We start from the raw sequence: 238,458 nt of genomic DNA, 5'->3' as shown, positions 1-238,458 counted from the left end.
GTCTACCACTTACCAGTTGTGTTGCCTTGGGTGATTTGGTAACCTCCCTCTACCTCAACGTTCTTATTTGTAAAATGGGAGTATTAACAATACCCACTTGAAAGTGTTGTCATGAAGATAAACGACAATGTGTGTAAAGTGCTTACTTAGAATAATGCCTAATTACTGGGAAGTACAAAATATATGGTAGTTATCAATTTATTATTTTCCAAAATAAACCATCCTCCTGGCCACAGCACCGGGAAATAATGGTGTCTGTGAGTCCTTTGATACTGTGGTGCTGTTGTTGTCCAGATCAGATGGTACTACATCAGCACTTCCTAGGAAATAAGTCTTTTGAATCCATCTCTCATTCTTTTTTTTTAAATTTTTTTTTACATTTATTTATTTTTGAGACACAGAGACAGACAGAGCACAAGTGGGCGAGGGGCAGAGAGAGAGGGAGACACTGAATCCGAAGCAGGCTCCAGGCTCAGAGCCATCAGCACAGAGCCTGATGCGGGGCTCGAACTCACGAACTGTGAGATCATGACCTGAGCTGAAGTCAGACGCTCAACCAACTGAGCCACCCAGGCGACCCAATCCATCTCTCGTTCTGAAGGGCAATCTGAACTTTTCCCTAGCAATCAGAGTTTGAAAAGGGAAGGAGACACAACTGAAGCTGGAATGAGGAACTTAAGACAAGTCATGAAAGGAAGATAGGACCCTTTCCAAGCCAAGGAAACAGCCTAAGCGAAGGTGGGAAATGAAGAGAACAACCCCAGGAGATAAGATATGAAATGAATGGAAATAGGAACCCCCAATGCCTTAATACCAGCCAAGTATTAGGAAAACATTGGAGCATATGAGAGATGGAATATTCCACTTGGGGCGCCTAGGTGGCTCAGTCAATTAAGGGTCCAAATTTGGCTCAGGTCATGATCTCACAGTTCGTGAGTTCAAGCCCCATGTCGGGCTCTGTGCTGACAGCTCACAGCCTGGAGCCTGCTTCAGATTCTGTGTCTCCTTCTCTCTCTGCCCCTCCCCTGCTTGCACTCTGTTTCTCTCTGTCTCTCAAAAATAAATACACATTTAAAAAATTTATTTATTTATTTATTTTAATTTTTTTAACGTTTATTTATTTTTGAGACAGAGAGACACAGACCATGAACGGGGAGGGTCAGAGAGAGAGGGAGACACAGAATCTGAAACAAGCTCCAGGCTCTGAGCTGTCAGCACAGAGCCCGACGCGGGGCTTGAACTCACAGACTGTGAGATCATGACCCGAGCTGAAGTCGGACGCTCAACCGACTGAGCCACCCAGGCGCCCCTAAAAAAATTTTTTTAAAGACACGGAATATTCTGCAGCATGAAAAATTATCTTTATGAAAAATACACACCAATATGGGAGAAAGCTTTTTTTATTTTTAAGGCTTGTTTATCTATTTTTGATGGGGGAAGGGTCAGAGAGAGAGGATCCCAGGCAGGCCCCACACTGGCAGTGTGGAGTAGGACATCAGACTTGAACTCACAAACCATGAGATCATGACCTGAGCCGAAATCAAGAGTCGGACACCCAACTGATGGAGCCACCCAGGCACTCCTGGGGAAAAGCTTATATTACAACTTGAAAACAAAACAGAAGTTTTAGCTAGAGTATTTTTTCAAAATATAAATGCGTAATGTCTACTGTTAGAAAGTAGACACCTTTACAAATTTTCCTTTTGTTTATAAGTTTTAGCTTAGGTGCAGTGCCATCATATAGGAAAGCTCAGCCTGGTTTCCTGTTATCAAATACTTTCACATGTTTACTTCTCTGCTTACATAAAAGTACATTAAAGGGTGGGGGATGGGTGAAATAGGTGATGGGGATTAAAGAGTACACTTATCATGATGAGCACTGAATGATGTATAGAATTGTTGAAACACTATATTTTATACCTAAAACTAATATAACACTGTATGTTAATTATACTGGAATTAACATTAAAAACTAAAAAAAGGTGAATCAAAGGCAAATAAATTGGCTTTGAAATATAAACTCACATTTGGCATGACTTCCTCATGATTAAAAAAAAAACAAAAGAGGAGGGTGGAAAGAGAGATTAGTAGGGGTCAGATTGTTATGGTCTCTAAATTCCAGGCTGGGGTGTTGGGATTTGAGCATGTTGCAAGTGGGAAGCCACTTACAAGTTTATGAGCAAAGGGTTATTTTAGGAAACTTGATTTGGCAGGAGGAATAGGAAGGACATGAGTGGGATGTGTCTGGGGTGAGGAGTTGACTGGGAACCCGCAGGCCAGACCTCTGCCTTCTACTCCCTGCCCCTTAACCTTCCCAGGTTAGATTCCCCCAAACCCCCACCCCCACCCCTGCTCCCATCCCCCACTCTGCCATCGCCACCACCACCACCACCACCACCATTAGAATATAATGATTATCTCAGCATTACAAACCTTTAAGTAGTTTTTCAGTCCAATGGGAAAAATAATAAATTGGCCTTAATGAAAACTGTTGGCTTTCTTCCTAAATCACCTAAAACAGGGATCAATATTTTAGGCTTTTCAGGCCATACGATCTCTGCCACAACTATGCAACTATGCCATTGTAGAGAGAGCAGTCATAGACAATACATACAGGATTGGAGATGGCTGTGTTCCCATAAAACTTTATTTACAAAAATAGGCTGGGAGCTGGATCTGACACACAGGCCACAGTTTATCAACCTTTAATCTAAAAGAACATAGTGTTCTTTTAGTGTCTCTAAAGCCTCCCTGGCCCTCCCTCTCAGACACTTCCTATACACACACGCTACCATCCTCACGTCTGTTTTTTTTTAATTTTATTTATTTATTTTTAGAAAGAGAGAGAGAGAGAGAGAAAGCAGTGTAGGGGCAGAGAGAGAGAGGCAGAGAGAGAGAGGGAGAGAATCTCAAGCAGGCTCCAAGCTATCAGCACAGAGCTCCACGCAGAGCTCGAAGTCACCAACTGTGACATGACCTGAGCCAAAATCAAGAGTTGGACGCTTAAACTACTGAACCCCCCAGGTGTTGTCCCCACCCCCCACCACCTCTATTTATAAGAGGAATACCAGTGATGATATGATGGGCTAATCATCCCTGCAGTAGTGATAGGCAAAGCAATGTGTTAAAGTGAAGAGCCTTTTAGATTTGAGCCCCGATTCTGCCAACTGTGTGATCTTACACATAGTGCACAACCTCTCTGAGCCTCTTCTTCCTCGTGGGCAAAACAGAGATGGTAGGTGCAACCTTATAGGATTTTTGTGAAGATTAAATGTTTTAAAGCATCCAGCTTAATGATTGGCATGAAACAGGCATTCAATAAATAGTTAGGAACCCACGCTGGCTCTATAAATAGCCTGAATGAAGAGAATTCCATTGTGGATCCAGCCTTCAGGCCAGCAGTGCACTGGAGAGAGAAGCAGCAGAGGTCACACAAACATACATGAGGCCAGATAAGAAGGCAACACTAAATTTGAAGACATTGCTTCAAGACAGATTTGTATCAAATACTTCTGATGAATCATTTATTAGGCAGCCCCACTGTACCAAATCCACTTTGCTGTTGGTTCGGGAACATGGTCGCACACTTCCATTGAGGTAATAAGATCCTGCTCTTCATCCACAGAGTCTCAACAGCTGGTGAGTGGGAGATCCTCGTGTAAACAGCCTCTTCTGAATTCATTCTTCCGGGCTCATGGGACCAGTCACCTTCGCTTCAGCTGCAAAATAAAACATCAAGAAAATGAATGCTTCTCTCCTAGGGGAACAGGACACAATGAGAATCAATCAATAACAAGAAATAGCATGGGATCATCTGTAGAGAAGACACTGTGAAATGTAAGAAGGCTAAATACACACACACACACACACACACACACACACACACGCACAAGCACGTAGATTAACAAATAAGAAAGGTGTCTGAGAGCCTGGGTTCAAATCTTGATTTTATACCCTTATCAGCTATATATTTATGATCAAGCTATTTGATTCCCATGCCTACACTTCCCCACGTACAAAATGAAGACAGTCACGGTATGTTCCTTTACGGCTGTTGTGAGGATTAAATGCATTAATAAATACAAAGTGCTCAGAACAGTGCCTGACCTGATAATGAACATCCGGTTAGTACCCACCAATGCTGATATCAGCATTATTCTTTGAGAAGGATGTTTTCAGAATAGCTGAACCACAGAATCAAAAAAAAAAAAAAAAAAAAAAAACCACATAATGAATCAAATTCGAAAGTAATCTGAAAAATCTGAATCTGTGGTTTTCTCAAGGACTCAAACCTGAAATTCAAATGAGGCTTTAGATTTTTCACTCCCATGACTCAGCAGTAGGACAGGTCAAACCAGGATAATGGGTGTTCCCATAGTTCAGTTCAATTCAGGAAACAATGACTGAGTAAATGTACCAAACTTGACAACTATACCGTGGTTTTATAAAAGGATATCCTTATTCTTAGGAAATACACAAGGAAGTCATTAGGACTAAAAGGCCATGATATATGTGAATAATTCTCACATGGCTCAAAAATATTGGGTATATCTATAGATAGATAGATACACACACACACACACACACACACACACATAGAGATGTATAACAATAGGTGTAACAAGAGTCTATAGTGCCCTATGTACTATTCTTATCCTTGCAGCTTTTCTATAAGCTTGAAATGTTTTCCAAATAAAAAGCTTTTTAAAACCCATTAGGATGGGTTAAAAATAGAAAAGAAACGTTAACTCCAGCTCTACTATCAAACAAGCACAGGTCTACCGAAAGGACAAGCAGAGGTGATAAGATACAGTCCTGACAAGACACCAGAAGAGCTTGGACTTGAATAAGGGGACATGAAGTAGTTCTAATATTCAAATGTTCAGGAAAGTCAGGCTAGGACCCCCCTGATACATGTCTCCCCAGTAAGCTCTGCTTATCCCCAGGTGCCTAAAACAGGTTGTATATGGCACTAAGAATACAATTGATGGCCAACAGACACATGAAAAGATGCTCAACATCACTCATCATCAGGGAAATACAAATCAAAACCACAATGAGATACCACCTCACACTGGTCAGAGTGGCTAAAATTAACAACTCAGGAAATGACAGATGCTGGAGAGGATTTGGAGAAACGGGAACCCTCTGGCACTGTTGGTGGGAATGCAAATTGGTGCAGCCACTCTGGAAAACAGTGTGGAGGTTCCTCAAAATATTAAAAGTAGAATTGCCCTATGACCCAGCAGTAGCACTACTAGGAATTTATCCAAAGGATACAGGGGTGTTGATTCATAGGGGCACATGTACCCCAATGTTTATAGCAGTGCTTTCAACAATAGCCAAATTCTGGAAAGAGCCCAAATGTCCATCAACTGATGAATGGATAAAGAAGATGTGGTTTATATATACAATGAAATACTACTTGTCAATGAGAAAGAATGAAATCCTGCCATTTGCAACAATGTAGATGGAACTGGAGGGTATTATGCTAAGTGAAATAAGTCATTCAGAAAAAGACACATATCATGTTTTCACTCATATGTGGAACTTGAGAAACTTAACAAAAGACCACGGGGGAAGGGAAGGGGAAAAAATAGTTTCCAACAGAGAGAGAGGGAAGGCGGGGGAGAAGGGAGAATGGGAGATGGGCACTGAGGAGGGCACTTGTTGGGATGAGCACTGGGTGTTGTATGTAAGTGATGAGTCGGGGGAATCTACCCCAAAAACCAAGATCACACTGTATACACTGTATGCTAACTAACTTGACAATAAATTATATTAAATAAATAAATAAATAAATAAATAAATAAAGTAAAATAAACTGGGGGGGTGGGGGGAAGAATACCATTGCTTGAAACCCTTGCCCTCCTTGCCCTGAGTTTCGTTTTAGAGCTTTGGTCTTGAGACTTTTGTCTCACACGCCAGTTACTGCCTTTTTGCTGATCCCCTGTCGCAGATTCCTCCTCATCTGCAACCCATTTTGCACTGTTGGCTGAATAAATCCTTAAGTCAATCCTCTCACTACCTCAAGTCCCTCACTCAAGAAATTACAATGCTTTCCTATTTTCCACAACACCTTTTCTAAACTTTGCTGTCTCATCAGTTCCATGTTTTATGATTTTACATATTTTCATTTGCAGTTTCAACTTTCATGATTTTTTTTTCTTGTGATTGAAAATAACAGAGCCTATTAGTCTGACATTTGATAGTGGTTGATGTTTAGTTACGGTCTTGTGGTCTGAATACTTGGCTCAGGCCAGTCGTAATTTGTCTGAGATTGAGTTCTTTCTTCCTATTTTTTAAATTTAAATTTACTTTTTAATTTTAGAATAGTTTCAGGTTGGGGTGCCTGGGTGGCTCAGTCGCTAAAGCATCTGACTCTTGACTTCTGACTCATATTTTTCCCACCAGGAGTGGGTAATTTCTCTCTCTTAGGGAAGAGAAATAATACCCCTTTATAGAAGAGTTTCTTAGATGGCAACTGAACTTACATACAGTATCCTTTAGAATCCTACTATCAAATAGTATCCTATTAGCAAAGGGTTAATAGTTACAAAGACTTCAGAAAATAAACATATTTAACAGCAACTCTTTCCAAATGAAATGCTTGGCACAAAATTTTAAACAGCCAACATAGGATTTTTACCAGTTCTATTTTTAAAAATTTTTGATGTTTCCTTATCTGTTTGAAAACCCAGTATAAAAGTAAAGTGAATTTTTAAAAAAGAAAAATTCGCTCATAATTTCCCCATTGTAGCATACCTATTTCAGGTTTATGACTTCCCTTTTGTCTTCGGCCAACCCTGTGTTCTTTTCACCTCACATTATATTATAAACATTTCCTACGTCCCTGATATTCATGTATATTTTTAAAGGTTACATAATAGTGTATAAACATTTCCCTAATGTGCTTTATGAGGGCAAAGGCTTTTGTCTGTTTTCACCACTGTACCCTCAGCATTCAAAACAGTGCTGGCAAAAAGGAGGCACTAGGTACATACTTGTTGAAAAAAAGGGAATTTAGATGGTTTCAAATTTTACTCTCATTTTCATTTTTATCATCCTACTTTCTTCTGACTTAGCTTTTTCTCACTCTATCTCCTTGAAATAAAAACAGTTGATCGTGATTATTATCTCTTTTTATGTAGAAAACATTTATTTTTTTAAATTTTTTTATTAAAATTTTTCTTTTTAACGTTTATTTACTTTTGAGACAGAGAGAGACAGAGGATGAATGGGGGAGGGTCAGAGAGAGAGAGGGAGACACAGAATCTGAAACAGGCTCCAGGCTCTGAGCTGTCAGCACAGAGCCCGACGCGGGGCCTGAACTCACGAGCCGTGAGATCATGACCTGAGCCGAAGTCGGACGCTTAACCAACTGAGCCACCCAGGCGCCCCTGTAGAAAACATTTAGAGTGGTTAACAGTCTTTGATTATGATCTGGTATAATTGGTATGATTCCATGTAAATCCCTTGCATATCTGAAATGTCTTTATTCTACCCTCACATTTATTTCAGTTTGTATAGGTAGAGAATTCTACAATGGAAACCATTCTCCTTCAGAACTGTGAAAGTATCCTTCCATTTTTTTGTAGTTCCCAGTGCTGTGTTGAGAAAGCCATTGCCATTCTGATTCTTGATCTTTTTTTTATGTATAACATTTCTCCCCTCCCCCTTCTCCCTTTCTCTCCCTCCCACTGACCCCTGCCCTCCAACCTCTCTGGAGTGCCTATAATTTGAATGTTGAATCCCCTGGAATGAATGTCTAATTTTATCTTTTCCACATTGTTTTTGCCCTACTTTCTGAGAGATGTCCTCAAATTCATCTTCTAACTCTTCTACTGAATTTTACATTTTTGTTCTGTTGTTAATTTTCAAGAGCTGTTTTTCCCCTGAAACTTCCTCTTTTAAATTTTTTTTTTTAACGTTTTATTTATTTTTGAGACAGGGAGAGACAGAGCATGAACAGGGGAGGGTCAGAGAGAGGGAGACACAGAATCTGGAACAGGCTCCAGGCTCTGTGCTGTCAGCACAGAGCCCGATGCGGGGCTCGAACCCACGGACCGCAAGATCATGACCTGAGCCGAAGTCGGCCGCTTAACTGACTGAGCCACCCAGGCGCCCCGAAACTTCCTCTTTTAAATAACAAGCTATTTTCACTATATACTCTTTTCCATTTCTATCTGAATTTAGTACTTTTTAAGATGTATTCTTCTACTTTACAGTCTGTTTCCTGCAAATCATTTTGTTGTTTTGTCTTGTTCTTGGTCTCTCTCTTACCATAGAGATTTGCCTCAAGGGTCTGGTAATTCATATTTAAGAAAGACGAAAACTAGTTGCAGTTTTTCATTTGTGGAAAGATTTTGTCACTGACGTGCTTCACTAACGGTGATCTGGCTGAGTCTTTTATTTTATTTTATTTAGGTTATTTATTCATTTTGAAAGAGAGAGAGAGAAAAAGAGCATGGGCACATGACCAGGGGAAGAGCAGAGAGAGAGGGAGAGACAGAATCCCCAGCAGGCTCTGCACTGTCAGTGCTTGAACTCACAAACCATGAGATCATGGCCTGAGCAGAAATCAGATGTCAGGTGCTTACCTGACTGAGCCACGCAGGCGCCGCAGGTGGAATCCTTGAGTTGGAGAAGTCGTGTCAGCTTATTTAGGTGTTTTCCCTTGGCCTAGTCAGGTTCCGCAGAGAATGATTTTCTAATTTCCTGCTTAGTCGGTGAAGGCCCATTTGCTTGAATTTTGGGAGCCATGAGGGGGGAGAAGGCCTCAGGTCCTCTCTTTCAGTATTCAGACTTCCATTTAATCCCCCTGATTTAAGTATGGTAGCTCTACTTGTGATATCCCCCTAAATTCTATTTTACCCTCTTTAAAGAATAGCCCTCTAGCTGTCTGCTAGGAACAAGAAGGGGCAGTTGTCTAACTTCACATAATAGAGAATAGCGCCTGGAAAACTTTATTTTTTAATATACTTTTTTGAAGTTTATTTACTTTGAGAGAGAGAGAGAGGAAGGGGCAGAGAGAGATGGAGAGAGAGAATCCCAAGCAGGCTCTGCCATGTCAGTGCAGAGCCCAACGCAGAGCTCAAACCTACAACCCTGAGATCATGACCTGAGCCAAAATCAAGAGTCAGGTGCTTAACCACCCAGGTGCCCCTTTCAATATACATTAAAATTTTGTAATTATAACATAATATAGTAAAGTACACAAGTGTTTTTTTAATATAAAAATCTTAAGCATAATGACATTTTTATATGTGTCTGTATCCATGGAACATCATCCAGACTGACATATAGAATATTTCCAGCACCCAAGAAGACTCCCTCATGCACCCTCCCAGTCAGAGCACTCTCCAAGTAACCATTATTCTGTTCTTTTTTACCATAGATGACTTTTGCTTGTTCTTATATATATATTAATGTTTGTTCATTTTTGAGACACAGAGAGAGACAGAGTGTGAGCAGGGGAGGGGCAAAGAGAGAGGGAGACACAGAATCCAAAGCAGGCTCCAGGCTCCAAGCTGTCAGCACAGAGTCTGATGCAGGGCTTGAACCCACAAACCACGTGTTCATGACCTGAACCAAAGCTGGACACTTAACTGACTGAGCCATTCAGGCACCCTGACTTTTGCCTGTTCTTAAGCTTGATTTCAATGAAATCACATTGTACGTACTCTTTTGTGTATAGCTTTCTTTTTTTTTTTTTTTTTTTTAATTTTTTTTAACATTTTATTTATTTTTGAGACAGAGAGAGACAGAGCATGAACGGGGGAGGGGCAGAGAGAGAGGGAGACACAGAATCGGAAGCAGGCTCCAGGCTCTGAGCCATCAGCCCAGAGCCTGACGCGGGGCTCGAACTCACGGACCGCGAGATCGTGACCTGAGCCTAAGTTGGCCGCTTAACCAACTGAGCCACCCAGGCGCCCCTTGTGTATAGCTTTCTACTCAACATTGTATCTGTGTGATTTGTTCACGTTGTTTCAAGTTAGCTGCAGCTCACTCTTTTTCATTTTTGTGTAGTATGCTATTGTTTAAATATACCACAATTTACTAATCCATTCAACTATTGTGGACACTTGAATTATTTCTAGCTTTTATTACTTTTTTAAATTGAAGTATAGTTGACAGAGTTTTTTCCAGTTTTGGCTCTTACAAATAATCCATCCATGAAGATTTAAACATATCGTATGCATGCACTTCCATTGGGTACATACACAGGTATGAACTTGCTGGATCTTAGGACATTGTATTTTGCTTTTAATAATATCACCAAATAAGCTTCCAATGTGCTTGCACCAATTTATTTTCTCATTAGCTGTGAATGAGAGTTCCAGTTGCTCCACAACCTAGCCAACACTTTAAATTGTAGCCATTTTGGTGGGTGGGTTCTAGTTTCACACTGTGATTTTAATTTGCATGCCCAGATAACTGAAGATGTTAAGCACCATTTTATGTGCTCACTGGGCATTAAGTGTCCTCTTTTGGAAAGTGCCTGTTCAAGCCTTTTATCCATTTGGGTTGTCTTTTTCTTATTCATTTGCAGAAGTTCTTTATAAATTTTGGATAGGAACCCTTTATCAAATGTGTTTTGAAAATATAACTTTTCTAGTCTATGGCTTGTCTTTTCTCTATCTCCTTTTTTAAGTTTATGTATTTATTTTGAGAGAGAGAGACCTCTTGTGCGATTGGGGTAGGGTCAGAGAGAGAGACAATCCCTAGCAGGCTCTGCACTGTCAGCACAGAGCCCAACGTGAGGCTCAAACTCATGAACTGTGAGATCATGACCTGAACTGAAATCAAGAGTTGGATGCTTAACTGACTGAGCCACCCAGGTGCCCCTTCTTTAATGGTGTCTTTTGATGAACAGAAGCTCTTAATTTTATTTTGGCAAATGTAGGGCTCAATTTTAAGCAAGTTCAAAGGGAAAAATTTTATTCAAAAACTCAGGGTTGTCTTTCTGCGTTCACTGTAATGCAGTGTAATAAAACTTGTGCTGAGCAGAAAGCCATCTTTGTTCCAAAGTTCAGGGTTATGACCCTTTTTTCAGCTGTCCTCATGATTGAATATTATCAGACATAAACTATATATTGTGATACTGTAGGATCTCTGGCACCACTAAAGAGGAAGAGAGAGATCCACCTATGGTTGTTCTGGAACACCACATTACAACAAAGCTTTGGTCCCTAAAGGGAAGACAAAATTCCAGGCCCAGATAATCATTGTCACTCTTTATACCTTGCTTATTAATAACGTGATATCACCTTGAATAAGTTTTCTTCAATCCTGCAGGTGCCTTCCACAGAGTGAAACAGAATGCCAAGCATTCTATTATACCAAGTGATAAGGTTTTATTACTTTTAACAAGGAGTGGTCTGAACAGATAGTTGGCTTACGAGATAATTATTGCCAAAGAGAAGGTCTTTAAAGCAACCGTTCAAAAACCCAAGTCACCATTTAACTATTTTTAACCTGTGAAAAATAATAATTTAATATAGTCAACTCACTGTTTTTGGTAACCTTGCAAAATATTGGAAGTATGCCAGAAATAGAAGTCCACAATCAAACCTGGTTTATGGTGCATAGTACAGAATAGGAGCTCAGTAAGTATTTATCAGACGAATTTGAGGGTACTAGGATACACATATGATATGCCTGCCTAAAACCGACTAGGTTTCCAATTCTTTTAGCCATATTGTATGGACTGGAATTTGGGTCTCATTTGCCCATTTGTCTCTAGGAGGCTCTTGGAAATGGTCAGAGGTACATATACTCTCTTTTCAGGTACAGTTTTGAATGGGAAGAATAATATTTTAAAAATAATATTTTCCAAAGTAATTTATAAAAGAATTTTTTTAATGTTTATTTATTTTTGAGAGACAGAGTGCAAGCAGGAGAGGGACAGAGAGAGAGGGATACACAGAATCCAAAGCAGGCTCCAGACTCTGAGCTGTCAGCACAGAGCCTGACACGGGGCTCGAACCCACAAGCAGTGAGATCATGACCTGAGTCAAAGTCGGACGCTTAACCGACTGAGCCACCCAGGCACCCCCAAAGTAATTTATAAATCTAGTAGTCTTCTAATTAAAATTGCAGAGGCTTTTTAAAAAATTGTAGAGACTTTTTTGACAGATAGTAAATAGTTCTTAAGTGATTTTATATATCAAAGGATAATAAGTGCCATATAGAAAAATAAAGGATATTAACCAGACAGGGAATGTGGTAGTGGGGTTACTATTTTCTGTAAGTAGTTCAAGGAAGGCCTTACTGATAAGGTAGCATTTGTATGGAGACCTGAAGAGAGTGAGGGCATGAGACACGTGGAAGTAAGTACAAAGGCCTGAGCTATACCTGGTTGTACAAAGAACAGCAAGGTGCAGGAGGAGGTCTTGTGGCTAGAGCAGAGTGAATGAAAGGAGAGTGGTAGGAAATGATTTGAGAGCAGCAGCAGGTGGGTGAGTGGGTGGGGGGTGAATCATGCAGGGACTTTGAAATTTATTCTGAGCGCTATGGCAAGCCTTTGGAGAGTTGTGAACAGAGGACTGATGGGATCTGACTTACATTTTAAAAGAATCACTCAGACTCCTGTGTTGAGAATAATATGTAGCGAGACAAGGCAGGAAGCAGGACAGCAGGACAGCAGGAAGATGAGTGAGGAACCTGCTGCAATTTTCCAGGCAAGAGATAAAGGGTGGCAGCAATGGAGAAGGTGAGAATGATTATGTTATGGCTCTCTATGGAAAAAGAGAGTCGACAGGATTTGCTGATGGACTGGGTGCATGGCATGAGAGAAAAAGCATGGTCAAGGATGATTTACAGCATTTGTTCTCAGCAAATGCAAGGGCAGAGTTGCCATTTGCTGAGGAGAGAGTTTGGTCTGGGAATGTTACTTTTGACATGCTGATTAGAAATCCAAGTGAAGAAGGCAGATAGGCAATTGGAAAGGCTTAAAAATGAATCTACATTTCATCTGGAAGAAAAATGGGCAAGAGTTGCTAAATAAAATTTCAAAATAAAGATTAAGGTGGGGAATTGGCATCACAGATATGAAAGTGCAATCTAAAACTACAATAAACAAAACCGGCACAGGAAGTCAGAGAGATCGATGAAACAAGAAATATACCTTGAAAACAGTTCCTACAAGGCTTCTCTGGATCTACAGATTTAAGCATTGATGTTTTTACTATTTCCAGTGAGCTCTAAATCTTGGGGGATGATTAATCTAACTTTGTTCAGGCATGCAGTTTTTCCAATGGAAACTTTATTATTCTTGCCTCTATATATGTAATTATTGTCAAAAAATTTAAGTAATACAGAAAACGGTACCCTCAAGTCCCTCTAGCTTTTGAGGTAGTCTGTTTTTGTTTTTTTTTTCCTTCAGGTCTTTCTCCTAAGGCAATATGACTTGTGTGCCCTGTGGATGTGGAAGTGTATCACTTAATTGTGCGTGAGCCTAGCTAATGTCCAATGTGGAGCTATGAATGCGGCTTTGTTTTATTTTTTAATCAAATTCCCAGTAACTCATTACAGGTTAAAACAAATGTAGCTTTGTTTCATTTTTCAGATTCCCAGTAACTCATTAAAGCTTTCTACGTCTACCCCATTCAAGAACATCGAGATGTATTAAAATATGGAGTAACTTTACCAATATCGTAGTCAGTAGTAGCTAATATGTACTCTATGGTATGTTTTCCAGATGACACACTTCATGCTTAATGCTCTACATGCACCATATGATAGAGTCGTCTCTACATTTCCTCTTTCATAGACGGGGAAATTTAGGATTGGATGGGCTAAGTAACTTCCTCCAAACCAAAAAAATAGCAGAACCAGGATCTGACCCCAGATGTGATTGATCACAAAGTCCAAACTCTTAGCTACTATACTTCTTGGAATGTTAAACGTTCTACTACATATGATAAAACAAATTTACATACCAGTAGGGGAAGGGATGAAGTATTCAATAAATGATTTGGTGGAGATTTGTTAAATATTCAACATGGGCCTCGTTTCATATTATACAACAAAATTATTTGTAGCTACTAACAAATATGAAAAATGAAAGAGATAAAGCCATTAAAAACAGAACATAAATTATACCTTAATTTTAAAAAAATGAAAAAAATAGAAGAACATATATATAAGTATTTTACTGACTTTACTGGGGGTTAAGGAAAGACTCCAACAAAAAATTGGGAAAATAACACAAAATAAATCAATTTGTCTATCACGAAAATTTAAATCATTTATAGATAAAACTTCATTAACAGAATTAAAGACCAATTATAAAGAAAGGAAAATATCTGCAATGAATATATGACTGAAAAAGTGCTAATATTCTTAATATATAAAAATCTTTTATCCAACAGTAAGAAAAGCAGTGATATCTCAACAGCAAAATGGGCAAAGCAGATGAATAGAGAATTTACAGAAGAGGAAATATAAAGGGCTGATAAATGAATGCAAAATACTTAATTCACTAATAAAGAAACGCAAGTAAAAACAAGACACTCTCATTCATCTTCTGCCTTTAGGGTTATCAGAGGTGATACCTGCCAGGTGTGGGAAAATGGGGACATTCATAGACCTTAGCAAATATTTACTTTAGTAAATTGATAGAAACTTTCTAGAGAGCAATTTGGCAATATGTATCAACATTCATAAAGAAGTACCTTTATCTTTTGATCTAGTAATACCATTTCCAGAAGTCTCTCTTAAGGAACTAATCAGCAGTATGAAAAATATATCTCTACAATAAAAAGATGATAAGTAATCTAAAAGTTTAATAATAAAACATTAATATAAGGAAATATAAATGCACTATTATAAATCATGTTGCTGAAGAATAATGATCTGAAATGTGTTTGTGTATATATATATATATAATGTTATATAGTATTAAATTTGAAAGCTTCAATGTGTATATGTTTTATTATCAACTCTGAAAATGAGATACATATGTGGATAAATATTATAGAGACATAAATATATAAATATAGCAGGAAATACAAAAATCATAAATGAAGTTATTCTGGTCAGGGGGTGCAGCATAGTTTTTCTCTTTTCTGGAAATATTTGCTACATATATTAAAATGAAAATGTGTGGTGCACCTGGGTGGCTCAGTCGATTAAGCATCCAACTCTTGATTTCAGCTAGGTCATGATCTCATGGTTCATGATTTTGAGCCCCACATCTGGCTCTGTGGAACCTGACCTTGTGGAGCCTGCTTGGGATTCTCTCTCTCTTTCCCTCTCTCTCTGCCTTTCCCCTGCTTGTACTCTCTCTCTCTCTCAAAATAAATGAATAAAAACTTTAAAAAAATTATTAAAGAAATAAAAAAATAAAAGGAAAATATGTTATTTTGATCATCAGGTTAAAACTTTTAACAGGAGCCTTTTGAAAGCTCATTTCATCTAGTAAGTCATTCAAGTTCCAGGAATGTATCCTTAATAATGGTCAGAGATAAAGATAAAGATTTCTATACAAAGGTGATCATTTTAACATTATTATTTTTTTATAGATGTATTCTTTAAAAATTTTTTAATGTTTTATTTATTTTTGAGACAGAGACAGAGCGTGAGCAGGTGAGGGGCAGAGAGAGAGGGAGACACAGAATCCGAAGCAGGCTCCAGGCTCTGAGCTGTCAGCACAGAGCCTGACACGGGGCTCAAACTCACAAACCGGGAGATCATGACCTGAGCCGAAGTCGGATGCTTAACCGACTGAGCCACCCAGGCACCTCATTTTAACATTATTAATGACCCTTTAATTTTGAGAGGGAACGGCTAATTTCAATTATAGAAGAAGACTGAATAAAATATAGTACCAAAAAATGAAAGAACATTATCAATCTATTAGTCCTATTTGCAAGGGATTTATTATTATTATTATTATTATTGATATGAAATTTATTGTCAAATTGATTTCCATACAACACCCAGTGCTCATCCCAAAAGGTGCCCTCCTCAATACGCATCAGCCACCCTCCCCTCCCTCCCACCCCCCATCAACCCTCAGTTCTCAGTTTTTAAGAATCTCTTACACTTTGGCTCTCTCCCTCTCTAACCTCTTTTTTTTTTCTTCCCCTCCCCCATGGATAGACACTTCTCTAAAGAAGACATCCAGATGGCCAACAAGCACATGAAAAGATGCTCTACGTCGCTCCTCATCAGGGAAATACAAATCAAAACCACACTCAGATATCACCTCACACCAGTCAGAGTGGCCAAAATGAACAAATCAGGAGACTATAGATGCTGGAGAGGATGTCGAGAAACAGGAACCCTCTTGCACTGTTGGTGGGAATGCAAACTGGTTCAGCCATTCTGGAAAACAGTGTGGAGGTTCCTCAGAAAATTAAAAATAGACCTACCCTATGACCCAGCAATAGCACTGCTAGGAATTTACCCAAGGGATACAGGAGTGCTGATGCATAGGGGCACTTGTACCCCAGTGTTTATAGCAGCACTTTCAACAATAGCCAAATTATGAAAAGAGCCTAAATTTCCATCAACTGACGAATGGATGCAAGGGATTTTTAATAACACAAGGAAATTCTCATATATTATGCTAAGGAAAAACAGAAGAAACTATCTAATATGTACCTTATTTACTGTAACCTTTTATTTTTAATATGACCTGAATTAGATAGATAGATACAAACACACACACTTTCTCTTTCTATTTATGGATAGTCATTTATTTATTTATTTGCTTATTTTTCAATGTATCCATTTAACTATATATATATATATATATATATATATATATATTTTTTTTTTTTTTTTTTTTTAAATAGAGACTGGGCTTGAATCCAGGCTCTGGCAAAAAGTAACTGTGACTTGGGGCAAATTCCCAGTCGGCCCTTAGCTTCCCACCCATCGTGCAAGAGTAAACGAGGTAATGTATATAAAGACCCAGCACAATGACTTACTCATAAGAAGTTTTCAAAAAATATCAATTGATATTATTTAATTGTTTTAACAAATGAAAAAGATTCAGGAAGCAAAGAAGTAGCAAGGAACCAAAAATGTGTGGGCAGAGACCTTCACATTCTCCCAGTCAGGGGAATTCTTTACCTCCTAATTTAAAAATAAAAACCATAAAAGATATTACATTTCTAGGACTTAAAAGGAATGTAAATGTCAATGTAAATCAAAGACCAAACAATAAGAAGAAATAATGTTAGGAATGATGCAAGTGCAGGGAGTAACCCCAGCAGTCTCTCATGTGGCTTAGTAACTATGATATTGCCACCTTGTGGAATTAGTATGCATTTCACATCCCAGGGAATTTGAGATTTTATTTTGAAGTTATTTATATAGAAAAAGCTAAATTCCTCAAATTCTCTTACCAAAAAAATTGACAGGTCACAAGATGAGGTCAGACATAAATTGTTCAAGCATGTAGAAATGTAGAAAGTGATATTACAGAGAGTTTAGTGAACAAAAAAAAATTCCAACCCTGAAAAGTGATAACATCATTTTAAAATTATTTTTATAATTCCATCCTGCTTTTTACATTTATTTTATTTAATGTTTATTTATTTTTGAGAGAGAGAGAGAGGAGGGACAGAGAGAGAGAGAGGGGGAGACATAGAATCCAAAGCAGGCTCCAGGCTCTGAGCTGTGTGCCCAGAGCCCAATGTGGGGCTTGAACTCACAAACTGCGAGATCATGACCTGAGCTGAAGTCAGACACTTAATCAACTGTGCCACCCAGGCACCCCCCACTTTTTACATTTCTAAGCTAACATCTTGTCATTAGCATTTTCCATGCTGTGGCATTTTTCACAATGAGTTTTTAATGGCTGCCTGCCATTTTACTGAATCTATGTGCCATACCTTGGCTCAACATTCTCATAATGCTGGACATGTAATCGACTTCCAAGTAAAATGTCAATTTACTGAGATAGTTTCTGTACAGGTGAATATTAGTGTATTTATTTAGTTATAAAAATTAAAATATACTCTTATAATGAAGATAATACACACTCAGTATTTTAAAGGTAAGCAAAAATTAAATAAATGACACTTGCAACCCAGAAAACCACCGTAATGCCTTGCAGACTTTTTAACATACACATATATGTGTAATATATACGTAAACATATATGTAGCATATATTCAAAATTTTTAAAACAAAAATAGGATTATATTATTATATAACCTGCTTTTTTAAAAGTTTATTTCTTTACTGTGAAAGAGAGAGAGAGACGGTGCACTAGCAGGGGAGGGGCAGAGAGAATCCCAAGCAGGCTCCGAACTTCCAGGGCAGAGTCCGACTCGGGCTTGAACCCACAAACCATGAGATTATGACCTGAGCTGACACCAAGAGTCAGACGCTTAATTGAGCCACTCAGATGCTCCAACCTGCTTTTTTCTTTTTAAGATTTTATTTTTGGGGTGCCTGAGTGGCTCAGTCAGTTAAGCATCTGACTCTTAATTTCAGCTCAGGTCATGATCCTAGGGTTGTGGGATCGAGCCCTGCATTGGGTTCCGCTCTGAGTGTGGAGTTCACTTAGGATTCTCTGTCTTTCTCTCTCTCTCTTCCTCTGCCCCTCTCCACTGCTTGTGCTCTCTCTTTTTGTCTGTAAAGTGAAAAATAAGATTTTATTTATTTTAAGGTGTATTTATTCATTTATTTTTAAATATTTATTTTGAGAGAGAGAGAGTCCAAGCAGGGGAGGGACAGAAAGAGTAGAGAGAGAATCCCAAGCAGGCTCTGCACTGTCAGCACAGAGCCCAGCATGGGGTTCAAACTCACAAACCATGAGATCATGACCTGAGCCAAAACCAAGAGTTGGTTGCTTAACTGACTGAGCCACTCAGCTGCTCCTAAAGTTTATTTATTTATTTTGAGAGAGAGTGCACACAGGGAAGGGGGAGAGAGAGAGAGAGAGAGGGAAAGAGAGAATCTCAAGCAGGCCCTGCGCTGTCAGTGCTGAGGTCGACGTGGGGCTCAAACTCACGAACCTTGAGATTATGAGCTCAAATCAAGAGCCAGACGCTCGACCGACTGAGCCATGCAGGTTCCCTGAAAAAGATTTTATTTTTAAGTAATCTCTACATCCAATGTGGGGCTCTAGCTCACAACCTGGAGGTGAAGAGTCAGAGTCAGCCAGGCATCCCTACCCTGCTTTTTTCATTTAAATTTACATCATGTGCAACCATCTAAGCCAGTAAGCATTATTTTTATGACTAGATGGTGCTTCATTTACAGATTAATTAATTGCACATGTAGTATATAGTACTAAGCTCTGGTATATATATTATTGAACACGATGGTTACAATTTGATGGAGGTAATAGATGTTAAACAAACAGGAGAAATAAATGTAGATGCCTGAATCATGATAAAATGCCATCAAGGAAAAGAAGAGGACACTAAGAGAAAATAGTAGGGATACACCAAGCGTTGCAGAAGGTCCATCTGAGGGAATAAGGGAGTAATGAGGGAGTAAGCCTGGACCTGAAGGATGCGGATGGCATGTGGGAGATGAGAAAGTACATTCCAGGCTGAGGAGGCAGTATATTTGCAGGCCTTGAGGTGGAAACATTCTTAAGTGTTGGAAACTGAAAGATGGTGTGCGTGGCTGGCACTGATTCATATTTTATTTAAAAATTTTTTTTCTAAATATTTATTTATTTTTGAGAGAGACAGACAGAGTGTGAGTGAGGGAGGGGCAGAGAGAGAGAAGGAGATTCAAAATCTGAAGCAGGCTCCAGGCTCCGAGCTGTCAGTACAGAGCCTGACGCGGGGCTCAAACCCACAAAACGTGAGATCATGACCTGAATTGAAGTCGGACGCTCAACTGACTGAGCCACCCAGGCACCCCTCACAGATTCATATTTTAGAAAGCTCGCTCTGCCTATCCTGTGCAGGAGAACGGACTGGGGGACAAGAGTGTAAGACGGGGAGACTATTTAGAGAAGTACGGCAACAATTCAGATAAGAGGTGACAGAGCTTAGCATAGTGTGGAGTTAGTAACAGGTGGATATGAGATACAACGGAGGAAGGCGTGGCAGTAAACACTGCATCCAGGATGGCTATTGGCGTTTGTGAGATCTGAGGCGAGAGGACAACTAGAAGATCCTGCTCCCATTCTTTCCCCATCCCTTGCTCCAGCCCACGCTGTAAGAGGCTTCTGATGCTCCCCGGTAGACTCCCGAACCCACTGGTCCGAGCTCCATCCACACCACCTGCTACAGCCAGGATCCACCCTCAGGAGGAGGTTCCTGGGGAAGAGATCATTCAGGCCTTGTTGGAGGAGGGAGTTCTAGGGGCCCGAGTTTCCTCAGTGTGCTCTCAGGGGAAGGAAGTGGGTTTTGGATGTTCATGTCCCTTCAGCTCTGTGGCCTTTTTGCCCTATGAAGGGGTCCAGGGCAAGGAGGGCAAGAGCGAGGACCTGATGCTCCGTGGTACTCATGGCAGTACTGATTGCATCTAGTCAAAATTAACTTTGAAAAATCTCATAAATCATCCATGAAGTATAATACTGTATATCTGTTTTACATGTATGACCCTATATCATTGTTTTCTAATTTGTCCTTGTCCGTGTTCCTCTAGGTCTCTCAAATTAATTTCATCCCACATGACATTAATGGAGTCATCAACACCCACTTACCTAGCTATTGGAACAATGTATTTCCCATGTATCATGACAAGTAAACCCTTGAAAGCATTCATAACTATTTTATGCATGGGCTTTTAGGCTTGATGGCATCTATTGCCTGCTTAAGTTAATACGGCTATAAGATGACTCCCTGTATATTTTGGAAAATGATAGGACTTGGAATGACAGGTTGAAATAGAGGGAGGGAAATTTAAGAATGATTCTAGGTTTCCAGCCTGAGCAACTGGTTTAACAGTGGTGCTGTTTACTGAGATGGGAAAGACCAGGGGAAGGACAGGTATAGATGTAATTCACTGATCTGATTCCCTCTTGTTGGACTTTTAGGTTGGTTGCGGTATTTTATAACTAGGAACAACACTCCGATTGTGGCAAAATCTTTTCAAACATCCTTAATTCTAAATACAGAATTACCTGATTAAGGGATGTGCACATTCTTTAGACCTTTAATGCACATTGTCAAATAACTTTTAAAAGAGCTGTTTCCTCATACCGTTAACATTAGGGCAGATTTTGAACGCTGAAGTTCTAAGTCTCCCTCCCTCTTTCTTGCTCTCCCTCTCACTTCTCCTCTGTCCATTCAGTAAGGAACATTTTGTCGAATACTTACTATGTCTCACACAGAGCCTGAGATAAATCTAGCTTTGTTCCTTGTTGGGGGCTGGGAGATGGCTGGGGAAGAAGGAAAAGCTACGGAAGACTCTATACAGCTTTGAATTGGGTGACTTGGATGTCCTGCCCCAAACTTCTTCTTTAGCTCTGGGTAGCAATCTAGATAAGTTAAAATCCCTTCTTCTTTTAGATGGGTGATGCTACTCTTAGAATTTGGTGGAAAAAATGTGTAACTCTGTGCTGACCACAAATAGGACAGGGAGACCAGGTTTTACCCCAAGGAACTATAATTTGGGAGGCATTATTTTACAGCAAGCTTTTAAAATATGATGCAAATTTTACTCTTAGCCAATGGCCACATCACCTCACCAGGCCTTGTGGCGAGATTGTCCCAGCCAGGAGTCTGTCTCAGGGCAGCTGATAGAGAAGGATGGAGCAAGAGCCCCGGGGTCAGGGCATGAGGCCCCCTCTGTGCACCCTAAGGCCAGCCTTCACCTTCTTGACTTGAAGTACATCTCATACTACTTGGCTTGAGCACCTAAATTGCTAGATTTGACTTTGACCTTGAGTTAAAAAAGGTGCCGGTGGGCATCCTTATTGTTGTAACCTAGATAGGAGAGCCCAACCCAACAACGCTATCTTTTCTTCTCTCGGCTGGCACCTAGTAAAAGATTTCAGCGTGCACGACACTGCAGTTGATGCTCAGGACCTATACAGAGCTGGAAAATAATAAGAACACGCCCATGCACCAAAGGAATTACAAGGAGGTTGTGAACCTAACCCAAAACTGGATTATGAGTGTTGTTGCTCTCTTCTCTGACCATAGGCTATTACATAAACCTCCATAATTCAGAGCTCTGTTAATGACTGTGGCTCTAACACTTAAGGAACATGCTAGAGCCTCTCTGACCTGAGTCATTGTGTTCTCATTTTTAAAATGGGGAACAATTCAATGTCTCATGATTCTTTTACGTATTTAAAGAAATAATGCACATAAAGCCCATAGTGCAGTAGCTTTCACTTAGGAAGTGTTCGGTAAGTGGTGGCTGTTCCTGGAACAAAGTATACCATACTAGCACATCTGATTCATAAAATATTAATGCGTCTTATTTATCTGACCATGTTTTTGAAAACCAGAGGAACCATTGTATTCCAGGTATTGGAATACAACCAGGTATTGTTTTACAATGAGAATAAATTAACGTAAAATTATTTGTTAAAGGCTTAACATCTGTCTTCTTAAAATGTATGATGTGGTTCAACCTCTGGAACTCTAGATATTTTATTCAACATCTGCTGCACATTTTTTTTTAATTTTAGAGAGAGAGACACAGCACATGTGCATGAGGTGGGAGAGGGGCAGAGTGGGGGAAAGAGAGAGAGGGAGAGAGAGAATCCCAAGCAGGCTCCATGTTCAGCACTTTCAAGAGTCCTTTCAAGAGCCCTACAAGGGGCTTGATCTCACAACCCTGAGATCACTGACCTGCGCTGAAATCAAGAGTCAGACGCTCAGCCAACTGAGCCACCCAGACGTCCCTGAACACCTTTTATATACCAAGACTATGCTATCTATCTGTGTCCTTGAATGGGCTTTTACAGTTCTTTGCTTAGTGGGATATCAAAGGAACTGAACTGCAGATCTATCTGGACCATACTATTTAAATACATATTACGTTGACTATAATTAGCCCAGCTTTCTGACACTTAGTCTTCCTTACTTTGGAAGAAAAGAAACAGATGTATAAAAAAGGAATGTATGATCCCCAGTGAAAGAGTCTTTGTAACTCCACTCTTACACCTCCATGCACACATTTCTGTCTCCAGGACAAATTAAGAATGCTGTGATAATTTTAATTTTCCATTCCCAATAGGAGGCCAACACTTCATAAATAATAGAAGTTATAGATAACCATGACTTTTATTTAATTAAGTTTCTATGACTGCCTCCTTCTTCCTCGGAATTTAACAAGAGGTTAAACAGGACATTTGGTGCCTCCCCTCTCTTCCTGTCACAACACTGGGGGGCTGTAGGCAGTGGGATGCTTTCCATCTAGACCAAGGGATCCTGGATTGGAAGGGGCTCTGGGGACCGTGGCATTTGTTCTGAATAATGGCAGACAACAGAGACCTCTGAGCGAATGATGGATGGGCTTCGAACAGCACAGGCACCAGCTGTTCCAAACAACACAGCAGAGTATACTGTGGAAGGCACATGGCACCAGATTCTGCTCCCCAACTGTCAGAGCAGACAGCGTGGAAACATGCTACCTTTTACAAGGACTCCTGAACTGGTCAGAAGGTAGGGATCACCAAATTAATTTCTATTAATAATCAGCAGTTGAGTGTACCTGTAAGTTAGGAGTTCCAGAGCAAACAAGATGCTTCCTGGAGTATAGTGTGTTCAAACCTTTTAAATCCCAGATTGGGACCTATGGTCTGTCCCAAGGCTTTTTCTCCTGACTTGTGTCTTTCCTGAAAGATACTCCCTTTGTAAAACTACAAGGAAGGTACAATCTCCTTTCCAGCCCTTTGAGCTTATTAAACTCTAAAATAAAAATTGCTTTGAACATACTTTAAAATCCTAAAATAAAGCAGAGTAATGTTTGAGTATCATCATTATCTCCCCATGTCAGTCACCAGCTTTGTCTGCAGCCATCCTCGGGCAGGTGTTTGGACAGTTTACATTAGTCCTATTCCGGAGTCCTGAAGCTGTGCCAACTAGCACATTTTACCATACGTCTGTTTTTCTGCTAACATAAGGGTTCTTCGGCTTCTAAGCCTTTTTCTTTTGTGGCTTTTCGATCTTTTGTCACTTGGCTTTTTTGATCGTCATGTTTACTGCCAAACTTTGTTCGATCACAATTTTCCAATATCTCTGCATTTCCAGGGCATTGGGAGTAGATGAGTACAACAGAACAGAATACATGCAATTTTGGGGAACTGTCCCCCGCAAATGTTATCCCTTTAAGTCAAAGATTAACTTTGGACCAAATCTTTGAGAGTAATGTCCTTTAGGCTGTTGACTTGGCTAATAAGTAAGAACCCTCAGTCTGTTAAGTAATACCTGTTAATAAGAAAGTCACACTTCAGCACGAGTGGCTAAGAGACCCTCTCCTGATTTGGGGTCGGGCCAGTCAGGCACGAGCTGCTTATCTGTGCAGATAGAGCAGCCCCACCCATGGGTCAGGAGAGCCTGGCTTTGGGTATCACATCAGAGTTATGGCGCATGTCCAGTCATGAACAAATATTGACAGAACTGGATTCCTCTCAGAACAGCTAGTTAATGACCGTCAGACTCCATACTTGAAAGAGCTCAAACTCTTTACAGAGAGATTGGGACAGAAAATCTGTAAGCTAAGAAAAGGTCTCTTATTTAATTAACCTATTTCAGAGGTAAACCCCATAGAACAGCACAGAACAGCATGAACTAATAGCCACTTACCACTGCTGCAGTCTGAAGGCCGTGTGCTTCCTGGTCTTTTGATGATTCATTGGTATCAAGGGAAGAAAAGAAAAAAGGGAAAGGAGCTAACATTTATTAAGGACCTGCTGTGTATTGGGCACTGGTCTCTGTCATTTTATACATGTTTTTCTCACTGAATCCTTGAGAGAGGGTATTATTAGCTCCTTTTGCACAGAAAAAAAGAGGAAAAGTTAAGTGACTTGCCAACATAATGGCAGGGAGGAGGCAAGATTCACATTCAAGTCCATCAATTTCCACGTCTGATGCTTTTTCTGCTAGACCAGGCCAAATGTGTAAGGATATGCATCATGTAGCTGAAGAGAAGAGAGGAGGGGAGAACAAAGAGATTGCGTTTGTCCATCTCTCATGAGGAAATACATCCATTCTCACTTACCATTTTTTTTTAATGTTTATTTATTTTTGAGACAGAGAGAGACAGAGCATGAACAGAGGAGGGTCAGAGAGAGAGGGAGACACAGAATCTGAAGCAGGCTCCAGGCTCTGAGCTGTCAGCACAGAGCCCGACGCGGGGCTCGAACTCACGGACTGTGAGATCATGACATGAGCCGAAGTCGGACGCTTAACCGACTGAGCCACCCAGGTGCCCCTCTCACTTACTATTTTTAAGAGGTGGGAAAAATGCACAAAATAATGAATTGGTTTATTTCACGCCACTGGTTCTGAAGATGAAGCAGTGCTAGATTTTGGTCCTAAGAAGGACACCTGTGGGATTCTCCTGGGTTTTGTGTGACAGGCAATGCTGCATGGAAGGCCCTGTTAGGACAGGAAGAGGAGTCAGTGCAGAAGCTCTGCACAGAAATCCAGCTCTGCCACGTAGCCACATAAAAAGAACCTCCGGGGACAGCACACAAGCCAAATTCCAATGGATTTATTCCATTGGAATGTTTATTCCAATGGAATAAACAACCTGATGAAAAGTAAATCTTAAATTTAAACTTTTCAGTGGTCACTCACACCTATAGGATGAAATCTAACCTTCTTGCAGGTGGGCCTGCCCTTGGCCCCATCTCCCGTCACGTGCATCCTCACACTCCACAAGAGCAAATTATTTGGAGGTTACCCCCTCCCAGTGAAGACACCCCAAATGCCGTTTCACACCTCTGTGTTTTAGTACATACCAGTCTCTATTCTGGGAACTTTCTGACCTGGTAATATCTGTGTAGGATTTGGGAGAATGAATTTTTCCCAGGCTTTATCTTCATCTTGATTCCACCTCTATCCCCTCGTTGATTCTATACATTATGCACACTTCCACGGCACTGACCACACCTACCCCCTCTCCATGCCTCAATGATGAGCTCCCTGAGAAGAGGGCTGGCACAGAGTAAGTGCTCAGTAAGGAAAGGAAACAGTTTCTTTAAGATCTCTTGAAACACTTTTTCTTTATCTGGCTTGGAGTCTTCAATGAGAGATCAAAGCTGGCTTCTCATTATTTCTCTAAAGCAACAACAAGGAATAAGTTCCTTAGTCAAAGTCTCAGTAAATCCTTCCAGAGGAAATCCAAAAGTTGGCAATGCTTCAGATGAGCATGAGATAAGAATATCAGTTCTAAGATACATGTAAGATAAATGAAGGATAATATTCTTCAAGAATCTATTGATTCTACCTCAAGCTAGTGAAAAGGGGATAGACATGTAAAAGCCTGTGTCCCTCCTCCCTGATAACTGGGGCTTTGGGTATATTGTTCGTTGCTGTTAGAATTCAAACACTAAAACACAGCACCCACAGTATTGCAGGCCCTGTATGAGAAAACACTTGTATAGTTTGAGGGGGTTGTGCGTTTGCTAATTGCTACTGTCAACCAGCAGGTGTCGTCAGAGACAAGAACATCTACTGCGGCTGCCTTCTCAGAGATGACCACCCAAAATCCTGCTGCAGCTGGAATTGCTGCTTTCTAACGTCCCATCCTTCTGTAGAAGCTTCAACTGTAAGCCGATATCCACACGGTTCCAAAGTTTATTACACAGGAAAGTCACGTGGAGAGCAGGGATTGTTAAAATGCAGATTTCTGAGCCTGAGCTGCAGAGATTCTGATTCAGTATGTATGGAGTAGGGCCTTGGGTAAAAAATTTCCAGTTTGAGTACCTGGGTGGCTTAGTTGGTTAGGTGTCCAACTTCGGCTCAGGTTATGATATCCTGGTTTATGAGTTCAAGCCCTGCATTGGGATCTGCACATCAGATCCTCTGTCTCCCTCTCTCTCTGCTCCTCCCCCAATTGCGCTCTCTCTTTCAAAAATAAGCACAACCTTATTATCCTCCCCGAACCCTCCACTGGGATGCACTTTGAGAAATACTAATTTGCACCCACAGAGACTGTACGACATCATTTCATAGCCTTGACTCAGAGACAGTCAGGCTAGAAATAGATTCATTTGTTCATTCATTTACCAGACATCTACTGGGCCCATACAGCTTGCCAGTCACCGCCGGCTACCTTCACAAAGCCAGGCTGCTCATGCTCAGGCCTGAGGTCACCACTGAGGGATCACTTAGAGAATCCAGCAAAGACTCAAACTACCCTTTCTTATATTCACCCTATCAAAGAACCTGGTTGACATCATGAGAGGAAAAAGGTCCTCTTTTCCCATAAAGAACACTCCCATGTTTACAGAAATTCTGCCAATAAATAGATCCCTAATGGTTAGTTTACAGGACATAAACATATAGTCAAAAAAGGAATCTTGTTACCAAGATCCATTCTTTAAAACACCAACAACAATAACACATTCATGATTTTAAAACAAAGACAAAAATAATAAATCCATTAGTATCTGAAAATCCAAATGCTGTTGAGTATACGTTTCACTGTCCTATTCACTTTGCAAATCCAAGATAAATAAAAACCCCGGTAGTAAAAGAGTAGGATAAATTGCATTACTACAAATAAACCATAAACTAAATTCCATTAGAAACTTAACATTGGCATGATATGGTTACCCAGAAGGGTTGAAGGAGAATGCTTTCTTAGAAACTAATGAAAATTGTGTATTCCAAAGCAGTCTACAGCTGAAACACACAATCTGTTCAGTGACCAACACTTACTATTTTTTTTTAACTAACTTTCTGACTTTAGAAAAGTTTTTGTTCTAGAATGGACTTTAAAGGTCATTGCACCCAACTCTTCACTCCACACTCAATACTGCTTTACCACATTGCAGCTGCAGAAGTGCCTCCCAGCCTCTGCATGCATTCCTCTGAGGGATCACTTCCTTCCCTGGAGCTCAGTCCATCCTGTGACTGTTCCAGTTTTTAGGAATGTCTTCCTCACATGCTGACTGATAGGCAGGAAAAGCCAGTGACTCCACAAGAAAGCCTTCCCTGACCCCTCAAAGTTAGCATGGTGCCTGCGGTAGGGCTGCATGGGAAAGAAACCTATTACTGTGGCCTAAACAAGGAAAGCATTCATTTTTCATATGTAACAGGAAGCCCAGAAGACAACAAGCCCAAGTGAAAAGCTGTGCAATGATGTCCTCCAGGAAGTAGGCTCCTTGTATCTTTCTGTTCTACCTTCTTTCCCACGTGGTGCTAGCTCAGGCTTGTAAGATTACTGCTGCTTCTGCAGGCATTACATCTGCATTCCAGACAGGCAGAAGAAGGGGAAAACCAGGAGGATGAATGGCACTTATATTGAAAGGGCAAAACTTTCTTGGAACTCCCCCTTTTATCTTACCTTACATCTCATTGGCAAGAACTATGTCACATGACCACCTCAAACTTCAGTATGGGAAGGTGGGTATTTTAGTTGGGCACTTTGTTGACCAGAACAACATCTGGGTTAAACTCATGAAGAAGAAGGGCAGAATAGATATTGGGTGGGACAATTAGCAGTCACTGCCAGAGCCTGATAGTTAAATGGTGATTAACATATTAACTGGCCGATAAAAATCTGTCTTTCTAACCATTAGAACCCTTCAGGGGCTTGGGACGAGATTATAGAAACTCTTCTTTCACTGTAACATCCCTTCAGATAATTGAACACTGTGATCATTTCTTTTCACTTTCCCCACCCCCAAGATGTCTCTTTTCCAAGTAGCTGTCTTTTCCAGGCTTGTCTTTAAAAACATTCCCATTTGTTCATATTCCAGGTGTGGATTGACCTATAAAAATTAATGCAGAGTCATTGCCTTCTTCCTGCTGTACACCATGCTATTAAAAGAGCCCCAAATCCCTTGAACTAAAACATCCCACTGTCAATTTATACAGAGCCTGCCTTGAACTCCGAGGCTTGTGGGGAAGGGGGGGGGGGCAATGGGGACACACATCACTGAATACATACCCTGTGAAAGGCACTCTGCCGTCTTCTTTATAAGGCATTCCATTCAGAAGACCCCAAGGCCATATCAATCTCATTCAGGCCATTGTAAGGCTGGTTTTATGGACTCCAGGAAGCACTTTACATTATCATTGTTAAACTCCATGCTGCCAGATTTAGCCTATTGCTCCTGAGCTCTGGTTGTTACCTGAGGAACTATACAGCTAGCATTTTTAGCTCTAACTCACCTTAAAATTTTGTCTATCTTTAGTATTAATTAGGATTATGTTCAGCTGTAATGGAAAACAACAACAACCACCAAATAACAATTGCTGATGTAAGACAAGTTTATTCCAGAAGTCTGGAGGTCGTCAGGCCAGAATTGACACAGTATGCCAAAGTATCAGGGATGCAGGCACCTTTTACCTTCTTACCCCATCATGAAGTTCTACCAGTTTCAAGGTTACTGAATCATCCAGGAGGGCTGCCGAACTTCCAGCCATCATGTCTGAATTCCAGCCAGCAGGGAAGAGGAAATCAAGGAAGGGGCAATAGCCCTTCCTTTTAGACATCTCCTGGTAGTTACATGTCACTTCCGCTTATATCCCATTGGCCAGGACCAAGTCACATAGTCATAACTTAGCTGCAAGAGGGGCTGGGAAATGTAGTTCTGTTCAGAATGGCTATATGTCCATCTAAAAATCAAGTAAATGTCACCATCAAAGACTGACAAGAATATGAGGAGACAACTTAGAGTCTTGACCACTCCTCCCATTTGTTTCTTTGTTTGTTTTAAGTAACAGAGTAACATGCCCAACCTGGGCTCGAACTCACAATCCCAAGATCAAGAGTCACAGGCTCTACCAAGTGAGCGAGCTAGGTACCCCTCTTTCCATTTCTTCATCCACATCAGTGGGAAAAATAGACTGTCCAAGTCTAAGGCAAAAGACCAACAATAAGAGTTACTATTCACTGAACATTCACTATGTGCCAGGAACTTATCTACGCATTTTACATGTAATAATCTAATGACAAAAACTTTACGTTGGGCATTATTACTCTACTACATAGGTAGAAAACAACAACGACAACAACAACAAAAACAACAACAACAGAGGCCTAGAGAGGCTGAAGCCCAAGTTCATATAGCTTATAAGGCATACAGGTGTGCTTGAATTGGAGCTCTTGCTTCTAATTAATCACTGCAATGCATTGCCTTAGGGCAATGTGTGAAAAATATAAACTTCTATCTTATTTCAGCAACTGTTATTTTTGGGGTTTTTGTTACTCACATCTGGCATCTTCCTCCTCTACTGGAGCCCTCCCTTGGGTTGAAATTAATTAGCAAACCTTAGGCTTGGTCTTTCAATTAATGACTATTCCACCCGTATTTCTTCTCAGGTCAGCTTAGCTCCTAAGAGCCTTGTCCTTTGTAATTTGGATAAACAGGACAGGCTCCCAGAACCAGGCTTACACTGAAGACAAATGGGAGATATGACCCAAATGCAGGGAGCATGCGTGGCAGTCCAGCAACACATCATGGCAGTACAGAGTGCTTTCATGTGGCTTTGGAGTAAGAAAAACCTCAGGTTGAATCCTGGATCTGCCATTTGCCATCAGAAAAACTCCTTAATCTCTTTGCCTCCCGATTTCCTCAGATAAGACCCACCTTGCACATACACATGCATGCACAAGGACACGTCTCCAAACCATACAGCACAGAGTCTGGTACCTGGCAGGTACTCCCTTGCTTTAGGACTTTGATGAAAACCAGTGAAACTCCAACGCACGGTTGGAGCTGCAGGCATCCTTGAAGGAGAAAGAAATGTGAAAGATTAAAGGTTGAAAAGATAGTGAGGAAAATAAATTGTTACACTTTTTTTAGAAAAAACTCTTTTTTGACTTCTGGGAATTTATCCAAAGGAACAAATACAACTGAAGGAAAAACATAGATGCTAGATTTTCAGAACTGTCTCTAAAGAGCTAAAACCTAAAAGCCACTACATGCCCGTGTTGGGGAAGGAAGAACTTAGCGTACTGGGCACAGCTGCTCAGTGGAACTGTGGGTAGGCATTTGAAAGGACAGGACTGAGCCCTTGTGGCAGCATGACAACACATTTAGGATCAGGATTTATTATAAGTGAAAAAAGGAAGACAACCATAGTACATATGGTTGCAACTTTGTATATATAACTATAACTATATGTATACGCACATGTTCGTTCTTGTGTAGAACTAGGAAGAATGTGTCTAAAATAAAAATAGAACTGCCACAAGGATGTGGGCAAAGGGGTGGAATATTTTCAGTGTTTTAGTATTGTATTTTCAATAAAACAACAAAAAAAGCATTCCATAGTGCCATCAGGTGGAAAGTCAGTTTTCTGTAATTTCAATAAAAGCTAGCACAATGAGTACTTCTAATGCCCAGGTCTTGGTTTCTAAATACCAATTTCCATTAAAAGGAACCAGGATTCCTTTAAGACATTATTGATTACAGAGCTGAGATAGGGCAAGCACAACATAAGCCTGGAATAGCTGGGTTGTGTCAGTAAACAAGGAAGTACTCAAAAGCCTCATAGAGACCAGTCAAAAGTGTATAGGAGCCAGTGTATGTGCTCTTATTGGCCAAATGTGAGATATTTTGGGCATAAAGATAATGATGATAGAAAAAATATCCATAATTCAGTGAATAAATAAATGGGAGAGAAAATAAAGTTCTTCCTCATAGTAGAATACCAACTAATAAATGTAGAAGGAATGAGGTATTGGAAAATCACCATTAGGCAAAAACCACAGTAGTAGTTGTTTCTGAGAAGAATCATGAATAGATGCCAAAGCCAGTTGGGTAAAAAGTTGATGACAAACATAATCTTTACATAGTCTCAATATATCTCCCCACAAGATACTTATTAATTACAAAGGGAGAAATAGAAAACTTACAGTGAAGGGACCAGGAAGATCACCTTAACCAAATGATCAAAGCTAACATCACCAATAATAGACAAACAGATAATCATGTGCCTCCTGATATGAGGCACTGAGAAGAACACAGCGTGATTTCTGTGATATCCATGCCAAAAGTGCATAACCTAATCATGAAGAAACTTAAACCCAAACTGAAGGACATTCTATAAAGTAAATGGCCCGACTCTTAAAAAATGTCAAGGTCATAAGTGACAAAGAAACACTGAGGAATTGTTCTGAATTAAAGGACTTTAACGACATGTGAAACCAAATGCAATGTGTGATCCTAGACTGAATTCTTGACCAGAATGTTTTTTTTTTTTCCATAGAGGACATTCATAGGACAACTGTAAAATTTAAATAAAGTATGTAGAACACACACACACACACACACACACACACACACACACACAGACATAGAGACAGACAAATAGAAACACAGAGAGCAAGAGGGACAAAAAATGATAAAACAAATATGATGATAAAATGCTAACGTTTTAGAATTCTGAGTGTGAGGTATGTAAGAATTCTTTGTACTACTCTTCCAACTTTTCTGTATGCCTAAAATTATTTCAAAATAAAGTTAAAAAATAATATATACCAGTGTCATTAGCTTTTTTCTCTCTATTGTGGTAAAATACACTTAACAGACAAATGTACCATTTTAATAATTTTAAATTTTTTTTGAGAGAGAGAGAAAGAGAGGGAGGGAAGGTCAGAGAGAGGGAGACACAGAATCTGAAGCAGGCTCCAGGCTTTGAGCTATCAGCACACAGCCCGACACAGGGCTCAAACCCACAAACTGTGAAATCATGACCTGAGCTTAAGTCGAATGCTTAACCGACTGAGCCACCCAGAAGCCCCCATTTTAATAATTTTAAAGTGCACAGTTCAATAGCATTTGTACATTCAGAAAGTTGTGCAGTCATCACCACTATATAATATACTCCAGAACATTTTCATCATCCTAAAAGGAAACTTCATACCCACTAAGCATCAACCCCTCTTTTCTCCCTTCTCCTAGTCCTTGAAAAACACTAATCTGCTCCCTGTCGCCATGAATTTACCTATTCTAGATATTTTAGACAGACGTAATCATACACTTTATGGTCTTTGGTGTTTGGCTTCTTTCCCTTAGCATAATGTTTTCAACGTTCATCTGTGATGTAGCATGGATCAGTACCTAACTCCTTTTTATGGCTAGATGATGTTCTATTGTATGGGTATACTGCATTTTATTTATCCATTCATCAATTGATGGCTATTGGATTGTCTCCACCTTTTGGTTATTGTGAATAGTGCTATTATGAACATTTGTGTACAAATTTTGCTCCAATTTCTGTTTTTAATTATTTTGGGCATATATTTAGGAGTGGAGTTGCTGGGTCATATGGTTATTGTATGCTTGAGAATGTACTGAGAAACTGCCAAATTGTTTTCCATAGTGTCTGCATCATTTTGCATTCCCACCAGCAACATATGAGGGTTCCAATTTCTGCACATTCTAATTCATGCTTGTTATTCTGTTTAATATTGTCATCCTAGTGGATGTGAAGCGGTATCTCACTGTGGTTTTGATTTGCACTTCTCCAAAATATTTAAATGCTGAGCATCTTTTCATGTGCTTTATGGCCATTAAAAAAATCTTATTTAGAGAAATGTCTATTCAAGTGCATTGCTCATTTTTAAATTGGGTTATCTTTTTATTGTTGAGTAGTAAGAGCTCTTTACATATTCTGGATACTAGATCCTCATCAGGTATATGATTTGGAAATATTTTCTCCAATTACGTGGGTTGCCTTTGCATACTTTTAAAAATAGTGTCCATTCATGCCAAAAGTTTTTAATTTTGATGAAGTCCAGTTTATCTATTTTTCCTCTGTTGCTTGTGTTTTGGTGTCATATCCAAAAAAACATTGCCAGATCCAAGGTCATGACAATTTATCCCTATGCTTTCTTATAAGGGATTTATAGTTTTAGCTTTTTTAAAAAAAATGTTTAATTTGAGAGAGAGAGGGAGAGAGAGAGAAAGAGAGAGAGAGAGAGAGAGAGAGAGAGAGAGAATGTGTGTGAGCTGGGGACAGGGACAGGGAAAGAGAGAGAGAGAGAGAGAGAGAGAGAGAGAGAGAGAGAGAGAGAGAGAGAGAGAATCCGTGCTGAGCATGGAGCCTAACACAGGGCTTGATCTCACAACCCTGAGATCACGACCTGAGCCTAAATCAAGAGTTGGATGCTCAACTGACTGAGCCACCCCTACAGTTTTAGCTCTTATATTGAGTCTTTGACTGACTGAGTTAAATTTTTATATATGATGTGAGGTAAGTGTCCAATTTCTTTTTCTTTTCCACATGGAGATACTGAATTGTGTAAGCATCATTTGAAAAATGATAAGGAAATGACAAATTTCCTCATTGAGTAATCTTGGCAATTTTACTGAAAAAAAAAACAGTTGAAATACACACATGCTTTTATTTTTATATTTTTAACCCTTTTCCATTGATTTCTATTTCTATCCATGTGTCAGTACCACATTGTTTTGGTTACCATAACTTTGCAGTAAATTTTGAAATCAGGAAGTGGTAGTTCTCCAACTTTACTCTTTTTCAAGATTGTTTTGGCAATATGAAGTCCCTTGTAAAACTCCATATGAATTTTTGAATCACCATTTCTATTTCTACAAAAAAAGACCATTGGGATTTTGATAAGTGTTGCATTGAATCTGTCAACCACTTTGGGTAGTACTATCATCCTAACAATATTAACTCTTCCAGGGGTCCCTGGTTGGCTCAGTCAGTAGAGCATGCAACTCTTGATCTCAGGGTTGTGAGTTCAAGACCCACATTGGGCATTGAGCCTACTTAAAAAAAAATTAACTCTTCCAATCCGTGAATATAGATGTCTTCCCATTTACTTATGTCTTCTTTTCATTTCTTTCAATGGTATTTTGTAGCTTTTAATGTAAACATCTTGCACCACCTTAGTTAAATTTATTTTACTTTCTTCTTTTTGATGCTAATGGGAATGGGATTATTTTCTTCATTTCCTTTTTATATTGTTCATTGCTACTACACAGAAATAAAACTGATTTTTATGTGATCTTGTAACCCACAACAATGCTTAATTTGTTTAAATCTAATTGTGCGTGTGTGTGTGTGTGTGAAGTCATTATAATTTTCTCTACATAAGTTCATGTCCTCTGAAAACAGAGATAATTTTACTTCCTACTTTCTAATCTGGGTGCCTTGTATTCCTTTTATTTCTTTTCCTTCCTGAATTGCCCTGGGTAGAACCTTCGGTACAATGTTGAATAGAAATGGCAAGAATAAGCATGCTTGTCTTGTTATTGATCTTAGGGGGGAAACTTCGAGTCTTTCACCACTGAATAGGACATTAGCTGTGTGGTTTTCATAAATAAGTTCCCCCACTACTACCACAGTGATTTCCCCCCCAAATGCACAAATCATCAAGTATTCTAGTTTAAAATCATTCAGTGAGTCACCATTTTCTTCAGCATAAAATCAAATCCTTTAGCATGGCCCACAGGACCCTCAAGGTCTGACCTCGGTTGAGTTCTCCAGTTTCATGTCTCCATACCCATTCTCTGTACAGATTCACAGACACGTCATTTCTTCATACGTGTTGTTCCCTCGCTTCTTTACCTTATCACATCCTATCTCCCTGCCCCTCCCACCTTCAGGGAGTCTCCGTGCTGCTCCTGAGCTAACTCCATTAGAGTGTCTGGCACACTGTATTACAATCGTCTGCTTACCCCTTGTCTTCCTAAACAGACTGTGAGACTTTGGAAGGCAAAGACCGGATCTCTCATTTCTGCATCCTTGGCTAATATAGGACTTGATAAATGTCTTTGGGATAAATGAAGACTCCTTTCTGTTTTTTTTTTTTAATACGTAAGAATGTGTCTTGTAAGTCCTAATAGAGGAAGATCTGGGTAAGGATGAAGTAATACATTCAGTTAAAGAATCAGGAAGTTATAACCTGGGACTTTATCAGCTCAACACCTCAAATCCCAATTTGAGAGCCATATGCAGATTATTTTGCTTTCATAGTAACTTGAAGAATGTGTACACTAACTTCCATCAAATAACAAAATTCTACTAATTTTGGTGTTTTCCTTTCTTTTCAGGTTGCCAGGAAGCTCAAAATATTTACTACCTTACTATGCTGTAACAATTAGTCCTAGAGTCTAGCATATTTGTTTCTTCTTGCTTATGCCTTTGTTTTTCTGTTTTTAATAATCTTATTGTATATATGCATTTTTGGCAAAAGTAGAGAATAGGTAAATATACAAATACATCAAAAATACTGCATTATTTCTTATTAGCATAGAAGTGCACGGATGATTAAGGTGACAATTAGTAGAACAGAGTTACAGCCATTAAGACAAAGTTTGCCTGCAGTTACTGAAGCTGCATAGTCATTGTTAGGTCGGGGTCTCTTAACCAGCAATTAGGTAGATTTCATTCATCAGGGAGTGAAAAAAATAAATATTTTTGTTGGCAAAGAGAAGTATTTTCAGGCCCTCAAACTCTTTTCCAACTGACTCCTTCTTAACAGTACAGACATTTTGCATCAGATAGCATTGAGAAGAAAAGGTAAATATTTCTGAATTCAATTAATCAGAATCAGAGCCTCTAATTGGCTCTAATGGATGAACTTGACCATCAGGTGCAAGCCCCTAACTTTAAATGCAGAGGCGACATGCACCACCCTGAGTATAGGCTTCCATGATTTCTTTTTCCTCCCCCCCAGATCTAGTTGGTCACCAGTCCTGTTAGATTTCTCCCTGGAATATTCCTCTTCCCCTCTTACTCTCTCCCAGGTCTCCCTCCTCCTGTCCCAGGCTCCTGATAAATCTTGGTTCAGGTCTGAATGCACATGCAAGACTCCTGTATCCTCTCCAGGGTCACCTCTTGCTGCATATCCCCATATTCTTGGTTCAGAACATGCTGGACAACTGGCATTTTCTCATGTTGCTGTACGATTACTGATGTTATTCCTCTGACTAGAATCTTCTCCTTTCCCTCCACCTCCCCTCCCATCACCTGGCTAATTCCTGCTCATCCTTTAAGGCTCGGTTCAGGTAGCTTCTCCTAATGACCCCATACTTCCCTATGTGCTCCCAGAGCACCCTGTTCTCATCTTAACCCTCACTGCTGTCTATCTCCCTCATTAGGCTGTTAGCTACTTAAGGTAGGGAGTGAGTGAATATTTACCACCAAATTCCCGCATTATAAATCTTGCTGACCAGAGGAGGTCTCAGGAAATGCTTGCTGAATTAAAGTGGACACACTTAGCGCATTGCTGTAGACATGCTGAGTAAATGCATCTGAAATGGGCCTCACTTATTACATTTTCCACAAAAATTTTCCTCACCAACTCTCATCAGACTGTTTTCTTTTCTTCCTTTTTTTTTAACCTAATCCTTCTAAATTTATTAAGTCCTTCTCACTCCTTCCCCTGATCTTTCCCTCATTTAATTAAAAAAAAAAATCCTTAATCCATTTGTATTTGACTTAGATTCGCTGTCATTCTGAAAGCCAATTGTTCTAAACACCATTTATTGAGTGAATTCTTTCTTTCCTTATTCACTTGAGGTATATCCTTAGCTTTTATTAAGTTCTTATAAATAATATGTTTTGGGAACTATTCTTCTACTCCATTAGATCCATTACCATATGGGTTTAGTTACTGTCATTTTATTTCACTTACCTAGCTATTTGCTTTTGAATGTGACCACATTTTTTCATATTAAGAAACTCTAGAGGAATATTTTAAACATAGAGATAAGCAAAGAAAAAATTAAATTATTCATAATCCCATAACAAAGAGATAACCATAATTATGATTTTGATGTAAAAAGGGTGGTTTTCCTAGCTGCCTTCCTCTTCACCATGACATTCTCCAATACTCTAGAATGTACTGGTTGATATCATAGCTGGCTGAATGTTCCCAGGGGCTTGCGTACTCTGTTCTCAACATCAGTGAACTATTCATGGTAAGAGTCAGGTGTGTTTATTCCAACATGTTATGCCAGGTGCAATGGGTTATTTTAATGGTATGCTTACTTATGTAATATATATTGATAAAAACTATGGGGGCCCCTGGGTCGCTCAGTCGGTTAAGCATCCAACTCTTGGTTTCGGCTCAGGTCATGATCTCAGAGTTTGTGGATTTGAGCCCTGCGCCTGGCTTTGCGCTGACAGTGCAGGCCCTGCTTGGGATGCTCTCTTTCTCTCTCTCTCTCTGCCCCTCCCGCCTCTCTCTCTCTCTCAAAATAAATAAAACTTTTAAAAATTAAAAAAAAAATGAGTATGAAGAAAGAAATTTCTATGAAAACTAAGTTGAATGCCTTGGAAAGACTATAAAGATACTAAAATTATTACTCTCAACTGTGTGAAAATTATAAAGAATAGAAATTATAAAACTCTGGGAGTGCATACTCAGCTGACTTCATAAGCATGTCTAAATTCCTAATCCACTTTTGAAAATCCATGATTTCACTTTATTAAAGTTTTGGGTGGTTATATTATTGGTGTGGTTAAATGCAAAAAAAAGACAACAGACAACTTCAGAGGAGTCAGTCATAAAAAAGAACTATACCTATGTCAAAAGATTGGCCAATGAATGTTTACTTGAATTTAAACATTTTTTTCTTTAATAATGATTCTCCTTGACCACATGTTTCAATTAACTGATTAACTACCAGTGCTTATGGAATTGCTTCAGAGAGCACCTACCATACCTTCAGTCATTTAAAAATATATAAGAATATGGATTTTATGTAAATGAGATCAGGCTGTAAATACTGCTTTATTCCCCCTTTCATTGGCTATACTGTAGACGTTATTCCAAGTCATTAAATATTACTCATTTTTAATACCTGCCTAGTCCCTCCTATTAAAGTTCTATTCAACTCTTCGTTTTTTTTTAGACATGTAAAACCATGTACCTTTCTTGATTTCCTCTTTGCAGGACTGACAGAACACTTGGAGGTCAATCTTATGCTCATCCTTGGGTTTCTTAAACAACGAATCTCTTTTTCTCAATTTTCATTCACATTTTTAATTTTGGCATTAAATTGTTTTATTTTGTTGTAAGCTGTGACAATCCTTCCTGGCAGGTGGAGAGTAGATCAAACACAAACCCCTAATATCCTGCCTCCAAACGTAAGGTTATATGATGAGTATGGATGACTAAAAGCCCTTTTGTTTTTGCCTTGAAGGCAATTACTTACTGTGGCCTCTCTAGTCTGACATACCTGGCCAGGGAGTTATAACTACCTAGAAAGCTTTAAGACTGTCATTGAAAATGCTGATAAGCCCATGAAATGGTCTAATAGCTTAGCTTTGCGTTTTCTGGAATCCTAAATTTCACCTAGGTGCATCTTCTAAAGTTATTTTTCTCAGGATGTGAATAGTAAATGCATACTATGAAACAAAAGGCACAAAGCACTTCTTACTTTCACTGCTACTTGCCCCACCTAAAAAAATAACGTGTGAAGAGGCACTGATTAGTTTCACAGCACTTGATAGGAGATCTAAGGCCAAAGAGCCTTGCAGGACACTGGCTTCTTCCTCAATTTTTCAACACCTGTAAGAGCTTTGAGCTATACAGCTATTTGAAGCTCAAATTTTAATCATAACTTACATTATTAATGTAATAACTTACATAACTTACATCTGAAGTGTGTAAGTAGTATGCTTCCTGAAAGAAATCCCGTAGGTGTTTTTTTTTTAATTTTCTAAAATTTGAGGTTGAATACAGAGTATATTTCCATAGTCAAACAGAAAAAATTTCTGGGTACCTTTTAGGAGACGTGAGGCTTTTTGCATCTCTTTAATCTCTAGGTGGTCTATAGAACAAGAAATTATGTAAACTTACATCAGAATGACCCAAAATATGAATGAACAGTCCAGACTCATTAATATTCTTCAGTATCTCAAGTACCTCCGTTGTTTGAGGATGCCTCATAAATGTTCTAGAGCAACAACTTTTGGCAAGACGGTATAGATCAACAGCTGGGCTATGATCTGGGCATTATTCGCATTTGCTCATGAAAAGCAGTCGGTACAGAAGCCTCTCAAAAAAAGGCCAACATTGTGAAACAAATTAGGAGAGGTTTATTGCTATTGAAAACAGTCTTCTTCCACTTACGAACATCCCTTCCTTAGTCCCCAGTATCAATCAAAACATGGTTAATGGGGTGCCTGTGTAGCTCAGTCGGTTAAGAGTCCGATTCTTGATCTTAGCCCAGCTCTTGATCTCAGGGTCGTGAATTCAAGCTCAGCATTGGGCTCTGTGCTGGGCTTGAAGCCTTGTTAAAAATAAATAAATAAAATAAAATATTAGTTTTAAGTGAGCTTGACTTTTTCCAAACTTTCATGGGGCACAGCATAAATTTCAGCACACCAGAGTTTCGCAAACCCACTAACTTAGCACAGATCCAGGTTTCAATTCGTGGGCAGGGCACCGTACCAGGTGCGTGTGTTTTCTCTGGTAAATGTTATCCAACAGGCTTTTTTCTACTCTACCTAATGACTTAATTCAGCTGCAATGGCAGCCCAGACTCAAGCCCCACCGGGCAGTGGATGAACTTTGTACTTCTTTAGTTTGTAGTACATTTATATTTTGTACTTCAAGGATCCTAGGACATGCTGCAAGTTGCTAGAAAGGAAGAGCTTGGAAATTCTGGGGCACCCTTGCAGCATAAGGACCTAATCTGAAGCCAAGATGTTGCCCATGATCACTTTCTATTGAAGAGTAGAATATGCCACCCCAAAATAGGACGGTAGGATTTCAAAACATGCTACCCCCAAATGCCACTTTGGTATATTGATCATTTTGAGCTACATGTAGGTACCCGAAAAAGAGTAGATGCAGGGAGAGGCTTTCTCTGAACTCTCCTTATCTGCCTAAAGACAGATCCTCCAAAGGACTGTCGTCAAGTCCCTTCTTGGGAGGTTCATTAACCAGGGAGAACTGACTCTTATCACAGGAGACAAAAAGTCGACACCACACCCAGGCAAACTTTCTCACAAACTATCTCACCTCCCCCTCTATTCTTCCAAGGGCCCACGCATCTTTCCTAAAAATCATCTCCTGTTCCCCAGGAGGCTTACCTCACCCCTTGTCTTTCTCTGGTAAGATGGTATTTAAGCTTGAATTCTAAGCCACCTCAGGGAGTTACTCAATTTTCCCTGGGCATCTCCCATGTATACATGAGGTACGCATGTTAATAAATTTCTGCGTGTTTTTCTCATTAATCTGTCTTCTCTTAAGGAGGTCTCAGCTAAGAACTCAGAAAGGTGGGGGGGATTATTTTCCTCCCTTACACTACTATTAATCACCATCCTGGTCATGGGAAAGTGTTCCAACACAATACACAATGACATTCTTTCCTATAAAATTTTATTTATTACATAAAAAATTCTATACATTTGTTAGACTAAAATACAGTTTTCATTATAATTCTGGCAACTGAGTCAGTACACAGAGAAAACTTAGCATTAGATCAGCACTTTTTTCTATTTCATATTTCTGCACAAGAAAAACATTTCAAAGCTCCATTTCATATCGGCTCATTGTACTCTGAAGCCAGCTGGAATTTCATCCAATTCAGAGCTCTTGGAAGTTAATTTCCCAGCAAGATTTGATAACTCCAGAAAGTTAATTGCTTAATATACATATTTTTAAAGTCCTCTGAGAGCATCATGCTCTGTCTGTAAAGTCTGCACTGTGTCAATAATGACAGTCACAAATAGTTGGGCTACCACCGTGTCTGTGGGGCATGTTCAAGCACCTACATGTTTGTTTCCCCACCTGAATACAGTGTAATGACACTGTGATAAGAAAAAGCTCAAAATAACACTAAGGTAAAGGATCCTGAACTACGGAATTTATGGAAGGCTGAACTGTGATCCTACAGTTCATAATGGACAGACAGGACATGGTACAAAAATTCATTCTGACACTATGGAATAGGATGCAATGGCAAAAGAAAAAGACAAAGACAAAAAAGGCAGCAAGTTGAGAAATATGCGGCACCACAACATACTTCTCATGCTGTGTCACACAGCAGTGAGAAATAGGGACACACTGATGCGTGTTTTGTATTCCTATCACCCCACACGTTGGACTGGGCCTGACACGATGTGAAGGCTCAAAGCCTGAGAGGTCTATAGCAGGTCCCTATTGCACTGACTTGTCTTAAAGCTTGGCTGCCTGTTCTAGGGGCTCTATTCTAAACTCCAGAAGTTTGGACGGGTTGTGCCAGCAAGTACTTAGAGTTGGGCCTTTGGTCTTCAGAAGATATGCATTTGTCTTTGGTTGTTTTTCCAGAGCCCCTGTCATTTTGTTAGGTGCCTTCCATACTTTTCTCCCCACCTTTCTGGTTTGTTAGTTGTAAAGTTTTTCCTCTTATAATCAAATCAGCTAACAACCCACTGAACTTACCTCATGGGGTTACAAGACCTGTTTAAAGTGCATTCAGTGGTCAAGAATATTCTGAGACAGTATAATTGAAACTTCTTTCTATTACGGAGCTGCCGGTACCCTTTTGTAAAAGGGAAGGAGTCAGAAAACCTCAACAACACCACATAACCTTGTAGTAAGCACTAAGTCAACACAGAAGAAAGGTAAATTTCCCCATGCCAAGTCTCTGAAAATCAAATCTAGCAAAAACCAAGAGGAGCCAAAAAGAACTTCCAAGTACAGACTACTGGAGCCCAGAGGACAGGGACAACTTACTAGTCTCTGTCTCAGATCATCAGCCCCCAAAAGCTGTCCTGTTACTGTCTCATTCCTGTGAGGTATCTAATACCATTTAGGAATCCTGGCCTGATGATCAACATGGTAAATAAAGAGAGTGCTCACATTTTCTAGTGGCAGGTGGCATGGTCCGTGGGCTGCTGGCTGTAGCATCATCTCAGTTCTGTGCCCATTTAGTCAAGTCTTCTGTTCCATGCCTACTTTTTACTCACACGGAATGATTTAACACAAATTCCTGAAAAAAATAACTAACTCAAACTATATTTCTATCTGACAGGATGGGTGAATCAGATTCAGAGGTGAAGATCAGAACATTCTAAGTTATACACATCTACGACAAAAGGAATATCAAATGTAGATACTTACACTGGACTCAGGCCCTTTTTCACCCGATATGGGAATTTCCACCCATGGTCTCTCCATTTGCTACTGTAGAAGGTTCATTAAAGCTCTTCTGGATGTGAGGGGTGGGGTAGGGAGCTGACTTTTCTCCTTTCTTCTCCAGCCAGTTACGAGATTTCCATTGCTTTCTTCAGCTTGAAAAGGTAGGTAATGGTTTGATGTCTGACTATAAATCATGACTCACTGGAATCAAACCTTAACAGAACTTCAAACTCCTTTAAGGATTTCTGCGTGCTTTTTTAAGGGCCCTGAGGGCCCTCCATGTAGACACAGCACCCCTACCTAATAGTATGGAGCAGATGTGAAGAAATCCACGTGCTTCCCTAAAGAAGCAAGACAGGGTGGGTGTGGGGAGTGAAGGCACAGTCTCATTGGAAGAGTGGTCAGAAGCTGCTCTAGTGGGTGACTGGAAAACACTCAAAGCAAGAAACACTTCCCCGATTTAAGTGGGGAGGAAAACAACTTCTGAATTCCCTCCTCCCCATCCCCAGCATCTGCCTCTCCAACTTTCCACTAAAACTTTGTCAACTATGAGCTAAAATGAGTTTGCTAATTTTTCATCATCTTCAATTGTTCTTGGTCATGATGACTGATATATTTTTAGACAGTGATCTACTGATAACACTTGTCGTATCTGAGCAACAATAAAAAGAATCAATCAATAATTTGTAGATGGCTAATTATAAGGGTTCCTTCCTTATTCACTGTCTGGATTTTCTCATCCATGGCAAATAATGTGGTAGTTTGCCAAAATCCATCCCCAACACACACACCATCACACCTCCAAGGAAAGAAATCTCACTGTCTTGAAGATTCAGTGTCGACCATTTTGTTACTTTTCACATTAGTGCGGTTTCTATTTCCAAAACTGGTACTAAATGAAAAGTCTTAAGTTACACAAATGATTCCAGGTCAGAAGTTGGTAGGTGCCATCTTAAAAGTATTTTTAGTGGAGTCCTAATCACTACTTTATTTCAAAACATGTTATCAAACCAACTTTAGAGCAGCCTTTGATTTGTGTGCACGAGGCCCTAAGGGGATGGTGGGATGGAGGCTGGCAGTTTGAGGGCCCTGAAATTCGATTACCATTTTAAATGTTCATAAATGTGCTATGTGCCTTTGAGAGAAAGGCAGTCCATTGCTTTCATAAGTTTCTCAAAGGGGCCCACAGTCCTCTCACAAGATTAAGAACCTGCTTATGAATATCAAATATTAAATTCAGGTCTTAGCAAATAAAAGTCAAAATTTCCTGAAACATTTGGGAATTACAATGCTTTCATATTCAGCTAGGTCTTGACTAGACCTTGAGTAACCTAAAAGCGTTATTATTCTCAATGACCTGGCCTGGAGTATTTTTTTCCTCAGGAAATCATTTTAGTTGTAAAACTGAGTATCAAAATGGAATAAAATAGCCTAATATTTTGGTTCCTAGTAATTTCATATCTTTTCCACAAATTTACTAATGAATTCCTTTAGAAAATATCAAACTTAGATGTTGCCCATGTAATTTACAAAAGTGGTAATTGTTCATGCAATATTGAAACTGAAACATAAGTTTGACTTTTTTTTATCCATATAAAAATCATGAAGATGGGAAGGACGAAAAGCTACTGTAGTATCTCCCTAGAAAGGTTTTCCACAGAAATTCTCAAATTTAAAAACTCTGCATTGAAGCTTTCTATAAGAAAGACACTTTAAAAGATTTGAATCTTGGATTAAAATTTTCCTCTTAAAACTTGTAGAGTAAGAATTTGGCTCACATTTATGAAGTTTGAATGGGGGGAAAGTGTGCTATTTTAAATTGACAAGTGTATGCAACATGTTTAGTTTTTTGTTTGTTAAGTTTGTTAGCTCTAGATTTTTCTCTTGGCACACTCAAGGGTCCTGGTTTCAAAATTTGGGCTATGTGCCACTAATCAAAGATGAGCTAATTTCAAAAGCGGCCACTGTATGTGAACAGTACCTACCCTTCAAAAGGGCTAATATGCATCCTTAGTACACAAAGATGCATGAATATGCATTTAAAGCAAAAGGAATTCTATGCTGTGAATTTATAATATGCAAATCTCTGCCTTATGTGCATTTACTTTTGAACTTGCAATTTTCTAATATATATTCACGGACCACATCTTAACTCTAGGCAAGCTGTTATAGTGCACTCCTATCTGTCAGATGAAATGTATGAAAAGAATACAGAAATTAACTGTGGCAGGTGCACTGATAAGCCTCCAGACTCTGAGAATTTTTTTTTTAAGTAGCAATAAAAAAAGCAATAGAGAACTTATCGAAAGGTGAAAGCTTAAAGTGTTTTCTGAAGGAAACTTCTCATAGGCTACCTTAAGGCTACTGGAAACTCCAGAAATTCAAATGAGAAGGTTACTGACCAAAGATAAACTAGAATGTTCAAGTCACCATAATTGGCAGCTCCATTTTCGGAATGGACCCCATTATTTCTATTTTGCAGGTGGGGTGGCCTGGGGGACCCCCTTGAAATGGCCTTTATTAGCTAGTGCTGGTGCATGGTGCAAATGGTTGAAGCTTTGGAGACACTGATATGGCCTGATATTTGGTGCCTGCAGTTCTGGTGGCAGAAGCACTACTCTCATGTAAAGCAACAGCTCAGGACCAGGATAAAGGAAGGGGTCATCTCCTCACTACCCCTACTGGGATGAAATCCTGAAACTGCCCTGGAAAGACAAGGAGCTTGGCAGATACCAAGATCAATGGTATTGGGAATCAGCAACTTAATGTTCTTTGCTAAAAAAAAGAAAAAAAAGAAAAAAAATATCTAAGAGTAAGGGAGCATCTCTACAAAGGAACTTATTTCCAGCATAATTTAAAAATAAGATTCAATGAGTGCCTCCTCCCCAACCAATATGGAAAAAGTTTGGGTACCAACACACAGTTAAGCTACTTAAACTGCAGTAACGTAGGACTTAATCGTGCTATAGGATAGGATAAAAGCTCTAATCCTAAACATTAAGCACTGCATTAAATGGTTTAAAGGAACAACCTGCTCTGAGCTCTGCTCATCCATGCAAGGATTATGTAATCTCAACACCCTAGCTAAATTCCTAATGTTTACCTAACGCACTGGTTAAGCCTCCATTAGAACATAGGTCTCTTGGACTTACACCGAAATGTAACCTTCTCCCTTCCATACTACATTATAGCAGCACTTACTATTGAGGCGGGAGCCTAGAAAGTCTAAATCATGTACCAGAGGCTTTTTCTGATGGCAGAGCCCACAGTGATACTCCGGCCACCACGATCACCATTTACAATAGAGGACCCTAACTAGAACTCTGGAGATGTAAGTACTGAACACAATTTTGAAGATCCATCACAGAAAAAGACAAAAACCACAACACAGAGTCGATGGCTTATAAAATTATTCAGGTAACCACATATCACAGATAATTTTTGTTCTTCATCTATTCTTCTCACTTGGGCAGAAGATGGAGGCAGTGAGCGAGTAGCAATAAGGCGGCCCATAGCTAGCTGAAGAATGACTCACAATGAATGAAAGAGGCAGCAGGAATATCCAAACATAACCTCAAACCATTTAAATATTGCTAAAAAGCCTCTGTGAGGCTTTATAAAATGTATCAAGGAATGAAGCTCATATGAGAGTGATATTCTATATATTAAACATCTCTCTGTGTGTGCCTGTGGTAACATATATGCACCTATGCATATATCTACTTAGACAGCACACAGATTCACTCAGGGAAAACAGCCTGGCAATTAATTTGGAACTCAAATGACATGGTTACACATAGATCATAATTTCTAAACACAATGTTAGTAAAACGAAATTTATTTGTAAAACAGGACCTGTTATATAAAATGGCACACAATCAAGTTATACAAAAATACAAAATTTCTTTCTGATTACAGTTCTAGTTGCAAATGATAATTAGAAAGCATTCCTGGTGGCTTCCAAATAGCTGAGATTGCGAGCAAATGGAACAGGGAGCAGCAAGAGTCCATGATGCTGGGATGTCCAAGTGAGTAGAACCTAATTTCCAAATTCAAGACTTCCATCAGGTCACTTTGGAGGGACATCTCCTAGAATAGCTAGCTCCTAGAATGTCTTCTGTTTTGATACTCATCTTCCAAACTTTTTCCAATCCTAAATTTAGTTCCCAATGTTTCTTAATGTCCAAAATCTGTGTGGCTATGAAACAGAAGGTATTCTGAATTTCCTTACATGATTTGCTCTCTCATCTATTTGGAAAATTGTTAGTTACATAATTATATTTATTCCATTTCAAATGATATAAAAGAGTACAATGATACCGTTTGGCGTTTGGCGATGTTAGATGTTAACTTCTGGAGAATTATTGTTTCAAAATAGCTAGTCTCACAATGTTGGTTTCCCAGGTCTTGCCAAGATATGAGCTCTTAACTGTGTGTGTGTGTGGTTTTTTGTTTGTTTTTTTTTTAAAAATCCAGACTCTTATTGCAAATATTCTGAAAAATCAGAAATATTACATGAGCTTTGAAAAGAAACCAAGGCATTTAGCAAATTTTAGCCTAGCTAAAGAACACGGATACTTAAAAAAAAAAAATACAATTTACCTTTTGCAGCAATTTAAAGGTCTAACCCTTTGAAAGGAAGCACATTAGCAAACAGCTGCTTATTAAGCCCTAGTGACATTAATTGTATGCATTTCCATCATACCGGTCTAATTCACTGTCTAATTCTGGTAGGAGGCAATGCTTTCTTTCAAAAGATTCTTCTTCCATGGAATGATAAAATGCTGAGGCTTTTTTTTTTTTTTTTGTACAGAGCCTGTATTTAGTGCAATAAGTTTAAAAAATTTGCTCTGAAATATTTACTTTACATTAACAAAAATAGCCTTTTTTAAAAAAATTGTAACAAAAAGGAGTTATCGCATAAACAGATCATGAATTATTCTTAGCAAATTACACTTTTTTTTTTTCTTAAAGCATTCACCATTACAATAAGCAGAACAATGGAATATTAGCCATTCATATCTGGTAAGCTTTAGGAATTAAAAAAAAGAAAAACAACAAAGAAACAAAAAAACCCCAAACCCATCCCCAAACAAAAAGAATGTTCGACTCTTAGGATCAAAACATAACCAATTCTTCAGTTAAACATTGTAGAATCTGGATACTGAATGAATTGCCAAGGAGAGGAGCACCTGCCAGTATGTTTTCAGATTTCATAGCATTTGAATAAAATGGCCATTTAGCCCTAAGCCACTGAAGTTCCTTAGAAGCAGAAGCCCAAGCACTGGAATCTGCAAGGCTTTTGTGTTCCAAGTTTCCCTTCCTTCTTTATTCCTCCCAGCATTACTTAATCTGCAAATCAATACACAGAAACTTAATGGCTAAACTCGCTGGGTGCCCCAGCTTCCCTTCAAATCAGGCACACAAATGTGTGGAGGATGCTACTAAAGTAAAAAATGAAAGAAAAGACAAACTATAAGAACAAAGTTTGCATAAGAAAGATTATCTACCCTTTTCTTTTTAACCTACTCTCTTATAGAAGCTTAGGGTAAACTACAAATACCTGAGGAGTTGGTTACTTTTTAATGTTGGCTGACAAATGCATGAGAGATTATGAAAATTCCCATATTGAGTCCACTTGTATGTTTCTAAAAGTAAAATGACATGGCTTCTTTGATTGGGGAAAACTGATTGGAGTAACTCCTTATTTATCTGAAAGCATATGCCTAGTCTCGTCCCACTAGGACTTATGCATCAGTAAAATAAGATCTTGATTTTATGCACACATCAGGGAAATCACCCCTGAATAAACTTTAGACAGAGAATTCGGTACAATAATTTTATCTCATTTAAATAACTAAAGTTAAAATCTCCTCTAAGTTATTAAAAATGTTAATCAGATATGAATCTTAACATTTCCATTAAGACAATTACAATTGAAAACATTAAATGACGGCAGTTGCCTTGTAAAAGCCACCCGTATGAAAGGAGTACATGTTTGACAAAAATAAGCATAAAAAAGGTATTAAATCCCTGTTCCTTTTCTCTGATTTTGGCTGATTATGTGTGTGTGTGTATATACATATACATATATATACACACATACATATACATATATACACACACCCACACACACAAATACATAGTTATGTGTATATATTGTTTTGGAATGTCAATGGGTTCCATAACGGTCGGCTAGGTTCAAGCAGAACTTGCTCCCGAAGCCTAGAAAACAAAGTCATACAGAGTATAATCTTAGACAATTACCATTAAAAGGAGGTCATGAATGATGTTACAAGTACACAGATGGTCACAAGTGGCCACAAAGCAAAATGGACTGAGAGCCCTTTGCGCGAACCTATATTCCAGGGGCTGCAATTCCTATGAATGTTGAAAGTCAGGGGTACCTGGGTGGCTCAGTCGGTTAAGCGACTTCAGCTCATGATCTCACAGCTCTGTGAGTTCCAGCTCCTGTTAGGCTCTGTGCTGACAGCTAGGAGCCTGGAGCCTACTTTGGATTCTGTGTCTTTCTCTCCCTCTGCCCTTTCCCTGCTCACACTCTGTCTCAAAAGTAAGTAAACATTAAAAAAACAAAAATTTAAAGAAAGTCACATTTCCTTCTGGATAATCTCTGAGATATGCAGAGAATACATCTCTGGCCTATGTTGTTACAGTGTTCAGGTTTTTTTTTTTTTCCTTTTCCTCTATAAATTCTTTCCTGTTGAAGCAGATGGCCGGAAGTTCTCTTTCTTAAACTTCTATAACATCACATTTGGTAAATCTTTCTAAAATCATTTTCAAAGATTTATAGGACGACCTCACAGACCTTCAGAGTGTCCTGAACTAGTGAGGCTCTTTCTCAAAAAAAAAAAAAAAAAAAGTCCAAGAGGAAAACTGGAAGTACTTATATTTAATTCAATGATCCCTCGTCAAAAGGGAAATTTAAAACCTCACTTTCCTGAACATTAATTCTCTAGGCTAAAAGTAAACCCTAAATTAAAATATCCCATTAAGAAAGAAGATAAACAAGTGAACTTAACAGCAGATTGTACAGATACGGCTAAATGGGTATGGCGCTTTTACAGAACTTTTATCTAAGGGAATAACATGTGAATTAAATCAGGCAAAGACAAGTTAGCAATCCTGATTTCTACCAAACCCCAAGTTTTAACGAAGAATCTCTCAGAGAATTATTTAGGGACACATCCAAGATGCATAGTGGTAGCAGGGTCAACTCTTACCATTCTAATGCAAAAGAGAGATAAGAATCAGAGGTACTGATGTACTTAAAATATTTACTCTGTAAGCAACATCTCAACTTCTCTCCCGGGAAGTTTTTAAACTGCATAAAAAAATACCATTCTTAGGGACCAAATGCTATAATGTCCAAAACACCAGAAGCACAATGCACATAGAAGATATATTTGGAAACATAGTGGAGGGTTTTACCATTAATCTGCAAGCAATGAGCTGATGAGCAACATAAAACAAAAGCAAAAAATGAATGAAGATTTTAAAGCAGTGTTTCAGTTAAGGGGCATTAATTTAAAACTGAAAGCAATATTAGGGGGAAAAAATCTTCCTAAAGTTTTGGCTTCTGGTAGAATGCCACATAACCTGGGGATTTCTCCTTATATCATTACCTACGAATTAGAGGTTTAGGTAAGAGTCAGCATACTTGTATTCTCGTCTTCCACACTGTATCCTTCACTAAAGGATAATGCAGAAATATGTGCCAATTCATGGTCAAACTAAGCCAGTCAAGACCTCCAAATATTTCTCCCTTTTTAAAAATGATTATGACTGACAATTTAATAGAAGTGTCAATCACTGGAAAGACAAAAAAGGGGGGCAAAGGTAGTTCACATTTTAAAGATTTTATATTTTACCTTTTTAAGTTACACTGGGAGCCAGTTACTGAACACGTATGACAAACAAACAGTGGCAAGAAGGAAGCCTTCCTCATTTAACCATGCCACCAGAGGGTCGGCAGAATCTTCACTACCGTCCCCCTTGGCCAGGGTCAAGTAGGAGGTATACAGAAAGGCGGGGTAGAGAAGGCAAGAAGTCAGACCGGGGGATTGCTGATGGTGCCCCTTGCCCACTCAACGGAGTTCTGGCTGGTGCACACTTAAAACTAAGAGTTCTACATCCTTTGACTTCCGATTAGAGTGATCTGTACCTTGGGAAATAAACATTGAAGTTTTGACTCTGACAATCATTAATGCTATTAACAGCAACACCAAAATAGGCCCTGGAGGGGGTTACGGAGGAGAGAATTTATATCTAAACATTCTGCTGAGGTTTTAATTTAGGTTGAATATGCAATTATTTTGCATATAAATATGGCCTCCCCACCAGCCAACCTCAAACAAACCCATTTCCTTTACTCTTATATACTTAAACGTGCTTGTTTTATGCAAGTTGGAAACCTATGAAATCAACCACTTATTAAACTTTATAGTTTAGTAAGAAAGAGGAGTCTTCATCTCACACTTTGGGACATCACGTGCAATCAGAAGGCACATTATTTAAAATTAGCTGTTTCAGGACGTAGGCAGTTATATAATATTTTTAGATAACATGCTGTTTAATAACAATACATTTGCAAAATAAGCAGTAATTACACAAATATATGTGAGGGTTATCTGTCATTATGCAGAGGTGAGAGTATCTGTGGCAAAAGCAACTCAGGATTCTCTTACACTGATTAAGTTGCCTTTTTTTCCCAAATGAAAGTAGAGTACTTAGAATATACATACATATCACTGACCAGAGATCATTGACCTTTCTCACAATTAAGCTGAGGTTAGAGAGGACCAGGTTGTTTTACTGAGTGGGAATGTGAGTGTTGATGGAGTAATCTTGTTTGCTACTGAAAAACAGCTTAAGAAACAAAGAAAGTACAATCCAGGCAACAGAAGAAAAAGTCAGCAAAGGGTAAAAGACAGCAACAGAAACAAACCAATATTAAAAAAGTGGGGAATGTGAATTTTAGCAAGTTGAAAGGAATTGCTAGTATCACTTTCCAAAATGATAAAAATCAAACTGTCATTTCAAGTGTACAACCAAATGTTCATTCCATTGAAAACCAAACATGTACAGCTAAAAATTAAAAGAAAAAAAACCCCAAAACCAGAAATGGCCATTTTACTTTAGGGACAAAAATTAGCCCCTGCTTCGTGATAAGCCCTGAGACAGATGTTGTTCCTTTCAGCTTACTTTTACAGAAGGCGGTCTCAGTTGTGACAAGAATTCTGCCATCCAAGTGATGGGTAAACACACAAACAGAAAGAGCAGCACATCCTGTGTGATACAGACAACAAAAGCTTCTCCTGAAGAAGTGCAGTCAGTGAAAACAGAGAGAGAGAGGAAGTGAAAGTGAAATTCTTGGAGGGCGGTCACCTCCTCATCTCCACCTACCATCGGCTTTAGCTCTCTGGCATCGGCAACGCCTCCCTTACCAGCTTCTTTCATTGCTTTTCTACTGTTTTCCACAAACTCCTGCAAAATATGGACCAAATTGCATAAATTCTTAGGTCCTTTCAGATTTTGGTTGGCAGATGAATTCTAAGGAACACTGACATTTTAAATTCAATATCAGTACACGGATGGCCTAAAACCAGAGCAGTGAATAATATTTAGTATCACTACACAACAGCTGCTAAATCTGTGCACATGGGCTGCAACTTGTGATATCTTTAGGACATCTTTTTTCCATCCATTTATTGTGACAATCTCACTTAAGCTCAAAGAGAGAATGTTACCTCTATCTGGAAGAGAAAATCCCTAATGCTTTCTTAAAAGATTGTTTTCTCATACTTAGATTATTGTTCTATTTGTTGTCTGACTTTTTCCATATCAAGGTTAAACAGAAAAACAAGAGCGTTTTATTCCATAAGCCCTCTCTTTAAACTAGCCCTAGCAGGTAAAAGAAAGCATTGATTCCACTAAGCGCAGAATACTGTTTTTACCCAACCATAAATAAGCTACTTTAAAAAAATGTCTATCTGGCTTTGAAATTACTCCATAAAGCAGGAAGACAGGAAGTAACAACCAGAACCTGTGGTCAAAAGTAGTTAAAATGGGATTATGCCCCAAAGAAATGTTTCTATCATGTCCAAGTTTATGGAGCACTTCTCCATTAAATATCCTCATCATTCTTACCGAAAAAACTAAAAGAAGAAAAAAGTATTTTTTGTTACTCTGCTCTGGATCAAGGGTTTAAGACACAAAAAACAAATTCTCCCTCTTCTTTTTTTTAAGTTTTTAAAAATTTATTTTTCATTCATTCATTCATTCATTCATTCATTCATTCATTCAGGTAATCTCTACACCCAACATGGGTCTCAAACTTACAACCCCAAAATCAAGAGTCGCCTGCTCTATCAACTGGGCCAGACAGGTGTCCCCAAATTCTTCTTCTAAATGTCTTAATCAGAAGGGAGATGGAATGCTCACAAGTCAAATTCCATTATGAAAACAACCAGTTAGAAATATAATTTAGACATTACGAAAATGTCCAAAATTTAGTTGATGGTGTTTTCAGTGAAAGAGATAATCAGTACCCAATACGTCCATTAAATCATTTGAAATTTCTGCAATTGAAAAAAAAAATCTATCTTATTTATTAACACATTTATTTTATATTTAACTAGATAAACCAGGCTCCTGGAAGAGGACTTGTTATCTCAAGGTCTAATGTTTACCCTTCAATATTACCTACTCTTCAGATAGGAATATTTCACAGCTTAATGGCAAAGTACTATTATTAAGAAGCATCCTTATTTTGGGAGCATTTGACATTGATAATAATATTTGAATCATTTAAATAGCTTCTAAAGTTTTAAAATTTTTAATTGAGATTCTAATACAGGGAAGCTGCAGAGGCTAGATAACTAAAGAATCGGAATATAATATCTGTGTAAAAGTTCAGATCTTGACTAATGGAAAACAGTATATAATCTATCAGTCCTGAGTCTGTTAATCTGTATTCATTACGAAACACTTTCAGTTTGGCCTGGCATACTTAGGATAATGACTTCTAATGGGGCTGACAGCAATACTATTTGGAAAGGTGGTAGACGGAAAAATATAGGCAGGTGCTACCACCGGAGAAATAAAGACTTTTTGTCTTTGAGTTCCACTTCAAGAAAGGGCACTTAGGACATCAGTGGTCCAATGTTCCAATTCAAGGACTAAAATTCAGGTTGTAACAAGTCAATTCTAATCCATCTAATTGCAGAGAGGGAGGGAGCAGTATGAAATAATGTGAACTCAGGACTATTAATGGGTATTGCTCTAGCTAGGTGTATATATATGGTCTCATCCATGCCAAGAGGACCTTCCTTCTTCCCTGATTTCCCCAAGACTAACCTCATTCATGAGCCCTACAGGTTTAATTCTAAATTACTCAGCTGCATATAACAGGAATTAAACATGGAGAAGGTTTTGCAAAATATTTTTACTAGTATGTTTACCTCTAAAGCAGTAGAGGGCGTTTGAAATACTTACCATCAGCACTTTATCCATATAGAATTCTCTGCCAGGGCTCCCATCATTGTATTTTGTATCAATGGCAAAACACAAGAATAATACATCCACTACCATTTCGTAAATGGACAGGAAGCAATGAGCGACTAGGAAAGCAAAGAGGCAGACGATGATCAGAGGCAGCACCCATACTGTGTAATCTTGCTGGTAGTTGAGCAGCATAATCCCAGCCAAACCCGTGCTGCAGACTATCAGCACCTGAAGCAGAGAGAACAAAGAACACATTTAATATCCTACCATAGAAAACCACTATTTCTTCATCATTTGCAGACTTCAAATTCCCTTTAATATTATAAACGCTGGCTGCATACATTCATTCTACTGCAAGCTACAAAGGATAATTCATATATACCCATACACACACATATACATGTATATCACATAAATAAAAAATAATCTTTTAAACACTTCTGGTTTACATGAAAAATAGTCATGTTTCCAAACGTTATGCTTGTTCCTTAAAACTTCACGTATTTAAGCACCTGTGGCAATTTTTAAGACAAATGTATGCATGCATATTTTATTTAAAAAAAAATTTTAATGCTTATTTAGTTTTTGAGAAAGAGAGACAGAGAGAGAGAGAGAATGAGGGAGGGGCAGAGAGAGAGGGAGATACAGAATCTGAAGCAGGCTCCAGGCTCTGAGTTATCAGCACAGAGCCCTACGCAGGGCTCGAACTCACGGACCGTGAGAGATCATGACCTGAGGCGAAGTCGGACACTCAACTGACTGAGCCACCCAGGCACCCCTATGCACGCATATTTTAGAAAATAGCACTATTGCACTCAGAATAAAATTATTGACAGTCCAGGGTATTGTACTTATATATATATGAAATAGTATTATATAAATAAATCATTAAAAGCTATTCATTAATATTTATAGTAGCATTATAAATGTTTCATCAATACTTAGCCGCATAATTTCATCTTATGGGTGACTTAAAATTTGACCATTCTCCTACAGTTGGAGACTTATGTTGTTTTCTGGTATAAATAATGCTGCAACAAACATCTCTAAGAGTTTTTTCTTTGTTTTGCATTTTTTCACAGAGAACATGTGGTAAATTTAATATGAGTCGCCATGTAGTTTAGATTTGGATTACCTGTGAAGAAAGAGGTTGCCACAAATATCCATCATAGAAGAATATAAGAAATAGTGAAATTGCTTATTGTCAAGAACCACCTACTCTGGTCCCTCCCATGCAGCACTTGAATTTCTTGAAAAGATTCAGCTTTTCAATCCCTAGGAATGGTTTATGGCAAACATTATCACCTTCATTTTATAGACTGGGAAACATATTCAGAGAGGCTAGCCAACTTGCCCAAGGTCACAGAGTAGAAGGGCAGATATCACCCAAATAATGCTCTTATGATGCCAAATCCAGCCCTCTTTCAAGGTAAGAACTCAGCAAATACTTGGATATTGGTATAAAGCAGTAATGGGTTATACTGAATCCTAAATACACTCGTGCTCAGCCCTACACCTGGCCTAACATCCAGCATGAAATAACAAAGGAAAAGAAAGAGTCTTCTAGAACCACAGCAGCCTTTTCTGGTCCAGTGCTGAGAAGGAGACTATAAATTGACCTGTAAATTTTCAGATGATTTTAGGGAGCAAATCTGGGTCTGCCCATATTTAGATGACCCTCCACCATTTTTTGTGGCAAACACTCAGGAATTCTCTCTTACAGTCATTTACTTTCTGGGGTGACTTCTACAGATAGCTAATTATATCCATTTTCTTTCACTCTTTTTGGTTTTTAGAATGAGTTGTTTCTTATATTCTTCTTCAAATTTTTGACATCCGTCCTACAGAAGGACTGAGGTTCTTTATGCTCACTCTAAACCACTAAAAGTTAAGCCACATTTGAAACGTTAAAGTCAATTACAGGGAAAAGGTGCGGCTCCGACAAACTAGATGTTGAGACAAAATCTGTTGAAGTGGAAGGTTGGATACTGTCACATTGGAAACAACTTTAAGGGCCACTTGAGTGACTCAGTTGGTTAAGCGGCTGACTTGGCTTAGGTCATGACCTCATGGTTTGAAAGTCTGAGTCCTGCATCGGGCTCTCTGCTGTCATCACAGGCTTCATCGGTTCCTCTGTGCCCCCCACCCCAACTTACTCTGCCCCTCCCCCACTTGCACTCTCAAAACAAACAAATAAACAAACAAGTAAGAAACAACTTCAAGAATTAATGATATTTAGCCCAAAAGCCAAGGGAATGTAATAATGTAATAATTACTCCCAAATATAATGAAAGGGTGTCAAGCAGAGGATACATTAATGGTTCTCAAACTGCAGAAGGGCTAGGTATCACTTGGGGAGTTTGTGAATAATACAGATTCCAGGGCCCTACCCCCAGAGTCCAATTGGTTAGAGCTAAGATGAAGCCCAGCAATATGCATTTAAAAGGTTCCTCAGGTGGGGGCAGCTGGGTGGCTCCGTTGGTTAAGCATCCAACTCTCTGATTTCAGCTCAGGTCATGATCACAGCTTGTGAGTTTGTGAGATGGAGCCCCGAACTGGGCTCTGCGCTGACAGTGGGGAGCCTGCTTGGTATTCTCTCTCTTCCCCTCTCTTTCTGCCCCTCCCCTGTTCATGTGTGTGTACATGTACACATATAGACTCTCTCTCAAAATAAATAAACTTTAAAAAATAAAATAAAATAAAATAAAGTAAAATAAAATAAAATAAAATAAAGTAAAATAAAATAAAATAAAATTTGCCTCAGGTGATTCTGATAAAGTCTACAAGAAGAAGTACTGGCTTAGATCAGTGATCTCCGTGGTGGGGTACACACACCCAAGGGAGTATTTAAGAGCACCTGGGACTTCAAATTATATTTCTCATTTATTTTAATTTCCTTTTATACTATGCTTTACCATGTATATATTAGTAAAAGCTGTACATATATCATTAATAAATGTAAATATATTAGGAAGTGTGCTCAAAAATTTTTTCTAATAGGATGCATGATTTTAAACATTTCAATGCTCCTGTTCTACAGGACACGTTTTTGGTGACACCATAGAAGAGAGTCATACACAGGGTAGGATGTGAGAAGCAGAAAGGAAAGGGTGCTAGTTTTAGAATCAGAAAGACGTAGATTTGAATCACGGAGTTAATACGTCTTAGTTTTGTGACTCCAAGCAAGTTCATGTAACCTTTCTGAATCTGTTTTTCCACCTTTAAAAGAGACATAAAAATACATACATCCCATAATTGTTAAAATAAGCATTCTGAAGGCATTTAACACAGTGCTTAGCAATCTTTGTTTGTTGCTTTCATTTCCACCATAAATCGTGCATTTGCGATGCCCTTTCCACATGGAGCTCATGTTTTAAAAGATTTTGTCAGTAAAATAGCACCTACAAGTAATAATTCATATTATCATTTTTGTATTAATCAACGCCAAATAAACTACCAATAATTAATGTTAGAAAAAGTATTATCAAATGAGATAAAATAATTTCACACAGAAGTGAAGAGCTTCAGATTTTGTGGGTTTTTTTGGATAGTTTTATCGGGCAAATATGCAATATCTATGAGACCTGAAAATGGTGAAATAGTTTGTAAATCTCTGTTCTTACCTGTGAAGACCCAATAGGCCAGTGGTCACAGATCACAAGCCACTAAACTAGGGGAGATAAGATCCCTCCTAAATCTAATTTACCATTCCATGAAACCACTGGGGTTCCACAGAAATGGAATCCATGGAATTGTCTTCTGTTTTCTTTTATTTATTTATTTATTTATTTATTTATTTATTTATTTATTTATTTTAAAATTTTTTTAAACGTTTATTTATTTTTGAGACAGAGAGAGACAGAGCATGAACGGGGGAGGGGCAGAGAGAGAGGGAGACACAGAACCGGAAGCAGGCTCCAGGCTCTGAGCCATCAGCCCAGAGCCCGATGCAGGGCTTGAACTCACGGACCGTGAGATCGTGACCTGAGGTGAAGTTGGACGCTTAACCGACTGAGCCACCCAGGCGCCCCTCTTCTGTTTTCTTTTAAATTCAGGGTTTTTAAAATTAAATTTTATATTTTGAGACAATTTTGAATTCACATTTCATTGTAAGAAATAACACGGAATGATTTCATGTACCTTTTACCCAGTTCCCTTCAACAGTAACACCTTGTCAAACTAGAGTACAATATCACAACCACAGTATTGACATTGATACAGACAAGGTACAGAACATCTCCATCATAACAAGGATCCCTCACTTTAGCCTTTTATAACTTCCCCTATGCCTCCCTGCAACCCCAGCCCTAACTGGGTGACCATAAATCTGTTCCCAATTTCCATAATGTTATCATTTTAAGAATGTTTATAAATGGCTCAAGCCCCATTTTGGAAGTAGAGCTTACTTAATTAAAAAAAATAAAAAGGTATGTAAGAGAAAATAATTTGGGGTACCTCCTGGCTCACTTAGACCATATGACTCTTAACCTCAGGGCCATGAGTTCAAGCCTCACGTTGGGTGTAGAGCTTACTTCATTGAAAAAAAAAGTATAAGAATGTTATATAAATGGAATAATACAGTATTTAATTTTCTGGGGTTAATGTTTTTCACTCAGCAAAATTCCCTCATGATTTATCCAAGTTGTTGTGTGTTATCCATAGTTTGTTCCTGACACCATCTTTTATAATGCTTATTCTGATCTACCTATGTGAACTATCTGATCAGGGACCATTTCTGCATACTAGCAGCTACTTTTAATTGCAGTGAGAAATTCTTTTTAAAAGATTTACTGTATTCTGTGATCAGAACTACAGTCTTAAAAAAGAAAACTAAAGAATGTTTATCTTAGTATGTTGGAAACTAAAATACTTTCTTCCCCTCTTATTTTTTTCTCTTTTTTGGACATCTCAATTTTAAAAAGTAATCTTGGGGTACCCAGGTGGCTCAGTTGGTTTAAGTGTCCGACTCTTGATTTCGGCTTGGGTCATGATCTCTTTGTTCGTGAGTTCAAGCCCTGCATCAGGCTCTGCGCTGAGAGCACGGAGACTGTTTGGGATTCTCTCTCTGCCCCTCCCCAACTCACATTGTCTCTCTCTCTTTCTCTCAAAATAAATAAATAAACTTTAAAAAATAAATCAATCAAATAAAAAAAGTCTATCTATGTTTTAAAAGTAATTTTCTTACAGTGTTATAAGTTTTGTATTATTCAAACTTTCATGTTTCTGGTAAGCAATTTGGTAATGTACATCCAGAAACCTATTAGGTACTCTGACTCATTGGTTCCACTTCCAGGATTCTGGCCTCAGGAAATAAGGATTGACACAGGCAAGGGTTTGCATACAATGGCTTCACTGTATCACACTTTATATTAGTAGAATGAGAACAGTTTAACTATAAAAAGAAAATTAGAGGTTTGGTTAAAGAAATGATGATACAATTGTATAACCATGTTTAAAACATTTTTAATAAAATAGTAAATGCTCATGACATAATACGAAATGAAAAGAGAGATTGAGGAACCTGGCTGGCTTAGGCGGTAGAGCATGCGACTCTTGATCTTAGGGTCATGAGTTCAAGTCCCATGTTGGGCGTGGAGACTACTTAATTAAAAACAACAAAAGTTAAAAAAAAAAAAAAAAGAGATATAAAAATTGTCTTTTTTACCACATTGTTTTCTGTTATTCCGATATATGGCTTCTCTTTTATTTATTTATTTATTTATTTTAGAGAGAGAGAGGGCACAAGCGAACGAGGCACAGAGAGAGAGAGAGAGAGAGAGAGAGAGAGAGAGAGAAGTGGGGCTCACCCAGGGCTCATGTTTTACCCAAAGCAGGGCTTGACTCACCCAATGCGGGGCTCGAACTCACAAACTGTGAGATCATGACCTGAGGCAAAGTCAGATGCTTAACCGACTGAGCCAGCCAGGCGCCCTCTTTTATTTCAATTGCTCTGTGTACATATGTTTTTATTTTAAGTTGCTTCACACCCTTCTTAGTAGCAGGGATAAATACAAGTATCTAAAACATAAAATAGACAATAGACAAAAAATCTGAAGCCTTCCTAAATCAGTCATATAGCATATAAATAATAGCAATAGTTGGTAACAGTAACACTGTTATCAACACTATACTCCTTGACACAGATTAACTTATTAAATCCTTACTATAAAACATTTCCTCTTATTGTAAAAACATGACAATAATAAATCCAACAGTCATAATGTAAGTTTAATTACAAATTTCCAAAAGAACTATGTGTACAGTTTTATCATTCTTTTTAGATGACAGTTGCCTGAGAACTTAACACCACACTGTGCTTTCCATGCCTCTCTACACCAAATATTTTTTCCTTTTCAAAAACACTTTCAACACACAGTGGCTGGAGTAACCTAAGTGTTTGGTAGTAACAGAATGTTTAGGAATAGCATCTGATGGGGGCGCCTGGGTGGCTCAGTCAGTTAAACATCTGCCCCTTGATTTCGGCTCAGGTCATGATCTCATGGTCATGAGATCAAGCTCCATGCCGGGCTCTGCACTGAGCGTGGAGTCTGCTTGGGATTCTCTCTCTTTCTCTCTCTCTCTCTCTCTCTCTCTCTCTGCCCCTCTCCCCTCGCTCTCTTTCTCCTTCTCTCAAAATACATACATACATACATAACAATAACAAAAAAATAGCATTTGATGAAATACTGACAATAATGAGAATGAATAATTATGAAGATTATCAAAGTAATATGAAAAATGTATATGATATAATGTGAAGTGAGAAGGACAGAACAAACTGGGATGTAGGCTATAATTATTATACCATAGAAATATAAACCTATTAAAAAAAACACTGGGAGGGCATATATAAAAATGATATTATTAGATTATAGTGATGTCAGCTCAGCTCAATTTTTCAAATTTTCTGAGCATTTTATGGTTTGAAATACAGATACAAAGAAATCCAATTATATTGTTATTTATTATTTTGCAGATTTTAATAGTATAGAAAAAATACCTTTTTTCAGATGCTTTAAGGATAGGTAAGTCTCATTCCCTCACAACTGTTTTTATTTATTTTTATTTTTTTTTCAATATATGAAGTTTATTGTCAAATTGGTTTCCATACAACACCCAGTGCTCATCCCAAAAGGTGCCCTCCTCAATACCCATCACCCACCCTCCCCTCCCTCCCATCCCCCATCAACCCTCAGTTTGTTCTCAGTTTTTAAGAGTCTCTTATGCTTTGGCTCTCTTCCACTCTAACCTCTTTTTTTTTTTTCCTTCCCCTCCCGCATGGGTTTCTGTTAAGTTTCTCAGGATCCACATAAGAGTGAAAACATATGGTATCTGTCTTTCTCTGTATGGCTTATTTCACTTAGCATAACACTCTCCAGTTCCATCCATGTTGCTACAAAGGGCCATATTTCATTCTTTCTCATTGCCACATAGTACTCCATTGTGTATATAAACCACAATTTTTTTTAAATTTTTTTTTTTTCAACGTTTTTTTTTTTTTTTATTTATTTTTGGGACAGAGAGACAGAGCATGAATGGGGGAGGGGCAGAGAGAGAGGGAGACACAGAATCGGAAACAGGCTCCAGGCTCCGAGCCATCAGCCCAGAGCCTGACGCGGGGCTCGAACTCACGGACCGCGAGATCGTGACCTGGCTGAAGTCGGACGCTTAACCGACTGCGCCACCCAGGCGCCCCAAACCACAATTTTTTTATCCATTCATCAGTTGTTGGACATTTAGGCTCTTTCCATAATTTAGCTATTGTTGAGAGTGCTGCTATAAACATTGCAGTACAAGTGCCCCTATGCATCAGTACTCCTGTATTCCTTGGGTAAATTCCTAGCAGTGCTATTGCTGGGTCATAGGGTAGGTCTGTTTTTAATTTTTTGAGGAACCTCCACACTGTTTTCCAGAGCGGCTGCACCAATTTGCATTCCCACCAACAGTGCAAGAGGGTTCCCGTTTCTCCACATCCTCTCCAGCATCTGTAGTCTCCTGATTTGTTCATTTTGGCCACTCTGGCACCTCACAGCTGTTTTAAAGGAGTTTATATGTAGTAACAATGACAGCTAACATTCACTGAGAATTTATAATGTATCAAGCACCATGTTAGGTACACTACATGTATTAACCAGTTTAATCCTTACAACCCTAAGAGTTTGGCTCTATTATTAGTCCAGTTTCATAGATGAACAAACTGAGGCACAGAATGGCTATGTAGCCTGCCTCAGGTCACACAGCTAGTAAGTGACAGAGCTAGGATTTAAATCCAGGCAGTCAGGCTCCAGATATAGTACCCCTAACCACTAAGCAGGCTGTTTCTGAATTCTTTACAGACCGAATTATGTAAGGAGAAACATGTGCAAATTACTGAACTGTTGTACCTCAGTTTCCCCATCTGTAAAGTGAGGATAATATAACTTCCTTTACAAATTTATTGTTAGGATTAAATGAATACCATACATGTAAAGAACTTAGAACAGTGCCTGATGCATATTAAGGGCTTTGTAAGTGCTTCCTTTATATTACATATTTTACTTAATAGTTTTTTGATGGGCTAGACATTTTTCAAATGAAAGAATATATATATATATATATATATATATATATATATATATATATATATATATATATATATAAAACTTCACTGTATGTCCCAGATAACATATTTGGTCTTACCTTGCCTAGGAATAACATGAAATCCCCCACTGTGTTGATCGCAGCCACTCGTAAAGCATTCTCCACAAGAATGACAAAGGCGTCCTTGGCGGAGGTGCAGAAGTTGGTGCTGTTGATAGCTGTGGCTGTGTATGCATTCTGGACAAGGCAAAAAACAATATTTTCATTAATAAATGTGATTTTACCTCGTTAAGATATAAACCAAATACAGTGAACACACGGCTTATTCAAATAGTCCACAGTTGAACCCATGGCTTTGGTGAGGTACAGGTTAAGATTAAGTGCAAGGAAATACAAGACATTAAAAAAAAAAAAAAGTCTGATATGGTAAAAAGAGCTTTTGGTTGGCTTAGTTTTAGTCCTTTTTAAAACACTGACATTTATTAACACACACACAGATTTTTCTAACATCCGTTAACTTCTTCCCTGTCTTAGTAAATCAAACATAATTTAACCTTTCCTGGATGTCTCAGGTTCATCACTATGAATATCAGTGATGCATTATTACCATTTTAGTGATGCTTTAAAAGCTACACAAATATGTAAAGGCATAAGGAGGCTGTGCTGTTTTATCCGGAACATCTGCCATCTCCTCTTTGGTGTTTCCTTTCATGCTGTCACTTCTCACAGCTCTTGTGGTAGACAGCCGTTTGTTGCTCCCTCCTTCCTGGGAGCAGGACCCTGAATCCCCTTTGAGAAAACAGTCCTTCCCCATTCTCTTAGAGTCTGAGTCAGGGACACTACCTGTAGCTCTGGGGGCAGGCCTTGATCGATGTGAGCCAATCAGCATGTTCTACCCACCTTCTCAACGGTTGGTTCAGGAACTGGTACATAAACTCATAGAGCCAATGAAAGTAAAAGATGTTCCCTGGGGCTTCTGGGAAAAAGAAGTTTCCTTTCTCTTCCATGGAACTCCTGACAAAGCAGCTCTCTGACTTTCCTGGATAGCGAGATGTGAGGGCTGTGATGGCTGTTTTGCCAACACGATGGGAAGAACCCAAAACTGCTGTGGGTCACCATGTGTGATGGAGGGTGAGGCTAACATCATGGAGGTCAGAGCAGAGAGAAACCCATTACTAGCACTTGGTGACAGCTGTCACGTGATGTCTGCATGATTAGGAACTAGCCAGATTGCTGGACTTTTCAGCCAGAGAAGCGAATACGTTGCTAAATATCTCTCCCCTCTCCTCCCACTCTCTCTCCCCCCTTTTCTTTGTCTCTCCTTTTAGGCCAGACTGAGCTAGCTTTCTGTCCCTTGTAGTACTGAGTCCCAGCTGACACACTTTTATTCCATTATACCTGCTTCTGCTCTGTGTCCTCTCTGACCCCAGTCACAGACTCTGATTCCCCACCCCCCACCCTTTTTACACTGCATTCTAGAAGACGGCTGGCATTTTCTGGGAAATGTGAATAAGTACTATAACATCAAATACATCTGAATCTTAGGAAGGGAAAGTTTATAGACTTTGTGGCTAAAACTTATAGTCCTGAGGAATTTTTGGTCTAGTGCCAACTTAAATTGTTGGAAAACTGCTACACACAAAGGGCTTGCTTTACACTGTGTTGTCTATAAAGTTTTTTTTTTTTAGCTTAAATATAGTCGACACGTGATGTTTCAGCTATACAATATAGTGATTCCATAAGTCTATAATTCATGCTATACTCACCACCAGTTAGCTACCTTTTGTCACCATATACTATTACGATACCATTGACTATTTTCCCTATGCTGTGACTTTCATCTCCAGAACTTACTCATTCCATAACTGGAAGCCACCCCACTTTAAACACTGAACTTGGGAGAGACAGCCTTTAATTTCTGAATGTTCCTACTGCATGCTTGTTAGTTAATAGGAACCTGGTATGAAGATGAAGTTTGAGTCACAAAAATTTAATTTGCCATCGTACAATTAAATTTGTTGATTAAAAATGCAGACTATTTCAGGGCCAAGGAATGAAGACTGTACTGAGTGGGACACACTACATTTTCAGCAATGGAGCAGCAGGAAATAATGATGCTCTTTTAAAAACACAATTATGATTTTAATATACATAATTCCATCAAACAAATTGGGGTAATTTATTATCAGAATATAGTACATTATGTTTGCAGTTCTTTTTATCTCAAAAGCTAATATAGAGAGTATTTTAAAGAAATGATACTGCTAAATTATTCTGGTAGCATTCGTTTCTGCCTTGCACTCATATATGGTCATCTTATCAGTTAAAAGACAGCAGGCACCAAAGAGTTAACTATCTAACTGCAGTGGTCCACATTTCTCCATCTTCTGTATAGCTTCTTTTGAAACATTCTGCCAAATGCCTCAATGACCTCAAAATAAACTACACTTTTGATCTTATGTAACAATAACTCTGTTGAAAAATGATGGAGGACTTCCCAGGCCCGATTTATTCTCAAAGAACCAAGACCGACCACTTCTCTACACACTCACACACACACACAAAAAACCATTCAAATGTATTCTAAAGTAGAGGTTGGCAAATCTGACCTGCTGCCTACTTTTGTAAAAAGCAGTGTTAATGGAACACAGCAATGTTCATTTGTTTACGTGTTGTTTAGCACAGCTGTTTTCACGCTGTAATGGCAGAACTGAGCAATTGTGACAGAGTCTGTATGGCCACAAAGCCAAAAATATTTACTACCTGGTCCTTTATAAGAAAGCTTTGCCGTCCCTTGTTCTAGAGTATTGCCCAGGATCAATATCAACCTTGTTCACGGTCTATGGAACCCATCTTCTTATCCCTTTTGAAATACGAACCCCAGTTTCTCATTTCTAGTCTTTTGGTACCTTTCTCTACGTACAACCTTTCACTATAATTCTTCAGTTCAATGGGTGACAAATGTCTATAGTGATCTGAGACACAACATCCCATAAGGAAAATACCTTATTTTCCCTTATTCTGAGACATGATTAAGAGACTAATGAACCAGTTACTTAATAACAAGTTTTCAGGGGAAAATACCCTGCCATATTAACTATATATTGATTACAAGATGCTTTGTGAAGTCAAAAAAAAAAAAAAAAAAAAAAAAAAAGAAGGCATATAATGTCTAGAATCAGGGATATTGGAAAACCCATTTAAATCATGTAGGTACTGTCTTAAAACTTGCCTCCTCAATGAGGACCGACAACTCACTCTTAATTATGTTATTTTACCCTTCCCAGTTTGAACATGACCTTCTTTGAAAGGGACAGAAGCAAGGGAGGATCCACATACTTCCAATCTGTCCTTTGTTATCATCAGACCAGCTGACTCAGAGAGGGCCTAACACCTCCAAACCCAACCATAAAAGCTGTTTTGCTGCCCTCATTCATTTTCAGAAGAAATTATTATTCCTCCTTTCTCACTTCTTCTCTCCCCACCTGGCCCCACACGTCCCATCTACGTTGAGAGTAGTTAATTTTTTTGTGGACATAGAAGGAGGCAGCAGTAATTTCTTCTCTCTACTCCTGCGTTCCAGCGTTGGATATGCTCACAGAAATTTAGCCTTCTTGGCAACATTCCTACAGATCTGTGCAACTCCTTTGTATTCAACCTCACAAAAAAAGTTAAGTGGATATTTTATAAGCTCTTTCTTCCACTCCCGGGGCAGGAAGATGAGCTGCATGTGACATGCAAAGGTCAAGGTGACCTCTTCAAGGAGAAAATTGTGCTACAGATCACAGCAGGGCAATGAAATCTTCTTTCACTGCTTTACCTCCTAGTCTGAAAGGATTCGCACGAAGGTTCTCAAGAAATTCTGAGTTCTTTGTGGCTTTCCCTATTAGTGTTCTCTGAACTTTCTGCTCAACTACTTGAGATTTTTTAAGCCCACCTACCTCTTCCCTGACAGCCCTCCTGATCTTGAGCTAAACTGCCCACAGAGAACCATCAATGATTAACATTTAGCCAGTGCCCAACATCTGCTCAGGCAGGATATAGGCTTAAGACTATTTAATTCCCAGAAACAACATAAAAGGTGATCACCACCCAGGAAGATTTTTAAAAGGATGACAGCACAAGTGGTCCCTGGTAAGATTTTTGTGTGACAGGATGAGGTGAAAAAGTGCTGTGGTAGAAAATGTTAGGGTTGAAGGTCACCGTGTGGGTAACCCAGGCCTGCTTGGCCACATGTCCCAGAACATAGCTTCTACATTTGTCACACCTTTCCTTTCTTAACATGTGGACCTTGAGATTCTCTTTAAATTTAAAGTCTTTATATAATAACTCACTTAATAGTGGCAAGCTAGATAACAATGGTAGGAAAAAGGGAACAGATATGTGAAACTCTATGTGTGGATTATAAATTAAATAAGGGAAAAAGTAATTAAAATGATCCCTTTGTTATTTTGAACAAGGAATGGAGGGGGCACAAAGTCCAATCTATACCATAGATTTCATTTAGTTTGGTTCTAAATTCTTAAGAGTTTTTAAGGGAAATAAGAGTTAAAATATGCAAATCTTACATTGATTGCCTTTAAAACTATCACTTGTGTTAGTTTATAGCAGGAAACATGAAAGTTTAAGATGTTTGCATATTCTCTGTAATAATCTATACTTTAGTCTTCCTTATGTACATAAAACCGGTATGTATTTATATGGGAAACAGGGGGATATCATGGCAAGAATGAGGCAAATTTAGATTTGAAACCTTCATCCACCTCTAGGCCATATGCTCTGCCACAAGATGCTAGTCTCAACTTTCTCATCTATAAGACAGAGGAAATGAGCCTTCCTTATAGTGGGGAGAAAGCAATAATATATATTAAGTGCTTAGTAAAGTATCAGGTGGTAGGTGCTCAAAAAATATTCTTTGCAACTCCCACTCATACTACGTAGAGAAGAGCTTTATAATCTTACAAGCTTGGTGGCCAGAGAGCAGATACTTTCCAGTATTAAATGCTCTATCTCCAAGTGGTGTCGAAGTAAAGCAAGGCCTGAGTAATCCAATGCCCACAAGAAACAGACTCTAGTTGTAACAGTCTCTCTACCTAAAGTAAATTCTGTTAGATGAGATATGCAATCACCTTCACTGTCACATTAACACAAGCACCTGCAGAAACAAAGAACAGTTCACAGTTCATTCTGTTGATGTGCAAAGCTCCAGCACCTATGCTATAAATAATTAATGGCTTATTTTGAAAATCTAAAGCTCTTTTTTGAAGCCAGCTGTATTTTCCATGCAGTTTGGCAGTGGAGCATGGCTTTGGATTACAGGATTTCATACTGTGCTGCAAAATGACTCTGGCCTACTCTGCCTCCATATCAACACTCTTTTCTACTGCTATCCTCCCAATTCTCTAAAGCACTGCGACAAACTGGCGGCCCATGGACAAATGACACTGTGTGGCCCAAAGACCTTATTTGCCCTGGCCCACTCACTTATCTTTATATATATATATATATATATATATATATATATATATACACACACACACACACACACACACACACACACACACACACACAAACACACACATACACACACACACACATTTTAATAGCAGGACATAAAATGCAAACATCCAGAATTCTGGCTTCTCTTGAAAAATTGCAAGAGTTAGAAACTGTCTATAAATCTTCATGTTGGCAAGTGTACAAGAGCTAAGAAGTGACAGCCTTCTTTGGATAGAATATGAACTCCCTATTGTACCAGTCTCCGCTACTCTCTATTGCCTTAGACCCTGTCTGCTGCACTCATTTCCATGAGTCACGTGATACGCCTCAACTGGCCCAGACAGTTTGTGTTGTCCAGCTCTGCTGAAGGCTTTTGACTTCAAGTTGTATGCTGATCTCAGGAGCGACAGCAAAAGAGAGAATAGGAGGAAAACAATGCAAACGGGCATTAACTAATTGTTAACCATTGCCAAATGGTTAGACAAAACAGATCTCTGAATGGGAGCCACTGCCAATAAAGTGTGAGCCACAGTGCCTGTAGGTGCTCAGTAAATACTGGCTGGCATTATAATTAGTATTATTATTTCACTGTATCTTATTGAACACTACAAAGATAATTTCAGAAGATAAACAGGTGATTAGACAAGAAATTTTTGAAAAATTAGAATGAGAGGGATTTGTATTATAAGACATCTGGGGTATATAATGAAGCTATAGTAACTAAATATTGGCATAGTGATAAAAGCATAGGCAGATCAATGGTACAGAAAAGAAAGTCCTGAGACATACTCAAGCATGATAGGTAAGAATTTAATACATGATCAAATTGACATTTCACAGCAGAAGGAAGAACAGGTTAATCATTAACTGGTTCTGGGATAACTGATTAAATCCCAAAACTAAAAAAGTAGGGCACCTGGCTGGCTCAGTTGGTAGAGCATGTGTGACTCTTGATATTGGGGTTGCAGCGTCATGAGTTCAAGACCCACGTTGGACATGGAGCCTCCTTATCAAAAAAAAAAAAAAAAAAGAGTAAACTTCTAAAAAACTATAGAGAAGAGCACTAGAATAATTATTTGATCTTGGAGGTGGGGAAAATCTTTCTAAGCATCAAAGTCAAGTGCAAAACCATAAAAAAAAGTTTGAAAGACCCGACAAGAGAAAAATAAAAACCACTGCATATTAAAAAATGTAAAAGAAACCAACCCTGAACATCTAGAACTTATTCTATACTGTATAGAACTATTCTATACTACAGAACAGTCAGCATTACAGAGGACTTGCTGTGTCAGGTGCGTACTCAGAGTATGGGAGATGCCATCTTTCTGTATCCTCATGGTAATGGGCACTACAGATACTATTATTACCACCATTTTACAATTGAGGTTTATACACCGATAAAACAGTCTGTAAGTAAAGTCTGATAAGCCATTACCATGCTGCAGTGAAAAATTAGAAACTTTTTCTGAAAGCTAATAGTAAATATTTCAGCAAAAGTAACTGTTATGTTAGCATGGTGAGATCATGGGTGATGTTTTGTTTTGTCTTGGTTTTACAAGCTCCTCAGTGTTTTACATTACATTTATTTTTAGAGAAAATAGATACATCTTTAGAACAACCTCTTGTTTTATCTTGGCCAGAGCTCTCTTATCTTAGACTAAAAACCCTGGGAGTTCTTTATAAAACAATAAAATGAGGGGAGCAGGGGAGAGCGATAACACTAAGTGAGGACCAAGAGCCAGGTACTGTAAGAGTTGATTTATCTGCATTATATTTCATCCTTACCTAAAGCCTATGAGGATAGGTGTATTTTTCTCCACTCACTGAAGAAAGAAGCCGAGACTCCAAGGTTTCACTGAGCTTGCCAAACAGTTACATTGTTAGGATTGAAACACACCTTTAATATCTGGGCTCTCTCCACTGAATATCCCCCTAATTATCCATTGTGCCTTCTCCAACAAGGCTGTATTAGTGTGGACTCAATCCTATGTGTATGGAACTTCATTTTCTGAAAGCAGTGATCAGTAGCAGAGACAAAAGGGATGGTGTGAACCGCCTGATATCTCAGTGCCAGCTCTGGCTTGATCTCTAGCAAAGCACTAATCTCATAACTGCCAAATGTACAGGGCAGCACTGAGAAGAATGCCGCTTCAAACACCAGCAGATCAGACTCTTAGACCCTGCTGGTTTTTCAAATTTCAGAAAAGTCCCTAGATCTCATCTATTCAGTCCTGCCATGATTCCTATAATCTTGAATACTTCAAACAGATGGGTGCCCACCCAGCTCTGAAACATTTCACAGCAACAAGGGTTTAAAAAAATTCCACTGGCAACCAATACCTATGCTTAACCTGTCATGGGAGGAAGTGTTCTAATGTCTTCAATATGTTGACCTCATTTAGAGTGAAATTCCTGTGAAATCAGGAGACATGAAGCACCCTGGGTAATCAGTCCTCATATCAGAGCATTTCATATTCCCAAACAGAACTAAGTATTAGTTCAGAATCACTCTCCCTAAACCTTCACTCATTTATTTATTCCTCTTTTAGTGCTTCTCTTGAATCTTCAAACATCAGACCTACCTAAAGATTAAAAATGCACAAAAACCGGGATGCCTGGGTGGCTCAGTTGGTTAGGCATCTGACTTCGCCTCAGGTCATGATCTCATGGTTCACGACTTCGAGCCCTGCACTGGGCTCTGGGCTGAAAGCTCAGAGCCTGGAGCCTGCTTCAGATTCTATTTCCCTCTCTCTCTCTGCCCCTCCCTTGCTCTCTCTCTCTCTCTCTCTCTCTCTCTCTCACACACACACACACACGCTCTCTCTCTCTCAAAAATATACATAAATAAGTAAATAAATAAATCAATCACAAAAACCTGTGCAAGAAAGACCAACTTGAAGTTCCGATATGTTTCAGGACTGTAGGTACTAAATGGCTAACTAATGTTTAGCTTGGGATTAGCTGAAAACTTTGGAATTTTTCACCTGGTTACTGAACACCTTAACATCATGTGATGTGTTCTCTTCCTTCAACATAACTGCACACCTCTTTTTTGAGATTCTTTCTTCTGGCTTTATATCAACCAATTAGTCTTTTAAAATCTGAATATTTATTCACTGATTAACAATTCATTCAGAAAACATTTAAAGACCACCTATTGTGTACCAGGCACTGTGATAGTTTCTGGAGAGACAAAAATAGGATCTCTGCCTTTAAGGAGCTAAAGGTCTAAAGGTGGAGATAAAGAGGTAAACAGACAATTTCCATGTTGATGGTCTTAGTGTTTTTGCAGAGGTATGAACCAGCACTACGAAAGTTCAGCAGAGGGGCTGGGGTACTGAGGGGAGACTTCGTGGAGGTAATGCTCAGGCAGAATCATTAAGGATCAGTAGGAGTTATTCAAGTGTTGGAAGGAAGTCACTCCAGGCAGGTTTAGGAAATTGGGAGAGCAAAAGTTGCCTGTGGAAAGCTGGTAGAAACTGATAATAGAGAGCTGGGTTCAGCATCTCTCTCTGTGGATAAGCTATTTAGTGATGGGTACACAATGTAATGATGATTATTTTTATGCATCCATCAACTTTTTGATAAGGGTGACTTGGTCCCAAACCAAATTTTAAAGAACTTTAATTTTTCAGATTTCTATGGCTGTTACTGATTATTTTAATAATGACTTTCCAAACACTTTCCATCCATACAGTATTATTATCTACAAGAACTTCTTTTACTAATGAAATGTCATGCCAGTTTTTTCATATTAACCATAGAGCTGCAATAAAGCAAACTCTAGGCAAGCTCAACACCATGGCCAACAGGACTATCATCTTTTGACTGTTCTTGAGTGAATGGAAAGTGCAATGCTACTCTTCAATCACTGAGGGGTAAATGGTAAGAAGTCCATTTGTATCCTTGCTCTATTAGATGAGAGCACTGGTACATCACAACTGATTTTTAAGGAATGGAGAGAAGTGGTTAAAAAAAAAAATGAAGATGAAGGAAACACGGGTAGAGTGCTTCATAGCAAGTCCTGGGTGCCCAGACACAGAACGACAGAGGACCAACCTGCTCCCTAAGAAATGTTAACCCATAATACCAATTCCTTCACTTAACCTGAGAAATGATAGCTCTTCCTCTGGTAATATCTCCTAGGCCAGGATCATAGTCCTCAAGCAGTTGGACTCCCAAAAAAGTACCAGGATAGGGAGGACACTAGCTTTGAACAACAGAAGACAGCAGCAAAATATGAGTTTAAGTGTCATAATGTCTTTCCACTAAACTAAAGCTTTCAACAGCATTCATTCATTCATTCATTCATTCATTTTTTAAAAGTAGGCTCCATGCCCAATGTGGAACTTGAACTCACAGTTCCGAGGCTGAGAGTCACATACTCTATTGACCGAGCCAGCCGGGCGCCTCTCAAACAACATTTAAAAGAATTAAAGAAACATGGCTACAGTAGACAGATTCTTAGGGAAAATCAAAGATGAAAGGATGTAAATTAAGGTATAAGAGATAAATGTTCTTCCAGAAAGATGAACCCTAATAATATTTTATCCTCATGTTACAATTAATTAATAACGAGCCTTGGTAAGAACATATGTTACTTTTAAAAATAGGAATATGGGGTGCTGGGTGGCTTAGTCAGTTAAGCATCCGACTCTTGATTTTTGGCTCAGGTCATAATCCCAGGCTCTCTACCGAGTGTGGAGCCTACTTAAGATTCTCTCTCCCTCAGCCCCTCCCCTGCTTACATGCATGTGTGCACGCTCTCTCAAACCAATCAATAAATAAAAGAATATGATAGAAATAGATATACCTGATCAAGGAACAATGTACAACACCATGAGAAATATATAACATCTTTCAGTTAAGCTCAATTATTTTATCTTGGAAAAAGAAATGATCAACCTATCTTTGAAAGTGAATGTTCAATTTATTTATTTATTTACCATATATGAAATTTATTGTCAGAATGGTTTCCATACAACACCCAGTGCTCATCCCAAAAGGTACCCTCCTCAATGCCCATCCCCCACCCTCCCCTCCCTCCCACCCCCCATCAACCCTCAGTTTGTTCTGTTTTTTTTTTTATTTTTTATTTTTTTTATTTTTTAATATATGAAATTTACTGTCAAATTGGTTTCCATACAACACCCAGTGCTCATCCCAAAAGGTGCCCTCCTCAATACCCATCACCCACCCTGCCCTCCCTCCCACCCCCCATCAACCCTCAGTTTGTTCTCAGTTTTTAACAGTGTCTTATGCTTTGGCTCTCTCCCACTCTAACCTCTTTTTTTTTTTTTCCTTCCCCTCCCCCATGAGTTTCTGTTAAGTTTCTCAGGATCCACATAAGAGTGAAAACATATGGTATCTGTCTTTCTCTGTATGGCTTATTTCACTTAGCATCACACTCTCCAGTTCCATCCACGTTGCTACAAAGGGCCATATTTCGTTCTTTCTCATTGCCCTGTAGTACTCCATTGTGTATATAAACCACAATTTCTTTATCCATTCATCAGTTGATGGACATTTAGGCTCTATTTTTAAAATAGTTTACCTGATTTAAATAATTTAGGCACTTTTCAAGACACCAAAGGCAGCAAATGCAAGATTTCAGCACACATCGAGCACAAGCATTCTCCTGGAATGGACAAAAAATTGAAATAATTAAAAACCAACATACAGAATATTCTAAATGTTAGAAAAATAAATAAAGTAAAAAAAGTCACAATCTATGTTTCAAGACCTCATACCCACCTACCCTCTTTTCCCTCAAAATGCAATGGTTAAATTATTTTTAATCAATTTAATTTGACACATATTTAGTACCTACTGCATGTAAGATAGAGTACGATACATGAGATCGGCAAGGAACTTATACTATAGTTGAAGAAAAAAAGCTAAACATAAAAAAAGGTCAGAATCAGAATATGCGATTGATACTATGAGAGTGGAGAACAGACAGAGATGACATCATCTGGGAGAAGGAAGAATCAAGGAAGGTTTCTAGGAAGAGGTGGCATATCATCTAACCCATGTTGAAATGCATGTTATCTCCACAGCCAGGGATAGGGAAGAGGTTCCAAGGAGGAAGGTGTGAATCAACACAGAGGACGAGAAGCACAGGACATTTTGGGAAACCAGGGATATGATGAATTTTGCCAGAGCACAACGTAAGCAAGAGTGTGGGACAAGGCAGAAGGAATGGATTCTACTTTGCAAGGATTATGAAGAAAACATTCACAACTATGAACTGAACATGGTTGGGAGCTTTACTACATGCAGAGCTGAGGTCTAGAATGTGACCACAGTTAAGTCCAGAAAACAATTTTCTCCTTACCTTTCCTTTGAGCTGACTGTGAATGTACATAAGGATCATTCGTGGAATTTTGACTAATGTGATAATGAAAGATCCTTTTGCCACAGTACCAAGGTGATAACGAATAAGGCGATTCACTGATGCTAAAATAGGTGTAAATGGCAGATTCCTTTTATCCCTTTTTGAAAGAAAACCAAAAAGACAATTAAAACAAAGGCTAAGTGCAGGAATGGTTTAGAGCCCAATACAGTGAAAACAGTTCATTTAAGAAAAGTCTAGGTTTATGACAAAATGGCAAAGTAACATGTAACTAATACAAATGCTATAGATGTACCAGATAAAATTAATGTTTCATTTCCCTATGATAGTTTCATGGGGTTCTTATGCTCTAAGACTTTAAATAAAATGATACTGTGCTTTGAAAGCTTTTACTAGTAAATATTTATGGAGTTAAATGTACAATCAAAAAATGAAACTTAAAAAAGATGTACAATCGAGACCTGGTACCTCATTATAATAGAAAACTGTAAGGCTTACAAGCTTATATTCGGCTCTCAAGTTAGGAAAGAGAGTCACAATACTTGTTCTGATCCAAACAAATTAAAAAGGCTTATTGTCCTTTGATGGACCTTTATATAATGCCAAAATACATAAGACACTGTAAGATTTATTCTCTGGCTAAATAGAATTGAAGTTCTGTCATGACCTGCTGTTCTGATTAATTTTTTGAGAAACTTACAGAGCAGTATAAAGATTAAAATCACTGCCTCCCATTTTACTACCCACCAGAATCATCAGCTCTAACATTTTGTCATATTTGTTTCCAATTACTTTTTATTTCATTTTATTTTTTTTAATTTTAACTTGTTTTATTTTTTATTTTTTTTAATTTACATCCAAATTAGTTAGCATATAGTGCAAATGATTTCGGGAGTAGATTCCTTAGTGCCCCTTACCCATTTAGCCCATCCCCCTCCCACAACCCCTCCCGTAACCCTCAGTTTGTTCTCCATATTTATGAGTCTCTTATGTTTTGTCCCCCTCCCTGTTTTTATATTATTTTTGTTTCCCTTCCCTTATGTTCATCTGTTTTGTCTCTTAAAGTCCTCATATGAGTGAAGTCATATGATTTTTGTCTTTCTCTGACTAATTTCACTTACCCTAATACCCTCCAGTTCCATCCATGTAGTTGCAAATGGCAAGATTTCATTTTTGATTGCTGAGTAATACTCCATTGTGTGTGTGTGTGTGTGTGTGTGTGTGTGTGTGTGTGTGTGTGTGTGTATACCACATCTTCTTTATCCATTCATCCATCGATGGACATTTGGGCTCTTTCCATACTTTGGCTATTGTTGATAGTGCTGCTATAAACACGGGGGTGCATGTGTCCCTTGGAAACAGCATACCTGTATCCCTTGGATAAATGCCTAGTAGTGCAATTGCTGGGTCGTAGGGTAGTTCTATTTTTAGTTTTTTGAGGAAGCTCCATACTGTTTTCCAGAGTGGCTGCACCAGCTTGCATTCCCAATATTCGCTTCCAATTATTTTTTAAAGAAATGAAACTGTTTACCAGCTTCCGTTCCATTTCCTTCAAGCACAATCACTTAGATGATCTTAAGTTTTCCGACAAGTATCATTTCTCACCTGGTAAAATAGTAGGTTACCACAGCTCCTGCCACAGTCATCTGCTGACATGCTAGAATAAATTCACTGATCCAAATCAGGCCCACCACATGGTACCACCACATATACTGCAGAGGCCCAGAAACTCTGAACTCCACAAAGCCTTGGTCATTCTGAACAGCGCTGCCTAGGAAAATATCCAGGAAGGAAAGAAGAACCACATAAAGTACAAACCAAGAAATATGGCTATTGAATATAAGAGATGAAACTAATTTCCAAAAATAGGCCCCTTCCCCCAAACCACAAACTTTATGATCACAGTGCTCTTTAAATAACAGACAAAAATACTTATCACTTGAAAAGTTGTGAAGCCAGACATTGTACAATTAAGCATTTTGTTTTCCCCAAAGGCATCATATAGCTTTTAAAAGGTGTTCTATTTGAATATAGTTCCATCACATCAGTTAATTTAGGCATGAATTTTCAAACTTCAATTTTTTGGGGGGCTATTACTCTTCCAATAATTATAGACCTAAATTATTTGCAAAATACAGAAATTAATATTATATTCAATTGGTAAATGCATGTTGAATGGCCAGAGAAGTTACATACAAACTTACTACCCTTACACCACTCCTCACAATTAATTCCATTTAAGTGTAAACTTTGATATATTTTTTATATGAAATTTATTGTCAAATTGGTTTCCATACAACACCCAGTGCTCATCCCAACAGGTGTCCTCCTCAATGCCCATCACCCACTTTCCCCTCCCTCCCACCCCCCATCAACCCTCAGTTTGTTCTCAGTATTTAAGAGTCTCTTATGGTTTGCCTCCTTCCCTCTCTGTAACTTTTTCCCCCCTCCCCCTCCCCCATGATCTTCTGTTATGTTTCTCAGGATCCACATAAGAGTGAAAACATATGGTATCTGTCTTTCTCTCATATTAAGAGTGACTCCAACAAGTCTGAGAGTCTAACTCTGAACAGTGTCATCACCAGGAATTCTACCTAGGTTCAGATCTTTTCCAAACTAGAGAATCCCAAGGAAGCAAGTTGATTTGGGCCGTAATGGGAGTTTAAGGCAGTTCCAGAGAGCTCTGCATTCATTTGTTCATCTTAGAATCAATCCAAAAGTCTGAATCAGTACTGGAGTTTACTTCAAAGCCATGAACTGGTTTAGATCTACTTTGCTAGGATGATCTAAAAATCATGAATAAGGAATGGGTTGTTGAAGAGCCATAACCACGCTGGTTCCGATGGCTGTTAGACCTTGGTCAATAAATGTCTTAAGAATTATAGCTGATGTTTTAAAATAGTTTAATGCAAATCAAATTCATCACTATGAGAAGGAAGCAACATAGCTTCTTACCAGCGGTGCCAAGAAAAAGAAGGGTCATGATCCAGTATGCCCAAAATAAGACAAGAGCAAAGAAAGTCCAAAAGGGTTGGAAGACTAGTAGCGGCAAGTGAATGAAGACCTTGCCAGCCACGTGGAACAAGGCGATGGTGAGAGCGACACGTTTGCGCATAACCAGCATTATCAGGAACAAGAGAACCTGTACGGAGAGAATGCAGAGAAAGGTCCCAGTTATCGCTATAAGCAGTAAAAACAGAAACTGAAACAGGGTGGAAATTCCTTCATTTCAAATCAGGGAAGGATTATTCTCTGAATCCCAATAATACTTTATCCGTCTTGCAGCACTTAGCATCCTCAACTGAATATTGAAAATGTTCTTAAAGCAGAACACAAAAGGATTTCTCAATGTATTAATAAGTCTTTCGAGTTCTTCTACCTTTCCTTTTCTACTCATGAATCAAAATGTGTTGTTTGTCCATCAAGATGAGGCTTTTAATTTATTTGAATACATACATGCTTGTCACTGTGAAAATAGGGGAGAAGACCATATGCCATGACTACAAAAGCACAGGAGGTATTTGTACCTCATTTCCTTTATCAGACCAAGAGCTCCTAGGGGCACCTGAGTGGCTCAGTCAGTTAAGCACCTGACTTGGCTCAGGTCATGATCCCACACTTCATGGGTTTGAGCCTCGCATCAGGCTATCTGCTATCAGCAAACAGACCCGGCTTGGGATCCTCTGTCCCCCCGCTCTCTGACTCTCCCCAACTCATGCAGGCACGTGCTATCTCTCAAAAATAAACATAAGAGGGGTGCCTAGGTGGCTCAGTTGGTTGTGTCTGACTTCGGCTCAGGTCATGATCTCATGGTTCATGAGTTCGAGCCCACATCAGGCTCTGTGCTGACAGCTCAGAGCTTGGAGCCTGTTTTGGATTCTGTGTCTCCCCATCTCTCTGCCCCTTCCCTGCTCATACTCTCTCTCCTCTCTCTCTCTCAAAAACAAATAAAAATCACACTGTCTCTCTCTCTCTCTCTAAAATAAGAATTAAAAAAATAAATAAATAAACATAAGAAAAAAAAGAGCACCTACAGAGCACAGTCCATGTCGCATTTACCTCCTGCCCACCCTCATCGTGGTCTGAGTGAGAGCAGGTGAACTGTACTTAAAAAAAAAAAAAAAAAAAAAAATTGTACTGTGGGACGCCTGGGTGGCTCAGTCAGTTAAGCATCCGACTTCGGCTCAGGTCATGATCTCACGGTTCATGAGTTCGAGCCCCGCATCAGGCTCTGTGCTGACAGCTCAGAGCCTGGAGCCTGCTTCAGATGCTGTGTCTTCCTCTCTCTTTGCTCCTCCCCTGCTCACGCTCTGTCTCTCTCTTTCTCTCTCTCTCTCTCTCTTTCAAAAATAAACATTAAAAAAAACTATACTTAAAAATGATTAGTAAATATTTATATAATAATAACAAACAAATACCTTTTGGCACCAATGGTTTTATGGTGGCTTCATTTTTTACTTCTAAAGCTCAACTAAAAGCTTGGGATTGGTCCAAGAAGTGGTCTGAGATTGTGTTCTTTTTTTTTTTTTTTTCAGAGAGGAGAAGGAGACAGACCAAAGATATAAATACATATTATTTAACCACATGTTCATTAGTAATTTACTGTATAGTGCCCAGGCAGCAAAGATCACTTTAATTTGGAATAATGTTGTTAAAAGTTTAAAAAGGAAAAATTAAAGTTTAAAGGGAAAACATGGGAAGATAATTAGCAAACAGGTAAATGAAATGATATGTGTATTTCTTAACATACTTTAGTAAAGAAACCCATTTTTTAAAGGGAATTGTATTATGAAAATAATATGTTCTTCCTAACAAATGATAATGTGAATATTCTAAGTGAAAATCCTCTCTCAACAAGTGGGCAGTACAGAATAAAACGTTCCATTAGGAAAGCCTTCTGAAGACTCTTTAGTGTTCCATACCATGGGGCAGTTTTTATCTAAGGGAGATCGGGGTTAGGCATGCAATAGCCAGAGGTGAGTTTCTGCTTCATTAATGATCCCTGTGAATAAAAACACAAACCTAGAAGATACCTGGCCCAAGTCCATACTCACTGTGAATACTGTGGCTGAAATGGCATAGATGAGGAGAGCCCGAAGATTGTCTTCAGCTATCTGAAGCTGTTCAGGAATAACTGTTTCTTTGGGAGACTTTCTTTGCTTTGCATACAGCCACCATAGTACACCTGTGCCACCTGGGTTCAAAAAACAATTGTTTTGGAAATAACTAGCACAAGAAAATGTGTTAACATTAATCTTCACCTTCCTGGACCCTTCCTACATAACACCGGGGGACTAACATGGCAACAATCCATTTGGCTGGGAGGTGTGTGGCTGTAACTTTTTGCAGGCATAAGGGGAGCTCCATTTACTCCATTTTCATCATGCACACTAGGTTACTAAGACATCTTTCAGTGTATCAAATAAACATCCTTCAACTGTATCTATTTTTGGCTCTGAAGCTCAGAGAGAGCCTACAAAGAAGAGAGAGCCTACAAAGACAGGCACCCCGAGAGGAACTGATCATAAAGAGACTCAGCACCTGTTGAGAGCTGGGGAGTTTGTAAGAAGCAAGTAAGGGTCACAGAAATCAGCAATGAAGCTGAGGAAGGCAAAGATCTTTTCTATTGGGCCATCACAAAAACCCCCCCGCCTCGTGCTGAAACAGTTATGCAGTTGATTCAGTATCAATGAGCAAATGAAGATCAAAGAACTGGTTCCCACCAAAAGTGGGAAAAAGATAGGAAATCTTTGATAGCTTAATAGAAGTGTGTGCCAGAGATGGGAGTTGTTCTCATCACTGGTTCAGAGTCCAAGAACTAGACAGAAGAGGGGGGGCAACCCGCCTCCACAGAAGAGGGTTGCATCAGACACCTTCATTCTGAGTGCCCAGAGCCATCTACCCATCTAGGTACTGGGGACAGAGCTGTGAACAAAACCCAGTCCCCACCCTTGTCCTCCATGGAGCTTATACAGTAATAAGGAAACAAACAAACAAATAAATAAGGAAGTAAGTAAAAATAAAGAATATGAAGTCTAAGAAAAAAAGTCACTTTTTAATAGGGATAGAAAGTGCTGGGGTTGGGAAAGCATTGTGAGAAGATGAGTAAGAAAGGTCTCAGTGGTGAGATGATATCTGAGCAAAAGAATCAAAGACAGGGAGAAAACAATCTATAAATCTAAGGAAAGGGGTGCCTGGGTGGATTAGTCGGTTGAGCCTTTGACTTTGGCTCTGGCTATGATCTCATGGTTCATGAGTTTGAGCCCTACATCAGACTCTATGCTGACAGTGCAGAGCCTGCTTCAGATCCTCTGTCTCCCCACCCCCACCTCTCTCTCAAAAAGAAATAAAAACATTAAAAAAAAAAAACAAAAACAAACAACATCTAAGGAAAGGATGTTCCAGGCAAGAGGTCATAGCAAATTCTAAGATGCTGATATGGGACCATGCCTGGCAGGAGAGAAAAGAGGAGGGCCACTGTGGCTACAGCAACTAGCAAGGGGCAGAGCAGGAAGAGCTGTGGGCTGGGGGGCACCGGGCACCAGATCATACTGTCAGGCCTTGTAGGCCACGGTAAGGAAATGGAAGATTCAGAGTAAAGATATGTATGTGTGGGCAGACAAGATAAACGTCTGGGAGAAGACAAATAGGGCTGAGATCTGTGCAAATCAACGTGACCTCCACCTGTGCTCAAGTAAACACTGAATAGTGTCAAAGGGAAATTCCAACTCTACCTGGTGGCAAATAGCAAGCGAGAATTATTTTCTACTGAAGATGAGTAAACAAACTTCAACAACCACCAGTCTATGAAAAACATTTGAAAAAGGGAAATATTTCCATTTTGAAATCTTAAAGAAAATTGTAGCAGCCTCAAAAAAATGGAATAAAATATGTTCTCTGCAAACAGGAATAAAAAGTGAGGAGAGGAAAGGCAAACAGAAATGAGAAAGAAAAACAGAAAACAGAATGAGCTAATAATGAAGACATCAAGGAGGATACGGTCCACAACAGCCGCTGCAGACATCATTTATTAAACATGTAAATCTGTGTCGGGGGGGCACCCGGGTGGCTCAGTCGGTTAAGCACCCAACTCTTGATTTCCACTCAAGTCATGATCTCGAGGTTTTTGAGTTTGAGCCCGTGTCAGGAGCTGCGCTAACAGCATGGAGCCTGCTTACGATTCTCTCTCTCTCTCTCTCTCTCTCTCTCTCTCTCTCTCTTCCTCTCTCCTTCTCTTTCTCTCTCTCAAAATAAATACACTTAAAAATAAATAAATAAATAAATTTGTGTCAGGAACCGTACAACAGATGTGACCAAACTGAATCACTATGATACTATTAAGTAGGTAATACAAGTCCCATCTTATACATAATAAATACAATTGAAATTCAGGAAAGTTAAGTAACATGCCAAATGTCACATACCAAGAAAGTGGCAGAACTGGAATTCAAATCTACTTTTATTATAAAAAATTCTCCATATATTATAAACTGAATGTTTGTGTCCCCGTAAAACTCATATATTGACATCCCAATCCTTAATGTGATAGTTGGTATTTGGAGTTGAGTGTTTGGAGGATGATGAGGTCATGAGAGTGGAGCCCTCATGAATGGGATTAGCGCCCTTATAAAGCAGACCTCAGAGAGCTCCTCCCCGCTTGCACTACGTGAGAACATAGCAAGATGATGGCTGGATATAGGAAGCCAGCCCTCGCCAGATACCGAACCTGCACATGCCTGGATCTGGCCTTCCTAGCCTCCAGAACTGTAAGAAGTAAATGTTCCCTGTTGATAAGGCATCCAGTCAATGGTACTTTGTAATAGCAGCCCAAAGTGACTAAGACACCATCACTAGAACTGGATACAAAGGTCACAAGTAGAAATGAAAAGAATTATGTCTGGGAGAAGGAAGAACCGGAATAATAGAAAGAAGTAGTCAAGTACAGAACCAGCAGTGAGGAAAACTAAATCAGTGATATGGAAGATACGCTCGAAGAACACTTCCTGAATACAAGGAAAATGTTATCAGGATTAAAATGATAATTTAGAAGATGATAGCAAAAGAATGAACAATGGTCCTAAGAAGAAAACCACTAGAACAGAAACAATAATCAAATACAGAAATAAGAAAACTTACTTCTGTGTTGGAAAATATCTGCGCCCCCCCCCCAAAAAAAAGAGATCATAGGCAAACTTAAAGATTCAGAACTAGATAGAAACTTTAAATTATAAGAATAAGTTAAGGGGTGTCTGGGTGGCTTAGTCGGTCAAGCGTCTGATTCTTGATTTCAGCTCAGAAATAAAATTAGACTGGTCTCCAAAAAGTAAAGTACAGACACTGGGAACGTGTTGCACCTCAAGAATTTTACATGCAACAGATTCAATATTCACATGTAAGGCAAAAATAATCTTAGATAATCAAGAGTTGAGAAAATATACAACCCACAATTGCCTCGTGAATAAGTTACTCGAATTCAGATTCTCATCAAAACAAAGATGAACCAAAATTAAGAACTCAAGAATGAAGTTTTATAAAAATAGTTCTCACTAAAACTAGGACAGAAGAATGTAATAAACTTAAATGTAATTATGAAACATTTCAAGGCAAAGCAAAAATTCTTTAAAAGGGTACAATGTATTAAATAATATTTTAATTTTAAAATAACCTGATTGCAAAAACACAGATTATTTGGTAACAGTTATAAAGTGGGAGACAGGTTGGAAAGAAAGAAGTTTATGTTGAATTTAAACGAGGTGGAGGAAAACTCAACACATACTCCTTCATTTCAGCCTTTAAAAATTACAGAATTAAAAAAAAAATATTTAATGTTTATTTTTGAGAGAAAGAATATGAGCGGGAGAGGAGCAGAGAGAGAGAGGGAGACACAGAATCCAAAGCAGGCTCCAGGCTCTGAGCTGCCAGCACAGAGCCTGATACGGGACTCAAACTCACAAACCGTGAGATCATGACCTAAGCCGAGATCAGACACTTAACTGACTGAGCCATCCAGGCACCCCTAAAAATTATAGAATTTAAAAATTTTATAGGATAGAATTCTATAGAATGAGCCATTCAAAAATTATAGGATTCTAGATTAAAGAATATTTTCTGAAAATGTATAGGTTACCAACTGTAGAAGTAAAAAATAAAATATATGTTGGGGTGCCTGGGTGGCTCAGTTGGTTAAGCGTTCGACTATTGACTTCGGCTCAGTATCTCATGGTTCATGAGTCAAGTCCGACATCAGGCTCTGCTCTGGTAGTGCACAGCCTGCTTGGGATTCTCTCTCCCTCTCTCTTTGCCCTTTGCCACCCCCTTCAAAGTAAATAAATAAACATTAAAAAAATTACTAAAAAATACACACACACACACACACACACACACACGGCATATATATATATGCCATTCAAAGCAAGGGTGACAATAACCAAAGAAAGCACAATCCATATTGTAAAGATAGGGAAAACAACGTAAAAAAGCACAGACTTAAGGAAAACATAAAAGAGATGACATCAGTAAGACCAAACATAGCAGACAGGATCATAAGTGTAATGGGGACAAACTCCCCTAATAAAAAAGTTTCACAATGAGTTAAAGTATTTCATTTTAAAAAGCAGTGAAAAAAAGCATTAAAAAAACTATATATATATATATATATATATATATGTACATGTATATATATATCTGTATTATATATATGTATTCTGAATACATTATATATATATATGTATATATATGTGTGTATATATATATATATATATACATATATATATATGTGTGTGTGTATTCTGAATTTCAAGTTGCTAATAGTGGTCAACAGAAGGGAAGTAGGGTTCCTGAAAAATTTTAAAGCAAAAGTAAATTCTCTTTAAAGAAAAGAGGTGGTATGTGAAAATAAAACTTTTGTCTTTTTTTATATTTCTATTTTCTACCATAGAAGTAGTTAGATACCATGAGTAGGTGTCACATTTATGATTGGGAGGGGGGAGAAATTATTATTTTCAAAAAAGACAATAAACACACAAATCCCATAAGGTTTCATTAGAAATAGTAAAACAGGGGCGTCTGGGTGGCTCAGTTGGTTGGGCATCCGACTTCGGCTCAGGTCATGATCTCGTGGTTCGTGTGTTTGGGCCCTGCGTCGGGCTCTGTGCTGACAGCTCAGAGCCTGGAGCCTGCTTGGGATTCTGTGTCTCCCTCTCTCTCTGCCTCTCCCCTGCTCATGCTCTGTCTCTCTCTCTCTCTTTCAAAAATAAATAAACATTAAAAATTTAAAAAATAGTAAAACAAAAACATTAAACAAAATAGAATGCCAATAGAAAAATGAGTAATGAAATTTTACACACATAAAATTATCCTGCCAGAAATATTTTAACCAGAAAGAATTTCAACACCTTAGAATGGTAGATTCAGGCCTTTAAAAAGTCCAAGATAAAAGCAAAGGGGTCCCTTCCTCTGCCAGGCAGGGAACACTGAAAGAATCAAGTGAAAATTAAAGAACAAGAAGCAGAACAGAGCCTCAATTGCTTTCTTTTTCCTCTTGGGCTCTTCCCCCCAAACTGACACTGACAGAAAAATGTGAGCCCCCTTTTATTCCAAATATGCCAATGACTCTGCCATTTTATTCCATTTAGTGATCTCACAGTGAATTAATTTCAGTGTAATCCACTCACCAGTCTTTTTATAGTTTATAAATGAATTCACAAGGCTTACAAAAGGAAACTTATTTAAAGTAATCAAAGTGGTTCTGCACTGAGGGACTGTTAAGAGCAAACTTCACTCTCAATTCTAATTACTAAAAAACAAAGGAAGAAGCAGCTTACCAAGTGAACCCAGTATGACCAAAATTGTTAAGATCCACACAAGTACTCTTGATATATACCTGATAATCACCATCAAAATCATGGAGAGAACTGCAGGGAAGATAGAGAACATGTAGAATATTATTTTAAAACACTGGAAAACACAAAGAGAAACTCTTTCAGTTGTTTTCTCCTAGGAATATAATACGTTGCTATTGACCAGTTCAAGACCCCAGTTTAGGGAAGAAGGGTAACTAGCTACCAAAACTCGAGCCTACGTGCACCACTTGAATTGTGTCACTTGGAAACTACAGGCACCTAACTGTGGGTTTATAAATGACAGAAAAGAAAACATGCAAATGCACATGGTGACTCAAAAACAGCACAGAACTGTTGTGGATTCACCACGGGAAGACATTGGAACTCACATGCAAACATACATGCTAACACACAAAGTGTAGAGAATGATGTGTCATGTTGGTGATGAGAAAAATTACCACATATAGACAGAGATCAGTTAAACTAGCTACACTTCCATGTGTAATCCTCACATTTCAAGACCAACTTCTCTAACAGTTGGTCAATGAGCTAGACAGTATTTTATCTTTTTCTGGTCATTTCTCTTCTAAAACTCCAAGAGATGCTCTGATCCTACAGAATAATATTCTGAAGCCTACGGAGGCCCAAATTCCTCTGACCTTAATTTTCAACTGGTGTCAGGGGTCCTGATTGGTTGAGAGACTCTTCAAAGAAAAGCAAAGCTTAGTTTGAGTTATTTAGCCAAATGCCTCTACCCATCCCAAGCTAAATTCCAACATGCTAAAATCTGGAGTGAAAATCTTAAAAAAGAAACTGGGAAGATTTGACCTTTGCATGGGGAAATTCATTTCTGAAATCATAATTTGTTCATCTTTAATCATCTAAAGGCCCATTTCACAAATAAATTCTTAAAGATCTTAAGCCTCAAGAGAACCATTCTAATAAAAACTGGAATCCCAATGACTTAACATTATTATCACCAGTTTTAAGGTGTTTCCCCCCCATCCCCCCCGCCTTGGTCAAAATTCAACTATTTCAGAAACCAAATGATTTTTTCATAAAGCCAGACTAGTAGTCAAGATTTTTCGGGCCATTTGCAAAGCCAAATAAATGGTTGGGATCTGTGACTGGGTAACATTATTAAGGTACTCACTTTTGCAATAAATGTACAGGAACCAAAAACAGATGGGAGCGTTTCAAATATCACAGAAATAGCTTTTCATATGGACAGCATTATTTCAATTGAGTCAAGTACTACCTAAGCAAAAAGAAAATACTCTCTAATGACAAGACGGAAATACAGCTAGTCTTCTCAATGACTATAATTGTTGTTAACAGGTATAAGGTATAACTCATTTCACATATATAATGAGATAGTTGCTTGGTTCCTACCACAGTTTACTCCTCCCAACTAGAAAGATCTATAGATTCTGATATGGCTACATATAGTTCTAGGATAATGTAGGGAGTTGAAATAACATTTACCTAATTATATTATCTATTGACAAGAAAACTCAATGGCTAACAAGTGGAGATTTCCTAATTTTTCCAGGAATACAGTGACATCATGAACTGTAGCAATGAAAAAAAAAACATATTTCAAAAGTAATCTATCAGAAATCTATGTTCTTTGATGGAAATGTGTAAGAGAATATGTGGCCTCCTTTCATAAGCCTTTGGAATCATAACTGAAAACAAAGGGGTGTTGATTCATTAAGAGAAGCCTCCTCCTATCATATTAAAGGTTATTAGAGACAGTAACCAAAGTCTGGGAAAACACCAGTTTTCTCCAATGATAGAAAAAGAAAGGAAATTAGTTTCAGATATATAAATATATATATATAAATATGTATATATTTATAACTATATATAATCTGAAACAGTTATTTTGGCTATGGGAAGTTAAACATTTTACAGGTATCCCCACTGTATTCATATTTTGGTTAAAAGACAGAACAGTCTTCTACTGCAGTACTATGCAATAGCTAATAATGAGAAAAACAATTACCTAGTGATAACAAGCAAAGTCCCAATATAATTTCTTTGCTGGTCATTACTCCACTAATCAGCCTGTGTAAGACACTATTGTCACTGACAAAGGTGATCAGGGCCTCTGCAAACTTGGCATAGCAGGAAATGTTCACAGGAGCACAGCGATGGAAGAATGGAATAGGTGCACTGGTGACACAAGAAAAAAAAATCAGAAAAAAAATTACTCCTACTTAATATAAATGCCACATCAAACACACAAATGAAAGGTGATTATGACTGCAATACACTCCACCCTCCACACATCATATGGGCGCTAAGAGCCGTGAGCTTAATGCTATGAAGATGACTGTCATGGGCAGGGATGCGAATCTTGCCACAGGCCTTATCAAAGAGGGTGGAGTGCATGTTCCAAAGAAGACATTACCCTCCCCTTCTGAAAAGAAACACACACACATATACACACACATACACACATACAGAACTACCAAAAGCAAAACCAAACACTTAAATTCCTCAGCCTGCACATCTATCAGTCAAGGGGCAGATGACAAAACTTAAGGAACATATACTTCATTGAACTGAAAATGAATTTTTGCCATAAGCTATTTAAAAATAGAAAACACACATGCTTTTGCTTGAAATGTGCCACCATTAATAGAATGTTTCCTCTATCAGAACAGCATACAGAACCTTGCATTAAAAAAGGTGTTCGGGGCACAAGCTTAATAATCCTCATATAAATTAATCATGCCAAGACATCAACATACAGCATAATGTGCAGCTAATTAAAACAATAACCATGGATACTAATGTATGGAAACACGAGGTTAATAGTACAAGGGGAAAAAAACAAAAATTTGTATCTAAAGTGATGGTTGTATCTCTGTACAAAAGATATATACATAAAAATGAGAACAGAAAAAATATAAATAAATGAAAAATCTCTGATTCGTTAAGGTCATGGGATTCTGAGCTGTTTTCTTTCTATATATAATTTTTATTACAAGATTATTTGTGTCCAAAAAAAAAAAAAAGAGGTAATCCGTTATTATCAGGTTTACACTGACCACAACTCTTTTTGTGAAGGAACACAGTTATGTGTGAACAATGACATAAGTAAGTCTGGTTTGTTATAACACATTCTACTTTAGCCTTGGAAAGTATGGTATATATCTGATCAATGAGAGATTTTAAAAAAGCTCTATGAACATGCCCTCAGTTGTGATTTGAATGAATTCTAAGAGAGTCCATATGTCTGTCCACACACAAATACACACTTCTGTGTGCACTAAAATTTAGCTATCACTAACATAAATCTCATATTTTGAGATTTGTGGAAATATCAGTCATAGCTCTAATATAACACCGTTGGCTGGAATGATATAAGTATGCTCTCATTTTTGGTTGGCACTGTATTTTGTATCAAATTAGTGGAGAAGAGTCTATGATTGGGCACCAAATTCCAAAGTTTCTGATCTCAGCAAGCAATTTTGTATGACCTGAAGCAAGACACTATCTTTGTTTTTCCTTCCTCAAAAAACAACAAAAATATTTTTCAAATAAAAATAAACGTGTACTATGTATTGATTTTCCTTAAATGCTGGTAAATGAGCATCACTGGGAGTAAGAATAGGCAACATCTTCCATGCTGTTGAACTTCACGGAACAATAAAATAATTATAAAGGTCTAGTCTTACCTTAGTTATGCTTCAGCAAAATGTATCCCCCAAAAATGATGTGACACTATGATAGAAATGTTCACTTAAAAAAGAAGTGACTCTTGTGACTTGTGGGTGTATTTGTGTATACCTCTAAAATGGTGTTGGTGAAAGTTAATGTCCAAGATTCAATATTTTGTCAGAAATTGCAGAAAGTCAGAGCATTCTTAGTAGGGCTTAAATTACAGGCATGCAAGTCATTGTTTTTGACCAAATTTGTTTCGCTAATGATGTAAAAAGCTATTAAATTACAGAATACCTTTAAGTGAAATGGATTTCGTCAGAAGTATTACAGGAAAGAATTAAAAGAATTAGCCATAAGTTCATAGTCAGTGGAGGCTAATGTGGGACACATTAGCTTCATTGTGACCTATGACTGTTTTTCTTCCTGATGCTATCTAGATAATGTCCCTGACACTTTAATATCCCTGTCTGAGGACTTCTAACCATATTTTTAACTGAAGCCTCGTTCTCTATCCTTTGAAACCAAAGTCCTCTCTGCTCCATGGTTACCTATATCTTCATCTGCTTTACTTATTAACCTATCATTTCTGATATAGCCTCTGTTTAACTCACTTGCCTCCAACCTTGAACATAAAATGTATCTCCCTTAAGGATACTGATGTCATTTTCTCATTTTCAACATCCACCAATTTTCTTGGCCCTGCTGTTTCTTTTTTCCTGTCATATAACCACAAGTGCACCTTACCCTCTGTCCAGAAGCAGCTCCACCTGTATCTCCCATATATTAACAGGATTTTAATATAGTTTTATACTCAAAGAGACATACACCACATTTCTAAAAGACAGCAGACCCTGCTATAACAGAAAGAAAACTGGCCTTGACTTCAAAAGCCCTGGGTGATCCTCCTAACATTACATAGCTTCAGGTCACTCCATCTCTCTTTCTCAGTTTCTCCATCCGTTAGCTGAAAGGATAGGAGTAAGACCTCTCTGAGTCTTTGATGATGATGATGATGATGATGATGATGTTGATGATGATAACTGTGATAGATCCCAGCCATAAGTCAGTAATTCTAAATTAATAGGAGCAGATGCCCAGTAGTGTTTCTGTTTTTCTGCTTTTCAGACTTATAATGAGGATCGATGGTTTGAAAAGGGAAGGATTATACTCTTAAAATTAGAATCTTTCATTCCTATTTAAGAGGAAATGCTGAGCAATATTTGCACTCTTACCCTCTCAAGTCATTTTTATACTATCCATAAACACTTGGCTAATTGGAAAGAGTGCTTTTACAAGTCTCCTTCAAAGGATTGAAGCAAAGTAACAACGGGTCCCTTACCTTATAATTTAATCTATGTTGGTTTAAAGAAAAACCTGACAGCTCTACATTTGAAGGTATAAAACTAGTAGAGGCAGATTACATTGTCTAGCTGATGGTCAAAATGGTCAAGTGGTAAGGAATATCAGAAATAGAAGACAAATAAAAGAGAAGGCAATGTTTGGTTACAATTAAAAAATCAAAGTTAAATACTTAGTTAAAAAAATTTTTTTAATGTTTACTTATTTTTGAGAAAGATAGAGACCGAGTACAAGCGAGGGAGGGGCAGAGAGAGAGAGGGAGACACAGAATCCAAAGCGGGCTCCAGGCTCCGAGCTGTCAGCACAGAGCCCGACGCGGGGCTTGAACTCAGGAACGGTGAGATCATGACCTGAGCTGAAGTCGGACGCTCAACCGACTGAGCCACCCAGGCGCCCCTAAATATTTAGTTTCAAAGAAAAAGCACTACACTCCCTTGTCATTCATTTTCTCTACTGTTTCCCAAACAAAAACAACTTAATCAGCCATGACTTTTTAATACTCAGATGATTTTCTTGTTAAAAAATCTAAGTAATCATGGCATTGAAATGGTTTGTCTTATATTTTACCATTTAAATCCTATGTGATACAATGAATTTGAGTTAGCTGATTTCATATACCTCTCAGAAAGTAATACTTTTATGAGATCTTTTCTACTTTAGTATCTAACCTAAATGACACACCCTGTGCTTCTTAATTAAGAGGACAGCATAAAGAATTCTATTTATAGTAAGTTCCTCTACCTCTCGAAGCCCACAGAATATTGAATCTTTAAGAAGTCAATGTAGTCCTGTTAGGAACTGATGCTGTTTCACATTATTGAAACATCAGTCAACAAGAACAAAATGAATTTATAATGAGTCTTTTAAAGATTTTTAAAAATTAGCCACTCAGAGGAAAATTGTATCTTACCTTGGCAAACATACTGTCCATTTGCCTTAAGTCCAGACTATCATAGCTAAAAGAGCTCCCTCAAAATATGATGACAAACAATGTATTATCTCTTGTCCATAGGCCTTCAGAAGTGAAGACAGGAGTTGGCATCTCCATTATCTTAAAATCTCAGGTTATAAATAAGCAATTACACATGATTTCTAAGGAAAAGTTTTATTTAAGAAAGAGTAACAATAAAGAATTCTGGCAATAGCTCTATAGCACAGAAAACACAGCAAATAAATAAAGACTATAATGGCAATACTCATTGGTTTTTCATACATTTCATTTTATTTATTTTCTCACTTTCATTCTTGTACTCTTTTTAAAAAATTTTTTTTTATTTTTTTTAAGTAGGCTCCATGCCCAATGTGGGGCTTGAACTCATAATCCTGAGATCAAGAATCGAATGCTCTACTGACTGAGCCAGCCAGGCTCCCCCACCTTTTTTTTTTTTTTTTTTTTTAACCAACTGGTGTAGGACTTTGTCTTGGGGAAGACGGCAGAGTAGGAGGGCCCTAAGCTCACCTTATACTATGGATACAACTAGAAAACGCTCACATTAGGGTAAAACTAACTGTGGTTGTGGTATAGACTTCACAAGATCTTAGATTAAAATTATGATTCCCAACGATTAGTTTTGTGGCTTTGCACAACTTATTTAACTGATCTTCTATTTCCTCATCTATAAATTAGGAACAATATCCTTATAGGCTTTTGTAAGGACTAAATAAGACAATATATATGAGAAACTTAATATGGTGGCTATAGCACACAGCAGATGATTTATAAATGCTAATTAATGTTGAATTCTTCATTTTAAAATATGTACAGATAACACTTTTTTTCTTGGCTATTGGTTTCTAATTTCCATATCATGCTATTAATTCTCCAACACCTAATATCCTTACTGGCATCCAGAAGTATCCAATAAATGGTGAATAAACTGAATTTATGTAATCTGTTTCTACCACTGCAATTTTCTCTCGCTATACCCAAACCTTTAAGCATTTTAAGCATAAGGGCTAGCTTGTCTCCCTACTGCTACCATGCTTGGCATGTCATGAACAGAGAGTTATGAATTTGGATAAAATATGGCCCTTTCCAGGCATTTGCTTTTAAAATTCGAAAGCTCATTAGGAATAGTAACCATTTGGCAATTATGTGGTGTTAGTGTTTTATTGCAAATTAGTTTACAGTGGCTTTTATCTAAGAAACAGGCATTGCTTTCAGTTGCAGAGGGTCCCTGGGGACCCAGGAAGGTTAGGGGCAAAAGGGGAGGCTCTAGAGGTTGACAGAAATACTTACTCCTTAAGCCAGATGTCAAGCACAATAATGGATGCTTAAAGGGGCACCTGGGTGGCTCGGTCGTTAGTGTCTGACTTCGGCTCAGGTCATGATTTCGTGGTTTGTGGGTTCCAACCCTGAGTTGGGCCCTGTGCTGAGTTCAGAGCCTGGAGCCTGCTTCAGATTCTGTGTCTCCCTCTCTCTCTGCCCCTTCTATGCTCATGCTCTGTCTCTGTCTCTCAATAATAAATAAACACTAATTTTTTTTTTTTTAAATAATGGATGCTTAAAACATATTGCCTATTTAATTCTTACAACAATTCCATGACAGAGGTATTAACATTCCCATTTTACGTAAGAGAACACTTGGTTCACAGAGAGGTTAAGAGACTTGCTTGAGCTGGCAAAGAGAAACTGGTGACACAGAATTCACCCCCAGGCCTATCTGGACTTAAGGTTTAGCTCTTTCTGTCCCACTAGGGCACTCCTCAGAGGACCACAAAATAGATAGGAACCATGCTGAGGGCCACTTGCCTCAGCACAGGTTTGCCTAGTGCTAGTCTTTTAGTTTATACAAAAAAGTCACCAAAACAGTCCCTATTTTTTTTTTTTTTTTTGAGGACAGAGTTTCTTAAGGACAGAGACTAGATCTTACTTATCTTTGGAGATTTGGTATCTAATACTAAGTGTGGAACATGGTATTGCCCCAAGTTTTTTATTAGAACAAATTCTTTGTTTTTTGATCCTTATACTTTGCTTGTCATATGCTAAATGATGATATTTACAAGGTCCTAATCTGACTTCCTTCTATCAACTGTTACTTCGCTTTTACTTTCCAACAGGCTGAGTTCAAATTAAAGTGGTAAGATACTTTTAGACTGTGAGGTACTAAGATTAGTGAAACATGGGGATATATAAATAAGTATAAACAGTATATAGTCAGGTTTCTGATGGCATAGGGTCATCATTGCTTCTTGGATTACTGAGACATTAGTAGATGACCCTGTGAGAAGCCCAGTCTGTCCATGTCTAAAACCCAAGCCACTAATACTATGTTTCATCTTCAAAGTGAATGTCCTTAGGACACCTTATGTGAGATACGTGAGTTATATACAGCCAAGAATGGAACACCTGAGATAGATACCCAGGAACAGGCAGTCCTCAACATGGTAGAGTCAGAGGTCATTGGTGCAGGAGGATTTACCTGACCCCACCCATATTACACAGGGGCATCCTCACATCAAGGCTTTCAGGTAATCCTTTCATAACATGTTTACGCCTTAAAATGTGACTCTACACTCAAAGTATGCATTTAAAACAGGCTTTTAGCAGTTGAGTAGATAAGAGGACAGAGCCTTTCTTGTTTTTACATTGATAAATTTTCTCCAGTGACTCTATTCAAAGGACCTCCTTTTTTTTACTGTCACAGCCTCCCTAATAGTCTCAATGTTCATGAATGGAGTCTCTTTACCAATTGGTCTAAGCCCATAATTTATAGGCCCTACTTACTATCTTTTTAAAACACTTCCTTTATTTTTATTTCCATAGGCTTTACATTTTAATTTCAATAGCAACGTGACAAGACTAAAAGAGCTGGAAATCAACTAAAGTGATATTATTCCGTTGTCTACTTTTTCAACAGAAAATTTCAAATTTCACTCAAGTTAATAAAGCACAAGTTACACCCATAAGCAAGCCAAAGGAAAGCAGACATAAGATGGGTCTCAAAATGTTAACCTGTAGCTTGCTGTCATATACTAAGATATAATAAAAATGGTCTGAATTCAGTATTCCTAGTGAAGTTGACGCATGTCATACATGGTTAGTGATACACACTTAAGGTTCTCAAGATCAGACATGTTCCAAACCCTACGCCCCTAATTCTGAGGATATATTGTACAATGCTTGCAAATTTGTTTCCTTGTTAAAAAAAATCTGTAATTTTAAAGCTGGCTTTATTTATAACTACTGTGAGATCCTTCCAAATAAAGAATATTTCTTGTCTCTTCTGTGCATCCATGATATGCAGTAGGTACTTAATAATAAATATTTGTTGAATAAGACCTTGGATAAGATATGGCAAACAGCGTATTATTATAGAGAATGTACCTAAAAGATGTAGCCTGAAATAAAGGATGGAGAATAATCTGGCATATTTTTTAAATTTACGAAGTAAATTAAAAAATAATCCCACTAAGTATTACTGGAATCAACTTCAGAGAATCTTTGGAGACTGTGAGGCTTGGCTTCTAATTTCACTGCAGATTTTGTAATGATTCAGCAGTTCTCCACACTTAAAAAGTATGGCATTAAAAAAAAAAAAAAGTGAGCCCCCCAAAGAAATTTAAAATATCTGAGAATGAGAAAAGTTGTTTGTCTCTGTGTGTGTTTTAAGATATGAAACACATGTTGTCATTTCTACTACTACTTCTTAAGTCTTGTTGTAAAAGTAAGTACTGGTCGTAAGCAACAGGTATCATCAAGTGACTTTTCTCTCAGAATAATATATACAGTTTAAAATCTACCTACAAAAACAAAAGTTACAAGTTAACAAAATACAATAAAAGTTACCTCGCTGGAACTGGTAGTTTGGGGCAAAGAACAGAAGCTTTTGAAGATGTAGTATATTCAGAAGGCTTTAGGTTGTAGCTACACAGTGCTGAGCCTGTTGAAAGAAAAGCTGTATGTTAGCTGGCAGAACAGAGCCTAAATAAATTCTCCCACGGATTCACTGTAATTTTATTTTGTATGTTAATATCAACTCAACATATACAACTTTTAAACACTAGAATTAATAAGAATCTGACTTGGTCTTTAGCTCAGTCCTCAATCATTTAAAACTAATTTCTCTCTGGCAATTTATGTACAAAGTTTAATAATACTCAGGGTAATAATAACAGTAAGTACTAGAACTACCTCTCTTGAGTGTCTGCCATATACGTGGCCATATATATATGTATATATATGTACATATATATATGTATATATATATACATATATATGTATATATATATACATATATATGTATATATATATGTACATATATATGTATATATATATACATATATATATGTACATATATATACATATATATATGTATTATTTTTTTTTTTTTTCCCCCTTAAAGAGTCAACTTTTAATTATAACTAACCAAACCATTCCAGGGACATCTCCAAACAACCAAACAACTGAAACATGACAAAATTCTCCTGTTGAAGAAGCCAAGTATCTTGGCCCACCCCAGCATTTCTGAGGATCAGGCCAAGAGCAGCCCATTTCCAGGGCTGGTTCTATACCCATGCAAGTTTATCATCCTTGCAGAAGGATTGGAGATAGACCCCTCTTTCCAACACACGGGGAACTCAGAAAGTCACTAGGTGGAGGGGCTCTCCTCTCGTCCCATACATATGTTAATTATGTGTTTACTTTAACTTGGTTAAGCAGGGGCTATTACACCTCCTTTACAGAGGACGAAATAGAGGCTAAAAGAGAAGATATATAACTTGCCCAAGATGACCCAGCTACTAGGAAGGAGAGCTGGAATTGAACTCTAGGTGTCTCTGACTACAAACCCAGCCTCAACTATACATGCCGTCCCTCTTTCCTATGCTTCCCATTACTAAGTATGTAAAAGGACTGCATACAGCACATATGCTTTCAGACAATACGTTACTTTTTCCTTATTTTAAAGGCAGTAAATAGTAACTGTAAATAAACTGAACAAATTGATCAAAGAATTCTCAGTTTTCAAAGACTTTAAAACAAGCTCAAATTCAATCCTAGGTTGGTTATGCAAACAGCCATCTATTTCTTGGTCTGTGTAGCTAATACAAATCTAAATAATATGTAAAAGTCGGATGCAGTCCAGCCAATCCTTGATAAGTATTATTTTACTGACCTGCTGATTTTGTAATACAGCAACGAGAATACTGTCAGGTTCATTGTAACGATAAATACCGTTAACTGAGAAGACCTAGGCTCTAGTCCTAATCTCGCTAAGGACCTACTGCACTCTATCATGTAAACTGTTTATATTTTATTAATTGCAGTTCCTACCAGATTACTAATTTGGCCAAATATTTTATTATTAAATATAAATAGAATAGCTTTGTGTTTATATTATAGCAACAATGAAGTTTCACATGGTACCACCCTGGAAAAAGTTTAAAATAAAATGTGAGGTGAAAATGGCAGGTTTTAACATTGAACTAATTATAGAAATATCATGTGAGGATGTAAGAAAGAGCTAGAAGAGACTACAGAAAAAAGATTTGCTGGGATAACAAACAAACTTGAGAGTGGTTTTATTTCATTTATACCTTATCCTGTCAACCAAAAGAATTTTTAAAAAGCCACAAACCTGCATTTAATTCAGCAATGCTGCCCCCAAACCAGCAATAAACCTGCCAGGTATTTAAATATGTCAGCTGTAGGGGCGCCTGGATGGCTCAATCGGTTAAGATCTGACTCAGGTCATGATCTCCCAATTTGTGAGTTCGAGACCCGTGTTGGGCTCCCTGCTGACATGCTGACAGCTAGGAGCCTGAAGTCTACTTCAGATCCTGTGTCTCCCTCTTTCTCTGCCCTTCCCTCACTCACACTCTCTCTCTCTCTCAATCAAAAACAAACATTAAAAAAAAAAAGTTAAAAAAAATATGTGGGCTATATATATCATATGTCATAAAACCATGTAGCATCTATTTTATATAAAGATAATTCAAGTAATTGGACAATGTAAGATCTTTTTAAAGAGACACTTGAAAGTTACATGGCACTTAAGTTTCTTCAGCTTCTTAAGACAGACTCACTAGGAAATTAAGTTTCTGAAACTGTTTTTGAACATTCTTTACCATTTTAATGACTTATTGTTGTTAAGTTAAGCATGAATATTAAATATCTAACTCTTCTAAAATTAGTCTTTCATGTTTGAAGATAATGCCACTAGATTCCATTTACAGCAGTTTTAGAGAAAACATGGCAGCGGTGAAAAGCAAACATTTTAGATTAATCCTGAAATATCCGGGAGTCCTACTATAGGATTGCTCATGAAAAAAAAAAACCAGCCACTGTGCCAATAACCGCAGAGCACCCAATGTGATCATCAACTTCCTGATCTGAATGGTCAACTTCTTTCTTTCAGAGTCCAAGATGGAATCGATTTATACAATATGAAAGGCCCTAACTAAAGCACTGTGTCAGTGCTGTCAAACACACTGCTTCTGCTGAATTCAGTGAACATAATCTCCGCCCCACCCTTTCTTCATTTAAAAAAGGAGGTCAGCAGGTGCAACAGAGTTCAATTTTATAAATACTTTCCCAGGATAATGCTCAATGAAAGGATAATAGCCTTATCTCTGATGGTATTCTGGGACACAGGCCAGTACTAAATAGATCCTGTACTAAATAGATTAAAAGAAAAAGATCTTTACAATGTGTTAGTAGTAACAATCAGAAGAAACTTTATAATGCTTCCTGCTCAAAAGGTTGATGGAGAGAGAAGCCTCAATGAAGAACATTAAAACAACCCAGTAATGGCAAACATGTTACAATTGTTTTTCTTTTCATGTTTGTTAGCTAATGCATTTTCAGTGAACACTTTTAAGGTGTGTGTGTGTTTTTTTTTTTTTGTTTTTTTTTTTTTGTTTTTTTTTAAGTGAAGGTATAAACAATACTCAGCACAAGAGGTTTGGTCAGAAACTGTAAGACAAAGTTTTTCTTCTAATGCAAAAGGCAGGGAAAACCATACTTGAGTAATGAAGTCTAAAACCAAAAACAAAAGCTTATCTAAACCACACCAGAGGCAATCCATGCAATTCAGCCAGTGTTATTCAAAATGAGTGATCTTAGGACGCCAACTTGGGTATATAAACATTTATCTTGGTAAACAGTTGCTATAGTCCCCAGAATGTTTAACTACTATAATTTTTCAAGTGCCTTATAATATTCAATTATTTATTCTTTAGCTCAACATCACTTATAAGAACTCCCTTAAGAGGGATGTTTCCATCACCATGCTCCAAACACTACAGATGAAACAAAATAAGTAATACTTCCAAGGCCTTATAAGCAATCACTGACAAATTTAGTAATAAAATTCTCTACTCTTAGGCCACAATGCTTCTTCCGCGCCATTCCTAATAATCATAATCAGACAAATATTCAATAAGCTCCTGGGCAAAAAAAACATACATTGCACAGATACCTCGAAAACAACATGTTTGGGGGAAAAAAAAGACATTTCCATCACCCACTCTCCAAATCTGCTCTGCCTCCTTTCATGTATTTTCCATCCTTGTTAATGGCTCTACCATCCATGAAATCCCCATGAATTTGAAATGGAAAGTCATCCTATATCTTCTTCTTTACCCATCGTCTTCATATATCCTTCAAGACACTTAAGAAACCAAGTTCTGACAACTGAATCTTTCTATGAGTTATCTATCTCAGGCCTTTAAAATCTTATTGGTTCAAACTACTCTCCCAAAGGGTTTCTCCTCTATATGCTGCACACAGCCTTGAGAAGGGTCTTTGTAAAATGGGCATCAGTTGTATCATATTCCTGCCCTCAGAATAATTTCCAACTCCTTGGCTTCAAAGCTCTCCTAAAGCAGGCCTCTACCTAGAACTCCAGCCTCATCTTAATATAATAAACTACTTACGGGGCGCCTGGGTGGCTCAGTCGGTTGAGTGTCCAACTTCGGCTCAGGTTGTGATCTCACGGTTCATGAGTTCAAGCCCCGCATTGGGCCCACTGCTGTCAGTACGGACCCTGCTTCTGATGCTCTGTCCCCCTCTCCCTCTCTGTCCCTCCCTCACTTGTGCTCTCTTTCTCTCAAAAATAAATCAAAAAAACATTAAAAATATTAAAAACAAAACAAAACATAACTACCTACAATTCTTGCTGTTTAACAAGCTTTCAGGCTTTTTCACATGCTGTTCCCTCTGCATGGGCTGTCCATTCCTAACTACCATCTGAGTGTTCAGTTTGAGCAGAATTCTACAAACTACTCAAGCCTCACCTCCTCTAGTAAGCCTTCTCTGATGCACCCAAATCTACTTACTGCTTCATTCTATTATAAAACTTAGCATATTATTTTGCAATTTTTTAGCTTACATATCATCTCTCCTTTTAGAAAGTGCACTCTTTTGAGAACTGGGACCTTATGTCTTCAAAATATGTGGGACCCCTCTCTCCTGGTACATAGGCAGTACGTCAAAAGCCATACGACAGACATCCTGATTGAAAAAAAAATATGAAATAACTATTTTTAATCTCTTATTTTGGTGTTATGTGTTATATATAACGTTTATTTGCTTTTCACTATTCACTATAAATTATACTATATAAAACAGGACTTCTCAACCCTGGGCAATTCTTGGTTGTAGGGGCTGTCCTGTGCATTGCAGGATTTTTAGCAGTATCCTTGGTCTCTATCCACAAGATTCCAGGACCCTCCCCCCACCCTGCAACCCTTCACTCAGTTGTGACAACCAAAAATGTCTCCTAACACTGCTAAGTGTGGGGAGTAGAAAGTTGGGGGGGGGGGGGATGCAGTGGCAATATTACCCTTAGTTGGGAACTACTGGTCTAAAACACCAATTTGAAACAAAAATACAAAATGGGGTTGGTAAGTTGGAGGCTAACTCTTGCTGTAAAATTCTGCTTGATTTGCGGGGCACCTGGGTGGCTCAGCCAGTTAAGTGTCCAACTCGTGGTTTTGGGCTCAGATCATGATCTCATGGTTGGTGAGGTCGAGCCCCACATCAGGCTCGGGGCTGGCAGTGCAGAGCTTGCTTGGGATTTTCTCTCTCCCTCTTTCTTTGCCTCTCCCTCCCCCCCAACCCTCTCTTTCTCTCTCTCAAAATAAATAAACATTAAAAAAATTCTGTTAAACAAAACATAAATAAAATAAAATTTTGCTTGACTTGTTATCACAGTATTATTTGTAGGATATACTAAATTAAGAGAAAACATACTTTAGAAAATTGTAATTAATAAAAATCTCCCAATGCAGAACAGTTTTTATTATGAAAAACAAATTACATAGCTATGTGAGGTCCAATGAATTTAACCCCTTTCTCTCTAACTAGGAAAGCATACATATGTACATGTATGTGTGTATATATAGAGAGATAGATATAGATACATATATATATGCAGGAAGAATGCAATTTTCAGTAACCAGTAAAAAGTATGGATGTATTTGAAATTCCCAAGGAGCCCCCATTAACCAGCTGGTGGTGTGACATTATCTGTCAACTCCTATTGGCACATACTACACACACAATAAACATTTGCTAAGTGAATTGACTTTGGAAATCTGTGTGCAAGACTTCTAGGTATTGTGGAGGACAATGAAAAGTTTGTCTTCTATTATGCAAGCTGTCTAAACAAGGGGACCATACCTTGTCTTTGTTTCTGTGTCACACACTTGATGGGTGTTAATTAATTGTTTTATTTTATTTTTTAACATTTACTTATTTTTGAGACAGAGAGAGACAGAGCATGAACGGGGGAGGGTCAGAGAGAGGGAGACACAGAATCTGAAACAGGCTCCAGGCTCTGAGCTGTCAGCACAGAGCCCGATGCGGGGCTCGAACTCACGGACCACGAGATCATGACCTGAGCCGAAGTCAGCCGCCTAACCAACTGAGCCACCCAGGCGCCCCATTTAATTGTTGAATGAAGGAATTACTTAAAATTACACTATCAAATGTAAGGATTTTTTTTTTCCCTTGCTGGTTTCTGAACTTGGAAGCAATTAAATCAGTTGCTAGGGTTGATCATTTTCTTTATTTATAAATGATATCAAGTCCAATCTTTTGATTCACTATAAGAAAAAGAATCAATACTAACTCTGTGGTTTAAGCTGTATTGTTATGGACTGGTAAGAAAGAGGGTAATATACTGATCATCTATTGATACTAGCTTTATTTATTTAAAAAAATTTTTTTTAATGTTTATTTATTTTTGAGAGAGAAAGAGAGACAGTGAATGAGGAAGGGGCAGAGGGACAGGGAGACACAGAATCTGAAGCAGGCTCCAGGCTCTGAGCTGTCAGCACAGAACACAACACAGGGCTTGAACCCATGGACCGTGAGATCATGACCTGAGCCGAAGGACGCTTAACTGACTGAGCCACCCAGGCACTCCTATTGATACTAACTTTAAATGTAACACCCAGATAATGATAACCAAAGGCTTATTTATATTCACAAATTTTATCTGATGCATCACATAATCTTTGAGGTTTTCAAAGACAGAACAATGATCACTGAGAAAACACCCACTTCGTGGCTCTACTCAAAGTATTAACACGGTGTGAACGGTAGGTCATAAACCTCTCAGACTTCCTACAAAATATGGTACACTGAAGAAGCACTCACTAATGGGAGTGATTTCTCACATGCTATAAAAGGGACACAAACAAGGAAGATAAGATTTCTGCCATTTTACTACTGTGTTAGGGAAAACAAATTAGATATTATAAAAGTTTGATAAGAGTAATGTAAAAGATAATAAGTTATTCCATGTAAAATATTAGCACCCACTGAGACCATGCAGTGGGCCCACAACTTACAGGTTGTTCTCATTTCTAAACTGCTATTTAGACTTTAGATTGCAAGTGGAAAGAATAAAATGACCTGCAAAGCATCTGGCTCTGTGCATGGCACAAAATGGGTATCAATGAATGGTATGATGAAACAATGCAGGGCTCAAGCCTGATTGATGTGAACAACAGGGACAGTGGAGAAAAGCAAGGGGATGAACTATGGGCCAGACTCAGAGTGGGGAGAGAGGAAGAGAAGGGACTGTCCAAGCAGGCATGACCTCCCTCTCCCCACTTCCTTCACTGCCTCACATGGCCAGGCTGAGTTCAGATGAAAATCTCATATAAAGGTGAAGTTGGCTTCAGAGGGAGGGGCACTGTATACATTATTCGAGTTTTCAAAATAAATAAATAAATAAATAAATAAATAAATAAATAAATAAATAAATAAAGTAAGTAAGTAAGTAAGTAAGTAAGTAAGTAAGTAAGTTAGAAGGAAACCTGTTCACCAGCAACTGGAGGGAAGTAAAATGAGAGACGGAATTCATGCTCTGCTGAGAATAACTCAGGTATAAGCTCTCACCAGATGTTTGCAGTCTTCTCTGGAGGGTACAAGGTTAGGAAAGAGGAAAAACAAGAGGGCTCAAGAAAAGAAAAGGTTATGAATATTCTGGTGGATAGTATGGTTAGGAAAGACAAATGAATGAATAAGATGGATTATTGAGAGATGAATAAGAAGATAAACAAAGGTTCACGTCAATTCTGGTTAGAATGAAGCTAAACAATTTACCCGCTGGTGGCAACGGGCAGAGATTCAGAAGCGAGCAAAGGATACAGTGTGCTGAGAGAATGAGAAATTAGTAAGTGTCAATAGGGAGGAAGAGAGCAGCCCGATCCATCCTTCTTTCAAAAAACATGAAGAGCTCCTATGTGAGGTAGGGCCTGGATATTCAGAAAGGAAGAGCATGATCCTGCCCCACAGGAAACTCATGCACACTACTGCCAGAAGATGATAAGGAACCAGAGACGCTTAGTACAGAGTCCTTGTGATACTTGCCAATTTTAATTTTTTTTTAGTTTCTAAATTTTTTACATGTTTATTTCTTTTTGAGGGGAAGGGGAGAGAGGGAGACACAGATTCCGAAGCAGGCTCCAGGCTCTGAGCTGTCAGCACAGAGCCCGACCCGGGGCTCGAACCCACAGGCTGCGAGATCATGACCCGAGCTGAAGTCGGACACTTAACCAAGTGAGCCACCCAGGCACCCTGTCAATTTTACTTTTTCAAAAGCAATTTTTAATTTATTCTCTAGCATCATATTTATATTTATATCATATAAAAACTACAAACAGACTAACAAATTGTATACTTGCACACCTACCACACAACTCACATACCAGAACTTCGACTTTTACGTTTATCTAAATTCTTCTGCTCGCCTCTTACAGCTCTTTGTACTATGGCAGCATCTCCACACAACCAATCCAGTGTCCGGCTACTTCTTCCAAATTTTCTGTGCTGGTCAGACATATGCCACAGAGGCGCTCTACAAACCTCAGGGTCCAAGAAACAACTCCTCTTTCTTGTCTACAAGAAAGAGTTAAGGCAATATTTTGTTTCCTAATAAATACATTTCTTACAAACATTATTCTAGGAACCTAAGTTAGCTTTCCCTTAAAAGATTTTAAATAATTTGGAAAGGTAATAAAAGTTCATACAAATGGATAGTTGTAAATACTAAAAAAGCACTCTCAAATGTTGTCATGGAAACTTAAAACTCTTTGAAAATGATTTGTATTATCTTTCCTGTCTGGTAAGAAAAATGTTATTTTACCTTACAGTTTTTTAAAGTTTATTTATTGAGAGAGAGAGTGCACATACACGCGAGTGGAGGAGGGGCAAAGAGAGAGGAAGAGAGAGAATCCCAAGCAGGCTCTGTGCTGTCAGCATGAAGCCTGATGTGGGGCTCAAACCCACAGACATGAGATTGTGACCTGAGCTGAAATCAAGAGTTGGGCGCTTAACCCACTGAGCCACCCAGGTGCCCCTACCTTATGTTTTCAAATAAGGTTTAAAATTATCATTTAAAAAGTTACTACCCCAGGGGCGCCTGGGTGGGTTAAGCACCCAACTTCAGCTCAGGTCATGTTCTCACAATCCATGGGTCCGAGCCCCGCATTGGGCTCTGTGCTGACAGCTCAGAGCCTGAAGCCTGCTTCAGATTCTGTTTCCCCTCTCTCTCTCTGCCCCTCCCCATTCATGCTGTCTGTCCCTCTTTCTCAAAAATAAACATTAAAAAAATTAGAAAAAAAAAAAGTTACTACCCCAAACAGGATTTTTCTCTTTCATCTTTTTAATTATGGTAAAATACACATAATAAAAAAATTACTACCTTAACACTATTTCAGTATACACTTCGGTAGCATTAAGTAGATTCACATTGTTGTCCAACCATTACCACTGTCTATCTCCAGAACTCTCCATCTTGCAAAATTCATACTCTTTCCTCAAAAAACATTAACTCCCCATTCCTCTCACCCTGCAGCCCCTGGCAACTACCATCCTATTCTGTCTCTATGAATCTGACTACTCTAAGTACTTCATATAAGTGGAATCATACTGTATTTGTCCTTTTGTGACTGACTTATTTCCCTTAACAATGTCTTAAGGTTCATCCATATTGTAGCATGTATCAGAATATCCTTCCTTTTTAAAAAAACTGTGGTAAAACACGTAATATGACATTGACCATCTTAACCATTTTTTCAGTGTATAGTCATATTAGCTATATGCACACTGTTATCGAACAGATCTGTAGAATTTTTTCATCTTGCAAAACTGAAATTCTATAGCCAGAGAAAACCATCACCCTATCTGTCTGTTACTGGCTTATTGCACCTAGACTAACAACTTCAAGGTTCATCCATGTTGTAGCATATGACAGGATTTCCTTACTTTTTAAGGCTAATATTCCATTGTATGTACATACCACATTTTCTCTAGCGATTCATCCCATCAGTGGACATTTAGGTTGCTTCCCTCTCTTGGCTATTATGAATAATGGCACAATGAATATGAAGTGTGCAAATATCTCTCTGAAATCCTGTTGTCAGTTCTTTTGGATATACACCTAAATGCGGGATTTCTGAGCCATGATAATCTATTTTCTAAATGACTATTTTTTAAAGCAGGTTCACAGCAAAATTGAGAGGAAGGTACAATGGTTTTCCACATACTCCCTGCCCCCACACATGCACAGCCTCCTCCATTATAACATCCCCCACGAGAGTGGTACATTTGATATAACTGATGAACCTACACATTGACATATCATCATCACTCAAAGTCCATAGTTTACATAAGGGTTCACTCTTAGTGTATGTCCTATGGGCATGGACAAATATATAGTGACATATATCCATTATTATAGTATCATACAAAGTATTTTCACTGCCCTAAAATTCCTCTGTGTTAATTCTATTTTTAATTTTTTAAGGAAACTTCAAACTCTTTTCCATCGCAGACATACAATTCTATATTTCTACCAACAATGCACAAAGATTCCAGTTCCTCTGTACTCTCACAAACATCTGTTATTTTCTGTTTTGTGGTGTTTGTGATTTTTTCTCAATAGAAGCTGTCCTAATGGGTGTAAGGTGGTATCTCACTATGGTTTTCATTTGCATTTCCCATACAATTAGCATGTTGGGCATCTTTTCATGTCCTTATTATTGGCCCATCATATATCTTCTTTGAAGAAATGTCTATTCAAGTCCTTTGGCCATTTTTTAATTGGATTGTTTATTTGTCTGTTTGTTTCTTTCTTTCTTGTTGAGATGTAGGAATTCTTTATATATTTTGAGTATTAACCCTTTATCAAATAAATGAATTACAAATCTTTTCTCCTACTCTATGGATTACCTTTTCATGCTGCTGTGTCCTTGGATGCACAGAAGTTTTATATTTTGATGTAGTCCAGTCTACCTATGTTGTTTCTTTTGTTGACTGAGCTTTCAGTTCATATCCAAGAAATTATTGCCAGTATAACGTCATGAAGGTTTCCCCTATGTTTTCTTCTAAGAGCTTTGGAGTTTGTTCTTACATGCAGACTCTGTCATGGATTTTGAGCAATTCCCTCTTACAGATTTGGAAATTCCCCACTTAAACCTAAATTAGCTCTTGAAGACATTCCTCTCTGATGTGTATAAGTGAGGTCAAAGGGCCTGTGCATTTTCTAACAGAAATGTAGCTGTTAACAACGTGTGGATACAAATAACTATAAAAACCATCTGCTCCTTCCGAATCAATGTGCACCTCAAATGATGGAAAGACAAAGAAGGGGAAAAAAGATAATGCAAAAAGACAGACAAAGAATTCTCTCAGATACAGTAACACTGGAATTAAATCTTACCAGGTCCAGTTTTGTTTTGTTTTGTTTCTAACGTTTTTTAATGTTTATTTTTGAGAGAGAAACAAAGTGTGAGCAGGAGAGAGGCAGAGGGAGGGAGATACAGAATTCGAAGCAGGCTCTAGGGTCCAAGCTGTCAGCACAGAGCCCGATGCGCAGCTTGAACTCACGAACCATGAGATCATAACCTAAGCCAAAGTCAGATGTTTAACTGACTGAGCCACCCAGGCACCCCTTACCAGGCCCAGTTTTAAGTCACCAATCCAAAGAATAATCCAGATTTTTTTTTAAGAAATTAAAAATTTTCAACCTAGGGTTACTATTAAAATAAAGGTACTTATATCCCACCACCAAAGGCTCTCTTCTCTATTATAATTTCATAGTTTTCTATTCCCTTTTAAATATTTATCTTCTCTATCCTCCACTGCTGTGTTTCTTGATGCTGCCATTATTAATACTTTTTTTTTATGCCTAACACATTGACTTATTTTGCAAACAGCTGCCTGAAAAGCCTAAGGGTGCCTGTGTAGTTAGGCACCAATTTAAGAAGTCTGTTTTCTGGAATAATATTTATTCATTAATATTCTTGAACACCTGCTTTGTGTAAGACTGTGAAAAAAACAAAGCTGCAAAACTCACCAGAAAGGTCTTATAAACTGGCCTTAATAGGCCATATTCAGTATCATAATCACTTAGAAGGATAATGACCTGGAAATAAACATACCAGCAAGGCTGCATGGGGCATTTCTCCCCAGTGGATCATCACAGCAGGCAATACAGTCGACAAGGAACTAACTCTCTTCTGGCCCTCCAGCTGACATGTCAGGTTCAAGGGACCAAGACTCACACCCAGTGGGTTCAAGAAAACGTGTTAGAAGATAGTTTGACACTAGATTATAGCTTTGAATGCCAAGGTAAGATATATAATGTTTTATTTTATTTTGTGACCTCTGATGGCTTCTGAGTAAGGGATTAACATGACTAAAGCTCTATCAATGTTAATATGGCAGCAGTATGTCAGGGGCTAGAAGCAGAGAGAGACTCGAGGCAGAAAGATTATAACCTTCCATTGGGGGAATAATAACATTAATAGTAATAATATAACAGCAGTAACCAATACTTTTTTTTTTTTTTTTTGGCAATTTACCATTTGCCACACACTCTTCTAAACATTTTTCATGTCTGAGGTCCTTATAACAACCCTGTGAGGCAGCTTTAGTACAAATATTATCTCCTTCACAAATGGGGAAACTGAGGCAACCAGCGATCACGTAACTTGCCTAAGGTCTCATGGCTCGTAAGTGGTAGGACCAACATTTGAACCCAGATAATCTGGTTCCAGAGCCTATACTCCAAAGCCAAGTCAACACCACCACCTCCCAAAGTGCACCACGTATGCTCACCTTGCCTAAGATTTCAGAAAAACCCGTAAGGGATAACTCATTTCTCCCTAAGAAACTTGATAATGACAGGGCCGACAGTTCTAGTATTAGACACAGCCAATCAGTCTGTGTGAGGATATCATGTGGGAATAAATGAGATCTTGAAGAGTCGCTGGTACCTCTTTATTTAGTGCCCACCAAGTGCCAATCATTTGTGCATCATCTCATCAAATCCTCACAACAATCCTATGATGGGGGCGTTGTTTTTAATCCACTTTTTTCAGATGAGGAAATATGGGTTCAGAGAGGCTACGCTCTCTGTCCCTCATTACAGAACCAGTTAACGACAGCCGCAGAAGTAGAATCCAGAGTCGTATTAATCTCATGTGCTTCCTACTACCTTACACTGAGGCCTGGAGCAGTAGTGACAGGAACACTGCCAGTCTAGAAGGCGGCAGTCCTTCTGCCCTCAAAAGGCCAGCAACCCCCTCAGGAAGACTCTGAGGCTGCTTAGGGGTGCGTGTGTAGCTGCGTTCCCAGGCTATCTCTCTGCCCAGCTAGAAGTGACACCAGGCGGATGCTGAGTCAGCCGTTGTTCCAAGGAGCCAGAACCAGCCTGTAAACCAGGCGAGGCTGAGGCAGCTCTGAGGACTCCAACACACAGAGCGTAAACATGAAACCCCATGGAAGTTCACAAACACAGGCTATCAGTTTGTGGCCCTCCAGGAAGAGAGGTTAAAAATAACATTCTCTGAAGAGAACTGAGGCGAGTCAGAGGGAACTGAGGATAGTACCTGGAAATCAGAAACCCAAGGGAGCGGAGCTAGGTTAGAAAATTGACTATGCTTGTTTTCTCAGCTAATTCCCATATGTTTAACCTCAAAGTTTCTCAAAACTTTACTCTTAGAAAAATGGTTATGAGATAATATTAAATTAAAAAAAGCAAAACACACCAACACAATTGAAAGATGGTGGACTTTTGGTATTCATTTTCTTTTCCCTGAATTTTCCAAATTTCCTGTAACAGACATATATTACATTGTTATCCAGGGACAAAAATAAAATACACTAATCAAAAAATTTTTAATTCGTATTTAGGAAGAGAAAAAGAAAAAAAGACCAATTTCACAAAAAGTAGTCTAGTCATTCCCAAATGTTCAAACAGGCTACATCAAAATCACATGAGACATCTGTAAAAAAATACAAGTTTCCAGAACCCAAAGACCTACTCAGTCAGAATTTCCCTGGGGGGAGCCTAGGAATCTGGAGTTTTAACAAGCTCCCCAGGTGACTATAATCTTTTTTATCAAGGAAGTCCAGGAGGACTTTCAATTCCCTTTTTCGTTTTGAGGTTCCTTGGTGATTTATTTAACACCGGCACAAATTTATACTGGAATGCAAACATACAGTATGTCATGGTGGGAGTAAGTGACCGGGGTGAGGACTTGGACGGCCTCATGCCTCACCATTTATCTCTGCAAACTTCTGAACATCACTCAGGGTTTTCAGTTCTTGTCGTGGACATGCTGTTACACACAGCGCTACGGACTTGATCTTCCGGTTTATCAAGTCCAGATTGCATGGATCCAAAAAGAACACATACCTAAAGCATGGAGAAAAATATTGAGATGTTATTTTGCAAAAACACATTCTGGTTCACTGCCTAATTTGACCAAGCCTGTAAGCAAAGAACATCCATACCCTTCACAAATTTTATCAAAGATGAACAAACAATTCAGAAATCTAATCACAGGTTGTTTGAAAACATACTGTTAACAGTGAGGACTGGAGGAATTGCAGGACTCCTATTTGTCATGATGTATTTTTCTAATATTTACATTTTTGTAATGTAGTTTATAATTAGAAATTATCTATTTTAGTTTTTTAGATAATTAATTTGTTTTCTTTCTTTTCTTTTTTTTTTTTTTTTGGTCAAGGTTGTGCCCTAAAAGTTACTAGAATATTCCAATAGTGCTATATAGTGTGAATTATAGTTTACGTATAAGCTTTAGCTAATATATAATTACATATAAAATTTAAAATTATAAAAACAAAATATAAACTTTTGCTAATTAATGTGTAATTATAAAAACGAATTGTAAAATTACATACAATTGAATACATAATGTTGAATGGAGACTAGAGGGAATTATGCCAACATTTTATCTGCAGTCATCTCTGGATGTTAGAATAAAGTGATTTTAATTTTCTTTCTTTCATTTTTCAGAATTCTCATTTTCTAGTAAATGAAATGACTTTTGAGGTGAGATAACTACAGTAAATATCATTTATTAAAAAGGTCGATTACATATCAACAAAGTAATCCTCAAATCTTAAATTATCCCTTTTGTGTTCTGTACATTCATGTTTCAGGAAAAGGAAGATTAACCAGAAATTACACTGAAACAGATTGGGTTTTTTTTTTTTAATGTTTTATTTATTTTTGAGACAGAGAGAGACAGAGCATGAGCTGGGGAGGGGCAGAGAGAGAGGGAGACACAGAAGCTGAAGCAGGCTCCAGGCTCCCAGCTGTCAGCACAGAGCCTGATGCGGGGCTCGAACTCACGAACCGCGAGATCATGACCTGAGCTGAAGTCAGACGCTCAATGGACTGAGCCACGCAGGCGTCCCTGAAACAGATTGTTTTTAAATGTTAAACCGTAGGGGCCCTGGGTGGCTCAGTGGATTAAGCGTCCGACTTCAGCTGAGGTCATGATCTCTCGGTGTGGGGTTCTCAGGAACCCTGCTTCGGTTGGGCTCCCTGCTGTCTGCTTCGGATCCTCTGCCCACCCCACTCTGCCCTTCCCCTGCTCATTCTCTCTCACTCTTTCTCTCAAAAATAAACATTTTTTTAAAAATGTTAAAAAGTAGAAAAGATGATAAAGATTGCAGATGTTATCATTTGCCCCAAAAGAAATACTCTTAACTAAGAAAAGCGAAGTCTAACGTTATGGATCAACAGAGGGGAAACAAGCAGGAATGTTTTCATGCAAGACAGGAGGTAAAGAACCTCCAGCGCTGGTTTCCATTCGCCTGGGTCCGTGGAAGGTTTTATGAAATTGTCTCTCTGCCAACAGCCTTTCCCACATTGTTAAATTCTACTGCTATATAAAATGGGATTCAAATCAGGAAATATAACCAAATATAAGAACTAGGTGAGAAAACGGAAAAGCAAAAAGATCAAGTCAATACATATGCTGGAATGGACAATATATAAAAGGATACCAGAAAAAAAAATTAAATAATAATAAAAAAAGAAGTGTGTACATCAGGGGGATGGGGGCCTGAGAGGTATTTGCAGGTAGAGTAACACTGCACACAGGAGAAGCACCAGGGACGAGGAACCCAGCATGAAGGTCAGGGATAAACTACAAACCACCAAACTTTAAAAAAAAAAAAAAAAAAAAAGGTATTTTGTAACCATTACCATTCCACAGAGAATGACTATGTAGCCCAAGAAAGCTAGAAGGTGCATGAATTCAAACCTAGACCTTCTGAGTGTCATCCCATGTACGACCTGCTCTATTCCCAAAATATTTCCTACAAAACAATAAATCATTGTAACCTTTCTATATTAACTTACAATATTGTTTCCAGCATTCTGAAGTTCAATTCAATCCATGGCAGCAAGTTCCTATATAATTAAATTTTAACTAAATGGCATTTCACTGAATATTTACAGAGTAGGAAAAATGCATGTCTCGAACAGATAAATTTTATGATTCATTAAAACTGTACCCTTCTTGCCTTTTGATTGAAAAACGCCCTTTAGTCAGGTAAATAAATCCTTACATTAGTTTCAGTTTTCACATCAAACAAAAATGAACTGTATGCGGCAATTCCATTTTTTGGAAAGGAGACAAATAGCCAACTTTCAAGTAAGCATGGCACTGACAGACCAGATTAACTAACAAATCTACTGATAAGTAGGTTTTTTTTAAACTGACAGCACAAGATGCGAGGTAGGAGGCCATAAAACATTCCCAAAAGGCTTCTTACAAACAGCCAGCCACTGTCATGGGTAACCGAGAAACCCAAGCAAATTTTCATTCAGCTTCCAGTTCCACGTCCTGTAGAGGAGCAGGAATGAATCAACTACCAAAAGTGGGATTAAAAGGGAAGGAAGAGAAAAACACTTCACAAACTGAACAGCCCAGATACCTGCAGGCATTGTTGGCACACAGGACAGGGGCCTGCAGCATCACCACGTGGTACTGAGAAGAACACATTTGCAAAGAGATCTGCAAAACAGCCTAAGCGAGCTTGGAACTTCAACGTTAAGAGGAACAGCGAAAAATGCTTAAGACTAACCCGTGAAGCGAACACTATAGAGGCTAGCAGGTAAGGCACGTAACTATGTATCACAGTCAAGACAGCTCCTGGGAACTACTGAAGGAGAGAAACAGATAAATTCATTTCAAATCGAAATTCTTGAAATACAGGTTATCCCCAAAAAGACAGGACAGGAGAGAGTTCTAAATAAAATGTCTATGTACACAGTAAACTCACGGGGACAGATGCACCAAAGATGAAAACAGGGCAGTAAAGCAAAGGAAGGGCACTAAAGCATGGAATGTCGGGAAAAGGGACAAGAGGCACAGAAAGAGGTGACTTAAAGCTGTGCTCGGAGCAAGGCGGTGAACACAGAGCGAGCTGAGGCAGATAACGATGCCAGAGATGGCTCAAAACTGCTTTACACTTCTATTTTGCTTTCATTTTCTTCAAGGAAGACAGGGCAAGGTAGAGAAAGTAAGATTTACTGGGAATTTACTTTGGGCCACAAAGTATCTTAGGCACTGTCCTCACACATCCTAATTCCACAAAAGGGAACTGAGACTGACAAGCTGGACAAATAACCAAAAGCCATACTGACCTGATGACTTGAACCCTGGGGCGCCCGACTCCCCAGTGTTGCTCTTTCCTCCACTGCTCTTCCAACTTAAAATGGAAAGTGAAGAGCACTTGGGTGGCTCAGTCGGTTGAGCATCCAACTACTTTTTTAATGTTTATTAATTTTTGAGAGAGAGAGAGACAGAGCACCAGGGGGAGAAGGACAGAGAGAGGGGGAGACACAGACTCCGAAGCAGGTTCCAGGCTGTCAGGAGAGAGCCTGACGCAGGGCTCGAACTCATGAACCATGAGACCATGACCTGAGCTGAAATTGGACGCTTAACCAACTAAGCCACCCAGGCGCCGATTAAACCCTCTGGAACCCCAGAGCAAGGATTCTGAAGCCCTACGTGGACACAACACGGTACTGTCCTCCACATGGTATGCAACCCTCCCATGATAAGGATTAAAAAGGATGACACAAAGACACTTCATTCATTCAACAAACACTACTAAGTGTTATTATGAGTCTACTCCTGGAGACACAAAATTCATTAAAAAAAAAAAAACAATTCTTAAATGCAAATAACTTACAGTCTAGAGAAGAAGAAACAAAAACAGTCATTTCTGCTATGAGGCAAGGTTGAGATGGTGGAGGAAACAGTGTAATTCTGCACAGAGCATAAGGGGTTAGAGGAAGCACTACGGAGCAGGAGGCAGTATTGAAGCCACATTTTGGAAATGAGTAGGAATTTTCCACACAGATGGGGAAGGGAGCGTTCTAGGCAGAGAAAACTGCATGTAGAAAAGTATAGAAGCATGAAAGAGCATATTTAAGGAACAGCAAATAATTTGATAAGGTGGACTACAGGATCGGACATCAAAGGGCTATGCCCAAGGAGAAACAGGGGACAGAAGAGGCAGCCATCCTTACAGCTGAAGGACCTTACAGCTCCACTACATTAGGGAATGCGCTTTCAACAGCCACAGCACCCGGAGCCCCCCCGCCGTGTGACCAGCCCCTTGGGTTCAAGGCCAGGGAGGGGAAGGCTGGGCCACCAGGGGGCGCTGCTCCAGAGCTGAGCCTTTGCCTTCAGTTGCCTCCTGCTGCCATGGCAACTCTGCGGCAAGGCTTTTTGGAGTAAAGAGTGGCAAACAGATACCAGTCTGCTGGCCACCTCCTGCCAAATTTGGCTCCTGTCCTCTCTAATCAGGACGGAAGCACTGCAGCACTAAAGCTGGAAAGCTGGCTGAAAAACCCCTCTGTCCGTCGCCTCTGCGTTAGTGATTCCTAACACGTGTTTTCCCCAGAGGAGAATAAAAATGGAGTCTGATCATTTTGCCAATTATTACCTCATATCAATTTACAATTTACAGCCCCTCTCCACAGAGTATGCTGCCATTAGTGAATCACACCAAAAGGAACAACACAACAGCCTGGCAGAGGCATCTCCTATTGCTAAATATAGGCTTCAGAGAGCCCTAGATCTCCGCTCCACTCGCAGTGGAACTGTGCCCAGAGGAGGCCTCTTACTTCCTGCGTGGGGTGCCAGCAAGGCAAGTCCAGTCATCCCCCCCCACCCCAAACCCCGGGGTGGGGCCCAATTGCCCCATGACAGGCTGTGCTTTACACAAGGACAGAGGTATGGAGTCTGCACACTAAAGCCAATAAAAAACCCAAACTAACCCAACACCAACTAATGCAACACACAATTAACTAAAACCCCGCCTGCCCTCTACTTTCTGCAACAAGCTAAGGGGAAAGAGAGAAACAAGCTGAAAGCAGTGATTGGTCTTCAAAACTGTAACTCTACACAGTGGCTGAGAGAATTGTGCAATGTTCACCATGTCCCCAAGACGTCAAGAACACAGACCAGGAAACAGAAGAAAAGGGCGGAGCTGAACTATGGGCAACGTGACCCCTGAGGTTGAGGCCACCAACGCCCCACTTTCCCACTGCCTCCCAATCCTAGTGAGGAAAAGGCAAGGGGAGCCTGCATGGTTCAGTCGGTTAAGCGTCCGACTCTTGGTTTCAGTATAGGTCATGATTTCATGGTTCGTGAGTTTGAGCCCCGCATCGGGCTCTGTGCTGATAGTGCAGAACCTGCTTGGGATTCACTCTCTCGCTCTCTCTCTGCCCCCTCCCCTGCTTGTGTTCCCTCTCTCTCCAAATGAATAAACTGAAAAAAAAAAAAAAGAAGGCAAAAATGTCCCGAGAAAGAGGTAGCACTTGTTATAGAGATGCCTCAGCACATACCTCACCAGCCTCCAAAGGGCACTGACCAGCCTGCAGCCTTCTACTATAGCACTTCCATAGGTTCACAGGTAACTGCTAAGAAGAGAAACTTCCATGATCATTTCTGGTAAATTCACAGCACTGAGAGCTGAAGACAGATTCCAACTGTGAGGAAGCCCAGGAATCAGAGTAAGACAGCAACACTCTGAGAGGTTTACCGCTCTCACCTTACATCCCAAGGTCTTCTTTCTGTTCCTTGCTCTCAGGCTTACTCGCCTTACTCTCTCCTACAGGCCTTAGCACTTCTCTCTGCCTGGAGTGTTCTTTCTCCAGAGACCAGCAGAGCTACTGGTAGCCCCCTCACTTGCTTACAGTCTTGCCTCAAAAGTCACCTTCTCAATAAAGCCTCCCCCAGCTGCCTATCTAAAATGCCATCTCTCGGGGCGCCTGGGTGGCTTGGTCGGTTGAGTGTCTGACTTCGGCTCAGGTCATGATCTCACAGTCCGTGAGTTTGAGCCCCGCGTCGGGCTCTGTGCTGACAGCTCAGAGCCTGGAGCCTGCTTCCGATTCTGTGTCACCCTCTCTCTGTGACCCTCCCCCGTTCATGCTCTGTCTCTCTCTGTCTCAAAAATAAATAAAAACGTTTAAATAAAAAAAAAATTAAAAAAAAATTTAAAATGCCATCTCTCGAGGCGCCTGGGTGGCTCAGTCGGTTAAGCGTCCAACTTCAGCTCAGGTCACGATCTCGCGGTCAGTGAGTTCGAGCCCCGCGTCGGGCTCTGGGCTGATGGCTCAGAGCCTGGAGCCTGCTTCCGATTCTGGGTCTCCCTCTCTCTCTGCCCCTCCCCCATTCATGCTCTGTCTCTCTCTGTCTCAAAAATAAATAAACGTTAAAAAAAAATTTTTTTTAAAAATAAAATAAAATAAAATGCCATCTCTCAGGCTCTGTGGTGACAGCTCAGAGCCTGTAGCCTGCTTCAGATCCTGTGTGTGTGCGTCTCTCTCTCTAACCCCTTCCTTGCTCATGCTCTGTCTCTCTCTCTCAAAAATAAACATTAAAAACAATTTTTTTAAATAGGGGTGCCTGGGTGGCTCAGTCGGTTGAGCGTCTGACTTCGGCTCAAGTCATGGTCTCGTGGTCCGTGAGTTTGAGCCCCATGTGGGGCTCTGTGTTACAGCTCAGAGCCTGGAGTCTGCTTTGGATTCTGTGTCTCCCTCTCTCTCTCTGCCCCTCCCTTGATCATACTCTGTCTCCCTCAAAAAGAAAACATTAAAGGGGCTCCTGGGTGGCTCAGTCGGTTGAGCGTCTGACTTCGGCTCAGGTCACGATCTCACAGTTAGTGGGTTTGAGCCCCACATCGGGCTCTGTGCTGAAAGCTCAGAGCTTGGAGCCTACTTCAGATTCTGTGTCTCCCTCTCTCTCTGCCCCTCCCCCACTCACGCTCTCTCTCAAAAATAAGTAAACATTAAAAAAATAAAAATAAAACATTAAAAAATTTTTCATAATAAAAAAACAAAATAAATAAAATGCTATCTCTCCACTCTGATGTGCATCATCCATCTTTCCTGCTTTCTGTTTCTCCTTAGCACTTACACTCACTAACACGCTGTATATTTTACTTATCTATTTAATTATCCGTCTACACCCATAGAGTATCAGCTCGCAAAAGGCAGAGATATTTGCTGTCTTATTCATCACTATATCCACAGTGCCTAAAACAGTGCCTGGAATGAAGAAGGAGTTCCTTACTTACTTGTTGAGTTAATAAATGGATGTTAACTGTATAAGGTTTTGCCAAGTGGAGCAGGCGGTAGAGGAAAGGTAAGGAAGACGATATTTTAGGTAGAAGGAAATATTCAACAGAAATTTATCAAATACCTCTGCCAGGTACAGGACTAAATAAGCACAAGCAATGCCGTGATAAATGAGACCAACACAAACAAGTGTCTCCCTTCCCAGCATTTATAGTCCAGAGAGTAGGGAGGTAATTGCAAAAGTGCATAAATGCTACAGCAGAGAAAAGAGAATAAGAAAATGCATCCAAAGGGCCCCATGAATGGATAGGTGTCCAGAAGAAGGGAAATCTAAAGCCAGGACCTAAAGAATGAGTCAGAGTTTGCAAGGTGTGGAGGAAAGGAGGCAGGACCAAGGAAGGAAGAGAATATGCAAAGACATAAAAGTGAGAAACAGCACAGCATAATTGAGAAAATGAAGAATGTCAGGATGGTGGAGGTGGATGGTGATGAAGAACCAGATGGCTGGACAGGCAAGCTGGAGCTAGATCATGCAGGCCTCACAGGTGGTATCCAAGACGTCAGAAAGTTTGGAGTTTGTCCTAAAGTCACCGGGGAGCCATTAAAGGTTCACCATTTGTCACGTGGGGCATTTTTTAAAGGCAAGCAAGAGAGAAAGTCAGGAGACTGGTGAGGAGGCTGCTGAATCTCTACAAGAGAAGATGACTTGGGCTAGGCTGAGAATGGGGACGAAAATGAGATTTCAGAAACATTTAGGCACAATTAGGAAAACCTGATGACTGATTCTATGTGGAAGGAAAGAAAGAAATTAAGCATGATGCTTATTTATGGGAAAAAAATTAAGAAAGGAAGAAATTAAGAATGATAAGGAAAAAATTAAGGGGTGCCTGGGTGGCTCAGTCAGTTAAACATCTGACTCTTGATTTCAGCTCAGGTCATGATCTTCCAGTTCGGGCCCCACATCGGGCTCTGTGCCATTGGTGCAGAGCCTGCCTGGGATTCTCTCTCCCTCTCTCTCTGCCCCTCACCGACGTTCTCTCTCTCATTTTCTCAAAATAATAAAATAATTAAAAAAAAAAAAAAGAATGATCTGGTTTAGACTAGCGTGGTCAGGGCATTCTGGTTTGGACTCCTGTTCTGTTTGAGAAGACCTACATCTGAGGAGGAAGAATAGAGTTCGAAGAGATAAAGATCATGCTCTTACTGTAGACAGTTTGAGTCTGGAGTGTCTGTGGAGTGTCTGAGTGAGCCTAAACAGCTGGCTGGAATGTTCTGGCAGAGAAATCGGACAGGAGATAGAGACGGCAGAATTATCAGCATATGAATGATAACCTCACCCCCAGGAGTGATCACCAAAGTTAGTGTGCAGAGTTGGGATTCTGATCTTTGGTGAAATCTGTGTCCCTGTTGAAACCATAAGCAAAATTTGGTGTGCAAATTCACATGCAGTTTTCTAAAGAGAGATTTCATACTTCCAGTTTTGATCAGATTATCCAAGTCCCCCAAAGAGATTAACACTAAGATGATCAAAGAGCCAAAACAAAGGCATGGAACTGAAAAGGCATGGGAAAAAAATGATTCTACTATTTAGCTAAGTTGTCTTTCTTCTCCTTATACATAGACTATAAGGAAGAAATAATCACCAGAATGGTAACCAAGAGTCAGACAGCAAACTGTGTTCCTCATACTAAACTGAGACAAACAAGCAAATTAAAACATCTTTTTTTAAAAAAATTTTAAGTTAATTTTTTTGTGAGAGAGCGACAGAGAGTACAAGGGGGGAGAGGGACAGAGAGAGGGACAGAGAGAGGGACAGAGAGAGAGAGAGAGAGAGAGAGAGAGAGGGAGAGAGAAAGAGAGAGAGAATCCCAAGCAGCCTCCACACTGTCAGCACAGAGACCCATGTGGGGCTTGAACTCACAAACAGTGATATCATGACCTGAGCTGAAACCAAGAGTCGGACACTTAACCTACTAAGCCACCCAGGTGCCCCTAAATCATCTTTTAGAAAAATAACTCAGGGCACCTGGCTGGCTCAATCGGTAGAGCATGCTACTCTTGATCTCAGGATTTTAAATTCAAGCCCCAGGGGCACCTGGGTGGCTCAGTCGGTTAAGTGTCCGACTTCGGCTCAGGTCATGATCTCATTGTCCATGAGTTGGAGCCCCGTGTCGGGCTCTGTGCTGACAGCTCAGAGCCTGGAGCCCGTTTCAGATTCTGTGTCTCCCTCTCTCTCTCTCTGCCCCTCCCCTGTTCATGCTCTGTCTCTCTCTGTCTCAAAAATAAATAAACGTTAAAAAAAAATAAATTCGAGTCCCATGTTGTGTGTAGAGATCATTTAAAAATAAAATCTTATAATAATAATAATAATAATAATAATAATAATAATAATTTACAAGAGCTATAGGAAAGAAAAGTTCTCTATTTAGTGAACTGGAATAACACCCCAACCCCAAGTTCATTGGCAATATTACACTGTTACAAGGATCATTCTCAAAATCAACATGTTCCAGCACTCAGGCTGAGAAATGGTATGTGCTAAGAGTCAATGACCAGAACTTTATTTTTCTTTTTAGTTTAACAGCTTTATCGAGATATAATTTACATGCCATAAAATTTACCTGGAAACTGTAGAGTTCAAACTTTTGTACAATTCAGCTCAATTAAATGTTTTTAAGCATATTTTACAGTTGTTTATCCATCACCACAATCTAATTTTAGAACATTTCATTACCCTAAAAAAGAACCTCATGCCCATTAACAGTCACTCTCCATTTGGCCACACTTTCTAACCCCTAGCCCTAGGCAACCAGGAATATATGCTCTATGTCTATAGACTGGTCTATTCTGGACAGTTTACATAAATGGTATCATAGAATATGTGGCCTTTGGTGACTGACTTCTTTCACTTAGCATGTTTTCAAGGTTAGTCCATGTTACAGGATGTGTCAATACTTCATTCCTCTTTATGGCTGAATAATATTATACTGTATGGATATAACACATTTTGTTTATCCATTCATCAGTTGGTACACATTTGTATTGTTTTCCCTTTTTAGCTATTATTAATAACACTGCTATGAATATTTGTATACAAGACTTATTATGGATGCATGTTTTTATTTCTCTTGGGTAAAGGAATGGAATGTCTAGGTCGCATGGTGATTCTGTATTTAATATTTTGAGGAACTGTCAGACTTCTCCATAGCAAGTGCTCCATTTAACGTTCAGACCAGCAATGTATGAGGGGTCCAATTTTTCCACATCCTTGCCAACATTTGCAACCATGTCTTTTTTACCATACCCATTTTAGTGGATTTGAAGTGGTAACTCATTGTGGTTTTGATTTGCATCTCCTTGATGCAATGATGTTTAGCACCTTCACGTGTGCTTATTGGCCATTCGCCTCTCTTCTTTGGAGAAATGCCCATTCATAGATTTCTTTTTAATCTTTGAGAACAACAGAGTAAGGCAGGACAGGCACTAGGTATTATCACAAAAGTGTGAAAGATTATAAGAGAAAATAAGGATGAAAGTAAAGAAAAAAGAGCACTTAAGAGAAATTACAGGAGTCAAAAGACTAAAGGTCAACGAACGGCTCCAGTGGGCAAAGAATGCAAAAGCTGGGAAGATGGAAGGCTGTGGTCAGAGTGGGGAATTCTTGAATTAGTCTGAATTGATTTTATAGGTGGAGCAGTAAAGGGTGATGACAAAAACCAAGCTGTGACTACAGAAGACTAAATCCTGAAAGCCCCCACTGAGAAGAAATTCAAAGAGTTCCCAGGGCTAGAGTGAGAGTCAATGAGACAGAATATGTGAAAGTGCTTTGTAAACTCCACAGATGTAAAGTTGGCTAAATTAGCCGTTTTTCCCATCTGGGTTAAAAAGGCAAGAAGCTTTGGTAAGTAACTTTGAAACTTGTTTTGGAAGATAATAATCATGAAGATGATTATAATAAATAGCAGTTAACATCTATGGTTCTAGGCAACGTGCTCAGGAATAGACACCATTCATCATATTTATTCCTGAAAAACACCCTAGGACGTAGGTACTGCTATTATCTTCATTTTACAAATGAAGATCTTTAGGTCAAACATATTAATGTTACCTTCTCTAATGCAAATCATCATTGGTTAAAAATGTAAACCACAGTTGGTTATCTGTCTACTGAATCTACACTTATGGATATATCCCCAATTACGTGAAAAATCTTACCCATTATAGAAAAACTATAAATACTGTTCTCAAGGCACTGCTTTTATCTTTGTATCAGAGACTCAAATTTTTTGACAATCAAACATCCCCACCTTGGTACTACTTTGCTCCTTTAATGCTTCAACAATGTATAAATGGTTTCCTCTCCATAACAAAGTATAATATTTGTTTTAAGATATTTAACTCATCTAAAATTTATTTTGCATGGTATGGGATTAAAACAGTTTTCGATGTAGTTCCTTCATATTATCATTCAACAATGTCTTTTGTTAAACACTGATGGTATTAGTTTTTATTTTACTTATTTTCTCATACACTACTATCAGTTTATTTCTGATATTTCCTTTTTAAAATTCTTTTTTTAATGTTTATTTATTTTTGAGACAGAGAGAGACAGAGCATGAATGGGGGAGGGGCAGAGAGAGAGGGAGACACAGAATCGGAAGCAGGCTCCAGGCTCTGAGCTGTCAGCACAGAGCCCGATACGGGGCTCGAACTCACGGACCGTGAGATCATGACCTGAGCCGAAGTCGGACGCTCAACTGACTGAGCCACCCAGGTGCCCCTATTTCTGATATTTCTATTTTGTTTCTTCCATCACTGTTACTAACATGTATCCAGGTAGTCTTATTAATATGCTTTGGAGGTAAGTGTTGGTTTTGAATAGTAAAACTCCTTCTTGTTCCCCTCTAAACGACACAATCATTAATTAGACAATGAGTAGCCTTTCCTCTCTACCTGTTTTGTTTGGTCAATACACTAATTGCCAATATTTAAAGATCAGAAGATCAATAAGGTACTAAGGTCAGAATGTTGCCCCCCCCCCCCCACATTCATATGTTGAATCCTAACTTCCAAAGGTGATGGTATTAGGAGCCTTTGAGAGGTGATTAGGTCATAAGGGTGGAGCCTCCATGGGTAGGGCTAGTGCCCTTATAAAAGAGGTTCCAAAGAGATCCCTATCCCCTTCCACCATATGAGAGCACAGTGAAAAGGTGCTAGCAATGAACCAGAAAGAGGGCCCTCATGAGAATGTGACATTCTGGTGTGGACCTTAGACTTCCAATCTCCAGAACTAAGAGAATTATGTTTCTGTTGTTTCTAACCCTCTCAGTCTGTGATAGTTTGTGATAACAGCCTGAACAGACTAAGGCGATAAGTCCTGTGTCCTCCCCTACTCTCCTTCCACCAATAGATTTCTGGCTTCTTTTGAAAAATGAGCATCACTGGGCCATCTACCCACATGCCAAAAATCAGACAGAACCAAGTAGAAGCTATCCTTTTATTGGGCACACACATATCAAGTTCAAAGTGCCCAACATTCCCTAGAGTCTTACTCCCAGCCCACTTAAGTGATGTACAGTGCCAGCTTAGCGGCCTTTAGATATGCAAACTCTGGTGAAACCCACAAGTTTCCCTTTCTACCTTCAAAGCCAGAAAGTTCACAATCAATTTGCTACTTAACTTCAGTAACTACACCTAGCCTAGATTTCTGGTCTAATCTCTTAACTTCCATTGTATGGCTCCTGATCTTTTATCCCCATTTAATTTACAACAGATGCACCTAATTCTAATCCTCTCAAGTTATTTTGTGAACAAGAATAATTTTTAAAAATGTTCCCCCCTGAAGTTCTTTCCTGCTCCTTTATTCTGTGATTTATACTATCAATCAAGTTCAATTCACCATCCTATCAGGATCTTAACTGTATTGTATTAAGTCTATAAATTCACTTTGTTAGTATTGTCATCTTTATTATATTAAGACTATTCAGCCAGGAGTAGAATATATTCTTATTATTTGTTTTCTTTTCATTCTATTAAAGTATTATAATTCTCTGTATTAGGCCCTGTATCTTGTTTGATTCTATTTTTTTTAATTAAAAAAATTTATTTTAATGTTTATTTATTTTTTTGAGACAGAGAGAGACAGAGCATGAACAGGGGAGGAGCAGAGAGAGAGGGAGACACAGAATCCGAAACAGGCTCCAGGCTCTGAGCTGTCAGCACAGAGCCCGACGCGGGGCTCGAACTCACGGACCGTGAGATCATGACCTGAGCCGAAGTCGGACGCTTAACCGACCGAGCCACCCAGGCGCCCCTGATTCTATTTTTTTTAATAAAACAAGTATTATGTTTTTCATTATATTTTGTCTAGTGATAAAATAAATGACTGAATTGAGTTAGGGTGTACTTCATAACCCAGGATTTAAGCATCTCATTTCAGGATATGTTTTTGTTGAGTCTGCTAAACATTCAGGTTAGTCACCTGTCATAGGCAAATAGTATTATTTTTATCTCTACTGACCTACACGCATTCCATTGATCTCTTTCATATAACTTGTTACAACTAGTTATTTAAAACAGTGTTATAAAAAAGGGTGATATCCTGATTTTAACTTGAAATAAACTAATTTTTTCCGTAATACTGGTATCTGCCACGACCAGAAACTCCATCAGTTTCCTTTCATGTCCTCAGACTTAAAATCTATTTTTTAGGTGTCAAGGTTATTCAACAGGGAAGGCAATCTTTTCAATAAATGAAGCTGGAATAACTGGACTTTTGTAGGGGGAAAAAAGACAAACCTTGACCTCTTTACACCATATGCAAATATTAAATCAAAATGGATCATAGGCATAAACATAAGAGCTAAATACAAAACTTATAGAGGAAAATGAAAGAGGACTTCAGCTACCTTCATTATGACCTCAGTCTGTACTTTCTAATTGATTAAGTTCTTCTTTCCAGCTTATCTCTTAGCTCAGGCAAAAGACCCTGCAGGCAAAGCATCTCTGTGATGGGAACTGACACTACCCCCTCAAGCCAGCCCTGAGCCAGCGTGACTCCATGTGATTGACCCCAAGACAACGATCAACCCAACCTTTACTGCCCACCTGCGTGTACCCACCCACCTTTGTCCTACATTTTCCTTATATAAACCTGGAAGTATTTTCAGCACTTTGGAGACAGTCTTTGAGACATTAGTCGGCTGTCTTCTGGGTGTTGGCCTCACAGAAATAAATTCCTTTCTTTTTCACCACTGCTTGCCTCTCTATCTTTGGATTTTTGTCAGGGGTGAGTGGCCAAACCTGGTCTGTTTGGGAACCCCCGGAGCCCTGTGCCCCAGCTGCAAAAACACAGAAACAAAGCTTTATGACTCTTTGGGCTATACCAGTGATTTCTGATACAAAAAAACATGAGCCATTGAAAAGATACATTTTTGTGTGCGTGTTTTTTTAAATGTATCTAATGGATAAATCAGACTCCATCAAAATTAAAAACTTGCTTGTCAAAAGTTACCATTAAGAAAACAAAAAGGCAAACCACAAATTAGAGAAATATTTGCAAAAGATATACTTAACAAAGTGTGTCTAGTAAAGAGAATAAGGAACTCTCAAAGCTTTTTAAAACAAACAAATGTGTCCAAAAATGTGCAACAAAAGATTTGAACAAACACTTCACACAAGAAGATCTACGGATGGTTAACCAGTATTTTATAAAAAGATGCTCACCATCACTGCTCACTAAAACATACAAATTAAAACTACAATGAACACTAGACCATCTGAACCCAGTCTGTCTGGGACCCCTGGAACTAGGTGCTCTGGCATCCTTGTGTGCCAGCTATAATGGGAATATAAAATGGTACAGCCCCTTTGCAAAACAGTTCTGCAATTTCTTATAAAGTTAAACACATTTTCGCCACATGACTCAGCAATCCCAATCCCAGGTACCTATCTAAGAGTAAGGAAATACATATCCATACAGTATCATGTGCACAGACTTCCAAAGTAGTGTTATTCACAATATAATGTTTTTTTGTAATTTTAATTTATTTACTTTTGAGAGTGGGGGAGGGGGAGAGAGAGAGAGAGAGAGAGAGAGAGAGAGAGAGAGAGAGAGAGAGAGAGAATCCCAAGCAGGCCCTGGGCTGTCAGTATAGAGCCTGACACAGAGCTCGAGCTCACCAACTGCTAGAAATCACTTAGCCTGAGCTGAAATCACTTAGCCAACCCAATGAAAACCCTGAATACTGGGACATGGGTGAGCTTGTCAGTTGGCAATGTGTCATGTGTATGTCACATACCAGTGTCAGGTAAGTAAATGCCCTGACTCCGTAGGAGGGAGAAAACAATGAACAGTCTGCCCTTTGTACTTCTTCCATTGGCTGATTTTAATCTGCAGCCCTTCCCTCAAATAAACCAAAGCTGTGAGTATAACAGATTTCAGTGAGTTCTGTGAGGCTTAGTAAAGGTGGTCTTGTGGACCCTTGAACTTGCAACTGGTGTCAGAAGTAAGGGTCATCTTAGAGACCTACACTTGCAATTAGTGTCAGGAGGTGAGGGTAGTCATGTGTGGACTGTGTACCCCCCCAACTTCTTAGTTGCCCTCAACACTCACATGCAGATGAATAAATAGATGGCAAGCAAATGGCTTTAAAATTCACAGTTGAAGTGGTTAATAATTACCTAAGCATATTACAAAGGTCATATCTATGAGCTTACATGCAGTTACAAAAGCTTTTCAGAATCTTTACAGCTGCCTGGTTAACCTGGAACCAACCCAAGTAGTGAAAGTCTGGGTTGAGGACGTATAATCAGCTATTTAACTTAAATGACAGAGCACACACCCAAGAAGGTAACACAGACAAAAACCAACCATCCCATCCTTGCCTCAGTGAATACATGTCATCTAATTCTAAGTGGCTTTTTTAAGTTTATTATTTATTTTGCGAGAGAGAGAAAGAGAGAGGGGGAGAGAGGGAGACAGCATGAGTGGTGGAGGGGCAGAGAGAGAGAAAGAGAAAGAGACAGAGAGAGAGACAGAGAGAGAGACAGAGAGAGAGAAAGAGAGAGAGAGAGAATCCCAAGCAGGCTCCATGCTGTCAGTGCAGAGCCCAACGTGGGGCTCAATCTCACAAACCCTGAGATCATGACCTGAGCTGAAATCAAAAGTCAGACGAGCCACCTAGGCACCCCCTAGGTGGTTTTTACTTCCCTACTTAGAATCTGCAAAACATTTCAACTTTCAACTCCAACATTTTTCTAAGGTATGTAATTGAATCTCCTCTTTCAAATTGCTAGTGGTATTATCCATAGCAAGTAGTACCCTAGAGGTAGAATTATACTAGAAACACAGATGTTACCTTTGTAAAAAGTTTTACAATTCAGGTTAAGGAGTAGTATGGTCACAAAATAGGACAAAAAATTTTTTCCAAAGATGCCTCCATAAATTTGCCTTCGGAAAATATACCTATCATTTTCACAACTTTTTTAAAATTTATTTTTATTTATTTTGAGAGCAAGATAGCAGGCAAGTGGAGGAGGGGCAGAGAGAGAGGGAGAAAGAATCCCAAGCAGGCTTCAACTGTCAGCACAGATCCCAACGCAGGGCTCAAACTCACGAACTGTGAGATCATGAGGTGAGCCTAAATCAAGAGTCTGATGCTTTACCGACTGAGCTACCCAGGTGCCCCTCATTTTTACAAATTCTAACATTTTCCATGAGAGAAAAATAAAGTTTAGAAAAAACTGCATAAATAATACAATAAGTTTCTATTTAGAACATCATAAATGTTACTGTTTCCAATGCTTATAAATGTGTGGCAAAGTGAGTGCTCAAATGCAAGTTCAAGTTAAGTATCTATCCAGGCTGTTCTTTTTCATGCTGAGCCAAACTAGGTGAGGTGGTCGGTTAATGTTAGAATCAGAGACTTTGACAAGAGGCAAAGAGGACAGTGCTTTCCCTCAAAGCAAAGCCAAATCCATCAAAGGCTTCAAGTATCTCCATTTGTTCAAACTTAGAGATAGGTGATCTACTGAGCTGCTCTCAAGAATATTCTGAAAACTGTAAAACTCAAGCATTGGCATGAGGGATAAAATGCACTATCTCTCCCTTCCTAAGCCTCTATATCTCCACAAGACAGAGTTAGGAGATCTTTACTGTGGGTGCCAGTGTTCACCCAGCTTCAGCCTGACCTACAGAACTCCAACCTGTAGACTCAGCCCACAATATTCTTCAGCCAATGAGAACCAAGTTTGGTATTCTAATTGGAATTCACTAGTGATAGGCTCTTGAGCTACCGCTCGGTCCAAGAAGCCTTCATCACCACTGTGTATGATTTTCCCCCGCTAGAATGCAAGTCCTGCTCTGAATCTCCAACCCACCTAAAGCTCTAAAACCCCACTTAAAATGACTCTGTCCCCGAACCCCCAGTCATTGGCTGAGTGATTCTTCCACCCACATAGACAATCTAGACCAAGATGCTACCCTGAAGAAGGCAAAGTTAGAGAGACTGAGGCATGAGAAGTATCTGATCCACGGTTGCTAAAGGAAATGGATCATGAGCCACAGAATATAGGCTATACGATATATGGGCTGCCTCTAGAAACTGAGAATGACCCCTTGTGGACACCAAGCAAATGGGACCTCAGTCTGGCAACCCCATGGAACTAAATTCTGCCAACAGCCTGAATGAGCTGGGAAGAAAATTCATTCCCCAGAGCCTCCAGAAGGGAACACAGCCCTGCTGACACTGATTTCACCCTTGTGAAACCTGGAACAGGGAACCAGCTGAGCCATGCTGTGCACAGATTTCTGATTTACAGACAACTTTGTTGTTTTTTTATTTTTATTTTTTTTAATTTTTTTTCAACGTTTTTAATTAATTTTTTTTTTTTTTGGGGGGACAGAGAGAGACAGAGCATGAACAGGTGAGGGGCAGAGAGAGAGGGAGACACAGAATCGGAAACAGGCTCCAGGCTCCGAGCCATCAGCCCAGAGCCTGACGCGGGGCTCGAACTCACGGACCGCGAGATCGTGACCTGGCTGAAGTCGGACGCTTAACCGAGTGCGCCACCCAGGCGCCCCCAACTTTGTTGTTTTAAGACACTAAAGTTTGTGGCAATTTTTTACAGCAACAGTAGAAACTAATATAGTGGTGGTTCCAGTGCCACCATCAACTTGCCTTATTTTTCTGTCCCCACCAGTCTGCAGTTAGGAACCTAGGAAACTGGAGTCACTGAGTTTCCAATACATAATACTTCTAGGATGTCCCACATTGCACTGTATATTCCGTCTTCCCACTAAAATGCAAGCTCTTCAAGGACAGAGATTATGAATGCCTTTTATTCCATTTTCATTATGCAAATGATATATATAGATTAATGAAAAATTAAGGGACCAAGTATAAAAGAAAATTAAAACCACCCACATTTTTTTTAAGTAATCTCTCCACCCAATGTGGGGCTTGAACTCAAAACCGAGACATCAAGAGTTGTGTCCTTTACTGACTGAGGCAGCCGGGCACCCTGAAACCATCCACAATTTAACAGTTAACCACATGTTAACATTTTCATGCCATTCTATACTTTCCTATATACTTGCATATTTTTATACATACAAATAAAATCATACTATATATGCTGTTCTGTAACATTCTCCCTTAATAACATTATGTGGCTATTCCATGTCAATGGACAGGATTCTACACCATAATTTTTCCATTCTGTAGTACCTCAGACTAGGCCAGGTCCTCCTATTACAACCTCTCTCATGCCCCACACCTCTGCCTTCATAACACTTTCAACAGCTGTAATAACTCTTGTGATCATATGATGAGTTTATTAAGTTCTGTTTTCTCCATTAGATTATAACTTCCATGAGATAAAAGAGTGTGCCTCTTTTCCTCAAGACTAAATCTCCAAAGCCTAACCCAAAGAATATGGCCAAGAAATGTAATGCATGAATAGATGAGTTTAACCAAACCTCTTTTTTCAGCCATTTAGGTTGCCTCCTATTTTATTATTCCTAATAGAGGTCTCTAGCACACAGACTGTCAATAAGTGTTTGCTGAGAACTAAATAAAATAATAAACAGAATTTTCAAGAATGGTGAAGGACAGGGGTGCCTGGGTGGCTCAGTTGGTTAAGCGTCTGACTTTGGCTCAGGTCATGATCTCACAGTTCGTTAGATCAAGCCCTGCATTGATCTCTGTGCTGACAGCTCAGAGCCTGGAGCCTGCTTCCCATTCTGTATCTCCCTCTCTCTCTACCTCTCCCCCACTCATACTCTGTCTCTCTCTGTCTCTCTCTGTCTCTCTCTCTCAAAAATAAACAAACATATGGGGCACCCGGTGGCTCAGTTGGTTGAGCATCTGACTTCAGCTCAGGTCATGATCTCACGGTCTCTGAGTCCGAGCCCCACACGTCAGGCTCTGTGCTGACAGCTCGGAGCCTGCAGCCTGCTACAGATTCTGTGTCTCCCTCTCTGCCCCTCCCTCTCTCACACTCTGTCTCTCTCTTAATAAATAAACATTTAAAAAATGTTCTTAAATTAAAAAAAATAAACAAACATAAAAAAATTAAAAAAAAAAGAATGGTGAATGATAGACATTCAGTAAACAGTAATTTAAGTCATCAGGAAGACGAGACAGAAGTCCTAGGTCCATAAACATGAAGAACTAACTGTACTTGGCTGATTAAAGGATCCTTAAGGCAAGTAATTTTAACTTTACTTTTTCAGTTCTTTTTCTTGTTCAAAAAGGGACAGGTATGCATGGTCAATAAGATTTCATAACTCCTTAAAAGGTATTCAAAAAAGGCAGGTTTTACATATTAACTAATTACAGAAAAATGTTCTTCCTAAAATAGATGGGTATACAGCATGGTGCAGGCCCAGGAAACTGGGCAATCTTGTTATGGGTAGTTTAAAGAGTAAACACATTCTCTAAATTCTACCGTATCACTACCAACCCCCAAATAAGCCTTTATAAGTGTCATGGAGTAGACTGAATCAGACACTGAACCTATAGAGCCCTGAGCTTTAGGGAAGGTAATCAGGGGCCAATGATGTATCCACACAGAGATCTTAAACATAGAGAGTGTCTTTAAAAGAAGACTATTGTCTATTAAACAATCAACTAAATAAAAAGTAACATTATCAGTTTAAGTTACATATCTTCCAGTAAGTATTTAAAACACACAAACTGGGGGGCCTGGGTGGCTCAGTCAGTTGAGCGTCCAACTCCTGATTTTGGCTCAGGTCATGATCCCAGGGTCGTGGGATGGGGCCCCATGTTGGGTTCTGCACTGACCGTGGAGCCTGCTTAAAATTCTTAATCTCTCTCCCTCTGCCCCTTTTCTCTGTTCTCTCTCTCTCTCTCTCTCTCTCTAAAATATAAAAATCAATCAATCACACACAAATGGTAGAAATGCCCAAATGTGAAATAAGAATGACGTAATCATTAAAATGTCTGTTCTTTACCTGAGAGAAAAACAGAGAAAACTGCCTTCAAATTATTCAAAGCCTTCATAGATTATACAGGTTTCAAAGTTTTTTTAGTTATGACTTTACTGATTTATGTAACCTGCCCCTTCTTCTCTGCATGTTCTACTAAAGGTCTTTCATCTTTAAAAATCCAGAGGGAGATGCCCCAAAAGTGAAAAGTGCGTGGGGTGGGGGTGGGGGGTGGTAATGGAATCACAGGAACTTACCACTATATAATACAAAGAGCACAAGGGCATGAAGAGTGGGGTGGTAGTCCTAATGCTACTGTTTCATCAAGCCACTGACGTTTCCTAGACCCCAGTCTCTTCACCTGTAAAATAAAGGGGCTCCGTGATCTCCAGGGCCCTTCCAGCACAAACCTTCTATACTGTGGATTTCTGGGGAACGAGACAGTTAAAGGAAAGAAGTAAAACTCACGCTAGATACTCTGCCACAGGTTACAAAGGTAATTGAAAAAGGTCTCAAATAAAATGCCCCCTATAGATTTTACTTACAAATGTATGCCATCAACCTCCTCAGACCTCTACTTCCCGCATATCCTGTTAATACTGATTATCTGAAATCAGAGAGACATTTTACGGTCAAAGAGCCTTTATCAGTGATTGGGGCTTTAAATGGCTTCCTCAGAGGAAAGATAAAAAGATAAAGAAGAAAGTTAGATATGTGCAAAAAATATATCTTTGGAACCTCTATGGAAAAATCAATATTGATAAGTGAGATATATCTCACTTATCTGACTGCGAAAATTACTTAAGAGTTACAAAGAAAGAGTTGCTAAACTCTGTTAGGGTTGTTTGCAGAATGGAGAAAAAATTTCTAATAATGATATAATACCTATATAAAAAAGATTAAAGCAGTTCCCTACATACGTGAACCTAGCTTTACAATAACCTATGCGTGCTAAGAGTCACAGGCACCTTACCATAGCCTCTTCCGTCCCAGACACCCAGGACAAGGTAACATCCATGGAGGAAACACAATACCTCCCCTCATCCAATCATCTCCCCAGGGGCCAAGAGAGCTAGAGGTTTTGTCCTACTACAGTTCCCACATCCATGAATCCTGTATCTTAGAACTAGAAACAGCCCTGCTCTATTCAAAGGGGCTTCCCCTTTGGGAACAATTTCTATAATAATAATAATTCTCTGTCTAAAAATTGGCACATACACTGTAAAGCTAGCTTTATGGTTTTGAAAATGGTAGGCAATGTAGAATGTGGCGGAAGAGATGTTTTTGGAATTGTCGATCAGAGTTCAAAATATATTATTACTATCCCTCTCCCCACAACCGAAAAAAAAGAAAGACCATAAGCCTTACCCACGTTCTCTAGCACCTCAGCTATAATAATAGCTCAGCTACAAAACAAGTCATTTTCCTCTCTGAGCCTTAGTTGGCACTCACCAATGTTTGATGGGGTACTTTAAGGAGGTTACACACCAGATAATCTTAAAGAAGTCTTTCATCTCTGATGCTATGTGGTTCTAAGATAAATGAACTTTCCTGAGTTAACCCAGGCTCAAAACCTTATTGATAGCATTGTTTCTACGCAGAAAAGTTGTACACATCTCAAACAACCAACTTAAAAGTGAACTTTGGGAACATAATCCATTTGAAGTTGGGGCCTTCTTGTATCTCATAAAACACTGTCTACCATTTTCCTATACATCCTTATTACTGCAGTAAATACATCGTCAGGTCAAAAATATTATTTGGAGAAAAAGAACACATTACAATAAGAATGGTAAGGCAATACAATACTGCCTTTTCTTTACTACTAGTGGAATTCTTACAGTCATCTTGGCATCTTAAATTTTCTGGTTAGAACAGGTCAAAGGCATTCCCTTTCCCATTTCTCTTCTAACTTTCTTCCTTCCTCTACTATTTCAATTCAATAAGCTACTATGGAATAACTCTTGGGTATTTAAATCTGGGAGCTAAACATGGCACTCGAGAGAGACAGAGTTGGGCAGGGTGCCAGAAGACTCTAAGATGCTCCAATTATTCCCTCCCCTTGAGTTTGGGTGGGACTTGGGACTTGCTTCTAACATGTAGAATATGGCAAAGGTAAAAGGACATCACTTCTATAATTATATTACATGAAATCTAACTTTCATCTTGCTAGCAGACTCTCTCTATTGATGCTTTCCCTCTCTGGCTTTGAAGTAAGCCGCCGTGCAGAGTGGCCCATATAGCATGCACCAAGGGTGGCCCTGGGCTGACAGCCATAAAGAGCTAAGGCTCTCAGTCTAACTATCTTGAAAGACCGAGTGCTGCCAACAACTACATGAGCTTGGAAAGGGAGCTCCCAAGCAGAGTCCCAGCCCTGACCAAAACCTCGATTGCAGTCCTGTGAGATCCTCTGAAGCAAGAGATCCAGCTAAGCCATACCCAGATTCCTGACCCACGGAAACTCTGAGATTCTAAATGTGTCTTGCTTTAAGCCACTAAGTTTATGCAATATTGTTACCTAGCAAATTATAATTAATGCAGGCAGAAGAAACACACAATATAATTGAAGAAGAACTTCAAGACAAGAGAAAAACAAACTTGAGACAGGAAAGTTCAGGTAATAAAAGATCGCTATGGGATAAAGTCTGTTTTGAAATATATCATGAAGAGGTTAGTTATGAGACCCCCCGGCCCTTACATCTTTCAAGAACTTCGGTTGGCAGCTGAGCGGTAGAGCGGACAGCACACAGACAGAATGAATATCCTGGACAAGACTACTACTACACGGAGAAGCAGTGGGAGAGGACTGAATAGGTACAAAGGGTCTATCTAGATCATGGGAAGCCTGGAATGGCAGGTGTTGAGTGGGCTCATTTACGATACTATAGGCATCAACACTAAACGAAAGGCTCTTGAGCAGGGAAATGACCATAAAAAGTGTTTTAAAGAACTTAATCCTATCACAGTATAAAGGATGGAGAAGATTAGAGATTAGAAGACCAAGAATAGATAATGCCAGCACAACAGTTGTCCTGAGGCCAGCAAATGTGTGGAGGAAAAAGGCTCATGCTGATGAATAACCAAAGACCTGCAAATTAAAACTATACAACACCATTTTTTGGTTAACCAAATTAGTGAAAAATATAAACTAGTAATACTAGCAAAGATAAAGCAATCTCAGACATTGTTGGTGGGAATGTAAATGGAATAGCCTTTTTATGGAAAGCCATATTCATCAGCAATATTTATTAACAATCTTAAAATATTCAGATTCTTAGACTTGATAATTCACTTCTTAAAGAATATTTTAAGAAAAAAATGTATATATTTTTTTTACCCATTCAAACACATTTAATTAAGTGCCTATTACATTCCAAATACTGAGGATATAGTAATGAACAAAACATACCTCACTTCTGCTTTCAGGGAACTTAGAAGAGCCAAACATTTAACAAATAAGTGCAAAAGTTTATAGGATACAATGAGAGATTATGTATTTATGTACGTATGCAAACTCTACACCCAACATGTGGCTTGAACTCACAACCCTGAGATCAAGAGTTGTAGGCTCTACTGACTGAGCCAACTGGGCACCAGAAGAGAGAGCATTTTTAAACACTTGATTTAAAGTGTGAGATCAGGGGCGCCTGTGTGGCTCAGTCAGTTAAGCGTCCGACTTCAGCTCAGGTCATGATCTCACAGTTCGTGGGTTCAATCCCTGTGTCAGGCTCTGTGCTGACAGCTCGGAGCCTGGAGCCTGCTTCGGATTCTGTGTCTCCCTCTCTCTCTGCCCCTCCCCCCTTGCGCTCTGTCTCTCTTTCTCTCTCTCAAAAGTAAATATTAAAAAAAAATAATTTGTTGGGGCGCCTGGGTGGCTCAGTCGGTTAAGCGGCCGACTTCGGCTCGGGTCATGATCTCACAGTCCACGAGTTCGAGCCCCGCGTCGGGCTCTGTGCTGACAGCTCAGAGCCTGGAGCCCGTTTCAGATTCTGTGTCTCCCTCTCTCTCTGCCCCTCCCCTGTTCAATGCTCTGTCTCTCTCTGTCTCAAAAATAAATAAATATTTAAAAAAAAAATTTGTGAGATCAGAAAAGACCCTTCTGGGAAATAACATTTATTTATTTTTATAATGTTTATTTATTTTTGAAGGAGAGAGCACAAGCAGGCGAGGAGCAGAGAGAGGGAGTGACAGAGGATCCACAGCAGGCTCTGTGCCAACAGCAGCAAAACCGATGTGGGGCTCAAACTGATGAACTGTGAGATCATGACCTGAGCTAAGTAAGGTTGAACACTCAACCGACTTAACCACCCAGGTGCCACCTGGGAAATAACATTTATATTGAGAGCTGAAGGGTGAGTAGAATTTAGCCACGTGAAGAATGGGAGAAAGTTTTCTTCTTGACAGAGGAAATAATACTCATGAAGGCAAGAAAGAGTTAGTTGTATTCAAGATTTTTCTTTTTTTACAAAATTAGTTAATTAATTAATTAATTTGTTTTTTTAGAGGGGGTGTAGAGAGGGAAAGGAATAGAAAGAATCTGAAACAGTCTCCATGCCCAGCACAGAGCCCAACATGGGGTTGGATCCCATGACCCTGGGATCATGGCCTGAGCGAAAATCAAGAGTCACATGCTTAACTGACTGAGCCACCCAGGCACCCCTGTATTCAAGATTTTTAACCTATTCAACAAATATGTATGGAGGTAGGTCCTAATAAGTATCAGGTACTAGGGACCGAGGATAAGAAACCGAAGAAAATAGTGATCCAGGTCAAGTTGAGGTAGTAGCAGATAAAACAGGTTTAAAAAAATGTATAGCTATAGTAGGGCCTAGTATTCATAATGAAGACAAAGATATATCAGGAAATGATATAGGAGGAAACTAATGCATGTGGCAGGAAAAAGAGGATGGCATAAAGGTAACAAACACAAAGGCACTGTGTCTTCTTTCAAACCCAAACAGTATAGACTTACCTGAGAAAGATACGTTCAAAACGTATTGTTCATTAAATAATATATATACCATTTATAGGTAGAAATACTTAGATGGGTCGGTACTAAAATGTTTATATGCAGAGAAGAACAAGGAGAGATCAAAAATAAATAAACATGTACACACGAATTAAAGTGTAGCTATACTCGGGAAACTATTTCCCCTACAGCTATCCATGAATGGTTCCCAGCTCTGCTAAGCACTCAGGGAAAAGTAATCATTTTTTGGAATAAAAAGCAGGCTTTCTTTGTGAGAGGCCAAAATACACACACACACACACACATACACACATATATGTGTGTATGTGTGTGTGTATATATAAATTAAAAATCGACCAAATGAACCTCCACAAGGTTAATGTGAAGAGTGACATTTACACAAACCTTATGGTGAGAATAAGCTTGGAACCATCAGCAAGTTACAAAAGAAGCCATATACATGAGTATGACCTCATATGAGCAGCAGACCTGAGGGAAGAGAGCCCTTTTCCAACCTCCTAAATTATCTAAATAGTGGTATTTTATGGTTGGTACATGTGAACAGTGTTAAAGAGTCAAACATGGGGCACCCAGGTGGCTCAGCCAGTTAAGCATCTGACTTCAGCTCAGGTCATGATCTCACAGTTTGTGGGTTTGAGCCCCATGTTGGGCTCTGTGCTGACAGCTCAGAGCCTGGAGCCTGCTTCCGATTCTGTGTCTCCCTCTTTCTCTACCCCTCCCCTGCTTGCACTCTCTCTTTCAAAAACAAACATTAAAAAAAAAAACAAAAAAACAAAAAAACGAGTCAAACAGTATTTGACAGCAAAAAACACTACCTACAAAAAAAAAGATGTAGAATTCTGTACTATTTTTCCAACTTCTATGGGTCTAAAATTATTTCAAAATAAAAAGTTATATATATATATATGTATATATGTATATATACATATATATATATATGTATATATGTATATACATATATATATACATATATACATATATATATATATATATGGGCTATCTTGTTACGAGAATACAAGGCTTAAAATCTGTGTTAATTTTATGAGGCAATCAAAAAATAGGATAAATGAAAATCCTCCAAATTACTCTCCGTGAGTCCAGTTTTTACTTCTGTCAAGGGATGCAGGTGCTTTATCAGGGGAAAAGCTCATGGTCTGCGTTTGATATTCCACTGACCAACCAGACTTTTGAGAAAATCATTTCAATCTCTCTAAGCCTCTGCTACACCTACCTCACAGCATGGTATCATATGCTTGCCAACTATGGCATGCTAGACAAATATTTATTATTATTATTTAAAATTTTATTTATTTGAATAGCATTATTCCTTCATCCAATGGGGAACTATCTTTGAGATATTACTAACTATTTGGGTCTCTTCAGGTTTGTGAAATTATCAAATTAATCTTCTATTTGCTGGTAGTGGCCATAACTTAACAAACAGATTTATCTAATAATAAAAATAGTTATCACATCCTGGAAAATGTTTCTTAAGACAACTATAGCCTAAAAAAATGTTTCTACTGCTTAGCCTTTTCCTATAAAGTTCATTAATTGAATTGGATAACCCATTACTTTAAAATTAGTTTGGTTAATTCTGAAGATCTGTCTTTATTTATTAGACCTGTCTAATCAAGTAGGGCATAAATATACCGTGTGGACAAATATACTGACATCATACCTAAAATATGTTTCATGAAATACATTTCCCTCACAGACATTAAAAATGAAGTCATAGCTCCTCCGAAGAAAAAAGACAATTAAGGAATTTCAAGACATTCAAAAGATGAAGCTTGAGAACTCAAAACAAATTTTAAAGTCTGACAAAGAAAATGTATCTTTTATAAAATTGGAAATTTATGCGTACTGTACTTATAAATGATGCATCACAAAATGTTTCATTATACTTTTAATGTTTCAAAATCCATTACCATCCCTCTCTCTCCCATCAAGTACAATCTTAGGAAGAAAAAATATTATGTTATTTCCTGAGTTAAAACTTTGTGTACAACCTATGGGCTAATGGGAAAACAGAGTAAAGGAATAATCCTCTCAAATCAAGCCTTTACTCGTTAAACCCTGAAGGTCACCCATTTTAACCTGGCAGCTCATTTTATTTCCTGGAAAATGTATTTAGAAACCAAAACCAGGAATGATTCAAGTGGACAGTTAAAAAACTAAAAACACCCTTAGGAGTCATATGAAAATAATATCTTACTGAAGATTATTAGAAAATATAAAAGAGCAGGATTTTCTACCCCCCGTTCAAAGTTTCCATGGAGTTCATTCAGCCAACAGTCTACTCACTTCCGGTGGGTGTGGTCCATGCCACTGTTTGGTATTGCTTCCAACTTTGCATTTTTCTGCCCACAGATATTTCCATAGCTGTCGTATCCTGACACTAGTCTCGCTGCTGCACCTGTTGCTACTGAAAAGCCACAAATAAATCCCTAGAAAAAAAAAAACAGAAAAAACATACAAATAAACCATTTCAATAGCAACAGTCACTACTTGATACGATAATGAGCTTCTTTTGTCTGTTGAGGGGAACAAAGAGCTATCTTTCCTTATTGCAAACACTATTCTACTGTTTTCCTTGGATTTCACATGAGCAGCACAAAGAAGTCCACAGGGAAACACTATTTACTACCATAACAAAACAAATCTCAAGCTTTTACATCATGAGATCGTCTTTGCATTTTATAATAATAAGAGCAGCTTCTCTGTATGGAACATCTGCTCTGTGCCAGGCTCTGTACTAGGTGCTTACCAGACGTTATCGCTAATCCTCATAAGGAAACTGAGGCCCAGAGAGGTTAAATAAGTTGCCCAAAGCCATAGAAGCTAGTAAAGATGAGAGCATAAAATCAAACCCAGCTTGTTTCATTCTTCAGCGGTTTTTGGTTGTAAAAGAGTTCTGTTAAATTAACAGCAACCGATGAAAGAAAGAAATTCAAAGAACAATAGGTACGTGGGTTTTGAATTATTACCACTTTGGTGCCCACAACAGTTCTGTTTCCTTCCTTCAGTAAAGCTGTAGACAAGCCAAAAAATTACACCATGAAACACTACTCTGCTTTTAATATTGCAGAGTCAAGGAGAGTGAGGCACTGAGTCTGTGTGCCACAAAGGTCACTTCATTTCATGGGAATATGATTCATCAGAGTGCCCAAGGCAAATAAATTGTAGATGCTTCCGAACTGCATCATGCTTGCTAAATCAAGTATGCACGAAGAGCAGTAACAGCCTATATTCCACTGCAGGCTGGTAGGCATTAAGAATAGGAAGTAAGGTGAATCATTACTGATCAACCGAATTGGGAGAAAAGGCTGGGGCTAGAAAATCTTGCAATGTGGTCATTAAAAGGTTGAGTTTTGATTATCTTTACTGAAGTGGTTAATGAAGGTAGAGATTATCACTGTTTAACTTATCATAGCCAAGTCTCACGAGTAGTACTCATAGAAGCAGTCAGCCATACTAGGTCTCAGGGCTACGGTGGTAAGTACTGTGCTCACACACAGTTCCTACAAGAAAAGTAATTCCCCCCTTAATTACTTTCCTAAAAAGGCAAACAAATTCTTTTTTTCTGAATGACCCCTCTATTTTTATCTTGCAGGTAAGGAAAAAGAGTAAGGAGTGTGGCTCTAAATACTAGAAACTGCTTGAAACTACGGTTTACAAGAAAGTCAACTCCAGAAGTGGAGACTATCCCAGATTTGCCACTGCCATGCCTTCTGATCCTTGCCAGGTTACTTTAACTCTCCACACCTCAATTTACTCACCTGTGAAATGGAGATAATGACTGTGTAGCTCATAAGACTGCTGTAAGGATTAAATGAAATAATCCTATAAAGTGCTAAGAATCCTGCTTGGCACATAGTAAGAGCTCAATAAATATTAGCTAGTATTGTTAGAAATGAGAACATGTAAAGGAAAAGACCATGGGCTCCGGGGGCAGATTAAGCTTCACTGAGAACTCCATTTTCTACTTGTGTGACATTGGACAAACTTGCTAAATGCTCTGTGCTTCAGTTTTCCCGTCTATAAATTGAGGCTAAAACCACTTACCACAAAGGCTGCTGTGAGAATGACACGAAATAATGCATGTAAGTGTCCTGTTTCAATAAAAATGTTAGTACCCTTCTGCCTCAAAGCTAACTGCTAGCACTAGGGTCAGGCATAGGCTGGTCAGGACTCACCCATGCACCCTCACCTTGTGGCCCACTCCCTCTCTCCTGACTCTTCCAAGAAAAATGCAAGACAATTAGTTCTATGTCAGGACTTCAAGCCAATATGAAAACATAAGAAAATAAAAAAAATTAATCCCCTGCACACATACACATGTTCAAATCAGCATTCCATCTTAAGCAGATCCCTGAACCTATCATTGGGAAATCCTATACTGAACAAAAACTGGAAGTGGAGGTAAACATTAGGAGGTTGAACGGCTAATTTGCCAATACAGTTCTTTGACAAGAAGAATCACCAAGTAACAGAAAGGGAACCCAGAAAGATCTGGATTTAAACCCTCACTCTACCACGTACTACCTATGCGACTCTGATCCAATTACCTACTTAGAGTATTTCCTCCTCATCCCTAACACAGAGCCCCAACCTCTATTTCACAACCCAGTGATGAGGAGTAAACGAGACAATGCACATCTAATCCCTCGCTGGTCTGGTACACAGCTGGTGACCAAGACATGGTAGCTGGCAGTGGGAAATCTGAATGGTGAAGCCAGACCAAAGAGGTTGACAACGGTAATTGGGGACTAACCAAACACTCCTTCAGTTCTCTTCGTTCAGAACAAAAATGTCTAGGGGGAAAATGAGAAATACTGTAACTCTGTCACTACACAGAAACATTTAGACCACAATTACAATCTTCTTCCACTATAGTGAAAATGGCAAGGCCCTTGCATAATTAAAAGGTTATGTTCTTCTTTCACTTTTTATAGAAATTTTCCTATGTTTGATACGTACTTTGTGTTACAGATTCCTTTCAATGGCTTCTGATTTCCCTTTCTGACTATTTTTAACAGTACTGTGGGACATGTGAGGTTCTTTTTTTTTTTTTTTTTTTTTTTTTTTATCATAAGCCACCTCACATCCCTCTGGGATGTAGGCAGAGTATAAATTATAAATGTTACATATATATGGTAAAATGGGGACACTGACATATTTTCACACTGGCCATTTAAACTTCTTAGTAGTTTCCAAAAGCATTAGAGAAGAGAGGGTGAGAAGCTTCAGGGGAGAAAGGAAGGAGAATAGTAAGCTAAGAAGATAGCAAGAAACCATGACTGTTATCCCAGGGACTTCCCATATGGTACACGTACTCACAATGGGGAATTAGGCCAAATATAATTAAAAATACAATCTCCTTTAAAAAACAAAAAATTCTGAAATCCAAATGCAGGAAGCAATATAGTTTCAGATGAGAAAAAAAATGTGGTGCACGAAATTAAAATAGGATGAGAGAAACTTTACAGAATGCACTCAATAATTTAATGGCTCTAAGCGGGGAGAGGAAGAGGCATTCAAGAGAAGGAAATCATATTAATGAAGCAAATGATAAGGGGGATGAGGAAAGCTTTTATATGCCTATAGAAGAGAGCAATCACTGCAGAGAAAGTAAGCCTATTAGTAAGGAAGAGAACCATGGCTAAAATCTTAAAAGGACTGATTTACTGAATTGCTTTCAGAACAGCTATTTTGAGAGAGAGAGAGAGAGAAGGAGCAGACAAATCTAATCACAAACAGAAGGTGACTCAAATCAGATAAAGGCATACGGCGGTGGTGGATCCCACGCCAGATCTGGCAAACTAGGAAGTGCCTACTGCCTCAGAGGGAGACAGACCATTTCTGAACTGCACTCATTAGTTCAATTTAAGAAGGAGGATTTGCTTAGTTTCATTCACTAGTAGTCAAAAAGGGGGACACATTTTATGTCACAAGCATGTATGAATTTCAAACCTGGAGCCTTACCATGTAACTGAGCAAGGCGAAAGCCTTAGTTTGGGTTTTGGGTGTGGAAAAAAAACGGTCAACAAAAACACATGTGGCGTGTGGCGGGTGGGGATGAAATACAAATCTAGTAAAATGTTTCAAAATAGAAAGATGGGGGAAAAGATTTATGTTTATAGCTCTGAAATGAAAGTATATCCAGGCTCTTTTTTTCCCCTTCAATACTACCTCCTTTAGTTCTATACCTAATCCTCTACCTCTATTCCTAAACTCAGTGAAAGCTTGGAATCAATCTCCTAATCACTAATTTGTCAAACCTTGAAGCAGCATTTGGCTTCTGTTCCTCCTTTTCTGAGAACCCGGAGACAAGGAAGGCTATTAGGACCTAGAAGACAGGACAAGAATGCCTGATGCAGGGGCACCTGGATGGCTCAGTCAGTTAGCATCTGACTCTTAATTTCGGCTCAGGTCACGATCTCACAGTTTGTGGGATTGAGCCCCAAATCGGGCTCTGTGCTGACAGCATGGAGCCTGCTTGGGATCCTCTCTCCCCCTCTCTCTGTGCCTCCCCTGCTCACATGTGCACACACACTCTCTCAAAATAAATACATTTTATAAAAAGAATACCTGATGAATAACTAATATTTATACAAACTAAAAAAATATTTTTTTAATTTTTCCAATCTTCCAGATTTCTGGATTTCTTCACACATTAATAGGATGTATTACTCTAACAAAGAAGAAAGAATCAATAAGCAAGAATGTTTGGAAGTCTAGAAAATATACACCCAATAAGTATTTACTGAGCATTTACAAATGCAAGATGCAATGCAGGGTACAAAAAGGTTAAAATACATAAAGTTTACCCTAAAATAACTGAAATGGGGGCACCTGGGTGGCTCAGTTGGTTAAGCAGCCAACTTTGGCTCAGGTCATGATCTCATGGTTTGTGAGTTCGAGCCCTGCATCAGCTGACTCCAGCTGGGAACCTGGAGCCTGCTTCAGATTCTTTGTCTCCCTCTTTCCCCCTCCCCCACTTGAGCTCTGTCTTTCTCTGTCTCTCAAAAAAATAAACGTTAAAAAAAAAAAAAAAAAGAACTGAAATGTTCTCAAAAGGCTAGACCATCATGCGGTATGAGGAAGCAAAATCAGATAGGCTCAGTTTCATGGGCAGCTTGAGCAATGAAAAAAAGAAAAAACACAAACAGGGAATACTAGACACTGAACCCAGCTCTGATACAAATACTCCCTATGATCTTGAGTAAGTCACTTTAAATTCTGAGCCTCAGTTTCCTGGGTTTAACTAGATTAATCTCTAAAGCACTTTCCTCTTCTCAAAATTTATGATCCTAAGGGAAAGTAGACACAAAGTAAAATTTTTCAGAGTATACTTGCAGGAAGAAGTATAAGCCCATTTGGTCCAGCATAGTGACCAAGAATACAAAAACAAGAGTAGGTTAAAAGCAAATCAATTTAGGGGTACATGGGTGGCTCAGTCAGTTAAGCATCCAACTCCCGATTTCGGCTCAGGTCATGATCTCATGGTCATGATATCAAGCCCTGCATCAGGCTCTGCACTGATTTTCTCTCTCTCTCTCTGTCCCTCCCCTGCTTTTGCTCTCTCTCTCTATAATAAAATAAATAAATAAATAAATAAAAAGAAAATCCTGGGAATGCAAGCTGGTGCAGCCACTCTGGAAACCAGTATGGAGGTTTCTCAAAAAACTCAAAATAGAACTACCCTATGACCCAGCAATTGCACTAGTAGGTATTTATCCAAGGATACAGTTGTGCTGTTTCAAAGGGACACATGCACTCCAATGTTTATAGCAGCACTATCAACAATAGCCAAAGTATGGAAAGAGCCCAAATGTCCCTCAATGGATGAATGGATAAAGAAGATGTGGTATATATATACAATGGAGTATTACTCGGCAATCAAAAATAATGAAATCTTGGGGCGCCTGGGTGGCTCAGTCGGTTAAGCGTCCGACTTCAGCTCAGGTCACGATCTCACAGTCCGTGAGTTCGAGCCCCGCGTCGGGCTCTGGGCCGATGGCTCAGAGCCTGGAGCCTGCTTCCGATTCTGTGTCTCCCTCTCTCTCTGCCCCTCCCCCGTTCATGCTCTGTCTCTCTCTGTCTCAAAAATAAATAAACATTAAAAAAAAATTAAAAAAAAAAAAAAATGAAATCTTGCCATTTGCAACTACATGGATGGAACTGGAAGGTATTATGCTAAGTGAAATTAGTCAGAGAAAGACAAATATCCTATGACTTCACTATATGAGGACTTTGAGAGACAAAACAGATGAACATAAGGGAAGGGAAACAAAAATAATATGAAGGCAGGGAGGGGGACAAAACATAAGAGACTCGTGGATATGGAGAACAGAGGGTTACTGGAGGGAGTATGGGAGGCGGTAATGCGCTAAATGGGTAAGGAGCATTAAGGAATCTACTCCTGAAATCATTGTTGCACTATACGCTACCTAATTTGGATGTAAATTTAAAAAAATAATAAAATTAATAAAAAATAAAAAATTAAATTAAAAACCAAATCCATGTAATCAATGTAAAAATAGTTAAGAAGGTAAAGTTTATGTTATTTATATTTTACCATAATAAAAAAAGGAAAAAAAAAAAAACAAAGGATTTAACATTAAGTAGGTACATATTTGGATCAGGTAACCTTAAGGTAATTTTCTTCCTCTTCTTGGCAAAGCACAGACCATCACACAGATGACTAAATACTGCAGTGAGTCTCTGAGTCTTTCACTAGGTGCTGCATGCTCAACAATAGTTAATGAGGTAGAAACACTATGCTCTGGGAACTAGACTAATGCTATAAAATTAAAAAAAGGTCCTTGAAAGCAGTCTGAAGGGACAACGTAGACAATGATGTCTCCTACGCCTAGCTCTAGTCCAGGCCATTCTCCAAAGCTCCAACTCTGCATTTCCCAGTGCTTATCCTTACCCATGCCCTACTTCTGTCGAATTCATCTTCTCATTCCACACTTCCCCAAACCACTCACCTCTCCCGCACATACCCTGTCTGCATTTGTCATTTCATTCTTTACTGGACTGCACATGTAAGATACGGAGTGAGGGTACTGCTCAGTCTCCCCCCTCCACACTTCTGGCCATCACTATTGCTTCCTAACTGTGCCGGAGGAAGTAAGAAAGCTAAACTGTTTGCTCAGAATCTGAAATACTGATGAGACAACATTTTACTGGCCGGCAAGGTTACCGCATCCATGTTCTAAATAACTATCTGTTGTTCCCAATTCCGGGCAACAAAGGAGGGACTATCTCTTGAGGCCTCACCTTTTCTACCTCTTCTCTTCCGGGTTCAATGCTGCCACTGGGTTATCTAGACAAGTTATTGAACTTATCTCTGTGCCTCTGGTCTCTATCTGTAAAATGAGAATGTAGTTGTGAAATTTCAATGTTTCTGTGTCACATACAGAACAGCCCCTCGTCCACAGTAAGAAGCAATAAGTAAGAGGGCTAAATTGTAAGGTCTCTCTACCTTCCACTGTCCATGGTAAGCACTCCTACTAGGGCCATCCAGTCGCCTCTCTTTCCTGATTTCTGTGGTAAGCTGATCTGGGCAGATAGGGTCCCGATGGATCTCTTCCCTCTTCTCATACATACCTCTCTCTCCCTGAGAGAGAATGAACTTGCACTATCCAAGATGGGAAGGACCTTCAGCCCACATGGCACAAGCTTCATTCTACAAGTCATTTTCACCAAGGATTTCTTTATTGGATATAATCAGGTGACTGTCTGGTGACTAATAAATTAGTATTGGGGTGCCCGGGTGGCTCAGTTGGTTGAGCATCCGACTTCAGCTCAGGTCATAATCTCACGGTTTGTGGGGTTGAGCCCTGCATTGGGCTCTGTGCTGACAGCTCAGAGCTTGGAGTCTGCTTCGGATTCTGTGTCTCCCTTTCTTTCTGCCCCTCCCCTGCTCACATGCTGTGTCTCTCTCTCAAAAATAAATAAAAACATTAAAAAATTTAAAAAAATAATAAAGTAATATTTGTTTATCCATCTTATTTTTGTTCCTTCATGTGTACAGAAACTGTGGTTTGGAACTTACAAGCTGGAGTCAGATTTGAGCTGAAAAGCCCTAACCTGAACCCCTAACACAAGAACCTCTTAGTCATCCTTACTCTGCCTCTGTCTTGCCTGCAACAGTGATGCTCTCTCTTCCTCTCCTTTATTACTACCTTATTTCCAGTTTTCCACATGTTATCTGAACTATTCCATCAGCCTTCAAAGTGGTCCCCCTTTACAATGGCTTTACAGACCGTCTTTAACATTGGCTACCAGGGCTATCTTCCTAAACCCGGTCACATCATTTCTTGCTCAAAACTCTTCAGCAGTTTATTGGTGCCTAAAACAGTGGTCTCTCAATCCTGGCTGAACATTGAACACAGAGATTAAATCACAATCAGAGGTGGGACCCAGGAACGAGTATTTTTTTTATTGTCTAATATGAGAACAACTTGATTACTACCTTAAGGGAAAATAGAAATTTAGAAGCACAATGCTACATGCAATTTTTTAGAACGGAGTTAAATGTATGTCCAATAATTTCAAAATACTGATGAAAGTTCAAATGGGGAAGATGATAGCTCTCAAGAAGGCTGGTAGAAATTTGCTTTGGAAAATAACCTAAGTTCTTGGGGCACCTGGGTGGCTCAGTTGGTTAAGCATCTGACTCTTGATTTCAGCTCAGGTCGTGATCCACGGTCTTGGGATTGAGCCCTGTATCAGGCTACATGCTGGGCATGGAACCTGCTTAAGATTCTCATTCTCTCTCTCTCTCTCTCTCTCTCTCTCTCTCTCTCTCTCTCTCTCCCCACCTCGGCCTCTCTCCCACACTTTCATGTGCACTTCCCCCACCCCCCCCCACCTAAAATAAAATTAAAGAAAAGAAAAATACCCTAAGTTCTAGACAAGGCAAGTAAGCATGGAAAAATCTTGAATGTAAGAGAGGAAATAAAAGAGAAGTACAAATATTTATGAAGAGGTGAACATGTGTAAATAAGATTTAATGGTGAAGATGAATGAAATAAGACAAGATCTTAACATATTTCAAAGCACAGACATCAAGGAATGAGCAAAGAACTACAAGTAAGGGACAGTGAATAAAGATATGACTTGAAAATTAGGTTACAAGTTGACAGAAAGGCCACTAGATCAAAAGAGTATAGGCAGAAACTTCTGGTTCCTATTCTATCTTTGCTGTGTATTGCCATTATTATATTCTTAGACAAGCAAATATTTAACCTTGTTACACCTTGTTCATAAGCTAGGAATAAAACCTATTTCATAAGATAACTGGGAACATTTAACAAGATAAATACATACAAAAGCATCAAGCATAGGGCAATGCTTAATAAATCAATAAATGTTTGATGAATGTTTCTCTGAGAAGTACTATAGGATGAAATCCTAAAAGAAAAAAACAAACCTTTTCAAAACCATACAAAATGAATACACGGAAGACAAAGAAACATTGGTCTACTATTGTGTTGTGCCAGTATGGTGGGCAACAGAACTTGAAAATTTCTCCAGTTTCCACATGGCAAAATTTGAGGTTAGCTCAACTCCATGGAGGTAATCCATTAAAAAAATCCTTCCAAGACACATAACACTATGCCTGCATTTAAAAGTACACACAGTGGGTTGGGAGTTGGGGGGGGGGGAGGGCGCCTGGGTGGCTCAGCCGGTTAGGCGTCCGACTTCTGCTCAGGTCATGATCCCGTGGTTTGTGATATGAGTTCAAGCCCCGCATCAGGCTCTGTGCTGACCGCTCAGAGCCTGAAGCCTGCTTTGGATTCTGTGTCTCCCTCTCTGTCTGCCCCTCCCCAGCTCATACTCTCTGTCTCTTTCTGAAAAAATAAACATTAAAAAAAATTTTTTTTAATAAAAGAAAAATAAAAAGAACACACAGTGGGTCTTAATTATCACTGCACTGAAATCAACATTAATTACCATTGCATTAAAACATGTCAGTAAACAAATACTCCTTACTCTCAGGTCACTCCCAAGTCAGCCTATCAACATTCATGATGCTTTCCGGAGCTGTTTTAGAGTAGAAAATCAAAAGCACCTGGAGTGGCAGGTACATGTGTTTATAAATCTAATTTCGAAAGGTCAGCTGCTGTTTGTCTCAGGGATGATTCAGGGTATGGGGAGAGGTGGTGGACTAATTCTGTTAACAAAAAAATTTTTCCCACACTCTGTATGCACACTGCATTTCAGGTGCCACTCCATTAAACTAAGTAGACTCTTGAACAACATCTTAGAAGTCCTAAGTGAGGAAATGGGTATTTTGATGTTTTCTAAGTATCTCAGGTTTCTTGAAACTAAGCTATTATCTTTAAAACTAACACTCCTTATTTTACTCAATTTATTATATCTCTTTAAAAAGTCTACTGCTTTCTTATCCTTTCTTCAAGTTCAGAACTGGCACCTGCTAATTATGCCTATTAGGCTTAGGGTAGTTCTGTGATTTTCTTTTTTTTTTTTTTTTTTTAATTTATTTCATTTTATTTTTGAGAGAGACAGAGTGTGAGCTGGGGAGTGGCAGAGAGAGAGGCAGACAGAATCTGAAGCAGGCTTCAGGCTCTGAGCTGTCAGTGCAGAGCCCGACATGGGGCTTGAACTCATAGACTGTGAGATCATGACCTGAGCTGAAACCAGATGCCCAACCAACTGAGCCACCCAGGCACCCCAAGTTCTGTGATTTTCAAGTGGCATTTGCAGGGTGTACCGTTGCAGAGGACACAGAATAAGATTTTCCTAAAGAAGCTCTATAAAAGATATGGGGAAATGGGGGTTAAAAACACTCACGTATTTGTGAAAAAAGGCTGCCAGAGGTAGTGTATTTGTGTTTTGGTTTGTAAAGACCACGAAAAAGAAAGCGATACCGTCTGCACAGTCCCCTTGAGGAAGAGGAAACAAGGTGGCAGAAAAGAGCACTGCCCTGGAAATTATGAGACCGGGATTCTGTTCTCAGCCCTGCTAATAACTAACAACGTGCCTTGGGATGGTCATTGCCATCTCTGGGTTTGAGCTTCTCACTCTGCAGAATGAGGGTGATGAGCCAGATGAGGATTTCCAAGTCCATTCTAACTGTAGCTCTACACATCAGCTAGCTTTAAAACCGCTGTTTCCAACCTTCTTTTCCAGCCCAGCACACTGGCAGGGACTCTCAAGTCCCTGAAGGCTGTGTCAGAAACCCCTGCAGGGCCGGATGGGTATGCAGTTTGAATCAGCACACCCCCGACACTCTGTACCAGGGACTCTGCTCCTCCATCGTCTATACCCAATGGAAAATCACCAAGTCCCCCGACCTCCAACTGAGAGACGCCACTCAGTACAGCACACACAGCAGGCAGCAGGGGCCTAGTATGGGCAGAAGCAGTGAGCAAGCAGCTTCACCTCTTCAGGAAGAACTAAAAGATGTCAGAATTGGAAACACTGCCGATACCCCCGGCACAACTTCTAATGTTATACAAAGGAACACACCAAGTCCCTGAAAGGAAAACTGGTACAAAAATAGCCATCAGGTTTGTGTGATTGGGTTGGATAAATACTCAAGACTCCATGGCCAGTGCCCTGGTCAACATGCCATTAAGATCACAATTCACAGAAATTTACGTGGAATGATCTGGCTTCCTTAAATGATCTAGTAAAAGAGACAAAGTTCCAATCCCCTTAATGTTATCTCATGTAAGCTTAAAAAAAGAAAAAAAAAAATCAAGGGGTATCAAATACCAATGAATTGTATGGGACAAAAATAACCAGCTTCAATGATATCCTAGGACCTCCTGTTATAAGCAATTCAGGAGGGATTAAATATAAATAAATAAATAAATGAATGAATGAATAAATAAATAAATAACAAGCTCCCCCTTTAAACCAATTCCCCATCATTCCCTTGGATCATGAGTTCACCAGGTTCTGATCGTCTAGGAGAGTGTCCTTACCATTCCAATGCAGAAGAGAATAAAAAGCAGCAGCCAGGGTATGTCTGTACAGCTACGGTCCTCCAGTGGTTTCCATTCTCGTTTAGAGCTCTAATTGAAAATACAAAATAAGAGAGTGGCGAATGTTAAACGTAGTTAAAATGAGGAAGGCACAAAAATACCACTTATACCTAGACTCCTTCTTGCCTGACAAGTTTCTACTGAACCTATTAAGATACAACTCAAGTACAGGTCACCTTTCTGGGAAGTTTTCCCTAACACCCCACTTTTCTTCCTGGTTAGGCAGAGTACTGACTCCAATGCTTTTTTTGTACCTCTATTAGAGTAGTTAGCATTCTGGGTTGGAATTGTTAAGCTGTATCCCCAGAAGAACATGAGCTTCACAAGGGAAAAGACCTCTTCTCATTTCCCAGCATCTAACATGACACCTGAGGGTTCAAGACATGTACTCAATACGGCCTTTTTTAACGAATAAATGAACAAACAAATTCTTCCAACTTTAATCTTAGTGGTCGCTTTCTCTTTGTGTGTCCAGATGCTAAACTTAAAAATTTAGAGGGGCGCCTGGGTGGCTCAGTCAGTTAAGCGTCTGACTTCGGCGCGGGTCATGATCTCACAGTTCGTGAGTTCAAGCCCCACGTCGGGCTCTGTGCTAACGGCTCAGAGCCTGGAGCCTGCTTCGGATTCTGGGTCTCCTTCTCTCTCTGCCATTCCCCAGCTTGCACTGTCTGTCTGTCTGTCTCTCTCAGAAATAAACATTAAAAAAATTTTTTTTAATCTAGAATGTGCTTTACATATTATGTTCTTTTCTAGGAAGAAAGCCCATTAAAGTGAATTCCTATTCAAGGGTAATTTCTTTTAGATCTAATAAAATTCAGGAGAGAAAAACTAAATTAAAACATTTTTAGAGACAGATCGGGGTAACTCCTAAGCCACCATCCACGGATTTTCAGTCTGTTTCTAGAAAGTAGAAAGAGTTTCTCGACCAGAGATTCCCTAACTGAAGAACTAGAAGCATTCTAAAAGTAAATGTGCGAAGTATTGAATGGAATCCTGATTGCATTTTTTTTTCTTATAGCAAATACTCTCAGGCTCTCAAGTCAGCTTACAAATTCCTTTTAACCAGAATGTAATAGAAAAAACACCCCTAAGTTTTCTAATGAACAAAAAACCCAGGGTCTCCCACCCTATGCTGGAAACAATAGGCAGAGAAGGGAGAGAAGGCAGCCTTGGGAAACCTATGGGAAAAGTTCTTGCGAGAAGGTTGGGGCCTCCAATGACTTCCATGACAAGATCCAGGAAGCCATCTGGGAAGGCTTATCTTCAGGAAAGGGCATACCAACAGAAGGCGGCTGGAGATAATAAGGAGGCCTCTAGTATAATTAGTATTTAGAGTACAAGAGTCGGGAACTGGTTCTCAGGTTTGCTTATTGGCTTTTCCTCCCTTTAAAGAAGAAAACAACAGTTTTTAGCTATGTACCTTTTAATAACTTGATGAAAGCTACACATTCTTTTCTTGGGAGGTATGTATCTATTTGCATAGTTTTCATAAAACTTTAGGGAATTCAGGCCCCAAGTTAGGAAACTCAACTTTAAAATACCTGCTTATTAATGTTGAAAGCAGAGAGTCTGAGCTACAACCCTTCTTCCCTACCCCTCACATGCTAACCAGACAGATGCCTTTTCCTTGTTTAGTGCCTTACACTGTTCAATTGTTCAACAACAACAACAACAAAAAACTCCACCCCCCTTAATAGCTTGGTCCCAGACACACACACAAGAAAACAAAAGAGCAGTAGTGACTCACAGGGGAAAACCTTACCCTAAGACTCTAACTAGAATTAAAAACCAAGAGTGAGTAGGCAGTTTTTTCCAAAGGAATGTAACACTATGGAAAATGGATCAAGGACTCTGTTCTCTCGCCGGTTCTGTCATTAGTTAGCTACGTGACTTTGGAAAAATTGCTTCACCTCTCTGGGTGGCAGGAAGGAGTTAGACTGCATCTCTTAGGTTCCTTCCAACTGTAAAAATCTATGATCAGCAGGACAATTTTGTGAAAATTTTTATGACAAAAAAAAATAAAAAGAAAAGCTGCAAAAATAATTTGACATTATTCCTTGTACTTCTCAAGCAAGAATGCCAGTATTGTGGTCTATGTTTGGAACACAGCTACTCACAGTACGAATAAAGAATGTTTCTTTGTATTAAATAATTTCAATCTTGAATAATTCCCATTAGAGTAAAATGACTTACAAACACAGAATTTGGATACCTCTTTGAAATTCATATTTACCCTAAGGTAATTTCCAGAGCAAGAGCTACTTTAAGACGCTATATTTGTTTATCTTAAACAGTCTAAAAAAAAAAAATAAAAAAAGTCTATAAGGGGGGGGCAGGGAGGAGCCTTGGATTGATTGAGCAGTTTCTTTATCCACAACTATTTTCTTAGCAATGTTAACTTAGACCAACATTCAGTTTTTAATGCTTAAATTTTCACCTACAACATAAAGAAAGTGGGATTTCACTCTTGACCAGAAACACACAGAGATTCGACATCCCAACAATTTAATTCTACTTACTGTGGGCCACTTGCGACCAAATACGTAAAAAACCTTTCACTGGGGAGGAGGAGCGGAGAGAGGAGGGAGTTACATGTAAAAGATAGTGACAAGGTATAAAGCAGAACAGAAGAACATCAAGGAGAGGGTGGTCACTCTTACTCAGATAAAGAAAGGTGTCTCAGAGGAACGATGGCTTGGGGGTATTCTGAGGACTAAACATGAGTATCTATCACACAGTAAGCACTAATTCTTAGTTATTCTTATTCATCCACACTTTTTAGTTAACCCTCTCCCTATTAAGATATCCTTTTACCAGATGGACCTTTCCAAATAAAAGAAATAAAAAGAATATTAAAACTGCCTTTCCCCTTCTATTTACTACAACTTGACTTAATGGTGGCATGTTTGCATTTTAGCTACTATTCTTAATGTTATCAGTCACTGATCACTATTAACTAGGTACTATTCCCAAAGCTTTACATACTTTATGTCTTCTTTACATACATTACGTCTTCAAAACAGCTCTCTGATGCAGGTTATCATCCTTATTTCACAGATTAAAAAACAAAAACAACAACAACAAAAAACAACCCAAACTCAAAAGTTAAATAATCAGCCCAAGATTTTATAGTTGTGCAACCAGACTCTGAATCCAACTCTGTGACCACAAAGCCAAATCCAATGAGAATATCGTTCATTTGCACCAGTCAGTAAGGAACAAAACTCCACTAGTTTTTCCTCACAACGCAAAACTGGGGAGCCAACCCAATTATTTAAAATCCTATAGGCACCGAGAAAGAGAGTAAGATGTTTTATGAGCCATGACATTTCTCAAGCGAGTCAAGAAACCCAACAGTTGAAAAATTTTAATGATTCTTTAACAGATTTAACCAAGTGGCAACTGGATTTAATGCTGTTTCTTCCAATTAAAATCCACATAGACCTGGCAGAAGTAAAATGTTTTACAAAAGCATGTTTTAAATGTGATTTTTATCCCCTTCTCAAATTCTATATGAGATTAATACAGGCTGTCAGTAAATGTTAGGTCCCTTCCCCTTCACACAATCTTACAATTTAGGAACTAAATAGGGTCAATGTAATCATACTGTGCAAACCTTAAATGACAATGATTGAGACTGAGGGAAGGGAGATGTAGGGACTAGCCCAAGGGATCATATTTGATCCTCAAAACAAGTCTGTTAGTCATTATTATATGTTCCTGATTTTTCTACTTTGTAAAAGAGAAAACCAAGGTTCAGAGAAAATAAGTGGAAAATCTATATCTGAAACCTGAGACCTCAAACTCAAGCAGAGAGATGGACACTGTAAGACTTAAGGAAATGCTAAAAATAAAAAAAAACATGGTAACAAGATGAAGAATGCTTTTGTCAGGCTCATCAATAGACTAAACACAGCCCAGGAAAGAATCAATAAACTCAAGGATAGGTCAATAGAAATTACTGAAAATGAAACACAAAGAAAAAAAGAGCGAAAAATCAAAAGCCCACAAAAGAGCATCCAAGAACTACAGGGCAATATCAAAAGGTCTAACATATGTGTAATTGGAACCCCAGAAGGAGAAGATTGAATGGGGCAGAGAAAATGTTAGAAGAAATAATGACTGAGAATCTTACAAAAATTATAACAAAAGAAATTTATAAGAAAGTACAGCTATATTTACTAAATTTATAACAAAAAAAAAAATCAAAGCACAGATCCAAGAGGTTCAGAAAATCCCAAACAGGATAAATCCAATATACATACGCATGTGTGCATACACACACATACACACCCTATACATATCATATTCAAACTGTTGAAAGCCAAAAATAAAGAGATCATCTTGATGGCAGCAGGATGTGGGCACATTACATACAGAGAAACAAAGATTCAGCAACCTTCTTGTCAGAAACTATGCAAAACAAAACAAAAAGCATGCAATGACATCTTTAAATTATTGAAACAATTTTTTAAAAAGTCAACACTTATTAGGGGACCCTGGGTGGCTCCATGGGTCTGACTCTTGATTTCAGCTCCAGTCATGGTCCCAGAATCATGGGATTGAGCCCCACTTAGGATTCCCTCTCTCTCTCTCTCTCCCACTGCTCCTATCCCCCATTCATACTCGCTCTCTAAAAAAAAAGAAAATTATTTCTGAGAAAAATGGTTCTCAAAAAATAGACTTTTTCAAACAAACTCTAAGAATTTATTAGCAGCAAACCTGAACTACAAAAACTGTTCAGGCTATGGCTGGCTCAGTCAGTAGAGCATGCGACTCTTAACCTCAAGGTTGTGAGTTCAGGCCTCACATTTGGCATTGAGCCTTCTGTTAAAAAAAAAAAAAAAATCTTCAGGCTGAAAGAATAAAATACCAGACAAATCTGAATGTATAAAAAGAAAGATTTCCAAAAATAGGAAAAATGAAGCTTTGAAATTTTCCATAAAGTTTTTAAAATAAGGGTATATGTGAATGTGGAGGTTCCTCAAAAAATTTAAAATAGATCTACCCTATGACCCAGCAATAGCACTGCCAGGAATTTACCCAAGGGATACAGGAGTGCTGATGCATAGGGGCACTTGTACCCCAATGTTTACAGCAGCACTTTCAACAATAGCCAAATTATGGAAAGAGCCTAAATGTCCAACAACTGATGAATGGATAAAGAAATTGTGGTTTATATACACAATGGAATACTACGTGGCAATGAGAAAGAATGAAATATGGCCTTTTGTAGCAACGTGGGTGGAACTGGAGAGTGTTATGCTAAGTGAAATAAGTCATACAGAGAAAGACAGATACCATGTGTTTTCAGTCTTATGTGGATCCTGAGAAACTTCACAGAAACCCATGGGGGAGGGGTAGGAAAAAAAAAAAGGTTAGAGAGGGAGGGAGCCAAAACATAAGAGACTCTTAAAAACAGAACAAACTGAGGGTTGATGGGGGGGTGGGTGGGAGGGAGGGGAGGGTGGGTGATGGGTATTGAGGAGGGCATCTGTTGGGATGAGCACTGGGTGTTGTATGGAAACCAATTCGACAATAAATTTCATATTTAAAAAATAATAATAAAAAAATGAAAGGTAAAAAAATAAAATAAGGGTATATGTGTATAACAACATTCACATTATATAGTCTTTTGACTTATACAAGGTTAGTAATCTAGAAGGCAGAATTTTTAATAATAGTACTAGACCATAAAAAGCAATTCTTTTTTTTTTTTTTAATGTTTATTTACTTTGGAGAGACAGAGCATGAGTGGGAGAGGGGCAGAGAGAGAAAGAGAATCTGAAGCACATAAAAAGCAATTCTAAGACCACAACTGACCTCTATCTCATGTTTATGTTTTTATTATATTCATATCCTTGAAGTTAGGTAAGAACAATGTTTAATACCTTCACATTCCTTCCTACAGTTTGTACACATCATAGATACAAGCAAGGAAACAAGAAAGAAAAGCTTCCACAGTATCTCTTACAGAAGTCTTAGCAGGAGCATCTATGTCCTAGACTCCACATTCACTATAAGCCCTAATAGCTAAATCCAAGGCCTTCTGGTAAATTTGATAAGCTGTAGTAGGGATGTATATTTTTTAGGAACTAAACCCATAAAAAGTTTTGACCTAAATTTCCATGTTATTTCTAATGAAAGAATAGTTGCTGAATAAATATATTGCAGATATTAGTAACACACAAAGGTTTTGACAAATGATAGGTCATAACCAGTCAGGTCAAATCAGGTATCACTGGAAGCCATCAGCAGTAATTGGGTGGGCCAAGTCAGGGATCAGTTAGGTAGGAAAAGTTCTGGCAGATGTGAATCTAGACAGGGCAGGAAGGATCAGGAAGAAATGAAATGATCAAAGAGGCAATACCAACAATCCAGAATCAAGAAAAAAAAAAAAGTCAAGTAGGTCTCAAATACGGAGGCAAGCGGAGGGTGTCACGAGACACTCTGGTGATACCTAATACCTAACAGCAATGACTGAATGCTTCTGGCCTCCTTTTTACACTCTATGCTTACTCTCTGTATGACTTTCTCCTAATTAAGATAAAAGTATGCAGCTTCCCAAAGATTCTTACAATAATTTCATAACATCATTACCTAATGCTATGAATCTTTCCTTGACACAGCAGACTTGTGTAGACATGGTTTGGAGAAAATGAAAAACGTGCTACAAAAAGAGCATAATTACACTAAGAAGTTACTTGATTTTCAGACAACGCTCTCAAGCATTTTGTTGATTCTTCAATACTGAGCGCCACTACAATGGACCTGAGATTCAAAGCCAAGTAAGAAAGCCTCTGTCCTCTCTGAGCTCTAGTTTAGTAAAAGAGAAACAAATTAGGTACTTTGATTATGGCTGAGTGATGCCAAAATAGAGATGCGTAAAAAGTACTGCAGGAATAGAGATGGGAACTATTAAGTAAACATTTGTGAGATCTGTTGAAATTACCTCACAAACTCTGAAGCAAACATTGAAAAATGATTCTTTGGTGTCTAAAATAGAATGTGTTTTGTGCCCAAAACATACTGAAAATTCTTGCTGCTATGATGGGGAAATACTGACTGCCAAATAAGAATTATTCCACTCAGAAATGTTTAGTAGTAAACAAACAGAACATTAGGTTGGTTTAAAAATACAAAAATCAGCCATTTCGTTACTTTGTATCCATTAAGATTTCTTGATGCTAAAGGTTCTATGGTTGTTCCCTTTAGGAAGGAGCCCTCTCAGCCTTTCACACAATTAGTGCAGTGCGGTATTTACTAAGCTGCTACAATATTTTCATGTTGATGTCACTGGTGAGATTCCTAAGTACTATCTGGTCACGTACATCTAGAATTGCTTCAGCCTAGAACTTCTGGTGCACTAATTGACCACAAGCTCCCTTGTCATCTCCCCAGAGTAAGCCAGAGGACTGTATTCTCTCCTACATTCAAAGCAGCAATAACTGACAACCCCCGAGGCTGCTCCAAAGGGAAAGACATGGTGTACTGGTGATGTTAAGCCTGCAAAATGAAAGACAAACCAGCATCAACTCCAACACCGTTTGGGCCAGGAGTTCACAACTGTAGTTGCCCATACTTCTATGTTTTGATCAATCAGGAGGTATACTGCAAATATGCATTATAACTAAGCACTGAAGCTTAGAAACTTAAGCAGAGTCAAGATTATCCTTATGAGGTCATCAACACATCCCTACAGTCCTACTTGCCAGCAATCAGGAGAGTGAAACTGGTAGGTCAGTAATTGCAGTAACCTGAAGACTACACCTCATGAGAAGCCTATGGATGCCCATCCTTCATGTGTGCCTAGATCTCTGCAGCACAGATCCATCCCCTCCATCCCAGCTGCCTTTCCCAGGCCCTAATGAAAAGCCAACCGTGCATGTGAAGGCCAAAGCAAGCTGAGATGTAGCCTCTCAAGCAGCACAGATTCCCAGCATGTGTCCTTGGGGTATGTTTGCTAATTTGTTGAATAATCAAATTCCCCCTTCCAGTGTTTTGTTTTTTAATATCCTGATCTCTCTACTTTCTGGGCAAACACACCACCTCCAAAAGTGGCTCCAGAGTTCCAATGAGTCTGCTAGTTTTCATTGTCCTGGGTGCTCCTTGGCACACCCAGGAGGCCTCCAAGGTGACTGCTACTAGATATGTGTGATTTAAGTACATGTGTGGCAAACACTGGGCTATCTGTGAGGACTTTCTTTTGTTCATGCCAGTCTGTTTTACACAAAAATCTCCAGTATTAAAGACAAATAGTCGTACACTCTAAATCTTCAAAGCTCCCTCCAAGGACATACTGCTTCATTAAATTCCCCAATATGCTTTTATTTGCGCAGAGTAGTAACAAAAGAATAAAAGAGCTGATGTGTATCATTTTTGCCACAATTTTCAATAGAGTGAGCAGACCTGATGAAGTTGGGTAGCAATAAAACATGGAGGCTTTCAGCCTTCTGTTCACAGCACCTGCAAATAAAATCCTGTAATAGGATTTTGAAAGACATTGCCTGCCCTTTGGGAAAGCTCTCTCAAGGATTTGGAGTGCATAACTACTTACAGTTACCATAAGTAATCCGTTTCATTTGCTAAGCCTGGTGTTGGCAATTTATATTTGAAAGGTAAAAATAAAAGCATGATTTTAACAGGCAGTTAAAGGTAATAAGATACATTGAGTGGAAAGATACAGGCATCTGTGTCCAACTGCTTTTCTTAGTTCATGAACTTTATGCTAAATCACAAACATTCATCCGTTTAAGAAAAAAGGGGGAAATGGCAGCTAGAGCTGCTTACAAGTTATGTAATTACACAGTGATAGAAAGATCATGGGGAGATATCTTGCTTTTGTCTTCATTCTTCCTCCAACTGCCCTAAAAACAGATAGATAGATAGATAGATAGATAGACAGACAGACAGATACCTGGGGACCCGCTACAAAGATGTTCTTACATCAGACTCCTCGGTGACCGCCTTTCTCGAACATGAGCACATGATAATTACTGGAGATAAGCCAAGATCATCCTGCTTTGCAATATAGCAAATAGCATCTTTTACCTCCGTCGTCAATGAAACATGATCAAAATTATACAGACGAGCCTTGTCTGCAATCCTCAAACAGTAGTTCTAAGTTGTCTTTCTTCTGAATCAGGGGTGAACAATGTTTTTAATTTGAAATTACCATTTAATTTTTTTAATTAGACAGTTTTGATGGCCTTCATTTTTCCCCATTACATCCAACAAGTGTCCGAACTTCTTAGGGACTTGATACCAAGGACAGACTAATAAGACCAAAGATCTGCTTTGCACCCCCTCCCTTCTACAGTACCATGAATGGATTTACTGAGTTTCCTTGCTATACTAGAAACCTTTATTAAAGCAGGAATTTGTAGGTACTCAGTATAGGATTCTTACTCCAATCTGGCTTCCTTTCCATGACAGAATAGGTAAGAACTGACTTATGAAGTCCATGCTGACTAAGGAGAAGGAATGTGAAGATTACAGTGATTATAACACAGATAATGAACGGGTGGAATTGAGTAAATTTATATTTTAAATCAAAATTAGCTGTTGTCTTTGCCAATGAAGATGTTTTTAATTCATTGCAAACATGCACAGAAACAAATATATGTTCAATTCTGTGGCAGTGCCTAAGAACTCTTGAGAAATCAAATCCCTATAATAGTTTTTTAAAAAATTTGGAACCTTCACAATAGGGACCAGATTCCCTTCCTTTGTGTCCCTATAACATAGTGTGCATATACCACCATTACAGTAATTATCACTTCACATATAATTATTTGCTTCCCCAACAGATTACAAATTTCATGAGGGTAAGGGTAATATGTCTATTTATTTTTTAATTAAATCAGGGAGCAGCACTATTTACTTTTGGTAAGCTGTAAAGCCTATTCCACATGAAACAATGTGTGCAGAACCTTCCTGTAAGGGACTGAACATATAATGTCCATTCTTCCCATCTTACTGCCTACTTAGGGGCAAGGATGTATTGGTTTTATTCACTGCTATGTAGATGAACAGTGTCTGGCACATAGTAGGCTCTCAGTCAATTGCTTGAATGAATGAATGAATGAATGAATGAATGAACAAGGCTAGGTTTCTTACCATTGGGGTGACATAATGTTAGAGCAAACATCCTTACTGCCTCTCCTGCATAAGATCACGTCCCTACAAAGCATTCTACTGCATCACAGGCTGGCTCCTTTTCCCACAGATATTATATAGTATGGTATTCCGCAAAGATGTTTATTATAGATCTACAAGAAAAATAAATTCCAAATTTAAATAAGTTTCAGAAACACTAACAAAATCTAGTCTTTCAAGCATAACTTGTCTGGGGCCTTTCTGTGAGAGTCACCAAAACTTATTTGGTCATACACTCATTAGGAGACATGAATACAGATAGTGCCAACCTCTCTAACGCTACATTTCTGGAAACCAGAGCATAAGGGTTCATGCTTCCACTGAAAAACACTTTCAGAAGTAAAGGCAAGTAACGCTAGTTAAGACAATGCTGAAAGCAATGTAAACTGGATAGATACTTTTGGAAAGTAAGTTGGCAATACACTTAAAATTCCAAGGAAATAAGCTAAAACATTAAAATAGCTACACACGAGATGTTCAATACAGTGCTATTATGAAAAAAGAATTAGAAATTAACAGAAAATCGTTAAATATGAGAATAGAATACTCGGCAATCATAAAAATACTTATGAAGACTTTGCCTTGTAGCATATGAAAATGAAAATGATAAAAAAAAAAAAATAGTGTTAAAAAATATGGTAGGGGGACACCTGGGTGGCTCAGTTGGTGAAGCGCCTGCCTTCAGCTCAGGTCATGATCTCACAGTTTGTGAGTTTGAGCCCCACACTGGGGTCTCTGCTGTCACACAGAGCCTGCTTCAGATCCTCTGTCTCCTCTCTCTCTGCCCCTCCCCCGCTCATGCATGCTCTCACTCTCCCTCAAAAATAAATAAATAAAACTTAAAAAAATTGTTAAGATTTTTTTAAAAATATGGTATGAAACTGTATCCATACTCTGGCTCTACAACTTGTACAATAGTATATGAAAATGTACACACCTTGGAAGGGGATAGTGCAATTTTTAAATAGTTTGACTTATAATGTGTTTTCCTCACTTTGACTTCCATCAATCCTATTTAATTATGGAAGAAACAACAACAGAAAAGTGCTCCTGGCTCCCATTTCTCCAGATTATTATTTCTCTACTTCCTCAGTGTAGTATCAGCTATATATAGACACAGTATCAAAACCTCCAGAAAATGTTCACGTTATTCTATCTGACATTTATTGACAGGAGATCAGAACACTTTAAACGTCACTAGAAAGCTGTATGCTGAAAATCACCTAGACAGGAGCAAGGTTTCTCCTGAAGAAAGTGGAAGAAGTGGCAACATCAGACAGGTAATAAATATACTAGCAAACATTAGAGCGGTAATACACGGGTATGGTGAGAAGGAGCAACACAGGCCTGGGTTAGAATCCTGGCTCCTCCTCCTTTTTTTTTTTTTTTTTTTTGAGAGAGAGAGAGGGCACAAGTGAGCGAGGGGCAGGGGCAGAGAATGAGAGGGAGAATCCCAGAAGAGGCAGAGAGAGAGAGAGAGAGAGAGACAGAGACAGAGAGAGAGAGAGAGAGAGAGAGAGAGCGAGAGGCAGGGCTCACCTAGGGCTCATGTTTTAACCAAAGTGGGGCTCCTGCTCACCCAAAGCAAGGCTCGAGCTCACCCAAAGCGGGGCTTGAACTGATGAACTGTGAGATCATGACCTGAGTCGAAGTCAAATACTTAACAACTGAAGCACCCAGGCACCCCTGGCTCCTCTTCTAAATAGAAGTATGACCAGCTGACTTGATCCCCCCACTTACAAGGTAAAGAAACTATCCACAAGCCATGTGCTGTGATTTGCAGGAATAAATGATTTTAAGTAAAGCTCCACACTAGGACCAGGCCCTAAACCATTGTTAATGCCCTTTCACAACTGGCAAAGGGGGAAAATCTTTCCCATGATGCATCTTAAAAATTGACTTTTAACAATAATCATGTCAAACATGTAAAAATTGATCCCATATTGCATACATTCTAAAATGTGTGCCTGAAAAGCAAAACATTAGTTATAAAGGAAATATAACCAGGAGAAATTAATGAGTGCACAGGTGTAGAGATAATCATGGTAAACGTAAGAAACAAACTAACAGTAACCCTCAAAAGGCAATGACAACAGCAGCAAATGAAATGGCTTCCTAGCTCTTAAACATTTTAAGAAATTTGAAGAAAACTTCAATTCTACAACCCATAGTCAAACAAACTATACAAAACTCCATCCATTCAACATAGAGCTATTATCACATGGCAGGAACCACACTGGGACTTAAGAGAGTTGATTACTTGACCCCCACCTTTCTGTTCTCCTGTTGCTAACCTTTCTCATCTCTGGGGTTTACCTTTCCTCTCCTCCCTTTCATAAATACACAATTCATTTAAGTTCACATATGCGGGCTGGTGAAATGACAGACAAAATGCACATATCTACCAATAGTGGGAAAAGGTCATGCATCAACCTCAATTGAGATTACCAAAATAATGTTGTATTCCAAGTATTTAGCGACTGTGTGACACTAAATGCAAACAATAACTTATATTACTGAACATATTCCATGTGCCAGACACTTTACCCATATTAACCTATTTCACTTTCACAACAAGCCTCTGAGGTTGATACTATTATCATTCCCATTTTACTGATGGGAAAACTGAGGCAAAGAGGGGGTAAATAACTTGCCCGAGTCACACAGCCAGTAAGTACTAAAACAGCAGGGATATGAAGCAGGCAGTTGGGTTCCAGGGCTCATGACCGCTCTGTTCTTCCGTGTTCACTGTGGTTAACGTATGCTGTGTAAATACTGTGGACTAATGTACGTGAAAGAGAAGAGGGAAAACAGAATAATGAGAGGCAGAAGAATTACAGCAAAAATACTATAGTACCTTCTGTGGCTTGTTTTATCTAAATTGATTTTTTTTTTTTTTTTTGCACAGTTAACATTTTCCTCACAGGAAAATTATAGGCCATAACGAAGAATAACATGTTATTAACATATTTTGTATTTTGATTTCAAAGATAATTTCCAAATGTCCAAATATTGCTGTTGATATTTGAAGAAAACACCTGCAGTGATGTCTACAGATAGGAACAACTGCTGCTTCCTCATAGCCCTCTGTAACTTCCATCCATGTTTTGCATAACACTTGTTTGGGTTTCAAAAAGAAAAACAATACTAAAGTACTACTTTGCTAATAAGAAATCACATAGAAGGGGCGCCTGGCTGGCTCAGTCGGTTAGGGCATCTGACTTGATCTCACCCCACACTGGGCGGAGAGCTTACTTAAAAGAAAAAAAGAAATCACACACAAATGCCCATCTAGAGACGAATGGAACAGTACAGTGTGGTATATACCCATAGCATGGAATATAAGTTTTGGAATAAAAAGGAGTGAAGTGATACATACTACAACATGAACATGGATGAACTTTGAAGACATTAAAGTGAAAAAAGGCAGACACAAAAGGCCACATATTATATGATTCAATTTACATAAAATGTCCAGAAAAGGCAAATCTATAAAGACAGAAAGATTAGAGCTTGCCTAGTGTTGGATGGGAGTTGAGGGGAAATGGGAAATGACCACTCATGGGTATGGGGTTTCTTTGGGGGATGATAAAAATGTTCTAAAATTGATTGTGGTAATGGTTGCACAACTCTGAATGTACTAAAAACTATGGAACAGTAAATTTTAGATGGGTGAATTATAGGGTGTAAGAATTACATCTCAATAAAGCTGTTTTATGTATAAAAGAAATCACAGAAAACACTTAAAAGGGGGCCATATTGGCCACTTCATATTAGCACTTTCAATATAGCTACATTAGGTATACAACAAGATGAAAGCTGAATAGTTTTAATTCAGGTGAAGAATTGGGTAATGATGGAATTTAATGAAAGAAAGATTTTTCTGAGAAATCAGAAATTACAAGCATTACAAGATAGAGTGCTGATTTTCACAGAATAGTTCAATCCTTCTGCAGGGGTCACAAGAGGAAAAGAGAAATAAGGTTGCAGAGAACTGAAATAAAAGATAAAACAGATCAAAGTAGAAACAGAAAAGTCATCTTAAAGAGACCAAAGGACACACACACCAAGGCAAAACCAGACTGTGGTGTAAACACACCTAGAACACACTTGCCAGAAAAAAAGAGCCAGAAAGCGCAGGTATATACACAACTACTATTTATTTAGCACCTATTAGGTGGCAGGATCTGTACTTGACCAGTTACACTGAGAAATAACAGTCTGAGATATAAACGTTGACACCTGTCCTTCCAAATGGTCTTGAGGAAGAGGTGCCAGGGCAGTAGACTCTAGACTGATGAACAGACAAGCCAGGCTAGTGAGACGTGAGTCATCCAGCTTGCTCTGTTTATCCGATTCCACGTCACTGGGCAACCTTCTGACTGTTCTCTGTAGCTTCTTCCCACAAGTTAACAAGCCATGTGCATAACCTAACTAGAGAGCTATGGAAAAAATAACAGAGTAACAGAGGCTACTGTACGTGCAAAGAGTCTAGATGAATACATGCAAACTAAGCTGTTAACCACTGTTGTTTCGTGAGGCAGGATCAGAAGGACTTTCCATATTTGGATTGCACTATTAAAAGTATTAAAAGTACTAAAGTATTAAAAGTACTACTTCCATACTTACATACATAAGAATAAATATGATAATTTAAAAATAATAATTTGGCTTTACCTTAACACTAGCTGAGACAACTAACATTTTCTAGTCTCTATGTCAGTTTTAACTTAGCCTCCTGAGCTGACGAGTGTGTCTTATGACTTTGTTTTATGTAATTCTACTATTAGTGGAAGGATGCACTCTATATGCACTAGCAAAATTAAGTTTCTGAGCCTCCAAAGCTCTAGGGTGTGGTGAATTCTAAGACCGATGATATCGGTAAAGTCACCTATAGCCAACAGCTGGGCTTCCTTGGTAAAACCTGAACCACACCAAGTTTTATGCATTCAAATTCTATAAGCAGAAAATAATAAAGAGCTATAGTTTAGAACCCTTCTGGAGAGTTCTCCCAGTATTTCAGCCTAATTTACAAACAGGCAGCTGTTAGACCTACAGATTGGCCTTAACTGGCAGGCCTGGGAGACAAAGAGGTTGGTTCTATACCACCACCAACCTCAAACACCCTCTCCCTGCCTACAAACAGATGAGGAGCTATGGAGGAAGCCCTAGGAACATGAGAGTCCTGGTTTAGCCTGGCCCTAGAATCTGGGTCCTAAGTCCAACCACATTCCCACCCCTGCCCAGAGTTTAAAATTCGAGGCCAGAGCACCCAGTAGTAAGGGCCACTGAATGGTGCCAACATGTCAGCATCATGCAACCAGCTGGCCTTCAGCCACCCCTAAGTATGACCAGAAGCTTATGTCCAAGTGAATGCGGGGTCTGAGAATGCTATATTGACAGAAACCCTCAAAACCCACTTCTTGGTAAATCTAACTATTAAAAATCAAGACATCAATTATGTAAGTCTGAAATGGGAAAGAATAATACAGGGGATTCAAGCATCAAATTAACAGTTGGATTAGAAGTCTATTAAGTCCCTTCCAACCCTGAGATACAATGGTTCCATCATGAGGGAAGGTTTTCAGGAAAATATGTGAGCACATCAGGAGCTAAATTAATGAAAACCAGCTGAAGAGCTGAAGTGATTAAAAAGAAAACTCATACAAAAAAAGACTAGATACACCCAAATAAGTGAGAAGGAACACTGAATCATCAAATTAATAGCCCTATAAATGACAGATACTAAACGTGCTCTTTAAAAAAAATATGTATCAACCAAGAAAAATGAATGTTAATGGACCAAACTTGAATAAATAAATACTCCCAAAACATGAACATCTGTAAACCTCTATGCCCAATGAGTTATTAAAATATCCCACTCATAAGAAACAATTTTTGCCCACCTCCAAAGCCAAGTTCTAAGCTCTAGCTGACCGTATTTGTACCTTGACCAGTCTGTATCAAAATCTGGCAACCCATCTTTCCCATCAACTAGTCCTCTGTGTCTATTGAAGTTACTTTTCTTACATCAGAAGATTAATTTTCATAAACCCCTTAAAAACAACTACTTTTTTTCTCTTTCCACACCGCTATCCCACTCCATACCAACTGGTTCTTTCTGTACTGCCCAAAGTATGTGACGATTCTCAGTCATAGCCCCACTTCAAACAACGATACAACTTCCAACCATGTTGTTCCCATATTCAAAAAGTCTCCACTTCGCTGAAATCCAATTAAATCCTACTTCCAATCTATGAGAACTACAGATACGATCACAAAGAAACAATTCACTCTAAGATGATACATGTAAGACTGGGTTACCAAATGACAAGCTACTAATCCACTGTGGAATAAAAAGTACAAGCTCCTGGTGGAATCCCAATACCCAACAAACATGAGACCAGTCTCCATACCTTGAAGCCTCCATTCCTGACAATACCATGATTCCCTGGTCATAAGGCAACGTGTCTCTGGCCTCCTGGTCTACTACAAAAAAGCACATGGCTCACCTCGTAACTATGTAAACACAAGCCTTCCTGCTCTCACACATCACCATTCCTGCCATGACTGGTCTTTCTGGGGACCACACTTATGAAAACTACTATAGACAATAACTGAACAGTATTAAAGGGAGAATAAAAAACAAAGAATATAGAGACAGAAGAAGATATTAAAACACATGTACCACTACCAAGAGTACCAGGGGCTTCAATAGAAGAAACCAAGGGAGAAACATCCTCTTCTCTGGTCTAACTGCTCTTTTTCTGCTAAACGTTTGCCTTACAACACCTTGCCCCCTAGTCCTCAGTCAATGTATGATTTTGTTTCCCAAAAGGCTGCTCCCAGGATAGGCCCTAGCCACCCACAGGGCTCTTTCCACCCCACACCCTTTGCAGGTTCAGCCTCCCTGTGCTGGTGCAGGTCCAGGTCAAGGTACTCTCCATGACACAGCAGAGTAGATTTTTATTCTCAATTATCTCTGATGCCTCCTGTTTCCAGCAGGAATGCGTTCTGGATTGGGACGATATCTAGGTGGTCTTTCAGCATGCTCTGCCGTTTCTGATCAAGTGGTATGCTGCAGCCGGCTTGCACCAGCTCCTGAAAGCCAACAATGCACGTCTCTTCCCAATTCCTGCTCAACGACTTCATGTCAGTAGCCCGAAATCAGTACAGTGGGAGAGTTCCTACCAGGAAAATCCACAAATGTGACAAACCTGGGCATTTTCTCCCCTCCCTCTCAGAGATGGCTGTTACACCTTTCCCACTATACCACTACTGTGCCTCAGTGTGTCACCCAACATGTGAGTTTTTCTTCTATACAGAAATCAATTTTTGTAGAGGCAAATCAATTTGACTTTGGTCTTTTTCTCACTGCTTTTAAAGCTCTTCAACTATTTGATAAATCTTTTTCTTCTATTTGTTTATGGTTTCATAGAATTTATTTTGATGTGCAATGTGAGTTATCCAAAATTCTTTAACTAAATATAATATCAATTGTCTGATTCAAAATGGCTCCTTTAATAAATAATAAATTCTTATTTATACTATGGTCTTGTGTTTACACAATTCTCTTCCCTTGACCTATTCTACTCGTGTCGACACAAAACAAGAACAACTAACGTGTTTTGGGTACTTCCCATGTACCAGCAATATACTCAGCTCCTTATTGACATTACCTCATTTAATCTTACACTTCACAGATGAGGAAACTCAGTCATAGAGAGTTTAAGTCATTGGGTCGTGACCACCTGCCTGTTAAGTGCCAAGCCTAGAATCCAAATAGTCTCAACACCTAACCTCATGGTCACCGTGCTAAACTGTAACACATGATTGACTGCTATAGCTTTAAGTTCTATTATCTGATACTAGTCTCTCCTTTATTTGTTTTAAAGAAGCATCATGCTTTTGTTTGTTTGTTTATTTATTTATTGGGAGACAGAGAGAGAGAGAGCAGGGGAAGGGCAGGATTGATTGATTGATTGATTGATTGGGAGACAGAGAGAGAGAGAGCAGGGGAAGGGCAGGAAGCGAGGGCAAGAGAGAGAGAATCCCAAGCAGGCTCCACACTATCAGCACAGAGCCTGATGGGGGGCTCAAACCCATGAACTGTGAGATCATGACCTGACCCAAAATCAAAAGTCAGATGCTTAACTGACTGAGCCACCCAGGCACCCTTCTCCTTTATGTTTATTGCTTAGAATCATTTTCTCAAGCCCCTCTAAAAATGTATGCAATTTTTACTCAGATCATGTTAGATTTGTAGATTAATTGGAGAAAAAATGACATCTCACTATTCCACTTTTTGCATCCAGGAACAAGGTACATACCCCTCAGTTTATTTAAGTTTTATTTTATAAATCTCAAGTTTTATAGTATTCTTCATTTTGATACCACATTATTTGTTGTTAGGGTTATTTCTAGGTATTTTACATTTGTTGTTACTGTAGTCAAGGGATGTGTTTCCCATTACATGTTTCTAACTGGTTATTGTCAACACTTGGGAAAGCTACTGATTTTTTAAACTTACCATATTAATATTTTTATGTTAATATTTATAATTAATGTTTACAATAATATGTTGATTATATTATGTTAAAAATAAATATATTACTATTGGGGTGCCTGGGTGGCACAGTCGGTTGAGTGTCCAACTCTTGATCTTGGCTCAGGTCTGATCACACGGTTTGTGAGTTCGAGCCCCACATCAGGCTCTGCACTGATGGTGTGGAGCCTGATTGAGATTCTGTCTCTCATTCTCTCTGCCCCTCCCTAGCTTGTGCGCTCTCTCTCCCCCAAAAATAAATAAACAAACTTTAAAAACAAATAAATATATATATTACTATTTATATATATATTATATATATACCCTTATTAATATTTTTAGTTGACTTTCTTGGTTTTTGTATTTTATCTCTTTTCAAATAATTATACTTATTTTTCCTTTATGGTTTACTGCAACAGTCAGAACTTCTAGAACAATGTTAATGGTGATAGAAGTCTTGCTGATATGTTCCCAAAGTAAGCTGAAAATCCTCTAGTGTGTCATTGTCACACAATGACAATGTTGGTTCAAGACAGTGGTGGTCTTGAGAGGATGTGGTTTCATTTCCTACTTTTTAAATAGCTTTTCAGAGGAACAAATGTTGAACTTTTTCAAATGTTTTTTTTAAACGTACTATTGAGATAACATTAGGGTTTTTCATAATGAATATCTATTTTAAACAGGAAAATTCTAGCCCATCCAATAAGGAGGTAGACCTACAGTTTGGTCCCGGATAGTATACCAACTCTAAGGGGTCCCAGGTCAGCAGCATAGTCTGTTCTAATGCAGTGTGTTTGTTTGACACGCACTATCTCACACACGACTGGCAAACAGATGAATGATGTTCATATAATGAAGAAGTCACATTAGTTCACATGCACTTTTCCCCAGCATGTTAATGTTTCTGAGTTACCAGACACAAGTTTTCTCATGATTAGTAAGGAGAAAGCCTTAGCAAGAAGACATTAAAGGGGGAAAAAGAGCTGAAAAACCTACAGAAGTGACTTACTTTTAAGGAGTAGTTGATGCAGTGGCTTCAAATACAACTACACTTTTCCTTCCTCTAACTATCTGGCAAAGCTGTAAATGCAGATGAGGAAGCAGTAAAGACATTTCTCCCTCTATTAAAACTATGGATTAATGAAGAAGGCCATAACCTGGATCAGATTTTTAATTGTGAGGAAAAGGTCTCTATTAGAAGATCTCTACGACCTACTTCTCAAAGAAGAGAGCATGAGCTCCAGCATCCAAAGCTACAAAGAATTTTCTTACTCCCATATTAGGTGCAACACCAATAAATTGTGCTACTTTTTTCTTAAGACTTCTTGGGCCACCTGGTTCAGTTGGTTAAGGGACTGACTTTATCTCAGTCAATCAATTGATTTAGCTCAGCTCAATCAAGACCACAACTCATGATCTTGTGGTCCATGAGTTTGACCCTGTGTGGGGCTCTGTGCTGACAGCTCAGAGCCTGGAGCCTGCTTCAGATTCTGTGTCTCCCTCTCTCTCTGCCCCTCCCATGCTTGCACTCTGTCTCTCTCAAAAATAAACATTAAAAAAAAAAAAAAAAAAAGACTTCTATTAGGACTACTTGGTTACTAAGCTCCTTAGTTCTAAGTGTTCTGTCCCAACTCTATTTCTCACATCAGCTCTGTTGTTCTTGGTGCCTGATTTTGCACAACATGAGGTGATTTTAAATTGTTGAGGTTTTAGTTTTGTTCTGTTTTTGTTTGCTTGTATTTTCCAGGTTCACCTATATGGCGTGCAGGCAGAAACATCCGTATTCCTCACACAACCATCGGGTCTAATGCAACCTGTTTATCACAGTGTAGCCCACTTAAGATGTGATTCTTTTTTAACCCAGTCAGCCAATAGACATGAAATACCTGCCATCAAGGAAGTTAAGATGTTTGATTTAAATATTAAAAAGTTTAAATCATTTGTGGTAGAAGGAGTATCCGCAGTGAAGAGAGAGGGGGCATAGGCAAATTCCTGAAGCACATTCAGGCAATGACGGTGACCACACCCAGGCCCCATTGTCTCATTTACAAGGCACATCAACGCACTTATATCGCCAGAACTCCTTATACTCTTCCACACAACCTGCTCCACCAACTGCCTTCCCCATCTCTGTAAACAGTAATTCCACCTTCTCAGGTGTTCAGACTAACAACCTTATGGCCTCTCTTTCTCAAACCATATGTCCCATTTGTTAAAAAATGCTGATGTCTCCTGGGGGCGCCTGGGTAGTTCAATCTGTTAAGCATCGGACTTTTGATTTCCTCTCAGATCAAGATCTTAAGATTCGTGAGATAGAGACCCACATCGGGCTCTGCGCTAAAAGCACAGAGCCTGCTTAGAATTCTCTCTACCCCTCCCCCACTGTCTTTCTCTCAAAATAAGTGAATATAAACTTTAAATAAAAAGAAATGCTGATGCCTCTTATTTTTCCAAACATGTACAGAACCTGACCGTTTCTCCTCACTTCTCCACTGCTACCACCCTGGCACAAGCCACCATTATCTTTTAGCCGAATTACTGCGATAGCTTTCTATTTGCTTCTGTCTTTGTCCCCTCCACACTAGTTTCAGTAAAATGAAATCCTTTTTATTGGAAAGCCAGATCACATTATTCCTCTGTTCAAAACTCCACAGTGTCTGCCAACCTCACTCAGAGCAAAAGCCAGTTGTTTTTTTTTAATGTTTATTTTTGAAAGAGAGAGAGAGACAGTGAGCAGGGGGAGGGCAGAGAGAGAGAGGGAGACAGACGGTCTGAAGCAGGCTCTGCACGGACAGCAGAGAGCCCAATGTGGGGATCGAACTCACGAACTGTGAGATCATGAACTGTAAGATCACGACCTGAGCTGAAGTTGACTGCTTAACCAACTGAGCCACTCAGGCGCCCCAGGCCAGTTTTTATAATGGCCTACAACACGCTAGGTGCTATGGTGCCACCCACCTCTGAGCTGTTCACTTCTCTCCACACCCCCCTCCGACCACTCTGGCCTTGCTGCTCCTCTGGTCTCTCAGGTTTTGCTTCCAACTCCTCTGACTTTTGCACTTACTGTTCCCTTTGCTTAGAACGGTCTTTTCCTGGGTAATCAGGCTCACTTGCCCCCTCACATCCCTTAGGTTTTTGCTCAAATGTCATCATCACAGAGAGGCTTTTCCTGACCACCGCACTATTCGTGCATGCGCGCACGCGTGCACACACACACACACTCCCTATTCCGCCTCCCTTACTCTTCTCCATAGCAGCCTGTGTCTTCATCTGCTAAGCTGTGTATTTTACCTATTTTGTGTGCCTGTCTTGTCCATTAGGAAAAGAAGCCTGGTGCTGTCTGCTGTATCCCCGGTACCTAGAAGAACTTCTGGCACAGGGAATGCTACTGAGCTCAATAACTACTTACTGAATGAATGAACCAGGTTCACTACATGAAGTGACCAAGGAAGTGATAGATTATGACTCCAGGTTCCGGCCTTCATCATCACAAATTCAAAGAATACTTTAGAAGAAGGTGAAGCAGTACATGGAAGTTTTTTTTTGTTTGTTTTGTTTTTGTTTTTTATTTTTTTAAATATGAAATTTATTGTCAAATTGGTTTCCATACAACACCCAGTGCTCATCCCAAAAGGTGCCCTCCTCAATACCCATCACCCATCCACCCCTCCCTCCCACCCCCCATCAACCCTCAGTTTGTTCTCAGTTTTTTTAAGAGTCTCTTATGCTTTGACTCTCTCCCTCTCTAACCTCTCTCTTTTTTTTTTTTTCTTCCCCTCCCTCATGGACTTCTGTTAAGTTTACTTTATTTTAATGCAGGCATATGGCTAGGCTGTGAAAACTTATTTAAGAGATTCACTGGGCCGCTTCCTCAGATCAAGGACACTTGGAATTAAAGGGCTTTGAGTGGCTCGACTTGTCAGACCCCCTGGCGACTCACAAGATTGTTCTTCCATGATGTGACAAGACATTTGAGCACACCCAAACTGAAACTGCAGGGAGAGAAAACTGGAGCATTATGGATATGACCAACGAAATACAAGTGTTGTGACTCAAACTGGACATGTGAACCAAGCAAATGGAAACTGCATTCATTTTCCACAGCTGACCAACCCCCACACTCAATGGAATCACTGAACTTAAAAATGAGAAAATCTTACCAATCAATCTCAAAAGAAATTCACACTTTTGTCTTAAAGAAGGAATCACACTTCGAGTATCTGGGGTTACCTCTGAGGTGCGTCCTTCGGGGACAGGCCTGAATTATCAAGCATTTGTCCCACTGGCATGGCTCATATTTTCATGAACAAAGTGCAAGAGCTGAGGGCAAAATTTAACCAACAAAAAGTCAATATTTAGGACAGTCTAAAGACGAATTTACAAGCTTAAAGTTATCTGAAAACTTCTGACAATGTGCTCAATTCTGGAATGTGTTTACCATCCCTGATGCTGTAAAAACATATTCATTTTCATGAAAAGGCCAAAATCAACAGTGGAGCTTTATATGTGTGATGTAACCCTGGCATCAGGACAAACTGAAATATGCCTGACTATACACCCCACAGCTGTAGAGTATGGTTGTTCCTTAAATGCACTTTCCTATCAATACATCAAGGCCGCTATACGGCTAGCTCCAGGCATGTAACTCTGCACTTTGGGGATTAACAAGTTTATTAAGTTAGTTTTCAAAATGATTTTGAATTAATTCTGAAATCTTAATTTCATAAATCTGATTTATATCATTATCAAGAATTTTTTTTTAAGAGTTTAAACTTCACATGAGCCCACACAGAGGTGGATTTCAAATTATATACAGGTTTTCCCTGCTATCCAAAAGTTCACTTTTATCAAAGAACGACCTTAGCTCTTGCTCTCCTCAAATGAAAGAAAATTCGAAGCAGATTTTTCACCCTATGAAAAGATAATTGTTTCTTCACTTTTCAGGATTTCCACTTACAAAAATTTTCATGGGAATCCTCTACTTTTGGATAGCGGGGAAACCTGTAATTCATTAACTTTAAAAGCACAGGTGCTGGGGCACCAGGGTAGCTCAGCTGGTTGAGCGTCTGACTTGGGCTCAGGTCACGATCTCACAGTTTGTGAGTTCGAGCCCCGCATCAGGTTCACTGCTGTCAGCCTGTCAGTGCAGAGCTGGCTTGGATCCTCTGTCCCCCTCTCTCTCTGCCCCTCCTCCGCTTGCCTGCTCCCAAAAATTAATAAATAAATGGTAAAAAATAAAATAAAAGTACAGATGCTTATTTTCCAATAAAGACAAGGTAATGAAATATAAAGAAAGACTGAGAAACTGCCACAGCCTGGAGGAGTTGACTAAGAAGATATGACGGCTAAATGCAACGTGGGATCCTAGACTGGATCCTTGAATAGAAAAAAACAACAGTAATGGAAAAACTGGGAAAACCCAAATAAAGGCTGTAATTTAGTTAACAATATTGTACCAATGTTAATTTCTTAGTTTTGATAACTGCACCACGGTTAAAATGTTAACATAGAGGAAGATGGATGAAGGGAATACAGGAACATTCTGTTCTCTTTGCAATTCTATAAATCTAAAATTCTTTCCAAATAAAATTTTAAAAGAGAGTGCTAATTCTAGACATACAACAAAAACTTTAGCCATTTAAGGATGATAAACAAGAAGGCAAATGCCACGAAGTTGGCTTCATTTAGCTATTAATACAGGATTGAAAAAGGTTACAAAAATCTGGAAATTCAGCCCTTCTCAATATGCAAATTGTCAAAAATAGACACACTGAAACAAAAAAAAATCTTCCATTGATCTATTACAACAAAATATAAATGCCCCAAAACGAATAAAGGGAAGTCACCTCAACATAGTAACAGTGATCACATTTACACAGACTCAAAGTGATGTGCAGAGGGGCACTTGGGTGGCTCAGTCGGTTAAAAGCATCAGACTCTTGGTTTTGGCTCAGGTCATGATCTCACATTTTGTGAGTTCGAGCCCCAAATGAGGCTCTCTGCTGTCGGTGTGGAGCCTGCTTGGGACTCACTCTCTCCCTCTCTCTCTCTGCCTTTCCCCTGCTCATGCTCTCTCTCTCTTTCAAAATACATAAATAAACTTTTTTTTTTTTTTAACATTTATTTATTTTTGAGACAGAGAGAGACAGAGCATGAACTGGGGAGGGTCAGAGAGAGGGAGACACAGAATCTGAAACAGGCTCCAGGCTCTGAGCTGTCAGCACAGAGCCCGACGCGGGGCTCGAACCCACGGACCGTGAGATCATGACCTGAGCCGAAGTCGGCCGCTTAACCGACTGAGCCACCCAGGCGCCCCCATAAATAAACTTTAAAAAAAAAAGAATAAACCATTATTTCAACCAATACTGGGTATGAAGGACATTCTAAATTTTAAAGGGACTTAAAAGCACATAGTGGTTGTTTCTATATGCTAGACTTACATATGATTGTTTTACTCTTTAAATGTTTCTCTACAATGAGCACATAAAGACTTATAATCTGAACAATAAGAATACATTTCCAGGGGTGCCTGGGGGGCTCAGTTAAGAGTCCAACTCTTGATTTCAGCTCAGGTCATGATCGCACAGTTTGTGAGTTCAAGCCCCGCGTTGGGCTCTGTGCTGACAGCAAGGAACCTGCTTGAGATTCTCTCTCTCTCTCCCTCTCTCTGCCCCACCCCTGCTCACACTGGATCTCCCTCTGTCTCAAAATAAACAACTAAACTTAAAATTTTTTTTAATTAAAAAAAAAAAAGATACATACATTTCTGTATTAGTGCATATAATCTTGGGGTGAAATAACAGGGTGTTATTCCTGCTCCTGCAAGCTCTCACGCTCTTGCTTTACCTTTCTCCCCACCAATCTCCACTGGTTTGGATTCTGAACAGTTCTCCCCGAGTCTGCTCATTATCAGCCAGTCTTCCCATACCCCTCCACTCATCTTCAACCTATTTTTCCCATTCTTATAAGTTATTTTCCTAAAATTCAGGTTACAACACATCATTTCTGTCAAAACAAAACAAAAACCAAAATTCTAATGGCTCTATCTATTGTCTAAGGAAGAGGCAATAATACTCTAAGGATGAAATGACTCACTGAAACCGTAATTTCCCATTTACGCTCCAAGGATCAGTCCACGATGTACCATCATATTTAGTCCCAAAGAGACTAAACCCTTCCACAAACTTAATAGTCACCTTTAAGCTTCCTCTAAGAGTTTGTTCATGACCTTTTCATTAATAAAATTACTTCACCTAACATTTACTGAGCACTCGTTATGTACTAGTCACAATGCCAAGACATTCACATGTAATTTTTCTTACAGTATTATCATTAACCCTGAGAGATAAGTGCTACTAAATGAGGAAAAGTCAGAGCTATTGGCTAATTTTCCCAAGATGTACGAAACTGAAGCCCAATCTACAAGTTCCAAAGTCCAAACTCAACACAATCTCTTTCCAATTTCTATCTTTCCATTAATCACAGAATAAATGCTACCTTCTGGTACCATCTCTAATTCTTCTTCCATGAACCCACATAACTATTTAATTTCCTTTTATACATCTTATTCCATCCTTCCTTGTGTAGGTAACAATACCTATGCCTATATTACCCAATTAGATTCAAGTGCTTTGAGGACAGGAATGGCGAAATTATTATCCTTCACAACCTGGACCCATGATAATGCCGTGAGGTAGTAGTCTCAGTGTCTATTAAAGAAGAAAATCATGTTCAGGCAAACTTAAGACTTCTACTTAATTCCTTCAGTTATACACACATACACGTTTGTATGAGAGGTACAAAGAGTTTCACATAGTACAAAGAACACTGGTTTCGAAGCCTGTTTATAAACCCTGGCTCTACTATAAACAAGCTACTATCTGACCTTGGGGCAACACACTTAACCAATGTGCTCTTAATTTCTCTCATCTGTAACATTCTGAGACTAATAATAATATGTGTAAAATACATAGCACCACATGTAGCAAAGTAAATTTAAAGCAAACTATCCAAATAACTTGATAAAGAGTTATGTGTTACTGTTACTGCTAATGAAGATGTTATTAAATTCTGGGCTTCATCTCTATACTTTTAAAAAGTATTTCTGTAGGTAGATGACATGAAACACTTAGATAACAATACTCAGGCTAGTGAGATGACTATGTGCCAAGTGTTCAGAGATGGGAATGATCAGTATAGACTAAAGAGAAAGGCTTGTTTAAAGAAAGCAATGTGAGCTGGCTCATCAGGACAGGATTTGGAAAGCAGGGAGAAAAACTCAAAGGGAGAACATCATAAGTAAAAGCAGTGAGGCAGGAGTAAAGATGCTTATTTGAAAAGGCCAGTATGCCTCAAGTACAATCTTGCTCAGTAGACAAAGACCACATGAATAAACTCAGGGTAGAGTCCAGAGGGAATTTGGAATCTAATGCTGGTATAAAAGATACACTGCTCAACAGGATAAAAATGGGCAAAGAGAGGCTTCACATTGCTTACAGGAAAACATCCAATAAAATAAGAATTAGGGATTTATCTAATGAATGCATGAATAAGAGTTTGCCACAATGAACATGAAGAAACCCTAACAGATATATATCCTTTGTTTTTATTAACCATATTCACTATCTTTACCTCTAACTTCAGTGTCAGTGTGCCTATCCTACCCTGTCTTTCAGCACCGGGAAACATTTTTGTATGCACAGAGAAATAATAACTTAGAGAACTACCGTATTCATTCACACAGGACTGTGGGTGTCGGTAAAACACAGAAGACACAGGGTTGAGGGTTTCTTACAACTGAAGAATGTTATCTGATTCTAAAGACCATCAGGGCCAAGAAAACTAGTTTATTATTAATATTACAAAGAACAAACAAAATTAAGCACATTCTGTTGAGGGAAAAACAAAAACCATAATGTTAGAGCAATGCCAAATTAGTTAATGAACTATGATGCTGATATGCACAATGGTTTGAATTCTTACTGCTCTGTGACTCCAGTGGACGAACCAGACAACATACACAGAACATAATACTTTTTCGTAATGGACTCACATCTTCAAGACTCCCATTGCTTGAATGAAATTCACTCAGTTGCAATTTTACACCATCACCCACTATGAAATGATATAAGCACCTAGCATCCTGAGTTTACATATGTATTTTTCAAATCAGTGTGCACCTGTTCAATCAGAACTAGAAAAAAAGAAAGAAAAACCTAGTTGACAAGCATTAATAAAAACAAAATGTAGCCCACTCATCTCCATATTGACTACATTGACAATAAGGAATAATACCTCTACCTCTAATTCATCAACATTTTACGTCCTAGAAATAAACTTTGGTTAATTCTGATCAAAGTTATCTGTATCAATTATAGTTTACACAAAATGGAGAAAGCCCTTGTGAGAATTACAGTGTCACTGGTGAAAATATAGAAAATTAAAAATTAAGCATGATGAATGGAATTATTTTAACGAAATATTTAATGTGGCATAAAGTATGTTTTTTTTTTATTTCCCATTTTCATTTACGTGTCACAAGAAAGGCCAGAGGCTTTGAATTTGCCCATAATTCTCAGCAGATGGGGAAGGCCACTTTCAGCATGTGGGCTACTAGCCAGTGCTCACAAATTGCATTTTTTTTCAACTGGCCAACAGGCCACTCATCAACCTTAACAGGAATTTGGGAAACCTAAAAAATAGAGGAGAAAAAAAAAACCCCTAAGACCTGTGTTCTGATTCCAGATTATTTGTTTACTAAATAATCTTAGATCTTTGACCTCTATCAATTGGTTTTCTCATCTGTAAACAGGACAGTTATATCTAACACAGGATAGTTCACGGTGGTTCCAGATTTTCTTCTTTGAGGGAAACAGAAGCAAGGTGCATGAAGATGCCCCTGTACAGCACTGCACTTAAGATTATGAAAATATTAACTGTCCCATCAAGAATACAGCCTTGATAATGAGAAAGAATGAAATATGGCCCTTTGTGGCAACGTGGATGGAACTGGAGAGTGTTATGCTAAGTGAAATAAGCCATACAGAGAAAGACAGATACCATATGGTTTCACTCTTATGTGGATCCTGAGAAACTTAACAGAAACCCATGGGGGAGGGGAAGGAAAAAAGAAAGAGGTTAGAGTGGGAGAGAGCCAAAGCATAAGAGACTCTTAAAAACTGAGAACAAACTGAGGGTTGATGGGGGGGTGGGAGGGAGGGGAGGGTGGGTGACGGGTATTGAGGAGGGCACCTTTTGGGATGAGCACTGGGTATTGTATGGAAACCAATTTGACAATAAACTTCATATATTGAGAAAAAAAAAAAAAGAATAGGGCCTTGATGGAGATACTGAGAAAATTAAATATACCCTAGGCCCCTCCCTGATGCCAGCACTGCTTGCTGTGATAACATATATAATAAATGGAAAAGGGATGTGGAAGATACAAAGACAATAAAAAATGAACGTCCACAGTGCAGATGCATACGAGGGATCTCCTTTTTTAGATTAATTTAATAGAAAAAGTCTGGCCTTCTAGATTCTTGGGAAGATTAAATCTTATCAGAATTGAATTCAACATTGAACACCTATTATGTGCAATCTACTGTACTAAAAGACCCTCACCTTCAACTAATATGTAAAAAGAACAAAATAATTCCCACACTAAAAATATAAAAATATCTTGAGAGAGACTACAGAACCTCCATTATCCTGAGCCTCCATTTAAGGTCACAATCACCTTTTCAGCCAGACCTCACACTACTGATAAACGCATACTCCACGGATCCGAAACCACTTCTGCGAAACACACTGTGCCTTGTATCCTTCTGTGCTTTTGCTAATGTCATTCCTACAGGTCAGAGTCCCCTTACCTATGTCCCACTGAAGTTCTTACTCATCCTCAAGACCAAATTCCATTCTGTTTGCTTCACACGGCCTTTCCCATGACTGACCAGTCGGTATTAGGGAGATTAGGGAGGTGATTTTATTTTATTTTTTAAAATTTATTTATTTAATTTTGAGAGAGAGAGAGAGACAGAGACAGTGTGAGCAGGGGAGGGGCAGAGAGAGAGGGGGGACAGAGGATCTGGAGCAGGCTCTGCGCTGACAGCACAGAGCCCAATGTGGGGCTTGAACTCATGAACCGCGAGATCATGACCTGAGCCAAAGGCAGATGCTTAACCAAGTGAACCACCCAGGCACCCTAAGAGGTGATTTAAAAAAAAAAAAAAAAGGGGGGGGTATGCCTGGATGGCTCAGTCAGTTGAGTATCCAACTCTTGGTTCTGGCTCAGGTCATGATCCCAGAGTCATGGGATTGAGCCCCAGGTCAGGCTCTGTGCTTCTTAAGATTTTCTCTCTTCCTGCTGCCCCTCTCCCCAAATCACATGTTCTCTCTCAAAAATAAAAATTTTTTTTTTATTTTTTTATTTTTTTAACGTTTATTTATTTTTGAGACAGAGACAGACAGAGCATGAACGGGGGAGGGTCAGAGAGAGGGAGACACAGAATCTGAAACAGGCTCCAGGCTCTGAGCTGTCAGCACAGAGCCCGACACGGGGCTCGAACTCACTGACTGCGAGATCATGACCTGAGCTGAAGTCGGCCGCTCAACCGACTGAGCCACCCAGGCACCCCTCAAAAATAAAAATTTTAATTAAAATGAAATAAAATAAAAATTTATTTAAATAAATTAAATTAAATAAAATGATACCAAGGAACATAGAGGAAGAAGGGAATGAAAAATTTGTACCAGAGGAGCTATAATATAAATATTAGACTAAGGATTTACAGAATCTTCTAGGAAACCATCATCCCATGCTACACAGAAAATTAATAAGTCTATCAAAGTCCAACAGGAAGAATCCAAGAGGCAAGAAAAAGCCTATCAAGATTATGGGATACTGGGGCAACTGGCTGCCTCAATCAGTAGAGCATGTGACTCTTGATCCCAGGGTCCTGAGTTTGAGTTCCACATAGGGCAGAGACCGTACTTTAAAAAAAAAAAAAAAAAAAAAAAAAAAAGATTGCAGGATGCAAAATGTCTAGCAGCAGAAATTTGAGAAATGTATTCCTCCAGGAGGAGACTATGAAGCATATGCAAAGTTTACAACTGGTTACACAAATTGCATCAAAGAACAGAATTTAGTTTTTTTACAGTTTAAGACACTTAACTACTCTACCAGTGGGTACCTTACTAAGTCTGGAAAAATGCTTTTGCTCAGAAACTGGCCTATCTCATCCAAAGGGCCCTGAACTAATTATAAAGAGATAGAAGAAATGATGTCAACTGATACTATAATGCCTCATTCATTCAATAATAAACATTGACCATCTCCTAATTGCCCAGCCTGGTGTAACACTGGGGATACAGCAACCAACCAAACGGATAAATCCCTGTACTTGTGGAGATGGAGGGAAAAACCCAACATGACAGGGTTGGGGTAGAAGGGCTATTTCAGAACCGAGGGAACAAGCCTGACAGATCTGAGGGTACAGCCAGGGAGAGAGAAGAGCAAGGCCCTGACATGGAAAGATCTCGACATGTCTGAAAACACAGTGAATTCAGCTAGAACATAATGAATGGAAACTGGTAGGAGGGGAGGTGAAGAGGTAGGCAGAGCCAGATCAAGGCAGAAAGGAAGTCTGGATATCCCACTGAAGTGTGATGGAAGTCACTGGAGGGCTCTAGGTGCAGGGGAGATGGGTTGAGTTAGTTTTTGATAACACAGACTGATGTGTGGAAAAAGGACTAGAGTACCTAAGCACAAGACGATGTTGACTTAAACTAGGGTGGTGGCAGCAAAGTTAGCACATGCCAGACATATGTAAAGAAAGACTAGAGGCAGTCCTAGGAGAGAATTTGGGAGGGGGAAGGAAGTATCACATACATGACCTCTAATGTCAATATAACACGTGCACAGGATGGGTCATGCACAAACTTGACTGTTGGCACTTCTTCAGTGCTCTCCTCCCTCACTGGGTCCATGAGAGCAGAAGCTGTTTTATTGTTTACTATAAAGGCCAGTATAATGCTTGGACCACCAACAGGTACTCTGCAAAGACTTTTTTCAATAAGTCTTGTGACTGTGGGGCGCCTGGGTGGTTCGGTCAGTTAAGCGTCCGACTTCGGCTCAGGTCACGATCTCGCGGTCCGTAAGTTGGAGCCCCACGTCCAGCTCTGTGCTGACAGCTCAGAGCCTGGAGCCTGCTTAGGATTCTGTGTCTCTGTCTCTCTCTGCCCCTCTCCTATTCATGCTCTGTCTCTCTCTCTCTGTGTCAAAAATAAATAAATATTAAAAAAAATGACTTTTAAATAAATCGTGTGACTTCAAATGCAAGTAAGAAAGTACACCCTCACAGATATCACCAAGAGTTAGTAGGATGAGACTCAACATTGAACTGTGAACACAGAAGCCCAATAGGTGAATAAGTGAGTGAGTCCAAAAAGAACCCTAAGCTGTTTCAAACCAATTTACTCAGTGTCTTCTATATTAGACAGGTGCAGTATGCTGAGAACACATAAGACTCCTCCTCTCCTATCATCCAGGGCAGAGTTCATGACCTGGTCACCCAGACAAGGTACATGCCCTCCACAATGGCAGAGACCCAGAGGAATGAAGCATGGCAAGAAACATGTTAGCATCCTCATTTTTAGAAAGGGGAATAAAGAGAATGCTACAAACTTTGCAACTGAGCATAACTTCAACTCCGAGTAAAGTTCTAGAGCAGATTAACAAAGGAGGGTTTGTGGGCTCTGAGAATAAGAAGAGGTAAATAACAGTAAGAGCAGCCCACATACCTGAGCAAGCCATCCCTAGCTAATGCCATGTCCTTGTTTGCGATTAGGAGTAGAGACTGGGAAACATGATATAGCTGAATTTTACTAAAATGTATTGATCCCATCTCTAATACTATCTCTGAAGATAAGATGGGGGAAAATGGACTCACATAAGGATCAAGTATATTTGGAATGACTCAAATAGTCTTGAGAAAAGAACGGACCAACTAAAGAGAGGTCCTGAAAAGAAATGAAATATATTTTTACCAATATATAAATGATAAATAATATCAAGGCCTAAAGATAATGACACAGGGTTTTCCAAAGGAAACAGTTCAGCCAGACCACAGTACAGTGAACCCCATAATCCACAAGCCCTTCCCCAAAACAATATAAGGACATAATTGGTTTGCTGACCCAATCATCACATAATAAAAACAAAAGAAATAAAGTAAATAAATAAAAAATAGGGGTGCCTGGGTGGCTCAGCCGGTTGAGCACCCAATTCTTGATTTCAGTTCAGGTCTGATCCCAGGGTCATGGGATCAAACCCCGCATCAGGCTCTGTGTTGAGCATGAAGCCTGTTTGGGATTCTCTCTCTCTTCCTCTCTCTCTCCCTCTCCTCCACTCACATACCCTCTCTCTCTAAAATAAAAATTTTTAAAGTAAAATAAATAATAGAAATTCAAAATAAAATAAAAACTTAAGAAAGGAATAACAAATACACTGGATAATAGTGTCAGAATTCCAAAAATTCAAGAAAGTCTACAAAATTGGGCAAAAATCAACAGTTCTAAATTTCCCAGGGAAATTCAAGTTTTGTCTTTATGTTTTAAAAATCCAACATTACAAAAACATCAGGACAGGAAAAAAGATGACTTAGGGCTTTTGGTAGACTGTAAGGTAATGTAAGTGAAGTTTTTAGAAAGGCTAATTCCACCTTAGGCAACATGAAGAATCCAGAAGGACTGACTTCATCTAGTTTAGCAAGCTCCTTTCTGTGCACCACACTTCAATGAAACTGTTAAACTAGAACTCATATAGATGAAAGAGACTTGTAAAGTACTTCCAGTAAATGCTGACTTACTGAATACATGCATTTAACTCTGCTCCCTTCCAAAACACCACTAAAATGACAGTAAAGGGATTTAAATATCTGGAGCTTGGGAGAGATAATTGACCTAGAAGTCTCCAAAAAGCTGAATTCTGAGTCAACGGTGGGAAAAGCCAGGAAGCATACCAATTTATGGCACAAAAGTCCCCCAAACCTCAGGAATTAGTGGCATCTCTCTCGAACTGGAGAGGACAGTGGGATCAAATGGGAAAATTGAATGAAAGGACGCTTAAGAGCAGATATACTCTGTGTGCAACTGAGAAGCTAACTGCCCCTCATCTTCTCAGAAGGGTTGCAGGCAGGGCACCACACGGAAAACAGAAAACCTAAGTAGAAGTTTACATATTTAAATACTGAGACCAACTCCCACCCAATCTTCTTTTCCCCATTAGTCCCAGAACTCTGGCAGCCAGACTAATGACACCTTCCTGTCTCAGGAAGTGAAGACAGGAAGAGACTTCTTTGGAAAAACCTGACCAGTCCAAAAGATAGTGACACTGGGCATTTCCCAAGGAAACAGACCACTCTACAGTGAAGCCCAGTCAACCATTCCCAAATGAATACAGTATTTTCAAACAATCTTTTACAGCACTGTACTTAAATAATGAACAGATAGCTAAGATTACCAGACATTTAAGAAAAGCTTTAACATGAATGCAGAGACCAACATAACAAAGTAAGTTGTAAGAAAGAGATGGTGCAGATAGAAAAGTGAATTTAAAAGAAATGCACATGAATTTGCACAGAGATATATGAACAGAAAATGCAGTTTGGTCTTGCAGTTTGAGAGTTCAAGCCCCGTGTCAGGCTCTGTGCTGACAGCTCAGAGCCTGGAGCCTGCTTCGGATTCAGCGTCTCCCTCTCTCGCTGCCCCTCCCCCACTTGCAGTCTGTCTTTCTCTCTCTCTCAAAAAATAAACATTAAAAAAAATTTTTTTTAAAGAGTAAAATACCCTTGGAAATTAAGAACTCAGAGCAGAAATAAAAATGCAATGGAAATACTGAAAGATAAATTGAGAAAATCTACCAGAATGTGGTATAGAAGACAAGGAGTTCAGAAATGAAAGAAAAAAATTAGAAAATTAAGGAACGGGGAAACAGATGGGAAGGAATCAAAGAAAATTCAGGAAAAATTTTCCCAACTGCAAAATACAAATTTCCAGACTGAAAGACCTCGTGGTGTTCAGCATAATGGATGAAAACAGATCCTTCCTCAAAAGACACATCACTGAAAAATGTCAGAACATGGAAGATTCTTAAAGATTCCAGAGAGAATTCAACAAGTTTAATACTAAAAAATCAAGAATCAGAAAGGCAACAGAGTCAACAGCCACCCTAAAGACAAAGACAACAAAAGAACAAAACATTTTAAATTCTGAGGGAAAATAATTTCCAATCCAGAATTCTACATCCAACCAAATATAAAATAGGTATCAGGTAAGAATAAAAATATGCAAAGTATCAAAAAAAATTACCACAAGCATCCTTTCTCAGGAGGCTATAGAGAGGAGTATTTTACCAAATCAATGGAATAAACCAACCCAGAAAAGACCACAACAGGAACACTGATGAAAAGAACCATAGGCTTAAATACACAGAGAACTATATACCATATTCACAGATATGAAAACTCACTATTGACAATTCTTCCTTAATTGATCTACAGTTGTTTTTATTAATTTTTTTAACATTTATTCATTTTTGACAGAGAATGAGTGGGCAAGGGGCAGAGAGAGGGAGACACAGAATCTGAAGCAGGCTCCAGGCTCTGAGCTGTCAGCACAGAGCCGATGCAGGGCTCAAACTCAGAGACCCACGAGATCATGACCTGAGCTGAAGTCGGATGCTTAACCAACTGAGCCACCCAGGAGCCCCAACTGATCTACAGTTTTAACACAAGCTAAATCAAAATCCCAGCAAGAGATTTTTTGGTAGATACTGACAAACTGATTCTAAAACATATAAAGGAAGGAGGTGCCTGGATGGCTCAGTTGGCTAAGCATCCAACTCTTGATTTTGGCTCAGGTCATGGTCTCATGGTCGTGAGATTGAGCCCTATGCTGGGCTGGGTATGCAGCTTGCATAAGATTCTCTCTCTCTCTCCTTCTGCCCCTCTCTCACTTGCACTGTCTCTCAAAAAATAAAAATAAAACAAAATGTATAAGGAAAGATAAAAGAACTATAACAGCCAAAAGAGTTCTTTAAAAAGAAGGAAAAGGTTGATGGAATCCCACTATCTGATTTCAATATATAGTAAAAAGCTACCATAAAACAGATGAATGAAACAGAATACAAAGTTCAGAAATAGACCCACATGTATATGGTTGATACCTGAGAAAGGTACAAAGGCAATTCAGTGGAAAAGTATAGCATTTCTTTTTCTTTCCTTTCTTTTTTTAATTTGAGAGAGAATGTGTGCACATGCAGGGCAGGGGGAAGGGCAGAGAGAATGTTCATCCTTTAGCATGGAGCCCGAACAGTGCTCGATCTCACCACCTTGAGATCATGACCCGACCTGAAATTGAGAGTCGGATGCTTAACCAACTGAGCCACCCAGATGCCCCAAAAGCATAGCATTATCAACAAATTATACTGGAATAATGAGATATCCATATACAAAAATGCAAACGAACAAAAAGCCCACCCTATACCTCAAACCCTCCACAAAAGTGAACTCAAATGGATCACAGACCTTAAGGTCACACATAAAAATAGAAAATTGTAGGGCAGCATGTTATCTAGTTGCTTGGCTAGGGAAGAGATCAGAGGGTCTACCTACTCCTAACACACACTGTCAACCAATTCTTTTGTTTTCAGCCTCTTTTCTCACCCATGCCCTTAGTGATCCCTCCGCCTTAGACTCCTGGTGATCTGGATCTGTATTTATGCCATGCCAAGGAGTTTGGAGCAGAGGTAGGTAAGTGCATTTGAATCCACCATGGTGACCAGATTCTCTGGTCTCATTCCAAGCATACACATGTTCTGAACTCTTCGGAGACCTTGTAGTCTGAAAGCAAAAATGTTTTCTTCCTCCAATTCTACTTCACCTTCTTCTCTCCTTTCCTTCATTTCCCTTACACAGATTCATGAAATAAAAAAAGCCACATAAACTTTTTTTTTAATTGTTTAAATAAATTGTTTAAAAGTACATGGGATCAAGGTAACTGGGAATCCAACACACAATAGACTAAGGCAATCCCTAGTATGACAGGAAGGGAAATCTCCAATTAAGACCTTTGCAGCAGGCCTGATAAGTAGCCAGCCCAGATTGGAGCTATGGTAGAGAGATCTAGGGGGGAAACTGCAATTGAAAAGAGTATCTGAAGTATCTGAGCTGACTCAAAGAAATTCACACAACTAGGCAAGAATTTAGAGGTGGATCAGTTGTTAAGTACATAGAAAACCAGATAAATAGCAAAACAAGCCAATTATCTCCAAGAGCAACAAAAGCTTATGTAAGATTAATGAAATATTACATGACTCACCTGGGAAGAGCACTTAGGTAGTCATAATGTAAAGACTGAACACTGATCCAAACAAAATTATGATATGTCTACACAGAAGGGTAATGGGGACAAGAAGAATGCACATGGCATGGGGCAAAGAATGGTGTTGCCAAGACAGCTCAATTTTCACTGTCCATAACAAAGGCCAAAATTCATGCCAAAACCCAAAGAACCAGGAGGCAGCAATATAAGCATATTAGATATACAGAGTGAAAAGCAAAAAGATTTTGTTCAAAGATTTGAAAGTGATGGCCTCAGGGCAAGAGAAAATGGGGGAGAGACTTAAAAAAAAAATCATGCTAGAACTGTTTGACTCTTTAAAAATATATGCATATATAGCTTTGATAGGAATGGAAAATAAATTTTAAAAATCAAAGCATAAGAGGGGAAAAGAGGGGGAGCCCAGAATAGTACAGGATCTGGAATCATGACCTTTAGAAGTGGTTCTATAAATTAAGGATTTTTTAAGTTTCAAATACACACACACAAATTTGGCACACATTGAAGGCTGATCTCACTTGTTCTATCTTCAGTTCAGTTATTCTATCTGGCTGAAAGGTGCCAAATCAGAACCAACAGTAAAGTTACATGGACATATAAGGGCTCAGGCGTGCACAAATGAAGACACTTCTACTAACTGCCTAAAAGCAGAATTAACTATCTCAGGAAGCAGTGAGTTCTCTGATGGAGGTAGTTAAGCAGAGCCTGAATGACGTCCACTTAGTGGATATGACCCCTTGGGCTGGGCTGCAGACCTCAAGTGCCTGCCAGTTGTGGGATTCTGTAAAAGGATTCCATGTAATAATCTCCTTTGAATTAGTACCATTCTACAATAGGGCTAGAAACTCCGGTAGGTGAATAAGCGTAGGCACTTAGCACATGGGTGTCTCTTCCTTCTGTACCACCTCTGCCTTTTAGCTTTGACTTTTCACTTCAAAAGTCTTAAATATATTTACATTTGGTTACAAATCACATATTTTCAGAAGCAGATGAGGTGTAAATACTTACAAAGTAGAAGAGAAAATGCCCATCTGAGTGGGAGAAAGTGGGAAGAAAAAAAGATGGTCTGATGTAGTGATAAGAGACAAGAGAAGAATACACTGGGGGCCCTGTGGTTCGGTGGCCATGGGACATTAAACAGTTTACGGTACCCAGTCGGGTATGAGTCTCTGGGTGGGACCACACCTCCAGTATGAGACAAGAGTACCTGGGCTTCCTGGCAGGGCGGAAGGACAGAGACCTGGGACTTCAGTCAATACACGTGAATGAGCAGCAAAAGAGCCACCAGAGGTTAGTGAACAACAGAAAAAACACCTTTGATTTGCTCTGTTGTAAATACAATTACTTGCGCTATCAAAGAACAAAAATCACACCTTAGCTTAAATGCTGGTCATTTCAATGCCGGAATAAAAATATTAAACATACCATAGGTACCATCTTTTCTATGGGACCTGCTTCAAGAGTCAGTGTGCCTTGTCTACAGGCTTCAGAGAAGCTTTATTTTCTAGTGAAGGACAGTATTTTTCCTCTCACTGTGTAATAAAATACTATCATGCCTACAGACACAATAAATTTATCCCAAAGTTTACTGAACTCCACCCTTACTAGTTAAGAATAGACACAGATCATACTTCAAAAATAATGTCTATGTTCCTTTGGGGCCCTTCGTATTATTAGCTCTTATTTTTAAAAACTAGTTTAGAATCTACCAAGAAATTATCTGTGCTTTACACACTGCGAACGAGTGTAACTTTTGGCTTAAGAAATAGAGATGTGGGGCGCCTAACTTTGGCTTCACAATCCGTGAGTTCAAGCCCTGCATTGGGCTCCGTGCTAATAGCTCAGAGCTTGAAGTCTGCTTCGGATTCTGTGTCTCCCTCTCTCTCTGACCCTCCCCTGCTCACGCTCTGTCTCCCCCTCTCTCTCTCAAAAAATAAACAAACATTAAAAAAATTTTTTTAAACAAAGAAAGAAAGAAAGAGAGATGCACATATACTCCACCACTGTGGAAGCCCCTACACCCCTCTGTAGACTGCATACTTCAAGAAGAAAAGTCTCATTCTTGGTTAAAGCCGTACTTAGTAGCCTGAGCAGCACCCTTGCCAGTCAACATTACACTAAACCAAGAATGTGACTGGCGTGGAATTTCCTCTTTATTTTACCAACATTCTTGATGCTTTTACTTTTTTCTTTTCAATGCTTTCCCACTGCCCCTGGAGTTTCCTTGTTCCTGTGCCGCAGTCACGGGCAGGGGTCATTTTTACTGTGCTAATTTCCAGCCTTCCGGTCACACTTTGAACAAAATATATAGGATGTGTAGCTCTACCCACTCTGCTCCCAGACAAGAATTGCGAAGATGGGCTAGAAGAGCTTCCATCATGCATTCTGCAATGTGAACCAGTAAAAACAAAAAAGGGAGAGGGGGGAGGGAGTGGAAGGGGAGAGGCAGAAGGGAAGAGAAGCCTCCATTTCTCATAAATCTATCAACCAGTGCTGATTACCTAGCATACTTAGGTGTGTACCAGCCGGGAGGTCTCTAGTTTATGATGTGCTCTTTTTTTTCCCCCTGACTAGCTAATATTAATGTCTTCACCAAGACTTCGTTATAATGAAGAAATACATGCTAACAAGGTTAGGTTCACAATCACTAGAATTAACTCATAACAAACATTTCAGGGGTGCCTGGGTGGCTCAGTTAGTTAAGCATCTGACTTCAGTTCAGCTCATGATCTCGCTACTCATGGGTTTGAGCCCCCACGTGGGGCTCTGTACTGACAGCTCAGAGCCTAGAGCCTGTTTCCGATTCTGCCTCCCCCCCTCCCCAAAATAAATAAACATTAAAAACAAAACAAAAAAATTCAACTAATGGCGTATTGTAATTTTTAGGTTCATTCCCATTTCCCTCCACCATAGATTATATTTAATAGTAATTTTGACAGGTATCATTAGCATCCTAAACTGTTAGTCTCTGAATATCCCATCCCCCCATCACATATATTCAATAAGCACTTATTGAGGATCTATTATTTGCTTAGCCCCCATAACATCATCTCCACTTTCAATTCTTTCTCCAACAAGACAGCATTCAATCACCAGGTCCCACCTCTGGATGGCCATTTGGAGTGTTAAGTTAAAATGGTAGCTGTCCCTCAGGTCTCAGCAGCAGACCCAGGGGAGAGGAGAAGAAAACCCTCAAGCACAAATGGCTGGTTCCCTCTCTGTTGGCCCAGCTGGCCTCACAGTAGTCCAGATTCCCAAGTTACAAACTTACAGGGCCCTTTCTCGAACTATTAACCCTTCCCTTACTTCTTGGGAGATCTCAAATACAAATCTGAGAAACAATTCACATGAAGGCTTTTATATTATCACAATATACTTGAGTGACTTGAAATTTATTTACATTGTTCTGCTAATATTTAAAAAAAAATGTTTGGTTTTTTGTTTTGTTTTTTTTTTTTGAGAGAGAGAGATAGAGAGCAAGCGGGGGAGGGGCAGAGAGACAGCACCAGCCATGGAACACAGTACCAGCCATGGAACATAGAGCCCAGTAAGTAGCAGATCAGGGGAAAGTGTTCTTCCTGCCTCTGAGCTCCCTGTTCTGTTTGCTCCTTACTACCTCAAGAGAAACATGCCTTTCTACTTGCTCTTGGCTCACATTCTCAGACTAAACTATAAACCTTTAAAAATTATCACCACAGGGGCTTCTGGGTGGCTCAGTCAGTTGAGCGTCCAACTTTGGCTCAAGTCACGATCAAAGGTTCGTGGGTTCAAGCCCTGCATCCGGCTCTGTGCTGACAGGTTGCTCAGAGCCTGGAGCCTGCTTCCGGTTCTGTGTCTCCTTCTCACCTCTGTCCCTCCCCTGTTCATGCTCTGTCTCTCAAAAATAAATAAATGTTAAAAAAAAAAAAATTAAAAAAATCATCACCACAAAATAGAATTGCATTCACTTTTAAAATGAAAATATTAAAGTATTATTTGCAAACTTTCATAACTGAAATCTATTTCAACCACCAGTGTCTATCCCAAAATTTTTTTCTTGATGTACAAGTATGGTTAGTTTCAAAATATATTTAATATGCTAGACCTAGAAACTTGGTATCTTCAGAATTTTCATTCAATGCTTGATGTTTTTGGACTTGTCATGAAAATACAAAATCACATGCAAAATAGACTTGAAAAAACATCAGAGCCTAGCAAGCAAGGAATAAAACTCTTCAATATGCTGAGTTGTTAAGTACAATTTCGTTTAAAAAAAAATCCAACTTGTGCCCTGGTGGTGAAAATCTCTACCTTTGTAATTTGATCCTAATGTGCATACTAATCATTTGTGCTACAAAGTCAACTTCAACATGGCCATTTTCTTCACCCTTTCCTTTCTTAGTGCTCTCCAGAGCCTTGTTGGTACTCAGTATTAAATAATACCTGCATCAATTACATTAACCCTTTTGGAGGCCATGGATCTCCAAAGACTGACTAAATAAACATATATTCTTTATTTAAAACTACATTCTCAAGAATCTGAGTTATGGGGGTGGGGGGAGCGTCTGGGCGACTCAGTCAGTTAAGTGTCCAACCCCTGACTTCGGCTCAGGTCATGAGCTCATGTTCGTGAGTTTGAACCCCACATTGGGCTCTGCCTTAACAGTGCAAAGCTTGCTTGGGATTCTTTCTCTCTCGCTCGCTCTCGCTCTCTCTCTCTCTGCCCCTCCCCTGCTCACACTCTCTCTCAAAATAAATAAACTTAAAAAAAAAAAAGAATCTGAGTTCTGGGGAAAAGGACACCATTACAGTCACATTTAGTAAACTTACTGCCATGATAGTCCTTTCAGACTTACGATTTTAGAAGAAACTGTACAAGGGCCCAAGAGGAAATGCACAGCAGTTAAGGGTCCCTAGAGCCTGAGATTTATAACCACCACTTAAAACAGACCACAGACTCTGCTCCAAACTGTCACCCCGGACCTCTAGTTTGGGGTGCATTGATTTAAAACCAACACCCTCCCCTACACACACACACACACACACACACACACACACACTTTATTTTTTTTTCAATATATGAAATTTATTGTCAAATTGGTTTCCATACAACACCCAGTGCTCATTCCAAAAGATGCCCTCTTCAATACCCATCACCTACCCTCCCCTCCCTCCCACCCCCCATCAACCCTCAGTTTGTTCTCAGTTTTTAAGAGTCTCTTATGCTTTGGTTCTCTCTCCCACTCTAACCTTTTTTTCTTTTTTCTTTTCCCTTCCCCTCCCCCATGGGTTTCTGTTAAGTTTCTCAGGATCCACATAATAGTGAAAACATATGGTATCTGTCTTTCTCTGTATGGCTTGTTTTACTTAGCATCACACTCTCCAGTTCCATCCACGTTGCTACAAAGGGCCATATTTCATTCTTTCTCATTGCCACGTAGTACTCCATTGACACACACACAACTTTAAAGCGAGGGTAAACAGTACACGCAAACTCTGACTCTAGGTGACAGAAAAGTGGTGTCTGAGGTACATTTAAATACTATTCTAATGTAGTAGTCTTCAGTCCAGCAAAGGAAAAGGAAAGTAGTGCAGTAGGAAATGTACATGCTTTGAACTCCTACAGGCTTTACTCTTGGGGGAACTTGGGCAAACTGCCTATGCTTTCGTGGCTTCAGCTTTCTAATCTGTAAAATGGGGCTAACACTGGTACCCCTCTGAGAGTTGTGAGAATAAAATGAAATTTATTATGAGAGCAGATAGGGAATAAGCAGTCATTACTCATTCCCTAGTTGTCTGCCGTCCTTTTTCATGCCTTTTCCTTCCTCTCAGAGATCACCCATCCCAAAAGTATCTCTATGTATGCACATGACTTAAAGCATTATCTGAAATCCAGTTCTGGGTCTTCCATTGCCTATGGGAAATTGCTAGCTACATGGAGGTATCAAAACTCAGTTCACACAAAATTAAATTCATCTTTCCTTCCCCCACATACTACTCTCCATCTCTACTTGGGATGCCTATCAATTATAATACCCTTCTTCCATTACATGGCATTCTAAACTGGTTTTATGAGGGCATACCCAGATAAGTCAGGAAAGTCTATCCTATTTCAATTCTATAGTATCTCTTCTGCTTCCCGTTTGAGAAACACTGGTCCAAGTTAGTGAACAGCTTCCTGGGTGCCAGCTGTTTCCCTTTCTCCCAATTCAAGCACAGGCAAGACTGTCAGATTAATCTTCCTTAAGTCACGCTAAAAAACCCTCCATGGCTGCCTATTTCCTTCGCCTTCAAATATTAATGCCTTCCCTACATGTAACATCTCTTCTGTCTACTCTAGCCAGGTCTCCTTTCCATGCGGACATAGGACATGCAGTAAGTTAAAGGCTTCCTTGTCTTTCTGTTCAAGGTGTTCCTTTCATTGGAATGCCCCCCCACCTTTCTACTAAAATCTATCTACTCTCCCACTCTTTCTAAATCCCATTGTTCGGGGTACCTGGGTGGCTCAGTCGGTTAAGTGTCCGACTTTCGCTCAGGTCATGATCTTGTGATTTGTGAGTTCGAGCTCCACATCGGGCTCTGCGCTGACAGCTCGGAGCCTGAAGCCTGCTTTGGATTCTGTGCCTCCCTCTCTGCCCGTTCCCTGCTCGTGCTGTTTCTCTTTCTGTCTCAAAAAATAAGCAAACATACATACATACATACATACATACATACATACATACATAAATAAATAAATAAATAAAATCCCATCCTTCAAGGCTAGATCCAGGGTCATTTCAGGAAGCCCTCTCAACCAACTAGTCCATTCTTTCTTGGTTTCCCCATTCCCTAAATTCCTAAGCACCCAATTTAGCCTCTCGTTATTATTGCTATTTATTTCACCCTTAGCACTCACCTTCCTGACACAATTTAAAATTTCTGAAAGTCAGGGTCACTTTTCCAAAACCCAAAGAGGATTCTTTTTAGGGGAGGCTTAATGGATACAAGGACATCTGCCAGATTTAGTTTCCATTAATATCATAATGTCTGAGATATTTTCACAGATTGTGCAATTTGCTATAAGCCTATGAGATAGGTTTTATTATCGTTCCCATTCTACATCTAGGAAAAGTGAGGCACCAAATGTTAAAGAATGTGGCCCAAATAACCCAGCTGGTGACAGAGCTGAGATTCAAACCCATGTCGTCTGGCTATGCGGTCCACACTCCACAATCAGTATAAGATGGTGTTCAATTCTATGGATTCTAACAGCCCTGTAGAGTAACACAACAGAAAGGATGTCTTACAAGGAAGGTAGAAGGCCACTTACACATTAAGGACGGGATCATTAAGGGCGGGATGGAAAATGAGACACATACAATAGTCTAAGTACAACTGAATTTTATACTAAAAAAGAAATTTTACACCAAAACTATTTTGCTTAAAATTAAACTCTTTTGCTATTATAGATAATGCTAAATGGAAAGATTCTTGCATATAGCATTTACTGTACGTTTAGATTGCTAAATAAGGGATGTCAACTGCTTTTTATGGCTTTTAATGTATGTCATCAAACAATGTCCCAAGAGAGTCATTCCAATTTATTCAGCGAATCAATAAAGTACACTTGAGTCAAAACCACATGAGCAATTAATATTCTGTTAACTTTTACCAAAGTTGCAGGTGTAAGAGTGTCTCTGTGCTTTCAGTTAATTTGATTATCAGCAAAATTGAACACATTTACATATTAGTTTACTATTTCCTCTTCTGTAAATGAGCTATTTGTTGCATTTTTTATGAGCTCTTTATATCATAGATATTCTAAAGAATGATGTGAATCTTCAGTTTTATTATTGTTTATACAAAAAAAAAGAAAGAAATTAAACAGGAGGGGGAAAAAGAAAGAAAAAAAGATACTCTCTTTTTTTCCTTCTCTATCCTAGTATATCCCACTCAGTATTATGACTCCTTAAGTGCATCAAGGAGGGGTGAGAAGAATAGGAAGGAAAAAGAAAATTTTGGGGAAGATACATGAGTACCAAATAGAGATAAATACACACAGAAGTGAGAGGTTAGAAGAGGCAGAAAAGAAATTGAGAGCTACAGGGAAGAGGTTAAACTAACCCACAAGATTCTTTTGGGGATCACTAACTGTGAGAATATTAATTAGCTACTTAACCATGATCCCAACCTTAAATGGTCTTCTTTATCCTGAAGCTCAGAACAGGAAACAGGCAGTAGGGTGGGGGAAAGAGCTAGACGAGGACTTCCGTAGTGGCTTGAGCAGTATTACTGGGAGAACAGGAAGATAATTGTGTGACTTTCAGCTCTGAACTGTGAAAAGTCTTATAATGGAGCTATAAGTAAAATGTTAGGAAACACTGCAGAGGTGTGACTTTATAGGCAGAAGAAAAATAGCAAAACTATGTAACAGGTACTATTGGCAGACTGTGGAGTCACCATCCCCACCCTCCTCACCGCTGTTGGCGTTCTAATTTTGTTCTGGTGTTGCCCCGCCCTCCACTGGACTCAGGGAAATCCTGGTTAGTCTAAGCCAATTACAGGGTTCTTTGCCTCTCCCTTACTAGAAATTGTCTAGGGATGAGTATGCGGCCCTCCGTAACTTCTACTAAAGGAAAACCCCTGGAAGTTGTCAGCTCAGCAAAAGAAGGCAGAAAGAGCCACATGCATCTTGGAATCCTGAGGGCAAATAGGTGAGAAGCGGTCATCCTTAAAATTATTTAAAAAAAAAAAAAAAAAAAGCAAAGAAAAAACTCAGGTCCTTGGTGACATCATCAAGCCACTAAAGTAACCAACCCAGAAGCCACTGTACCTCTCACCTTATGTGAGACTAATCCTTTAATGTTTTAGCTATTTAGAGTTAAGGTTTCTTTATTTCTTACAGCTGAATCACTTTAAGAAGTTCATAATGAAAAATCTTACAGGATCATTATCATCATCACATGCTACAGAAAAAAGCAAACTTTTATACCTTCACTGCTACTTCAACATCTAGAAATAACCATCTATTTTCAATTTTTATTTTTGTTTGCTATTTTTACATTATACAAATGTATCCAGAAATCAAACACTTACTGTTTAACAATTTCCAGTATATATGGCAACCTTAAAAATTAGACTAAAAATGGCTCTTTTTAATAAGATTTTTATTTTATTTTTTCTGAGAGATAGAAAGAGAGCATGAACAGAGGAGCGGCAGAGAGAGAAAGATCCAAGCAGGCTCCATGTCGTCAGTGCAGAGCCCAATGTGGGGCTCGACTCATGAACCATGAGATCATGGCCTGATCTCATGGAAACCAAGAGAGGGACACTTAAACCTACTGAGCCACCCAGGCACCCCAGACTAAAAATGGTTTTTAAGAATTTCCTTACTAAATAAGTGTCTAAATAGTTGGTTGTAGGATGTTGTAGAGAACAGCTAAAAAGAGTAATATTATTTTCACACAAAAAATAAATTCCAGTGGTTTATCAACTGTTTTTTGAGTAAATCCTATTACACAACTGATATGAAATCAAAAAGAGTCTATCAAAGGGAAAAAAAAAAAACTAAGGGGTGCCTGGGTGGCTCAGTTGGTTGAGCGTCCGACTTCAGCTCAGGTCATGATCTCACAGTTCCATGACTTCGAGCCCCGCATCGGGCTTTGTGCTGACAGCTCACAGCCTGGAGCGTGCTTCAGAGTCTGTGTCTCCCTCTCTCTCTGCTCCTCTCCCCTGGCACTCTGTCTCTCTCTCTCTTTAAAAAATAAATAAACATTAAAAAATAAAAATAAATAAGACTCCCCCCCCACTAACTATATTAAAAGATACTGAAAAATGCAAATTACCTTCAAAAATCACCTTTTGAAAAGAGTACCAAGTTTGATACAATGCATAAATTCAAAATTGGAGTATAATGCTATGCTATATTCCAAATACATGAGAAAACAAAAAGTACTAAAAGGGAAAAAATATTACCGTGCCAGAAACTTCAACCATTTCCAGAGTGAATTCCCACAGTAGAAATAACAATGCCTCTCTAATGACTGAAGTTCTCACCAGTCCAAACACTTTTTCTTTATAACACTACACATAAAGTCCCATCCATTTGTGCCTGCTATAAAAACGTCAGCACTGTAAATCCAACTGGTCCATTATTTGAGTGGACCAGTCTTTTCCCATCCACCTTGACCTAGGAATTTGCACCAGACCTCTGTAAGTCTGCTTGCTTCACACCTGAGATATACACCTGCAACAAACAAGCCGCTTAAGAATGTTACTGAAGATGCTGAGAACCTTCTTTGAAAGTATTTAACCCGTTAAAAAATTTTTTTGTATTGAATTTTAAAACATCAGAATTACTAAGGTAGGAGTTCATCCACATCCATCCATGGAAGGAAAGAAAACGTTTGTTAATTTGTTCAAACATTCCCTGAGCACCTATCGTGTACCAGGGACCAGCCTAGCATAGAGAATAACAGCAATGAACAAAACAGACATGGTCCTGCTCTTTGTCAGCTCAGTCTAGACCAGGGGTCAGCAAACATTTTCTGTAAAAGGCCACAGGGTAAATATTTACACCTGTGGGCCAGAAAGTCTCTGTCACAACTAACTACTCAAGCTTGCCATAGCATGAAGGCAGCCACAGACAACATATAAACAAATAAACGGGATCATGTCCAAAAAAACTTTGGGACAGGGGTGCCTGAGTGGCCAAGTTGGTTAAGTTTCTGACTCTTGGTTTTGGCTCAGGTCATGATCTCGTGGCTTCGTGGGTTCAAGCCCCACATTGGGCTCTAATGTTGGCAGCACAGAGCCTGCCTGGGATTCTCTCTCTCCCTGCACCCACCACCCCCCCCCCCCCCCCCCCCACTCATGCTATGCTGTCTCTGTATCTCTCAAAATAAGTAAATAAAAAAAAAAAAAAAAACAGCTTTGTGGACAATTAAAAGTCAAATTTCATACAACTTTTACTAAATAAATTTATCATGCATTGACCTTTTTTATTAAATATATATTATACATATTTGCATATATATGCATAAATACATACACACACTATTTTGAGCATTCTTAGCTTGCAAGCCATATAAAAACAGGTAGTTGGCCCAATTTGGTCCATGGACTATAGTTTTGCCAATGGACCAGACAATATCAACTGTATAATTATTTATTGCTTTAAGCACTCAAAGGGAAAATACATAAGGCTATGAGAATTTAATAAGGAGACATAGCATGGTTTGAAGCATCAAGGGAGCATTTTCCAAAGAACTGAACTGACTTTAAGGCTGGAAATTTAAAGGATGAGTAGCAGCCCGCCAAAGGCCAGGGAGAAAACGGTCTTCCAGACAAGTGAATAGCAGGTGGAAAAAATCCTAAAAGGAGAAGGAATACAATCTACTGAAGAATCTGTGAGATTGGACCACAAAGAATAAGGAGAAACATGGCAGGAGAGCACAACGACACAGGAGAGACGGAGACCAGCCCACAAAGACTTTGTTGGCTAAGGTCAGAGATTCTGGCATTTGTCCTAAAACCAACTGGAAACCATTAAAGAAAGGGTTTTAAGTAGCACAGGGACACAATCAGCTTTGGATTTTTTAAAGATCACTAAGACTGAAATATGGAGAAAAATTTGAAGGGAGCATGAATAATACATGGAGATCCAGGAGAGAGTTTCTGGCCAGAGATGACGGAGGCTTAGACTGTGGTGGTGGCGATAGAATTTAGAAGGTAAAATAAGCAAATGTGGTCACAAGATACAGAAGAATGACAGGTGGGCTCCTGCACGTCTCAGGTTTCCAGTTTCCACACCAGGATACTGGTATCATTCAGTGAACCAGAGATACTGAAAAAGACATGTGTATGTGTGCAAATTTTGAGTTCAGTTTCTGACATGCTGAGTTTGAGTTGCTTGTAAGATATTCTAGTGGAAATGCTAAGTAGTCCGTTGGATATTAGGATCAGAGGCCAGGACAGAGTTTCTTCCAATTGAGTAATTCAGTTTGGGAATTGTCAGCATACAGATTGTAACTGAAACCGTAAGAGGAGATGCAGTTACCTAAAGAAAGGGTATGTTCGCAGTGGTTTTCAACCTCGGCAGCACAGGAGAATTATCAGAGGAACTTTTAAAATTTTTGGTGCCCAGGCAGTGACCTTGAACCAATGAAATCAGAATCTCTGGGAGTAGGACCCAGGCATCACTGTTTTTTAAAGTTCTCTAAGCATTTCCAACGTACAGCTAAGGTTGCAAAGATAAGACTTAAAACATTAAGAATTAACTATACTACAGAAAGATCAAGAGATTAAGAGACTAGTTTCTAGTCCCAACTACCTCATAATGGATTTCTCTGACCTCAGAGTACTTCATAGCTCTAAATTATAGTTTAGCTCAACAGGAAAGTGAGATAATAGCACTGGTTTATCTCTACTATCCCCCAAAGTCCCAAAAATCGGGGCCAAAGTTACAAAATGGAAATATTTCTTTCTTCTTGGAAGGTAGGAGAGGAAGGGTAGAGGGATATCTAGAAAAATAGCTATTAACCAATCACCAGTAGAATATACAATGTGTTGTTATAAATATCCTCCCAAGCCAATAACACTTCTAAATGATAGGATTAACACATCAAATAGTATTTGATAGTATTTGTTAAGTCTGAAAACATTCTAGCTAGACTAGTTTTGCTATATTATATGATGTTGTTCCACAGACAGGAACAGCAGGAAGTTCAAAATGGTGGCATGAATTCAACTTGGAAATTCCTTAATTCAAAATTTTATTGCGTGGATCTTTTTTAAAGATAGAGTGAGCTGCAATTTAAGATTTAGGAAGCGTGCATGTGAAAACTGAGAAACACAGGATTGCAATCCAGAAGACCAGGGTTAAAGTTTGGATCTGTTGCTCAGGAGCTCTGACTTCAACCAAGGTTTCCTAAACTCCAAGTCTCAATTTCCTTAGCTGTAAAATGAAAGTACAGTCAACTTCAGAATTACCATAGAAATTAAAACTTGAAAATGGCTGTGGAAAATAGCTATACAAAAAGCATTACCATTTTTACAGTATTTTCCGATTCTGACATTCTTTGGTTTACATATTTTGAAGAGTGGATCTCCTATACTAACAGCATAGTTAGTAAAGAAGAAGAAAAAGAAGAAGAAGAAAGAAGAAGAAAAAACTGTCCTCATGCCATGATTTTTTTTTTCTTTTGAGAGCGAGAGAGAGAGCATGAGCAGGGGAGGGGCAGAAAGAGGAGGGAGAGAGAATTCCAAGCAGGCTCCACACTGTCAGCATAGAGCCTGATGCGGGTCTCCAATTCACCAACAGTGAGATCATGACCTGAGCCAAAACCAAGAATTGGCCGCTTAACCAACTGAGCCACCCAAGTGCCCCCCCATGCCATGACTTTTTTTTTTTTTTTCATCCCGGTCACACCAAGTCTGCTTTGCTGGACATATTTTAATGGAACTTAGTTTCTGTTGGGAAATCCCACTACACTCTTCAAATGCCATTTTTACCATCTGACTTTAAATTCCACAAAGCAGACAGAAACTACAGGGTTATTAAAATCTGTTAAGGAACAGTTAACATACTCAAAAGTTAACCAGTGTTAGTGAAGCACTTGACTGTTTTTCATCACTCCCCAGACAAGATTTAAGAGCTAGAGAAAGACAGTTAAATTTATAGCTCTCTATTTGAGGACCATGGAACACGACAGTAGACAAGTACAATTCCTCCTCAAGTCAGACAAGGGGTGGTTTGTTCAACCAGAAAGATTCTCCTCCATCCTTCTCACAATTTCTAAGGTTAGAACCAAAGGACACAGAACTTCAGAGCACTTGCAAAATCTCCTGGCCTCCGAAGCACCGCTGTGAGAAATAATGATCTAGCCATTAACGACAAAGACTTACAGCAATTTGCTAAGTAATCTTTGGAAAGCCTGCTTCATTCAAACTGGTTTGTCAATGGGAAAGAACATTTCATAAATCTGAAGATTTACAAGTGAACTTTGAAGTTTAACATTACAAGAATAGAAATTATGTCAGGTTATAACAGAACAAACGAATTATGGAGAGTTGGGAATAAATTTTAAGAGTCTTAGGGAAGATTAGTGCTTGTAAAAAGAAACTCAAGACTATCTCACTTTTATGTTCCCTTCAAAGAGATTTTTAGGCAAAGGCTATCAGGGGTTGGCTTGTTTTGAGCAGTTTCTAATATCTGCAAATAACTTGTAGTGGTCACTAATAAAAATCGTAATTAAGAGTTCTATAAGTCCTTGACTTGGTACATATTCTTAAGATTCTTAGATGTACGTACCTAATACAGCACAAATTATTTTGCCAATAATTTGCTCCTTCAGCAATGAAATGTAAGTTAGTATAGAATGTGACACTTCTTTGATCTAAATCCTAAAACAGGATAATTGTTTCGATGGCAAATTATGATATCCAGACACTGACAAGAAAATGGAAATAACACCAGGACAGATTACAAGAGATGAAACAGTTGGGAAGACCATAAACTCTTTTATGAGAGTCTACAACATAGCAAGGGACGATGAGGAAAAATAAATTACATTTCAAAAGCGAATCCCTACTACAAAAAGGAAAGGTACTATATTTACATTGATAAAACCTGCCAGGGCTTTAAAATTGCTGACGATACCACTGAGAAAAAGCTAAGCTGAACCGCAGAGTACCCCGAAGCACGTTGTTTTGATGTGCTATGCAGGTTATCATTAGAGTTTGCAGACAAGCTTTTTAAAGATGTTACAGCCACTGCTCCAACTAAAATATAGGCACTGAGCAGAGCACCAGGAGAAAAGGAAAAGCCTGCTCAATTTTGCAAACTGATGGTACCATTGATAGAGTAGGAAGGAATGTAGGAAAGGCAGGTCAATTTTAACTTAAACAGTTTAAATTTGAGCTTCAAAGAGGATGGCTTGGTGGAATCAGTCAACCAGCCCAAGGAAGTCAAACAGCACATGGGTCAGGGCTGGACTCATATTTAATGTTACTTGCCAGCCAGATGTTCAAATGTGTGTAGATACATTCTGTTTACTGACTACTGCTAAGCAACTATTCTGTACAAGGTATGGTGAGGCACTGCAATGGATACAAAGATGGAGAAAACAAAACAAAAGCAGTTCCTATACTCAAGAAGCTTACAATCCAGTAGAAAGGATGAAAGAAACACATTCTGCCTAAAAATACAATCAATCGAGGCCTCTAACACAGGTTCAAAGTGATGTGAAGTTGCATCCCTGTTTTGTTTCAACACAACATAGACAGACATATTATTCTAAAACCGAGGATACTCCTGAAAGGGGCATTAAAATGCCAGCAGATTGGTAACATTTCACAAATGAAGAACAATGCCAAAATATCAAATTAAAAAAAAAAAAAAAATGACAAGCTCTTTGGCACAAAACCTGCTCCTCAATGCTCCACTGAACACTACAAGTCCCTAAAGCTGAACTTAAAGGCATGTGACAGCTGCCAATTGGTTATAGGAATCTACAGGAAAAAAAAAAAAAAAATGCACCCCTCAGGGTGCATGACATACATCTTGTCTGTAGAACATGGCATGAAGGAAGCAGTGGCTGCAAGAGGAAGAAACAGCAAAGAAAATGCATGTGACAGACAGCACTCCGAAAAGTAAGATGTGGAGCTAGCCAAATTCAAGACCTGTGATTAAAGCAGAGTTTTGGTCCAGCATCCATCCCTCCCAATTTTAACTGCTCAAGCCATCCATAAACTATCAATAATTTCCTGTCTTTAAAGGCATTTCACCACCAAAAGAAGATGTAAAGTAACCCAGTGCTTAAAAGAAAACAGTATGAAAACACCTTTTTTGGCGAAAATAATATGTAAGTAAATGTTAAATGAATAGCACTCAACTAGATTCCCCCCTCCCCCAAAACTCCCTAACCAGTTGAAAGGTATTGTGTAATCCCACATCTTTAACTGTTAATATGAAAACCCTGGTTTATCGACCGCTCCTTCCTAACATCACTGCATGTAGTTTTGTTATTCCAAATGAATGGGAAGGTTTAACTAACTAAACCAATCAGCCTGACCACGATCCTGGGCGGGTGGTGAGGGTGGAAAAAACATGGGTAAGCAAACACTCCAAAAAAGAACTGGACAAATAGGTTGGATACTTGATAAAACATAAATGTCCTCCATTCATCGCAATTCTAGTCATTTTCTAACAGATCTCAGATTTTCAGAACAAGTATGCAGGTTATTTAAAACTGAGTTATATATAGTCATTTAGCAGCAGCAAAACACTTCTGGCATTACCACAGATGCTAGATCTCTGGAGGAATTTTTTTTTTTCCAAACTAGCATTTTTCTTCACCAAAAACCAACCAGCCTTTATTTCTAAAAACAAGAGCCCTTGTCTCCCCCAAAACAAACAAATCAAAGACCACAGTTAAATTCTACGCTAATGAAACTGTGAGATTACATCCCATGCATTGTCAGAGCCTATTTTTCATACACCACCACCAGACAGTTTGATGCAGTATTCCTGATTGCTTTTTATCGTATTTGTAAATACACTCACTAATCCACTAAATTAGGTAATTTACAAACAGGTCCTCTCAGTTATTAGTGGCCAGCAGTCAAGTTCTATTACATTTGATCCTTATACAGTTGTCTAAACATTTCCATCCAGGTTAAGGGCTCGGATCGGCAAAGGGAGAGGGAGGTTAGCGAAATTTGGATGGGGGCAGGGTAGACGCTGGGAGAAATCTCTGCATCTCAGCCCTCAGCGACAACATTCAGCCAGTGCCCACAGAAAAACTAAATTCGGCACCTCTTCCTCCTGTTACACTGGCAACAAAGAGGGAGTTTCCGTAACGCTCCCGTCACCCACCAGGTGCCCAATCTCCTTCCCAGCCTAGTCTCAGCGCTCCCGCAGGGGCCTCGGTGTGCGGAGAGGCCGCGGTGCCCGGGGTCAAGGCACAAAGGGGGGATGGGGTGCAAGGCGAGCGGGTTGGATCTGGGACGTGGGCCGTGTAAGGGCTCCCGGACTCGCTTAAAACAGTTGAACCTGGTGTCGGGGGCGGCGGGCAAGAGAAAGGGACAGAATACCTAATGGAGCAGAAACTGGAAAGGGGTGAAGAAGGGTGAAGAGCCCGTGCTGGAGGTACTCCGCCACGGAGCACAGAAAACAGCCGGTGGATGGGCAAAGGGGAGACTCCAAGGAGATGGGAAGAGAGGCGCAAGGCCCAGAAGACGAGGGAACCGGGTGCCACCTGGGGCGGAGAGGAGGCGCCTGTGTTGCTTCTACCTGCAGGCGGGCGGGACGGGCCGCTCAGGTGTGACTGGGAAGAGGAGGCCAAGTCGGAGACGCGCCAGGGAGAGAGCTGGGGGGCTTACTAGGGGCCGCGCAGAGGTGGCTGCGAGACGACAGCCGCGGAGCCAGCGCGGGGGCACCTGCGGGACAGGCGCAAGGGAGAGGCGGGGGCGGGGGTCTCCGGAGTGCAGGGTGGGCTGAGGGAGGCTCTCGGGCGGCGGGATGCAGCAGGCACCAGCTGCGCGGCGCGGGGGAGGCATCCGGGCGGGCGGCCGGGAGGAGGGAGCCCCTCACCTGCGCGGCGGAGGAGGCGGAGCTGCAGCAGCCCATGGCGGGGCCGGAGGAGCCCGGAGGCGGCGCCGGGCGCGCAGCTACGCCCCGGAGCCCCTCGGCATGCGAGCCGGCGGGCGCCCGGGGAGGGCGCGGCCTGGCCCCGCACGGCTCGGCGGCGGCGGCGGCGGCGGCTCGGGTGGCGGCGGGTACTCAGGAGGCGGCGCGGCTCGGGGCGGGCGCCGGCCACATCCCACGGCGGCGGCGGCGGCTGCGCGGCTCCTGCTCCGCTCCTGCTGCTGCAGCTGCTCCCCAGTGGAAAGGGGCGGGCGGCGGCGGCGGCGCCTCCCCCTGTCCCCCGCCTCCCGCCTCCCGCGCCCAGTCCCTCTCCCGCTCCCTCTCCCGGGCCGCCGCCTCCTCAGCGCCTCGCGCGTCTCCCATCAGACTCCCCGCCCCCAGTGCAGCGCCGAGCCGGCAGCCGGGCGGCGGCGGCCAAAACGAGGCCGGGCCCTTCGGCCCGAGTCGGAGCCTGCGCAGTGCCGAGCCTATTTAGCGGTGGCACCGAGGCACAGCGCTGCCTCGGAACAAGAGGTCGCTCGGGGTTGAGGCTCGCAGGGGCTGAGCAGGCTCGCCGCTGAAATGGGGCCGGATTGCTTCCGGACGTGGGAGGCACGGGCGAGGCATGAGGAGTTGCTCGCTGTCCCCACTGGACGCGCCACCCGAAGACCGTAAAGGCATCTCACTGCCCCCACGGTTGCTTTTTAGCCAGAGGAAAGTGTACACAATAAACCTTCCCAGGAGAAGGAGTGAGTGATAGAAAACGGGAGAAACAAGCATCTGTTGCTACTGGCCCCATTTTGCTGATGAAACTGAGCCTTGAAGGAAACAGCCTAATGAAATGCACCCCGAGTCGAAATTTTTATGAAGAGCCCAAAATAGGAAAAAGGCAACAAGTTCGCCAGGTCTCTCAGTACATAGCCATATTGGATCTGAACTAAACTTTCTCGCACAGGATAGTCCACAAAAAACAATAAACGAGTATTAAGTCATTCATATTAAAAATATTTACTGAGGACATAATAAGTTCCAGTCACTTAACAGACACTGGGAATAAAGATAGTTTCTGCTCTCTTACAAGTCCCTGTGGCTAAATTAATACACTGTAGGGTAGCATCAAGTTAGAGTAGGCGTGGTCACTACCTTTAAGAAATTTACAACCCTGAGAGTCCTTGGGAAATAGTGTCAGATGAGAACGAACAGTTAAGAGCTGGTTGTAATAAGGGTACCTGGCAGGCTCAAACAGTAGAACATGCAACTCTCGATCTTGGGGTCTTTTGAGTTCAAGTCCCAGGTTGTGTGTAGAGTTCACTTAAAAAAAAAAAAAAAAGGTGAAAAGAGGCAAGTGAAAATGTGGCAGGAATAAAACGTAAAGATCAGGTTTAATATTAAGAAAACCAAGTACCAGATGCCTTTTACATGTTTCATTTCATCCTCACAGACAGAATCAGAAAAGAAAAAAAAAGTTGATTTGCAAAGATGTACAGGAATGAGACTCTAGAAGGCCTGGCACGAATGAGAGACAGCAAATTTGAGAGATTACTCGAAGTCTAAGGGGAAAGAAACAGCACAGAAGTAAGCTGACCTTATGTGCATTGAAATCAACGGAAAGTCAAAATAGGAACCTGGACACAGCTAAAGAAAAGGCCAGAGAAGAATTTCTGGTTGGTGTATTCCAATACTATTTCCTAGGTCTGTGACCGTGGATGAATCACCTTTCTAAACCTCTCTAATCTTCTGTGAAATGTTGATGATAAGATGACCAGGAAGTGTTGTTATCTAGATTAGATAAGAAACAGCTAGAAAGTGGAGCCACACTCAACCAGTACTGCTTGAGATCATCAAATACTTCCTTGACATTCTACCTTTGTTCTCTACCAATTTGATCAGAGGGTGCACCTTACTGCCAGGCTGGTGAATCCTAAGTGTGTTACCAGTAACCATCAGGCCATTATATAGAAGTAGAAAAAATAAAACTTTAAAGGCACTAGTCCCAATTCTGATTATAAACTTCGCAATTAGATTGTAAACTCCCTGAGAACAAGGGAAAGGATTTTCTCTTTTGTTTTTCCCTCAGCTCTCTCAAATGTTTGTTGAATTATTCAATGCAGCCAGGAATAAAAAACCTTCCCTTGAGATTTTCCCTCAAAGCCTCAGAGTACATCTTGTTTTTAACTGAGGGAGGAGGCTGAAAGTAAAATTACAGTCTTAAACAAGAAGCCATCTGTCTTCCTTCTTTATAATCAAGGAAAGGGGAGTTGTTTCTCTTAGCAGAGTCAATATGGGAGCATTTCTCTCAGATTATAAAAATCTTTTTGGCTAGTGTAGTTATTCCATGTAGTAGCTAGTGCTTATTTTGTAATTAGGGCTGCAGAACAGATAAATACGTAACAGACCGTGGCAGTGCTTCAGAAAAAAATGTATTTCACTTTCTTGGAGGTCTCTTTCCTAGATATGGATGATGGGTGAATATAATTGAAAGGGAGTACATTCCTTTGTGCTTGACTGATATGAACTCGTTTTCCCTTTAAGGGTTAATGGAACTAGGAGTTCTAGGGTTCTGCAAGGTGCTTTGTAAACATACTAATTATGTATGTATGCACCATATATGCATATGAATGTGATGTTTTAAAATTATACCTCGTCATTAGCATACGAGAAACTAACGGCTCCTGAATTGATATTCTGTACCTTCTAAGGAGAATCTCTTTCCCATCGCCTTCACCCCTAAAGAAGCCCCATAAAAAGAATGATTTAGAGGGGGGCAAATTGCTGTTCCTTTTCACTTTCTCATAAACAAGCACGTTCAGCATTCAATGAAATTAAGCTACAGAAAATTCAGAAATCGCGAAAGGTCTTTTTTTTTTCTTGCCAGTGATCAAGGTACTGATCTCACCGCCATGAGGTGTCATCAAGGCAAGCCACTTGGGAAGGGGTTAGTTTGTTTTTCTTTTGGGAAGAGTGGAGTTTTTTGTTGTTTTTTTTTTTCAACTTATGTAAGAACAGCATCTGCACTAACCAGGATAAAATTATAAGGTCTATCAATCTTGGTGCTGCAGGGTAAAAGCAGATCACTAGCTGAGCCAGCCAGAAATGCTTCCCAGTGGTCTAGTATTGCATAATTGGCCGTGTGAATTCCAGGGTTTCCAGTTTCAGATGGAGGGCTTGGTGCTGGTCACTCACAGAAGGAGAACACTGAACTAATGGTCTTTCCAAAGATTTTAATAATGCCTGACTCATTGTTCACATGATTACAGGTTTGGGGGTAACAAATATAAATGCATCAATATATGTGTATGCCTATAAACTGCTCAGAATCGTCCTCTAATTTAAAAAAGGGGCGGGGAGCATTTGGTGCTTTTGGCTGTGTTATTTACATTTTAGCACCTACTGTGTTCACAGCCATATCCCACAAGAGCACATTTGCTTCAGCAGAGCCCCAGCCTCCAGATCTGCCTCACAACCTCCTCCTGAAAGCACGGGCATATCACCCCTGGGAAATACTCCAGAAGCAAAAACTAATTGTAACCAAGGGCTGTAACTGTTCATTCATTACCAGAAAGGCAAGAGCAAGTCTCTATTTGGGAAGATGGAAATGTATCTCAACCTCCCAGTTAAGCCTTGAAGTTAGAAAGCCCTGAAAAGAGCTTCCCTGAACTCAGGCGTGTGACAGAAAAAGACAACGTTGTTCCCAGCAAGACTCTGACAATTATAAATCCTTAGTCCTGCAACTTTTTTCTACCCATACTTGTAAGTTAATGTCTCTCCAGTGTTAATAACTCTGTCTTTTATTTACGGTTTCAATTGGATTTGCGTTGCGATATCAGACACTTCATAAGTTCTCTAAAAACACTTGCTGTGAACTGGCATTTGGAGGGAGGGGTAGCATTTCCCCTATCACTTTTCTGGATGACATTTTAAAAAATCTGTAGTTATTCATTTATGCAATAATTTTTTAATTGAGTCCTTCTTATGAGCTTAGTGTGTTTGATTAAATATCATTATGCAAACATCAGTCCTTGGGGATTTGAGCTGTTGCCAACATACAACTAGTGTTGGCTTTTATTTTGAGGTGGTGGGTGAGGAAGGAGGGAAAGGGAGACAGGATTATGAGTATTCATGTGAGAAGGAAAGGGGCAACTTGTAAAGTAGGGAAAGCCATTTATTTAACAACATAGTTCTTGAGCCACTATAATGAGCCAGACACCTAGCTAGATGCCAGGGATTCAAAGATAAATGAGGTACATTTCTTGCCCTTAAGTCGTTTACATTTTAGTGAGGTGGAAAAGACATTTAAAGCAAGAATTAGAGTATAGATTAAATGTAACGAGAGGAATGAGTCCACATGCTATATAAGCTCAGAGGAGGCCCACAGAAATGGATTTATTTTGTTCATTAAAAATGCTGCATTATGTTTTTTGCCCCTGTTAACCCTTATTCTTATCTCCACTGGACACGTTCCCACCATGTACCAAAAGCCTAGAAAAGAGCTTGGTATCCAGGAATATGTCACAAATATTTCTTCAGTGAATAACTGAATTTTGTCAATGGGCTCCTAGAAATTTACATTTGCAAATGTCTAGAATGTCTCAAAAGAAATATCTGAAATAGTATGTGATTTTTTTGTTTGGCTTTTTTTCTGTGAAACACCTGGAATAAAATATATTTATTTGTATCATATTGAAAGTATAGATGGCTTTTCTTTGAAGGTATTCTAGCCTAACACCTTGGCAAAACACAGATAGGATTAACTACATAAACCTTTTTAAACTCTTAGATGCAAAATTTAACATAAATAGGATCACCTGGTTGACTCAGTCCTTAAGCATCTGACTCTTGATTTCCACTCAGGTCATGATCTCACGGTTTGTGGGGTCCAGTCCCGCATCCCTCTCCGCTGTCAGGGGAGCCTGCTTGGGATTCTCTCCATCTCTCTCTGCCCCTCCCTGGCTCCCAGGCTCTCTCTATCAAAATAAATAAATAAATTTTGTTAAAAAATTACTGTAAATGAACCCAACTGACAAACAGATAAACGATCCTTGCAAAGGGATATATAAAAGGTTTACTGCGATGGCACGAATGTCAGTGTCCCCCAAAATTCACGTGTGGGAATCCTAACCCCCAAAGATGATAGTTTTAGAAGGCGGGCCTTTGGGAGGTACTTGGGTGGTGAGAATAGAGCCCTCATGAACGGGATTAGTGATTTATAAAGATTCCAGAGAGACCCCCAGTCCCTTCCCCCATGTGAGGACACAGCAAGAAGTTGGCAGTGTGCAACCCAGAAGAGGGCCTTCACCAGAACGCCAGGTAGTACCCTGACCTTGGACGTGCAATTTCTAGAACTGTGAGGAATTAATTTCTGTTGTCTATAAGACACCCAGTCTATGGAATTTTGTTATAGCAGCCTGAACAGACTACCATATTTACTATTGATAATACCTGAAAGTCTCCTATTGAAAAAAATAAAAAACAAAACAAAACAAGAAAACCAAAAGCACCCAGTAGAGAAAGAGGCAAAGGACATAGCAGACAAAATCCACAGCGAAAGAAATACAAGGACTCATAAAATGTGAAATGCTGCTCAACTTCACTAATAATAAAACTGTAACTTAAAAAATTAGGAGCTATCATTCTTCACCTAACAAACTGGCAAAGATTTAAAAGCTTGATAATATTCAGTGTCAGAGAAAGTCATAGTGTTCTCATATACTATTGGTGGGGATATAGTTACCTCTTTCTGAAGTGGAATTTAAGAATTCATATATTGAAAAGATGCATTCCTTTTAGCTCAGCCATTTCTTGTCCAGGAACATATCCAACAATAATACAGTCTTGTTTACAATAAGGAGAAATTGGAAAGACCTAAATTTCTATAAATAGAATGTTAGTTAAATAATTGGTTAAATAATAGGAAGTACTTTACAGCTATTAAAAAGTATGAGATCAGTATTCGCTGACATGGGAAGATAACTACAAAAGGTTTACAAAACAGCATTATGATGGAATCCTGTTTATGCAAATAGTGTGTGTGTGTGTGTGTGTGTGTGTGTGTGTGTGTGTTTGTAGAAAAGGCTATAAAAAAGACATATCACTCTGTAAGAGCAGTTACCTTAGGAGAGGAAATGGGGGTAAACTGGGATGAGGTAGCATAAGACAGGAGGGAGACACTTTCTGAGTTATAGACTTCTGCATCGTGGTTTTGAGAAAGCAGGTCTTGTTTTTTAAACTATGCTAAAATATTTTTATAAAATGACTGTGGGGGCAAGTGGTTCTCCCAGATGACCTTTTAATCATGGAGAAATTATGCAAACTGTCCAGAGTACAGAGAAAGAACAGATCACTATTGAAAGCCATGATTAAGAAAGGGTTCTTGGGGCAAGTAGCATTCAGCTGGTCCTTGAACAACAGGTAGATTTTCAGTAAGTGAAGATAGGAAAGAAAAAGAGATTTCTCAGACATAAAATAACTGAAGCAAAAGTCAGGTTTAGGAATGAATAAGATCTGGAGGAACGGGGGGCTTTACAGTTAAGCTTCTGATTCTTGGTTTCAGCTCAAGTCACGATCTCAGGGTTCATAAGTTTGAGCCCTGCTCTCGCTCTCTGCCCCTCCCCCGCTCTTGTTTGCTCTCTCAAAATAAATAAATAAATAAACTTAAAAAAAAAAAAAGATCTGTTGGGTGTTCCAGTTATATTGCTGCATCACAAAACAGACTTAACACAACAATTACTTATTACCACCTCTCACAGTTCTGGACCTTCTCACTTGGGGGCTCTCATGTGGTTGCAATCATGCAATGGATGGGGCAGGGGTCATCTCAAAGTTTCCTCATTCACCTGCCTGGTAGCTAATGCTGGCTGTTGGCTGCGAGCCAGAATACTTACATGGAACCTTGCTGTGTGACCTGGGCTTCCTCACAGCATGGTGGCTGGGTTCCAAGCGTGAGCATCCCAAGAGGACCAGGCTAACACTGCGTTACATTATCTTTTATGACCTAGCCTCAGAAAGCATGGAGCATGGTTGTTGCTATAGTCACAGGCCCATTCAGACAAGGGAAGGAATGATGGATGCCACCACCACCCAACCCCCAACTGAAGAAATATCAATGTGACATTGAGTATGTGGGATGGGAGATCTTGCTATGAACTCTCCAGTTTGCCATAGTTCCTAGCACTCTTTAAAGTCTCTCCTGGCAGGAGCCAGCTTCTCCCACCTGCACTACCCGCCCCACCCCCACCCCCGCACCCATTGACCTTGGAGTTTGCACCTCTTACAGACAAGAGGATCTGAGGATTTGGAGCAAAGAGGTAATAGAGCTTTTTTGCTTTAAAAAAGATCACTGTGGTGGTACCTTGTGGGGAGGTCTAGAGGAAGGAGAGATTACATGATAAAAACAGTAGGTGCTAAAGCTGTTGCCCCTAGTCATCAACTGCTCTGCTCCAATTCAGCAAAATGATGCCTAAGTATGATTGATGGGAGTCCTCCATATTCTTATCAAAGCATTCAGTCTTCAGGATGCTCTCAATGGGCCTCAATTCTTGTAGAACCAGATGCTCCTATGCCTGGCAGGAAATTACTAGGCCATGGGAAGTAATTGAACTTTTTGAGATATCAAGGTACCACTTCAGGGATACTAAGTGATATTTCTCCAACTGAGCAAAGGACATAGACTGCCTGGGAAGCAAGCCATCTCTTGACCAGCTTCCTCCCTTCCCAACTGTTCCAATAGCTGGCCTCCTAGTGTGGTGCTACAGAACAAAATGAAGGAAAAGGGGTGGGCAGAGACTGCAAGGTTTGGCTGGACTGGGCCTTTGAAGCTTAGCTACAGTCATCCTCAGCTTCCCTCAAGTCCTATTAAGAGATTTGTGTTAGGCAATGAAAATTGTAGCATTAGCCTGGTTTTTAATGTCCCCCCCCCAACTATTATTATTTTATTGGACAAACTGTCAAAATCCACCTGTTCTTTTTCTCAGAGCTCCTTTCTTCCTTCCTCATTGGCACTAGACAGAGTCATTTTCCCTAATACTATGTAATTTAGAAGAGGCTGTGTCAATTGCATAAAATATTTCTAATCTCCATAATTAAGATGCTGCTGGTCTGACAGCTTTGCTCTCTTACTCCCCCTCAGCTAGTTGCAGGGATATAGAAAGACATTTGAAAAGAGTACTAAAGCAAAAATGACATGCTGTTCCCCTCCCGAAGGGCCTTCTCATGACTATCTCCAGCTTCCCTAGACTCCTTCCTAGAGAGCTTCATTTATGGCTTTTTCAAAAGTAGGAAAGAGAGACTATGCCAAGTTTCTTCAGGCCATTTTCCCTCTATTCCCAGAACATATATACCCTGTCCCCAGATTGCCCCTTCTTGTGACTTGTCCTTGAGGTCAGCGTTTGACGTGGAATAGTCACCAGTTACGTTGGGTCAAACGACTGAATGATGGAATTTCAAGGTCAAAGAGAAATTTTTTTTTAATGTTTATATTTTGAGGGAGAGAGAGAGAGAGAGAGAGCACGTGCAAGCTAGGGAGGGGCAGAGAGCGAGGGAGACAGGGGATCCAAAGCAGGCTCTGTGCTGTCAACTCTCAATCCATGTGGGGCTTGAACCCACAAACCATGAGCTCATGACCTGAGCCAAAGTCGGACACTCAACCGACAGAGCCACCCAGGTGCCCCTCAAAGAGAAATTTAGAGAAGTAGCAGAACATTGCAATTGGTGGCAAGGAATCTTTGAACATCATACAGTTTATTTTCCTTTACTTTGGGAAAAAGCAGACAATGATTCACCCAGATTGCCATTCCTTCAGCTCTTTCCTCCTGCCTCTTCCTAGTTTAGATGGAAACTTCCTAATACATTCGGGTATGGCTTTTAAAAAGTCTCATTTCATCCTCACAATTATTCAGTTAAGTAAAAATTATTATGACTATTTTAGAGATTAGGAAAATGAGGTGGAAAAAAAAGTGGTCTAGAGAGACTGGATTATGTTGCTACAACAAATTTACCCTCAAATCTAATAGTTTAGTAGAGCAAAGGCTTTTCTTCTCCCTCACAGTATTTATGACACAGCATTTGGTCCAGCTGGGGAGTGGATGGTAGTATTTGCTCCATGCAATTATTCAGGTACCCGGGCTTGGACGTATTTTAGCTGCACCCTGTACAACTTGAGGTCTTTCAACCTGTAAAGAAAAAAAAATAATTAATTACCCATGGGCTTTGCACTGTCTCAGCCCAGAAATGATGCCCGTTCTTTTGGTTGTATTTCATTAGTTAGTACTGGTCACATGTCCTTACAGAAGAGTAGGGGGAGGAAATGTAGGAGAAATGGGTTATTTGGTAAGCATTGCTCACTCATTGTCACTGCCCTGTGAGGTTATAACTTGTCCACCATCCCATAGCTATTAAGTGGTGGGATTAGCATCTAGATCCAGGCTGTCTGACTCCACATCCCATGTTCTGAATCATTGCATTTTCTTTTCAAAACTTCATAATGCTATTTTAGGGATGGAGGTGGCCTTGACAAGGAGGCAGCTGTAGCAGAGTAGAAAGATCTCTGGACTTGAGACAGGTGGATTTGTATGCCCATTTTGCCACTTACTAGTTGGGATGCCATGGGCAAGTCCCTAAGCCTCTCTGCTAACAGCAATTTTCCTGTCTATAAAATAGGGATCAATAAAGCTCTTTTCATTAGGTCACCGTGAAGATGAAAGTGTGAGAACCTTCTGACATGTCACATTTCATCACTAGATGTTTAAATCTGAATTCTTATCATTTCTTTGTCCCGCCCCTCCTTCTGTCACACAACTGCCTTCGTACGATGGGAAATCCTTCCACAGTGACACCTTTCACTGAAAGTTCTAGTTGAAATTCTGCCAGAGGAGAGACATCAGTAACCTGATCCCAACACTTCCAGGACAAAAGTTCTGATTCTATTATCAGTCCTTTTTCTGACATCAGCAATTTTCTTCATGTGTTGCCAAGCACAACTCATTCGTGACTTCAGGTAAAAGGAAAGGATAATGTCACAGTGGAATTAAAAGCTCTGGCTTGAGAACAATTTTGCATTTAAAAACACTGGAAATGTTGGAGCCTCTCTAGAAAGTAAATGTCAAGGCACATTAATATAGAGTGAGCATAAATGCCTCTGGTTTCTCAAACCTATTGAGAAAGCCCATTTGCCTCATCATTGTAGCCTCTTTTAAACTCTGAAAATAGGGCCTCTATATTATTTTAATGTTATTTAGAAAAACAAATTAAACATCTATTAAAGCAACCAGGTAATAGGGGAAAAAATGTCTTATTTAGAAGCTTAATGGGGCTTTTACTCCTGGGAAAAGAAAGTAAATTATTTCCTATGGGAAGGTACATAAACTCTTTCAGGCTCCTGGGTGATTGTTTAGGAGAGTATTGGTAGAGATAATTTACAATCTTAGGGGTCAAGGTTCCTGGCAAAAGTAATGAACTTCCCTGAAGCACTTTTTTTCTTTTTCCAAAAGAAGCCTGAGGCACAACAACTTTTATTCCTTACTTTGCCTTTCTGGTTAGCAACTCAAACATTCTGATTGCAGTCTTGAGCTCTGGAGTCAGACAAATGTGGGTTTGATAACCAGCTTTGCAAATTACTAGCTGTGGGACCTTGTCCTAGTCTGTGGCATTGCACTGTGATTTTTAAATGGGGGGCAGGGGGGAAGGAGAACTTTGCAAGTTTACACTGGTGTTCCCAGCGTATCTGATGCCTGGAACAAATCATTTATTGAATACACTGCTCTAGATGACAAAATTATTATCAGGAATAATCACTTTCTTAATTTATTTTTTTGTCTCAAAACAATTTTTAAAATTTCCAAATTTTAAGGACAAAAAGGTATGTTTTGTGTGAATTAAAATATACACTTACTAACCAAGGTATTATGCCTTGCAGTTCATAGTTTTAGCATTTTAAGTTTTAATCTGTAATTAAAAACCCAAATTGTGACATAAAATGATTGGGTTAAATTAATCTTGTTTTTTTTTCTTTACCTTTGGAATGACTGTGCTATTATAGTTTATTTATATTTGCTGTTTAAATGGAAGGGTGTGTCCTACCCCAGTGAACACGAACACTGCCCTAAGTACACTTGAATAATTCCTAACCATTGTGAACTTACTCTTGAAGCAAACCCATGAAGCTGTGTCCACGTGTGTCAGAGTTGACTGTGTAACTAGGGTTTCCTCTGGATGAATTTTCATTTGGAACATAGCATTTGTTAAGAGATGAGTAATGAACATTTGCTAATATGAGGTATATATAATATATAATAAGTGTTCTTATTATACATATTACATATGTATTATATATGTATATATGTGTATATATACATATTATATATGTATATATATGTATTATATAATATGTAATATTATACATATTATATATGTATTATATATGTATATATATACATGTATATATATGTATATATATATATATGCATTTGTATAAGTATACAAAATGCAGTAAAAGTCCCTGTAGTCCTGTTATCCAAAGACTGAATATATGTATTATATATGTATATATGTATACATATTATATATGTATATATGTATTATATATGTTTATATGTATATATGTATACATATTATATATGTATATGTATTATACATATTATATACATATTGTATATGTATATATGTATGTATAATACATATTATATATTATATATGTATATATAATATATAATAAGTGTTCTTATTATACATATTATATATGTATATATGTACTATAATATTATACATATTATATATGTATATATATGTATTATATATGTATATATGTAATATGTATACATATTATATAATAAACACCTATAAATGTGTATATATGTATATACACAAAATATAATATATACACATTCTTAAAACTCAGAAGTTTAAAAGTTAGACAAACCAAAGATGTTTTCGGAAAAAGCATTTTATCACTGACATTGTTCAGAATTGCAGGCACGTGGTGATAATAAAAAGCAGGCAGACAAGACTTGATTGTTTTTTAAAATTCTCTACAGACAATGAACCTTATATTGTTGCTAGCCACTCCCACTACCCAACTCTTGGCCTACTACTGTAGATTTCCTGGCTGTAGTAAACACTCCAGAAGTGTCAGCTATTAGTATTTTTCTGCAAGTCTTTTATTTTTTTTTAAGTTTATTCATTTATTTTTGAGAGAGAAAGAGCACCCGCACATGAGTAGGGGAGGAGCAGAGAGGGAGAGAGAGAATCTGAAGCAGGCTCTGCCCTGTAGCATGCCTGCCTGAACTCACAAAACATGACCTGAGCCCAAGTCAGAGGCTTAACGACTGAACCACCAAGGCACCCCTCTACAAGTCTTTTAAAAACAGGGTCTTTGGGGCCCCTGGGTGGCTCAGTCGGTTAAGCATCTGACTTTGGCTTAGGTCGTGATCTCGTGGTTTGTGAGTTGGAGCCATGTGTCGGGCTCTGTGCTGACAGCTCAGAGCCTGGAGCCTGCTTCAGATTCTGTGTCTTCTCCTCTCTCTGCCCCTCCCATGCTTATGCTGTGTCTCTGTCTCTCAATAATAAATACATGTTAAAAAAAGTTTTTAAAAACAGGGTGTTTTGTGTTGCAGAGAGAGAGAGAGAGAAAAAGGGAGACAGAGAGACAGAGAAACAAAGACATGGAAACATGACTTAATTCCCTAATAAAAAGTAGCATTATCTTTTAAAAAGAGTAGTGTTTTTCTGAGGTCACCTGGGTGGCTTAGTTGGTTAAGTGTCCCACTCCTGGTGTCAGCTCAGGTCATGATCTCACAGCTCAGGTCATGATCTCACTATTTGTCAGATCTATGTTGATAGCACAGAGCCTGCTTGGGATTCTCTCTCTCCTTCTCTCTTTCTGTCCCTCCCTCATGCATGCACATATACGTTCTCTCTCAAAATAAATAGAAAAGACATTTTAAAAAAGAATAATATTTTTCTGTAATAATAGTGATGGATGCTTTAACATTTTTTTTTAACTGGGGTAAAGAACACATAACCTTTGCCACTTTAATCATTTTATTTTATTATTTTAAGTAATCTCTATCCCCAACTTGGAGCTCGAACTCAGGATTCTAAGATCAGGAGTCGTGTACTATACCAAATGAGTCAGCCAGATGCCCCTATCACAATAGAGGCTGTTTAATTTAGAAAACATATTAAGTACAAAAAAAGTATACAAAATGCAGTAAAAGTCCCTGTAGTCCTGTTATCCAAAGATTGAAATAATAATTTATTGGTCACTTACTGTATGTATCCCAAGAGCTATACATTCAATTATTTTCAGCTTTACTATCAGCCCGTGAAATAGGTTCACTTTTTTACATTTTTCATTTTTCATATTTTTTTTTCCTTTTTCACAGTAGAGATAACTGAGACCTGGAGAGGTTAAATAAGTTTGTAAGTGGCAAGGCTAGTAGTATTCAGTGACAGCTCTTACTAAAAGCCCAATCTCTTAATAACTCTGCTATTGTATGTCTTTATAACCCTAGGGAATATATTCAAAGGATATAAACATTTTCAAAGATTTATGAATGAGGATACTGACCACGATGACAGCTGTAAAAACATATATTTATGTTCATAGAAGAAAGCCGAGAAGAAAACCATAGTATATTATCAATGGTTAACTCCTAGTTACTGAACTATTGATGATTTTTATTTTATTGTATGTATTTTTCAGTATTTCCTAAAATTTCTATAATAAGGATGTGAGATTTTCAAATGTAAAATCTTCTAAAAATTTGTAAAAAATATATTTCAAAAAATGTGGGTAGATTTTTGGTGACTTTTTAACTTATTGATTCCCAATCTTTCTTCTTTTTTTTTTTTAATGTTTATTTTTGAGAGAGAGACAGAGTCTGAACAGGGGAGGGACAGAGAGAGAGGGAGTCACAGAATCCAAAGCAGGCTCCAGGCTCTGAGCTGTCAGCACAGAGCCTGACACAGGGCTCAAACTCACAAACTGTAAGACCATGATCTGAGCTGAAGTCAGATGTTTAACCGACTGAGCCACCCAGGAGCCCCAAATCCCAATCTTTCATACAGCATTTGATTACAAAGTTGGGCATAGGGGCAGCTGGCTGGCTCAGTTGATAGAGTTTGTGACTCTTTTGATCTCAGGGTTGTGAGTTTGAGCCCCATGTTGGGTGTAGAGATTACTTTATGAGCTGAAGTCAGATGTTTAACTACTGAGCCACCCAGGTGCCCCTGATTGCTTTTTTAAAAGGACATTCAATTCCTTTCTTTCAGAAGGAAGGTTAAGGAAAGAAATATTTACACAGTCCAAATTTCTCCAATCAGATGGAACATTTTTTCCCATCTTATAAAAACGTCCTTGTAGCTAGCTCACTCCAGAAATTTTGGACAAAGTTAGCCATTTTCATCATAAGTGTAACATTCCTAAATATGTAGGCAATGATAATGTTAGCTGCCTCTCTTCACTTGGGGCTCACTTTTCTCATCTACAAAATGAAGACACAAAGTCATTGAGCTCTAACGTCCCTGCCTCACCCCAATCGTTGGGTAAAAACAGACCAATAAAGAACTGGGTGTTAGTTCTTCTGATCCCAATGCTGAAGGACAATGTAGATATATTAAGTCTCTGAATGCTACCTGAGAAAGACGTTGCTAGTATAGAGGATTAATGTATTGTGGAGCAACCCGATGGTGGAGGGGGTGGGCAGTGGCAGGGACAAGGTGGTAGTGAGGGGCCACAGTTACAAGGCAAAGTGAGGGAGTGTGGAGATGTATAGAATTTTCCCTTTTCTAGTAATCTTAGGAACTGTGCCTGGTTGTAATTGGTCAGTTAGGGCCTATGGTTATTTCCCGGTGGGTTGCTTAATGAGCATGTTTGCATTGCCTATTGGCACTCAGTTCAGTAGTCACTGTGGGCCCTTTTGCCTTGCTCTACATGTAGTATCCAGGAAAGATGCTGAATTTGGAAAGAAATAACCCCAGAAGGAGGCTTGACTGTCTTTTTATTGGCTGCATGGCCTTGAGCAAGTTGGGTAAGTCACTTTTCAGATTTTCTCTTTGTCGTGGTACTCTGTGGTTTCTGTACAAAGTGTCCAGATTTGGATTTCTGTTTGTTTATCCTGCTTGGGAATTTTTGAATCTGTGTGGATGCTGTCTCTTACTGATTTTGGAAAATTTTCAGCCATTCAATATTTAAATACTGCCTCTAGGGGCAAAACAATATGAACTCTGGGAACTGCTTTAAAATATACCAAGAGGTGGGGCGCCTGGGTGGCGCAGTCGGTTAAGCGTCCGACTTCAGCCAGGTCACGATCTCGCGGTCCGTGAGTTCGAGCCCCGCGTCAGGCTCTGGGCTGATGGCTCAGAGCCTGTTTCCGATTCTGTGTCTCCCTCTCTCTCTGCCCCTCCCCCGTTCATGCTCTGTCTCTCTCTGTCCCAAAAATAAATAAAAAAAAAAAAAAAAAAAAAATATACCAAGAGGGGCCCCTGGGTGGCTCAGTTGGTTAAGGGTCTGACTCCAGCTCAGGTCATGATCTCATGGTTTGTGGGTTCGAGCCCCACATCGAGCTCTCTGTTATAGGTGCAGAGCCCAATTCGGATCCTCTGTCTCTCTCTGTCTCCCTGCCCCTTGCCCTCCCCACTCTCTCAAAAATAAATAAACATTAAAAAAATTAATAAATAAAATATATCAGTAAAGAAAGACATAAGAAAATGTAAATGAACAAATATGGTCAGATCTTAATAATTATGGAATCTGGGTGATGGGTATATGGAATTTATAATATTATTTTTCTAGTTTTTTCTTTCATACATGTTTACTTTTATAATAGAAAACAAAGAGAAGAGGCATAACAAGTATTTTCCGTCAGAAACTTCAATGGCATGGACACCAGACCTTCTCATTCTATCCTCCATGTTTCTTAATGCTCATATTTTCCGTATTTTTATTTGTCATGTGACATTCTGGGTAATTTCATCTGACCTATTTTTAGTTCATTTATTCTCTAATTATATTTAATCAGTTACTGAGCGCTTAATATTGGTTATTGTAATTTTTATATATAGACCTCCTTTTTCAAATATGTGAGACTACTTTTTTTTTTTTTCTCTTTAAGACACTGGCACTCATCTTTCCTTCTCTGGAATTCTTTATTTATTTATTTATTTATTTAATATATGAAATTTACTGTCAAATTGGTTTCCATACAACACCCAGTGCTCATCCCAAAATGTGCCCTCCTCAATACCCATCACCCACCGTCCCCTCCCTCCCACCCCCCATCAATCCTCAGTTTGTTCTCAGTTTTTAACAGTCTCTTATGCTTTGGCTCTCTCCCACTCTAACCTCTTTTTTTTTTTTTTCCTTCCCCTCCCCCATGGGTTTCTGTTACGTTTCTCAGGATCCACATAAGAGTGAAACCATATGGTATCTGTCTTTCCTGTATGGCTTATTTCACTTAGCATCACATTCTCCAGTTCCATCCACGTTGCTACAAAAGGCCATATTTCATTTTTTCTCATTGCCACGTAGTATTCCATTGTGTATATAAACCACAATTTCTTTATCCATTCATCAGTTGATGGACATTTAGGCTCTTTCCATAATTTGGCTATTGTTGAGAGTGCTGCTATAAACATTGGGGTACAAGTGCCCCTATGCATCAGTACTCCTGTATCCCTTGGATAAATTTCTAGCAGTGCTATTGCTGGGTCATAGGGTAGGTCTATTTTTAATTTTCTGAGGAACCTCCACACTGCTTTCCAGAGCAGCTGCACCAATTTGCATTCCCACCAACAGTGCAAGAGGGTTCCCGTTTCTCCACATCCTCTCCAGCATCTATAGTCTCCTGATTTGTTCATTTTGGCCACTCTGACTGGCGTGAGGTGATATCTGAGTGTGGTTTTGATTTGTATTTCCCTGATAAGGAGCGACGTTGAACATCTTTTCATGAGGCCATCTGGATGTCTTCTTTAGAGAAGTGTCTATTCATGTTTTCTGCCCATTTCTTCACTGGGTTATTTGTTTTTCGGGTGTGGAGTTTGGTGAGCTCTTTATAGATTTTGGATACTAGCCCTTTGTCCGATATGTCATTTGCAAATATCTTTTCCCATTCCGTTGGTTGCCTTTTAGTTTTGTAGGTTGTTTCCTTTGCTGGGCAGAAGCTTTTTATCTTCATAAGGTCCCAGTAATTCACTTTTGCTTTTAATTCCCTTGCCTTTGGGGATGTGTCGAGTAAGAGATTGCTACGGCTGAGGTCAGAGAGGTCTTTTCCTGCTTTCTCCTCTAAGGTTTTGATGGTTTCCTGTCTCACATTCAGGTCCTTTATCCATTTTGAGTTTATTTTTGTGAATGGTGTGAGAAAGTGGTCTAGTTTCTTTTTTTTTTTTTTTTTTTTTTTTAAATTTTTTTTTCAACGTTTATTTATTTTTGGGACAGAGAGAGACAGAGCATGAACGGGGGAGGGACAGAGAGAGAGGGAGACACAGAATCGGAAACAGGCTCCAGGCTCTGAGCCATCAGCCCAGAGCCTGACGCAGGGCTCGAACTCACGGACCGTGAGATCGTGACCTGGCTGAAGTCGGACGCTTAACCGACTGCGCCACCCAGGCGCCCCGAAAGTGGTCTAGTTTCAACCTTCTGCATGTTGCTGTCCAGTTCTCCCAGCACCATTTGTTAAAGAGACTGTCTTTTTTCCATTGGATGTTCTTTCCTGCTTTGTCAAAGATGAGTTGGCCATATGTTTGTGGGTCTAGTTCTGGGGTTTCTATTCTATTCCATTGGTCTATGTGTCTGTTTTTGTGCCAGAGACTACTTTTTATAGTTTCCTGTTCCTTATCCTTTTTCTCTAATCAGATATCTAACCAGGGGCTTTTCCAGAACTTTTAAAAAAATGCCCTTCCCAGGGCGCCTATGTGGCTCAGTCAGTTAAGCGTCTGACTCTTGGTTTCACCTCAGGTCATGATCTCACAGTTGGTAAGTTCAAGTCCCGCATCAGGCTTCAATCTGATAGTGCAGAGCCTACTTGGGATGCTCTCTCTCCTTTTCTCTCTGCCTCTCCCCTGCTTGCGCTTTCTCTCAACATAAATAAATAAACTTAAACAAAAATAAATAAATAGTTTAAAGATGCCCTTCCCCAAGGGCATCTGGGTGGTTCAGTTGGTCCAGCCTCCACCTCTTGATCTCAGCTCAGGTCTTGATCTCAGGGTTTAATCTCAGGATCATGAGTTTAGCCCCATGTTGGGCTTTGTGCTGGGCATGAAGCCTACTTAAAAAACAAAAAACAAAAAATAAAAACCTTCCCCAGCTATTTAAGTAATAACAAAAACAACAGAGTAAGCATAATTATCTTATACCCTGGATCTCATAATTGTGACATCAGAAATCTGTGAAAATCTTGGGGTGTCTGGCTAAGCCTCCACCTCTTGATCTCAGCATAGCTCTTGATCTCAGGGTCTTGATGTCAGGGTCATCATCTGCCAGTCATGGGATCAAGCCCTACATTGGGCTCTGCCTGCTTGGGATTCTCTCTTTCCCTCCCTCTCTGCCCCTCCCCCACTCGCATACACGAGCACACACTCTCTCAAAATAAATAAATAAGCATTAAAAAAAGAAATCTGTGTAAATCTAATAATGTTGTATATTTGTCCTATTAATTTTATTTGTTTTTATTTATTTAAAAAAAACTTTTTTGGGGGCACCTGGGTGGCTCGGTCGGTTAAGCATCCGACTTCGGCTCAGGTCATGATCTCACGGTCTGTGAGTTCGAGCCCCGTGAGGGGCTCTGTGCTGACAGCTCAGAGCCTGGAGCCTGTTTCAGATTCTGTGTCTCCCTCTCTCTCTGCCCCTCCCCTGTTCACGCTCTGTCTCTCTCTGTCTCAAAAATAAATAAACGTTGAAAAAAAATTTTTTGGGGGGTACCTATTTATTTTTGAGAGAGAGACAGAATGCAAGTGAGGGAAGGACAGTGAGAGAGGGAGACACAGAATCTGAAGCAGGCTCCAGGCTCTGAGCTGTCAGCACAGAGCCTGATGTTGGGTTTGAACTCACAAACTGTGAGATCATGACCTGAGCTGAAGTCCAACGCTTAACCAGTTGAGCCACCCAGGCACCCCTGTCCTACTATTTTTAAAGGTTCTTACTCATGGTGCCTTGCTTGTGGGCTTGATTCTTTTTGATCATGTGCTGCTCGTATATTTGAAAAATTATATGTGTGATCTTTTGCAGTCTAGGATCAAGGGGCTTTCCTCTAGAGAGAATATACATTTGATTCTGTCATGGGCTCAATGGCTTTGCCAATTCAGGACTATTTTAAAATAAATTCAGAAGTTGCCACTTTTTTGGACCAACCAAATTCAATGATGTGAAGGTAGGGTGCAAATTTGAGTGCAAATTTGAGTGTGACTTGTTACAACTTTTCAGTCTTTCCTTTGCAACCCGGGGCTCAGCAACAAGGGAGGCCATTTTCTTGTAGCCCCTGAAGTGGAAAAAGGTGTAACCCTTTGATGCCCCATCTTCTTTGGGATGAAGGGGTCTCCCCTTAGACAATTAATCTTGGATGGGATCTGGGCTTTGATTTCCCTCCTCCTTGTCTTGGGAGACCACCAACACTCTGGGAAAAAAGCAGCTTTAGTGCTTTCTCACACCTTCCTGGAAAAAGTAAACTCTGAGGTCCAATTTCTTCATATGGAAGATGAGGCTAATATGGCTTGGCTCACAGAGTTATTAGTGTTACCATTTTAAAATGCCCTTTGTAAATTGTAAATCAAATTATAAACTTACTCTGGAACCCTGGGCCCTTTAAGTTTAGGGAGTCTTTTCAAGTCATATGCTTTATTTGTGGATATATGCGTTTTGCTACGTGTATGTCAGAGGGTGCCCATATATTTCACAGGATTTCCAAAGGATCTATTGACTTCTAAAATATGTTTTAAAAGCAATCAAAAATAGAAAATGTTATCAGAAATCAAACAAGCACAGGAAGAGAACAACAGATTTGGCTAGTGTTTATTCATTTAGATGTTGCTAAATTTTAAAATATCTCTGCCAATGACAAAATAAAAATTTTTTGCTCTTTAAAATCGTATTTTCCCTGCTCTCTTCTAAATGATTGTTCCACTTGTGTGAAGTTCAATGGTAAGAGGGAGAAAACATATATGCCAAAATAAATGCATTGGTCCTAGTTCAAGTTAGCATCTGGTAGGAAGAGCATTTTGTTCCTTTCATAATTTATTCCTTGCAGATTTCCATTTGTGGGTGCATAGACTCTTAGAATGTTAGAGCTGGCTAGATCTGTACAGATCAGATCATTTTCATTTAAACACTGAGGAAAGGACAAAGATAAATTTATTAGGATTATAAATGCAGCCAATATTCCAGAGGCTTTCTGCTAATTAAAATGTTTCTCTCCTCTAAAAAAATAGTCCACAAAATCTGAGATTTTCCCTGTTTTTTCTTGATAGCATTGCCAGCATTATCTTTCAAGGCCCTGATCAAATGTCCTCTTCTGTGAAGCTTTCCTACCTCAGATGAAATGACCCATATAACTATACACAAAGACTGCTTGATATATAAGAATTCCTACTACACCCTTTCATCTCTTTCCATAAAACAAGTCTTGTCACACTCCAAAATCAGAATAAAAGAGAAGTCAATGATGGGAAGCTTGAAAATGTGTAAATTTAATTTCAAAGCTGACAGTTGGCAGTAGTCATTCAATCTTTCATTCAGCAAATATTTCTTGAGTATCTACTAATACACTAGGTGCTGAGATTACAATGATGAATGAAAGACACATATGGTGCCTGCCCACGTCACCGTCTCCACACCACCACTTGCGTCACTGTTATGTCTCTTTTGGGCAACTCCATATACCTCCTAACTGATGTATCTGTTTACTTCCTGATCTCCCTTTGATCCATTCTCCAACCAACAGCCAGAAGGCTCTTTTTTGGTCATGCTTAAAACCCCTCTTTAGAACCCTCATGGGCTCCACTTCTGGAACAGTGATGTGAACCGTTCTATGGACCCACTCCTCAGAGAAATAACCATGACTCATTATATTTATATATATATATATATATATATATATATATATATATATATATACTGAACCACTGAACTATCTGGAAATTGTCCTAAGGGCATATAGCAAATGAAGAAAACTTCATTAAAGAAAATCTATCAGGGGCGCCTGGGGGGCTCAGTCATTTGAGAATCTGACTTTTTATTTTGACTCTGGCCATGATCTCAGGGTTTGTGGGATCAAGCCCCGAGCTGGGCTCTGTGCTTAGAGCACAGAGCCTGCTTGGGATTTTCTCTCTCTGCCCCTCCCTCACTTGCACTCTTTGTCTCTCTCAAAGTAAATAGATAAACTTAAAAAAAAAAAAAGAAAGAAAATCTATTAAATCCTGATAAGAATAGCAAGAGTCTGTGGCACAACCCTCCCTTTCCCCCTTCCCATGTTGGCTTTATGACAGAAGCTCCAATCTGGGAAGGTACCATCAAGAAAATGGAGCTCCTTCTCCTCTCAGTCAAGGAAAATGGAGGGGCAGGACACCTGGGCTTCTCATCTCCCAGCTCTGGTGAGTGTGACTCAGAGGTCAGAGGCTCCCTTCCTCCACCAAGGTCTCATCTACAGGTGGACGTGTCAACTACGGCAAGGCAGGCCAAGAACACTGGGAACCTGCTAACTCTTGCTGTAGCTTGCTTGCAGTCTTCTTCTTCTTCTTCTTCTTTTTTTTTTAAGGTTTTATTTTTAAGTAATCTCTCCACCCAAGGTGGGGCTTGAACTCACAACTCTGAAATCAAGAGTCACATGCTCTACCGGCTAAGCCAGCCAAGCCCCTCTTCACAGGGATTTTAAACAAGCAATTGGATTCAGGATTCTGGAACTCCGAAAACTCGAGACTGCAGATGTGCAAAACCAAGCTGGGGAAAGTGGGGTTAGCTTGGCAGAACCAGCTTTCCTTTACTTCCAGGCCTGAGGCTCCAGGGGAGGAAATGATCACCACTGCCTCAGTCAGCTTCCCAGCTCTAGTTCTGCCTTGCTCCAAGCCTAGCAAAGGCCTGGATTGTTCTTCCCCAGACCCTTCCAGCTGGCAAATTGCTGCTCATTCTGCAAGACCCTTCTTTCTCTGAACCCCACCCTGCAGTACGGGTGTGTCTTGGCTCCTGAGGGTTCTTTTGTAATAAGCTGGTCCCAAGGAGAAAACAATTTTTAAGAGTTAATGAAAAGCTCCTTTTGTATCTCCTACTTTAATTTGATCCTCTCAGCCTGAATCCCAGAGGAGGTATGTGTGCTGAATTCTGAGGGTGAGTGAGAGTTTCACTTTTAGTTCTCAAAGGTCAGGCAGCAAGCCTTAGTCATGCTGATGGGATTTAACTTTTCTTGAAATCAAGAAGAGTTGGAATCAAATCTTCCAAATGAGGCTTTTGTCTCCAAATCACAGTGACAATTACTGGCAAAGTCAGAACCTAAACTCATAGTATCTGGCTTTTTTTTTTTTAATGTTTATTTTTGAGACACACACACACACACACACACACACACACACACACGAGAGCGTGAGTGGGGGAGGGGAAGAGAGAGAGGAAGACAAGAATTTAAAGAAGGCTCCAGGCTTTGCACTATCAGCACAGAGTCCAATGCGGGGCTTGAACTCATTAACTGTGAGATTGTGACCTGAGCCGAAGTTGGACACTTAACCGACTGAGCCACCCAGGCACCACTGCCCCTGCCCCCGCCTTTTTAAAAATGTAGGCTTCTAGCCCAGAATGGGACCCAGTGCAGGGCTGAAACTCATAACCCCAAGACTAAGACCTGAGATCAAGAGCTGGACACTTAACCAACTGAACCATCCACGCACCCCGGTATCTGGATTTCTTGAAGGCTCTTTCAGCACCAGCTACCATTCCTAAAACATAGTACTGTCATAATTATTGCTGGATGAATAAAAAAAATACCTACTTTACTGCCCAATTTTTCCTTTTTCCTCTGGAAATAGAGAAAAAAAAAGAAAGAAAGAAAGAAAGAGAGAGAGAAAGAAAGAAAGAAAGAAAGAAAGAAAGAAAGAAAACTGCCAGAATATGTTTTGCGTTTCCAAGCAGTATTACCAGCATGTATGACTGACCTTTGGGATCTCTGCCAGTCAAGTCATTCAATCAAGTGGAAGTTGAATCTCTGAAGAACTACTGTCCGTTCTTAGCACAATCCCTGAAGAATACAAAATCCCAGAACACAGCTGGTAGAAAATACTAACTCTGATCTGTTGTATAAGTAATATCACTTATGAAGGTGGAAGGTCAGATACATTTCCAAAATAAGATAAGTGTTCATGGCTACCTCATGGATCTGGTTAGAAACAGAAGGCTCCCAGGTACCATTAAGGTGTGTTTGTTGAAATTAGTGGAATTTAATTGAACTGGATTCATTGCTGCTGTGATTACTCAAGGGGTCAGAGCTTTAGTCTTTCAAAGTCCCAGAAGCAGGACTCTAGAGAACATCTGGTGTTTTTTGTTGCAGTGCATCAAATCACCCTCCTTCTAGAAGTACTCTGATTTACCTCTGGGAAACTCCCCCTCCTCCCTTCTCAGCCTCTATGGCTTGGACAAGGCTAATCCAACTTCAGGTTCCAGAGGGGACTACAGATTTCAGACATGCTAGTTAGTTGTTTCAGAGCTAATGAGCCATAATGAAGAATTAAAAAAAATTTTTTTGCAACGTTTATTTATTTTTGAGAGAGAGAGAGAGAGAGAGAGAGAAAGAGACAGAGCTTGAGTGGGGGAGGGGCAGAGAGAGAGGGAGACACAGAATCCAAAGCAGGCTCCAGGCTCCAAGCTGTCAGCACAGAGCCTGACATCGGGCTCAAACCCACGGACTGTGAGATCATGACCTGAGCTGAGGTTGGATGCTTAACTGACCTAACCAGGCACCCTCATAATGAAGAATTTTGATAAGACACATGCAACAGAGACTCTCACTCTTTACCTCGAAGGTAGATTTGAGAGCTAATAAGAGACTTGGTGTGTTGCTGCCACCAGGTTGCTACCACATGGAACCCACGGTTGAAATCAGCATAACAGAAGGCAAAACCAAAAGAATGGAGAGAACCTAAATCCATACTACTTCAGCTGAAGCCTGAATCCACTTGCGAAGCCAGCACTGAGTCTAAGAGTTAAGATATGAACCCATGGTATCCTTTTTTTCTTTTTTTTTTTTTTTTTTTTTTGCTTAAAGCAGGTTTAGGTTGGGTTTTTCTGCTACCTGTAGTTAGGAGGGTCCTAGTTCGTGCAATGGTATTTCCTATCTTGCCCCTCCTTAGGTGTTCTCTCCTAACAGTCTTCTGTAGTGTAGACCATGGACACCCAGGCAATAGGAAGACAAGCTGGTTCACTGTGATTTGTGATTTCTCTCCAATCTTCACCCTAACATCAGAATGATACCTTTTAGGGGCACCTGGGTGGCTCACTTAAACATCCAACTTCAGCTCAGGTCATGGTCCTCTGGTTCATGAGTTCGAGTCCCGTGTCAGGCTCTGTGCTGACAGCTCAGAGCCTGGAGTCTGCTTCAGATTCTGTGTCTCCCTCTCTCTTTGCTCCTCCCCCACTGGTGCTCTGTCTCCCTCTCTCTCAAAAATAAATAAACATTTGAAAAATTTTTAATTAATTTAAATTAAATAAAATTTAAAATCAGTTCCATAGTCATTCCAGTCCTGTCCCAAACACACAATAACTACATGTGTGTAGTGACTGCCATATTGGACAGCTTAGATACAGAACTTTTCCATCATCACAGAAAGTTCTGATGGACAGCACTGCTCTAGAGTCAGATTTCCTTCTTTATCCAAAGTAACTGGGCTCAGAAAGCCTGATAGAATCTTTCCTCTCTTCAAATGGCAAACAAAGCCAATAGACAGATGATGGACTATAAGCTATTTGGTCATCAATTCCATATTTTCTAAATACTCACATGGGATTGATAGGTCCTAGCTACTCATCTCTGGGATGCATAAACCTGAAACATGCTATAGTAAGGGATGATTACTCTGTTGTTATATCAAGCATGTTGAAATTATTATATAAATAAATATAGATTAAAAGAGGCATCTCTTTACCCCACTCTGATCTAGTATGTGAATATATACTTCTTGGGATTTTGAAGAACATGTTTCATTCTCAGGTTGGTGACTCATTAAAAATACATTTCTCGATGACATTTCCACAGATCATCATTCTCCAAGCAGGAACTATCTGCCTAGGTCTGAGCCCATTTCCCTTTCAGATTAAAACCCTGTGGGAAAAAGATCTAATCATTTCAGTTCAAACAGGAAGTAAAGCTCTCCAACTGAAAATTTGTACCAGATATTCAAATTGGAAAATGATAACTTTGGTATAAAATAAACCTTCTTTATTAGACAAAATATACAAAGGAAAGATTATATTGTCACCTAGATACTGCAAGTGAGTTATTTTCCTGGGGGAAAAAAAAAGAGCTAGCTTGACTTTGTTGCATGTCACATGAAAAAAAAAAAATGATGAACAGATAACACAGGACCCAGGGTGACCATTTCTTTTTGGTTTGACATGAATAGTTTGTATTTGCAAACATTCCCCATTCACTTGTGTGAAATAATTAGGGGGAAAAAAAGCACACAATTTTCACAAAATTGGAGAAGGGGGGGGGTCAGTTTTCAGCCCAAGCACTCCCTCGTTGGGTGAGTAATTTGGTATCAGAAGGTAGTCATGGTGACCATAAAAGTTACTCATGTGACTAACGATGCAACTAATGATGCCCACAATTACTTAATTGCAGGCATGCTTAACTGCTTTTGCCATTTTTGGAGAGTGCTTATGGCTAATTGTGGCTGCAAGTGGGTAAGTACAGGTGCAATCAGATGTGTTCCTAATTTTTACATTTGTGCTGACAGCAGGAGAATAAACCGCCCCCTCTAAAGAGGGGAGTTATAAAAAGAGGGCTGAAATTAGTTCTTTCAAGTCTGGGGAGAATGGAGCAGCCTCCAACATGAAAACAAACACAAGTCACTTAATGTTGAAGCAGAGAAAGTTCTGGATTGTCAGCTGACCTTCAGCCAGACTCCATCTCTGCATCTTCCCTTTTCCCTGAAGTTCTCCACCTTGGGTTCCTGCTACTGTCCCTACCGAAAGGGGCCTTTTACCCCCCTTGTGGCCCTACAACTTCTGTCCCATCTTGGAAGAGGTACTATTCTCTAATTTAGATGAAAAATAGTACTCTATGCTTTTTTTTTTTTTTTTTTTACATGGTCTGCATGGTCATTTACTTTACAAATACTTTTTACACGTGGTATAATATGGATGTGTACAAATGAACTCGAATACATACCCTGGGACAGGTGGTTAGCTTTTGAAATTCCCTCTTTGGGAATTAAGACTCCAAGGATGGCTATATAACACTTTGAATATCCTCATCAAAATCTCACCTGAAGGTTTTTAATTTGCATAAGGAATGTTAGAAATATTTTTGAATGGGTAAAATGAACAATGGTCCAAGGCATATGGTTGGTTAGAAAGATAGAAGCCCCACTGCTCTAATACGGATGGGTCTGTGGCTCTAGCAAGCTCAGTGGTCAGACTTTTTGTACAGTAACTGAGGTCTAGTGTTCCCTTGGTCCTGCGTATCTCTTCTTCACCAGTTCTGTGGCTTGACTCTACAAAAGACTGGCTGGTCCTATCATCACCTTGTGTCTACCACAGAACTGATCGTGCTTACATTACTTGTACCTAAGACAAGGAATGTGCCACAGATGCAATCAGATGTGTGAGTCTTTGGGGAAAGCCTCAAGAACCAGTAGTAGGACTGTTCTTATACCTGCTGGCTAGTAAAAATGTGTAGCTTTGGCAGGACTTGGTCTTAAAACCTCACCTGATGTGGAGGTTGTAAGGTAGAGGATGTATGCCACCACCCATCTGTAAGCACCAGAGGTGACTGATATTTACCCAAGGAACTGGCAGTTGCTGGATAGTCAAATCAGCTTGGGTCGGTTCAGAACATCTGAATTCCCTTTAAAATAGCTCCCCTAGGCTTATATTTCCAAAACAAATGAAATAAAAAACAAAGATACGTGTAGTTATAATAAATGTAATGAAATAAAAAGCAAGAATATAAAAAAATATGTAGTTACAGAAGGCACCAAATGAAGGGAAATGGACACATTTTCTAGGTATAAGAAACCACCTTCTACCCAAGATAGGAAATGTAAATGACTCCCTTCACGCACATCTTGCCCGGCCTCTGGCCCTCCTGGGCCCTCCTAAACCCTGCTGTTTTCCAAATGTTGTGTATCATCTTCTCCCTGCCTCATATGAGATGCTGGTTAATCACTCAAATGACTCTATATTCCATAAACTGTATCAAATATGCATTATGTGTGCCAGACACTGTTCTGGGCTCTGTGGTGACACGGTGGGATGAATTAGACAGGCTTCTCACCCAAGGGATGCTTTCCTGTAAGTAAGCCCTCTGCTCTATTAATCATCAGCTCTTCTGGTTTGGGGCCTGAGGTACATACTTTATCCAAATGGCAGACTGTGAGGACTGGCAAGTAATGAGGTGGAGAAAATGTTGGTCACCAGAGCTCCCTTAGGGAGAGCTTTCTATTTGATTAGAAGAAATACTTTGAAATGACATTTGGGGTGGAAGGTGAAGTCCCAAGGGCCTTCTCCATCAAGGAAAAAATGTGTGTTAAACTGTTTGCATGACGCAAGGAGAGGAATTCTATTACTCCTAAGAGGGGGCGGGGAGAAGGGGGAGGGCAGGGAGTGGGAGGGGCTGGTGGGAGAGTGTGCAACCACAATGCGACGGCAGAAGGATGTCTGCCACAGGATGTAACCCTTCATGGTGATGCAGGAGTCTTTGCTAAAATATGAATGAAATGTTTGGCATGCACGATTATCTTGTGGAGATTGGTGAGGAGGTTGAGTTTGGTGTCTGGACTGAAGTCAAACAGTACCCCTGGGTTTTTCAGTTTCATAAGCCCATGGCATGCTTTGTGTGTGTGTGTGTGTGTGTGTGTGTGTGTGTGTGTGTGTGTTGTAGCTTACACCAGTCTGGTTCTCTCTCTGTCTTTTTCTCATACACACACACACACACACACACACACGCGCGCGCGCACGCACACACTGTCTTCTGTCCTGCCCTGTACATTGAGATAGAGAAGGAGCACTGATAGAGGCAGGTGAAAGGAGGATTATTCTATCACACTGTGACATGACAGGCTGAGGGTAACAGCGGGCTTGGAGAAATGGGCATGGTGCCCAGGGCTTGGTCAGCCACGAGTCAGAGGATGACTAGACAATGGAAATCAACAGCTTTTAAAGGGTGGAGGACAAAGCCACAGGGATTGTTCAAGGTCCAGGCAAACAACCGCCACTCAGGGGTCTGCGGTGCTGCTAGCTTTAAGTGAGGCAGGGGATCAAATGGTCAAACATTCCCTCCCTACTGTGACACGTCGCGCCCAGAGCTGGGGATTCCATAGAGGTTGAGATACTACCCCTGTGTCTCCAGATGAGAGGTCTTTAGGCTCCAGGAATGAAACCATGGCAGGTTAGGGAAGGCTTCCAAACAGTGGTGGTCCTTGCTGTCAGCTTTGGAGGAATAAGAGGAGGAGTTAGCAGATGTATGAGGAAAGGCCTTCGAGGCGGAGACGTTAGCCTGTGCAGTGGCATGAGAGTCAGGGGATCTGAGGCAGAAGATGAGGTTGTCAGAGATCAAAATGGCTTTGCCTGGAAAAGAGAGAGGCCTGGTACAGATCCTTCCCTCCTGGCCCTTCAAAAGAATCAACCCCAAGTCCAGCTTGCTCTCAGACCTAGCTTCTAGCACTGTGAGAAAATGACTTTGGGCGGTTTAAGTCACCTAGCCTGTGATACTTTGTTTGCAGTCCCAGCAAACTAATATAGCACGTGGGAGTTCCAGCTCTGCTACATCTCAGCTATGCAAACTCGGGTAATTACATACCCTGTCTAAGGCGGCTTTCCTTGTCTGTAAAACAGGGATAGTAATCAAAGTTGTGACAAGGGACACAGATGAAGTGCCTAGCCCAAAGTCAGCTCGCAATAAACGTTAGCTGTCATCATCATCATTATTATTATATTATTTCTTGGTGGTATTTTTAGCTTCATGATGTAGTTTTAGTGTAAGGAGACTTACATGGCTCCAAGTTACATTCCGAATTCTGCTCTGCCTCAATCATAGTAACAATGTAGCCACACCTGCAGTAGTAACTCCTGGCACTCTCATGTGTCTGGGGTAGAAAGCTTGTTTTAATGAAGAAAAAAAAAAAAACAAAACCCTCAGGCTGGTCCCCTGGGAGTGGAGTGAAGGCCACAGGGCAGGGGGCTAGATCCCTAAGATCAAGGGTCAATCTGAGAAGTTGCATTCTGCCCCCTGCACCCTGAACCTCACCCCGCACCCCCTGGCTTTGTTAGAGCTGGAAAACCAAAGCTTCCTCCCAAGCAGAGCATGACCTCAGATCCAAAACCCACCTCCTGCTGAAACAGACTTTACAGGCCTCCTGGTTAAGACCTGAAGGTAGCCTGTTGGGTTTTGTTGTTTCATTTTTACTTTCACTCTTTTGTTACGGAGAATCTCGAACACACCCAAAAGTAGACAGAGTAGCTTAAGAGCCCCCTGTGTTCTTCATTTCTCATTACCAAGCCCGCACATCCGCTCCCACCACCGTGTTCTTTCTAAAGAATATTCCAGACATCCTATAATTTCACCATTAGCATTTAATTATGTACTTTTAAAAGATATGGAGTTTATTTGTAAATAATACTATTGTCACTGACCCAAGTAATTAAAAATATATTTATCATAACATTCAGTCAGTAGTCACATTTCCTTTCTCATATACTCGTAATTTTTAATAGTCTAGATAAAGATTAAAATCATCCTTCTTGTTTAAGTAAGATCCACACGTTGCAATTAGTTAATATATCTCTTAAGTCTCTTTTAATCTACATGTTTCCCTTTATTTGTTGAAACCTGGTGATTCACTCTGTAGTTTCCCACAGTGTAGATTTTACATCCATTCCTGTGGTGGCATTAACATGTTACTATGTCCTCTACATTTCTTGTACATTGGCAGTTAAAACCAGAGTCTTGGGGCACCAGAGCTCTTGGTATCGGCTCAGGTCGTGGTCTCATGGTTCCTGGGTTCTAGCCCCACGTCGGGCTCTGTGCTGAGAGTATGGAGCTTACTCGGGATTCTCTCTCTCCGTCTCTGTCTCTGCCCATCCCCTGCTCTCTCCCCCCTCCACCCCAAAGTAATAAACTTAAGAAAAACTGAATAGGGAAAGGGTTAACATTAGGCAGGGAGACATAAGGGACCTTCAGGGAGGCAGGCTGCAGCTACAAGTGGGAGGCTGAGAAAGTGGCAGCAGCGTTTGGGAAAAAAGAGGATGAGATCAACATGTTCTGCACCTGCCTGAGCTGCCCAAGGTGCCATGCAGGAAGTCTCACAAACTTTCTGATAAGGTCCCAGCGAAAAGTCAGGGACAGAAATCCTCAGCGGCAACCCAGTCGGGACCCCTCTCACTCTTGAGAGCTTTGTACTTTCCCTCAATAAACTGTTAGCTTTGCTCACTCTCTGTTGTCCCTGAGATTCATTCTTCAACTTGGTGAGACAAGGACCAGTGTCTCTCCCGCCCTCCTGTAACAAAACAACAACAAAAAAACTAGAGTCTTGATCAAACTCAGGTTCATTTTTTTTAGCCAGACTACTTCATAAGTGGTACTGGGTTCTTCCATCAGGAGGCATATAATGTCTGATTATCTCTCTCCTGCTTATTTTTCTTTCCTTCTTGACTTTTTTTCCTTTCCATATCTCATCTGTCTGATTCCTAGCAGGGGAGCTGGAGCCTGGGAGTATTGGGGGGAGGGATCATCAGCCTTTTTTTTTTTTTTTTTGTCCCCTCCTAAGGTAGTGCCCTGCCTTATCCCCTTGCTTCCTGTTTATGCTGCCAACATAGCTTTCCATTTCCATTTCCATGCTGTGGGGACATCATGATGTTGCTAAAGCTCTTCTCAGGGCTGGGTGGGGAACAGACATGCTGGCAAAACTTTGGAGGATAACATTGACCTGCTTTTGCTCTTGCACGCCAAGTTTGAGCCCTGCCTGACTTGCTAATGATCCAGATGGCAAACAGCTGTTAGGCGGGGGGGGGGGGGGGGGGGGGGGGGGGGGGGGGGGGGGGGACTGCTAGACAGGAAGTAGCTGAAAACTTCCTTCCTGACCCATGCAGAATAGGAATGTAATTTCCAAATACAATTTAAATTTAAATTCAAAAATAATGCTTGAAGTCTGAAGTCCAGTTGAATTCCCTAAGAATGTTCCAGATCCCCCAGACATTGGTCCACAAGAGACTGCTATATATAAAGGATTTAGTCAACCATTTCTTGCCCACACTAGTATGGAAAACTTGCCTACGTTCCAGGCTATTTTGTATCTGCTTGGAAGTCTAGAAAAAAAGAAGAAAATGTCATCACTGCCAGCCTTGCTACAAAGTAAACTTTTATTAGATTCAGCAACATTTACAGAATTACTGTTTTTATTTGACCTTGATTTCGTCATCATCAACTAATTTTACCTTGTTGAATCCTAAGTGTAGCAGATTCTGTTGACGTCCCTACCCGCATCCCTTTGGTTCATCTCTGGACTCACATGCGGATGGAGTGGAATAGTTCTTGGTAACACTGGCAGGTTCCTACATCACATGCCCATAATTTCCTGCTTCTCTTCCTGAGGGTTTTCTCCTGTTCCACGAGAAATTAGGAGACTGTTCAGGGCATTGTGGAGGTGCCGGTTATTTAAGGTTGCTCCTAGGGACAACCCTCAACCACCAAGAGAAAAGAGTCAATGGATAAATATCTCAGCTTCCCCATCCCTCAGCAGGAGAATCCTGAGATGTGTTCTATGTGGTCCTTCAGAGGTTTCCCTTCAGAGGACTGATCTATAGTGGGCTTTCCTAGTCACTGATGTACCTTTTATTGACTTCTTTCCCTTTGCAATCTTATCTTCTTCACTGTCTCCTTTGAACTTCCTGAGATTATCTCCCAAATAAACCACCTATACCCAATTCCTTGCATCAGGACTGCTTTTGGGGGAGTACCATGCTTAGTTCATTCACATGTTCGTGATCTCTAATCCTATGAGTGAGCTATTGATAACCCCATTTTTCAGATAAAACTGAGAATAAAAGACTTGTCCAAGATCATATTCCTAGTAAGAACTGAGATGCAAGTTCATAATTGTCACCAACATCATCTCACCTCTTGTTCTCCATTTTATTTCAAGGGACAGATTTTCTCTAGTAGCTAGTGGATTTCTGTCATTCTCCCCCAACCCCCGCCCAACCTTTTCTGAATTGTTCTGTTTGCTTATCTATATTTTCAATGGGAGAATTTCCTGCCAGTTGAACTTCAAGTTGTAAGTAAAAAAGGCCCATCTTGATGTGGTCTCCTAGCAACAATTTATGAAACACTTTAAAGCAATTATTCTCCTCAAGCACGTTTCCAAATGTTGAAGCAGGTTCATTCACTTCGATCATTAAAATCCCCAAGAACATTCATTGTGTAGCACACAGTTCTGGTAATTATAAGCTTGTCAACAGGTTGCTTAGTGAGCTGAGAGGAGGACAAGACCACATTCCCCCCAGGAGCTGAGCGTTCTGTTTCCAGCCTGGCAGGCAGGGCAGATCCACTCTTCTCCAAAGAAGTCTTAATTGACTTGTAGGGTAGAAGTGGAGGAAAGAATATTTAAACACAAGATAACCATCTGTAAACTATCAGGCCCATGGCAACACACAGGTCTAGGAAGGGTTTGAATACCTAAGGCCTAAGTCCGCTAAGTGGGCAGCTTTCTGCTCCTCTGTCTCTGGGGCCTCCTTTTGCCCAGTCTAGACCTGAACATTCAAAGTCAGGCATAAGACCCATCTCCTCCTCTGGTTTCTTAAAAATGCAGTTATGCCTTAAATTAACTGCTGGCCCTTCAATCTGTGCTTCATTCTTTTTTTTTCCTAAGAATTCTCTTTTATTTTTATCTTTAAAAAATGTTCTATATACTAAGTATGGAAGGGGATCTGGATCGTTGGCAATCACACTGCAGGTTTAGCAAATTGGAATGCCAGTTTGGCAAGTTGGAGAGTATCCGTCTGGACCGTACTTATGCAGGCATCAGCCCTGACTCCACCTCCCCCGGTGAGGAAGTCACAATGAGTGTGGTGCCTCTGAACTAAAGTTAAGTACCCCTAGGAAGCTTCAGACCTAAGAGGAGAAGATTGAATTTCTTACTAATCTGGGTAATAGCTTTTTTTAAAAAAAACTTTTTTGGAAATGTTTTAGATTTCCAGAAGAGTTCCTGTATACCCTTTATCCAGCTTCACTTAATGCCAACATCTTATGTAACTATGGTACACTTATCAAAATTAGGAATTGGTTTTATTTTGGGCATCCTTATGGAGGGAGATTGTATGAATTCCAGGCTGTGAAGCTGGATGCATGCATAAGTACACACACACGTATACACATATCATGCATAGAGACATATACACACAACACAGATATACATGCAATATAATACAGATATACACAACCCACATGCACACAAGACACGCATACAAACACACACAACATACATATAGACACACAAAGCATATATGTGTACAATACACAGAGATATATAGTTACAGCATATAGGCAGATACAAACGCACACCATGCATACACACACACACACACACACACACACACACACACACAATGCATGTTAGAATCAGGGGCTCATTCTCTACATATGGAGAATGTTTCTTTTTTTTAAAGATTTTGGGTTTTTTTTTTAATCTTTTTTTTGTTAATTTTTTAAAATATTTATTTTTGACAGAAAGAAAGTGAGAGAGACAGAGTGCAAGCGGGGGAGGAGCAGAGAGAGAGAGAGAGAGAGAC

General features: G+C 39.5%; 1 protein-coding gene across 3 annotated transcripts; it reads right to left on the bottom strand.

Annotated features, from left to right (window-relative positions):
• Positions 1 to 2,882: 2,882 nt before the first annotated feature.
• SLC44A1 (solute carrier family 44 member 1) lies at positions 2,883 to 204,600 on the bottom strand. Of its 3 annotated transcripts, none has more exons than XM_042912468.1 (16): positions 204,459 to 204,600; positions 149,746 to 149,835; positions 138,080 to 138,222; positions 109,978 to 110,114; positions 95,744 to 95,837; positions 87,929 to 88,098; positions 85,903 to 85,992; positions 80,134 to 80,273; positions 78,035 to 78,221; positions 76,685 to 76,850; positions 75,062 to 75,218; positions 74,279 to 74,362; positions 63,325 to 63,462; positions 54,637 to 54,873; positions 52,546 to 52,626; positions 2,883 to 3,719 (listed from the first exon to the last, which is right to left on the bottom strand). In XM_042912468.1, the coding sequence occupies exons 1-16, from the start codon at positions 204,492 to 204,494 to the stop codon at positions 3,705 to 3,707; spliced, it is 1,965 nt and encodes a 654-aa protein (XP_042768402.1). In that variant the 5' UTR covers positions 204,495 to 204,600; the 3' UTR covers positions 2,883 to 3,704. The 3 variants fall into 3 exon arrangements, with proteins under 3 accessions (XP_042768402.1, XP_042768401.1, XP_042768400.1); XM_042912467.1 differs by lacking the exon at positions 2,883 to 3,719 and adding an exon at positions 48,151 to 49,347; XM_042912466.1 differs by lacking the exon at positions 2,883 to 3,719 and having other exon boundaries at positions 50,024 to 52,626.
• Positions 204,601 to 238,458: the final 33,858 nt, after the last annotated feature.

Source organism: Panthera leo, chromosome D4 (assembly GCF_018350215.1).
Source record: "Panthera leo isolate Ple1 chromosome D4, P.leo_Ple1_pat1.1, whole genome shotgun sequence".
Taxonomy (NCBI): Eukaryota; Metazoa; Chordata; class Mammalia; order Carnivora; family Felidae; genus Panthera; species Panthera leo.
Note: the sequence above shows the minus strand (reverse complement) of the source record. Positions and strands in the feature narration are given on the sequence as shown.

Coding starts and splice junctions, on each gene's coding strand:
- SLC44A1 (XM_042912466.1), bottom strand. CDS start 204,494: ATGGGCTGCTGCAGCTCCGCCTCCTCCGCCGCGCAG. Junction 110,115..138,079: donor ATGGACCACACCCACCGGAA/GTGAGTAGACTG, acceptor TCCATGCTTTAG/GTATGTGTTCTTTTTGGATC. Junction 52,627..54,636: donor ATATGGATAAAGTGCTGATG/GTAAGTATTTCA, acceptor CATATTTTGCAG/GAGTTTGTGGAAAACAGTAG.